Genomic DNA, 254,102 nt, shown 5'->3' with positions numbered 1-254,102 from the left:
TGATATATCAAATGTTAAGTCAGTTTGGATCACTGATGAAAAATGCTACGTTACTTTACCTACCATGATACATATTAAAATGTTAGGTTAGAGTTCTGAGAGATCCTAAAAATTCCTAGATCGAATTGTGCGATTGCTATATTAGTTTATACGGATAGACATATCTTACGGTAAATAATAATAATTACTATCATCCGGACAAATAGACGATTTACAACAAAGCTTGCAAACAACTGAATTCGACGAACGTACAGAATGTGTCACGCTGTTATGGTAAATCTTAATGGCAGGCATATTGTGAGTAGGTACATTGTACTGTAAAGAAATAATTGCAAAATACAATAACAGCGTGAGCCAATCGCAAAATCAAAACCAAAAAATTATGTCGCAGGCAGTTCAAAAATAGTTGTGTTATCCAAACGTTAAAAGAAAATAAATGTTGTTCTTAGTCTTAAGACAATTTTTTTTCTAGACATGGTCTTATATGTACTGGAAGTATTAGAGTTTTGAATTGAAGTATAACAGACCAGAAATTCTAAAACAAAGATGAAAACTTTATTCTACCACACATTTTGTCCTTGCAGGCGGTGGTTTTATTGTTTTCTGTAGAGAACCTAAACTTTTACGCAGAGGACGGCGTTTAAGTGTAAAACTTCACCACCGTTAAGACGTTTTTGCGACGCTCTAAGCAGACGACCTTAGACGGTTCTTTGTTGTAAAACTCGTGTGGAAAATAATAGCCCTTTGATCGAACCGCGAACGTGTACAGGGTGATTCATTGAGTATATTCATTTTTCATATTAATTGTGAATAATTTACTGAAAATGTTGACCGGTAATTATCCAAACAGAAAAGACTGTTTAGCTGGTCCAATTTTACATCTGTACAAAGACAGGATTATTGTTGGCCTCCTTACTGGGTCGAAAAGTGATTAACAGTTTGAAAAAAATGAATTTTTCATTTAAATAAATTAAATTCGAACACTTTTCATTATGAAAACGCATTTTTACCAAATAAAGTAGACAAAGAACTACGGGTTTTTTTTTTTTTAGTCTAAAACTTCAAGAAACTTTTAATGAAGTCACTCGACGTTTACAACACTCTTGCACGCACAGACACACAAACACAAGAACTGCTCATCGCCCGAAGGCAACGCATAATGAAGAAAATGTTAACGTTTTATTGTATTTTGTATTAAAATTTGCTCATTCACGATTACGGTGGCTTCCGGTACACTTTATATAATACTTTCGACAGTCAACACTATTTAGTTCACCAGAAATCTTATGCCCGAAATCATCTCGCCTTTAAAGTTCTTTGTAAACTCTTTACAACTTTTCCACACACCAAGACGGTGGAAAAATAAATGACATTATACGTGTTTGGCGACGACCTAAGTTTGTGTCGAAATGAGATAAAAAAAAACCGTACAAGTAAGGTCGCACCTTACAAGAAACACTTCTCACACACTCACTTCCAAGCGTTTCCATGTGTTGTGCTGGTTAACAACTCCTCAATCATTCCATAACAGATAAGGATTTTCTGTAGACTAGGCTTGAAATGTCTAACAAAAAAAAAAAATGTCCAGAAGAAATTATGTCTACAAACTAGGCCGGCTAAATTAGATCGGAACGGATTTGTTTGAAAAAAAAAATATGGAAAATTTGTAGTAATTTCTACTTGAAAACTTTTTAGGTTTATTATTTTTATTTCAGTTTCATTACATTTAACTTCTTAGTAAAATAAGTAAAGTTTACATCGACTTTCATATAATGAAATGGATATTTTTAAACTTTTGTATCTAGTAATAAACTCCTAAAAATGTTGTCAATCAGTTTTCAATAAATATTTTTAGTAAAAAAAACTCTTATTGAAAACTATTTGTTTTTTAGATAAAAAAAACAAAAATCTTAACCGTTCTATTGGATAATTTGTATCGTTATTAACTTTAAGTGCAGGTAATTATCCAAAACTGAATAGCAAACAGGGAAAGTTTATAGTAGATCATTTTGGAATTTGAAGAGTTGCATAAATATCAAACAAGGAAATAATATTGTAAGTACAAAATATAATATATTTTTATAGTCCGGCTAGTTTTATTTGAAAAAAAATAAGTATTTTAATTTGTATTATCGTTTTTTTGTAAGGGATGAAATTGAAAGAAAACAAGGGGGTGGAATAAAAATCAATTAAGACATATGAACTGATAAAGGGAAGTACAATAAGGATAAGAATGGCGTTTGGTGCAAATAACGTCCAATATTTTATATCTTTCTTAGCATTCTGGAAGTTGTTGTCTTTTTTATATTTTTTTCGAATGGTGTAATATTATTTGAGAAAAAGAAAATCAAATAGTCCGTATAAAAGCCACGCAGATAAGTATTGCGTTTACAGGTATGATAATATTGCATAAATGCAATGATGCAATCCAAAATAGCTGATACGAATGCCGGCATAATAACCTTAATTATATGTTTTAATCAATAAAACAAACCAACGCACTTGTACTTATTAAATCAACCGATTGGAAAAAGTACTCAAAACAGTGCATTTGAATAATTTGTAACAGATCAAGAATATAATTTGCATAATACAACAAACCGATAACCAAAGTAATTGACCTTGAAAAGTTTAGTTATGTTCAAAACCACTTACAAGTAGTCAATTAATTTATTATATTTTTGCTGTGATTACTAAAAGACATGAAATTAATACTTAGTTTAAAATGAATATATCATAAATAATAACAGTGGCTAAAAACGATTTTCTTTTATAATTTTATACAAAAAAATAATGTAAGGTAAACTTTTATCTTCCAGATAATATTATAATTTTTGTTTTTAATTATACTTATTAATTTCCAATGAACCAAAAATTGTTAAAATAAAAAAAAGACTGTTTTAGTTCATCAAATACTAACTAAATGCCATGTGGAATGCTCAATACTCACGACCGACAGCACTAAATAAACAATAATAATTTTAATCAAAGTTTGAAGAAATTTAAATAAGATACTAAATATTAGATAATTTGACGAGTACAGCAAACATTTTTCATTCGTAAACAATTTTAATTAGAACTGTATATTTTTTATCATTAAAAAAAATTCACAAGTAAAAAACGTTTTATTTGTTAATAAAAAAATCCATCTAATATATTTGTTTTAAATACATTTAGATAAATAAGTTTATTTTACGTTTAGATGAAACTTAGATTCATCAAATCAGGATCTACCCTAGTTACTTTTCCTTTGGGGAAAAAGGTGTTTAAGATTTAATTGATAATAAACAAATGTCGTTCTGGTCAACCGCACAGTTGTTGTTCGTTTTTGTGATATTACATTATTATTTTTTTTTTTTTATTTCAAACGACACTAACCTAACCGTCGAGACGGATGTCTACATTGGCATTTACAGTGAAATTAATCAAGTGTAAAAGTGGAGAGAGAGAGAGGCTAGTGTAGTTGGTATTGTAGTGGCCCGTTAGAACACCACAAACGAGGTCGAGTTATTGTTGTAAAAAAAAAAAAAAAAAACACTAAGCTTAAGCCGTCTAAAGGGTAATCGGCGAAACGGTACAAAAAAAACAACCCCGGGGAAAAAATCCAGGTAAATAAATCCCCTTTGGAATAATAATTCATGGCAAAAAAATAAAATCCCTTAATAGAACTTTTATGTTTATTATTTTTTTTCAACCTTCATTTTATTTAAACATTTGAGTTAAAAATAAAAACAATTTTTTACAGTTGTTATTAATTATCGATGGATTATTTAGTGATTTATTAATTCACCCCGTTCAAATAAATATTTATAATTGTTGACCATTGTTAACCATATACAGCAGGAAATATCGAGGAACAATAACTTTTTTTTTTGCTTACATTATAATATATTTAACGAAATACAGGAAATGCACAAATTTTTAGTTGGGAAAAAAATCCTAAACATAATTAATTAGCCACTCTCTTGGATTATGACCCCATTTTTTGAGAGACATACATTTCAGATACACCCTGTACAGTGTACAATGATAGGAACACTTAAAATCTAAATTTGACATGCATGATATTGTTATTGGACTTTTTTTTTAATTAACATTGTACTTATCTTTATTTGGCCGACCTCGTGTAGTTTGGATTGTTGGGCGAAGATGAAGAAGTCTTATCTTTGTTTCGCAATATACCTACCTATTATTAATCTACTTTTATTTAACAATACTATGTAAGTAAATATTTTTTTCCATTTCAATCAGAAGTCAATTAAGGCTTTTCCAAACTTATAGCATAATTCAGAGTTGAAATTACCCAAGTTACTTTGTTTGTACACAAAAATCATGTTTTTAACGTTTTGCATGATTTTTGGACTGGAAGCAAAATATGTTTAAAACGCAGTATTTTGAGTAACGCATTGATTTGTAAAAAAATTTTTTAGAAATTACCATGGAACAATATTTGTATTTTGAAATAGAAAAAATTCAAACTACGCCCTTTAATAATTAAAGACTTTTAGTTGTAATAATGCTTTATAATTTTACAATACCTTTTTATGTATACGCCGCAGTTGTAAAAGCATAACACCCGTATCTTCTCAGCTTTGCATTGGAGCTAAAAAAAAAAATACATCATTTGTTAAATCAATATTTTTCTTAGCTTCCGAACGTGACCGGGTCAGAATTTACATTTTACTCATAACCCAGTGAAATATTGTTTATACAGTATAATAATATTATGCGTTTCACCGGATGATGGAAAGCTCGATTAGTCTGTTAAAAAAAAACTGATCCCTTTCAGAACAACAACTAAAACAAATCGATTGGCTAAAAAATATGTAATTTTTTTTTAGTTTGAGAGTGAAATTTTATATGGAACTCATCGTTCAAGAATCCTGACTATAGTAGAATGTACATTTTATATATTTATTATCTGGTTGATCAATTTCAGTAGGTTATTCTTTACACTGTTTTTTAATTTTACATACAAAATATAATACAACAGTATTAGAGATTTTTTTCTCAATTTCTACCAAATAAAAAATAAATTAAGAAATATAGAAAATATAAATAACAACAATATCAAGACAAAGTGAAGTAGTCTGGATAAAAATAATGCACCTCCCTTTTCACACACACAAATCCCGCCACAATCCAATTACGATTGGTTCGGCCATATTTTTTTTAATGTTTATTTTAGATACCGTAAAAAAAGTTTTTTTCCGTTTAAAAAAAAAACTGGGTCAAACTTTGACCGTACAAAAGCTTCGACCGTAACAATAGGCGTACTTATGTCGAAGAAACGAAAAATAATTTACCGGAAACCGACTGAATATAATATTTTGTGTACATGGAAACCGAATTCACATCATACATAATATTATAATAACTGAGCTCGGCTTAAGACCGTTTAAATTTTTCAATGGACTCTCTTATATATATATATATATGCCTCATTTAAACATAACGACCGTTCGCGGTGGTTTATTATTTATAAAATTACAATAAAAAAGCATTAACACAAAGCATAATAATAATAAAAACTTATTTGAGTGGTGATATTCAACTTTAATGGTTTATCTCGTTTAATTATCATTTATAATCGGCCCTTGCCTTTTTCGCCAAATGATGTATTTGAATCTCCCGTCTCCATCTTAAATCGTTTACAATAAAATACACAAGATAACTTGCCAACTTAATAGCATGTGTGCTACTCACCCTATGGAATGTCACTCGGAAGTTACGGTTATACAAATGTAACGATTCCTTGTGGCTTACTTGATTACTGGAATAGTACTTGTTCTAATATGTTTCGAGGGTTCCCAAAGGAAGCAAGGTGCTTGAAGCCACACCTTAAATTCTTGGTAATCTTTAATTAACCTAGTGAGCGAAATTTTAATCGAATTAAACAGACAGCATACGTGTGCAAACACTCTAAACAATTAGCAATTATTCATTTCCTTCAACTCGGTTAAAATTAGGAGGCGTTGCTAAGTTTTAAAGAGAACGCTACGATACACCCCAAAGTGTTTGAAACAAATAGTACATCAATTAATAGTAAATTAGTAATAATAAATTAGGACCTCGTTAATCGAGTATTCTTCAGTTCATAAGAACAAGCCAGATCCACTGTGGATCCAACGCGTTATTGGTTACATACTATGTACAGTGGCATCGCTGTAATAAGATCCTGGGATTTGAACTTACCAAGACTTCAGGTAAACCTGTGACAGAATCAATCACAATTGATCGGGAGGCTAATATAGTGGAATCGAAAATTGTATCTAACAACAACAAACTGCATATTGACTCGTGGTTTTTGGAAAAATATAATTGAAAGGCTTATAGCGCCATGCAATATTAAATTTTCGACAGGATTTAGGTAAATATTTGTACTCGGTCCCTTCGTGATAACAAGTTTTAGATCCATCCCCGCCATAGCTGAAATCGTTGATCCACCACTAAGAAAATGATAATAAAAAACCAAAAGAAAATAAAAACGGTGACGTTGACGCAGGTGACGTTGATTGGACGGATTAACTTAACAGAAAACTGGCTAAGGGATTTCAGCAATCCCTTTGGCTTTATTTTTTAATTTAATACTTAATGGGAACCCATCACGGTCATCGCATTTAAAATTAAATAAGGGGGTTTTGGAGATTTAATCGATTCGATGAATATTTTATTACCGACATAATCCGTGGAAATGTTTTTTCGTTACAGCTATGCTCTAGATTAGCATTCTTTCTCCCTTTTTGTGATTTTTGCATTCCCGCTAAATTAATTTCAACTTGAATCCAGAAATAATGTGCCAGACAAATAAGTGGTTTAATCTCAGTGAATATTTGTGACGGAGGGTGTCGAAAGAGAGGTCAGTCCCTAAGTAACTTGTTATCACCCCAATTGTTTTATAACTTAAAGTACTGGTACACTCGAACAAAATTGTTTTTCAAAGACAACAACTTGTTCGATGCGTTTTTTCTTGCGAGACATTCAACAAGTACGTCCCTATCGTTTAGTTAATGTTACAAAACAAAAAATCTTAAAGTCTTCGGCATAGTCCCACATCTTTGCACCTCTACATGCTATTCAAATCAAAATATACTTAAACTACTGCTCTCAAAATTTAACAGATTCTCTGCTTCTTATTGTTAGTTACTGAAGTTGGACTCGAAGTGGTCAGTTTTAGACTCAAAATACTTCCCCACCCCTCCGTCGTACTTTCATCTCTCAACAATAGAAACCAAGTTGTAAATGTGTCTATTACTAATGAAACCAAGTATAGATTTCTTCCACCTGACACAACATTTGTTTTCGCATATCTTCAATATTGTTTTTGCACACACATTTTTGAGACGGTTTTCTTTTTCACTAATGATCAAAGTACCTTTGTCTTGACCTCCTGTCGTGGGTTTTTGTCGACATCTATAAAATCCTTGCTTACATTTTACCTTTTCTTCCAATATTCTCAGTTAATTTCCTCGCACCAAATACTGACGGACCTTATTTCTGCAACATTTTCACTGTGCCACATATTTACTTGACGAGTAGAGAGCAGGTGCTACCTACGTTTGAAACTTTTACATTACTAAGCTCAAACTTTTCATTAAAAGCCGAACGAATCAATACATCCGTGAACCGCGATTGTTTTATTTAATTCCAATGAACCGATATACGTTTCAACGGATAAACTCCATTGAACTGCAGTTGGGCTTCCTTCGGTCGGTCTCTGTTGACTAAACCGACGACGTTTTGAAAAACGGTACCCACTCTGCAACAAAAAAAAGATCAAGTACCTAGGGAATAAGCTGTTGTGCACGCTTATCTCGTATGTCGTCTCCTACGTGCTATTCATTTGAAATACCAACGTTATCCCGGTGTTGTTTACAACCGTGCCCCAGAAAACACAAGTGAATGATCGCATATACGTTCAGACCGACTTAGCGTACACTGAGCCGTTTCAAAAGGGATAGACGCAGCCGTTTAGCCGAAAACGTATTGTTTTGGCACGATTCTTGTACAAACACAAACCACACACACCCCGACAATGCATTCACATGATTCGATTCTTTAACTTGACGTGCGGCGGGTCACCCTGTATACCCTGTAGAAATTTGGGATTTCAAACCAGTGTAAATCGATGTACTATTATTTCTACATAAATCTGTAATCTTCTACAAATGGGGGTACACAACTAAGTTGGTATCTGCATGCAAAGCGCTCTACACACCGCCGGAATTTCGGTTCATCCGGTAAGAGGGTTGTTAATGTCAAGACCCACCCCTCCACCCTTACAAACTACCCCAAAGGGCGGGTAAAACCCCCGCGAATACGCGTTAGACCGACTATGTTGACGTGCTTCCGAAAACTTCACCGGTGGACAGATTTAGTTTTAATTAGGCGAGACACCTTAGGGGAGGCGTTCTTACTCGCTACTTTTAAACGACTTAACCGGGAAAATCACGGGAACTGAGTTTGCCGGGGCGTCGATAGTATTAGTAGGGTTGTTGCAAATGATAAAACTCACCCCTTTACATCTTGAAAAAAATACATCTTTTGGCAATTATATTATATTTACATCAGTTTATATTTTTTTCACGGTAATCAAAGTCTTTAACAAGATCATTTTGACCGTACCGGTCCATTGAATGGGTCTTTTACCGATTGTACATTTTTTTATTGTATAATTAAATTAAAATACACCAAATAAATGTGTTTTAGATGGCATAAATATTTACTGGGTTACAGCCAAATCTAATAAATCTGAAATTTTTCGCAAATCGTTCTTAATTAAAAAGTGCCAATTAAGTCTGTATACGTTACCGGCCCAGTTTCAAAGTTCTCTTCCCTCCTAAAACTGGCATCTGACTGGAAAAAATACAAAAATTATTGTTGTTTTTAAACAATGTTTTACATAGGTTTTTTTTTTTTATAATTTTAGTATATCCAAAAATCAGGTGGTCCTAGAAATTCTCAAGACACTGTATATTAAACAGGGTCTTGAGAATATATATTATACAGTGTAAAATATGTGCGTATCATATTCTATTTTCCGTTTGTCGTCATCGCAGTGTGTTGTTCTCATCAACATAATTATTATTTCACAACACGAGGACGACGGCGTAAAACAAACAAAATCCTCGAGCATAATATCAAGATGGCGGCGCTCGCACAACAATTTATTGAATATTATAATTTGGGCGTAAGTTCATAACGCGAGAAAATGTTTTCTCTTCCCTCGCTAAGATATTATTATAATTATTATTATATTATACATACATGAACGCAAAAGTGTACTTGTACAAGTTTATACTTACAACACAGTATAAATACCTACATGACGTATATTATAACACCGTTAATAAGCGAATAACGTTTGGTATGTGCCACGTGTAACATGGGCATGATCCTTGTTATTTGCACGTCAAACACAAACTCTGTTAACTTACACATGTAATATGCAAACAATTTATGTATAACTCAAGTCGAACTTTATCAAACAACTTTTGACGTTCAACTACCCAAAACGAAATATCCGACGCTAACGTACTTGGGCGCAGACAGGCTTTGTTTTTAAGAGGGTCGCTGCTAATGGGTTAGTTAGAAAGAAAAAAAGCTATGAATAAATGCGAGATCAGTACACATTTTATTGAATACAAAATGTTTGTATCTCTATTACAGTAGACGTTAAAAAATCAATTATTTGAAAATATCTGGTTAGCATACCTTAGCAGTTATTAGTTAGCCCAAATTTAATAAATTTTTCAATTATCAACCCCATCCTTCGTGTGGGAAATCCCTATGAACTTAAACTTTAAAACTGGTTATCATCCAGTCAAAATGTTCAGTAAATTATTATGTGTTTAAAAAGTTAATCAAATAAAAGTTAAATGCTCAGTAATTTTATTTTATTTTAAAACGATATAAATAAAAATATTTCCGAAAAAAACAACCTACTAAATTGCATTAATTTTCAGAGAAAATAGTGTCTTTTTCTTATTGATTCACTTTATGTATATATGTGCATACAAGGCACTATTCATTTCCTCATTCTCATTCACCGCTTAATTATGGCCAGCCCATGTCGACCGTCGTTTCCCATGTAAACATTTGCGGTCTGTTAGATAATACCCGTTGGATACATTGGTCATTTTTGTTTTTTTTTTTATTACCAAACTTAAACAAACGGTAAAGAGTTGATCCCGTATACCTGGTCTCGGGCGCGAGTCCCGAGGGAACGCTGTATTAGTTCATGGAGAGCTGGTGGAATGGGGTTGAAAATATAATATATATGACTTAGCACAAAGTGTATGTAAAAACCATAAATTGTGTGTGTACTTAAGCGGTGCCTATTTAAACTTCCACCCATTCGGTTTATCGCCCGACCGTTGGACCGAGTCAAATCATATGGTTAGTGGTCTATTTTTTTGGGGGGAGGGGAGAAGAGCCCCAAAAAAAAAGTCTAAAACAAAAAATGCAATGAAAAAAAACCGGTGACGTTTATTATGTTTTCTTCAATAATCTCTGCTATCGAAATTTGACAAAAAAATATATATAAACCTAATACAGATGGAAAGGGTCTTATTGATAACGCTTGGCTTTGAATAAAATGTCACTTGTAGATACCCTGTTAGCTCTCATTGTTTAATTTATTTAATAATAATTTGTTGTTTAAATATATATATTTTTTTTTTATCAATACTCACATAATATTTTTTTATTTGTTTGATAATACTTATCCTATACTTATATGGACCTATGGTTTATTTACTTGTTTTTTTCAATGTGGTTTTGGTAACAACAAAAAAAAAATCTAAAAACTATGTATTGATATGTTATGACTAAGTATAAACGTTTAATTTATTTCAATACTTGAATTTTTATTTAAATGCAATTAACTAATTATTTTTCCAATTTTTATTCGAATAAAAAAATATTTGAGCTGATAACGTTGAAAACTTATTGAAATACACTTTTTAATTGATATAAATACATTCGTTTAAATAAAAATATATTTGAAATGGTTTTATTTGGATTTTTATTCGAATAACAATATTCAATTGTATTAGATTGGGTTTATAATTAAATAAATGTGTGGTTTAATTAATTATTTAAATACAAAATAATTTAAATAGTATCCAGGTTTGTTCAGTTCATCAGTGCTCGTTAAGGGAGAAACAGTTTTGTATAAAAGGGGTTGAGGGGTTGGTCAGGATCTAGCCCACAGCTAATAAATTATTTGTGCATCGCATGTGACCCTATTTTAATTATAGAGGCCAGAGGGTTACAAGCATGTTAACTAACGTCTAACAGAGGTAAAAATGTACTTCGAAGAATTACTATTGCAATCACATACCGCTAAGTATATTAAAATATATATGGGAAGTTAAAATATATGATTAAAGTAATTATCTAATGCATATTATATATTATATGCTGTATTTACCAGCAGCGTTTAACGAAAATCGCTTGAGTTTTATAGGTTGAAATTTAAATGAAAAAACTTGTAAAATATATTCATACCTACTACTAGTGTTTAAGTAAACATCGAATAATTGAACTTTTAAAAACGTCTTTATTTGGTTGATTTTTTCAACTGAGTAAAAGAAAAGGAAATAAACAAAAGACTGACCAAATGTCTGCACTAAAAAAAAAACAGGAAATAAAAGAAAAAAGTTTCCATCTCTTCTGAGGGAAAGGGAAAACTATACTTCTGTTAATTTAAGTGCATCGATAGTGCTTGATATGAACAATACTCAAAATTCCTTTGAACTACTTATTTAATGGTTTTTAGAAAGTTTTATAGTGCATTAACTGTGTGAGTATTTTAAAAGTGGGAAAATATGTAAAAATTTTCTCTTTTTTTTCTTCTTCGTTTTCTGTTTTCCTATCACGTTTAGGTACAAAAAAAAATAATTCACACACTAAAATGAAATTTTTAGGTACTTGGTAGATACAATAAAGCCCAATACAAACAGATAAGATAAGGTAGCATATTAAAATAATTATTTATGTTCCCGGTAGGTAGCATAGTAAATGACGGCTATTTAAAATAATTTAAGTATGGGTGCCTAAGTGTGTGTTCATACATATGGAACATATGTAAATGCTAAAAATGACAAACAAAAATATTTATTGACAAGACAATTATTGATTGGATATTTTTTTTTTTTCAAATGTATGATTATTCAAAGGTTTTTTTTTTGCCTGTATTAGATGAATTAGCACGAAGAAAGTTGAAAGGGCGAGACCTTTGGCCAGTAAGTGAATTCTTTCCTATTACTATTGTCAGTGAAATAATTTTTATTATATTATATTTTAGCTAGTAGTTCTTACACAATTTTTATTGTATTAGAATGGGGTAAAAAATTGTTTTGTACCAAACACAAGATTTGTTTATTAGAGAGATGAAAGGGGCAGCACCATGCGGTAAACATGAAATTATGATTTATCTTAATGAAAATTATAAAATTATATTTTTGAAAAAAAAATTGTTACATGAAAACTGCTTTAAAATAAGCATTATGTTTTAATCTAGAAAAAACACACAAGCAACACTTGTGGTTATAATAATATAAATTAGGGTACTAAAATAATGAAACTCTTAAATAAACCCTTTACCACAAAAATAATACTGAGTATTTTAATTATTTTTTTTTTAAATTGTTATTTTTAGTAGGGTTTTCCCCGGGGGAATTTCAATGTCAATTTTTAATTGTATGGTAATTTTTGTCAAAAACCCTAGGCGAATGTCATGTGCCAGCAAAAGGTGTGTGAAAAATGTCTGTTCAGTACTTGAGTTAATTAAGAATTGCTCAATTTGTATTATTATTCATTGCATCGAGCTCGTGCATAAACCCGTCAAGTTTTGGACACTAACCACAGCCCGCGGTAACCGGTTCTGCGGTTAACCGGAACCGTGGTAACCGGTGCAGCGCGGTCCATTATAATATTTGACCGCCATTTAGTGGAAAAAAATATGTTTTGCACAATTATTTACCTATTATATTCTATACCTGTGTTGTTTGTTGAAACTTTTTCTAGTGAAAATAATAATTATGTTCCCTTCCGTCGTCGAATATTCTCATAATTGCCGTTTTTTTTCTTCTTCAAAGTTTCAAGAGTTCGCGGAAATTTGACAAGACCCGTTCTCGTTGGCCGAACGCGACAAAAGTGCCTACGGTTTTATTTGGTAAATAATAATAATAATAATATAGTAATAATTGTACAGGCATACTCGGTCGTAGAAGGTCGGTCAAGTCGGCTTAATTTGATTTTCATGACAGTTTTCCGTGTAAAAACGCTCGTTGCGGTCGACCTCGCCGGATTACAGCTACAGTCTACATCAATAATGATTTAACATTGGTAATGTTAATAGTAATATTTTACCAGGCCCCGGACACTGATAAAAATTAACACGGGGAAGATATTACTTATCACTCAAAAACCGCGGCGGCCACGGGCTTACATGGTGTCACAGTGTGACCTTTTTCGAAAAACTAAAAGTAGAATAAAATTTTTTATCCGAGAGTCAAACGATTATTGATTTAATGACTGGAAATAATTATTGCTCTAAAAGGTTTTTATTTTTTATAACTTTAATATTTGTTTACATAGAGCGGCACGATAGAGGTTAAACCACATAATAATTAGCAATTAATATACTTAAAAGTTATGACTAGTTTAAACAAATATAATATATATATATATTATAAAATACAAACCGTAATATCAATATTTTGAACTGATAGTACTAAATAGATAAGAAAATGTAAGGCAAGGTCGTTACAAAATCACAGTGACTTTTTTGTTTACCCAATAATAATCATAATTACTGTTAAACATCCATTTAACGTTTGTACCTGGACATGGTGTAAACTAAACCTTGCAAGGTCATCTTAAGGCCTATCACATTGTACGGGTTGTACTGTTGTTAACGCAACTACTGTGATATTAAATTTAAAATGCTTGTTAAGTTTATCATGATAATAATTACCTAATATTAATAATTTGTTTAATAGCTGTGTTTGAATTCCGAGCCACAAATAAACAAATTTAAATCAAAAACTATATGAGTTGTTTCAGTATTTTAACACTAAATTCGTTATAAATATAACGGATGGAACAAAACACTAAACGTATATAATATTTTAATATGATTACTGTATTTGATAATAATCATTTCGGGTTTATCGTGGACGAGCGATTTCCTAGAAGAAGAAAAAAATATATATATATATTATATAATGGAATTTACATGTACACAATTATTTATACATCAGATATTAGTGCGAAAATCCGAGTAACAATAACCGGCTTTGGGTTTTGTCTCACAACGGTTATACTTAAGCTCTTTTGGTACATTGAAAATAATACAAAATATTGTTACGAGAATTATTATTGTCTGGAAACTGGATCACTTGGCATAAAGGTCAAAATCAGAGCAAGTTGAATTAATTCAAAAAATATAATAAACACTTATCTTATTATTTTCAAATATCTACGGTTTTATTAACGGTGTATGGTTTTAATTTTCCCACTCCAAAACAATGATAATAATAATAACAATACAGCATGTGTACATAAAATATTACTGTTTTTCACAACCATGAAAAAAATCTAAACATTTTTTTATGTGTCTCACAAAGGGTTGTAAACAATAGCATACAGATAAAAAACACACTGTAAACCAAAGTAATATAATATAATATAAGATTGAGTAGCTATATATATATATATATACTTTTTTGTTCAAGTAAAATCATAAGTAACTATCCAGCAAAATATTTTTTAGCCTTTCGGCATTTAGAGTTTTTGCGCCCTATAATATAGCACAAAGAAAACAGAATTAAGTTTATATATATATATTATTTTTATTAAAGGATTTTCCACCCCGTGGACTTGGATTTTGTGACACCATTTTTAAAAAAAAGTGGTTAAAATTTCATATATGAAAACCTAAACTATAATTTTGATTATTTACATGATGGAAATGTAAGAAGATTTGTATAAAACAAAAACAAAGCATTTATAAAATGAGTAACCGTTGATAATGCAAAATAGCTGATATTTTGTTAATCACTGTCACTATTTTAAAAGGTACTGTTTTCATAATAATCGAACAAAGATTTTATCAGAAATGTACGATAAAAAATTGAAACTAAATTCTATTAGAAATTAAAAACAGCAAACGCTAAAAAAAATACATAATTATACCAATCAAACCGCTCGACAATTTTTTTTTATGCCACTGTTTTTTTATTTACAAATGGACGTTGAATAATATTCTTATAACATCTAGATGGATTATTGAACTCAGAATTATTTGTCACAAATGTATTCGTCGAACACAATAGAAATTGATTTATTCCAATGTCTTATTCATTTTTATGCGACTCGTCATCGTTTTAAAATCACATTTTTTTGTACACCAAATATAATACCACTTATTCCTTTTATATGACAGTAGGCAGTAAGATCACAAAAAAAAAATCGAATTTCATTGCCAGGCTTTCTGTAAAATCCTATTAAAAAATATGACGTGTATACTTAAGACGACTTATTGATGGATGTTTTTTTTTTGGGTGTCTGCAAACACAATAACTTCTTCTTTTCCTCCGGACCGATTTACTCGAGTACCACTTGTGTGTATATCCAAAATCGTGTGCTTAGGTCAAAAGTGGAAAAAGCCATTTCGTTCACTCCCAAAGCCATAACAAAAAAAACTTGAATCGATTTTCGATGAAAGAGGTTTAGTCGAAAAACTTAAGTAAACGACAGTAAGAGTTTTAATGAAACACATTTGACGCTTGTCATAAGACATCCGACTCTTTTCATAGATAAAATGACTAAATCATAAAAGGGATTGTGTGCAATAGACTGATCACGCTTGCTTTGAATAGATGTCATATAGAATTAGGTCTTTTTGAATGCATGTTATTATAATATAAAGGTGGCGCATTTAATAGGTACCATAAGACATGCAATCAAGTTCATCTGGGATTTTTACAATCAATTTAAATCTGTTATGATCATAACGCGTTAAACCAAGCTCAAGTTCGGTTAAATTCAATTTATAAATACCGTTTCGATAAACTTGCTTGGTAATCTCATAAAAACCCCCCTTGGCAAACTAAGTGCATTTTTATGTGTCTTTCTCACAACTTCATGGCCTGTCCTAATGACAGTAACTAATTTAACTCTGGAATGGTTTGTAGTAGGCATATTTGACATGATCCGAAAAATGTGACAATTTTATATTATTATTTTTTTTATACTTTGTTTCAAATGTGTTATTTAACAAGGGTATAAACCACACTTTTACCAATCATTTCCATAAATTAAATAATATATTTATAATAAAATATGTCCAAACATTCGAGTGAACACTTTTGTGATGATTTTCCACAGGATTTCTATTCTATTTGCGCTCTTTTGATTTCTTAACAAGATAGCTAACGCGATCAATTACAGTGCCTGACTGATTTTTGTTACTTTAAGTACATACATTGTGTCCTGGGGTTTTCCTGGATAAAAATTTATAATCAAATTGTGATCATGTTTTTTTTGGCAATTTTTTTACTACAAACATTTTTTTTTCTTAGATTTCTATACATTAATTATGTAAATACGTCAAGTCGTTCCTAACGAGAAGACCTTTTTTATATATATATATATTAAATTGTTTAATCCGTGCATTCATCCGTATACAATATAGTTCCATATGTCTTTGAGTGTCAAGCAAGCGCAAAAAAAAAATTAATAAAAAAAATCGTCAAAGCGTTATTCATGTGTGTGTTTTTTAACGACAATTCAACGGTTTCATTAAGTATTTTTTCTCGGAAGGAAAGTTCAACGGCAATATGTATATTTTTTTATTTTGGCTTGCTCTGTTGTTCATTATTCAATCAGATACAATATTACTTATAGGTACTGTTGCCCGTTTCCCGTGTAGGGAATATACGGTTTGCCGCCACTGCGTCAATAAAATGTTGTTCATTTCTCACTACTGATTTGCATCGATATATCCGCTCGTGACGATATCGGTAAATAATAATAAGAAAGAAAAAAACCGTTTGTACGAGACAAAGAATACTACAGGGTGTCACGAAAAGAACGGCGGGGTTTCAAACGGCTGTAGGCTAATTCCTAATTATGTCTCTTCGCGTTCCCAAGCCCTGCCCAGAGCGCTGTAGGTCCAATGCATAGACCTATAAAGAAATGGACTGATAGTAGAGAGAGAGGTCCGAATATCGACATCGTTAAAAAGAGACAGAGAGAGTTGTTAGGTTCATCATGGAAGACAGAGAGAGTTGTTAGATTCATCATGGAAGAAATAATATTATCATGGAGAAATAGTAATATGATAATACGCGGTAACGAAATTTTTATATTAAAATGTTTTAATTAATCTTATTAGTTATTAAAATATTGAATTTTAATTATCATTTAATTATTATACGTTAAGCGAAAGTCAGCCGAAAAATCGAAGTAGGTCTCACTTAACGAAAACCAATCATTTCAAAAATCAGTAAAATGTATTATTCCTTTTTTTATATTTTTTTATTATGATTATTACCTATTATTATTATTATTTATATTTTTTGTATAATTATTAAACTTTGCGATTTTTTTTTATATTTTTATAAATGTATTGGTCGTAACTTGAAAAAGAAACAAATAAGTAGTGATTTAACAATACCTAGTAAATGTGTTTAAACTTAGATGCAGATCTGTGGTACAATAAATTGTCTATTGAGTAAATTTGAATGAAATTGTAATGGTTTTTAAGTATTCATTAACGTTATACTATACATATCTATTTAAAACAATACATCAAACGAAAGTATCGGATACCCGACAAAATAATGAAATACATATCCTTAAATGCTTTACAACTTCGCATAACACAATAATAAATAATAATTAAATATGATTTAATTATTATATATTTCCATTTGGTGTATTGTCATATTCCATGGACAACCTAACAACTCTATTTATCTCTTTCTAACGTTGTTCATAACGCGGCAGTATAGGCGGGGTGTGTGGGAGGCTCAGTCCATATCTCCCACAGCCGTTTGAAACCCCGCCGTTCTTTTTGGGACACCCTCTATTAAAACATTGGTTTCGTTTGGCCTTACCAGGTGTTGGCTGGACTATCTGAGTTATTTTAATCGCATTCGTTGTAGTTTCGGTCTGATAATAATATATTCAGATTTAAACGGCGCCCGAAATCATATTAACATTATTCGTCGTTGGCCGGGCGAAAAAGGTTGAATATATTTTCAAAGTTTTGCCCGCTGTTCGACACGGGCGAGTGTATCTTTTAAGTGTAATAATATTATAATTATGGAAATTTTGTCGATGCAGGTTTTACTATGTACACGTCGGTGGGAAACTTTTTGGAATATTTGAGCTTATCGAATACACGGTTTTCCGTTCTACAGGCTGTGTATAATATATAATATTATTATTATGTAGATGTAAATAAATTGATGATGTAATCGGTAAAGAATGTAAAAAAATATGTATCCGTTAACTAGAGCCCCTTGAGCTGTGCATATTAGGTTTCAAAATGAAAATAACAAAACGGTTTTTTTTCCCAAATAAAACCGTTAGATTTTATTATGGAAATTCAGTACAATGTAGTTTCGGTGAATTTATGAAAATCCTTCTCTTCCTCAGTTTGAAATTTATTTCAACAGATGCTAATATTAATCGAGCAATTCTTGTGTCTGGTAGACATGACTTATTATTAGCTATGATAAATTAAGATTTATATGGTTTTCTCATTGCACTACATTGTGTACAAGCAAAACTTATTAGCTGTCATATTTAACATTATAATTACTTGGTTCATTCACAAACTCCACTCGAATAACCAACACCATTATTACAAAATTCTCATTCTCACCTAGATCATTAAACATCTTACTAGTATAGCTCTCTTAAATTGAAGTTCACATGCAATCTTAACATAATTATAAAAATTGTCGATGGTCTTATGTACGAATCCTGTTCTTCTGTCTAATAATAAGTGTTCTGCACGACGAGTTGGAGTTTATTGAGATTTGTCTTGTATGAAGTTTATGAATTGATAATATATGAATAAAAACCGTTTAATGGCGGAGAATATGCTATTTTTATTACACACTTCTAGGCTTTATGTACCTCAGGGAACGATACCATAGTCGTTTACATCATAATATCCACTAAAATGGGTAGTCTACGGTAGTAAAGAGTTGTCTGTTACTCGCATAGCTCTTAAACCGATTAAATGTTGTGCACTGAAAGCTTGCTGTTTTTGAATTAAGACCGAAGGCTTCGAAGACTCTAAATGTGTAGTATTATTTCGTTAGCAAAATGGATCAATGACAAGACTCGTGGCTTTTTGGCAACGCCATATTTTCTTTTCAACAGATTAGGTGGTCGAAAAGGATGAGTGTCTGATTTCAGATTTGTGTAATAAATTACAAGCCATTCGACAACACACAACTGGATCGAACATCAAGTTTGATATATGAAAAATACTTTGTTTTACTTAGCTTTAGAAAGAATATTATAACGGATCGACATGATATTTTTTTCTGTTTTAATAATTTCAAGTACTGTAAAATGGGTACAGCTTTATCAAACTTGGATTGCTCGAAAATCAAATACACACAGTAACTTAATAGAATACTTTTACCACCCCCTTTCAAAATATTGTTTTTCATTATACGCTTTGCGAAATACCGAGGTTTATTTTTCACTTCTACATAAAGTTTTACCAGGCATTTTTATTTTCAATAACAATTTTTTGTATCGCTGTGATGTATTGCAATAATTATCGAAAACTTTACATTGGCAAAAAATAAAGTTTAAAATGAATTTTTTATCGTCAACGACCTCGTTCGGGTTAATGGATATATATTGTATGACATATAAAACGTCCAAGGGTTGAGGGTTAATTTCTAAATGGAAAAAATATGATTTCGATCACCCTATAAGTGCATACGTTTTTTTAAGTGCATTTGTTTGTCAGAGGTAATTTTCAATATGATATCCAATATAAAAAAATATCCATTATTTGCTTGTGACAGCTAATAACGACGGCTTGAGTCATTTTACCAAAAAAAACTAATTTCTACGTTTTTTTTTTTAGGCCTGATATTAAATTTCAGACCAAGTTGTACGAGTAATAAGATACTCTATATAAAACACCTACCAATCTGGACGCGATAGCTAGCACTGCACCACAGCACCGATTATCAAATAGATTACCTTCCTTATTTTTATATATTCACAAAAAAAAAGGTCTTAAACGTAACTCAATACTTATGTATGCATAGCGTCATTGAGAATTAATAACAACAGTTTTTTATTTAGACAAACAATTTGTTATATTTACAGTCTGTAAACATACACAAAATAATAAGCCAATTTGATAAGTAATCACTATATGTTGACTTGACATGGATAACTTGATAGAAGTAGGAGTTCAGTGACTCCACTTCAATAGCAAATGTATTTATTTAGGACGTTTATACGGTTCCAAGAAGGTCGCTTGGCCGTCTTCTGAGAGAGATTATGTAAATTGGTAGTATATATATATATATATATATATTAGGATTTTCTATGATTCTCTTCCTTGCTATGGAAGGATTTGTACTGTTGAGTTGCTATTTCTGTTATTGGTATTAGTTTATCGATTGGAATGATTGGAGAATGTTAGCTGTTAGTCCCAGAGTATAAAATTATGTCAATACTGACCGTATTAGGGTTTTGTAGATGAGCATTTTAGTCTCTACAGATAAGGATGATCTAAGTAAATGTCTCAACTGGTGAAGCCTTATGATGTTCAGTTTCAGATTTAAGTTTTGTTTTAATATGGCTGGCCCAATTGAGCATTTAATCTAGGCAAATAGCTCTAGGTTGTTTTGTGGTGTCTAAGTTAACATGTGCTATTTGAAATTCCATAAAATATTCAAGCCCAGTTTTTGTCAAAATCGTTAGGTATAAATTGTATATTATTTAGGAACAACTATCGATGACCACATTCTTTTAACATATTACTTAAATAAGTTTTTTTTTTTCTAAACTTTACAGTTGGTGTGACGTTGAAGAATCACAATCGTGTAAGCATCCGATGAATGGTAAGTTATTATAAGTATCCATAAATGTGTTTTAGCTGCAATGCATAGGAATATTTTTTCCTGTGTAACTCGGAGAGAAAAAAACAATTTAAAATCATTGCATAACATACCCAACGCAAGAGGTTACAAGTATATTGTGCACTTATCTACTATAGACCTTTTTTTCCGGTTATAATTTCGTGTAATGTGTTTATTAAACGAAGGCGGCCAAGACGTTTAGATAATATTGTCGATGGGCGGTTTAGAACAAAAATGTATTTAAAATATTTAAAACTTGTTTTTCTAGAATCTGTGCATTGTAAATAAATTAACGTGCACCTTCGAGGTGGACGTATAAATCATGTTTTTCGATTATTATTTTAATTTCTCTCGCCCATCGCCTTCCAGTAATATTATATTAAGTGACAGCTTGTACACTGTTAGGACCGGACAGTCTCGGTTAGTGCGCTCAAATGTGGAATGCGATACATCTATGTATAAGCAATACTAATATTATTTTTGGTAAAATCGAAATTGTTAAAGTTTTTCCCGTCCAAGCGAACCGAACACCTGCCTAGTTTTCCAAGGCATAAGCCCAGCGGCGCGGCGCAAAGGGCAGGCCGGTGGTGTCGAGGCGGGGTTGTGGGAATTATTGAAAACAACCCTATTTGTAATATTTCGACAACAATGATGGCATTATAATTAAATGGTTTTCGGTTTCCGATCATATCCAATCAGTTGTGCATTACCGTCCATACCCCTAGACCGGTCGACGCGGCTCTGTGCATAGTAATATTTTAATTAACTATAACCTAATTGATCGGTTTGTGCCGACCGGCCGGTCTATTGATATTCAAATCGAAGACAATTCAAAGCTAATTTTGTTTACCTAAAAAAAATAGCTTTTTCAATTTGGTCGAAAAGTCTTGTATTTTTTTTCCACAGCTAAATGATCTCAACGTGGACTTGATGAAATCTATACACTTTATTTGAAACAATTTATGCATCTCAAACTACTATTTAGAATAATTGGAGTATTTTTATAAAGACAAAACAATTCACATTTAACGGTAAAGCTCAGTGTTGTACATTTTTTATTTTGGTAAATCATACTTTTACATTGATTATTATTGCCACACAAAGTTTGAACAATTCTATTTTTAAGTCTCTCTACAAAGTCCTCTTGTTTTTCCTTCGCAGCTACAAATAGAATCTAACTTTATTTACAAAATGTTGTCTGTTGTCAAGTATATTGGGTCGCCATTGAAACCTATAGTTACAAGTTTGCCTGTACATATTTTTCGTCCCAACCTAACATATCCCACCTCTCTTGTGGCCCAAGACCAGTCATTTGGGTTTCCCTAAGCACCTCACAATGTTCAAAATTACTGATGACATTTTAAACTTAAACTTGGAATCAGGAGTGATAAAGAGTAAAGGGATTTAGGGTAAAGGAATGGCGATGACTTATTGTATACTGTATAGGCCCACAAGACATAATATTCATGTTTCTTTCATTCATGTCTTTCCTTCGAGGCAACGATGGTAGTTTCTCCACGTGCCAACTTCGAACCTTCGTTTGTTATTCAGTTTGGTGATTGTGTATTTCTTTTTTTTTTTATGTGTGTGTCGTTTTTGGGGACTTTAACAATACTATTGAACTTGTGAAGTTCGTTTGGAGAATAAAAACAATGCAAAAGTAATATTTTCCAAAGCACTCAGTCCGTGTTGATTTGCCAGAAGTTATTGTATTATCAAAACCCGCCGTTATATCTGTGGTAATAATATATGTGTGTTGTCATGGGCTGCTTTTTATTCGGAGTTGAATTTATTGTTGTAGTCAATAAAATATATTATTTTCATAACGATGTGCCCGGAATAATAATTATTGTATGTGCTTTTGTTTTTTTCGAAATGGAAACGACAAATATCGTTAACCAGTCTGTGTTTGCACATATAATAAATAGCTATACAGGGTGATCCAACAGGGTACTCATTTTCCCTGAAAATATTAACACAGTCAAAAAATCAAATCTTTATAAATTCAAACCAAATGAACGAATAAATGAAAACTCAAACGCTAACATATATTTTTTTTATTTTTTGTCTACAAATGTATGTTATTAAAAACATATTATGTCGCCATTTAAAAAAAAACCAAAAATCCCCCTTTTTGGCTTATAAGGGATTGGTGATAAAAAATGTTCAAAATATTAATTTCCAGCTAATGCGACCTGAAACGATCCCCCTCCCCCCACCCAAAGTCTACATTGTCGAAAAGTTGTTTATAATTTCACTGTTTTTACTTAATGCCAAAAAGGGCGCGTGTGTCACGTTGAACGGCTTTCGGCGAATGACTTCACGGAAGTTTTCATTTGGCAAACGTACCTACTACCTGTCAGCACGCGACAAATTGCACACGGCAAGGTAATCTTTTCAGCTCCAATTAGAAGAGTAGCAAGAAAGCAAGCTTAATTTCATTAGGAACGCAGTACGAGCAGAATATTTCCCCGCAGCCGTTTGTATAGCTGTTGTTGCTCTACCTATTCCAAAATTTATCACTGTCGCCACGAGCCATGGAAATAATCTTTCATACAGTATTTATCCGGTTTGGAAGATCCTAACTAGATCTTGTGTGTGTGTGGTATTCACTACTTGAAACGACCAATCATAATATTCACTTCTCTTTCCGGGATAATCAACGGCCGCCCACGATTTGATACTCATTTGAGTGGATTTCTAAAAATAATGTAGGTTCTTTTGTTTTGAATATATAGTAATAACGAAGGCTATATGAATAATTCCAGTTTAAAATAAGACAGATTAGTAAGAGAGAAAAAACGTTAGGATCTATACGAAATCATTTTTAAGAATAAAATTTAACGATGGAAATAAAGTTTTCTAAACTATTTTCAATTAAAAACAAAATAAAATGTAAGCCTTTGTTCGTGGAAAGCGAGAAAACGTTATGGTCTTTTATTTCATTTTTTAAGTGCGTTTTGTGCACTAAAAGGATAATAAAAAACGTTTTTTTCATAACAAAACACTAACTGTATCGAACGCGGCCGAAGCGACATTTACACTCTCTTTTATTTAAAAAAAAAAAATAAACTTAAAAACACCTTCTCAGTTTCTCAACAAAGGTAATAGTAACAAATCTGTATTGATAATTCGATTAGTAACAAAAAAAAAAAAAAATACTTTGTTTCCGTTGCTATACATGAATGGCAATCAACAACATCGTAATGAAACTAATTTGCAAATCTTTTTGAATCTGCGGTGTAAGTATAAAAATCATTGTAAAAGTAAAATGTGTTAAAAATTGTAATTAGCTTTACTTTCTGTTAGGTTAGATTCGGTTAGATTTGGTTAGGTTTGGTTAGGTTCGGTTAGGTTAGCTGCCATTGTCTTCAATAGGATTATATAACATTAAATAATATCATAATATTAATCATATCAACAACATAACGAAATTACTTTTCAGACGTTTGATTCGTTTTCAAGTGTAATAATTTACCTTTTTTTTTTTTGCTTTATTAAAAAAAAAAATTTTGACTAGAGATATCTAAGACAAATCTGATGCGTTATAGACCCACTTAGGTTAGGTTCCACTTTAGATCTAACTTAAGTCTAATTTTCAGACGTTAAGTGCGAAAACTTTGCTCGGAAAAAATAAATAAAGAAATGTGTCTTACATACATGGGGCAATAATAACCTAGTCGTTGAAGCCTGTTGAATAAAACTCAAAAAAATTAAAATAAAAAAGTTTCCATCCCTCCGAGAAGAAAGGGTTGAACATGAACTAAAGAATATTCCACAAAATTTGTACTTGATTCGACCAATTTTTAAAATAAGTTATAAAGAGCAGGTTAGGTTAGGTTGAAAAATGTGTAGTTTTTTTTTTAGTATATTTATCAATTTTTTAGGTGATAAATTTTTAAAACGTTTGCCCAATAAAGTAGTTTGTTTCTAAGTGGTTTTATTCAGGTCAAAAGAGATGCTCCTACACGAAGAAGTCGGTTCAGTGGCTTAGAAGGTTTTGTGGGTTCAGACACAAACAAAAGAAACACACATTGTACAACAAATGACTTATCGATAAAATGCCACTCGAAAGACCTTTGAGAATAGTATTTCTAAAAAAAGCGCATGTAGATTTTCTTATCTACAGTTATTGTTTATGTAATTAAAAAACAAACAAAAATGGGAAAATCGGGCTTTTATTATAGTTTTATATTTTTTTTTATTCCTAGCCCACAAAGTATTGATTTTTTTTTTGTAATCAAGTTTTGGCATTCCTTAGTTTTATGAATGTACAATTATTTTTTTATTGTCTTCCGAATTAATTGAATTTTTTTTTTATTAAGAAAACCAATAACCATTTTTTCACTCGACCAGTCATGGCAATACCTACTTATTACTTACTTACAATACTTACAATATTCTGTGCGATTTTTATAATAACGTTCCGGCTATGTAATTTATTTTAAAAATTACAATTTTTTTTTTAAATAAATAAGTCACCAACACGTGGCATCAAGATATTGTTCATGTGTCGCTGCACAAAGTACCAGCCACCGCTGCACGTTTATTGTTATTGCACAAAATGTGCCTCGCTGCTACTAACCAGAGCATGTTTTATCGTTTTCCGAGGCGGGGACATATTATTATTATTATTATATTAACCGGAAACAGAACCATAAAAAATATCACAATCACAAAAAAAAAAAATGTTTCTACCGAGTTTAAAACAGCGAAAGTAGTTTTATTTTTATATTATTTTTTCACTCGTCTTAGATGCATACATGTCTTCACTTGGTCTAAAAACAGAGGAACATTTTTTCTCTCTCAAAATCATGCAAACTAGTTGTTTTTACTAATAAAGTAAGTATAAAATGAAAAACACATACATACTTTGGACTCTTACCCACAAAATACCTTTACTTGTTTGCTATTAAAATGCGCATAAATTAATAGTTTTTTTTTTACCAAACGATTATCTCTGTTCAGTTCAATTCAAAATCCATCAGATCTTAAGTGATTCATAATACCGGTTAAATATTTAAACCTTAAGCTTTATGGGGTGGCTTAAGTTAAACTTTGTTCAGGGATTTTTAACCATCCAATATTGTGGACCAATATAATAATAATTGTTGTGATCCTTAACGGTTAAATTATCATTGCTAAATTAAACAAAAACATCCTGTTGCATACCATTAAAAAAAATTGTTCCAGGTTCTCACAAGAGTTGTAAAGAACATTTAAGGGTAGAAGAAAGATATTTACTATTGATGACAGTTTTTAATAATTATGCAATAAACTCTATTAATATTTTTTTTACAATTCTATTTACTATTTTTTTTATGACGTTTTTTGTAGGTTGTATAATTTTTATTAGTAAAATAAGCCAAGTACTTTAGTTCGTAAATAAATAAACCTACTTGGGATATCCCAAAAACGTTATTTTTTTTTCTTATTTCTCGTTTTCAAACTTACTTATATTAATACTAGAAAACAATTTTAAGGAGTTAAAAACTTATCTAACTATCTTTGTCGACTACTTCTTTAGGTCACATATTATATTTCTTTCGGTATACTTATATCCACGGGTGCAACTAAGGGTGGCTAGGAAGAAGTAGCTGAAACTATATCTAATAAGTAAGTATAAGTAGATGTGATGTATATTTATATATATATATATATATATACCTAATAAGAGTGCGGGGGCAAAGCTAGAAATTTCACCCTAATTGTGTTTTTGTGGTAATTAAAGAATCTGTTGAACGCAACACTACAACAACCATAATATCTATGCTGTATATTATTCAGGCTATATTATTATTATTATTATGATGCAACATTAACCGTTCTTGCTGATAATGATGCTTCGGCCCTATAGGTATAACATGAGCGAATGGGGGGGCGTTCTCGTGTAGATCTCAAGACGCTAGATCCCTGCCCTCTCCACCCCCCCCCCATCCCTCCCCTGAGTAGACGAGACGTGTTTTCCCATCGGAAACTCGGAATTCGGCGCAAGTAAGTTACATATATTATATTAACACCGTGTGTGTGTGTGTGTATTATACCGTACCCCTCTCCTCTGTGTGTAAAAAAGCCCCTCTCCTCTCTGCGTACGGTCGACGTTAAATTATATTAGAAGCCTGTTTCTTCCGAACTTGACCGTTTAAATACCGTTTTACATATCGTACACCCGTTTAGTAGTCGTTCGCCGCACATCCGTCCGGGTCTCGAGTCTTCGGTCGTCGGCAAGTAAAATAAAAAAAAAAAAAAATAGAAAAAATTATCAAAATTATTATCATCCAGAGTGCAAGACTACACAGAAACATTAGGTGCAGCATTTTTAATCAACGCACCCACGGGGACATTTGACCGGTAAGTGTTGGGCTTTGTTAACCCTACATATATATATATATATGAACATGACTCCATCATAATATTATTATTAGGTTTATTTTCTAGGCCGTCCCCTACACTTACCGCCCTTGCAAACAATTTATACATAATTGGGTTTTGTGTCTGTGATCAAACGCGGTAATAATCTAATTACAATATATTATCATAATACTGATTTACAGTAGACCAAGTCTGAAGTGGATGAAATCGATGCGCGCCCCCTCCCCCCAATCGGGATGATGTTATTGTTATTTTGATACATTTTGTCGGAAATAGTTTTGAATCGCTTTGAGAGTGGAAACTATCAAATAAAAAAATAAAAATAAAAAGTATCCTCAATACAAAAAATGCGGTTCCCGATGTATAAAGTTCTTTTGTATATTGGCAATTATAAAACAATATCTAAATTATATAATACAAATTAAAAAAACCAACGAGTAGGATTGTAGGATTATTTTCTTGTGTATACTAAAAAATATGCTGTTTTTTTTAATTTTGTTCGTAATCTACTGTTCAAACTCAAAACGACGTTAAAACAATTAAATTCAATTGAGCCACACTAAATATTTTCAGTCGACAATATACTAGTCAACTAAAAAACTTGGTCGCCTCTTTTCCAATCTAGCTCCAATTTAAAAATAAAAACGAAACACACATGAGTTGGTTGACATTTTTTATTAATTTGAAGTTTAGTAAAATCGTTATAGTAAAAAAAAAATGTTAATTCTTTGTGAAAAATGCTTGCACGACATCGGTATTTTTTTTTCCATAAAGAATCCTAAAAATGCTAAATTTATGGTGTACAATCTTACTTAATAATTATGTCAACACTTGTGATTTTACTCAGAAAAATAAAACTTTAACAACATTTAATTGGACTGAAAACTAAGACGATATTGGTCACTCGACGAGTGCTTAACTACCATGATTTATGACTGATTTATTTTAGGAACTACAGTTTACATATTTACACTGTAAACATTCATTTATTTGTCACTGTCTTAATGATTTTTTTAATTCTGGTTTTACTAGTCTCATAGTACATGTTTTTTTATTTAACACAATGTACCTATTTCTAATTTTATTTGTAATTTTTTACTCTAACGTTTTCAAATTAAAATCTAATTTGTCGAGCAAATTACTTTTTCTGTTACTTTAAAAACAACCAATTCCAAAATCACTAAAAATATACAGCCACTCTGTAGATTTGTCATTTATTATTTGCAGACTTAAATTTTTGAACTAATTTTTTTGTTCTATAAAGATTACTAAACTTTATACTTACAGTCACTGAACCAACAAATACTGACAAGTCTTTTGATCTCGAGTCCTCGCTAGTATTTTTCTGGAAAACAGTTAAGTTTAAAAAAAAATATATATAATACATTAATAATTACAAAATAGTAAGTATAACAAAATATATATTCCCGAGTAGAAAAGCACATCGGCGAGCACTTTTTTTGTTTTTGGCGAAGAACTTAAATGTAATTGATTTTGATATATTTTAATGAAAAGATTTTCCTCGTTTGAACTTACTGTATTTTTTTGACAGCTAAATTGTTTGTGTGTTGTGTGGTTTTGCTGTACTTGAAAACCTTTAAATAGTTTTTCATAGAACTCAAATACAACCAAGTAAACGATTTTTCGTTTAAGTTGTTACCTTCAAATGTGTTCAAAGGACAGTTCATTCGAATCGTTAGTAATCGAAAATCAGATCTCTTTTGGCCATAGAAATTATTAAAATAAGTATATTTTCATTTTCATAAGAAGACGCTTATGTTATAACTACATCGGTGCTTTCTGTGTTTTTCATTTATGTTTTAAATTAAGAATAAATTGCAGTCATTGCCCTGTTTATCACCCTCTATATGAATTATTACACTGCAACTGAAAGAAATAAAATCCATTTGAAATGAACGTTTGGATGCGAATCTTTGATGGTAGAAATACAAAATATAGCAGTAAAAGCATTGTGCCCAATAAAAATAATGTTCTTAAAAATGTATTTACAGTATTAGGACTGATACAATATTAATGTTGGTTGTCTTGAAGTAAATAAAAAAAGAAGTGAAATGAAGAAAAACCGAAGAAAACCCCTTCCTTAAGGATGTGCTTTTTTTTAACGTTTATTGTTAATACTATGTCTAATATTTTATTGCATACAAATTTGGAACCAATTGGACTATTTTAATCTATTGATATTTTAGCTTTGACGAGGAACTGAAAAGGCATTGTACTTACAATGATGCGTTTTTATTTATTATTTTTTATTTTAATTCCAAACCGCTGAACCGATTTCTTCTTGTAGCAACTTTATGGACCAGAAATCGTACCATTGAGGTAATTTATTGGGCCAAAAATAATACAAATTTAACTCTTTCCCGTTCAAAATCTAGAAAATCACCCAAAAAAATGTACACACCTTTCAACTTATTAAACGACAGATCGCATCAAGGCGTTTATTTAAAAGCGATTTTATCACTTTCAGCTACAAGAATATCCCACTACACCTGTGATCTCCCAACCCCACTGTACTGGCTTTTTTTTCCTCAATTTTATTTACTATTTTTGTCAATGTACAAATTTTATTTTTATTGTTTTTTGTAGGTTTTGTTATTAAATACGACAAGTACTACAGTTTATAAATAAATTAATCTACTTGGGACAGTGCAAAAACCTAATGTGTTTCTTACTTACTTTTGTCAACACTTGAAAACGCATTTAGGGAGGTAAACACTTATCCAACTACTAGCTAGGTCCGTCCGTATCCTTGTATTCACAGGTGCCATAAATGAGTGAATATATTTTTATCACAGATTATTATTGTTAGCCACTTGACAATATTATGTGCAATAATGTTTATAAATCACTTTGAGGTAACTGGAAAACTTGAATTTTGGGTTTTTTAACCGACACGTTAATTTCTGAAATTCCATTTTATTATAATATTAATCCGAGTTTTTTTTTTTTTTTATACAACCATAAATTATACTTACACGCGACACTAAACGCGGTAATTATTACCGTATTATTGAACCTATAATCTCGGGTAAGTATTAACGGGCTTCCCGGAAGCCCTCTGCGGGTGCCATGACAACTGATAAATCATATTTTATACATGTTGTGTGTGTTATTTTTTTACAAAATACCAAGAAAACATCACATGGTTTGAATAATTTATAACGTTGCGTTCGTTAAATATATATATTTTTTTAAATGCACTTCGAGTGGCATTGCATTATATATATAAAAAAAGTAATTTGTATTTGCTCATTTCCTTTTTGGACTTGTGTTGTTTGCGAATAAAATATATTGATTTGGAAAGTCGAGGGTAGAAAAAATTGACAAGATTGAAAAGCATCAATATCTATATTATATATACTGTGTTGGATCTGATGTGGTTCACAGCGAAAGGAATCTCAAACTACTCCAGTGTCTCGTTTTTCGACCATAAATAATTTTTCCCTTTCCTGTTTTGTATATATTTTGTTTCATAGATTTTCAAATTCTGTATCGAATAAACTGGTGAAAAAAATAAAATATCGCTTTTTTTTTGTAAAAAACAATTTTCCTTTTGGTACCGACCGATCACTCTGGGAAATACAAAAAAGAAACTTTTTAAGTTTTCATAAGTTCAATAATGTTTTATTTGTTCGCGTTCCTAACGATGGCCATGTGTACTATACAATTTTTTATTATATATTTTTATTGGGAAAAGTTAAACAACATAATATAAAAAGTAAAATGCGGTTTTCTCCGTTTGTAGCTGTTGAATTCTTTTTTTTTTTTAAAACGTTAATGATTGCTATTGTGAAATAATAATATGCTCAATATGGACATTCTTTAGACCGATGGATGATAAAGGCCGGTATTAGGTGTGTTTAGGTGTGTCTGACTTTGTTACTTATCAGACTTAAAACAGTCAAGTATGATGGTACCGAATTCTTTAGGGTAAACACCTTAAGGGTTGGGTTCATTCGTGGAAAGGGTTGGCAATATAAATATTGGGACAAAATATTATCTTCTATACATTTTTCAGTCACCGAATTGTCTTTTTGACAACATAGTGTTTTTAAAACATTAACATGTTGTTTTTTGCTGCAAAGATAAGCCAAATCCAAGTGCAGACAGCGAAAATAAAAATGTAAAAGAGCGACAAAACAAACTTACAGCAGTACTAATATTTGAATAGGATATTTTGAGCGGCTTCTTATTGTCTTAATAGATAAATAATTGAAAATTATGTTTTTTTTAAATGTGTGTTACGAAAATTGTTATTAAACATTTACAATTATTTAAAAATGCTACTAAAGAACGTTATAAAAAGAATTGTATTTTTTTATTATTGTTAATTTGACATTTAATAGGTATAACATCATAATATAATGTCTTTACTGCTGTAAATCTAATTTGCAATTATTATAAATAATAATAATAAAACCTACTAACGGCGACTTTATTCAAAATGTTTGTTTTTATTTTTTTATTTTTTTAACTAAAATGGACAAGAATAGTTAATAGTGTTATTATGATTTGTGCTTATTTTTCGGATGGGAAATTATGTTCTTTTAAGTTTCGTTTAAAACTAATATTAAGTAAATAAAGAATATTGTAATTTTTAATTATTTTTAGCTTAAATAGTCAGTTCAGTTTTGAATAAAAAAACATTAAAAATAATTATTCAAAACTAGTTGTCGACCAGTGAATATTTTTAGTACATATTTTTTAATGTAAAAAGCTAATTAAGTACCTATGTACGTTGCCGTTAGAGTTTTTGACAGAGCCGACAAGGCTCTGGAAAATACTAAAAAAAAATAAAAAAATTTAGAATAGGTATTGTCTAATAATGTACTAAAACATATTTAAATAAATACAAACTTAGTTATTTTGTCCGCTTGACGGAAAAACATTTAATCGCGGATTCTTAACTCTTATCTCTTATTTCTTATCACTGACTAAAAGTAGATAACAATGACATAATAATATTATTATCCATTTTAAAATGTTTCCAAAAAGAGAAACACTCTACAAAGTAGGTATTGTAATTATTTTAGAATGAACTAGTGTAGGGCCGTCAAAAGAATCGCCCGGTTTTATGTGTTATCGACGTTGTAACACATATATAGTTTTAGATAATATATGATATAGAATTTTCTCATTATGGGGACCGTCCGAAAACCCGGATTTAACTGTGACAATTTATTGAAAAAGTATCGATTTTCCCTCATTTTGGGACACTGTAAACGACGGCTGGTTATTGATTGTGCTATTCTACTGTCACACACACAATGGGCTGTCCGACATAACCCGGACCTTTCCGCCGTTGATTTATAACCCCATCAGTATATATATTTTTTTTAAAACCCCCCTTTGGGGGCAAAAAACATTATCCGGATCCGCGCCAGACCGGTGTTAAGCGTTATTTTAGTGTAGCTGTTATAAAAGCTATTTCCGTTTTATGTTTCCGCCCGCCCCAAAGAATATGTACGAACATAGCTGTTGCACTATTGTGTGTGTATATATTTATATATTTTATTATATATATTAGGCAATATAAAACCGTCGTCGCCAGTGGCCATTGCATCCGTCTGGGCAGCTTTGCCGAATTTCGTTACCACGGTTACCGCGGTTATGTGGTATTTATTTTGTAAAATATATATATATATTTATAATATAACTATTATAATATTATTATCATGTTCTACGATAAACCCGTAGAATATTGTTTATTATTTGTACACTAGCTGCTGTTGCATGCGTTTTGATATATATATATTGTGAGATTTGTGTGTGTAAAAAATAATATATAAATATCTATGATTCTGTGCTACCACAAAGATGGCGAAAAATGGTAACTTCAATTATTTCCGTTGGCGTCATGTACACTTATTTGCAATCTAGTTTATTAATTACCATATATGTGGTCAAGGCGGATAAAATAGAACTAATGTGGTTTAAGTCCAATCTCTTATCACTTGTCTCTTATCAAACCGCGGGGTGGACCGCGACCTTGTAACCAGGTCTGGTAACGCTCGGTCCAATATGGCGGCCACAATACATAACTAAATCAAAATATGTTAGACTTAAAAGTTTAACATTATTAACAGTATTATATTCTGATTTGCTTAACTAAGCTTGAAACTGTAAACAATTAATTAACGTTAATTTATGCATTTTTAAACGATATGAAATATTCATGAGATATATTTCGGCTTGGCTCAACGTTTTCCATCCCCGTTAAAAAGAAATTCCAAAACTGATACAATATTTATATTGTAAAAAAAACCGTTTTAATTTAGTTTTTTTTTAACTTTACAGTTGGTGTGATATTTTCCACAGTTCGCATTCAATAAAAGGTAAGTTTTTTAATGAATATATACATATCTGCTTTACTATTTGGTTTTATTTGGAACGATATAAAATGCTGTTCTTGAAACGACAAGTTTATGTATCGTTCCAAAAGGCATAACTTTACTTGAAAATAGTTTTCATAGACTTGTTTTGTTACAAGTTTAAACTCTCAGTTAAACTATCAAATTATTATTATATAGACTATTAATCGTTTTTAACGGACAGTTATTTTAGTCATAACGAACAATATAAATAATTTTGGATCGGTAAAGTTTTCAACCCCACACAAATGGGCTATAAATAGTATAGTTTACACTGTATAAATCAATAAATGTGCTTATAAAAGTGTTGTTTAATTTTTTTTGGGGGTTTCCCGATAAAAAAAAACATGGCCTCAGATATTTAAATTTAAATTTTGAATTGACAATAATCTGCTAAACGTTAAGGACGATTGGGAAATGTGTTATGTAATAATGATGCACATCATGTGCAAATTTAAAGTAATTTAAAGTTTAACGTTAAAGGTAAATCATTTTATTTTGAACGACGTACGACAATATCGTGCTGAACAATGAAATTAAACACAAATTTTCTGTTAAAAAAAATTGCATTGTGCAAAACATGTAAATGCGTTTATGCATTATTCCACTTGACCCCAACTGTCATTTGATATATTCATTTGCTAGTCGATGCGAGGCTTGCACTGCGAGCTATTCATTAAAGTGCACAACAGTGTAGTCAAAACCACAGAGATAGGTGTTAAAAAATCGGTTGTTAATTAATTGAAAATCTCAATTCCAGACACATTCGACGACACAACACAAACAAGAAAAGCTATACTGAAATTTTTTTTTTTTTAATTATAAACGCTGTACTTTTATTTAACGAAAAATAATTGGATTCCTCTATACATCTTATTACGTCGATGAAAACTCAAAATTGACCAGACGTTATTAGAAGACCATAAACTCGAAAAAATAACTACTCATTTTCTCCGCTCCACCGAAAAACATTGTCATTGATATGTTATCTCTTATCACTTACCTCTTATCATTTGTCTCTTATCACTTATCTATTATCATTTATCTATAATCCCGAAACACATGTCACTTATGTCCTCCTCGAATTTCTTATTACTTGTCTGTTATCTCTAATATTTTATCTCTAACTGAAAGTAAAAGTGTAACGAAAGTTGTATCCAACCCAATAACATATTATATCCATGTTAAAAGTAATGGTTCGGTAGTACTGTGTCTAAGGAGTATTCTTCACAAATTTAGAACTTATAAAAATTGTTGGCCCTTCAAAATGCCTTTCTTGGTACGATTTCTGACCTAAGACTAGCTGCATGAAGAAATCGTTCGGGTGGTTTAACAAATAATGTGGGTCGACACAAGTAAAAAAAAACATATGGAATGCATCGAAGCTAAAAAAATATTTTTAAAATTGATTTTTAGCTTCGATGCGATTTTAAATTAATTATTACCACAATGTTTGATATAAATATACAATACAACTCGAATATACAAAAAATATGAATTATTTTGTTTGCATTAAAACCTCAATGGATGCGATCAATATAAATGTGATATACCTAAGTGTTATATTTGATTTATTCAAGTGTAGAAGTCGAGTTGTGCATAAGTAAATATTAGTCTAAATGTCTATTTCACCCCATCGCTAAATTTTTTTTGTTTTAGTTTAAATTGATAAAAAAAAATGTACTTAATACCGTTAAGTAGGTATAATGTAATAAAATGGTCCATGAGAAGTTTGTACGTCTGAGAAAGTTTATACGCGGTTCGTGTAATATATTATTTAAAAAGTAATTTATCAAAAGGTTGCCAAAAGTTTGACTTTTTGGGCTTGGTGCTTTTCGTTAAAAAAAAACAAAAAAAGTAAACGTTAAAATAGGTATTATGATGATAAACAAGCCGTCAATTGAGAATTATATATATATTCCAACATTTTACACCATTTGGTTTGCACCTGTTGACTTGAACGACAACCTGTTGTTCCCAACTTGGGTGTTTGATAAATGCTGGTGGTAAGTGTTAAGTCCAAACAAATTTGCATGCATGCAGTGAGGGAGGATGCCACCATTATATTTAATAAATGATATAAAATATGTTTAATATACCAAAGGGAAACGGCTTGCCGAGCATGATTGTGTGTGTGTTGCGCATTTCTCATTCGGGCAAATCCAATTGGAGCTAATAAATCCGTTTGCCGAGTCAAAAGCTTTTGCAATCAAAAACAGTGTTAAGCGGGCATTGCTGTACACGCCGAATAATAATAATAATAATATACACAAGAAATATCTTTTGAAACGGTTCCCCTCGTCTCCCGAATACAATTTCCATAAAAGGTTTTAAGAGCATAAACTTGTAGTTAAAACAAAACAAAAACATACCATCTCCCCTTTTGCGTCGAAGCTGAAAACTTTACTCGTTCCCCAAGGTGTTATAAATAATCATTTTCGTGGGTTTTTTGTATCTCAATAATAATCTTAATAATTTCAAAAAAATATAGATGCATATAACATGTTAAAATCCTCGGATAAGCAATAGAATTTTAACATGATTTTGTGCTGAGGGTGAAATATGATAAGAATAGTCGGTATTGATAAGATAATGAAGTTTATTGATAAGAAAATCGGCACATTAAAAACATTTTGGATTTAATTTTAAAACAAAAAGGTTTTTCATTTTATTTAAACGAATTTAAATAATAAAAAATAACCATTTATTTGTATACATTCTTGATTAATAATTTAAACAGTTTTTAACTAGCATAAAAATCTAAATCAAATTTTTATTTAAAAAAAAAAAAAACGAATTAATTTTTATTTACCTAATTGAAAAATCCAATTTCAAAAAAAGCAAACGTGTACACAGTTGTGTAAGCATTACAAACAATAATTAATGAAAAAATTAAAACGAAAAAACGGGTTAGGTTAAAATAAAAACAAAAATTTATTTAAGCTATAGCATTATTTGAAATTCCAAGTTAAATAAAATATTAGATGCGCCAAATAAAAATGTGTTTTAAATAACCCGGTACAAGAAAAAAAAATGCAATTAGTTATTAAAATAAAAGATATGTTCAGGTCTTCAAAACGTCTATGGGACGGTTGTCTGTTGTTAATTATCTCTTATCAACCGATTCTCTTATCAATTATCCAGGGATGATCGATTTTCTCTTATCACCAACCCATTATTGAATAACAACATATCATTTTAACAACATAGCATTGTTCATCATCATATTCCCTTCAACTTCAAACCACTTAGCTTAAAAGTACCCAATTGAGGATGACAAGTCCTCAGAGACATTTGAAAACTCATAAAAAACAGCTGTACGACGGCCTTGGGTTTACACGAGCATTAGATATTGAAACGACTTAAACTTTGTCGCGTTCAAAGTCTGTCGGCGTTGCAAGTGTATGAAGAAAATGTTAATTAAGAAAAAGTAATTACAACCATAAGTAAGTATGCGAAAAAGAGCAATCAACGTTGAGTTTTACAGCAAATTTAAGTAGGTTTTTTTTCAATTCGTGGAAACGACTTCGGTGTGCTTATTATTGTGAAACTTTTCAAATAAAAAAAAAAATGAGGAAAACCTATTATTAAACAATGTATTTTTTTTTCTTTTACAAAATTGAGTACAACGGTGGTCTTTTTACTGAAAAATCGTTATTTCTTAAATGAAAACGGAATGAGAGTTTTTTTTAATTTACCCTTGGTTAGGTCAAGTCGAGTTAGGATGAGATAATGCAAACTGGACCAATCAAGTTGGGAACGACATTGGTGTGAACTGAAATTTTAAATGACTATTATTTGATCAAGACATGGCCTAGGTAAGCTTTATGGTCTGTTCGACTTGCGTTATTTTTACATTAATATTTTATTCAACGCCGCGTTCAATTTGAAAAACTTTTATAATTATTTTTTTAATTAAAATTTTTTTTTTTTTTATTGGTAAGCTCGATGAGAAAATGATTAAAATGGTAATACGTTTGTTTGTTTGTTTGTTGGCCGTGCATAACACAAGCCGTAAATCCAATTACCGGGCTGTTTTGAAACATACATAATATATTAGTAGTTTCACACTGTACACATAATATATGAATGTGCATTGATGATAATATACGGGTCACGGGTGTCAAATGTCCGTTCTACAGCTGATAATATATGTATGTTGTTGGTGTCAGAATGACGGGTGTCAAGTGTCCGTTTTCGGTGTCGACTGGCAAACGTAAATCTACATAAAAAGACTTAAAAGTCAATAGCTGTCGGTGAACTTGCAAAAGCGTACACGACTTTAAATCCAATTTCGAATCCAACCCACTACCCTACGTTCTCTGGTAGAACGTTGCTTTTTGCCTGCAACAAAAACTTCCCTTACACCGTTGTCTACTAATTGAGGAATTATCATTAAGATGATAAGATTGCTAAGGTGTCCCGCCCTGAAATGGTCAGGGCTTAAGAGTATTAGTCATTCCATCTCGGCATTCTTATCCTATTCTCATTCATAGATTGTTAGTTTTCTTTTCATAATCTAAATCGCATATTTCCGTGTTTCTGCATGTTGTAAGGAACCCTCGTCCTCATCTAACCATGTTAAGATAATACTATGTTAGGTTACACCGAAGGGATGACCAAAGAGGAAGGCTTAGAACCGTTGTAAAGCTAAATGTGAACCGTGGTCATTTCAAGTAAGTTCTCATTATCTGCATCTTCTTCACTTTAGACCATACAAATGGCCAGACAAATTATCATTCACACACCGTCTATCATCTCTTCACTCTCCACACAACTCTGTGTTTTTATTTCTGACATCTATTCTTGTTCACCTTTGGTCAACCTAAAACACTCAAGAATAATCTCTTCCATAATCACGATTCTTTTAACAACGATCAAACTAGCTCGAGGCTTTCTCGTCTTTCCTACTATTGAAGCAACTCACAAACTACCTCGCATTTATTGAATCTGTCATTCAGTTTAGAATCTACTACGATTCTCTCCATTTTTTAAAATCAAATCTCATTACTTTTATACTCTCATCTACTAATGCGCATCTGGCACGTCTCTAGTAAATATATTCCTTATCTAAGAGTAACAAGGATAGATATTACGCTGACCTTTTTATAGACCTCCTAAAATTTTACAAGGAATTCTCGCATTTCGCCATTTTGACGAGAAATGAAAAAGGACGTCATCTTCTTACTTGTCCTTCGTTATTTTAACATTCTTCCTTGAAAGACATTCTTGCCAAAAACATTCTGCAATACATCTCTTGGCGTTCTGTCATAGTCTTTATCCAAATCATAAATACTCGTTTGCCTATATTCACGCACAGCTGCACGAATAAACAACATTTCCCCCAGGTCCTAGCTTTTAGTGTTCCAACGTTCGCATTGTTGGAAATTGACGCTTTGATCATAAAGTATACATCATAAGCAAAGGAAATTCTATACAGCGGTTGTAAAAGAAAATAGTAGTCTGAACCCTTCCGACCCTCCCTCCGGAAGCTCGTCTCCTGTTAACTCAATTACTTTATCATAATTAACATAATAACACTATACCGGACAACCGGAGCAGCAATAATTGTATTTCTATAAAGACAAACGAATCGAACGGAAATGAAATAGAGTTTGCTTTGTTCACTTATTGTTTCCAATCGATAACAAATCCTTATTCAGCTATTATATGTACTTTAGACAAGGAACGTCAAATTAATGAAACAAACTTCGGAAGTTTATGCATTTTCAAGTTTTTACTGAATGGTCCATCAAATAGCTAGATAAACAATAAATTTCAATTGCATTTAAAAGAACCCTAGCTCAACAATTATTTGTAGTAGATCTTAGATATAGTTTTGAATAGAGTTCGAGTAAGCCGCTTTTACATTGAAGCCATCACGAGACTACATTGTCTGCAGTCGATGCTAACGATATATTAATTACCTCTGCGCCTCCGGAGAAAATGGAGAGTGGAGAATTACTAAAAATTAAGTAACGTTAAAAATATTCCGCACCTCGAGAGAATAACTAATATTATAATGGTAAAAAAAGAAAATGAACGAAAAAATCCATTCGGGTAATACTTAAATGGCGTGTAATTTATGTAACCGTTTTATATAAACTCGATTGCGCTTTTCCTTCGGGTAGACATACTAATATGAATAAATTAAAAAAAAAATCTCTCGACCCTTCCGGTACTCTTGCAGCAATTTTGACGCTGAATGCTCGACTTAAGTTATGCTAATGACCGGCGAAGACCGGATTCTTGTGTGTACACTCGATATTATACAGCCCGGCTAAGAGGGTTGAATAAACACCAATTATACGGAAAATTTGATTTTGCTTAATTTGCCCGCTAAAACATTTCTCTTTCCAAGTTCAACACAATAATAGAACTTGTGTTAAGCATATTTTCTCGTTGTTCGAAACAGGATTCACTCAGGCGAGGTCGTTAAGAAAACAAAAACCACCACCGAACTCAGTACAACTAAGTTATTCAACCAAGTGTCGGTTATTATTTGAGTTAAATGAAAACAAATATGGCGGTTTTGTTGAAAATCCAAACAAACCAAAATGCAGATAAAAATGAAATGCATTTGTCGTTGGGCCCACAATAATTGTTAACAATTAAATATTTAATGATTTATACACAAGTCTTGCACTATGTCGATGCATTTTTAATGGAGTATTAATGACCTTTACTGTAACGATAATACCTTGATTGCCTTAGCTTAGGTTGGGTTAGGTCATGGGACAGAGAGAGGAGAGATATTCTCCGGAATTCAACCAATAATTATAATCTGTGAACATGTTAATATTTGCTCATAACATATGTGGAAAATTAGTCACAATTAAATCAAATTCAGGTTAGGTTAGGTTCAGGACTGGGATGTCAACCTAAGATGTTTTTAAAACATCTTCTCCTCTCGGTATTCAACCCTTAGGTTGGTTTTGTAGTTTCCCACAATTCCTTCACTAATTTTTTATCATTAGCTAGCCTTTTCAACTCTCTGTAGCTTGACAGCCCCGCATCTGAAATCAGTGTTTTGATAAATGATATTCTTGGTCGTCCTCGGTCTCATGCACTTGTCTCAGAACATCATATTCCATCATATTCCAGAACCTCGCATGAGTTCATTATTAGCTATATTTATTGATATCATAGATATGCAATTGTGAATATTATAATATGGATTTCACCGAGTCTGTTTAATGTTCGCCGCCGCATCGCCTCTTGAACAACATTTGTGGGAATCTATTGGCGTTAACCGTCGGTCATATAATAAAATATTAATCATCTATTAGCGTATCATTCAGTCGGTAGGAATATTATATTACCGTATAATAGAAAAGTTGCGTGTCCAACGGGGTAGTTTAAGTGTTGTTCGTATTACCTATGCCCTGGTTTTAATATGCCACGTCGCCTGACCCTCTTGCCCTCCGGCACGTCTACTCTGGTAAGCCTACATGTACAACAGTAATAATAAATGAGCCCGTTTTGTCACGAAACGTTGGGCGTCTCTAGTCATTGTTATTATTTTGTCACGCTCCTCGTCTGGGAATATTATATTTTTGTTTGTCTTCTCGATCATTATGAATCAATGACGTCGTGTGTTTGTACAAGAGTCGAAGCAATCAATTTTTTGTATTCCGGGGGAGATTTAATTTAATATGTGGTCAACCGAAAAAAAAGGTTATCTGACATCTGTTGGGTGGATCTGACCAAGCGAGGGGGAAAAATGAATAAATCCCAAAAGCCATAGCCTGCGGAACGGATAACTGTGCTAATTACTATACAAATTGTATAAATTACAGCGTAGTCCATGGCAGGCAACAATTACCGGATCGCCGGATAATATAATGGTAGACAGTTGAGTTTTTGCATAATGTACACTTTGACGTGCCCGTAACGCCCATCGTATTTTGGGTCTAATTGAATGCCACGGACACACCTAAATAATGAACTAGATTGTTGAAAATGTGGCCGACCACCCTTGCTCGAACCGTCGTAGTCACCTGCACGACTTTGCGGGGTCTCTTCAACGTTTATTTGGTGAAAAACATTGTGAGAGCGTGTACTGTCAAGTAGGGCTGATGTATAAACGGAGACAATAAGAAAGATGAAAGAAAAACGAAATGACAATCCTCAGATGAAATGACTAGGTTAGACAAGTTCAATATAGGAGAGTTAGTTTGTGAGTTGCTTCAATAACAGGAAAGACGAGAAAGACTTGGGTTGGTTTGATCATTTTAAAAGGAATCCGGAAAATGGAAGAGATTATTCTTGAGTGTTTTAGGTTGATCAAAGGTGAACAAGAATAGATGTCAGAAATAAAAACACAGTTGTGTAGAGAGTGAAGAGATGATGAATTTCTTTTGCATGGTCTTAAGTGAAGAAGTAAATAATGATTGTCAGAACTTACTTAAGATGACTTCCAGATTCGGTTCACATCCAGATTTAGCTTTATAACGGTTCTAAGCGTTAAACCTTGACCCCTTTGGTGTAACCTAACCTAGACCTTATCATAGTTGGAAGAGGAGGTGGAGGGTTTATTACAGGGTTGTTTTTTTCAAGTGTTTTGTTGTCTCGAATTATGAACAAATTATTGAAGAAGATGAAAGAAAGAAACATTTCCCACTCGTTAGTACATAATTTCCTTGTGTGGCACAAACTTAGACAATGAAAGGAAAATTATCGAGGCTGATGTATGGTAGTTTTGAGCACTGAAAAAGAAAGATAGGATGAAAAATCTGAGACGGAATGACTAGGTTGCAATATATATCGTATAATATTATATTACACAGAGTCTATTCTTCATAAAGTCCATAACATTTTCATGTAATATTGAATTTTTGTGTGTGACTTTATTGGTTTTTTTTTTATGGTCGTCCAGAAGTGGTCCAAACTAATGTTTTTTGCAGTATAAGAATTCCGGTTTTGGCTTTTGGTAACAACGACTCGGCTCTCCGTTAAGTCGTTAACTACATATAAAACAAAAAATAAAAGTTGCACTGTACATTTACATTTATATTGTATGGAAGTTGACTTTTGATTGACAGCTCGGGTAATTTCGGAAAAAGGCTCGAGCGGGACAAGTATATCATGGTAAAAAAAATGAATAAAGTCGCCTTAATAATGTCACGAGTCTTATGAAACGTTATCATAAATCGATAAATACCAAATCCCTAATAGCCGTGGCACAAGACGTCGATTGTGACGTTAAATGTGACGGTTAGAAAAGTTGAGAAGCATAAATATTTGAACAGTTTGTTCGGTCGACCGACACGCAGCACAAACATTCCCCGTTCGAACAAAAGACAAGAGTATATTGCATTGTATATATATATATATATGAATATGCCAAGTAAAAAATATAGCATTTAATCAAAAGAAAGGCCTCTCTACTTCAAGAAAATTCGGCCCAAATATAAGGGAAAATCTTTGTAAAAACTTACGTTTGGAGCGTGTACCTAAATGCTATATGGTAGCGAGACATGTATGCTCAAGTGAAGCTAAATGGGTTGGCCATGTACTACAAGACACGGTGGACTACTTGGAAGACCTAAGAGTACAGCCGACAAATAGTAATGGATCGTGGATGCGGTTGAAACGAATAAATTAAAAGAAAGACGAGCACCGTGGAAGAATGGTGCAAACCAAACTTAGGATCTTGACAGAAGAAGATTTTAGGAACAAACAAGTAGTTTGCCAAAAGAGCTGATGTACGTCAAAGCTGAAAATCCAATCTGATTATGATGAAAATGGTCATCTCTGTAAGACTTGGGTATGATTGGAAAACTACTAAGACATTAAAAGACACAAACGTTGAAACCGTTCAGGCATTTAAGAGCCTTCCTTCTTTATACAGAACGTCCTGTTGAAATATTCAAAGCGATACGCCCTACTATTTTCGATAATAATAATAATGATATTAAATTGATGCCCTTATTCTAATTGACCAATCCACCGTGAAATCTTGTGCAACTAGAGAAAATGTTGTCTCTACTAGAACAGTGTACTGTTATACTTTAAGGGGATGTCTCGTTTAACTGCCAGGGGTAAATGTTGATGATGAAAATCTTGAAAATCTTGCACAAAAATGTCTTGTGAATTTGCACCACAACAAAATACAATACCTGAATGGAAAACCGATCGATAAGACACAGTCCTTTTGTGTGTGGCCAACTTATTTCCAAATGTATTATTATTATTATTTTAGTAATTCGATATTATGTCGGTCGAACGTCCTCCATTGCTTTGGCATGAATTCTACTTGCAATTCAAGTCAGATTAACCATTGAGCACGTGCCTAGATCAACAAGCCAAAGTAAGGAACAAAAAAAAAATCACTTAATGCAGATATTTTGCAGACTTAGTCTGGATTTGACTTGTAAGGATTTCATTTGTAATTTAAAAATAGCTTGTAAAGGCTATTTTGTAGGCCATTTTCGGCAAAATTTTCTACTTCTACTTTTTAAAAAGGCAATATCGTCCACGTGGTTGTTGGTCAACGAGTCGGGGTCTCTTAGAAAGTACAAACATATTACTTTTAATTAGGTTCAAGTGACGAAATTGTGAGTCTAATTTTGATTCTGTAAAAAAAAAAGAGAGGATTGATTGGCCTCTTCATTATGGACAAGTCCACAATCTAATCTAAGTTTAGCCTATCTCGAAATATTATGTATGAAAAAAATAAAGATTTTCAAGTGTCATATTTTAGCTTTAACAAGGTACCACGTGAATGAACAGCGCATGTAAATGGCCACACTGATCAAATATAACAGATATTTTTAATCATTCTTGCACACTAAACTATAGCAAATAATTGTGTCATCGATATCAATACGGTTCACGTGGGCTCATCACCAAATCAAGTGCCTGCACACCTTCTTTTTTGTGCAAACATATTGTGTATTTTGAATAACAATTTATAAGTATATATTTGAAATCAAACTGATAAAAAAAAAACAGTAAAATACACTATCGTTTTTAGTGTTGTGTACATTTTTTTTTTTAAATAAAATAATCATAATTTGTTACTTTAATTCGCTACAAAATTTTTAAAAAGATATAATATTTTAAAAGGTTAAAAAACTATTTAAAAAGTAATACACAATAACTTTACTTACAAACATACAAGTAAGATTATACGATGAAATAAATGTAATTTTTAAACGAAAAAATGGAAACATTCTAAACAATAGTATGCATTGGAAAGTATACCTTTGCTTAGAATTTGTTTTGTGCCTAGTCGTAGTCCCAAAGTACTTGCTCGAATTTAAGTAGGTAACATATTTTACTACATCTAAGACGTTTATTTGCTTCTTCGGTCTACATAAGTATGTTTTTTTAGACTAATCATACCTGAATGGTCAATAATGATATTGTCTAAACTCAGAAAGCGGCATATTTTCCTGTGATAGTCCATAAAATTGTTTAACTAATTACTGAACTAATAACCACACAAATAACCGTTTAACCTTTAAGGGGATTGCTGGCGATCTGAATTTTTGACGTTTTAGATCAAAACACCAGACAAAATGTCGACTACTTGCGATGGTCACAGTACAGTTCTGTAAAGACAAACGAGTTCTTTGGAAACTCTGTTGTGTATCACCACCCTAAGTAGTCGCGTTTTTCCCGGATTTTTGGTCTAAAATAAGGCAAACAAAAATGGCTATTACTGTGAAACGACTATTTTCTCGAGTTGAAAAGATTTTGCCAAAAAATTGCCTGTACAAAATCCGTTAGAAAAACGGCCCGAGCGGCGTCCGACAACAATAATAATAATAATAACAGTTATATAATAATAATAATAATAATAACAATAACAATAATCGTTATCGGCGGAGGCGATGGGGGGGGGCGCTCGCGAGGAGCAACGGGGCACCCACTTTTTTTTTTTTTTTTGAAAACAACCCCCACGACGGGGAAAACCCGTAGGGGCCGCCGCCGCCGAGCACCCGTCCCTCTCCACCTGTTCGGCGCCGATGCGGACGCCGCCGCCCCCCACCGAATCGGTCGCCGTCGCCGTTCGCCGCCGCCGCCGCCGGCAGAGCGGCAACGACAACAGGTGGTTTTTTTCTGTGCCGCCGGTCGAGGCGATTCAACAGTTTCGTGTGTGCGGCCTTGCCAGACTGTACTCGTTTTCTTAGGGTCGCGCCCGCGTCGGGTTTTCTTTGAAAAAAAAAAAAAATCGTTTTTTATTTTTTGTATTAGTTTTTTTTTTCAAATCGGTTCTTAGAAGAAAATCTTATTAAAAAAAAAAATCACCAAAATAGACCACGCGCCGTAAAACGAAACCGCGCGGGTATTGTGCCGTCGGAAAAACCCGAGAAAATTCGGACTTGGGAAAAAAATTTCAAAAAACACACACACACGGCAAACGATGGACGCGACGTTTTTTTCTTTAATTTTTTTGTTGTAATTTTGTGAATTTTATTATTTAACTTTTTTTTTTTATGTGAATTTTACTTCAATTTTACACGTCTAGCGCGTGTGTTATACTTGGTTTATTTTTCCTGTAAACAATTTTTCGCTAAACTATACAAATCCATTAATTTTTTTTTTCAATTTTTTTAATCCTTTTTTTTGGAATTTTTTTGTTCATACATGGTTTAAATTTTTTTTTTTGTTTGAGTCTGCTGGCGGACCGCGGGCGCGTCACCGTTGTGCAAATTAAAAAAAACAACAATAATAATATGTTGCCGTTGTCGTTGTTGTTGTTGTTGTCCATCGGTGGAACAGTGATAACGCACGGGTTCGGTCGCGCCAATCATCGGCCACAATAATACCGTTTTCCGACCTCGTCGGCTCAGCGGCTGTGACCACACCGGAAACTGGCGAAAAAAGCAAAAAATAAAATATCAAATTTATATAAAAAAAATACTCTAAAACAACAGTAAAGTAAGCGTTTTTTTCATTTTTACAATTACTATAATCCGCGCACGGTTTAAAAAAACAAACCTACCAGGAAAAATACCTACACCCAATCGAGGATGACACCGCGATAAGGCCGCCGACGTTTACCAGGTAAATTTTTGCTCGTGGCATAATTATTATTAATAATATAGGTACACTAGGTTATTGCATGTCCTCCCCCACACACTTTATTATCAACCGTTATCAATTCACAAAATAGCGGCGTTAGGGGGGTATACAAACACTTTTATGAAATAAATTCATTTGATTGGCCGACCCTTTTACGCTGCCATTCAAATTCCACCGTCGATGGAGAGGGGGTAGAGTTGCAAAAACCTGGTATGTTAAATTTAAGTCATGCTTAAAGTGTTGAAAAAAAAATTTACAAAATACCTATTATCGTTCCTACTCAGCAAGACTTGGCGGATAAGAATAGACTTGTACGGTTATTTTTTTGTATATGTTGCTACTTTGTGATGGTCATCCGAAAAAATGAATTTCAACAAAAAATCCCTCGCTATTCAAGCCGCTTAAAAATCCTATATAGGTATTTAATATTTTTGCATTATCAAACTGTGTACCTGAGCAATGATATTTTCTATGTAAAAATAAAATAGCAACACTAAAAAGATAAACTTATTTTGTATTTCGCGCATTTGTATAAACCAGCTAAATGCAACTTTTGAAAATTTATGAAAATTTTCACATACAACAATTGATCATTTCTTCAGATTTTCAAACCAACCGAGATTTTCCCAACACAGTTGTAATATTATGTAAGTTTCTACACGGTTATTTATTTTAATAAGATTATATGTCAGTACACTACACGGTGCAGTGGTGTACAATCAATATTATATTATAATATGCAATATTTCATGCTTGTACTGTAAAAAATGCATATAGGTATACCTATATGCATTTATATAAAAAACGAAAAAAAAATAAATACAAAATGAATACCAAAAAAAATAAAATTATATATTATGACATTTTACAAAGTATATGTACATAGTTTGTGTTTTTTTAGTTATAATCAGATATTTTTAATTTGTAAAGGTGCATTTTTTTGCTGATTTTGTGTGTTAGGTATTTGCAATTTTATATGTAAGTGTTTGTTCGGACAAGTTTGATAATTTATATTATTTTAAATAAATATGTACCTGCATTTAAAATATGCGGATATTGGCTCACTCGGCTGAGAACAAAGGAATTTTTAAAAAAAAATTATTAGAGACTTGCAAAGATATCAGTGTAGTCGCATGAATAAGTATTAATTATCATTGTACAATCTCCTTATGTCAATCATCATATTTAAATGATAATTTTGTTTTTATCTAGTCATGAGCTATCCGTTTACATTTATAATCTGTCTGTGGTAAAAAAGGTTCAATTAAAATCCAATATTATATCGTTTTATATCATCTACCTACTTAATGCTTATCTTATTTTTATCACCGTGTAGGAACAATAATAATAATAATGATATTTATTTCCACATTTTATTAAACAAAAAAAAAAAACACAAATGATTTTAGACAATATCCCGTTTACCTAATCTCGACGCCTTCGAGAAAGTGTAACGTTTAATGATTATCATTATTACCATTATCGACCGACACCGTTAAGTAGATTAGAACATACAACCGTTTCGAATGTTATACATTATAATATTATCGATTTTAATTTGTCTTAAATATATTATAATAAAGATAAACGACCCGAGAAGATTCCCAAACGGTTTTGTGTGTGCTGAGAACGTGCGCGTTTGTAAAAAAAGATAATTATCATTTATCCAGTTATAATTTTACACAATAATCGATAGCTCTTGTAGATAAAAATTAATATATAGTTTTTACAATTGCTTGCTTCTCACATAAGAAGAAAAAACTGTACTTACATTACGATGATTAGAGACTTTTCCAAAAATGGGGTTTTGTCGACATTTTCTACTTAATTTTCTTTAGTTCGTTATCGGTCAAAGACGTAGTAAACTCAACCGCGGTCGCGGTTAGTTTTTTTGTAAGCTATATTTAAATTACAACCCACAATTTTGACTAGTTAGAATTCCTTAACAAATAAAAAAATAATAAAACGTTTGGAATTATTCAAATTATATTCGTCTACGGTTATTATCAAAAACGAACAATTCGGTTTTCTCACGAATACTCGGAACCGTCTTGGAATTTTCACTTTACAACGTCTTTGACCGATTTTGAACAGCGTTCCCAACAACGAAAGGAATTCCTGAACACTGTAGTTTTGTTTGTTACTTCAATTTTAATTTTCTTACAAGAGTCTGTTTTTTTGTTAATTTCGAAAAGTAAGTATCCTTGTTTAGATCACTTTTACAGACTCTTGGGGGGGGGGGGGAGGAGATGATTTTGCAGGTTAATATTATATCATCGATAAAATTATTTCAAAGAGGTTTTTCTCATTTTAATATTTTTATGTTAACCATACAAACAGCTTGACTATATTTCACACTTAAAAAAAAAAAACAACAGTATATTTTAAAATCATCTCATTTCCTTCTTAAAGGAACTTTTCCTTTGTGTGTGCTCGATTAAAAGGGGTTTTTTTTTTAGGAGAAACAAAACTGTTTATAACTAGTTACTGATAAATATATAATATTATTATGTATTTAAAAAAGAAATCACCAAAGGGAAAGGCTAATTTGAGAAAATAATTTAGTGTATAAAAAAAAATCGTCTTGTTGATATAATTTAATTTTTGTACTAAAAAAACAGTTCTGACAACGATAGAATAAATTCACTAACTAATCAGGGGTGCCAAATTAATTCCGAAATAAATTTACATTTTTTTTCCTTTTTAAAGCGCATTAATCATTTACACCCTTTGTAAAATGAAAAAAAAAATATGCTAATCGTTTCTTCTTGAAGATTTTTCATTATCTTGTATTGTGTATAAATATTTATTATAATATTTTTTGGAGAAAAAAAACGTATCGATGGAAACAAAAACTATGTACTTACCTACATTTTTTCCTCTTTTTTTTTTTTAATTGATAGGGGTTATTAAAAAAAAACGAAAACCGGGAAAGGGATGAAATGCTCCCTTGGTCTTGAATTTCCGCCCTTATAAAACAGTTTTAATAAAACAACAAACCCTAATTAAAACATTAGCGAACCGCGTCAGCTGTATAATCTACTTAAAAATGCCTTTTTTTTAAACGTATGACTTTTCCACAAAAATATAGACCTATTTATTTATTCAATTTTTTTTTTTTATACCTTTTTTTAGAATTTTTCAATCTCCAAAACGGTTTTATTTTGCGGTAGAATTTAAATTGTACCTGCACACAACGAATTGTCCCTTTGCCCCCTGGCCCGTTTACACATTACACAGCTGATGGATTTGTAGGTTTTCTCTTGTCCTTTTTTTTGTGTGTGTGTAGGGTATAAAAAAAAACCCAAACTATTACATATGTCAATCGTGTGTGTTAAACTCGTAGGTAATAAAAAAAAAGAAGAAAAAAACCTTTTTACCCACATAGGTTTAAAAGCGGCTTGTATGATAAATACAAATGCTGAAACGCACTATATTGTTTGAATATAATCAAATATCCGACTTAATGTATTTTGTTTTAATTCGATCAAATACGAATATTATCCTTAAAAAATATTACAACATTAGTTGCACAATTATTTGTGGCCTGATCCAGAGAATGCCGGGTTAAAAAAATACATTTAAAACAAAAGGAAAAATACAACAATTTATTAGAGTTTGATATATTCTTTATCTGTTGAAGGAGTAGGTCATAGGTGCACATAGCACATCATTTGGATAAAACCAAAATATTCATATTCATATTCATATGCCATTATTCCAGGAAGACTTGTTAAACCTTGAACTCGGCGGGAAACGTTCAACGCGTTTCTATTTTTAGTATTTTCATGGAAATAATAAATCTCAAAGGAGTAGAGTTCATTCTTGTAATTATTATATTATGTGTGTATTTAACCGATCCGACAGAATAGAAGATTGTACCTGACAAATGACCCCGTTGGCTTTATCAAAGTGTGGTGTTTATTTTTGAAATTTAAGTACAAGTAGATCCTTGTAGACTGTATAACATTTAATATTTTCAATAAATTGAGTAGATCTCTTATCATGGTAAATAATTGTAGGCTATTGTTGTTGTTGGTACCAAAAACTGTGATGATTATAATATTGATTTTGGGCTGGGAAATTTGTAATAAATTCCTTTTCGAAAGTTTAAGACTTCTGATAAGCATAGTATAAAATATGTATTATAGCTTGCACACAGAGACATATTGTACTCCTTCGTTTAAGTCGCTCGACATTTGACCGAACCGCTTAAGATAGGATTAGAATATCATTTAACGTTTGTTTGGCTTTTGGTGTGTAACTCAACCGACTGCTGCTGTGCCTTGTTTGTAATTTACACACTCACATAAACCTGCTTTCATTGATAACTTGACCTTGACCCAAGCTTAAAATCAATTTTTTTCAAATTAACTGGTTTTTTTTAGAGGAAAATTGTATAATCAAAACAAAAACGTTTATATTTAATTAGGTAATTGGAATATTTACAATATGTGAATTTGGTCTTGTGAAAAAAAACACATTTTATATAATTATAAATATGGACCATTTCCATTTCCAGAACACAAGTTTTCAAATTCAGAGTTCAGAGTTTATTTTTTTACAAATTTTCAAATAGAATTATGTATTATTAGAAATAAAACAAAATCAAAATTTAGTATGCTGTGCATAGCAGTAGGTGTAATAAGTTTTTTTTATTTATTAAACACAACACTTAGGTTGGGGGGGGGTTAGCTTAGGTTAACCGGTCTCTGTATTTTTCTCTAGTTTAGCTGATGTAAGTCCAGAAAATGGTGTTCACTTTTTATTTCATATTTTGTGTGTATAAAAGTAAATTGGGGTCACTTTCCAAATTGTACGCGACAAATTTTAATGTAATTTTTTACCATCTCAATTCGTTTGAAGAATAAAAATGAAATCGCATTGTTTTAAGACTAATTGTTATCCAATGAGAATGTGCACACATTTTGCACTCCAGCAAAAAGGTTGCCCCTCCCCTTGAGAAAACCATCTTCCCTCTTGGAATTGTCAATTTAAAATTATTTTTTTATTTTTATTAAGAAGGATATTAAATCCATTCACAATATTTCATAGTATGTCTAATATTTAACAGTGTAATTTACTTGTGATCTAATTAAAATATGATAGCAATAATTACAACAACAATGATATGCTTAAACAATACCCAACATATCACACTAGTTATATAATAATAATAATATTTTAAAATAATACCATATACGGATATCAACAATTTACAATAAATTACTGTCACAATATTAAGGAAAGAAATCTGTAATAGTGTTCACTAAGTATCAACTTGTTATTTAAGATGGTCACATTGGGAATGTAACATATCATTTTTCTTGTGTTGTTTATGACTTATGAGAGATATAAAATAATTGTAATCATTATTTCTAGTATTTTCTGCTTTTTAATTTTTACACTGATCTCGCTTAATAAATTAGAGTCATATACTTAATTATTTAATAGAGTTTATGGTAAAATGTTTTTAGAGCTTTATCGACTTCTGAAACTTAAACGGTAACTTATATTATATTTTTAAATTAATAAAAGTTTGCTGAATATTTTGACTGGTCCATAAGCAGTTTGAATAAATAGTTTTAAAACTTAAATAACATTAAAAGAGCATTTATCCAAAATTGGTTGTCAAATTTTTCAGCAAGTTATTTTTAATTTAAAAAGCTAATTAAATATTGCAACGTTGCCATTTAAATGAAAAGAAACACTACACAATTGCAATTATTTTTACAGTGAACAAGCATCATTTTAGGGCAACCGGGTGATTCAGAGCAGTGTCATACCTGTTTATATATATATTTATATTCTAATATTATATATTTTTATAAGGACAATTTTGTACGAAAATAACACGGCCCGTGTAAGGAATATAATATTAAAATATTATATTCCTCGTGGCACATTTTATATAAAAAAAAAAAAATAAATAATAAAATCGACTGCGGTCTAGTCTAGACGTTGAAGAGACGATGAGTGAGCGGGGAATGGTAAGAAGGGCATGGGAGAGGGAGAAATATTCACACACACAGTAATCTCGAATAAGAATATTATCTATTTATCTTGGTAGCTGAACTGAGTCACACACACACACACCACACACAGAGTTAAGTATAATACAAAATTATTATATATGTATTTACATATATAAATAGATTATATTATTATACACAACAACGTGTGTGTGTACTGTGTGGTTAGTGTGTGTTATTATTATTATTATTATATATACACGGTCAGGAGCAGCGAGTGGTTCGCAAAGACGCGGTTTTTTTTTCTTTTCTTGTTAAGACGCGGTGGCGGGCCGCGGGGGGACGATGGCGCGACGGTGTCGGTGACGGCGGGACGGGCGGCGGTCCGCGGGACGATCGGTGGTCTGGCGGCGGCACTTCTGAGAAACGCGGTACGCCGCGCGCTGACGGACGACGCGGCCGACCGTCGGTGTGCTGGCCCGCCGCCGCCGTCGTAAAAATCACGGCGGCCGCCCGTGGCGCCGCACATGGCCGGATAGCCGCGCGCGCGATCCGGCAACGTCGCAATGAAAAAAAAAAAATACACATAATATAATATAATATGTATACGTATATAATATATATACAATATATTGTTGTATCGACGGTCAGTGGATCGGCGGCGGTCGGTGTCCGCGAGCCGCCGCCGAGGAAGACAACGGCCGGCCGCCGATACGATGCGATATTTAGGGTGGTGTCCAGAGTGCTCGGATATATAAAAGTAGGGGGGGCGTTTTTTTACCCCTGAAAAAAATACCCCTCATAAAAATCCACGGGTGGTGCAAACTACTACTTAGCCTAACCTAACCGACTATGTTTAAAATTTAAGGGTAGTTTAACAATACTGAAATAATTATAAGTTTAAACTTGAATTCAAGTATAGTTGGTGCAAACGGCTGTTGGCACTAATTTTAAATTCAATTGTTACACATTTTTTTGTTCCAATTTGGAACATTTTTTTTTTGATATAATATGTATGGTTAGAAAGGAAAATTTTTTATTTAAAATTGTGTACATGTATTATATTATATATTGACTCAATTAGGGAGGTCCCTATTGAGTGTCTGCAAAAACTAGCAACCTCCACCCATAGTGTATTTTCTCATAAAACCCTTTCATTAAATATACACAAGGCGATTCATTAAGAATACAACGTTAATTTTCTCTTGAATAAATGCAATTTTGTAGTTTTTTTCTTTTTGGGGAGACATTGGACAATATTGAAAAAAAGGCAATTATTTTAAGAGAAAACGAGTGTCTTAGCCTTAAAGAATCGCCCTGCAGAATTAAAAAAAAAATATTTGCTAAATTTTCATTTTGATTTCTAAAAAGAGTGCACGCTTTGAATTAAAAGTATTAGTTATGTATTCATGAGATATCCAATTAAAATACATGTGATTATTGTTAAGATTGCCTGCTTTAACTTGGTATTGGTTAAAAGTTATTTCATATCTGTACTGACCAAACGCATTACAATTAATTGATTTTCTGTTTTCACAAACTTGTAAGAACCACGTCGATTTAACACTTAAGTCTACACACAAAAATAAATCAAAATGCATTACAAAATGGTTTTTGGCGGTTTTGACTACAGTTTTATTAGGGCCATACACTAGGATAAATAGGACTAAACATTATAACCTACTCCAATTGTCCGTCAAGGTGGTGGTTAAGCACAGAAAAATCGACACCCCGTTCATCCTTACACCGATTAAGGCGGCGGCGGCACGTGATTCGAGTTTAAATCTTCCCGGTGAGAGAGAGGGTGTTTTTTTTTGTTTTTGAATGGTCCGCATTGATGTGATGAGGGGTTGTTTTGTAGTAAGTAGTATGTGCACTGGCAACAGGTCGGCCCATGCCCGCGGATGGCGACCAGATGATGACCCGAGAGAGCAACAGGTTTCGCTTTTGTGAATATTATAGAATTTTACTCATATAACAGAGAACACAGCCCTTCTGGACACAGACATCACAACCACCACCGTGTGTGTGTCTTAAGGTTAGGTCTAACAGTGTCCAGTGTCAGCACCCTTGGCACATATGGACTCGACCTAAAACCCTAGGCGGGCACACATGGATGGATTCCTCCACCTTTAGTCACAAACGCTTTACTATTAAAACAACAGTGTGCTATTCGATGCCTGTAACCATATTGTATACATGTGGTATTCGTCCCGGACACGTGTGCTACCCGAATAATAATGATAAAAACATGGCGGTGGACTTATATCATGTCACTCTGTTGTTGTCATGTTCCAAGACGGTAGGTAACCGTGTCCAGACTTTAAACTAACATAAAAAAAACCTTGACCCCCAAGCTGTTCACTTGTTGTACCGAAAATATAATACTTTTTTCCACACTCGGTTTGACATAATATTTTGGAAAAACCCAATCGCTAATTCAAAATCCTTGGACGAGGCACAAGCAAAAATAGATGTAAGCAGAAGGGTCGGTTTCAGTGTAAACAAAAAATAGTGTAATGTATAGGTTTAACATTATAGTGGAGTAGCCTTAAGAAAATGTGTGATAAGTAACTTCCCCAGAGGGCTAGTAGTACAAATGTTAAAAAATTTATGTTTATTAAAAAAAAAAACCAATTTTTTTTTAAACAGCGAGTATGACTAATAAATAATAATTGCTTCGTGTAAACTTCTGTTTGCGTTGCATCAGTCAATATTATCGCCGTTAGATAACTGATAAAATAATAATACTATGATTGTCTCGCCCATTCTACTATTTTCATAATCAAGTTTTCATACTTCATAATAGTTATAACTATTTTTAAGTATTGAATTGGCCCAATAATAATATCAAACAGTTTCCAAATATATAATTACTATACGATGAACGGTTTTTTTTTTGTAAATTCTTGGGACTTATTACATTATAGTTTTGCGGTTAGGTACGCCCATAATATGATGTACACACCTTTTTACCGGAAACCGTGTAGATAATATTTTTTAACACAATACAATACTCTGTAGAAAATCGTTGACAAATTTACAACAACTGGGAACTTGTCGGTTTCGGTTGTTGGGACTTACTCACATTATCGTCCGATCCGGGCACGTGCTTGAACCTCGAAACTATACTTAAACGCCACTTGTGTAATAATATTTATATATTTTATGCTCGTTAGGTAACAACAGTGTGTGTGTTTGCGGTCGTCTTGTCAGCCGGCGAACCTTCTTCCCACCTATCCCCCGGGAAAGGCAGGGATTATAATATATTAATATGGCACACGAGCTGGCTCAAAAGTACTTATTTTTTGTATACCACCTTTGATGCAAAATAGTGTATACAGTGATATATAATAACAATATGTAAAGTGTTTATACTACCCGTCCTCCTCCCCTTGCCGCGTCTTACAAGCGTTTAAGAGTGTTGTTCAACCGCCTCCTTTTCGTTTGCCATTGTAACAAATCGCACAATACAATATTATTACATTTTGTTTGTGTGTATGATGTTTGTTAACCAGTATGAGGTTGGCACGTGCCGAGAGAGGGCTTTTACATTATTACCGCGTTGATGTAATGAAAATATAATAATAATTAAAATTGTTTATAAATAAAAGCAGCCCGCTCGACGTGGTGGGCGATACACGTGGATGACGATGCACATTTTTTGTTATACGGTTCAACATGATATTACATTGTGGTTGTTTGGTTAACAACTAATAAACATTTTGTGCGTGGGTCATGTGTGCTATTAATAATAGTTGAGTGTAATAAAGACTTTGACCAGCTCTGTACATAATATTATTATGCGTTGTCTATCGTTGGCTAAGGTTGTATGTGTTGTTGTTATAAATATATTAGTAGTTATACCTAATAAAATAATATTAAACCATAAGTTTAAAAACCTTTTACTAAGTGTGTTTAACCTAACCTCGCTGCTTATGAAACCTAACCTAACCTAAACCGACACACTGCCCTTTTTTAATTATACATTTACCAACTGTAGGGAAATGGTTAACCTAACCTTACCTGACCTAACCACCGTGGTGGTTTATTATCATTGTTTAATCTATAAAAACGTTATCAAACATATTTTGCATATTTATTATTGTACCCAAAGTTGTCGGATACATTTTTTTTTTTTACATTTTAATATCGATCATTTGTTTTTCTTACGTTTATATTACAGTTAGGTAAACTTTTGTCTGACGAGCAACAAAGTTTTTGTCCCCAAAAAGCGAATGGGTTTAATTTAGCGAAAAATTACCATAGCACTTTAATTAACAAACGCAGATGTTTGGTTTTTTTAAATTTAAATTGGCACTTTTAGACCCCAGGAGTACAGTTATTGCCAAAAGGAAAAAAAATAATTAAGTTTGATGTAGTTTTATTAGACCTAAAAATATTAATATATATTGTGTTTCTTTTGGCAACAGCCCAGTCGTGTGTGGTGGTGGTTGATTTTGTTATTATTGCTCGATAAATTCAGCAAGGCTGGGCAAGTGGGCATTGACTAGTCAACACTAATTAGGTTAAAACGTTTTTTTTTTTATATTTTTATATTTACCAATTTTCGACGACACTTAACATTAAACGTCGCGATAATAATGTATTTTCCATGTTGACTAGTCAGTATTTTTTTTTTTGTTGGAAAACTCGCCCAGACTTGTGTTAAAAATAAATAACTTAACTTACATTATAGGATTAAGTCGAAAAACTCCCAATTAGTTGTGTGGTGTGTGCGTTTGTATAACTTAAAATTTTTATATGCTTAATGAATATGAATAACCGTTTTCCTCTTGTGTGTGTGTGTGTGGTAATATGAGTGATAAGTTATTATAAAATTTGTGTTATCTTCGTTTTTTTTTTTTTTTTACCAGGAAACGTCCGTTCGCCGAAATCATATATATTAAATTTTTTTTTCTGCTTTTTCTTACAAATAACTAATGGCCGGTTATCAGTGTTTCGCACAGTTATTGTTCGACGTCGTCAGTGTTGTACCGAGTATTGATATTTCATATATATATATATATAATTTTTCTCCCTCTAAATACAATATAATTTATTACACGGGCAAACGTTATTGCCGACGGCTATTGCCCTGGGAATAACCGCTGCCGGTCTCTCTCGGCAGTCGAGGTGATAAGGAAACTGTGGAAAACCCATAAGTAACAACTTATTGTCGGTGGTGAGCTTAAGGGGGGGGGGGCGAAAAAATAAGAATAACAGTAGTAAATCAATTTTCTATTTACATTCAAATCCGTATTGATTTTGGTATTAATTTTCATTTTTTTTATCGATAATTGTATTTGTTTTTAATTTTAATATTCATTTTATGTTAAGAGGGCGTCGCACCGGTGATTTTCAGTGGTATAAACATGTTTAAGCAGACTGAAAATAACTTGCTTAATTTTGGTTTTAGAGTTAAAGCAAGCACCCATTATAAAATTAAAAGAAAACAATATTCCGGAGGGCAAGACGGGGTGCGTTTTTTTAAAAAAATTAATTTTTTGGAAAGTTACAGTCATTTAAAAATGTTAAAATAGACGTTATTTCTAAACTATGTATTGAGCGTTATACTTAGAATAATGAAAAAAACGCACCGTCTTGCCCTCCCAAATATTGTTCTCTTTTAATTTTATAATAGGTGCTTTTACTCTAAATCCAAAATTAAGCGAGTTATTATCAGTCTGCTTAAACAAGTTGAGATGAAAAAACATTTTTTAAATCGCTTTCAAGGATGCTGTGATTGTCCAAAAAATAAATCAATTACCAAAATAGAGTCCTAGTTATTGATCTAATAATTAAACATCACAGTTTAACCTTTAAATTAAGATTTTGTAAAAAATTGCCTATACTTTACTCCTTATAAATGGGCGGTGCGACGCCCTCTTAATATATTAGCATTTTGTATTGGCTTTGATATTTAACGTTCATATTTGTATTTATATTAATATATTGGTATCGGTTTTCATATAATATCTGTACAGATATTTGTAATAACCACACCGTACACCACACAGTATGTGTACACAGTTGGCATAATTAAACGGTATATTATGAAATGTGTAACCACACACACCCACATGGGTAATACAATATTTTAATTCCGCTGTTTGTTTTGTACACTACCATGTTTGATTAGCTCTCGTCCACGGTCTCCTTTCGATAAGACCAATTTCAGCACTACTCTGTATAATAATTACAAACATCCAACTCCACTCGAGTGTAGTTTAGTAGTAAGTAGGCCTTTGTTTTACACCAGAAAATTATTATAACCGTGTATAAAATTACCGCAGTCTCTTTGAATTTGGTCGTTAATAGCGTATAACTCCTTTGCACACTTGACCTTAGTAGTTTGAGCGCGTTAACTGTAGTATAAACTTTTAAGGTTTATTAATATTCACTATTTAATAGTTACCCGAAGTTAACGACGATGCTTACGGGTCAACGTGCTCCTTAGTTTGGTTTTGTTTTTCAACACAATAAGAAATAATCGTAAAATATGATAATTAGTTTAGTGTTTGTACATTAAAAAAAAAAAAAAAACTATAAGGGTTTGAATGTAAAAACAAATAACCGTAGGCATTGGTAGTACCCCATACAAACGTTTTACCCACAAATTATTGACATTTTTGTATTTTAGTCATTTTGCCGTTACAATGTGTGATACATTACCAAAATAATAAAAAAAAAAATAATATTTTTAGTCTTCTAATCAATTTGTATTGTACGTTTTTCTAAAAATCGATATCAGGTCTAAATGGTTGAGATTAAATTAATTTGACAAATGGTTTTGTTTCAATTGCACTGCTGTTCGTCGTTATTTTTCCAATACAAGACTGCTATTTTGATGTCCAAGTTAGTGTAGTTAGGTTGTGTTGAATAAAAAATGAATTCATCGCATGTACCGTTTGATTTTTACAGCGTTGTTATTGTTATCCTGTGCTTGTGTTTGTGCTGTGTTTTGTTGTTGGAATCAAATTGCAATATTGTTAACATTTGTGACCCCCCCCCCTTACATTGTGGTGCTAGAAAGAGAAAACCCTCGCACATAGTATAAAAACCACCCCGGGAATATATGTATTTCAATGTTTGCCCCGTTGAGTGTTATTTGAAAGATTCGGAATTCCAAACGAAGAAATCCTCTAAACCATAGACCGAAACAAATATTGCAAAACCAATTAGGTTTTGCAATATTTGCATGGTGTTTGTTTTTGTTGTGGACGTTTCCAGCACATTGTTGTATTCGTCGTAATGCGCACTTGTTGCGTGTTGGCAGTTTAGATTATGACTTTTGCTTAGCAGCTGTAGTGACTCTGAAAAGATTTACTATTTGATTTGTCTAAATAAAAGCCTAAAGCTTAGAAAAATTAACCTGAAAATGGTCGAACTATATCAGTTTTTCAACTTCAATATTGCCTTTGTAAAACTCCTTGAATATCGCTCGATTTCATACCACTTGACTATAATTTTTTTCTTCAATCAATTAACAATTTAATGTAATTGTTTCTGCCATGAATTGCCAACTGAACTAGTCACATTTTTGTTGTTCGATTATTAATTATCATCATAAGCTATCTAATACGTTATCCCCCAGTATAAGGAGTTGTATTTTGTTTCCAGAGTAACTGCGAACACTGAATTAATAGGTCTTCTGTTTTTGTTCTGAGTTTCAATAAATTCTTTCCGCCGTCCGTTTATTTATTACGCAACATACATTTGTAACAAAAAGAAATGGAAACCAATGTTTAAAGTGTAAAAAAAAAAAAAATAATAAAAACCGTTACCGAAGACTTGCAAAAAGTTTTAACGAGGTGAAAAAGAATGATTTGTTTTGTTTTTAAACTTTTTTTGGTTGTTTATGAAACCTTCTGCTTTCTGTGTTGTGTTTGTCATTTTGATGGATTCTCCGGCCACGTTGTCATTGATGGAACTTTATCCCCGAAATTTATCCGACAGAGCAAACCCTTGCTTGCCCCTCCTCCCCAAAAAAGTACCCTCGAAGGTCGGAACCAGGGGGTGGTTACTCTAATCGGTCGGATTTGATGTATCTATGTGGGAAACTTTGTCACCGACACGCTGGGGCCATAACCTATCGGGGGATGTCGACTACAACACTAGAGAGGGGAGTACAATTGCATGGCCACAATGTCGCCGGCAGACAGTATTGTTATTATCTGATATTATTTCCCCGGACAACTCTTGTTCTAAGTACGTAGTAATAATAACTTCTATGAATACAATAGCCGTGTGCCTTTTGAAAACCGATTTTTTACCCCCTCGACCGCGCCTGACCATAGAGCAATAATATACTTAGCAACGAAGTAATCAAGAAGTTGCGTACTGACAGTATGACCACTTTAAATAAAAATAAATACCTTTTTTTTTTTAATACGTTGTTGAACACTGTGTACAGAATTGTGCTTATCAATAGAACCATTCGAATGTCATGTGATAACGTTGTAATAGCTGATAAGTCATATGTTTTGTATCACACGGCTGTAGTAGTGAAACAAATTATACAAATATGTACCAGAGAAATGTAATTCCGTCGTTGTGGTCACACTGCAGTTCGCCTTTTCGCCAACTTCATAATATTATAGTAGAGCATTTTCATATGTCTTATATATTTTTAGGTCTTGTATTAATATTGCTTTCGTTTCCCCATTTTCTCCCTACCTATCTACCTTTTTTTTTTTTTAAATTACAAGTTCATAAGAACACATAGGGGGGGTCGCCTTACAGTATTACTTTCCCTGTGTTCCCGGCACCGTTTATTGATGACAAGACTATCTACCTAAGGGGTGGAGTTGAATGAGGGGGGGGGGTTCGCCCTTCGAAAAAATTCGGTCGACAAGTCCTTGCCGTAACCGTTGGATTGTAAACGACAAGAAGTTTTTTTTATTTTTTTATTAATAGCATCAAAGTGTATTTCAATTCCGGATCAAAGGTCGAATAAAAATGTCCTTTCCAGACGTTCTTTGCAACAAAAAAAAAACGTTCCAACAAAGTCGGTCAACTCGTGGCACTTTTTTAAAAAGGGTAGTTTTTTTGTTCGCCTCCCATCTACACCCCCTTATTGCTGCCTGTCCTCCGGTCCCATAAAAACGTCCCCTGGTAATCTGGCAGCATTTTCGTAGACGTTCGACCTATTTTGGTTTTTTGGAATATCCCATTTAAAAAAGTAAATAAATAACCCAGAGAAAATGGCGCTGGTTTTAAATATATATATATATATTTATTTTTGTCCTTCTTCCCCATAGTAATGTTGTCATGAGCAAAGACTTAAATCGGCACATAAACAGCGGGGACCCTGATATCTTTGCCACCCCATTAGTTTTTATGAATCGCCTATTGCTGGTACATTTTTCACACGGCCGGCGAAAGGTGTTAATTCGGTTAATTGAAGAAAAAAAAATTACTTATTTATTTACCGTTTGTACTTGAGGCATAGCGTGAAATAATCGGTTGAATTCGATTTACAACAGTACAAATATACAATAATCGGCGAGTGGAGATTTTAGTGATATGTTAGCGTAGTTGAGTCTACTTTAGTTTACAACTTGAAGATATATTAATTGAGATACAGGTTAGGTTAGGATAGAAGGTTTGTCTGGGCATTAAATAGGGAAAGATTAAAAGGCTTAACAGTGGCAGCGCAGGTCCTTAATGGACCGTTAAGCTGTTGAACAAGAAGAAGAAGAGAGAAAGAATCTTGTCTTTACATGAACTACACAATTCAAATATGAAATTCTAAAAAAAAACAGATTTCTTTAAATCTATCTATATAAAAACTTTTATAGGCTATTTTTTGTGATCTATTTAATTAGAAATTTATAAATAAAAATTAAGTCACTCGTATACTCGTGACTGATTAACACGCCTATATAAAATACACAATTTGTTAATTATGTATTGATTAATGAAATTGTATGCAAAATATTTAAGACACCAGTTATAAGTTATTCACTGAAAAAATAAAAGTCAACATTTCGTTGGAAGTATTTTAAAGCGAAAACTTCACATGGTATTTTTCATACATATAAAAATCTTTTTAAAAAAAATCTTTTAAGCACCAAATTTGTGTAGGCTGCCAAACCAAACCTTACCCTGACCTATATCCTTGTTGGTTACCCACTCAAACTTATATCCTTTTCGGTTACCAAACCTAAGCTATATCTTTAATGGTTACCTAACCTAACCTTTCCAAGTAGGTACATTTTGTCTTTTTTTTTACATATTCTCCCAAAAAAAGGGACGAACCGGACGTGAACCTATGTAGGTAAAGTTTAGATTTGTTTTGTTTTTTTGTAATTCGTGTAGATATTGTTTTTGAAAGGCTTCTTGCTGGTAATCCTCGTCGTAGGTACAATTGCGTTTAGCCGGCGTATATATTACATAACGGTAATAACAAAACAACGTTTCATTATTTTCCATTACTTACATTAAGTGAATTTACTAATTATTATGTAAAATAAAAAAAGAACTGAGAAAAAAACGATATAAAACAATAACCTTCGGCCATCAATTTTTGGTGTTTAAACATTAAAAAAAAAATAGCACTTAAGTTGGCATTTTTTTTTCAAAAAAAAAAAACAATAATATTTATACAGTTTTACACTATACTGTTATCGAAAAATCCCTTTTGCCACCCCCTCCATCCCGTAAAAAAACCACCCTTTAATTCGTCTCGTCACTCTTAATTATCCGCTTGTCCTCCGTCGTTATGAGTCGTTATTGATCTTTCCTGTTAGGGTTTTATCGCCAAAATATATGTATGAGCCTGTAAAAGCCCGGGGGGGGGGGGTCGATCACCGACTGTAATCCTCTTCTCTGTCGTTTCTTAAGTTCGTCCCACACACACACACACACCCACATGTCGCTCTCGTCAAGGTTCGTTATTGATAAAAAAAAAACCTTTAATTAACACAAGAAGAAGCAGGAAAGTAAAATAAATGTAAAAGAAACTACCGACGTTAGGGGTTTTCGTCGAATTGCAAAAACTTTTCCTTTATCCCCCGTCCCCTTGCGGCCACACCCCCGACCCTTATATTAGTTACCCGATGATTAATTATATAGAACTAGCAGACTGAGTGACACGTGCGGTGTCACGTTGTCTTCTAAGATATTTTTTTTTATTGCCATCCCAAACACCGGCTATTTTTAGTCCTAAGTAATACACACTACACGTCTTGCACCGGGCACCGGCAAGTCGGGTGGAAAAATAATAGCTACAAGTCCTGCTGTTAAACACACAACACACGTTAATGACGACTTATATCATAGTATCACGTGGTCGTCTTGCTCGACGACCTAAAGGTACGGTTTACCTATAACCAAACTCTAACCTAACCTATCCAGAATTGGCAGAATTGGCCAAGTAAACAGATCCGCTACGGATGTTAATTAGAGCCAAACGACGAAGGGGTGGTCACCGTCCTTAATTGTTTTAAAATGTAAATCTGTAGGGTATTTTCTACCTACCTGGCAATTGGCTCTACAAATTAAACAGCAGAATAGAGAATAGCCATAAAAAAATCAACCTAACCAAAATTATTTTACAAAAACTTGAATTTTCTATGGACTTGGTTAAATACCCAAATCAGGGGGGGGGTGGTTTGGTTAGCCCTCCACCTATATCTGTGAAGTAATTAGCGCCAAGGAAAATGAGGGGTTGTACGTTGATTTTTGTTGCAAATTGTTTTATATTCAAGTATGTTTTTTCCACTTACTATCTCTAATAAATTTGTGACTACTGGACGTGACGTGCGTTTCCAGAGACTCTTCCCCGGGAGATGGTGGTAATCGAACCGATAATAATTATATAGGCTGATTGATATAACCGATAAAACAAACATAATAGAATATTATTAATTGGATATTATGATAATATCTCGCTGGCGGTTTGACGGCCGTGTGTGTACTTACTCGGTTTATTGTTTATTCATTGTGCACACAACGCCAGAACAATATAACAGTGTTGTGTTATTGAATATTATTACTGTTATTGTAATTCCGCGGTCGAAGCGCCATTTAGTGGTAAACCAGTCGAGTGACAACCGCAAAACGACCACCGCATATTATAACCGGTGTATGTGTTTGTTGTAATTAGGTATTTAAAAAAAAAACTGTATACAACACCCACTTCCTATCCTCGGGGATATCACTCCGGTTTTAAATCAGTATATTCATATAAGTAAAAACCTACTCCGTTTAGACTTAGGTGAAAAACACTACTAAAATGTTCAAACAAAAGTATGTACACTTTGCACCAAACATTTTGACCGCCTTGTCTGTGGCACTTAATACTTCACTAGGTCATGTGTAATTATTGAATAAAGCATTAGCTAGCTGTGTACCATAAAAAGTTCATTAATCATTTATTTACATTTTCTAATGCCCGGGGGTAGTTTAAAATGAGGGGTCGGGTATTTGCCAAATAAATATTTTAAAGCCCCCCGAGCTTTGTGCGCGTTTAGATGTGAACAACTTACCTTCTAAATTATTTCTGCGTGGAAGTCTAATCTGTTTCACTTTTGTTTTCATCGCGAAATTACTTTGGCGTGTTAAGCATTTCAAGTTTTTATACAAATCACATTGAGGAATACAACTTACTTTGAATAAGAAAATTATTCAATGAATTTGTGTGGTGGCCCTAAAACTTTTAATTGGATTTTGGAGAAAAAAAATATATATTGGTATTACTTTGAGAATTTGTATTATGTATTGTATTTTTTGTAATTGTAATTCATAATACATTTTAAGTTAAAAAGGTCATTAGGTATCTTGGTTTTTTTTTAATGTTTACAAACATTTATATAATATGTAAGAAGCTATGTAAGAGATAACACATTTAATTAATGATTATGAATTTTAAATATAACTGATGTTTTATAGCTAACGCGAATGGGAGAGGACAAGAGGAGGGAACGCGATAGTGACATGAATGATAAGAGAATCAGCTGATAAGAGATAACTGAACGATGACGGCAAATCAATGTTTATGATCAAACGTCTTCTTTCCTTCGAGAGAAAGATTGAGTTCTAACTAATCCAAGATTTATTTTAATTTGTTATTATTTTTTTTAAGTATTCTATTTCGCAATGCGTTGCATTTTCCACTTGAGCGAATCATAAGCGAATGGCGAATGCGTTTAATTTTTAAATAATGGGACGTTCTAAGCAGGCGATATATCATTAAGTTTTTAATGGTGTTCATAATTAATAGTTTACCAATTAACTGGATGCGGCCGTTTCGATCGAACCTAACCAATTAAAAGTCTATTCCGTCCGGTCGGTTTCTTTTTCGTTTAAGTTTTAACGAACCGTCGTATGATTTATTAATTATTATATAATACGTTTACCGAAAAGACAACCGTGATTATTATATTTTTTTCATCATTAAAAATCTAACGGACGGGCAATTACTACAACAACAATAAGAATAAAAAGTATACATTTAATTAGCCGTAAAAACACAGTATCAATATTACTTGTATAATATACGGTTTGTTATTTATTATTATTCATTGCAATGTAATTCCTCGTATGAGTTAATGCAATGCAATGCGCACAAAATACATATTTTATTTTTATTCAACAACGTCGATTTCCTATCGGTCTTGATGTGAAAAATAACAATATAAAAAAAAAAATATTATTTATATTTATTAAGAAACCGCTAGTTTTCCTTTGGCCTTGCAAAAACGAGAAACTGCGCATATTGTTTTCCTTTATTTTGATTGACCTTTATGCAAATTTAGGAATTTTTTTTCTGCACAATCAATCATTATTATTATTATTGTTATTTAATAGGTAATTTAAAAAAAAATTAAGGTTTAAACTTTATTATTTATTAATTCTAAATAATTCAAACAAAGTTCTGCTCGTGTACGAATAATTTTGAAAAATAATATCTGCTGTTTTTTTCAAATTCAGCAAATGAAAATAAAATTGGAAAAAATGCGATAATACGATAATATATTTTTGATGTTAATTGTGAAAATGTATGGACATTTCTTGGACTTTGGTGTCATTTTCCTATAAAATTGGGAAAACGAAATATGCTTTAGGAAAATCAATTTTATTGATAAATAAACCAATGTTACGTTATTAAAGATATTATATTTCTGTTTGTTTTTTTATTTTATTATTCTGCGAAATAAAAACCGCATTATCTACTCGGATTTTTCTTATTTACTTTGTATAACTTACTTAATATTTATTTACAAAAAAAAAAAATCAAATATCTTGCGTAAGACGACAAAAAGAAAAAATAGTAATTTCTGTAAAACATGTCAAAAAAAGGCACTAAAAATTAATGGAAAAAAAAATGGAACTTGCAATCAAATTATTAAAACTTTGGTTGTTTAAATACACTTAAATTCGTAAACGGTATAGAAAAATAATTTGGAACTAACCCCATAGGCACTAGGGGGTTGGCTTACATGGTAGTAGGACCCCCCAATTTTGAAATTAACACCCTCTATTGTTTTTTGTGTTTATGTATTAAAACCTTGGCTTATTCAAAAGGTTTAATATAAAAAAACCAAAAACTTTTGCTTAGCTGATTACAGTATTTGTTATTTAGTAGAATTTAATAAATTTCAGATAGCTTGTACGCTTTACATTAGTTCTCCATCGTGTGACCGTTCGCTTTGTGCTTAAAGTAAAACAAACACTTAGCTTAGGGTTTCAATAGGACAGGACAGACTTACAGATTTGTCAATTAAGTAAAATAAGTTTTTCTTTTATTGAAATTGAATAAATTTCTTTTATTGTCTTTTATTGCCTATGACTAAACTAGAAAAAACCTGAGCAACAATTGTGTTCATATAATATAATAAAAAATATAATAAGTACAATTAAATTAAAGTAAAAAACCCTTTACCGCAAAACGAATAATACAGTCTACTACTTGGTAATAGTATTTTTTTTTTTTTTTTATTATTTACTATTGTAACAAATAAATGCCACGTGGACTGAGCTAATCTGTCACGGTCGGCATCGCCTTCAAATTATTATCTTATGTAGTCCTCTTGAATGGAAATAAAAGTGAAAGAAAAAAAAATAATAATGATAATTCTATATTATTGCGTTTCATGAATAACGAATATTAAATTGTCGTCTTCGGCAACACGTGGTTGCTCCCTTCAGAGAATTGATAACCCACAATTATCTGTTTAATATATTACAATATAATAACAGTAATAATAATATGATTATACTACTACACTACTACTACCAATAATAATATTATCATCTTTGTCTTGTCGTTGTAGACAAACAAAACATGGCGTAGGTCTAACCCTATTATCGTTGGCAATATTAAATTATGATTTGCATATTATTATTAATGTTATTTTTAGTATTATAACTGTTGCTCTGTTATATTATGTAATCCGTTGAGAGAGACAGGTCGTCGCCTGTGGCCGTTTAACTCTTTTATTAATTAAAAAAAATTGTTAGTACATAATAATCCTATATAATAACTATACTATCGCCTATTAAACGGTAGTAAAATTTAATCGCGGCCGTCAAACGATTTTTTCCTATAGCAATTTGAGTTTTGTTTACCACTTGCAATTTGTAAAAAAAAAAAACAAAAACAATTATTTTCGACCTCGAAAATACACAATAGTGATAATTGTTTTTTTTTTCATTTATCTTGTCAATAGGTCAATCGCACGCGTTTTAAGCCGACGGTTTTCTGGCAGATAATCGATAAATATAATGCATAATATAATATACTATTATATTGGTTTTTTTTTCTGTTATTAAACTGTGGTAATGTCACACTAAACTGGATAAACGCTTTGGGCATTTCAAAGTCTCATTTAAATCTTCATCGACTCTTTTGGAACTGGACTGTGCTTGTTAGGTTAGGCTGGATGGTGCTAGGATAAGAGACTTTTTACAATGTTTTAAAATTACATGTCCTCATGGCCTCCCACCCTTGAGTTTAAATAAATTTAGTCCTACATTTTTATGATTTTAAAATAAATAATTATTATCGGTTATTAAAAATGACACTTGTAAAATACGAAATATTTTTTTTGAAAATCTTTTAATTATTGTTTTACCACAAAAGAATGCCTACTGTGTGCATCTGCTGTTGTCTATTTTAATTATCGGTATAATAAAATATGAATTACTTTTAGTTTTTTTTTTTACTATTTAGTTATGTAATACAATAGTAGGTGTAACGATTAACGGTGTGCCAAATAATTTGTTAAACTTTGGCCTCCTCTAAAAAAAATGTTGGCATCGGCTTGGCTCACAAGGTGCAAAAGTTCTGGCGCCGCCTTGTGTCCATATCCCTCTTGGACTATACAAAATAGTATTGTATTTTAATTGCCAAATGTTAAGTACATAATCTAAAATCAATTAACAGCGTTAATAATAAATATCGCTTGGTTAGTTTGGGGGTTCTAATATTCTGTTTGTTGGGAGTTTGGTTTTTTAGACACATTAATTTTACAATAGACATTCTTCTAAGCCCTAAAGCTTAAAACAATATACATTTCAATGTTAATTCTAACAAAAATTGTAATTGGTTGTATATTGTTACTTTTTTTCGGTTAAAATGTGTAATCTTGTCTGGCAAAAAACAAAATAAAGGTTATCCCAGAACAAATATTTCTAGAATGGTTTGTTGAGATTTGGAGAATTTCATTCGAACAGCTTAGAGTTTAATGTAAATAATTATTTAGCGATTAAAATGATTACATAGGCTCGTTAATATACAAGTACACTCGACAATTAGATAATAATTCAACCGGAGAGTTGTTATCGTTCAAAAAAAAAATTGAATTAACACAAGTAAAAAATTGTGGATACATTTTATCTTGTATTTTCTAATGATGACATATCAGACACTCTCGGTAATGGATTATTGCAACGTTTTCATATATTGTTCGGCGATGGTTCGTTCGCCATGCAGTTTGTTTGAGCTGTTGTGTTCAGTGGAGAGATCTCTATAAGTGTGTTTTGTCGCTGAAAGGTTTAGGCATCGACTTGCGGTTGTGCTTTTCCCGGGGCGTGTGTACTGGTGTGGAAAAACTTGTGGCAAATTCAATCACGAGAACAACAAGAGTGTATCACATCCATCCACAGTGTTTACGCCCACCGGTTTTGCTCGTTTATTATTTTATATGATTGTAAATTAAAAACTTACTTACTTACTTACTCGGCCGCCGCCGTGTCTTATTAATATCGTTGTGTTTATTATATAAATATATATATGTATAGATACTTTCTTTGGGCGGACGACACGGTGCTTTGGTCGTGTAGGTGTTGTCGGTCCGAATGAAAACTTTTCCTCGGAAAAGAAGATGGGAAAAAAAAATCAAATTAAAACCGTTCGAGTAGAACAGCCGCCTGAGGTGTATAATACGGTTTTCGACAAGAAAACCCGAGCTAAACGGTTTAATTTCGAATTAAACGTACATTTCCAACCGGTAAATACACTTTACACACACACACACACACACACACATATATATATATATACATATATATATATTGTGTGTGTGGATCTAGTTTTGCCAAGTTTCTAAACGGTGCACGTCCCCAATCGAAAGGCTCTCTAAAAAGGTAGAAGGTATATAATATTCTTAAGGTTTACATTATAGTTGAACCCCGCCCCTCTCCGCTCCTACTCCTTTTGGCCATTTTATTCGGCAGTAATTTTTATTTGCTCGTAAACCCGGCGTCGGGTTTATCGCAATCCAATTCCGATCGGTCTGGTATACAGCAAGAAGTATATAAGTAAGTGTATATATGTAAGTAGAGGTGTACAAACGTTTTATTCCGCAAGGAAACAATAACCGTTTGTGCGCGACCGCCGACGACGACAATGTCTACGAGAAATCCACGCTCGTTTTTTATTTACTTACCGTTGATTTTTTTTTTTTTTGCCCAACGTCGACCTTATCTAATCTAACGTAACCGTACCTTACATACACAATCGGTTTCTTTTGCGCCGTTATTTGAATTGGTTGCAAATTTGTGTGTACCTACTTTTCACCGTCAATCGGATCGGATTTAACAAACCCAACTTGACCTGACCAAAGCTTCAATCGGATTAACCTAACCTGACCAAAGCTTCAATTATATTTACCTAAACTAACCAAAGCTTAAATTTTAACCATGATTGCTGGTCGAGTGCTTGGACTTGATCAGTGTTTACTTTAGGCGGATATGCATTTTGAATTATTGTACAACATATTTTGTTAGGCGGTGGTAAGGAGGTCGCTCGTGTCTTTGCAATATTGTGTTACTTTGTCATCATCGACTGTGCATAATTCTTCGGTGGGCTAATTTCAGTAGTTTTTGACTGAAAAATATCTCATCTAAAACCGAGTTTTGTCATCGAAAAATTGTATTTTAACTACTCGACAAAACCTCTTGGGTTTTCCATTCCTGGAAGAGAGCAGACTTTCATCACGGTAACGACGTTGTTCCTTCTTAATGATGCGATACCAGACGGTTTTTTTTTCATCTTCTTCTGCTGCTGCTCGACGAGTGTATATCTGTATAATATGTAATAACACACCCTATTATGGCGGTTCGTCAAAATATTGTTGTATTATCCTTAATAGCTCTTAATATTGTGTTGCTGCTGCTTCGTCTGTTGCTTATGTAGTGGTGCCGACATCGAATTACAAAGTATAATATATACATATACATATAAACAGCCCCAAAATAATCGACATGACGCGCACCTGTGTCATTCGATAATGTTTTGTGTATTTTTTAATATCAAAGCACCTCCTTCAAACACCGTATTGATGTCTGTACAGGAAAATGTTAAGGAAATAGAAACAAAAAACCATAAAAAAAACCCTTCTTGGTTTTTGGCCAAAACTCTTTTCCAAATCCCTTTACAAATTGTGTGTGTGTGTAATTAATAAAGGCACAACCCTCGTTGGCCCCCTCCCCGTCGAAAATAACTTAAGGTAATTATCCACTTGACTAGAGTTGTTAAACCGTCGGTTACCTAATTATGCGGCGACCTAATTTCTATAATATTGTGCTCAGAAGTTGGCCAAAATCCATACATATATTATAGTGTGTGTGTGTATAATATAATATGCATAATATGGCGAGATCGATGAGACCCGACGACGGTACACATGGAAGTTTGGTCGTTAATAGGCATTTGATATTGTCGATGCTAATTGACGTGTAACGAGTAAAGTTTGTCCATGAGTTTGGTAGTCATAGTTTTGTGTGTACACAGCGGTGTGTATATGTCTTGGCACTGCCACTGGAAGTGCATGATGTGAACTTTGGACTTGTTTTGTGTCGAGGAGGATGTAGATTTTTATTCTGGAAATCTCATTATTCAACAAACAATTATGGATATTATATGTGCTTGCTATATTTTAGAAAAGTTGAATGAATACCACAATTTCGGTTATGAACGCATACCTAGTAGTTAATTTTGATGTTTTTTATTCAATGAACAATATTAAACATTATAATACGTATATAGTTGGCGACTACAGCGGAAACGCTCGCTGCGGTTAAATTATAAAAAAGAAATTGGACGATTTTTCTTTTCTATAATACAATTTCGGCATGTAGTTTCCCTTTGGAAAAATTTGGAAAATTCTTCACAAATTTAAAAGAACTCCGTCACGCCACAAATTCGTATAGAAAAAAAAATCTGTAGGTATTCTTCTTTGAAAACGCCATTGTTTGAATGACAGTAAAAGAAAAAATACCAACCGCTTTGCTAGTCTAAAATCGTGCATTTATCTTATAGCGATTTCTAAAAAAAAAAAAACCGTATAAATTGTAGTATTGCGTTCTAATATTTTTATTTGTTTTTTTAGTTAAAATTTGAAAAAAATCGTTTGAAAATTGAAAGGGGAAAAAATGAAACAGAATCAAAACATGGAATGATGATGTCCTTATCGGCAAGTCGCTATTGGTGAGTGTTAAAATTATTATCATTTCATTCTTAGTTTTTACTAGTTTTAAGTATAGTTAAAAATAAATATGTGCGACAATTTTTTTGTTTTACCTCTTGTTGCTTTTTAATAGCAATGATTATCAGCAGGAGTTATTTAAAACACTGAACCCAGTAGGGTTTAATTTGTAATTTAACTTTTCTTTTGCATAGTGTTTTTAAACAATGCAATATCTCCCAAATTTTTATGGTTTTAACGCCCTCTCAAATTACATTATTGTCAATTAAAAAAGTTAATGAAATGTGTATGCGTTACAGTTTAAGTTTAAAAAATAGATATAAAAATAATTAGTTTGGGTGGGATGTAAGAACATAATAATTAGTGAAAAATCGAGATCAAAAAATAAAATGAAAAATAAATAATTAATTAATTCCTTTGAGATATTGATAAAAAAAAACAGCCTGTATAGGTTTTTTTTAGCAAAGAATTATGTAAAAATGTAATATTGTGTATTGTAAAAAAACAACATCAACACACTATCAATACAACAAATGTATAGAGCTTGTATTGATAACGATTTTATCGCAGAATAACCGGAAGGGAAACTTTATAAAAACAAAATTACAATGGCCGCCGACAGCCATAATATAGTGTTTGCAGCCGGGGAAAAACATGTTAACTATTGTAGGTTATCAGTGTCGGACACTTTATCAGTCGCTCTAGGTGTTTCCCTTCTGGTTATATTGTATATTATTTCTCATATTGATAACATAATATGTATATTTTATCGGACCGAACGGCGTTTATAATTAACGTTTTGCACGACTCACTTACTTGGGTCGCATTTAGTCAGGTGAGGTTATTATTTTTAAAAAAAATGTATATTATGATGCCAACTCGACGAGGAGATATTGTTGTTGGTCGAGTGTACGGTTAAAAAGAATATGGTTTTATTTTTATTTTTATAAGATTATAAAAAACAACGTTGTGTTATTAATGACTAATCGGTTTGTTAACAACACACCACACTCGAGCAAAGGTCGAGCAAAATCAGCGTTTCCATCTTTTTATTTCTTTATATTATTATTTTTTTTATGTTAATCGTGTACGGTGTAGAGAAACGCGTACGCGGAAAGCAATAATTCCAATGTAATGTTTAAAAACACACACAAACGCATACCGTTAACGAGGTAACAGCCATGAGTACATATTATGTATTAGTACCTGCTATTATTATTAGCGGTATAATGTAAAATAGCTTTTTTTTTTTCAGTAGTTTTTTACTGTACAAATTATCCGACCGAAACGATATGATAATAATAATAGTAATAAAAAATATAATAAACCGCGTACCGTTCGCCATAATAATATTATATTAATTTATAATAATCACTACTGCGCGCCTGGGACTTGCAATGATCCAAATAATAATAATAATATATCATTTATGAACAAATAATAATTCAAGGCCGCAAGCTTATTTTTCAAAACAATTGTCGAAAGCTTTAAAGTTAATAATATGATAACAATACCATATTATGTATAGCCATAAAGGCTAAGTATATTATTATGGCAGTCTTTTTGGGTATAATCTTTAAAGCGGATATTATTTTTTTTTTCATCGACGAGGGATTGTTGTCCGCTTAAAAACGAATTGAATAAACGTTTTTCATGTTTAAAACGAAAATGTTTTCTTAGATTTGGGTAAATATTGGTCAAATTAGGTCAGACCAGTGTAGGTAAAAACGACTCTATAACTGTAGTTGTAGTGAAAAATTTAAAGTCACATATTTTAATTAATTTTTGCTAAAAAATTATTAAACAAATTAAATGTTTTTGCGGTGTGAGAATTGAAAAGGGCGGTTTGACGGTTCATCAAATATATTATAATATGAAAATATATCATTTATAACAAAGTCAATTTGTTAAAAATCAACAAACGTCTTAAACGAATATCAAAATATCCATCATGTCGGTATTGTGTACATTTCAAATAGACATCCGCTGGAATAAAAAATGAATTATTATTTTACGATATTAAATTAATAGTATAATTAAATAAATAAAACAACCGATAACGTGTACAAATATAATATCATCATCAATCACTCTCGGTGGTCTGGAAAATTGATGCGAAATCGACGGATTTATTTGTGTATTGTATATATATATATATATATTTACAATATGATATGAATATTGAAAAGGGAGAAGGGGTGTGGTTCACAGTGTATATTATTATCATCATAATTATTGTACAAAGTCACTTGCACAAAAAACAAAAGGAAACGAATATCGATTTCCCTTGCAACAACAAGTGGGCGAGAGGTGAGGTGGGGACGGAATTTCCGACAATTGTTAATGAATTTGTTTGTAAGTGCTATATATATATATATATATATATATATATATTTATATATATACTGCAGTACTCTAGCGCTGTTATATTTTTTCTACTACAATAATATTAAATAGTAACGGTAATAACAATTTTTGTATTTTAAATTATAATTCCTCCTGTAAATGAAAAAAATACCAAACCCACCGAGAAGAACAGAGTTTAGCCAGACGAGCTGGGAAAAAAAGTGAAAAGAAAATTCAACAACAACAATTTCTTCGAACCGACAACAGTGTCGTTGATCTTTTCCCGCCACCGTCTCCGCCTCCACCGCGTTACGTTAATAGGATTCTAGCTATTATTATTATTTCTATACACACACACACAATGTTACACTTACATGCTCTGCACACGAGTAGCAGCGCATACGGCTGCGAATTGGCTAAAATATGATTAGTTTTATTTTTATTTCTTTGTGAAAAAATGCCACTACACAACAAACCACATAAGTCTAAGAGAAGGGTGTACAAAGTGTTGTTCTCTTGATCCCTTTAGGCTTATGTTGGGTGATGGTAAACGGTTAGGTCTAAGTCGATATCGTTTTACAGGTGTTACCAACAGTCCAGAGTAATTACACTCAGTTTGCAATAGATTTGAAGGTACATTTTTTCAGTCAGTACACAAAAACCGTTGAAAATACCATAAAACTGTGTCAGACGACGACGGTGGTTAGGTTAGGTTAGGTAAGGTCTCTGAGGTCAATGGCTTTCTGTGTCTAATATAAAATTAACAGTGTACAGACAACACACAGATGTACCAATTGTGTATTATTCTAGTACAGAATACAACTAAAATTTTACAAGAAGAACATGTTAAATAGAATATTATTCGGTTCTGAGAAAGTTATCGTGGCAATAATTTTTTTCTTTAACAATTTTTTTTTCTCTGACCATTAGAATCGTTTGTGTTGATAGATTGGCGTCTGGATATCATATAAACGTTTTCGTTCACTTTCGGTTTTCGACACAATAATAATAACATTAAATCACATTTTCTTCGAGTGACCGACTGCTGTTCTCTTACCACTCAAACGTCGTGTCTCGGTTTGGTTTATTATGAACCAGACGCTGTGCGGGGGAGGAGGAGAGAGTTGTTGTTATACAGGGTGATACAGTGACGATAAGACAGTCGGGTTTTCTTAAACGGTGTTTGTTACTATGGTAGGCATTCGGTCAGAGGTTCCCAAATGATGGCAAGTTACCACTTTGGCTAGGTTTTAACCATATAGCTTGAATGGACTAGGTTATTATCTATGGTAAAAATAAAATAGCCTAAGGGTAAGAGTGGGTCAGCCAGTCGAGTAAATTTATTTTGTAATGGTATTATGTATAATATATTTATCAAAAAAATAACAACGATGCACCCTTACGCTGCTATCTTGTGAATTGAAAATATAATCTCCAACAAAAACCTATCAAAATAGTGATGTCTACATTGTGGCCAAGTCTGCTTTTAGTTAATAACCTCACTCCTTCTTTCATGAACAGCAACACTGCTCTTTTATTTGTATCGCTTAACACTTGGCCAGTTTCTAAATGAAACATGACCTTTCTGAATGGGGCATAAAACACACATACCGTTTGAACATGATACTTTACTATACTAAAATGAGTCGAGTCTTATCCTTAATAAATCACCCTGTATATTATATTAACCGGCGTAATGACCCCCTTGATTCGTTATCACGTCGACGGTGACGGTGTTGAAATGAAACATTTAATGTGTTATTTAAAAAACCGTCTTTGGACTCGCCAAAACGCGAATATTGTGCTAAAAAACGTTTCCATGAGTGAAAACCGTCGGACCGGACAAACACCGAACAGCAGCAGCAGCAGCAGAAACGGCAACGTGGCACATAAGACACTTATAAGAAAAAAATACAGTAGCCATGTAGTAGTAGTGCATGTGTTTGGCGTTATGTACAATATACTACTTACTACACCGGCAGCAGTGGCGACCGCGGAATGTCGTAACCATATTATTCTGTTGGTTCCTCGACGTGTGCATTCATTCAATACAATATAATGTATAGGTATAATATGTTTCAGTTATTATCACAACAATGTATATATTCTATATCAGAGTCCGCGGCTCCTCAGGTACCTAACCGACGAGATACCGTGTACCTATGCAGAGTACCAAGTCGTCCCATCGGTCAGGGAATTCGGCGGGCGGGCACGTTTTAAAAATCCAAAAAAAAAAAATTACCAAAAATCGACACCTCCCCGCGAAGGTCGAAATCCGTTTACCTGGATACTTCTTGCTTGTTTTAAAATAGATAAAGTTCTCGTCAGCCAAGTGCTATATTGTTGGTAAAAAAAAAAAAGATAAAGACCAAGGGGGTAAGACGTTTGCTGTAGCCAAAAACGCATACACTTAAAATACAGATATTTTCGTGCTTTCTATCTAGTCAATCTCTTACGGTTTGTATATGTTTATGCGGGCGTTAACCATGACAATATTTTACTTTGTCGGTTAGTTGTGGAGGATTTGAAAATGAATTTCCCATTGTAGTATTTTGTAACGAGGGGATAACTTACTATACTACTACTACGGCGAGAGTTCAACGCGGTCGAATGAATAAAACGCTTCCAAGTATTTGTGTTTTAACACAAGAGGGGAATGCACCCTTGGCTTCCAAGCCCCCGGAACCGCCCAAAGGTTAAGACGATTATTATTATATTATTAAACGGCACCACCCGGCGAAAGATAAACGGGCATTTTTTGGGGGGAAATCTTAGCTTTTTTGTTTTAAATATAATAATTTTCCATCGTTTATGTGTGTCGCACCTCGACCGTGGCACGCGCTTCGTCGGTCGACGGTAATTTAATATTTAAATTATGTTTGCTCCCCTTTGAACAGACAACCCCAGCGCGGTCCCGTCGCATAGAGTTTGTCGCCCGGTCGATTAATTACATCGTGGGCGGTGAACGATGAAATAATAAATAATAATAATATTATATGCTAATAGGTAGCTTGTAACAGCAGTGCTTCCAGTCAGGTTCTGCCCTGGCCCGGTTAAGTGTTCTCATCCCTTAAAAAAAATATTAAAAAGGCAATTATGGTGTATGTTATTGTTTAGCATAATATTGTCAATTCATTGTGTCCAAGTTCCTACACTGGCAGGTTCACTCTTCATTCTGCCAATCTGAATCTGGATTGTGAGGGTAAGAAGAAGGAATAGGAGGGGGGGCGGTGTGGAGATAATGTTGTATGGGCAAGAGGATAGGATAGTGATAAGAGTGGACCAGGCGGGAATGGTAGGTATAAAGAGGGGATACGCTTAGAAGGTATTGTGTGGGCAAACTATTTTTATAAAAATAATGATGATTGATTAACCAAGGGTTGGGGTTGGAGAATTAGAAACGGTACGACTGCTGTTAAAAATTAATTTTTGGGGCACAAGTTTTGAAAATCAAATCAACAAAAAAATATATATTATAAAAAGCTTATTCGAAATAATAAATACAGAAAATATGATAAAAGTTAACGTTGACAAAACGTCGATAATAATATTATTATATTGAAAACGTTATTCAAATAATAATAACAATAACAATAATAATAACAAACGGCATAAGTCGCGATCGAGCGGAAATGGCAACCAAACCTTTTTTCAGATGAATTTCACCGGAAGTGGTCCGTCCTTACGGATAAGCCGGAAACGGGCGTTTTCCTTTTGGAGAAAAAAAACTTCTGGAAACGAGTTCTTTTCTTTTTTAGTTATGCAAATATATTTTTATTTAATACCTCTTATAGTAGTCGGGGTGAGTCTGTAATGGGTAGTTGAAGATTTTTGAATGTATTTTTTTTTTTTTTTTTTAATTTAAATTTATTTGTTCTTGATAATTACTCGCTTACCTTTGCTCTGTATAATTATAAACCGTTTGTTATCACACAAGAGGCGTCGTTGTTGGGGCGTTAATAGCGTTTAGCCCTTGTGTCAGCAGAGTCGCTGTAGACTTTATTGTTTTTCGAATTCTCTCCCTCCCCCTTGTAGGCATTATGTAGTTCATGTTGTTTTCCCCGTGCCATTTGTGTTTGCGCTTCTTGGAACATATTTTGCAGTATTGTTTTTTCAGTCTGTAATATTTTCTCTTTTGATTTGGCGGTATTGCGGTTAAGAAAACCGCATTTTTTTTTCATATTTCGTTTTACCGTGTCGCTGTTTGAACTTGTCGATAAAGGGGTGCTAAACGTTCTTTTGATAATGTTCTGGTGTATTACCCGCCTGCGGCAAAAAACACCCTTAGGTATACCACCACCACCACCTACTGCGCGAGGTGTGATTTTTATTAGCTTTTGGTCTTATAAAGTCTTGTCAACATAGGTTAGATATGTTATAGAGGTGCATAGGAGGCATTTATTTATTTATTCGCAAGCCCAAGTTTAACCGAATTGTTTCCAAGGTAGGAGGATGAGCTTTCGTTAAGCCCGTTTGTCGTCTGACACAATTGCCACAACGAGGCTTTGGTAAAAGATTTGCACAAAATAAAAACAAAATTATTTTTAAAACCGCATTTTCGCGGAACACCGTTGATGTTCCAACAAAGTTGAAGAAAAAAGAATACAACTATATTTACTATTCAGCAATCTGTCTCGTGATGGTGTTATATATGTTAAGGGTATTTTTTTTTTTTTTTTTTTAGTGGAGAATTTATACTGTGCTGAAATAGTGTAAGACAAAAGCAGCTTAAATACTGTAAAGTGACAAACTATCAACATTAATTTCGAGGGATTTTAACGGGTTTAAGGAGTTTCTTAAAGGCAATAATAAATATATTAAATTATATTAAATCTGGTCTTAATCAAATTCGACCATGTCATTTAACAATTTTCAGTTTAATCTGTAAAAGCTTTGGGGATTATTATTTTTAAAATGCACCATTTTTTCTATGGTTAAAAAATGTCATTTCGATGCTACAAAATGCTTTCGCTGTAAAAAAAAAAATCCACACTGGCTGGTCCGATTTCAATTCTGTCAAAAGAAAATAATGACGTTTTTTGGAAACCGATTATCATTGGAAAAATACAGTTATTTGTAATTGTAATCAAATTTATTTTTTATTGCATCGAAAAGGCCAAAAAACGTTGTCAGGCTTTTTCTGTTCTAAAAAAACTGACCGCTTTCAATCGAAACGACAAATTGATGATCAGCTCTCATATTTTCCGAGCCAGTCGTTATCTCAATGGGTTTAATTAATAATGTCATATTTTTTTTCACAGTGTTTTTTATGTAACGTGATCATCTCGATTACATCTCAATTACCTACTCATTTCCATTTAAGTTTCAAGAGTTGATAAAAAAATAATCAGTTTGGGGGAGGGGGTTAGAAACATAAAAAATGTGTGATCACATTGTTTAAAAAACACTATGCTCACTACAGCTAACGATAAAAAGTTCACTCTGTATAGGTATATTAATAATTTGATTGGTTGAAAATTTTATTCAAATTCGAGCACTTACACCAAAACCTGGCGGTGCCCACACGTTGTCCGTTAACAGGTGACCGCGGAGAGGGGCGCAAAATAGGGGGGGATAGCACCGGTCGAGGGGTGGTTTGTCGCGCGCGTAAGAGTTAATGGTGTAGCTCGGCGGCGCGTGCAAGTGTACCACCCCTGTACCACCCCTCCTCCCCGCGCGCACCGCTATCGTGGTCGGTTTATTCGGTCCGAAGGGCTGGCGGGCGGGTGGCGGGTAAGGGATGAGGGTTGTTTATGCGCTACCGAGAACCGCGACAAAATACATTAACTTTCGGGTAGGTCACGTGCCCCCTGGGCCGTACGCCGTCTAGTAGTGGACATATACCGTCTATAAAACACACACAACAGTATAATATAGTACATATAGGGTGATCCATAAACTTGTCTTTGGCAAAATAGATTAAGATAACGATTTCAAAGTAGGCGTGTTCGTTAGCAGGTGACTTACTCTAAGGTTCAACCTACTTGGTTTTTGTTGAATTTCAAGTGTAAAAATAATTAATTAGCTATTTACTAAATGCATATGAATAACATGGCACAACTTCAGATACGATTGAACATACCGTTCAATCGTTTAAGCGAGCCATACCGGCTCGCTTAAAAAGTTAAAAATTATCGAATTTTTATCATTTTTTTTTTTTGGCAGGCATTAGAAAAGTTTTTTGTAGTAAATTTTTAATAAACGACTCATTTTTTAAATATTAAATGTGATTTTGTAGTATTATCAAGGAAAACGACACTATTAATAAATGTTTTAACCGTCTAAAATAAATAACTTTTTTCATAGACAATAACACGAATTGATTCTTAACATTTAGCAGAGGTCAGGTTAGGTTCACCTGCAAAAAACGAACGCCTCGGTGTTCATGTTTTCCGAGTGTCTTGCGTATAGATCACCCTGTATACAGTATACATATAATAAAGACTAACAAGCGTACGTACACATATCGTCATACACACGCCACCCCCGCCCCACCACCCCTAACGGTTCATCCCTCAACCCCTAGCACCGCACCCCGACAAATAGTGGCCTCGAGCGCGACTGTTTTTATAGCCACACTGTCTGTCGGTCAGTCCGTGTATAGCAGCAGCAGCAGCAGGGAGAGGTTTCCCAAAAACCGTAGTATAGAAACATTTTGTTGTAAAAACATTTTCTACTTAACTCTTCCACCCCACTCCCCCTTCTCGTCCCAGTAGCTTATTCAAATTTCAGTTCCCTATGGGGCCACTTAGGTAAGAGGACGTATCTCATCTGAAAGTAAAAACCTATCAAAGGGATTTTAGAGATAAAACGCATATGGTGAAAACAAAATATAGAGGACAACAACCCGGTATGCGGTTTTCCAAAATATCAAATAAAATATTCATCTATTACTACATTTTCAGCTGGCATGGTTTAATTAATAAATCAAACTATTGGTTGACATTTTTCCTGACTTGTAAAAATCCAATTTAATACATCATCATCGTTTAAGAAATAAATATCTATAAGTTTTGAATCTCGATCAGTTATCCATTTTATATAGCCAATGTGGTGTTAATAATCTTCTTTTCAAATATAAATAAATATTTTACAGGTAGTACTTGGAGTTAAGCTAGGGATCAGAAATCGTAGGGGTTTCTCATTTCAATAAGGCTATTATCGGTGCAAAGGGTTAAGTCGTAGGAAAAACAACATTATGCAAATCACACCCCTTCGTTTACTAATAGTTCTCAGGATTCAAACGGGTTCGATATTATTATCTATTAAACGAATTAACCAATTGGAAAAATGTCAATTTTTTTTCGTGTGTGGTGTATTGCTTACTAATCTAATAATTATCATTGTAAGCCGTTAGTGTTCAACAGCGTGGAAGTATTCGTACATCAGCTCTCCGGTAGTCACCGGCGGTATGTTGTTAGCTATTTTACTATGAAACTAATTATTATTATTATTTCATTCCGAGGGTATATATACACAAAGAGTGTAATATCATCAGGTATTGACGGTTAGGTACGACCACACTAAGCCCCCCCCCCCCCGTCACCGGTGTTCCGGTATGCAAGTATTTGTACAGAGTGTGCGGTGTGCTTAATAAACCGGAATTGTGTAAATAATTTATTGCCATATCGACCGTGTGTAATTTTGTGTAAACTAATTTTAAACCATCACCACCATCCCCGGACCAACCCACCCTTGTGCCGGACTCGTCCGACCGTTTTTTGCGCCCTTCGAAACTTTGGTTTTCGAATAATTTAAACCGATTTAGCCCCTCCCCCCCCCATTGGGCACGGTTGAGGTTTTTTTTTTTTAAATCTGCTTTTCCAATTTTTTTTAACACATTTTTTTTTTGCCTTTTGCCATGCATTTAAGCAATAAAATACAATTTACACATGTATGCGTTCAAGTAAAACATAGTTATTTTCAATTAAGGACCCTGGCCAAAAACAATACTTACATTTTAAACCTTACACGTGTAACCTTAATAACGAGTCGTGGTTCTTTTTAACCATATTTTTTAAACGTCTAAAATAACATTTTAAAATCTAATTGAATGCCGTCGTCTCGTTTTGTATGCAATTTCACAAAAGTCACTCTTTTGATTTGCTCCACAATGTCGCACACCCTTTTGACTACTGCACAAAGAGAGCAGCACACCGTTTGTACTATAAGCAACGCGTGGATCTCTTTCAATGCAAACCTTATTTTTTCTCACCTTTTTCCTTTTTTTTTTTTTTGTCTATTGAACCCTTTTACGGTACAAATGGAACGCAATGTAATTAAACCAACCAACACTTTCGGACGACATCGGTGGTGGAAGTATTCTGTATAAAAATGCAATATAAAAAAATAAAAAAATAAATTTCAGTCGGTTCAAAGTAATAAGAGGGAGCTTTTTTTTAGTATCGTCATTAGATACTTTATTACTCGATCTGAACGCACAATAATCAAGGGCTTCAAAGGACGGTTCGAAGCGGCTTTTTCATTCCGAGTGTTGTGAGTTCATTTTTTATCTGTGTCCCCGGTAGCGGCAGATTACCGTTGAAAGTCGGAACCACCGGTGTCTGTCGTTCTTGCAAAAAAAAAAAAGTATATTTTAAAGGTATTTGATCCCGTATTCCTCTACTGTTTGAGAGAGGTTGAAATTTTCTGCTGAAAGAGAAGGCTTTTTGATAGTTTTGTCGGCGACAGTAAAATTACTTTAGTTGTCACCGTGACAAAAGTATGCGTGCAATTTTTCTTCTTTTTTGTCTTCTTGTCACTTGTCTGTAAGTAATAACGTTACAGAAACTGCTATTGCCGGCATTGCTTTCTCCTTGGCCGGTGCAGTCGTCCGATCATCCCCGCGTAGCTATGACCTACTTAATGCAATCAACCCCTTTGCGCTTCGTCCGGGACCGTCGCCGCCGCCGCCACCACCGCCACTTGTTGCCTAACATGATGAGGGATGTTCCCCAATTCCCTTTTTTTTTACTTTCCATTGACTCCTATCCCAATGCCAATATCGTTGCCACCAGGGATCAGACACGTTAACAGTGGCCAAGTTGGCTGCCGGCCTTTGTGGATTTCTCCGGAGTCGCCTCGTACTATTGTTTCCGAGATAACCAAATTATGGGTTTTCTTGTTTACAAAACCCACGAGTTTGCGGTTTCGAATTAGGACACACGTGTGCGGTATGACGTTTAGTACGGGAGCAGGGTTCGTCGCGCTCGGCTAATTTAATGTAAGAATAGTGTACAAACAAACAGACGGAGAGAGAGAGAGAAAGTGAGCTGTAACAAACTTAACGTCGCTGACTGCGGCGGCGACCTCTATCGATGTACCGGCAATCGATATTATTATGTATATTCGTAATAGCCGAGTCCGCTTTGTTGTGTTATTAAAAATATAACCGCCTCGAATGTTGTTGGTCTAGTGAGCATTTTTTTTTTAAGACCACCGGGCACGGGAGGCGAGCTTAATGCGTTTTTCCCGGGCCAAAAGCCGAGCCCGGCCACCCTCGTCGATCGCCACCGTCTCCTCCTTGCTGCCACCCATCTGCCACCGGCTGTCGCGCCGGTCGGTAATAATTATTATTAACTTTGTTTGCTGTTGTTTTTATTTTTTTTTTTGACGACGATAGTACATCGAGAAAAAGTTTAATCATAACGACGACATAATAATAAAATAATATTAATAACTCTGTTATTTTGCCCGCGTTCATCTGCTGCTCTCTCCCTCGTCGGCGGCCAAAAGTATCCATCTACAAAAAAAAAAAAAGAACGTTATTACCGTGCAATAGAAAAAAATATATTAAAACACTACTCGCATGGGTGTCCGGTCGTATATGGTCTTTTGAGGGGAGGAGAAACGTTAGAGATTAGACAGAATTCAAAAAGACCTTACATTCCACCACACACCTTACATTGTATGCCCTGTTGGGCATACAATGTAAGGTGTGTGGTGGTTGCGGCGAACGACCTGAATGGCCAAAAAATTAAATCCAATTAAATCCGGTCGGGTATTTCCCGCGAGAGCCCCTCGGGGTTTTTCCAATTCTGACTTCGCACGCGGGAATTCGTTAGGCGACACTCGACTTGGAGTATGTTCTAAGCCGACCTCGGTTATTAGATGTCTGTGTTTGACGACCAGCCAGTGGTGGTGGCCTAGGTCGAGCAGATACTTAAAACCGAGATATATGTTGTATATGGGGGGGGGGGGAGGGGGTTGCGGTTAAACGGTGTGGAAACACAAGACACATGTGTATTTTACCGATAAAAGGACCAAGTCTCGTTGTGTATCTCTCACGGGAAAAGTTTTTTGCACTTGAAAATCCCCAAAAAAAGTGTTTCTTTTCTTTTTAATATCTAATTTCTACTTGTATCTGATGTGAGAGTACCTCAACATTTTGTTTTCCTATCCGTCCGAAACACTACCCCTTCAAGAAAATCTTACTTCGGTCTTGTGGGACCGACCACAATCCCGAGGGGTGGTTGGGCGGCCGGTCAGGACATGGAGGCGTTTAATCATTGTCGTGGGGGGATGATTTACGTGTGGCTTTTGTCTCTTGGCATTTTACATTTATAAACGGGTCCCCGCTAGTACTAATGATATTGTTGTTGCATACTGGTGTGTGTGTGCCATGCGGCTGTCATCTCTGTCATTTCCTTCCCTACAACCCCTTTGCCCAGGTCAATCCGAGCGAATGGCGCCAAGAGCGGCTGTTGGCCTAAATACTTAACGACGACGAGGGGGTTTTCGTGGCGTAGAATATATTCCATAATGGTAATGAGATACCTAAGGATGTCAGGTCTTAATAACACTCCCAGACCTGTGGAATCTGGACTATGATTCTGATTTGTTTGGATTTTCTTAGGTCGTTGCGTTGGTGCGACTCACCTAAGAAAGTGGAAACCCCTATTTTTGTCTTGTGAATACTTGTAAATTTGTAGTATTTTCTTCTACATTTTGTGTGAAAGGAGAGTGTTTTTTTTTCAAAGTTAATTGAAAAAAATGTATGTCTATAGTAACAACGTGTTGGTGTTTTTTTTAAATATTTTTTTAACGGCTTGAATTTAATTACATTACTTGAAATAACATAGTTTTTTTTTTATTCATTTTTCCACTCTTGTTTTTTATGTTAAATTTTCCACTCACGTTGTCAAATCGACAGAAAACTTTTCTCTCTAATTTGCTCTGCTATTGAAGCGACTCCCAAACTTCAACCAATTCGGCATTTTTATTTAAGCTACTTGAATTTTTCTTTCAACCGTCTTTTATTCAAACCCTGGCCGTTAGCTTGCATTCATCCCCAAGCTGGCTTCAAATGACTTAGGTAAATTTTACCTTTCACTCGTTTTAGGGAAGTGTAATTTTTGTCTTTCTTTTCTAAACTTTATTCTAACAATTGGCGTTGACATTCGTCATTCAAAACAACTTTTTCCTATTGTATTGTATTGCATGGAATAAAAATAATAAACAATCGGTAACTTTTGAACACAGCCGGTTATTGATTGCTTTATGTAAATTTTATTTGGAAACACAATTTAAAAACGCGCCTGTAATAAAAAGAAAAACCGCTGCTTTAAGTTCAACAACCCCCAAACAACCGTTTTCTCCGAACAGTTATCTTTTTTTTTTTTTTGTTAGAAACGTCATTTCTTTTTTCCTCGCCCTCGTTTTATCTTCAATGTATCATTATAAATTGCTTAGAATTTTTTTTTGCTCTAGTCAGTTAAGCTGATCACCGTAGAACGATCCGTCTTATTTCTATATATGTACAAATGTAATAAGACACAGAATATAGATTGAAAATGTCGTATACTATTTTTTTAAGTAGAAATATGAAACATTAAATGAAAAAACAACGTTGGGTGTTTGTGATCCGCTTCTCACGAGTGGCCTGGTTGGATTAGGTTGGTTTTTTTCTCTTTGTGTGTACACATAAACTCAATTAAAGCCATATTCTTGGCGGTAAATTCCAAATATTTGCTGGTCTTTAAACCTCTTGGTGCGCCACTAAGATGCTATGTAAATGTAATACAATCTTATTTTCTATGCGGTTTTTTTAATTTTTTATTTATACTGTTTTTATAATTTTCAATTTTAATTTTTATAGCTTTTTTAAAATAGCTTACAAAAACCGGTGGGTTTAGTCAGGTTAGGTTTGGTTGGGTTGGGTTTGGTTTGGTTAGGTTTGGTTAGGTTTGGTTGGGTTTGGTTTGGTTGGGTTGGTTTGGTTGGGTTAGGTTGGGTTAGGTTTGGTTGGTTTAGGTTAGGTTAGGTTAGGTTAGGTTGGGTTGAGTGTGTTTGGTTGGTTTAGGTTAGGTTACCTCTATGAGGTTTTTCCTACTCTGATGTACTTATTGGATGCAAAAGGCTGGGAGAGGGGGAAATATTTAAAATGTTTTTTTTTCTTCAAAATTTACCTCTATTCTCGCCCTTTTTCGAAATCACTCCACTTGCCTACTTTTGAACAGGGCACGTATAGACACGGTGACCGGTTGCTTCGGCGGAGGAGGAGGTGGGTGGGGGGGTGTTAAGTAAGAAATGGGGGACGTAACGTCGTATAGCAGCGGTGGTTTGATCATTGTACCGAGAAAACGTCATATCGAGTTAGTGTATACTTTTTTTTTTTTTTTTCGGATATGCCCTTCTAAACCGTTGTGAAATTACTAATGCGACGTTACCTACAACAAGCGCTGATGGGGCATGTACAATGTGTTTTTTTTTTTTGCTTCTCCGGTTTTGTAATGATTCCAAACCGGACTGGCCGAGGGGTGTATATAATAGTATAATGTCGGGTATTATATTATATTATTATCATTATTATTGTTGTACACATAGAGCAGCATATAATATAATATAAGAACTCCGGAGTTGTTCGGAAACCTTAGGAGGGCCCCGAGGTGCGAGGGTGCCTGTGTACCTGTGTGTGTTTGTAGGTTAGGTAGGTTAGTCAGGCCTGTACTCGGTAGTAATCGAATATATAAATAAAATATGTCGCGTTTCTATATGTATGTACAAACGCAGGAGAGATTTCTTTTCCTTTTTTTTTGCTTTGCTTTGCTCTTTTATCCTCTCTCGGAACGCACGTCCGGCCCCCAAACAGGTATTTGTTTAACGAGGACATTGTGCTGTGAAAAGGTCTCTCTATACTGTGCTAAGGGACAATGTAACAGCGGTATCGGATGTCGACAGAGACCTGTATAGTAGTGGTCCGAGATCCAGCGCGCATTGTAGTGTGTATAGGTATAGCTCGGATTGGTTTTAATTTTTTTTTTATACCAAACTAGCCCACAAATCTTGGTCAGGACTTGAGGGGTTAGGACTTCTTTTTTATTTAATTCACAATAATAATTAGGTGTCGATAAATAATAAACATCTTGCTGTTATTATTATTATTATTTTTTTTATTTCTCAATATGAATTTTTACAAGATATTTTTTTTTGCCAGTTGTACTTTGAACGGTGTTATTAAAATATTAAAAGGTTCTTGGTCTGTTCTTAACGTCAACGGTATGACATCCCGTCGACGGCCTAAGCCAAAGTCGTTGGCGTTAATTCCTTATGATAAAATAATATGTTGACAATTATTAATTTGGCCCTGGCTGTCGTTTGTGGAACGTCGCAGTTTATAAAATTACATACATTCAAAGCGATATCAAAGTTTATCTTAATATCGATAAAGATATAATGTCGTTGTATATTATTTCAAGTTGATCATTTTCGTTTTTTTTTTTTTTTTGATAATGGATTACTTATGGTAACAGAATTGTATATTTTTTTTACTTTACGATATAAAAAAGCTAAAAACAATTATCAATCACTAATCACAATGACATCAAATACTACACAAATTAACATAATTAGCCGTTATTATATTGCATTAGAGGCTATTGGATAAACCATTTAAGATAAATTAATCATGCTGCTTATTAATCAAACGTTAATGTAATGCTGTACATAGTGTAGTATGTAAACGCATTAGTATGGCAATAAACAGCGGTTTTTAAGAATTTAATTAACTGTTGCCAATCGTATCACAGTGATTTAAGCCGAGGTTAAAATGTTAGGTCACATTTGTTTTATAATAATAATTGTATAAAATATAAACACTGTAAATAAAACATAAAAAGAGTTAGGTTGGGCTTTTAGTTAATATATTATTCTTAAGAGGAAAAACGTGTTCTAGAGCATTCTGTAAACATCTCTGAACATATTTAACATAATATAAACATAATGTTGTTAACATTTCACAGAAAGATTTTCGAAAAGTTTTTTCAATCTCATGATTATGGTTTACACTGGGTTAAATAAAAAATACAAGGGAAGAAAGATATTTTTCTCAAACTCCCCACAATGTCTTAAACACATTTTGTTTTTCCATTTGAAACACCTAAGTATATATATATATATATAATATATAATATTCTATCTCAATTTTCGGGAATGTCTTACAGAGAAAGCTAGATGCTATTTTTTTTCTTGTAGAGATCATCATTAATCAAAATGGCAGTGGTAGTCCGACAAAGAAACCTTTACTACCAGTGAAGGATCCTCGAAATTAAGTTTTGCCAAAAAAAAAATATATATACACCATTTCGAATGTCTGTGTTTGTGTTGTGAAGAAATAATATTAATAGTATAGTATAGTTATTGAATAGTATGAATTGGTTAAGGGTTATGTTGGGTACTCGCTTTATTATAAGATTGTGGTGGGGTTGACAAGAAAGTCTATTGAAATGTTGGAAACAATAGTTAACGTTAATTCTATTGTATGAAGCTCTAACCTAAACGGTTGACAAATCGACAAAAGTAATCGAATCGATCATTCCCAAACGTCAAACATATTTTATATGATCACAAATCTCTTATCAGGCGAATATCTTATCAATAACATGTATGTTATTATGCGAATCTCTCGGCATTCGTCCACGGAGTCTGTTAAATCGGATAGGACACGTCTTAATGATGTAGACAAAGATTTATCCTAAAATGTACATATTATATATGTATCTATACACAACTAACGTATAAAAATATTACATTGTACAGATGGCCGGCACGTTTTTTTTTTAATGATAACCGATGTCTGTTATCAACCGTTTCTGTTATCAGTTATCTAGGAATAATCTATTTATCTACTATCACTGCCATTTCCTTCCCTTCAATTTGTACGTATAATTAATATTGTTTTAAAAAACCCGCACTCCACTTAAGTGTGTATTATACTAATATATGTCACAACCACGACCGCAAATGATATTCGGTCGTTTGTTGGGAGAAAAAAAGACCTCCGGTGTGACCTTTTGTGTGTGTGTGTGTTCAGTGTTGTTCTACCGTGTCTCTCTAAGTACACCGAGCTGTTGATTATTGGCCAAGGTAGGCAGGGGGGAAGCCGACGACAAACCCCAAAACTTTTGCCCCCCCCCCAGCAAAGTTACACGCCTCGAGGTACATGTACATATTGTGAGTGTGTGTGTGTATAATTGTGTATATATATATATATATATATATATATATTTGTGTTTACATATGGTCGACGTTTCGTGTAAGGAGATTTTGCACAGCTAATCTTTTTATCAGTAAAAGCTTTTGCGCGTCACGTCGTCGCCTCGTGATTCGATTAATCCTTTGCCCGCATGCGATAAAAACGTTGTCGGTCCGATGGAGATTATTGCACAGGTACCTCTACACATACCTTTACTGTTATTGGTTTTTTTTTTTTCATTTTATTCAGTATTTTTGTATTATTTGTACTTGTTATTGTGCTATTGTTGCTCTAGGCATAACCTCAGTGTGGTACTGCTCTGCTAGATTATAAATAAACAGGTATGATTGATAAGTATACCGCGCAGGAAAATCTCCCCAGACTTGGGGGAAACATTTGTTATTCTACAGTGTCAGTTTCTGATTACACAAACTGTAACATCTTCCACGACTAAAATAAGCAAATGAGCGCCTTTCACAACGGTGAAATTTGATAATTTTTAACCTTTTTAAATGTGTCTTTTCTTAGACTAAAAACAAAAGTCACTAATATTTTGGTTTTTTCTCATGCGCTCTCCTTATATCCCCTTGTTTTTCAATAAGAAAATATATTGCTTATAGTAACTATAATGACCATGACGACCAGTAATCAACCGTAACCTAACCTGTGAACTATAACTTATGAACTGTATGAGCTTAACCTCGTAACCGTTACCAGGCTTATAGTAACGACATAACCTTGCCTAAAGTAAACCTAACCTTATCTTACCTTAACTAAACCTAACCATTACCGCGGCTATAGTGTTCACCTAACATCAACAGCTGTTTCGCCAAAGCGTTTGTCGTTTTGTAACGTTTCTAATGTGGGAATATTCTTAAGTCTTAAAATAGAGTTTAAACAATTGCCGTTGGATGGTTTTATAAAATATTTCTTTTTTTTTTATATGTTTAGCTTTTATCTTTACTACTCCTTGTTTTTTTTTTCACGTTTAAAAAAACCTGACGATTCGGTTAGGTTCACACTGGCTTTCCTGTTGTGTACACAAACTATGGATAAATAATTGATTGTTGTGTTCTACTCGAACGGGCCGAGTGCTGCGTGTTGCCTCGTTTGTAGTTTTTAAAACAAATTTTACTTAAAAATAACTTTTTTTTTCTGGACCCGGTGACCCGGCGCAAAACGACGTCTCCAAAGCATAATCCGATCAAATCCGACGGGCAAAAGCCTTGGGTTCTGTTCTCGAGTAATAAAATAAAAACATCTTATTGCTGCTTGCTATTTCTCGATAAACCCCCCAAAAAAGTAACCAAGCAAGTCGAGTCACGTGCAGACACATATATTTATCTATATGTGTACTACTATATAATGTATACTTTGACTGCTCTGTAAAAACGTCGTTATGTTTTGTCAAATTACTGTTTGAGCGGAATGGACAATATATACCTCCCCTCCGCCAACCACTTCCCCTCGAAATCCTGATTCCTTTTGTGTGTAGACGTGCGACAAATAGTGTTACTGTAGACCCGTTTTTATCACACTCCAATTGGATACAGTGTGTAAAAAGAATAAAAATATATGGGCGATATGCTCGGATACACCTTGTACAGCAGCAGCAGCAACAGCAGCGCACCGTCGTCATAAATATAGTATACATATTATCCGGATGTCTCTTAAAAAAAAAAAAAAAAACTAAATAAATAAATAATGGCAAATAAAATGTCATTCGCGTATCGTTTGCTGTCAATTTGTAAAAAAAAATATATATATCTCTCTATCCCTTTGTGTGCAAGAGTACCCTGCGACCTCCGTTCCCCTTTGTCGAGACTCTACTTAATAGATTGGCAAAAAAAAAATCAGTTATTCGGCTTAAGCGAGTGCAGAAAACCCGATATTTATATGTACATATTTGTAAAAAAAAAAAAAATAACAGTTATAGAATAAATATCAATCGTTTGAACCTTGTCTGATTTTGACTGAGAATAAATTTAAAAAAAATAAAAGGAAATAAGCTGAAAATTGCTGGAATATTATTTTTACAATGAAAAATATCCTAAAAAAAAAAATTAATAAAATATATTAATTTTGAAAATTGTTTAATCATAATAAAACGCGCGGTAAACAGCAATAATAATAAGTGTCACTTTCATTTTATGTATCACACTTTGTCTCTTCGTTCATGACTTTATTGCGTTTAGTATTAAAAACTTCTTTATTATTATTTTCTAGATATATATATATATATATATATATATATATATATATATATATATATATATAATATTGTACACCCATAAAACGGTGCGCCTTAATTGAAATAAATGAAAACTCTCTAATATTCCAATCTCCAGTTGTGGTTAATTTAAAAACTGCTTGAAATACACCTTTTTATTTCAATTAAAATAAAAACAATTTTCAAATATTAATGAAGTTATATTGAAAACGCAATTTTTTTTAATATTTACCAAAACCATTTAAACGTGCGGCAAAAATAGTAAAATTAAAATAATTTGTTAATGTTAACATTAAATTGTTAATGAAAAAAAGTAATTCATAAAATAAACTAAAGGTATATTTTTTGGACATTTTTTTTATACATTTTTTCATTTATTTTTATTAATGAAAACCCTAAAAAGAAAAATTAAAACACTATTTCTAATAACAATGAAATTACCTAGTTCTTAAGAAATTTAATATTGCCACCTGTTGATATTTACATGTATTATGTTATGTTTGGTTGTTTCTGGTTAAATTTTCATTCATCTACATTTTCGGTGAGATGTTTGAAAATGTTCAACCAGTAAGCTTGTAGTTTTTTATTATTCGTTGCATTATATGTTTTATCTAACAAAATTTAGTTAAATGCACTCTCTTTATAAAATTCCAAACCACAACCGACCAACGAAACGATAAATATTATATATATATATATATATATATATAATAATAATAATGTATGTATATTTATATATATTCATTGGAAATGCCTTTAGTGGGTTTATCGAACTTCAACAATTGACTTCCGGTTCGATTTCCCACTGAAACCGCTATCATCGGCAGCCGCCGGTTTATCTACAAAATAATATAGTATAAATAATGTTCTATTTCTAATATCACTATTAAATTATTACTTAAAAATATTTTTAAAAAATGAATGACAACCGTTGACAACGATTTTTGTATTTTTCACTGCAAGTTAAAACAACTTTTTTTTTTAAAGGGCACTTGGACCGTTTTTGTTTTCAACCCCTTCTCAATTAATCTTGTTGAACAACCGCCGCCTTAGGTGTTCACATGTTGACTCGTTTATTATGTGAAAGTTATAATGAACGTTAAACATTTGCCATTAAAAAGTTTGTACAATTAAAAAACACAATCAATTATTTAACGTGCGACGACACGAGGGTGTGCTATTTCCCTCGACCCTTCTTCTACTTAATATTCACTTGTTTGATTGTTTTCCGCTTGTATTTTAAAGTAGAATTAAATTAAAAAGTTTTTATTAAAATCTTTTTTTTTTTTTTTGTTCTCTGTGTTGTACGTTGTGCTAGTTTTTTTTTCACTACAACAATAATAATTATAGTCATAGTTGTTTAGTCTAATCCAACTGAAAAATAATTAAACGTTATTAAGATAAATCTGATAGTTATATCAACGTTGTTTTTTCTTTTTTTTGTTCTTATCATTATTATCGTTTGGCTGTCGACAAACGAGACCGTGTATTAAACACTTAACTCGAAAAAAATAAATAGTATTACCTAGATAATATTTTTTTTTATCCCGAATAAACTAAAAATAATTGTACCGTTCAAAACGGTAGTTTTAGTGTTTTTTTGTTGTCTTATTTATAACGGTCTGACGTTTTCCTTTGTGCGCGTTTGAAAAGCATTAAAGTTTCTGTTTGCTTTTGTTTTTAAAAATATTTTTTACCAACAAAAAGAAGGTAATCGAACGAAATTGGTTTTAATAAAAAAAACAATATGAAATTCCTGTCCCCCTTTTTTTTTAAGTTATTGACGTCCTGTAAAAATAATATTTATTAAGTATATATGCTTGGTAAAATATTTAACGATATTCAAAAAAAGGTAATTTTAGGTTATGAACAGAGTCAAGGTTGCAACCGTGTAACCGGTAAGCGGTAACCAAGCAAAATTTAGTTTGAAATTTCTGTAAATTTATTTTTAAAAAAAACTTGTTTTGTTATTATGCTTTTATTGCACAAACAAGCACAAACAGCAGTCTGCCACTAGTAAACTGATTTTTCGGGCAATCTTCCAATGGTGATTTATCTTTGGGTATTCTCTAGGGTTTTTCAAATAATCTTGGTTAATCTTTTTTGGAAATCTCCGCTGATCTACTGTACACATTTTCTAATAGTGATTTGTCCTTTGCAATAACCTCAACTCTTTTTCCAACCAAGCTGAATTTATTGTAATCCTTTTTTTATTGGGGGGGGGGGCTGTTTTATTATAAGATAGGATTATCGTCCGTCTCGACACACTCACCAGCGTCTTGATCTCTACTTATGTTAACTTAGGGAAAAGTTAATAACACAATGTGTCTCGTGTACAAATTTTTATTTGGAAATTAACATTGACATGTTTATTTATTACAAGAAGTCACAAACAAAGAAGTCATCAATTTTATTGTTTTGCAGAAGAATTCGTTTTAGGCCAGTTAAATAAGTTGGTGTTTCTACAAGCAAAAAGTTTGAATGTTAAATTTTTTATTTTATGGAAAACACCCTTTTTTTTTGGCCTTTATTTAATTATCAGTTTATGGAACAAAATAATAATAATAAAACGCATGTAAATACAATATTCGAACGATGGGTTTGTTTAGGTCAATGGCATTTTATTATTATTATATCATTATATTTATTTTTTTTTTGCGATTTTACACACAGCTGTTGCATAATTATTTAAGAAAAAAAAACCTCATTAAATGGTAATGTCGTTGTTGTTATTATATTGTGTGTCATGCGAATACTATGGACGATATTATTATGTATTTTTATCAAGGCTAATTTCGCAGAAAGACCTACTCCTTAAGACAGCAGTTATTACTAATTGTATGTAAACGCATGTGTATATTATTCTTTTGTCTTTTCTTTTTTTGCCACGTTTAACAAATTAATATACAGCGTGATCATGTGTGCATCAGTGTCAGTGATGTTTTACCCACAACTTCAATCACCCTGTGTAGTATATCTCAGAAGACATTAGATTTTTAAGAAATTTATCTCTTTCAAACGTTTATAGTTAATAAAATATTGTAGTTTGAAAATATAACTCCATCCCTCGTGTGTTGGAAACTTTATGAACAGCTAAGTTGAAAAATAGTTTGCTGAACATTTTAATCGATTGATAATATTAGTTTTGGATATTATTCAATTATAAAGTTTAAAATTTTGGTCGGCTGAAGTGTAGCGTTATTTTCATCTGCACCTCCAATCCTAAACTTTAAACAATAATGAAAAAAAAAAGTAATTATCGATCCAGTCATAATGTTCAGCAAATAATAATTGTTAACTTAAAAAGTGTAGACAGTTTACCATTTAAAGTTCATTAGGGTTTAACACAAAAGAGATATAGTTAAAAGTTATGTAGTTGAAAAATATATCAAATTCGGGCAAACTGAAAGTATGAAAAAAAGTTTTAAAAAAACTGAATAAATATCCAAGTTGTTCTTGTTTTTATTTCATTAAATTACAATGCGAGTAACACCACTCCAATCGTGCAAATATAAAATGCTTTTTTTTTGGAATTTATACTATTGTTATATTACTTTAGCGCCATCTGGTGTACAAATGTTGTAAACGTCAAGTTAAACTTGTTAAGTACAGAACACCACCACTCGCTTTTGTTTGCCACTTGAGAAAAATACTAAGTTAATGGTATTATTATTACACTATTAGAGAGCTGAGAGGTACTTGTATAATATTGTATTTTATGTCCATATCATCCCAAGTGTATCCGTCGGTAGGATAATACATTTTGATTTGAAACTTAGAGTGCTAATTGCTATGTACATAATCATATTTTCTATTTAAAAATATCGAGTAGACCGGCAAACAGTTGTGAACAATATATAATTTTACCCGTCTGGAAAAGAGTGTTAGATGATTTTTTATTTCAGCGCCAACATGTGTTATGTCGTTGTTGTTGTTGTAGTTTTTTTTTTTACATCGTTTTCTACATCGTTAAAATTGTTCTTTGGTCTTGTATTTTTGTAAACGAGTAGGAAGTGTTTTTCTAAAAGCGTTTGTTGCGCGGTTTGGCCGCGAGCCAATGTGCATTGCTCGCTGATGAACACCACAGACTTGCCATTGTCCCATTCAATGTTTTAAATTCCATTTTATAACAATTTATATAATTATGTAAAAAGTTCCAAGGATATTTATTATCAAATTAATAATTGTCTGTAAAAATAACGTTTTTGAATTGTATGGAATAATACAATTTTGTCATAATTTTATCGCCGTTTGTCGAATTTTAAGTAAAATAGATTTGAATAATTTCAGTCTTTTTATTGTATAATTTTTTAAAACAACAAAATTATCAATTCTAACTAAGACAAATCATCGTCTCGTTTAGAATTTTTGTTTTTGTCCAGAAATGTCTTAATATATAATTTGACATTTCGAATAATTTAACATTAAATATTGTGGCCAACTGAATTATTTATGTTTTTTTTTGTTTCAGTTGTATTTATCATAAGACCATGCCTGCGAAAACCATGTGATATGGCTGGTGGCGGACAATACCAATCGAGTGGCCTGCACAATTGGCGGCTACCCAGGCCACCATGGACATGGGCCTTGCACGTACTACTGTTAACGTGTTCCCTGTCCTTCCAGTCTGTCAGCTCGACAGTGAGTTGCGGTCCTGGAATAAGATCAATTGGAGGTGAGATTGAAAAAAAAAATTCCTGTTCTTCTTCTCTCCTTCGCTTTATCCGATGTCTCACCAAAGTCCCGTCTTTTTACCCTCGTTGCTTATTGGTTTTTGTTTGCTCTCCAGGAACCATTCCCAAAGGCGACATCGTCCTGGAGTACAAGAGCCAGACGCCGTTGAACATAACGTGCGTGCTGGACGTGGACCACCCGATGATCGTTGGTCTGTTGAAGAACCACGAAGATGAGGTGGACTACAGGAACAAACTCAGCCGCAACCTGGTGTTCTACAGGAACGCCGACCGGGTTGCCAAGGAGTATGTGTCCGCGGTGGACTCGACATCGGCCCGCCTGTTCATCCCTGAACCGCCCGCCGGTCTGGACACGTATCGGTGCGCGTTGCTGCTGAACGATTCCCGGCGGGAAGATCCGGGAACGACGACCGGCAACGACGACACCGGCGGCTTCCAGGCGTACACGGGCGGGGCCAACGACTCGTCCGTGTTCTCCACCGTGTCCCCCACTAGCCTGGAGACGAGCGGACCCCCTTCGCACGTCCCGGATTCCGAGGTCGGCGTGTGCCTCAACAAGGTGGCTGTCGGATGTGAGTATTCCCAAAAAAAAAACATAAGCGACCAATAATGCTTTAGCCAGAGAGGGGAGGGGTTAAGAGTGTGGACATGAGGTCGGCAAATGAGCTAGCTGTGATGTGAGGGGCGATTGACAAGAGACAGTTGTCCATGACAAAAGAGGAGGAGGGGTAAAAGATATTAATATAGGAAAACATTACCCAGTCGCATAAAATATGTGTTGGTGGTCATTTTTCTTGCCTACCCTCTCCCCCCGTCTTGCCTCTCTCATCCTTCCCCGCCCAACTGAGACGTTATTTGTGAGAGAAAAGTTTTGTTCCGTTCGGCTTGTGGTGATTTCCTTTTGAGAACGAGCTTTTTGTGAAAACATCAGCCAATGACACTGTTGTTGTTTTCGGTAACTCGATTATTGGCATCGGCAGAACGAGACGTGCATTTTTAATGTAATCAACGTTTGTGTACGGTTTTCTTTTTTTTAGACAAACCGTTGCCAATCAAAAACTTCACTTGCATCTCTTTGGGCTGGATCAACTTGTCGTGCCACTGGAACAAACCGGACAATCCTGTGAAAACCACTTACAAACTCACCTTCAAACTGCCCGGACGGGCTGGCGGCAGGTAGGTTTTGTGTTGATGGCTATGATTCTTTGTCTTGTCTTCTGGGGGTGTAGTGTCCTAACCAAACATTAGTCAATCAAATTCAGAATTCCGTTGAGATTAAATCTTGGTTTTTATTTTTTTATCGATTGTTACTTTACTTTTATCAAATGTTTTTTTAATACAAATTATGGACTATCTAATATATGTGTAAAAATAATTGATTTTATTAGTTATTGTAAATTACTATACTGTGATAAATAGGTATTCGATTAGCCAATAAGTGATAACATATATATATATATATATATATAGGTAAAGTGTGAATGTGTGATATTTTTAAGCATGCTCACCCCACCATGCGTTGAATTTGAATTTTTTCTTGTACAAGTTGAAGCACTAAAAACACTAAATTTTTATGATGTATTTTTTTTTTGTCTGGGTGATTTTTTTGGTTTTTTTAAAAGACAACCACTACTTACAACCTAATATTATAAGAAAAAATATTCTCTTTCAAAATGTTAAATTTATATAAAACACGAGTTATTCTTAAAAATGTTGTATTATTTGTGATTTAAATTTTTCATGAAATTACAAATTTGAACATTAATCGGGGATAAAAGTGGGATGAGTATGTTACACAATCATTGTTTCTATATTACATATACTATATATGCATTAGACATACATAAAATTATATATGGAACGCTTTAAGCTATATGGAGAGACATTAGTCCCCCCCTGTAATTTTTTTCCCACTTTAAGCCCCCTGGTGTTTGAGCTGTGCTGTGATGATAATTTTTTCAATTTTGTCCCATCTAGAAACCCAATGGTTTGCCCTACCGATTCGGACGCCAACGAAAACACCTGCTTCTGGGACTTGACCACAGCACCGATATACAGGGCGCCTTATGAATACTACAGCTTTACCATATCCGGCGAAAACGTATTGGGCACGTTCAACGACAGTTTCCGGTTCCACCATTATGCTCACGGTAACAAATATTATAATAATAACAATAATACTCTTTCGTCAACACCACTGTATATTTAATATCATATCCAAATCGTTGTTGTTGTGGATTTAGCGCGTTGTGTTGCTATTTTTATTTATCATATTTTCTCCTTTGCAGTGATACCGTTAAGTCCTACCAACATAACGGTCATCGAGAAAACCCAATCCAGCGCCATGTTAAGGTGGTACGTCGGTTCGATGGCCCATTTTCCAAGAGACTTGATCCACAAGATTGAATACAAGTCCCAATGGGACTCCAGCTCGGAATATTGGCATGTGAGTACACGGTTTTTTTTATGCACCCCTTTCTTCTTATGTGCCCAAAAGTTTAACCTTTGCCTGCCCCACCAATTGTGGTTAATTTTTTTTTTATTAATTAACCATTAAAAAAAAAAAAATGTTTTGGCGTTTTCTGACTGTCCAAATAATTGATTTGGCCTCTTTTCTTTGAAGTACATTTCTAATGGTTTATATTTATATATAAGCTAAGTAAAATATTTTCCAGCTGAATTTCCAGTAAAGACATATTGACTTTATTGGCATTGTCTGTTTTGAAATGTCAATTAAAACTTTCCGGCAAACAAATATTTACAAAATAATTGAACTCGGGCTTAAGTTCTTCGAAAAATGCCCAACATAGACTTTATTTCAATAAGAAGTCCAAACAATAGATACAGTTTCGTTATGTTATTCTTTGACTTGTGTTCCAAATACGTTTTTAACTGAACGAATTATTTGTTATCCATTTATTAATAAATAATAATGTATTTAATTACAATTTCAATTTCGAACTCAAATTGAAACGGTTTTTTAATGATAACATCAAATAAATACTTTTTTTTTTACCCACTTAAAAATATATAATAAGGATGGAGAGTAATAGGAAATTAAATAATTGTTCATTGACATTAGACTTTTTTAAACATTTTTTAACGTTATACAATACATTAAAATGTGGTTGTCTCATTAAGTATTTTTTTTATTTCAAACAAAAACATTTGGTCTTATTTTTAAAATATTGTACAACAGTAGTATGCAAATATTAAGTATTTACGTGGCTTTTGTTTTTGGTTCGAGTATCTAATTTCATATTATAATATCGTTAAATTCAATTATTTAATAACTTTTTCTTTTCCAAACATTTTCCTATTCGAAAATTTTTTGAATAATTTTTTTTTTGTATTAAAATTTCGGTAGTTTTGAAAAATAAATAAGATAAATAATAAGATAACTTATTATTTTAACATATTAGAGTACCAACCGCTTAACGATAAAGACTTTTTTCCCCTTTCTTTTGTGTGGTTATAGTTCTTTTTGCTCTTCTGTTTGCTTCACTATGACATTCAAGCTATACAATACCTACATGGTATAATAATTTTTTAGGATGCAGCCACGTTGTAAACAAATTTCATGGAAAGTAAACACGCTACGTTTCTTTTCCATGATATTTAAAAAAATGTTAGGTTAGGTTCATAACATGATGATAATAACACAGTAATATATATATATATATTTGATAAATCATGGAAAAACACACAAACTGTTTACAATATGGCGGCCTCCCCCCACTATAGTGGACGTTATCATGAACAACCGAGACTATAAGCAACGCGGGTTTATACTTTTTTCAGTATTTGTGCAGTAACTATATAATATATGTATGTACTATAAGTTTTTCTCGTTAGAATAAGTATTTTTAATTCGATTTGTAGTCAATAGTGTATAATATTCAGTATGCAGTTAATAGAAATTGCTAGCGAGGCGACCTGCTTCTTTTGTATAGGTAAAATGTGGATTTACACCAAAAACATTACCGACCACATAGTTGGTTTTACACGTCTCCCCCTCTTTGGAGAGGCTCGGTCAATCTCGGTTTTTTTTTTGTACTGATTTTGTGGTGTTTACTCTTTTGTTTGCAGTCTGTAAACGTGAGCGACATATGCAACACGACTTTGGCCGACGGACAGCTGTCGAATTGCCGCGACACCGGTTTCTACTATTACAACGTGACCGATTTGGAATATCCGTTTACGCTGTACGATTTTCGCATTTACACCCGTTCGTCGGTGGCCAGAGGCGAAGATAAATGGTCGGCTCCCGGATGCATTACCCTCAAGACCAAACCCACGAGTGAGTGCATTTTGTGTTGGCCACGAGCTGCTAAATATAGAATAAAATTTAAAAAAAAATTGTATTTTGTATCGTCGCTTAAGATGCGCGCAACACACACCACAGCATATCTCATATTTCTCAAATTTACAGGAAAGCCAATAAAAACAATAACATTATTTTAACCGTGTTATCAATATTTGATTATGGCGTTTTATCAGTGTGGATTGCCCGCGAAAGTAGAAATAAAAAAATACAGTGTCGCCAACTTAATTTGGCAAAAAAAAAATGAGATAACACTCGAGAGGTGTTTTTTTTGCATCTGAGCTTAAGCGACGGATAGTTATATCCAATTGTATTATTATAAAATATACATTACCGCCCCTTTGTTGTTGTCTAGTACCGAAAAGACCTCCTCGCGTGGACGTGGGCAGTTTCGAATGCGTTCCTTCGTCGTCCAACAAAAATTCCCGGGACGTGTTGATCTATTGGCAACACCTCGACGACAAAGAGAAATGTGGCGATTCGTTTGAATACCGCGCCTACTACGTTACCATGACCGCCGATAACCAGACAGTGTAAGTATATAGTTTAAAACATTCTTAAAAAGACACCCCCCCCCCCCCTTAAAAAATTCAAACTTTCCCTTTCGGATGTTGGTAACAGACAACTGAAAAAGGATTAGTGATTAGAAAGAAACAACCGATAACCGGATGTTAATAACAGATAACGGATTAGTGATAAGATACAACTAAAAATGGCTCCTGATAAGAAATCAGTGACGAATGGAATGGGAGGGTAGGAGATTGTAGGTAGAGGCAGGGGAAGAGAGAAGTTTAAAATGTAACATAATATCATTTAATTTGCGTTAATATAAACTATAATATTATAGTTAATTTATTAATTTTATTGTATTCCAAAAGAAAAAAATTCAAAATAAACTAAATTTGTGGGCTTAATAATCATTTTAATATTATGTTTTGTTTTTTTTTCATCATTCCAGTTACCATCAGAGCAACGAAACGTACAAGACCTACGCAAAGTTCTCCGGTCTCAGCAACAACGTGGCTTATTCGTTTGTAGTGTCATCGGCCAACAAAGAAGGAGTTTCGGCCGAGAACTCGACCATTTACGTGTCCAGCGAAACAGAAAGTGAGAAATCTTCCAGAAAAAAAAACAAATGCAATTTATTAAACATAATCACCCCCTCCCCCTGTCTACAGCCACCAATCCTTTCCCACTGTGTGAAAAAAACACATTCAAATTGCCCAATAGTTGTTCAAACAATTTTTGTTTAAACTATGTATTCTAGTTAAGTGTTTAGCGTTTGTTAATGTAAAATTTAAATTCATTCTGAACATTTTGATGTCTCCAAAAAGGAAGCTTACAAATTTGCAAAATGTTTTAAGAGATTTTTAACAAAATACAATTATAGATTTTAAAGCTCTTTTGAATAAATGTCCCAGAATCAGAAGGTGGTATAGATTGATAGATTATTTACAGATTTAATAGACATTTAAGTTGTGCCTATTCTGTTTTTTAGAATGCTTTTACTTTTTTTTTTTTTTTAACAGTAGTCTTTAGTAGTCTTTAGATAGAAGAGACAACTGAAAAATTCTAATTTTTTTTTTAATAAATGCTCAGACATGCTTGACTAATAATAAATAATTCAATAAATATTTTGAGAAACACTTTTGACCACTTTTAATAAGATTTCTGGCCCCTTATTTTACGTACCCTTGATTTAAAAAAAAAATTGTATTCGACCGCCATCGTTACCGTTGTTTCTGTGTTTTTCGCCAGAGATCGACGAGCCGCTGTCGTTCACTAAAATGGCTTTTAACGTTACTCCGCAAGTGTTTGAGCTGTCTTGGAAACACAACACCGGCCAAAAGTCCGAACGCCTGCTGACCGACTACACGATATTCTGGTGTGAGAACGACAAGGACCGACCGTACCAGTGCAACGTAAGTAGTGGACAAAGATAGTCATTATAGAATTGATAATAAAAGTAATATTTATAATCCACAGGGCTACATGAACTGGGTGCACATTCCTCGTTTGGAGTCCAGCTACAACGTGACGGTCAACAACAATCAAAATTACCAGTTTGCCATTAGCGCCAACAGCCAGAGTCCGGCCCGCAGGAGTTTCGCCAGTCTTTACCACAACGGCCAGAGCAGCAGCAGCGGGATGGTGTGGGCATCGTGTACCGTCTTGCACAACAACAGTATGTTAAAATAAATCAAATAATCATACGCCTCACAACATGAGTCCACGGTACGGCAAATTATAACGTGTTTTGTTTTGTTTTGTCCGTACAACAGTCGTTGGGAAAATGAAGAGCGTTTGGGTGAACATGATCGGATCGACGTTCATGGAACTCCGATGGAAACTCGACTGTTCCGACAGGATTGGAGCCGTCTTGGGATTCCGCATATTCTACTGCCCTATCGTGTCCATCAATAATTCCGCTTGCAAAGGTACCGTTATAATTGTAGTAATTATTATCGCACGGTAATTTTAATATACATTTTTATCGTTACCAGAACCTCAGCTTAACAAGACCGTCAACGGCGAGACGGCACAAGGCGGTCGGGGCAACATAACCATGTTGAAACCTTACACCACTTACATGGTGATGATAGCGTTGATCACCAAACACGGCGAAGGTCTGCACAGCGATCCGCTGCTCAACACCACGCTGGAAGGAGGTACGTCGTCGTCTCTTGTGCCGATACAATGTTCAATTCTAACCGCTTGGGATTATTAATTGTTTTTTAACGCATTCGCAGCGCCCGACGTGGAGGATTTGCAAATCAACGTGACCAACGTGACGAACAAGTCGATAAACTTGCAGTGGTCCGCCCCGAAGAACATGAACGGCGTGCTCAGATACTACCAGGTGAACTATTACTACGAGAACGTCGAAGCGTTTGCGCTGCCGGATTCGATGGAGCTGCCGTACGAAATGCAACAAATGTACCCGCAGCGTCCCGTTACGGTCACCGACAGAAAGGTAAACTTGTGCTTAATTGAAACACTTGTATTGTAATGTAATAATTAATAACGTGTGCGATTTCCATCTTGTGTCCAGTGTCGACTCGAAAACTTGGACAGTTACAGATACTACAAGATATCCATCATGGCCTGCACCACCGTGTGTTCGGAACATTCCAAACCCATACAAGTGCAAACGGACATCGGAGGTGAGTGGGCGTTTGCGTAACGGGGGGAAAAAAAATGAATAAATCTAAAAAATAGAAAAACATGTTTAAAGTTTGTTTGTTGTTATTTTTTTTTAGTGCCCGGCAAAGTGGACCAACCGACACCGCAGTTCATAAACGACACCAGGGTGAACGTTAAATGGCCGAAGCCGATCAAACCGGCCGGTCCGGTGGACTTCTACCAGTTATACGTCATTCATCAAAGCGGATTGAACCTACAGAAGAACGGCGGCGTGTCCAAGTCTCTTGCTCAGACCCAAGAGAGCTCCAACGATTTATATCACAATTGCTACTGTGAGAAGACGATCAATGATTAATCCTAGTTTTACCGTTTACAGTAATAATAATAACGTGGTTTCTGTTTTGTCGACAGCAAACGAATGCGAAATGACTATACCGAACTGCAAAAACGACGAGAACAACGGCCAACATACTTTCTCGTTTATGGTGCGAGCCGTCAATCGCAATCCGCACGATCCCCATCATCCGTTCTACGGCCAATGGTCGTCACCTGGATCCATAGGCTGCGTTATGAAGAGTAAATAACTAAACAAAAAAATTGCATTTTATTAGCAAAACCTTTTTATTTAGTATCTTTATGTGTTTGTCATGAATTGTGTTTTTCTCAGGTCTTCCACTGGCGCTGCGTTTGGTCATATGGTCTTGTCTACTCATAGTCTTGTCGACGGTATGCGTTTACTGGGGCAACAGGTAAAAATTAATTTTTTATTATTATTTACAAGATAATTTTACAGCTAACGAATTGTGCTTATCTTGTACATTTGTGTTTATCCAGGATCTGGAGCAAGTACAAAATCATGCACAACGTACAAGTAGTTTTGCCGCCGACGTTAAACACAAACTTCAAATTTGTAAGCGTCAACAACAGTCCTTAGATTCTTTTTTTCCACACCAACATCTAATGTTTAACTCTACAAAACCGTTGCAGGATCATTACCACACCGACGACCCGATCACCGATCCGTTCTACGTGGAAGACGATCACATAATATACGACGATACGTTGGCTTCGTCCACCGTAATCTACAATCCCACATTGAACACGTCGTCCGTGTCGTGCCACATCAACAGCACCGGAGGAAGTACCAACAGTTGTAACGGCGACCAAAACGCACAACGGTGGAGTCCGGCCACGGCCACTACGGTGGCGGTCATGGACGACGACGACTCTTCGTCCAGCAAACATCAGGTGATTAAACGATAACAGTGAAATTGAAAAACCAATTTTTATTGTTATGATTGTTCATGTTTAAATATTTTCTCTACAGCTCATTTTGCCGAGTACGCCGCCGGAACTGCGCGACAGTTGTTTCGACGACGACAGCCGCAGCAACGACATTACGATCATATCGGCTGCCGGACGGTTACCGTTGCACGTGGCGCCGGTCGTAGCTGCTCAAGACTTGGGCGACGACACGGTCAAGACGATGGCTGCCAACGCCGACATTCCGATGTGTCATCACGGCGATATTAAAGTAATTAATTGTGATGTCGGTAATGTACCAGCACGTTGTAATAACTTTACGATAAACAGTATTGCTTTGCCTGATGACATTCAAACAGGACTGGCCGACGACAACGACGACCGACGACAGGTACGATACTGATTTTACACTAATTTCTGATTCTAAATTCTGTACATACGCTGTGTGAGCGATATTAAACACCGTTTTATCTTCTGTCGTTAAAGGACCACAACCAAGAACAAAACAACAACAACAACCATGACGACCAGTTGATAAACAACACGGCAACGTCGGACGACAAATACATTGGCGACGGCCAACAACAAACCGTAGTCTCCGGTGGCGCAAACTGTCAGGCCGTACCGACTCCCGCCACGACAGCGGCGGCCTACGTCATGTTGGACATGGTAACGGCCGCGGCCGCGACGGCAGCCGCAAAGTCCGGAGCGACAAGATTTTAAAACGCTCCGGCTGTCGTCCTATCGACAATATCATATTGAATTGTTTTTTTTTTTTAATTAAGTATAATAATATTATGCTAAACTTAAGTCATTATATAATATGTTGTGTACGTGTATTACAACGATACTCTTGTACGATCAAATTCACATGTATACCCCAAGGGTAGTATTTCATATAATAATTGTATTTATATTACATTTTTAACGTTAAGATTGTTTCGACGAGCCCACACAAAATCTTTCTTGAGGATTTTTATTATTACTTTATTCCACGACGTTCGACCACATAATACAACGTCGACAACATTTTTCTGACAAATTCTAATTTTGAAAATCAAAAAATTACATGTCTACCTCTTTCTTGGTTTTTTTTTCTTAAATCCTCGATATCAAAATGTTTTTCATATTTATGTATGTAAATATTATATTCGAGTGAGAAACGCTTATGGAAATTTGTGTGCGCGTTAAATGTGTTTAGTAATAGCAAGTAAACCAAAAAAGAAAAAGAAATTAAAAAACTAGTTTATATCGTAGTAATATATTATAATATTTTATTTGTTGTTGTAAGAGATAAGTGTAGTGTGCTCAATGTATAAATAATACAATAATAACAATATGCTCAGTCAGTCGTACGATGTAAGTAGTTAAATAGTTGTCAGACGGAAAAGAATAATTTGTCGTTTAAAAGAATTTAACGGATTTCTGGGGTTATTAGTTTCTATTTGGTTTCCGAATAGTAAAAAATTTTGACGTGAGAATTTATTTAACGGGTCCGACCGTTTGTAATGACGATAAAGTGAGAGAAACGTGTATAATAATATATACAGTGTAATATGTATATATTATTGCCCGGTCTACGGTTACGTAATATTATAACAAAAAAACAAAAAAAAGATATGGCCAAAATGAAAAAGTCTTGTTTGTTTTTTTTTTAATTTGTTAAGTAAAAAATATTATAACGAAATTCAATAATAATAACAAAACATTATATATAATAATAAGGTAGTCAAATTATTTACACGTTAGTTTGTGTTTAAAGAAATTCGGTTTTGTCAGCTTTACGACCATGTTTGCACATTACTCTTTGCCATTTTTCTTATTATTATTTTTATATATATATTTTTTTTTTGTATTCTTCAAAATTTGACAATTATACTATATATGCGTTTGCGTGTGTGTGTGTTTTTTTTATATAATATAATATTGCGTTAATATAATAATATATTTAATATATTAGACGATATCGTCGTCGTCTCGGTAAGACAGACCAAACGTAGGATGATGTTTAGCTTTGTATTATATTTTATTATTATTTTTTTTTTTTTCTATGAAAATAGCTTAATGTTTCGTTTCATTTTAATTTTGATTATTATTTATTTTTATTTTATCGATAACAAAAAAAATGTATCGAAGTATGTGTACTCGACTTTATTATATGTATAGTTTTTTTTTTTCTGCCGTTTTTGTTTATACCATATATATTATTATTATTATTATTATTACGATATTATTATAATGTTGTGTTTTACGATGTATCTTTATTTACATTGTCGTCGTGTGCCATAAAGATTGATGATGACTAAAAAACGTTCACAGTTTGTTTTTATTTATTTATTTTAAACCCCCCCCCCCCCAGTTTGACCACCCCTGACCTAGTACCCTACACGAATTTAGAGATTGTACTTGGTACATTAAATGACATTGTATTATACATTTTGCGTACTTGACAAAAAAATCTATCGCAGTCTTAACGATGACAATGACGTTTACAACGGAGTTCAGTCCGTTTGTTGGTATTTAAAAAACAAAAATATTAATCTATTGAAATTATAATACATTGTAATAGTATCGATTGCCATAAACTATTGTTTTTGGACCGACGGCCAATAGCCTTTGTACCGTGTTGCCGTTAAACGTCGAGGATCGACTGTACCGGTGTGCGACGTAAGTTTCAGGAGTTTTGGATATTGAACATATTTATTTTTTAGTTTTAATTTGTTGGTTTTGTTTTTTAGAGCGTTTTGGACATCAGCGTGTACGTAGTCGAAGACCGGAGAAACTAAGTGGCTACTTGGACCGTTTATCGATGATCACTATTATCGTGGGAGTACGTTGAAGGTACATTTTGACAACAATTTTAGATTTGGAGAACGAATTCACTTGCAGTTGTGGTAACACATTAAAATTAATGTCCTTGTACTGTTAAAATTAAAAAAATAAATATTATTAATGCACAATAATATTAATAGCTACATTCGAGTTGACTATTATTGAAACTTTGACAATTAAGACAGTTGAGCAGCTGAGACTAATTTTTTTATTCACATAATATTAGCAAAGGCAACAAAAACAAAATATCAACCGAGGCAATTGTTTAAACAAATGGGTCAAATGTATAAATCGAAACAGTTTTAGGTTATTTCAATGAAAATTCCAAATTATTAAATAAATATAAAAAGTAAAGGTCTACTTTAGGTCTTTTGGCCTATCTTTAATCTACCTACATTTGTACAAAGGTAACAAAATAAATGCACAAACGCATATTATTTTAACACTAATTCAGCTTACTCAAGAGTAAAGAACTTAGATTTTTTCCCTAGCGTGAAGGAAGTGGCGCCTTTTAGCGGCCAAATTACAGCGTCCACTGTCGCGCTTCCGGAAGCCCGTAGATGGCGCCAAACGTGCACTTCCTGTGGCCGGAAGCGACGTCCCGTTTTGAGCACCCCCTCCCCTGTGTGTGGCACGATAGTAAAACAGTTTTTTAATTTGTTTCTCAGTTGAAATATGAAAAATTAATTATTAAAAAACAACATTAACAGTAATGGTGTTGGACTAGCTGTTATTGTTTTCTCGTGAAAAAATAATAATATTATCTTACACCCGCCCATCTGTACTGTACCATGACCCAATTCGGTCGGCACTTCTCGCCTGGCGGCACTGCGCATCCGGGATTTAATTTAATACATTTCTATTGTTGCCACCAGTATTGACATATCCTTCCTGGAATCGTTCAGCAGGCCCCTGGATGAGCCACACCCATCCAGGCAGCAGCAGCAGCAGCAGCAGTACCGTTGGCAGTGTGTAGTTGGCGCTTGCAGAAAGTTCTTGGACTTTTTTCTAAGTTTTGTCTTGCCAATTGTGTATTTTTGTGAAAATGAAAACCGCAACCTTCAAACGTTACGTTGTCCTGGCCGTGATGATGGCATCGTTGGTCGTCGGCAAAGAAACTGCGGACTCTGTCAAACCGGGTACGTATTAATTAACGATCGGTACCTAAACCGTAAGATTTGTCTCATTTGTTATTTATAAATTGATTTTAATTTTATTTATCTTGTCGTTTAAGAGTCCCCGAAATTGACACGGCCGGATCTGTTCTACCAGAACAACACGATAATAATGGTGACCTGGCCGAAGCCTGCGACGCCCTTGGACTACCAGTTGGACGTGATCGTACAATACGGAGTAACCGTGCACGACCTCATGGCTAATACGGCTTTGTTCTTTTCTCTGATCAACCACGGCACCCAGACGTTCTCCTTCAACCTCGACAGTAACGTTTCGATGGAATTTTTAAAAAATCCGCCCGACGATTCCGGTCGGTAATAATCTAATCTATTGTTGTTGTCCTATAAAGGAAACTACCACTACGTTCGCGTGGCCGATTGCTACAACAAATACAATAACGTCGAACAGACATCGTTCATGGTCAGAGCCGTCATCAACCGCGACGATCCGAACAAACCGCTTTACGGCCCGTGGTCGCCGTCCAGCGAAGTGACTTGCGCCATACTAGGTAACCCGTCGTCTGTGTTCAGCTCGTTAGCGTTGACCGATATATTTTATAAATTCACCCTTCTCTTTGTTTTTAGATCACATGTTGGTGTTCATAATGCGTACTACGGCTTGGTTGTTTGTACTGGTTTGCGTCACATACTTCATGCTTTTCGGGATCAGGTAACACACTTTTGCAATCTTCAAATTTGATTATTCCACAACGGTTTATCACTCTGAATAGGGTATTTCATTGCATTTCATATAGGGTGTACAATCTTTTTAGACTTTGGCACAAGTACAGAGCGATGAGCGACGTGCAAATAGTTTTGCCCAGAGCCGACACCGGTGGCAAGAAACCTAAAACGGGACCAGGCAGACTGGTACATATTTATATATTATTATCCAATTGTCTAATAAACTAAAGTATTTGTTGTTTGACTTTATTTTTTATTTTTTGTTATCTATAGGAATACGGACCAGCTGGCCTCGAGGCAAACGGTTATGATTACCGCTGTGTTGTTCACAACGTCTACATAAATTAATCTCATTTATATTTTATACTTAATCCCCTAACGCACTTTCGACTAAACGAAATGATAAAAACAATGTGCCATAATTTCCAATTAGCTTTTCTCTCTTCATACCGACAAAATGTCGCGGTAATGTAATTTTTACTAAGATTTTACGTGTTGTGAGTAATTTTTTTTATTTCTGATCTCATTATTTTATGTACCCTCCCCTTTTTTACCTGCTTATCGTTGCCCGACTTGTTGTACTTTGACCGTGCTAGTCCCGTATTATTGTATAATAATATATGTAATATCCCCAAATAACGCTCATATCTTTTGTGTTGAATTTTCTTATTATATTGTTTGTGTTCTACAATGTATCGCGTAATATTTATGTCTAGTCGTAATATAAACAACGTTTGATTTCCCAAAAAAAAAATAAAAGGATGTTTTTGTTTTTTTCACTTACAATTCCTTTTCTAGTTTATAAAAAATGTATAAATGATGAAAATCATCCAATTGGTGTGGTTTAAACAAAAAAAAAAGATTTCTGTGGTGAAAGATGTAGTAAAAACATTTGAAAATTATCTATTTTCAAATTTGAGTGGTCGTTGTTAGGTCTTATATATTTGGAAATATATTAAAACTTCAGTGGACTAATTCGGAAAGCATCGCTTGAAAAATTAGAACATTATCGTTATAAATACATGACCTTATCTTTCTTTACAAATTCTGTGTATTTAAGTTGGCTGTTATTTGTGACAAATCCGTTCAGATCTTATGGAATCTAAAAAATACCTGATAGGTATTCTGGTTTTTTTAAATGCAAACATATTGTACGATATCGATAACGGATTGTCATTATTTCAATGTAACGGCTACGGCTTACGTTTATTCTAGCTACATTTTATTTTTATTTTTTACTCTGTACTTTGACTTTAACTAACTTTACTCTAGTTATTTTTGTTCATTGTAAGTACATAAACATTTTTTTAACAATGTCAACTATCAATTTAGAGTTAACACAGACATTATAGTAAATGAGTGTGACAAAATTTCTACTATTAGGTTTCTCCTAGTTTTATTTAACAAATGAAAATGTATTTTATTGGTAAACAAGTAAACATACTCACCGGCAAATGAAATCATGTCCATATACTATAAATTGGTTAACATTGTTTGAACATAAGTGCAAGTAACTTCAAATTAATGTTTACATAAAATACTAATTAAAGAAATTTAATTCAATAGATTAATTATAGTTTATTGATGGAACTTGTGTGCCTGTGGAAATACAATTGTTTTGCTATCTATTAAACACCATAGTTAACCTTACTCAATATACTAGTTGCTTGTATCTAATTTTCATTTGGTTTTGGGGTCTGTGGGAAAATGATGGAAGGATATGTGTTTGTATGAATTGCAATTTGCAATAACAATTGTATTAATTTTGTTGATAATTATTTGATATAAAATAATATCTTATTAGCGTGTCTAAAAATCTGTAAAATTAATATTTATACCTATATATAGTTAAAAATTGTTTTGTTAGTCTGGGGTCTTTAAACCGAAGAAATGTAAAGTAAATGTATAAAATAATTATCAAGATTTTTCAAAAAATATGACAAAGGTACACATGACGTTATTTACCCAATACAGTCCTCGGTAGAAGTATCTTAAAATATGTACCTAATTGCCTTTTACTGCACACTTTTTCTTACCCATTGTTTTTTACTACTACAAATTATTATTATTAAGTATTATATTATAAAATAGAAATAAAGACTGTACAAGTGACTTTCACTTCAACTGTTTAGTTTATTCTCAATGTGTGTGTGAATGCATATTAGAGCAAGTACAATTTTACAGGATTTGTGACTATAAAAGACAGTATATTATACTAAAAAACTAGTTGCAGATAGTATTTTGAAAGACACTAAATGATTTTAATATGCAAACATCAATCATTTCTTTATATTGTAATAGTTAAATGTTGACATTTTTTGCAAAATGAGTTTATACACCAAAAAAAAAAGGAACAAAAACTCTTATCATTTGTGCTTTATAGTTTAAGTCTAAGTGTAAATAATATTAAATATTAAATGAATAATAAAGAAGTGTTTGTTGAGTCACCATTTTTCTCGTTATAGTGGAATTTGTGATAGGTCGACTGAATTCTTTTTGAATTTACACTTTAATAGTGTAACAAGAGTTATGTCATTTGTTATACTGACTTAAATCTTCAACTTAATAAGATTAAAGTAATTTTTTTTTTTTTTTTAACTTATAACAGCTACTTTGTTATTCATTTTTTGTTCAAGTTTTAATTTATACAGAAAAGTACAAAAAAAGTTGTTTTATTTGCCTATTAAAAAAAATATTTATCTTATCCTAATATTCTTTTAAACCTTATTTTCCATTTCCTGAAAAATTCATAGTCGTTGACTTAACCTCATTTTTATTCGCACTCGCGACATATAATTAGTACATTTACCTAAACATGTTCTAAATAGTTTTGCCATATTATCACAGCAGGTTCTTGTCTTGTGGCTCTTTTATAGACCCAAACGATAGTGAATAAGACTTTAAATTACTTACTTTATTTTTTGGGTGGGCTGATTTCGAATTTGATATCAGTTTTAAATTCTATCCATTACTTGTGGCCAGCAAAATAAGCGGTTGTCCGCTTATTGCTTATAACATAAAACAAAAAAATTGTCAGACATTTGGAGAAGTCAATCAACGGAGAAGAGTCATTTTTATCTGTATAATATTCAAAATTCAAAAAACCGAATGGCCGTCGTTTTGCCGCATCTCGGTTTATGTACTCCTGGTAGCAAACCGATCCGGATAACGGTTTTTTCGGCATACTGTCGATTCGGACAAATCCACCGGGATCGGTTGTCGATGAAAAAGGGAAGAAGCTACTGCACCGTACGACACTCGAGGTACCAGGAGCACATGGGGATACATAACTCATATCTCAATATCGCCCTCGAGCCGTTGCTCAATGTACAGAATACCCTATAAAGGAAAATATGTCTAGTATCTCTTAAGTGCACAATAACATTCATAAAACACCAAGTTACGATTGGTAAATTAGTCGGTAATGTAATAGAAAACAAAAAAATTGATTAATACTAAATTTTACTCCAGTAAATTGTGTCCGGTCGCATAGCCAAAAACTGTGTACTGTTTTTAAATTTATTGTTTAGTTATTTAGATTCGCTCTAATTGATAATTTTTTTATTACTTCTTCGGTTTTTCAAAGGCCCATTACCGTAACACATTATAGGACATACCTGCTCCCATTTATCCCTATCCCTGTGCTATTGTTTCTCCATCCTGAATTCCAATTTCCACTGGATTTTTTTCGACTTTGTCTATATCCACCTTTTTTATTTTTTTTTGGTCTTCTATATCGCAGTACTGTTTCCATGTGTGGCTCTTTGTATAGTTCCGCAATTATTCTATACATTGCTTCTTATCTCATATCGAGACAAAACGGCTACGGTAATTACCGTACGGCCGCGGTAATTACCGTACACGTGGCAACACTAGCCCCCGTCGCCGCAAGTCGAGGCTGTAGGATGCGCACTGCGCAGTGGTGTCGACTTTCGTCAGGCCAAGCTGATCAATACTTCAATCTTAAGGTGAACAGCATAGTACAAGTACAGTGTAAGAAGTAAGTGTGTAACCTACTGAGTAGCGTGTACCTATACCTGCTGTTAATATGAAGAAGAAGAGGAGGCCTATGAGGTACTTTAATTTTCCATATAAAGATTTGCAAGTAAGTACATATTTTTCTACTTTAGATATACCTATCTGTAATATTAATTTAACACGGACTATAGTCGCTTATAAATGCAATTAAATTAGATTAGGTATAAGTTATACTAATGTGTTTATCTTATAAATAAAAAAACTCCCATAATTGTTTATGATGCATTTAATTATGTACAGTCTGGCTTTATACGATACACCACACTTAAGACTAATTTCTTCCGTCAAATATTAAATTAGATGTTTATTAATTCGTTAAAATTATAAAGTTTAACTGTGTGTTGAATAAACTAAAAAACTATTAATTTATAGATACAAAAACTAATTATTATGTATAGGTGTATAAAAGGTGTAACTTTATCGAAATGTCGACCAATTTTACTAAACTCGTGTAACAGAACGTTTTCATTGCATTAGATTTTATTTTTTATCAGATTTCGAGCTATAAAGCTAATAAAATGTAGATGGACGACAATGTTTGTTAATTGAATCTATAGTAAACGGATAAATCGAGTAATTCAATATAATACAACGGTTATTTATTATTAATAATTTTTGCATTTACCTTGTATATTTATTTAAGATGATAATTTATTTTTATGATGTTTTCCAACCTCCGCTAGGAGAGCAGTTCCAAGGAGAGCAGTTCCACCTTTTCATTAGTCAAGATTATTACAAATGATAAGCCAGATGAGCCAAATGAGCCAAATGATCCAAATGAGCCAAACGAGCAAAACGAGCCAAACGAGCCAAACGAGCCAAATGATCCAAACGATCCAAATTATCCAAACGAGCCAAACGAGCCAAACGAGCCAAATGAGCAAAATGAGCAAAATGATCCAAATGATTCAAACGAGCCAAATGAGCCAAATGATTCAAATGATTCAAACGAGCCAAATGTGCCAAAGAGACCCCGTATGTTGTTTGGTCACACGGTCGTGGCTTAAATATACCAGGTTAATCATTACAAATGGCGGCGCACGGGGAAGTAGTAAAAAAAAAAAATACAAACATTGATATCCCCTTACGCGGCCATTTTGCCAATTGATAGTAACTGTTATTATTAATAACCCGGTGGTATATTTATGCCTAAACTGTATTTATATGTATGTATGTGTTGTTAACTGTGTGATTATTGTTATATATTTTTCACAGAGCAAATCAGGGAGGAAAGGAGAAACAGGTTTAATGCGAAATTACGTCGTCTGGTCAAACCGAAAGCCCCGTTGATGGTGTTCAACGAATTGTGCAAAGGTACAACCATCAACGTGTACAAGTGTGACCAAGGACAGTGTGTGTTTAACACTGCCTGCTTCGAGGTAAATGTACCTAAAAAATATTTCAAATTTTTTACACCCGTTATGATAGTAATATAATGGTACATTGAATTGGATTTGTCTTAGGTGGACGGTCAAGTTTTCAAGGGACGGCACGCGAACAAGTCAATGGCTAAACAAAAGGCGTGCGAGAATTATTTTCGCTATTTATTGGAGAAACAATTGAATACAAAACTTTGTAAGCGTGTGTTCTATCAATGTCGAGAAGCAAAAATTGGCTTATTGAATTTTTATTAACGTAACTGTTCGGGATTTATAAACACGGTCATTTGAATACTTACAAGCTTTGAAAGTTGAAAAAAATATATAGGTATATATACCTACAACTTGTCTGTCAGACAGTTGAATAATGTAATAATCTTACTTGTATTACTAAAAAAACAATTTACTCAAATGCACTTTGAATCAGTATTATGTGTGTATAGATATGTATTGCTTTTTAAAAATTCTTCTCTCACTATTCGGAGTTAACGATTGCACAATTAATAATCATTTTTAATATGTATATAATAACAACAATATTATTATTGTTGTGTGCACATTTCTCACAGAAACGTCTTCCAAACGACTGGTTAGGTAAGAAATAATAAAAAATATTGTTTATTTGCACGTTTCCATAAGCAAACTATTCGAACAATTTATTTTTTTTTTTTGTTTTGATTTTTTGAACTTTGTTTTAGTATCCAAATGACCGTGTCTTGATACCAATCAATTTGGATGGTTTTTTAAATTTAAATTTTAACTTTCTACATACAATTAGTTGAGGTGTCTTTCTCTATTTATGCTATCCAAGCCAAATATTAAATATACAATTTTAAAAAACTTATCGCGCTCAATTATTTGTATGGGTTGTTTTTAAATAAAAAATTTATATATATAAATAATTTTCCATTGGAATTTGGAACGGTATTTCTATAGTACCTACCGTTTGGTAAAATTCTCAACATTTTAACCACTTTGCCTTGTTATAACAATACGATGCCAATAAAATATTTTATTTTACCAAACTATATAGCTAACGGCGATGGTGCTGGGCTAAATTTGGACGCTGTTTGGTCAAATATGCCTGAAAGTGGTCCCACAGAACATTTCCCATGGGCTCATTTCGCTTCGTTGGGATTGCACAAATTAATTATCAACTGGAAACAACGAGCCGACCAAGACGAATCATCACACCAAGCCAAATCAGCACACCAAGACAATTATAGTCAAAGCTTGTTCAAAATTTATGTACGTTAAAAGTCAAACGTAGAGTGGTAGATAGTCTTAAGAGAGGAGGACGTTAAGATGACCGAACGATTTTGGAGACAATGGCATAATATCCTTTTTTGGATAAACCTTGTATTTAGTTAAACATTTAAAATCACATTTTTAAAAATACGGTTATAACTGTTTTTTCAAGTTAATATTTTTCAAATCGATTACGACATTATTGCAGTAGTAGTTTATCAGTCACTTCTGTGTAAAGTTACATATTATTACAAATAAATGTACAGGGTTTAATCTACTCTCTCTTTGCGCGTTTGGTAATAAAATCAGTTAACATTAAACTTATAGATATTTTATATGAATGTCAATGCATTGAAATAAGGAACGACAAATGGTACCATACGCAATACTTATTTTTTTAAAGGACTATGACATTGTCTCCGAAATGATTTGGGTTTTTTGCTTTTAGACTTCTATAACAATTAATATTCTGCCTTTGGAATGCCACATTAATAATAAAAATTGACAATAATTCAAAATATGCGGTTTTGTTGAAAATTCTAGCCTATGCAAGGCCAAGTGACTACGATCAAACAACTGCCAAACGACGCTGCCCAGTACAACCCTGTCGACTTGCTTTATAAAAAGATTCCTGATATAATGTTCTACATAAGACAGGCAGAAGTCACACAATTCAACAAAGTTCCTCGTTTCGACTGTGTCTCTATGATAAACGGCAAGACCTTTAGCTCAACAGGTATCTGTACTTATTGTTTTTGTCGATAATAATTCAAACAATTGAAATCTGGACACACACGAGACAAGACAACACCTGACAACGTTTAACAACTCCTATTGTATTGTGTTGAACATTTTTTTTAAATAGTACTTACACTGAATTTGTTCAATTCAAAAGTTATAACAAACAGCACATTAGCTGTTGATGTTTGCAAACAAAGTTTAAGAATATTTTAATAAAAACAGTCTTATCAGTTTGTAATTTGTCTCAAGTCTCATTGTAATTTGTAAAATAACCGTTCTGAGCCCAATTTTTGGGTGTATAATGTAATAATAATACATACAGTGTGATCCATCCGACATAAGATCATTTTTTCCCTACACTTGTGGGTACATGATTTTTCAACACTTAGAAACTTTGCATCTTCATCTCTTATATTATGTTCATTTCATAAATATGTAGACAAAAACTTCTGATGTTTTGTATTATTTTTATCAGCTTTAAAAACCCATTATGAAACATAACCTATTGTAATATCTCAACAAATAAAACATGTCCACCCACATAAACAAGAATAAACTTCAAAAACTGAAACAAAAAATTAGTTTTTATTATGTTTATCGATTCGATTGCATTTATAAAATATATAATATTTTAATATTTTATTGGACGACGTTGAAATTGTCGCTATCGTTTTGTTTAACGTTACACAAACAACGGTCAACATTGGTAAACTTTTTTTATTGACACAATATTATTGTAAAAATACTTATGTACACTTTATTTTTCATTACAGGATTTCCATCGAAGAAAAAGGCCAAGAGAGATTGCGCCCTTCAAATCATCAAGGAACTTTGGAAATGTGATTTGGGGATCATCAAAACCGAATTTTAACTATATTTTATTCCAAACGGCAATTGCATTTAATAACTTAAGAAAAACAAATGATATAAATTATCTTCTTTTTTTTGTGTGTGTCCCAATGCATTTACTTTTTGTGTGTCCCATAACTTACTGTGTATTATTATTCTTTTTTTTTAAATACTTCCATTATATATAATAAATGTAATAAGTTGAACAGGTTCGATACGACGTGGAAATAACTTTTAAATTATAAACAAATTATTTACAAAAATAAAACTATAATTGTATTTGTGTGTGTAAAAAAGTATTAAAATAAAGTATTGGAAAAAAAATCGTCTTATTATTATTATATGAGTATATTTATTTAGACATTTGAAGTTTTAAATGCAATTCTCAAAAATCAATGAAATAATTGAAAAATTTGTAGAAAACATATCTGAACTGAAATTAAACTTTAATTTTTACAATTTTTCTAGTTAAAAAATACAACAACTGTTAACATTTTTGACACAGACTTAGTCGGTCATTATTGGAATGATTTTTTTTCTAAAGCGAAGCGATGAATAAATATCATATTATAATATTATTTTGGCAAAGTCAAAAAAAAAGGTTGTTCAAGATAAATTTATTTATCATTGATAATTGATAAAAAAAAATTGACAAATTATTATTTATGACAAAGTTTCTCGAGGGGAACGAAAGCGTCAAATTTTTTTTTGTTTACCGAAACGATTTTAACAAGTTTTTTTTGTTATATAGTATAACACATAATTCTCTACGAGGGCTAGAAGACCAATTTTTTATTTTTTCAAAATACTTTTATGAGCATTTATTTTTTAAAAGTTTTTTTCTAACATATTTAAATGATTTTCTAATTGTTAAAACAAAAATCTTTTTCGGTATACACAATTTTGCAATTATTATTGTCGAGTCACCAACGAAATGCGGTATAGTAGTTGTTTGTCATTCGACACGTTAACGTTTGATAATTGGTGCCGTTGAACTGCTTTTGCAACGACGACATCCATTGTTGTTGTTTCAACTGCCAGCTCGGTTCGTCGTCTTCGTCGTCCGAGTCGTCGTGACGATAGTAGAAGTCTTTGGTCGTCGGCACATGAGTGTATTGTTGTACATCATCTTTGTCGTCATCTTCATCGTTGTCATGGTCACGATCAATTTTTTCTACGGTGCCCGTAACCAATGTGCTCGGTGTGGTCTGTACGTCGTTTCCTCGTTGCTGTTGGTCGTCGGTCTCGTACAGAGATGATAACTTTGTCGGAGGACTGCTCGACAAAGGTTCTGGATGATCGCTTTTGAACTCGGGTTGATGGTCTTGATGTTGCTGTTGGGAATATTCATGACTATCGGTCATGTATTCGACGTCACCTTAGCGTAAACACATTTTAAATTATTTAATTGTCCATCGTACAATTTTAAAGGCCACAGAAATACCTGTGTGGACGCTTTCGGTTTTGTCTTCTTCAAAAGCGTACGCTGGTGGCACGTATTCCTTGCTGAGCTTTTCGTGTAGCCGAGTGTTGGTCGGTGTGTAACAACAGTGCAGCAGTCCGGGATCGATGGGGTGGGCTTCTGATTGGAAAATATAACAACACAAAATTATTTAAAATACAATTAAACTTAGCAAATTACACCGTCGGTACCTGTGTTAAATATGAACCCGCCAGCATCGATCATACACTCACGGCCTGTGGCGGTCATCCATACTTTTCCGTGACTGCCATCGTTGTGTAAGAAATTGTCGGGGTCGAATAGCAAGTACAGGTACTTGGTGGTTTCTGCAAGGAAAAACGATTCCATTCTGTTTTGGAGTGTGTGCTGTTTGCAACTTTTTATCTAGAAGCGTTTGGAATAAAAATTTCAAGCGTTGTACACTTAGATGGTAGTATGTAACAGTAATTACCGTAGCGTAGCCGCAACGCGTACGACTGGTGTGCTGAATCGATTGCAATAGGTCGCTGCCAATGTCCAGCAAATACGGATCGCCCTGAGTGGCTTTGTATAAATACATGGCCGATTCGACGAGCTCAGGACGCAGTGGAAACGAGTCTCGAACAGCGTCTTGATTGAGTACGTTGTACACTTCGGGCGTGAAACCGTATACTTTCAGCACATCGTGGTAATTTGTCATGGCCTTCATTGCAGTGTCTATGTCGCCTAGAAAAACGATTGATTTAATTGAAACGTACAGCAGACCACTTTGGACGCGACGTTACCGATGAGACTCAACAACCCCGGCCAATACGACTCAAGCGACTGGTAAACCGGCATCGTCACTTGACCCTTGTTCATGCTAACCCAAAAGTACCAGCCGCCTTTGGTCAGCGCATACTCATCGATCGGTTTGCGCAGTTCGTCGAACATGCTCCTCAGATGGGGCATGTTGAACAGCAGCGAACCCTTGACTAAATATTCAAAATAGGAATCTATACCGCCTCCGATGCCCGAATCGTGCGCAATCCACTGTCCGGTGGCCACGTCCAAATGATTGCCCATCAATCCTATTTTGGATTTATGATGGAACAACGAATGGAGCGCCTTCAGAGCGACCTAAGACACGTTTGTGTTTAGTGCGCTTTGCGTGCATTGTGCATTTTACTGTACGTACCTCTTCGAATACGGGATCGCCTGTGAGGCGTGTTAGTGTGCCAAACTCCAGAATAAACGTCCCAACACCAGCCGTACAAGTCACCGTTGTTTCGCCCTCTGGTACGCCAAATCGTAAATTCACAGTACCGTATGGCATCCCGGTCGGCGTATTAAACGCTGGCAACAACCTTCTGGCTACGTCCTCTGCCATACGCAATAAAGGGCCATTACACGGCCATCCCATTTCTAAGTCCGACGAGGCTCTGTCAACGAGAAGGCACCGAAATAACATTTGTAGTAATCACCAGTTTCAAAGAAAATTATAATAGTTATTAAAAATTTAAGAGAATGACTCCGTTTTTTTTTTTTTTAAATTAATATTGATTGTAGCTGTTAAAGAATCCTAAGTTTTCACTGCGCTTACCTGTGCGATAGCATATGAGCACTAAGTAGTCCTCCAACGACTCTGATGTTTGTTTCGAAAACGGAAACATTAATGTCGGCGTCAAACGATATATTTAACCTTAGACGATCGACCGCCTTGTTGAATTCTTCGTGCAGGCCCATTACGATCAAAGTGTCCAAGGAATCGATCAAAGACAAAGAATAGCTAGAAAAACGAGTAAAGTTACATTTTATTATCGACAAAAATTGACGAGCACTATACCTTCCCCAAGTGTCCACTCCGTCGCATGTCAACGGCCGCAATTCGTCATAAGGGTAAGCGTTGTGCATGTAACCATAATAAGCGTGCTCAAACATTTCTTTGACTTCAGACCTTCAAAAAAAAAAACCAGTCAATTATTACAAATTTATAGTTGTATCTCTCAAAACAAAAATACGGCTTACCTCAACTGTTTCAAACGCCGTTTGTTGTAATGGCGTACGCTCGACACGAGTGCCACGAGCAACAACACAGACAAATAGTACAACAGATTCATGTTTTTCCAAATACTCTCGTGGTCCTGAGAAATTTTATACTTCAAAAAAGACACGTCGATCAACCCATTTCTGACCGCTCGTTCTATCACTTGACAATCGAGTGAATTCGCTTGATTTTGATTTAAAAAAATAAAAACACAATATCCTAGTTATAATTGTGTGAAATACCGAGACTATTATATATATATTTTTTAAAAAACCGTACGAAGGTATAATAAAATACTTAATTGTTTTTATTTAATTGAAAATTAATAAAATATAATAAATAAAATAAAATTGGTTTTCGGCTTTGATCCGACGGAACGTGATATCGCTTATCTAAATAAACCGATAACGAATGGCTAAAAAACAAAGGTATGTCGGCAATTGGCGTTATCAGTTCACACAAAATGGCTGTCGCAGTTGGCCGGTAACGAAATATACGCGGTCACCCGCGGCCATTTTGCCGTCGTCACCAGCCGCCGACTTACCTATGCTCTGTTATTTTTAATTTGTCACGAACCCAAACCGAATGTGGCAACTGGCATAACATTCTGTTGTAGCTCTTTTTTTATAAACCGTCAATTTTTCATTTTTAATAAAAATTTACTATTTAAAACATTTAAATCTTTTTCGTCGCAAACGTAATCTATATAATAGATTAATTTTAAGTGGTTTTTTCAACATTTAATTACTCAAACTTTAAGTAGCGGCCAACAGCTGCTGCAACCGGCTACGTGGGTAAAATCGGTATGAATAAAAATATAATATTTTGATAACTCGTAGTATTATCTCAATTCGTATGCTATTTCGTAGTAATAAACAAAAATCAACGTTTCCAATAAATTTATCTATCTTTCGCGTTTAGAAGAGCTTTTGCAAACTCGGCAAATACTCAGACTAAACAGGCAAAACAGACTTGGGAGGTGGAAGAAAAAAAAGATTAAAACAAGAATGACGTGTATGCTGTGATTGTTTGCAGTTTTGATTCAAAGTCCACTTACATACACGATGATCGGTTGGCTAGTAGCCGCCGCTTCAGTGGGGATAGTCGTAGCCGCCGTAGTAAGCGTAACGACAATACTTGTCTGGCCTATCGATCGTTGCCGATTTCCAACCGGACCTTTATTGTTTTTTTTTAATTTACAGATAATGTCATTTTGCCTGGCGTGCTGGCTCTTGTTTGTGGACAGCACTCCGTACGCGGACAGACGTAGAAAAGACGAAGAACAATTTTTCGTCGACCAAAACGGCAAAAGCGTTCGGTTTCCCAGTCTGTCGGAAGACCACAGCGTCGATCTATCCGTAGTAGTGCCGGCGTACAACGAACAAGACAGACGTAAGTCGTGCAATTATTAATATTCAATTCGAGAGAATAAAATTAGTTAAGATTGTCGAGCCGATCACATAAGTTTACTATTTTTTTGTTCCCACAGTAAGACCTATGTTGGACTCGTGTCTCCATTACTTGACCACCGTGTACAAGTCTACATTCGAAGTGATCATCGTTAGTGACGGCAGCACCGATAAAACGTGTAGCGTGGCTATGGAGTATGTCGAAAAGTATGGCGCTGATCGTGTCCGACTGCTGCAGTTGACCACTAATCGCGGTAAAGGTGGTGCGGTTTGCCTGGTAATTTTACAAACTTTCTTAGTTGTTACGTACCATTATATTATTATAAAAATAATTTGGATGTATTGTCTCATTTCCAAAGGGAATGCAAAGTGCTCGAGGACGCTTGTTATTATTTGCCGACGCCGATGGTGCTACCAAATTCGAAGACATCGTCAAATTAGAAGCGGCGATGGATAATCTCATAAAAAGTAAACAATTTATATCCCTTTGAAATGACCGACCAAAAAATTTGTAACTCGATTTTTATGTCACAATTTGAAGGTACATCTAAAACATAATAATAGTTTAAAAAAAATGTCAAATAATATTTATTATAACGAATTTCAAAAATCAATTTAAAATTAATATATGCGAAATTTCAATTAGTTATTGAAATGATTTTCCTTAAATTAAAAATTTAATTTTTAATTAAAAAAAAAATGTTTAATAAAATCTATTAAATATTTATAAATTACACTTAATCATTTTTGTTAAATGTGACGTGAATGTAAAGGGTTTTACTATTCTTAAAAAAATATTGTCTTTGAAAGTGTATAAAAAAGTTAAGAAATTAAAGAAAGACAAAAACCTGTTGCTCCGAGTATCAAAAAAAAAAAATTACTTTTAACAATTAAACTTTAAAAAAAAATGCTTTGTAACAATATTATCTTTGTCAATTTAATAATTATTTATTTTGTGACTTTTAGTTTCTACATTCACCGTGCAATTTATTTTAAACTCAAATAAATATATTAAAGAATTTACTCTGAACAACTTAGGAAAAGAGTCCTATTTAATTTTGTAGTCTCTTAATAGTCTTTTTTTTTTTTTATACACACATTTGTTAATATGTACACAATTTTAAATTAATTATGATTGCTCGTAATAAAAGAAATAATCTTATTTATGATTTTAATGTCACTTGCATTAAGACTATTAACCTTTTTTTTTTTTACCCAATATGAAAACACAATATTCTGTACTTTTAAAATCGAAAAAATAGTTTTTTTAAATAATATTTTAAGCAAAATCATACATTAAAACAAACACGTTGATTTTGTTTTTTATTGCTACAAAATGTTATTTTATTTTCCACATAAATAGCTTTAAAGTCCTTAACCGTTGAAATACGTATACAATAGTATAATGTCAATTTAATTTCTTTAGTTTTAAGTACACGATTGTTTCAAAAAGGGATTATTTACCAAGTTCCCTAATTTTCAAATTAATAGTAAATGTAGATTATGTCAGGGATTATGCACGTTAATTTATTATCGCAAAGTCAACCATTATTTTAATTCTTTATAATTACCGATGGTTTTTTTAAATTTTTTTTATTGATTTCAAACTGGTCTAATACAAAACACTAATGATGTTAAATGTGATATTAATTTTATCAACCGTCTTTGTTGTTGTCCCGTTAAGTGTAATAAATTTGTCAATTTTTATTAAGAGCATTTACATTAATTGCATTATAGAATCCGGTTCAGACAACAGCGACAACGTATGTGCCGTAGTTTGCGGATCTCGTGCACATTTAGAACAAGACGCTGTTGCTACGAGAAGCATATTTCGCACTGTATTAATGCACGGGTTTCACACTCTGGTCTGGACATTCGGAGTTCGTACGATAAGAGACACGCAGTGCGGTTTCAAAATGTTCACCCGACCGGCCGCCCGCGTTTTGTTCAGCAATTTACACGTAGACCGTTGGTAAGATAACATTGTGTTTGTATTTAAATTTTATGTATACTCGAAAATGTTTTTTATTTTTTGTATTTAAAAATTATTTCTTAAAAAAATTCAAGTAAGTATACGGCACATTTTAACCGTAATTTAATATAAATAAAACAGAAAAGTTTAATATAAATTACATTTTTTTTTATAGAAACAATAAAATTAACTTAATTTTTAATACATCATATTATTTACTAAGTATTAAACAAATATTTTATCCTAAATAAAATAACCGTTGATCAGCAATTGGATTGATTTATACTTGACAATTGGACAATTGGCAAATATAACGGTTAAAAAAAATATATAAACCCTAAGTATTCAATAACAAATACTAATACCTTTAAAGTATATTTGAAGAGTGAATTTGTCAATCGTTCTAAGTGCCAAGTATAAAAATTGAACTTTATAATTTGATTTGTATTTTATTCATTACCGGAAACAATTTTGTACATTTTTCAAGTAAGGAATAGTTATTTATAACAAAAAGCAATCATATTTAAAACTCAAAAATATGTTAAAGTGTTTTCAGTAATGAATAAAATACAAATCAAATTATAAAGTTCAATTTTTATACTTAGGCACTTAGAACGTTTGACAAATTTACTCTTCATTTTCAAATACTTTAATTTCTTCGAATATTTAAAAATTATTTGATTGTACATTTATTCGTAGACATTCCAGTATTGTTTTATGTCTAATAATTGGTGTTTTTTTTTTTTTTAGGGCTTTCGACGTAGAGATGTTGTTCATCGCAGAAAAATTAAACATGAGCTTAGCCGAAGTGTCTGTCAATTGGACAGAAATAGAAGGTACTTTCAACAAACATTATATTTATTTACGCAGGAATTGTTTTCTTCCCCTCAATAAATTTGTTTAAATATATTAACAACTTATCGGAATAGTTATACTATAACAATATCGATAGTTATTGAAATATGTATTATTTAACTAGCCCTTCTGTACAAGTCATTTGACATGATATTATAGAAAAAAAAGTCTAAAGGGTTCTTTTTTCTGTTTTGTTATTGTAGGCTCAAAAATTGTTCCTGTATGGAGTTGGCTACAAATGGGATTCGACGTATTGACGATTTGGATAAAATACCGCACACAATTTTGGCAAATACGTACCGAAAAGATGGACTGACATCGCCGTTAATGTTACACAATAGCTCTGCCTAAATTATTCTATTTTTATGCACTTTATACAGTGTTTGATGTATAGTGAAATCGCGTTTAACGATTTAACACAGAATTACGACGTCGAATCGTATGAAAGTGTATAATGTGATAAATGTAATTACTATTTTTGTGATATCGATTACCCAAACATATTATAAAATATGATTTAATTACACGTATATTCCACAAATATTTATACTCGGTACTTATAATATATGTTAATTATTTTCTAAAAGATTAAATATAATAATATATTTTGTAAAGTTGAGCGTCGCCTTAGAATTAAATCACCGGGTTAATTTAAAGACAACATTTTTATTTTTCAAGTACATACTGTTAGAAATTATTTCTATAAGCACTTTTAAGTTTCATTTTATATTTGTGTACAAACTATACTTAGTTTTTAAACTGTAACACCTAATGTTCGCTTCCTAAATTGTTGGAATTATTATTATTTTTATTTTTTGCATGTTAGAGACTTAGCTAGTACTATTATTATTTTCCTATTTACAATTTATTAACAATAGTTAATAAATGTATTAACAATACTATTGTTAATACAAATTTCATGTTTATTTTAAATGTAACGGTAAAACTGCATCAATTTGAAACATTATTTTATTAAGAAACCTAATTGTAATAACTTATAACATAAGGGAATCGGTTAGACTTAATAACGTTTGTACGATTGTGAATGAACGAAACTAATTTATTTGTACAACTTACGTAGATACGGTTCATGAATAATCCTTACAAAAATAAATATTTAAATGATTGTTCATTATAAAAAAAAATCACATTTACATTAAAAACTTCTCAATTACTTGAAAAAGTTTGTTTTGTCAATTTCTTTGTGAGAGTGAATTAACCCGTTCAACTGGTATCCGAAAAATATTAAAAATAAATAAGTAATTATTCCAAACTGATCATCGGTCAATATTATTAGCAAGTTATTCTTAATTTAAAAAAATATATATACCATACCATTTAAGTTTCAAACGTCGATAGAGTTCACAAAAAAGTAAATATTTTGTATAATTTTGTAATATTTAAAATTATCACAAATCAAATGTTTTAAAAAAGAAAAACTACAAAATAGCATTTATTTTTCGAGAAAATGAGTGTCTTATCCATAACGAATCACCCGGTATTGTTAATAGTAAAATTAATTAGGAAGTACTTAGAATTGAGCTGAAATATTAGTGTTTTTTTTTTTAAAGGCTACTATCGATTGAACTATGAAATTGTAAGCCGTAGGAAAAACCAAAAAAAAAACAGTAATATAATATTATACAACTAAGATTGCCTATTAAGTTTTTACTACTAAAGTTATAACCTATGTTAAGTCCTCTCTTGCAAATCCTAAGACAATACCATGAAATCTCCATAAGCAACATTATATATTGTGTATGTGTGTAGAATTTTGCCTAAAAAAATACTTTCAGGCGCATGTTGTGAAAATGTTTCATGCCATCATAAATCAGACTTTTTTTTTTTATTAATTATTATTGTTCATATCTTATTGTTTATGAATTCCGTAGAATTGGTCTTGGTTTTCACCAGCCGATTAACAACCATAACGCGGCATAAGGGCAACGGAAACCACTATTTATTAAGGGGCAATGGTTAGGCAATACAATCGACAACAATTGATCAATATTGGCTAATAATTTTAAGGTAAACTAATATTAAGTTTTTCTAGCTATAAGACGTCCAAGTTATTTTTCTTCGAATTACGGCGAAAGTTTGATAAAAAAAAAATGACTTTTGTAGAAGCCATTTTATGGCGTATCTGATGGACGGATTTCAATTTTTTAATAATAATTTTTAAAAAATAGAGCTACTCGGAGGAAACGCTTAAGTGTGAATTGATATAAAAGGTCATTCGCCCCAGACTTGTAAAGTGGACGGCGTTATCCGACATTTTCTGGCGCAAACGACAACAGTCTGTACAACAAGTACTGCCACCCTCGGATCAATAATCTTTGTACAGCCACCCTATTGCTTGCTCTCAGCGCTGGCCGACCCAGACTGCACAGTTGCCTTTGTAGTGTGTAGAAGAGAGCGCGTTTCTGTACCAACACCAGCCCGTTCGTTCCTGTCGACACACCCTAGGTGAGTACGGATTTTTTTTAACCTAAGAAAACCCTACCAAAGAATAATGTTTAGGTCGGGTTTTGTTGCGCTTTATTTCTACAAAAATTTGGTTTCATAGAGACGTTTTAAACAACATAAAAAGAGCTCGCTTCAGATGAACTGAACGTAGAAAAAATAATTTTAGACTGCAAATTAAAAAAAAATGGCTTAAAACTAAACCTTACATTTTTTATTATTACTCTATGTAGTTTTAGCACATAGGTATTTTTTGTTTTATTGATTGTTCTATAGTTTTTAGCTTCGATGCGGAGCTGAGAAGGTATTGTTTTTACAATGATGTGTTTTTTTTTTTTTTTGTGTCTGGACCCTCGATATCTCGTAAATCGCTGAACCGATTTCTTCGTGTAGCAACTCTATAGATCAGAAATCATACCTGCAAGGTACTTTATCCGGCTAAAAATTAAAAAAAGTCACCCCTTTCCCATCAAAATCGAGAAAAACTCCTAAAAACTTTACAAACTTTTCAACTTTAAATTACGATGCTCTATAACTTTTTTAAAAATAGTCAAAAATGTTCCAAGTTTATGTGAATTGTTTTTCAAACATAGTACTATCGATAAACATTAACAAACCAAAAAAATATCATAAACCCTTTCCCTTAGAAGGGATAGAATTTTTTTCTTTATTTCACTTTTTCAAGCAAAGTTTTAGAGATTTAGATATGAAAATTAGACCAAAGGTAGATCTAAAATGGAACTATAACATATACAATTTTCTTAAAAATCTGTAGTCAATTTTTTTTTTTTATTAAGGAAAACCCCCAAAAATAGGGTAAATTTACACTTTGACCGTAGTCAGTTTCTTGGTTGCTATGTGTGTGTGTGAATCAACAGTCAACAGGTAATGAAAATATTTTCATTATATTGTTTATTACGATATATGGGTAACTATGACAGTACATTTTTATAGACAGACGATCAACCCTTATCGTATCCACCCTGCACAAGACTAAATATTAAATTTTAAGTACATTATTACTGGTCCCACGATATCTTCTAAACCATTTTAACTATGAATGTGTTGAAACTTTCGCAGATTGAAATATCACATAACTATAACTAGTTTGAACATACTATCCACAGATTCGCATCGAAGCGTTTATTTAAAAGTGATTTTATCACTTTCAGTTATAATAAAATCTGTAGACTTGTGACCTCTACGACCCCACTCTACTGGCTTTTTAATTGTCTGGTTGTTTAGTAATTCTTTAAAAAAAAAAATACCTAACTTTAAAGTTTTTAACGAGTTAATACCCATTTTAATTGGTTGAATTACCCCAATCTAACATTTTCATACAACTATTTGGCTTTTAAGAGAAAATGTTTTAATATAAACAAACAAGTGTAATTTATATGAGATGCTACACAGCAAACACCTCGTTTTATGAAAAAGAAACACAAATAATAAATTGAAGCTGAGTTTTATATCGAAAGACGTTGCTGTACGATTTTAATTTATACCAAAAATAGAAAAAGTTCATAACTTTAATTCAGATAAAGGAATGTTTACAGTAATATTTAAAAAAAAAAACAGAATAATATATATAAATAATAAAAATGAATCCCTTAAAATAAACGAAGCAATTACCAACGTGTAATTTATAATTTTTCAAGTTGCAATTTATTTGTGGAGGTTTCAACTCCTTAATTACCTAAATTATTTATTTACTTAAAATTAATAATAAATTAGGAAACACTAATAATGTTCTAACTTACTTCCTAACCTAACTCAAATGTAGGCAAAGGTTATTGGCGTCAAGTCAGTGACCTAACTTAAGAAAGTTCAGACCTTTTAAAATCCCTGAAAACTTCCTTGGAATTGTAGTAAAAACTATAAACCTTACTTGAGAACGAGTTTAGAAGAATTTAAACTTTCCTAGCCCCCCTCTCTAGTTGCGTCAATGGCAAAGATTTAGTTTGAATTGTTTGATCTTTAAAGAAAAAAATCAAAAACAACATTCAGTCAGTTGACAAGTGAACTAACGACAAGATTCAAACGAACTACAGTCTGATTTCTAATGTTTGGTAGCTTTGATTGTACATACTTATATTTTTGGCATTTTAATAAAAACATTTATATCGGATAATATTATGTTTGACTAGCAGCGTTGCAGACACAAAATGAAATCGAACAACACGGTTCGCAAAAATTCCAATAAATTCATAGGAAGTTGTGGTAGTGTTAAGATGGAACCGGTGGATTGCGAAACAATCGACCTAATCGAATCGTAAGTAAAGTATTTGCGCCCAAACTAAATATAATCAAATAGAAGTAGACATTGAATTGTATACATACATTTTTTCAGTGATTCGGACGACGAGAATCCCGAAGAATCGAGCGAACCTTGTCAGAAAAAATTGAAAACCGATGTGAAAATAGAAGATTTGACGGAGCATCTCAACTTTTTCGGAACAAACACTTTGGTATCTACACCTGACTTCCCCAAAATCGAAAACGACATTTTTGAAGCCATGTTTGTAAATGATACGACAGCAGCTATGGAGTACTATGATGATCAAATCCCTAAGCAGCAGGATCTTGACGACAATGCTGTGGGCAGGATTCGGGTTCGCGATTTGCAGACAATGATGACCGACGAGACGTTGACGAGGTATCAGGCTGGGTCGGACCAACTGTTGACCGAACCACATTTGTCGCTGAATCGTGTGAAGGAATTGTACTCCAAGTACTTCACGAAAAGATCCCAGGAAAACATCGTGATCATCGCTAACGTACTGAACATGATCTGCTTGTCGAAAAATGTCCTCGAATCCCGATCGGCCAATTTGTATGAGGCCATATTCGCAGAACAGACAAAAGTAAAATTGCTAAATGACGCCTCCAAGATACACGACAAGCACAGACAAATACTAGAGGGTGAGCTCAGGAGTCATATCTTCGAAGTGCTGTCGGTGGTTGGAGCCAAAGACTTTGTGTACACCTTCAGGATGTTCATGTTGTCGATCCTGATTGTAATGCGGGCGCTCGATAAACCGAAATTCGAAGATAAAGCCATGCTCTTCCAGGACCTAGTGCTGTTGTTATTGAACGCCCTGTTAAATTGCAGTCAACAAATGTACCAACAAATATTTGCCATGTTGTTGTCGAAGTCATTGAGACAAGACGTTTCCGAACTAGCGACCACCATCCAAGAAGGCCACAATCGATGTAGTGTCTCGGACCATTTGAGACTGTTCTTCGTATCCACTGTGGAAACTAGATGTTTTCAAAACTCCATTAAAACAGTCATGAGTGACATGGGCACTAATCTACTGAGGGAATATTTCAAACTTGGATTGAGCAATTTTCGCATAAGCTCTACACTGGTCGAGCCTGTTCAAGAGAAAGCACCGCCCGACACACAACCTTCCGACAGTGTACTTCATTACACTGACACAATGGACGAAAGTAACGAAACTTACAAGTAAGATTTTTTATTATTAGTATTAGGAGTCCTATTAGAACAATGGAGGGAAAAAATAACAGTCAAATGGCTTAATCGTCGTTGAAAATAAAAGAGACTCTAAAAATTAGTAAAAATATTAAAACTGTTGTAGGCAGGAGGGAAAACGAATGTGTGTAATGAAACAAATTGATTCCTAGTGAGATTAAGAGTTCACCAAGTGTATGCGTAATAATTCTTTTATTTGTTTTCTTTAGTAATGGAAAGTCACTTTTTCACTGTTTCAGATTAGTGCCAATGCCAAATGAAAGTAGTAGTCAACCGTGTGCTCTTGTGAACTACTGTCCTGCGACATCATCACAAACAACTCTAACGAACGCGTATAACTACAATCCTGAGCCCACGACATTGGTCACTCCGGTTATCGTTCCAGCATCGGAAACGTGTCATGCGAATAATTCGACCATTCAAGTTGCCACAGCCAAAACCATGATCCAACCAATTGGAGTCAAACCCAATAAAATTCAAGTGCGCAGAAAACGAGAGTCGAATTCAAACAAACAGACGCAAACAACAACTCCTACACGTAGCGTAAATAATAGAAAACCACCGGTGTTAAACATGAATAGTGGTTTCAACCAACAAGTAACCAGCGCCAATTGTGGTATCAACCAATCGGTAACCATCGCCAATGAGAGTTTTAACAGTTCTGAGCACGCGACATCAGTCACTCCAGTTTTGATTCCAGAATTGGGAACGTGTTTTGTGAATAATTCGGACATTCAAGCTGCCAAAAGCAAAACCGTGGTCCAACCAATTGGAGTAAAACCTCGTAAAATTCGCAAAAAACGAGAGACAAATTCAAACGAACAAGCGGAAATATCGAATTGTAATAAAAAACGAGCGGTAAAAAAAACCAATAGCGGTATCAACCAATCGGTAACCAGCACCGATGGGATTAACAGCAAACCCGTGACCCGACAAACTAGAGTCAAAAAGAATAAAATTCAAGTGCGTAGAAAACGAGAGACAAAGTCAAACGAAAAAACGCACACAACCAAACGTATTAAAAAAAAGCCGGTTTTGAACATCAATAGTGATTTCAACCAACAGGTGGCAAGCACCAATTGTGGTGCTAACCAATCAGTAACTATTGTCAATGAGGATTTCAACAATTCTGAGCCCACAACATTAGTCACTCCGGTTTTCGTTCCAGAATTGGGAACGTGTCAAGTGAATAATTCGGACATTCAAGTTGCCACACCCACAACTATAAATCATCAAATTGGAGTCAAACCCAGCAAAATTCAAGTGCGCAGAAAACGAGAGTCAAATTCAAACCAACAGACACAAACAACCACTAACCGTAATAGAAAACAACCGGTAATTAACATCAATAGTGGTTTCAACCAACAAATGACCACCACCAATTATGGTGCTAACCAATCGGTAACTATTGTCAATGGGAATTTTAACAATTCTGAGCCCACAACATTAGTCGATCCGGTTTTCGTTCCAGAATTGGGAACGTGTCAAGTGAATAATTCGGACATTCAAGTTGCCACACCCAAAACTGTAAATCATCAAATTGGAGTCAAACCCAGGAAAATTCAAGTGCGCAGAAAACAAGAGTCAAATTCAAACCAACAGACACAAACAACCACTAACCGTAATAGAAAACGACCGGTTTTGAACATCAATAGTGGTTTCAACCAACAAGTGACCAGCACCAGTTGTGGTGCTAACCAATCGGTAACTATTGTCAATGGGAATTTCAACAATTCTGAGCCCCCGACATTAGTCACTCCGGTTTTTGTTCCAGAATTGGGAACGTGTTATGTGAATAATTCAGACCTTCCAGTTACCACACCCACAACCGTAAATCATACTAACTTTGGTTTCAACCAACAAGTAACCAGCACCAAATGTGGTATCAATCAATCGATAACCATCGCCAATGGGAGTTTTAACAGTTCTGAGCACGCGACATTAGTCACTCCGGTTTTCATTCCAGAATTGGGAACGTGTTTTGTGAAAAATTCGGACATTCAAGCTGCCACAGCCACAACTATGATCCAACCAATTGGAATCGAACCCAATAAAATTCAAGTGCCCAGAAAACAAGAGACAAATTCAAACCAACAAACGCACACATTTAATCATATTACAAAACAACCGGTAATTAACATCAATAGTGGTTTCAACCAACAAATGACCACCACCAATTATGGTGCTAACCAATCGGTAACTATTGTCAATGGGAATTTCAACAGATCTGAGCACGCGACATTAGTCACTCCGGTTTTCATTCCAGAATTGGGAACGTGTTTAGTGAAAAATTCGGACATTCAAGCTGCCACAGCCACAACTATGATCCAACCAATTGGAGTCGAACCCAATAAAATTGAAGTGCGCAGAAAACAAGAGACAAATTCAAACCAACAAACGCACACATTTAATCATATTACAAAACAACCGGTAATTAACATCAATAGTGGTTTCAACCAACAAATGACCACCACCAATTATGGTGCTAACCAATCGGTAACTATTGTCAATGGGAATTTCAACAGATCTGAGCCCGCAACATTAGTCACTCCGGTTTTCATTCCAGAATTGGGAACGTGTTTAGTGAAAAATTCGGACATTCAAGCTGCCACAGCCACAACTATGATCCAACCAATTGGAGTCGAACCCAATAAAATTGAAGTGCGCAGAAAACAAGAGACAAATTCAAACCAACAAACGCACACATTTAATCATATTACAAAACAACCGGTAATTAACATCAATAGTGGTTTCAACCAACGAATGACCACCACTAATTATGGTGCTAACCAATCGGTAACTATTGTCAATGGGAATTTCAACAGATCTGAGCCCGCAACATTAGTCACTCCGGTTTTCGTTCCAGAATTGGAAACGTGTTTAGTGAAAAATTCGGACATTCAAGCTGCCACAGCCACAACTATGATCCAACCAATTGGAGTCGAACCCAATAAAATTGAAGTGCGCAGAAAACAAGAGACAAATTCAAACCAACAAACGCACACATTTAATCATATTACAAAACAACCGGTAATTAACATCAATAGTGGTTTCAACCAACAAATGACCACCACCAATTATGGTGCTAACCAATCGGTAACTATTGTCAATGGGAATTTCAACAGATCTGAGCCCGCAACATTAGTCACTCCGGTTTTCGTTCCAGAATTGGAAACGTGTTATGTGAATAATTTAGACCTTCCAGTTACCACACCCACAACCGTAAATCATACTAACTTTGGTTTTAACCAACAAGTAACCAGCACCAAATGTGGTATCAACCAATCGGTAACCATCGCCAATGAGAGTTTTAACAGTTCTGAGCACGCGACATCAGTCACTCCGGTTTTCATTCCCGAATTGGGAACGTGTTATGTGAATAATTCGAACATTCAAGTTGCCACACGCACAAATGTGAACCAACAAATTGAAGTAAAAAACAATGCAATTCAAGTGCGCGGAAAATCAGAGACAAATTGCCACACACAGACGGAAACATTGCATTTTAACAGTGGTTTTAACCAATCGGTAACCAGCACCATTTGTGGTTCTAACCAGTCGGTAACCAATGTGAGTTGTGACCAACCGTCAATAAAGGTCAATGCTGGTTTTAACCGATCGGTAACCATTTCTTTACCAAAACCAACGCCGCCTGTACTGTTTAAATTGGTAAGTTCACGCCATAACATGGGTTATAGGTACAACGTATTATGATAATGGTGGCAATAGAAAGAGAGGTGGAGGGAGGAATTAAAAAAAAGATGGCTACTTTAGTTAATTGACAATTCGTCATATGATTTTAAAATAAATTGTTATACAAAATAGAAACAATAAATACAAGTAAAGTACAGTAAGTAAATTGTTTGGACGTTTTTTTGGATTTTAAAGAGGAAGGGGTGAAATATTTTAATTGTTGCCCCAACAAAGTACCTTACATGTACGATTTCTGATCTATAGAGCTGCTACGCATAAAAATCGGTTCAGTTTAATAATAAAAACACCTAACAGTCAAAACAATACCATCTCAGTTACGCATCGAATGTAAAATAATAATAATAATAAAACATTAAAAATTGGGAAAATTAATAACGGGTACTTACTAGTTAATCATGGGTAAATAGCTACTTTATTTATGATAAAAAAAATCAAAGAACCATGGCATTGGCCTAATAGTTAATATTTTTATCACAAACAACAATTGCGGAATAATGGTTAATATTATTTATAGTTCTTGAATTCGTTTAAATAAAACAGTATTCCAGTAACGAGTAACTCATGGTCAACTCTGCTCGTGTATAATAGAATATAAATTATATTTTTTTTAATAATACAATTTTTAATTTAACGTTTTTTCAGTGTTTTGAAAACGGTTCGCCTGTATACCGAAACATTTGTTTGTAACCATTGTAAATCAGTCAAATACCGTCACCGGACAAGTGTCGAGTAAGTATGCTCAAGTGTTAGTAATAGGTATTTTAAAAATAACAAAACCAATCGTTTGTTCTACAGAAAAAGGATTGGTACCATGCACAGCATTATGAAAATATAAAATCAATTTTTATCCACCGAGCCATTTTGGATGGATCCATAGCCAACTATGGAAAAATCTGTAATTTTAAAATCCTAAATCCAAAATCCCACATTTTTTTGTTAACCGGATTTTGGATTTTTTAAATTTGTTATTTTATGCATTTCTTATAATAAAACCATTATGATTTATTTTTTATTTTTGCAGTAAATTAAATATAAAACGACATAAAAACTAATTGTAACTAGAAATGTATTTAAAAAAACAAAACACAAATGTTTTAACCACAATTTAACGAGATGCATATAATATATTAACTCAATTTATCTATGTATAATATATTATATAAATTTGATAACAAAAACTATAAATATAAAAATACTTGTGTTGTGTTTCAAATTTGTTAGTACCTAGCAATGTTCATTTGGTACGTTATGGCATTTAAAAAATATATACATTTTTAATTGTTATTAGCAAAATTAACTTAAGTTTATAATTGTTTAATAGCCGTTCTACCGTACCTAAATAGATTGTTGACTAATAATATTTGTAGAGGTCATCCCATTTTGTGTACCTAATCGTAGATTAAGTGTACTACATTGTAGCCTGTGTTCGGATATTAAATATAATATATTATAACATTATATTATTACTAAAATATACTATACTTAATTTACGGTACATTATTATGCTGTATACGGATCGAATACAACAACAACTATAATATTATGTTATAATAGACAAAAAAAAAAATACACCCACTTAGTACCTACTTATAATTTAAATTTGTATTCAAATCCCATATAGCAATTTGATGTATTTTTTAAATACATCTAGTGAAATGCTGTATATGCGTGGACAGTTAAATACCTATAAAAATGTGGATTAAAAAATAAAAATAAATATATGATATAATATTTGTTTGACATGTTTAATCGATCAAAAATAATCTGTTATTAAAATATTGTTTTACGTATCATAATAAAATTATATAATTATAACACTATATATTACTTACAATAATTTTAAATTTGATAATCACATTGTTTAAACGGCCCATTTTTATTATATGAAATTGAAATGAATAAAAATTATATGATAATTATATGTAACAACAATTATTTAAAATTAATCTAAATTGTCAAAGTACAAAATATGAGCGAGTAAGATGAAATCGGTACAACAAACAGACGGACATTGTTCGTCTGTCGCTGAACAGTGCAATAATCTTTAAACCGATTATAAATGGGACAAAAGTCGAATTTCCAATTTTCGTTTATCTATTTTTATTATTACTTTTAGTGTATTGAAATGTAATTATAAACTGCTATCTGTGTATTCAATGTTTTACTGTACCCAAGTTATTTGAAATCTGGAATAGTCAACGCCATCATAACGCGGTGTTCACTTAAACGGTACCTACATTTAAAACTGTATAAAAAAAGGATTAGTATTTTTTTTTAATTTTAAAATAAAATGGATTAGAAAACAGAAGGTAAGCTCTATTTTTTCATGTACATGTCTAGTTGATGTATTTTTTTTCTTCATAAATACGCTTTAAAAATGTCCAATAACAAGGTAATATAATGTTCTAATTTAAAAAAAAAAAATGCATCAACGGTTTTATAAAAAAGAAATTCTAAAATGTAAGTTTTTAATTTACTTACATATGTAATATTATGTTATAATTCATATTATTATTTGTATTGAAATTTCCGAAAACATCTATTGTAAACCAAAATTAATAATTATGCTTTCCAAATTTTTAACCTGACCAGAATGTGTGTTTTTTTTTACAAAATTGTATGATAAAAAAAAATAGTTGTTTACTAATTTTTTTTATAAATTTGTGTCGACAAAATATTAGTATTGTCATTTGTCGTCTAAAATATACATTTTGATTTTTATTGTGTTAAGAACTGAATTGAACAGTTTAAAAATACAAATTCTGAAGTCCCTCATTGCGGATGAATCCTTCAACTTAACTATTAAATACAAAAATGTGAATTATTTACCTATCTAACTTATTGTAAAAATGATTAATAAGAATATATATATATATATATATATATATAATATATATATATATATATATCTTATTAATTGTGCGATAGAAAATGTAAACATATTCAAATATACTTGTATGCAATTAATGTGCTTGTGTGTACTTTTGGAAATAATATAATACTTGTGTAAAAATATTGAAAATATGTTTATTGAAACTTCATCCTTGTTATTGATCGCAATAGTGCAATTTTATAACAACAATTCAATTTTTTAGTATGCTTTGATTTTCATATTTTTGACAAAACTTGACATTGGCGTTTTTTTAACCAAACTGTACACAATTTGATTTTTTATGAACATATTTCAACTAGTAAGGTTCTTGGCAGAAATTTATTGAAATTATTTTTTGCGTTTTTTAACTATTATTTTTGGACTCATTTTATGACTCACTAGCCACCTTATTACACATATTATTATGTGTGTGTGCAAAATTAGTCAAAATGACTTTTATGTACAAAAGTGACACTGGCATTTTTTTGTTTTTTTTTTCAATTGTCAATCGTGATATTAGTTGTAAATCAATACAAATTATTTGCGACTAAAAAAAAAAATTGGTTTTATATTTCATTAAAATTTTTGTTAGGTTACTGATTTTCAATTGTCGTTCTCCAACATGGTAATATAGTTACAAAAAAAAAGTTAAATAATAGTATATAGTATATTAGTATGTTTTGTCCCCTTACAAATTATACCAACACAATTTTCAATGTTTTACCTATTTAAATTTTCCAAAAGAGTAGCAAGCTTAGACTTATCCGCCCTAAAAAACAAACATCACAAAAGTTTTAAACGTATTATAAAGAAATGGACTGCGTCTCCTTAGAAGGGATAGAAATGTTTTCTTTATTTCACTTTTTCAAGTAAAGTTTTAAAGATTTAAGTGTGAAAATTAGACCGAAGGTAGGCCTAGAACAGAACTACAAAATATACAATTTTCTCGAAAACTTCTCAAACTTTTTTTTATTAAGGAAAACCCAAAAAATAGGGAAAATTACACTTTGTGAGCGTAGTTAATTTCTAGGTTACTAGGTGTGAGTGAATCAACAGTCAACAGGTTATGAAAATATTTTCATTATTATGTTCATATGGAGTGTTTTGTATAGTATGGTATGCCCTCTATGGGGCAGAAACATGGAAGATATTCAAAGTAGAAAGAAAAACGATCTAAGCATTTGAAACATAGTGCTGGAAAAGAACACTGGAAATTCCTTGGACAGAAGGAGTAAAAAAGAAGAAGTTTACATAAGAATGAACGAACGGAAAACAATCAGAGAAAGGAAGGGAAACAGAATGGGACATATGAAACAATGAATGGATAACGACAATAGTTGAAGGAAAGATTGAGGTAAAAGCTGGAAGAGATAGACCAAGAACTCAATTTTTCAAACAGATCATAGAAGACATAGGAAAAACCACCTACAATGAACCATAAGTAGCCGTGATTGATAGGGACGAGTGGAGGTCCATCAAAGTCATTAAATCAATCTAAGGATTGAAAAAAAAAAATTGGCAATTTATTTTTTTGTAGTACAGACGAACAACCCTAATCGCATCGACCCTAGTACTAAACATTTATTTTAGAACACATAATTGTCATTATATTCAATGCTTTTATCGATATTTGTATTTTTATCTGTGAACACAGAACACTGGACTGCCTTTACTTGCTTACTTACCACTACTTGCTAGTACTACTTACTTTTGTATAATACTTTCTTGCTGTTATCAGTATGATTGTCGACCGGGTCGGGTAGTGTGTAGAAAATTTGATAAGGACTTTTCCTCAAACGATCAACGACCATAATATTATATGAAAAATTCAATAAAATAACAACAGCAGCATCCGATTCATCGTCATTAAATCGTATTATTGTAATACAATTATTTATTATTATTATTACTGTTGTTGGCCGAACGTCAGGCAATGTCGTTAAGCGGTCCGAAATCCGATGATAATAATTATTGATATGATAACTGATAACGTGGGTGTCATCATTAAAACGCCTTGTTTAATAATTTTTCAATATTGTAATTTGTAATTTGCATTCGTGTCCCGCGAATAAACACTGTAATTAAAGTTATTATTATTATTTCAATAGACATAACAATAATTAGTTACGAGACTAATGTGCCAGCCGATGGACGACCATTAAACGAACGGTTCGACTAATAATAATAATTATTATTATCATCATCATCGTTATACTCGCGTCGTAATATAAAATTGAATTCATTAACATCATTACAAACAAATTCATTCATTGGACATTTTTCAGCTTTACGGTTTGTACTGCTCGATTGAGACGACCCGGTTGCACTCAAATCAGTCTTAGCCATCGAACAAGATTTTGGCACAGCCGAAAACGCATCGTTTCGAAATGAAATTCATCGAAGAGGTAACGTCTCATTGCCTCAATACACGCTTTTTATTTCATCTCACTCGTTTTCCTTTTTCCATGTTCAGATCAAACGGCGTTTCGGCGCAGCGGTTTACATAAGAGACGAACAAGTCGTCGACACCAAAATCTGTCAACTGGTCGAAGGCGGTGTTGAAAAATTACAAGTAAGTCGAGTTGCCTCTTGCGAAAAGTAACAATTGGTGTTAAATGTTATCTTTTTTTTTCGATCAGATAATATCGGATTTTGATCGGACAATATCAACGTCGGTACACAACAATGAGCCGACAAAGAGCAGCTTTTGTAAGTGCAAATATTTCGGAAGCCCATAAATTAACGTGCCCACATTGACCGTGTTGTTTGTTATCAATTTCATTAGGCGTATTCGAATCTTGTAGCAGCCTGACGGAAGATTACAAACAGAAGGCTCGCGAGTTGTACAATAAGTTCCTTCCTATTGAAGACGATCCTAACATGACGGTAGCCGAGAAATTACCTTACATCGAAGATTGGTGGCGACAAAGTGAGCGACTATTAAAAAATATGCGTTTTCGCTATGAAGACATCGAGCTGGCAGTCAAACAAGCAGATGTCAAACTTAGGTACTAATTAAAAATCTACTATTTTTTTTGGTTATTAGATATTAATGTATTTAAGTAAACAATTATTTTAATTTTAATATGAACATCACAATTAGAGTATTCATTAAATATGGTTACCATATTATAATGTTAATATTATTTTATAGTGTGCAAACAAATTTTCTCTCTTTTAATTAGTTAATAAAACAAGTTTATGTTCAACTATAATAATTAGACAATCAATATTTAGAGTGATTTGCAATAACACAATGCACATAATATAATATGTACGTTGAAATGACATCTGAAAACTAGCCAACGATAAAAAGCATTTGTTTTTTTCTTTTATAGAGAAGGAAGCGCTGAAGTTTTTCAAAAATTGTACAAACACAATGTGCCCGTGATTGTTTTGTCAGCCGGCATCGGCGACGTGGTAGAATTGACTTTGATCCATGAAAACCTGCTGACCGCCAACGTGTCTGTCGTATCAAATTTTCTCGATATTGCCGACGCGGACGACGGTTCCACTGTTATAAAAGGATTCAAAGGGTCCAAACTCATTCACGTTTTCAACAAAAACGAACACGCCTACTTAGAAAGCCACAGCAATGTACGCAAAGCCGCCATGACAACCACTGACGTCCACTGACGGTAGTAACTTATTTATAACGCCCGTCATGTTGCAGGACACCAAACTGAGCGGTCGACTCAACGTGATTCTCATGGGTGACTCGCTGGGAGACGCAAACATGGACGGCGGCATTGCTTACGACACTGTGTTGCGTATTGGTTTTCTCAACAGCGATGTGGTAAGCCGTAGATTGTGGATTTTGGCCGCTTACCATATATAATCGTTTTTATTTTGTGCAGGAAACCAAAGACGACCCGTATTTGTTACAATACGAGCGTGCGTTCGACATAGTCTTGGTCCAAGATCAAACCATGGGTGCGTTCGACTACTTATTGGAAGAAATCATCAACAACAGATAATGCAGCGGTTCAGCCGTGTACGTGTCGTGTGGTATTTTTTTTATTTAAAATTGTTTTTACTTTAACACCTAAGCGTAATATTGTATTTATCGATTCGGTGCTGTTTTTTTTTTTTCGTTACATAATAAACTTCAGTTATTAACTTAGTATAATAATTTTGACTAGCGTTTGTAACGAGTACATTCTTGTAAATTGTGTCGACGAAGACGACGGCGATCAATTTGTTGAGCAAAAAGTTAAATTGTTTTATTTTTATCTTTTTATTTTTCTCAAGTACAGTTTCAATAACGAAAATCCATCGCGTCAACTAGAATATTACGCTATTGAATTAACACAATATTACATACACACACGCAGACTTACGCTAAACTATTGCTAAAAAATTATTACAACAATAACAACAATATTGACAAACAAAAACAATTAAAATTACATTTAAAAAGAGAAAACCATGTACGACCAGGAAAACGGTGTACGTGCTATAACAATTAGTCGAATGTATTTTAAACTCATCGTCAATATTATAAACGACAACGTGTACGCAAATTTAATTTTTATCACGATGGCGACAAATTCTAGACGCTTACAGTCGATAAATATTGCCATTTTTCGTCATATAACTTTTGATACCTGCAAAAAAATATCGAAAACTCAATTCGATTAACATGGAAATGGTTGTACTCAATAATATTATAGAATAAAATCTAGTCAAATTATTTTAGTAGCTTTTATCAAAGTATTTTTAGTCATTTATTGTACCGATAAATCAACTGCGACTAAGTTTGTTTTAATATTAAGGATTTACAGTAAAAGAAAAAAATAAAGATTTTGTGCTATGAAATTTAATTCCAAATAGTAGCTCTTCGATTAAAATTGTATTTAAAATTAATTTGTAATTAAAGTTCCAAATATATCAGTATTGAATAAGTACACAACGGTTTAAAAATGTTTTTTAATGTGGTTTGGATTACAAAAAAGTAAAACGTTATCACATATTTTATGAAGTAAGTAAACACATTTTTAAATGAATCAAATTTTTTATACTTATTTAAAATTGAAAATGTGTTTTATTGCATTTTTTTTAAAATTATTGTTAAAGAACAAAATAATATCAAACTATTGGAATTATTATTCTATTGTCATTACCTAATATATTTATATGTATTTTACAATCAAATTGTTTATAGATGGTTGATTTAAATAATTATTATTAAACAATGGCCAGGTCTGGTTGGAAATCAAAAAAAAAAAAACTATATTGCACACACATGAAGTGGTGAAAATCTGAAGGGTTTAAGTGATTTTATTAAAATTTGATATTTAATGTAATTGTGGTACATGTTTTTTAAATTTATTTTTAAAAAATTAATTAATGACTGTAATACAAATCTGGATTAAATAAGATGTCATCAACAACGAAATCTGTATATTAAAAAAAAACTTAATGTTGTCATAATCAGGTGCCAATATTATATTTATGATTTAATATTACCGTTTATAACTATTATTGAACTGAACTGTTATTCTGTTAACTGTTTTTTTAATATAGTTTTTTTCTGGTAAAAATTAAAAGTAAATCGAGCCAATCGCGTTTAGTATTAAAGTAAAGTCAAACCTGCAGTTTCGCTGACATTGCCTATGCCCAGGATCGATATTTGATCTAGAAGTGTTGCAAGCGAGCCAGGTAGAGTGGATTTTGATTTGACCATAACGACCGGATTAGGTTTTTTGGCCGTTTGTGTATGCCACACCAAAATCTGCCAACAGAATTGTATAACATTTAATTTTTGTACACCCCAAAACGTCACGTTTAGGAGAGATCTACGATTTCAAATCCATACTCTTAAGCAAACAGTGTATTTTGATTTAACGGTACAACTTTACCGTTGTGGGAAAATATTGTAATTATAAAATATAGCTAACTAGTCAAAGCTACTTAACTATAAATAGGTTAATATTTATACTCGACAATCGCCTCTACTTATGGAAATTGTTTAAATAACAGTAATTTGGTAGTTTGTAATTCCCATTTGACTTTGACCTGGGGCGACAACATGAACACTATAGCCTGCTGATTACCTTGGTGCAATTTTCCGCTTTGGGCTCGATGTCTTCCAGCCGGACGCCCAACGCCATTAGGAAGCGATCCTCTTCGAAGCCAACTTGATAAGGCATGGTGGCATAAGGGTGTTGGAAGATCAGTTGAACGTTGACGGCGAACCCGGCCATGTCCACGGGGAACTTCCTCTTGGCCGGCCAACTGTCGAAGAACCCAACCACCTTACCCTGCGGACAATTTTGAAACGGTGGCTAGACAAAGAGTAAAATTACAAAGGCAGGGCGCAATGGCAAGTGTTGACGAGAAAAGCTTATAAAAGGTGACTGCTGAAATTCTAAGATCGAAATTGACTGTAAAAGCAAGGTCCAATGCTGACTGCTGCAAAGGATACTTGCCTGCTGCTGAATGATGCTGGTACCTAGCCAAGTCATACTTTGTCTATTATTGGTGAGCTGACGCCGTACTCTCCGACCAGGCCCACGGGAAACATGGAAATCTTCTTGGTGGTCCGGATCTCTTTGAACAGATCCAAGTGGAAGGTGTTGTCGTCGTCGCCAAAGTAAACCACCGCGTTGGGGTCGGCCCTGTCGTGGTTGTGCCGGATCCAGTCCAGCGCGGCCCTGCGGTTGGACACCCCTCGGGGCAAGGCCGCGGCTTTGCGCCTGTACACGGCCGGCATTGGACTGGCCACGTGCGTGTAAGGTATACCTGAGAGAAAACAAAATGTATTAGCCAGGGATAAAGGACAGCCGCAAGAGTTGTATGCCTCCCTACCAGAGCGCTGTAGGTCCAATACTTGACACCCTGTACTACTTACCGAAGTCGGGCAGCAACGCCGTCAGCTGTTGGCTGCAGTCGGGTCGGTCGTCGGCCACGATCCAGTGGATTCGGGGCACGAGCATCAGGGTCTGACCGAGTCTGGTGAGTTCGGCTATTTGTTCCCGGCGAGGGTAAGTGGGCGTTATGAAGTATATCAAAGCCGGCGGGGAGGTGCTCGTGCCCTCGACCGCAGCTCTGGCTGAGGCGTTTGTCGGCACCGAATCGTCGGTGTAATTGGTCTGGTCGGTGCTACGAGCGGTCAGCATTAACTGACGGTCGCGGTCGTAGCCTGGATCCTGTAAAGCAAGAAAGACTGTCAAAAAAATAACGTTTTTATTTCTCAAGGAAAGACATAATATCTGGGTAGTCCCGGAGGATCACGCTTTTCTCTCCCTTCCCTGGTGACGCAAATCACCGGACAGTGATCAGTATTTTGTATAAATGTATTAATGTATTTACCAGCGGTCCGTGCACCTCGCAAACGGTGTAATCGCCCTTGTCACGTTGGGACGGCTGCGGACGGGACGCCCCGAACGACCTGTACTTGGCGGCCCGCTGGCGGTCGTGCTCGCCGGCCGCGCTGGCCGCCGACGACGAGGACGCGGTGGCCGCGCAGCAGGCGGCCGTCAGGTAATTGTTGTAATAGAACACGGCGGTGGCGGTGCTCATGGCGGCCATGGTGAGCAGCGCGACCACCATGTTGTTGCGTTTCTTTTTCAACGGCATTGCGCGTACACTACGCGTGGCGGCCGCTCAAGCGCACGCTGCTGCCGACGGCTCGCGTGTTGTCCGCGTCATGTCACAGCAGTGGCGGCAGATTCGCGGGCGACAATACCACCGTGTTGGGCGTGTGCGGCGGCTTACCGTCGACGGTACTGCTGGACGACGGAAGCTGCATGTCAAACCGCTTTGTACAACGATACTATGTGACGACAATATTATTTTTCACCTATGCCCAATTGTCCACAGTTTTGTACCTGAAACGATAGATTAAAAAGTCAATTAAATCAATTATTAACACAATACAGGGTGATTCGCAAATTAATAGACATGTAGTTGGGAGTGTAAGGGCTAAGGGGAAAATAAAGAAGAAGAAGAAATAATTCATTCAATTTGAATGGTATTAAAATTTAATATACAGAAGGATATATTCAGAATGTTAATGAATATCTAAATATAAATAAATTTACCTTATATTTAGCTTTGATTTTATAAATGACAACATTTTAGAAGGAAAAAAGGTGAAACCGCTTTACTGTGGCCATCCCGTGTACACACACTGAGCCATTATAAAAAATTACATAAAGACTTTTTTAAATAACATTTTTAAAAAATGTTTAAATATAAGACAAATAACAAACAATTATTTTTGCTTTATCAAACTTAATCTCGGTATTTTGGATTAACTATTTAAAATATAACCTAATGTATATACCTATTATGGTTAATAGTTTAACAATGAAAATCAGTGGGGCGGTGATATATATTTGTCTCGCCGTGCCCTTGTCTCAGTCTACCTTAAAGTACTTTTATTTACAAAAACTCACTTTTCTCAAAGTCATAAATACAAATATAAGACAATCGCATTCATACCATAATATGGAAAACAATATTTAAAATAAAATGAAACTTGTTTTACATATTCAAATAGAGGTACATTATATTATTTTGTTATGCGTTCCAAACAGTAATCTAAATTGTTATTATTTTTATTTTTTTTATTTTATACACAATAACATTATAATGATATAATAATATTATACTGTGAAATCCGACCAACAGCTAGGTCGACCTAGACCTTATGATAGGTAAAAATAGATAAATAAAATATAATAAACTCATAATTCATAAATCAACTCATAGTTCATTCGAAAAAACGTTTTCTAAATAATCATCGAGACATTTTTAACTATTATTTTTATTTGCATCCAAACAGCTATTGTTTGTGTATTTTCAGGTATACCAATATACCTATACATAACGTTGTCATATCAGGTTAGACCTGCCCGCCTACTCTAAAACAGATCAACCGCAGTTGACCGTCGCAGAATAGCTTGTCTTATTTGGAAATGTCTTAGGATCCATTGTGAATTTAAAAAAATTATTTTGTGTACTTGGTTTGGTGGCTAATCGACGTTTGTCCATCTATTATAATATTTACTACATTATTGTCTGGTTGGTAAACATGTAACATGATAAGAACTCATATTTTTGATAAGGGATTTCAATGATTATTTTTTTATTATTTATGGTTTTTTAAGAACTAATTAATTTTATTAGCTTTAAAATGTTTTATATTCAGAAGATGTTAGTGGTTTTCCCATATCACAGCCGGCCAAGTATAAAAATTTATATTAAAAAAAACATTTTGTTTTTATTTTTATTAAAAATATAAAACAATATTGTTTTTTTTTTCAACTGGACGAGATTAAATCGAGAAAAGCCTTACTACGGTGATACGTATAAATTATAATATTATATAATTTTTAATTAGATTAAAGTTCGTTGGACTTGGCTACTCCGAAACCAGATTTTATTTTTAACGATTCCGGTTTGTGGCAATCAAACGAATGGGTAACACGTTTGCTATTTTTTCAACCTTAAAACGTACAATTTTTATTTATACTAACTCGGTTAGGACGACCCGCGTTTCAGTTGAATTTTATAGTTATAAATAAGTATATAGATTAGCCAAAGTTGTTGGCAGTATTTGCAAGAATCACGACTCATTAATTAATAAAAAAAAATAATGGGTAAATCCGTTTTAATAGATAAAACAGTAAACACTGAAAAATATAAACGTAGGTATAAAATGTAATATAATATTATGTAACGTCATTGTGCCATAGGTGAATAATAATTGTTTATAAGCAAGCGAGAGGCCCTCGAGGTGCTAAGACCAAGGCCTAAGTCTAAACTTAAAAGAATTGAATTACTCAAAAATGTAGGTAAGCTAAATATCAGCTTGATTGTGCATTTTTTTTTTTTAGTTTTTAATTAATCGCTCAGGCGTTGTCGTTTGGTTTTCCCAAAACGATTTGAAACATAACAAAAGTCAAGTTGAAAAAATGCTATAACACTTACTTAGTCAATGGTGGTCTATTTACAAAAAAAAAACTGATTATGGTACCTAAAATGTAATACATTGTTTTGTTCATTTTTCATGGCAATACATTGCCTTGTTTTTAGTCTTGAAATACATTTTCTAAACTCATTGTCTTCAACTTGGCCTTATTTTCAATTCAACATTTTATCAAAACAATGGTGGTTCCCGACGATAATATATTGTAATAAATTCTGAATAACACAGTAGTAAAGTTAAAACCAGGTTTGATTTAATTGAAGAAAATACGAATCAACTATTATTGTCATTGAAAAAAAAAGTAGAAATAACCGACTTAAGTCCAATTTTTGTTATTTACTTTTGATATTTATTTGTAATTGTTTTTCCATTAGGTTTAAAATGTTCTATGTAAAACACGGTTAGAAAAATAACTCAAAATATAGAGCAAAATACAGACAACAACATGTTATAGCTATTATGATTATTGTTATATCACAGGATTATCTTAATTACCCAATAATTGTTTTTTAGCTTTCAATTTTCATTTTTATTTATCAACGTAAATGCGTATTTGCTAATCCACTCTAATAATATCCGACTTTCTGATATAAATTTATCTTGAACAATTTCCATTATGTTTAAATTAGTGCTCGGTGTAAAGCCGATTGAAAAAAAAAAAATTTAATGTAGAGAATATTGAAAAAAATGCATATTACATCCATAATTGTTTGAAACAATTTAAATAGTTTTATATTAACTTCACAAAATTTATAGAAAGTGTAAATAGTTATTGTAATATGTTAGAATATGGAAAAATGCTCACTAATAATTGTCTTAGCTTTAAATTTGAATTTTTTGTTTTATTATAAAAATGCATTGTTAACATTTGAATTAAAAAAACTGAGATAATTTTTCTTGAACAATTTCCAATAGGTTTAAATATAGTGCTTGATATGATGTAATACACAGTTGAAAAAATAATTTTTAAAAAAATATAGAGAAATTTAATATTGTTTCAAACGGTTTTTATTTTAAATTTAATTTCTTCGAAACTGAAAAAAAATGAGTTGTAAATACTCGATTAAATTACTTTTTTTTTTCTTCAATGGAATCCGACCGGTTATTTTTAAAAATATATTATTATCTTTAAGGAAAACGTCGTTCGTCGACATTGTTGAATTGCTGCTGCAATGGTATTGCAAGTTAAAATAATATTACTTTAGTATTAAAAAATATGTATATAAATATAATAATAAAATCTTTACCGTTTTTTTTTTTTTTTTACAACAAGTACAACAACAACAATCACGTGGCTCAAACGTTGATGACGAACAACCGTTAAGAAAATTACAAGTACACTCGAGTATGAGAAAAGATTTTTGGAAAAGAAACCATTTTTTTTTTGTTTTTCAAATTTGAAACGACCGAACAGCTATAATGATATTATGTACTCGTCGGCCGTGTACTCAACGCGAATAAAGCGAGACCATTTTTTTATTTTTTGGTTTTTGTTGTTCGTCCAACCGTCTGCGAACGTCGTCCCGGCCGGACAGAGATCGGCGTGTGTCTGCGTGTGTGCGTCTGCGAGTGTATGTGTCTGCGTGTGTGTGTGTGTGTTTGCGCCCGTGTCCGTGTCACGGCTAATGCCCATAATATCCAGCTCTGTGCGAACGGATGGGCGGCGGATGTTCGGGCGAAAATATTATAAAAATAGACGTTCGCCTGGTCGGACGGCGAGCGCATACAGGGTGATTCGAGTCGACGTTTTACGTTTAATCGAAATGAGTTGGAAAAAAAAAACCATTTTTAGATTTATATTTTTTGTAAGGAATTATTAATTTTTTTCATTCGTAGTCACTGCATCGCTCTGTATACGCTCGTTCTAAAGGAGATATTTTTTTTTACCTATTAGAAGAAAGCCCACAGCGTAGAAGGACTAGGTAGGAGGGAGGTGGTCCAGAGTAGTCTGAAAGGTAAATTTAACTTGCATAAACTAAAACCTTTTATTTTAAATTTAAATTTCACATCCGTTTCAGATGTTTTGTCAAAAAACCCTCTCGGTTATGTGGTGGAAGGGGAGGGATTTCGATTTCGTTGAAAAAATTCAAGGGGTAGTTTTTTTGTAATTTTGAAAAAAAAACAATTAAATATCAAAATATGTAGATTCCCCATTTTCCTGTGTTGATATCATACCTTGTTGTTATACATTTTGGCCAAACGTTGAGGTTTAGTGCAAATTTTCCCGTACAACACAATGCGCATTAAATAGAAAATCTATTTAATCAAATAATAACATACCTATACGGGGATTGCATGCGGTCTGGTTTTAAGGAGTTTGGTATAGGCGATATTTAAGAAAATAGAGGTTATGACCTTTAACTGGATGTTAACAAACCACCGGTCATTTAGACGAATTTATAAGAATACAATTTTTTTTTTACTTGATACCCTTTAGAGGTGCTACTAATGAGTGGTTTCCTCTCTCATGTTTTTTCTTGTGTATTTTACTATTCTATACTCAAATTCACTTATTGTACTGTGTATTGTACAGATTGTAAATAAACAGAATTTTTTTAAATAACCGCTCGCGATCATCTTTTGGTAAAACTATTTGGCTGAATTTTCTTTTTAGGCCACCGTGCTACGTGGCTGTTTGACAGCTATTTTAATATACGGTCATCGTAGGTAAACGACCGTGCTGGTCCCGGTCGGTACTTAAATACATCAAAAAGCCCACCAAGGCCGGCAAATAATTATCATCATTATTATTCATGCGCAAAGGTGTAAGTACAACCGCCCACAGTGACAACCACACGGTGTAAATTTTTTTTTTTTGTAAACCCATTACGAATTTTGGCGTTTGAGCCAAAAAAAAAAAAAAAAAATGAAACGTATTAAAATAATGTTTAACTGTAATCGCCTATACGGTACAACACATACAGGGTGACCCATCTGATGTAAGACACTCATTTTGAAAATTTCCCATTAAATAATAATATCGACCACGATTAGATCGATAAGGTCTGCTAATTGTCTATGATTATCTCAAAACATTTCACCGTGTCTTGGTAAACATGAATTTTATGGGCTACTGGAATTATTAGGAAAACCGAAGACATGATAATCATAAGGCGAAATATAATATCTTTCCAACACAAATGTTGTCTACATATTAATGGAATTAAAAACACATGTTCCCATATAAAAAATCGATATTCTTACTTGTAGATTTTTTAAACGGTGCATATGAAACTACACACCTGAAAGAATTCCGTGCACGCGACTGAATAGGTAGTTTCTTTTTTTGACATGCCCGTTTGTAATAATATATAAAGTCATAAAGACTAAAAAACAGTAGCGGCGCGGCGTTAATGAATGGGTGTCTAATTTTTTTTGATGCTCTTTGACACGCATGAGAATATTCTTTTATTAATTTCTACATTACTGTTTCTATTGACATGAAAAAAAAAATACTAGTAAACAAATTAATTAGGTACAATATACAATGTACCGTAGCGTGTCTTAGTAATGATATACTTGTTACTGTTGTCTGTATACTTAATACAATATTCAATATCAATAAACAACACCTGCAAATCTAGCACGGCGCCTATGCCAAAAGATCTTCTGTGCATGCAAAAGTTCTTTTTTTACATGCGCAAAAATGAAGTTAGTTTTCAGGCGTGATATTTAGAAATTAAATATGTTTACTAGTAGCCCAATAGCGTATACTGCTTGTAGTCATAACTAATCTTGAAATCTAAGGCGTGTGCTACAGCATAGTCTCTGTAATAGGTAGGTACTATTGTTTGGTATATATGGTATCGGAACCCATAATTGGCTAGTTTGCATGGAGTAAAATGTGTTAGAGGAGGGCAATGAGTTTTGGGTGTAATGTATGTTCCCAAACTTGATCTCTGTACCAATTTGCACTTTTTTCAAACGGGTTATTATCAAATTTGTGTTCTACAACATTCAACCGGTTTATGTTCAAAAAACAACTCAAGTATATGATCTCTAAACTCTTGCGTCGCTACAAAGTAAAATAAAAACTGCTCGTTAAATTTAAAGAAAAAACCACGCAGACATAAAAAACATAATAATTGGTCGATACACAGGCCGGTTGCTCTAATTCGTATCTATGTTGAAAATATATTTTAAAAGTAAGCGACAGAGAAATGTCTAAAAAAACAACAAGGCCTGTAATGTGTTATGCGAAGACACCCAAAGACAGCTGCATCGTTCAATTTAGATATAATATTATAGTGTAACGTATTTTAAAGAAATTCATATTATTATGTATTGACCGACTATTTTATTTTAAAGTCGATGGGGGGAGGGGGGTTTAATTTAATTAAAACGGTTTACCTCGTTAAGACGCTTCGTTGAGTGGATCACATTTTTTTTTCATACTTGGCCGACTGCTAGAATTGCCAAGATTTATGAACCGGACGGTCGGTATAAGTATAATAATAATAATAATTGGGCTCGGACGACTGACGGTTTTTTTTTAGTATTTTTTTAATTTTTTTTTTTTAAGAAACGATTTCACACGGTTTTTTTAGTCGACCGACGCACGTCTCTCTCACTCGCACTCTCTGTACAACATTATTAGGTATATTATTATCATGTTGTGTACACACATATCATCATTACTCGGTTGGCGATCATACCTAAACCGCAGGCTGCCCGCAGGTTAATTAAAAAAAAACAAACAACCCGAAATAAAACACTATAGCCACGGGCGTAGGTATACTGTGTACGATGGTAAGGCGTAGTAACATAATACAAGAGATTGACGTGCACAATAATAGCGACGGAGGAGACAATAGAACAGAAATAATATAGCCAAGACACACTGCTCGACGTCTTCGAGTAAGAGAGGTAGTAAAACTAACGACGTACGATGATTCGGGATTGTTTTTCGTTAAATTTAAATAGCCAATAATATCCAAGTCTCTGACAACGCAATACAACAAGTAACAACTATACCTATAGTAGTAGGTACATAATATAATACCTCTCTACTTGAATTGCATGACTCCGGAGTATTTCGGATAATCGGCATAGCCACGGGTCGTCGACGACCTAATAGTCACTGTTTGCACAACGCTTTAATGGCGGTATAATTACCTGGTAAAAAAAAAATTGTGCAATAACAACTACAATCGTCCCACAGGTCTGTACGGCTATCAGCTATCTACCTAGGTATGTAAAATGTACCGCCGGATGGGTACAGTATATTTTATTGTATAATATCTTAATCCGGTTTTTGGGTGCTGCGCACAAACCTGTCTGTAGATTTGCGGACATCTCAAAAGCAGATCTCAAGTATCAAGGTTTTCCAAACCAAAGTCCTCGGCTTTAGCGGCCGATCAAATCCGCAGGATCCGACACTATCATCTTGAAAAATCATCGAACCGAGTTAAGTATAAGTATGAGGGTACTCACGGCTTGGTCGGATTCCTCGTGTATTTGCACTCGGGTTGCGTGCCAGAGAAGCACTTAAGACCGGAAACGCTGGTGGGGTATTCGCGTGGCAGCTGGATTATTCGATGGGTGTTCTTTTTGTTTTAATTGTTTACACCGGCACTGGCGACTGAACAATACGGAAAGACCCGATCAACCACCACCAGCCAGCCAGCAGCAACCGGCGGTGGCCGTCATCGTCGTGACGGCGAAGGCGATGACTAACCTGACCGCCGTGCCTGCCTGCCTGCCTGTTTGGCCGGACCATCTCTCTATCTCTCTCTCTGCCAGTCGTGTGATCCCCCTCTTGTCCTCGTCCTGGCTGGTCGGCGCACTCGTGGGCGCGAAGAGCGTGAGACTCGTTTCGGTTAAACGTGAACAAAATATACTTCGTACGTTTATCACGGCGATCGAACATGGGAGATAATGAAATTAACGACGACACCAAGGTCGTACTACCGTTGGTTCGAAGTCTATCCCGGGTAATCGGTTCCACGACACCGACAAATTACCACAAAATAGAAACCCACCAGACACAGTCCAAACCAACATGATCACTGGTATTAGTGCTGTACACTTTGCTAGTTTAGACTGTACTGGTTAAGTTGTACTTGGGGGTTTCCTGGTTTTGGAGTTGCAGTAATTGCCCTTTTCCACCAGTGTACCAATCGCATACGGTTTCGGATTCCTACTCGAGTAAATCGGTCCAGAAGAAAAAGAGTTGTACCGATTAGAGACACAAAATGCATGCCTTTGGCCTCTTGTGCCTACCTACCATCCTTATGTAACCTAACATCATCCATCTAACCTAAACCTAATCTAATTTTTGAATTTCGTGTCTGATAATTGAATGCGCAGTTTGTCGCATTGTCAGTTGACGAGCTCTTCCTGACACCGACAAAGCACACACCTATTGGCTAAAAGGGTTAATACTGCATAAAGCGACATTACTAACCACTTCCCAGGGAAGGATGTCAAAGTTCCTCGGATAAGCGCCTGAAATCCGGATGGAGAAATTGAAGACAACAACCAAAATGGGTAAACAGCGTTAGGGATTCTGGCTACGAAAGATACAATTAGACCGGGCAATCAAGATGGAACCGGGAGAGAAGCATACAGAGTCACGTGAAAGACTCGAGAGCTAACACAATCAGTTAAGTTATTCAACGACAAACGTTGCCTACATAAATTACACATTCAGACTCTAATAAAGTCCTGATCACACATAACCCAAGCCAATGTAAAACAAAACCCTTTCTCCCTTAAAAGGGACCCTTTGCGTTTGAATGGGAGAGTACATATACATATTATGTACTGTTATGTTAATGCGTTTGCATCACGTTGTATGCTAATAATTTAATTAATCTGTATTAATCATTTCAAAAGTATCAGGGCAAACGTGTTGTCGGTGTTTACTCTACTAGGAATATGCATGTAGAAGGTCTTTATAATGAGAGTAACACTCACGCCCTCGTAGCTTATCATAAAGGGACACATCTGAATCAAGCCTGAACTTCATTACTCATGTATTAATACACTCCTCTGAAGTCTGACGAATCCTTTGTCTTCCGCTGTAATAAATAGATAAGATTTCTTCAAATGATTAGGTGATTTTATAAATGTCTCGACGAAATACTTTTGCACTTACTTGGGTAGGGCTTTGTCTTTGCGACTCATAGATTTTAGATATCTATTGTATTGTTATTAGTTAGACATCCAACATATATGGTCACAATGTTAATAGCGAAGGGTATAATGATATTATGTCAACGATTGTTTAATATATTATGCTATCTGCGTTACAGGAAATACGTGTTAGGTAGTCGAGGAGTCAATAATAATAATATGATGATGGATTGTTGTGTGCAGTTATTTTGCAATAGATTAAACGCATTGACCTTACTCCCATTACAGACTATTAGCTGGATGTCTGACAGTATATTTAGTTAAGCGATTATCACACAGTTCCCACTCTACCCCTGCATACAATTTTTTTCAGTATACAAATATATTTTGAAGAAAAAAAATTGCCTCAATTTACTTGGACCATCAAAAACACAGAAATACTATTGAATAAAGTCTAAATGCCCAAACATATTTGGAACGAAAATAGTTTTAATTATTAATAACCAAATACAAATATACTAATAGTATACTAATCGGTTATTAACTGTTACTAATAGTTTACTAATAATATACTAATAATATTAATTTAAAAGTAAATTAACTATATAAATTATGCCTACATTTTGTTTGCTACTAAATAATTTTTCTTCCGGTATATTTGATCTTGAACCGTGGTAAATAAATATATTTTGTAATTGGTAAGAATATACCTACATTAATTATAGGAATTATATTTTTATAGTCATTCGCTAATGTTGAAAACTACTTATTGTTTTTTTTTATTATTTACCAGTAGCCGTTCTCAGCAGTTTGGCTTGAAATTTAACAAGTATAATTTAGCCTAATGAATGTCTATAGTAATTTTAGCAGTATTAAACTATATGTTTAATTTTCAAGCTAAACTGACTGGAACGACCAGTCGTGTTTTAATATATTATGTAACGGTCTAAATTTTTATTAGAAGTCGAAGGTTATCTTTGAGCGAATATAACACCGACAACAATTATTAGATGCTGTCTTCGATATAAAAAAATATGTTCATGTACAATTTTTATTTTTAGTTACTTGCATTTTTCAACCGCTAAACTTGTGATAAAAATATTTTTCTGGCATTCAAACTTATTGCTGACCTCGCCTAGCCAAAGTTGCTTTATTCTACACCACTGTTGTACTATCCAAAGTCTCTAGAAGTCCAACAGCTAAAATTTTGAAGGCAGTAATAAAAAAAAATAGTTAGTAAAATAATTAAATACACATTTTATAGAAAAAATGTCCTTAGAGTAAAACTTTGATCACCCTGTATGTAAAATTTTTAACTAACCGTTCCTGTTTTAATTTTATTCGAAGTAAATTACATAAATTATTAAATATCAATTATTTATTTATAAAACAAATTACAATTCAATCGGTTCAAAGTCGTTGTTACTTATTTTTAAAAATGTTCAAAACAGTTCCAAATTGGTATGGAATATTTAAAGCCTGAAAGTTAAATTTAAGATAGAAACATTTAGTGGGGTTACAATATTATTTATGTTAATAAAATATAATATTAGAAATAATTTTGCTGGTAGTATGTATAAGTAAAAAATCGTTAATTATTTTATGCAAGTTATTATTTAAGAGGATTACATGTGATCTGTTTTTAAGGAGTTTTATATAGGCAATATTTTAGACTTAAAAGAGGTTTTAATAAATTTCGACCGTAACAATTAGTTTACCTGTCAATTTGTGTACGCTTGAAGGTATTTTTTTAAATTTAAACAATTTTTTCTATGAGTAAAAGCCATTTTGGTTTATTTTAGACAAGATGACAACTATATGTCTACTACATAGGATGTCCAATTTTAATTCTGTAAAGAGATCTAGAGTTCTTCGGCTAATATACTATATAAGAAACCGATTTTCATTTGAAAATTTCAGTTTCTTGTAATTAAATAAATTGCACATTTTCAATGTAAAAACCAAATTTGCTTACATAAAAAAACGCTAACAATCAAAAATCTGTTTCCTACATAGCGTAGTAAAGATGCCAAAGAACTCGTGTACCTTTGTAGAAATGAAACCGGACCATCGTAAGTAGTCGAAATTTCGTTTGGACTTTTGGTCTAAAACTAAATCTTGCTCGATCGCTTCCAATCCCCTTTTTAGTGTAAACGTTTTATGAACAGCGTATGGCGTACAAATCCTTAACACTACAGCAGCAGTACCCATTGATAAAATATATCCAACTAGAACAATAATTTACCATAAATACACGAACCTAGCTGTATAGCCAAAGGCGATGGTTTTGATTTCAATTTACAGATACGGAATTTCTTAAAAAAAATGGCGGGCTTTTTTTTTTGGTCGTTGGTAAAATGCCTTTGGTAAACACTGAGCTGGCGGCAAAGGCTGTTCCAATAATCCGCAGTGTTGCCAACCGTGGTGATCGATAAGCGCCCCAGTGTTTGTTTGTGTGTGTGTATACAACACGAACGACGTAAACAATGTACTTTATGTACTTTATTTCCCACACCATATTGTACCGAGCTCGCTCGGCCGGCTGTTATCATTATTATAGCATTTTAATTTTATTTAATCAACAACAGTAGTTTATTATGTTTTCCGTTCTACGTACGTGCTTTGTTATTCACGATGCCCGTCAACATAAGGTACGTACAATGTATACTTTATAATATAAAGATATTGTTGAATAACATGTAACTTTCTCTGATCAACACCTAACATATTGTACAATAGCAAACGATATTATATACATATTAATAGGTATAAACCGTCGAATACCCGTTTGCCATTGGACAGATACGCGCGTATAAACCTTTAAATGTACAAAAATGTTTTTTGGCCGATATTAGATTTTGTCCGACTCGAAAATGTACTGTTAATGTATTGGTTTTCCCGTGAAATTCAAGTATAAGTAACCTATAGTTTCAGTATTGTTAAACCACCCTCGAATTTTGACGATAGTGTCTGCTTTTTTTATTACATAACCGATGTTCATTATTGTTTATTTATTGCAAACTAACTTTGACAAATATACTATTAAGCAAGTAATGTGTAACGTGGATAATATTCATAATACAATCAATAGCGCTCTTTAAATATTAATTGTCTATTTTTTATTTTATTTTATAAATAGCGGTTACTTGAGGAAATTCAAGTTTGTTTTAATAGTTTTTTTTTTATGGGTTTTTTCAGCCAAATTACACGGCAGGCTTTTCCGAGCCAGTCAGTCGACGCTGATTAAACTCCAACTGCGACATTCTCTTAAACGGTACCTTCTTGAATTTACATTACAACTTTTTTTTGTCAACCGTTTGTCAACAAAATGTTTGCGAATAATCGACGACGGTTTTTGTTTTCAGAGGATTAACACATCACAGCTAACCGTGTCGGCTAATCGTCGTTGTTAGTGTGCAAAATTATTCTTACAGTACCAACTTGTTACAATTGTTTTGAACTGGGCTGTGCCTGTACCGGACAAAAGATAAAAACACAATTTTTGCCATTAATGCAACGCCGCCTGTCCGACGACAAGTCAACCAACAGACGTGTCGGTTAAATCCAGATACAGCTGTCTATGCAAAAATATGTCCACCGTTATTGGCAGCTGTCAGCAGACGTTCTATGATGGCAATCTAGGAAAGTATATATTTCACGGAATTGATTCGATTGACCGAAAATCTATCCATCGACACGGTGGTGGTGTTGGACTGTGAATATTTTGAGCTCCTTTTCAGTACCTATCCTTTGGTTTGCCGTCGTCAAAGGATCACATAATACATTTTATTATAGTCCACGCCGTATGGAAAAGGTTGTCGACATGGGCAGAGACGATTCGGCCGAGTTCTTCCATAAAGCAATTGGCCAAAGTAGTAAAAAACCCGCCAAAATCGAGTTCAAAGTGCCTCATGTCCGTGACCGGTTTCGAAAGTCCGGCAAGAAAGTCACCAAGAAATATGTTGACGACATGTCCGACTTGAGAACAACAAGTGAGCCGGTCGCATAGCGCAAAGCAAACTTTTCCCAATTTATTTGCTTTTCAGAGTGAAGAAATATATTTGTTCGTTCACGAATGGCTATTTTTATTAAGGGGCAAAAGATAGGCAATATCTGAAAAACTCCCATCTGATTTATTAGAAAAAAAAACTATAAAAATATAAACGGTTATAATTTTTAAAACAAAACGGGCTTTTTAGCTACTACAGAGATGTTAAACTTTATACCAACCCAATTTTCGAAATCGGTTTTGTACACACTTTAGAAAGTGACATCTCGTTTTAATATTTATTCTTTTGAAATTTGGAGCTTTCCTTAATTCATTTTTTCAACGCAATTGTTTTTTTTTTGCATTTCTAAACTATTGTTCTATGCAAAACTTATTTTTTTCCACAAAATATGAATTTTAGCCTTGGTAAAAATATAAAAATGAGTATAATACTTAAAACAGTGCAATAAAATTATGATCTATGTTATTAAAGTCATAGTAAATTTTTTTAAATTAAAGTAAAGTAAAATAACAAGTATCGACTACATAATTATTAATACATAATAGGAGTATTGACTCGGGTACTAGACAATCAGAATAAGTTTAATTCATATAAAAGGTAATAGGTTAGGTTAGGTTATCAAAGTATATTAATTTTATTTATAGTATTTTTTACGATATGTTTCAACTAATGGTTTAGTGACTTTAATCTTAATCGTTTAAAATATCATTACCAAAATCTTTATCTTTAACAGATGGAATATTAAAATACCTACTTTAACAATGCTTTTCCATCAACTTTTACTAAACCTATGTTTTCTAAATTTGCAGTTTTAAGGACAGGTACAGTTCTAGTACTCTCCGTTAATTGAAAAATTCAGAATTGTTTTATTACACATAAGAGATACACGAAAGACGCTAATCAGTTATTCATAAGCGCCGTTCGTACGGTATTGGAGGGACATTTTCTTTACTATCAGAGAATTATGATTATGATTGTAACATCTTGTCACAATATTAATCATGATAGAATTGGCAAAATAAAAACATAAGACACTAGCTAAATACTATGTGACATTTTTTAAACTAATATTTTTTTTGACAAAACTAAAAAAAAATGTATAACACGTTTTGTAAAAAAAAAATAATACTGTCTATACAACAACATGTTACCTACTCAAAATTAATAAAATTCGAAAAAGTACATTTTGCTTTATGACCCCTTTAGAATAACCGAAGTGATGAGAACCAAACGAGTATTTTTGTCAATAAAACTTTTTTCCATCTGTGTTTGGTTTACGATTTTTTTAATATCGTATTTCCGGCAATATTGTTAGCAGTGAAACAGTTTATTTTACATTTTCAATTGAAAAATGATTTTCTATGCCAAGATAATATTATGTTTTATTGATCGATTTTCATATTCTTTACTTGATTTTTTAAGATTTCGTACTTAATACCTTTTTTTTGCTCTATTTGCTTATAACGTGAACATGTCCTATGGCTAAGGTTATGTCCAAAAATGAGCGTGACGCTTTTAAAGGGGAATGGAAAGTGGTGGGAACGGGATACTGATAAGTGAGAAATGTATAACTCCTGGATAACTGGATAAGAAAATAAACTGAGAAAATCAGCTGATCATAAGACAAGACTCATGGTCTTATGGCTGTACTGCTTGTGAAGTATACTGTATAGGTTAGATTTGGATTAGATAGGTAAGGAGAGAGTGGGTAGGGGAGAAAAATCACTATTAACATGAATACATATTTGGAGTGACTGGTATATTGAAATTATTTCCTGCATAGATTTGGGTACCATATAAGCCATAGTCATGGTCTAATTTGTTTTTTCTTCAAGGGGAGCACAAAAAAATAGTAATAACACTCAAAATATGACAGCGATAAATAATATTATTGTGCAACAATATTGTCGTATTCCGAGCATTTGACGGGATGGCTCTGATTATCTTTCCGAGTTGCTTTGTAATATTCACCTTTGTACCATTCTAATCGCGTTGATTCTCATCAATTCAACGAAGAAATTAGTCGTTAATGTAGTGTCCTCGTCGGTTACATAATTTTATAATATTATTATGTTCTAGCACCGGAACCTGTCAGCAAAATTCTGATCAAAAAACGGAAACGGCAAAACCCAGACGAATCGGTTTCCTATTTTTACATCAGTTCGCCCGTTTCCCGTCGAAAGTCTGCTTCCTTTGACACGGCACAACCTAATGTAGCCTTAACAAAGGCAAACCCGACAAGAGTTTCAGGTCAGCGACAGGATAACCGGTCGAGACAGTTGGACGAGGAGATTGCAAAGCGATTCAAAGCCTTGGCCGATTTCATCACACGTGAGAATTATTATTTTCAGAAAAAACGTAACGTTAAGATTAACAAGACCAAGGGAGGTTAACGTGTAAGAGGTAGGTATAGATACACCGTGCAGCGGATTGAAAACAGTGTGACCTAGTGGACAACTCCATAAGTTCTCTTAAACTATAAAATCTCTGATGTAAAATGGAAATTTCTTCTAAAAACCCGCTACAGTTGTAAAACGAATGGTTTTATCCATCTTTTTTCGTATAAAAAAAATAATCTTAATTAGTACAAAAAAATGATAAAATAATCAATTTTTACATTTTGCAATGCTTTTTCATGGTGAGAAGAACTTGCGGTATTGTTCACTGAAGCACCGAGTGTCCTTTGCACGGTATCTATAATACCTATTATATTTGTTACTGGCGTTATTGTCTTTAAACCTTCTTCAATATATTTATATTACTCTTCCTTGTCTTTCCACTTCCTCGAGAGTACGCCGCATTATTGTTTTCCTTGTCTCGGTAGATTAATTTTTTCTGAAGAACTGACTTGATTTCCAGGGAACAAAGTTATCAGTCTTTGAAGTTCAATGTCCTCTGTAAATCGATTCCTAAAAGTCTGCCGGCAAATTATTACATTCGACAGTATTCAGACCTAATCTCGATTTTCCTTTTGCACTAGTTGCATCCCCAGACACATGTTTCTCATACATAGATTTCGCTTTGTCAAGGTTTATCGAAAAGTTTGACTACATTTTACTTCTTAAGGTAACGTGGCGTTCTCTCAGTAAAGTACTCGTGTACATATTATATTGTTTACTTTGACAGTACAAATTTCCAATTCAATTTGGATGACTTTAAAACGATTTTATTCCCCCCCCCCCCCAAAAAAAAAAATATATATATAAGCAAGAGAAGACCCTTATAAACCCAAAAGACTGGTTTTTAAAATTGTAGACACTCTCCGCCCCCGACCCCCTTTAACCCAGTATGTCTTTTAAGCTATTTGCGCTAAATTATTTTTAAAAAATTTAACATATTTTGAAATTATATATATATTTATGGAAATAATGGTTTTAACGATTACCCCCCCCCCCCCCCCCAAAAAAAAACAATCCAAATTCATATCCGCCAAACAAATTTAGATTTAACGCAATTTTTTGTATTTAATTAAATATACTATATTCTGTGATTCAATGTATTTATTAAACTTTAAACATATTATTATTATTATTATTACTATTATTGATATTTTTTTATGGTTAGATTGTTAAAGATTTTGTTTTAAGTTAGTAATACAATATTATATTATATTTATACCTACCGAAAATATATTGTCGGGTAGATTCTAGTCATGTTAAAACTAAATAGCTTATACGTATATACCACTTTATTCTAAATCGTGTGTTTTAACGATAATAAATTATTTTATTAACTCCATTTTGTGTCTAAAATTTATTAGCTAGTTGAATGTGTTTTTTTTTTGCATTAACAGGTATGCTTAACAATAATAATTATGAAAAATAATTAACGGTATTTCCAAAATTATATGAAGCATAGGTATTTGGTGCAACATTCGACCGGATTAAAACCAGAAAAAAAAATAGTTTATTAGTTTTTTCAATTATGATAATCACAGTTCAGAGAGTAAGAATAAAATATAATAATATAATAGTGGTCGTTTGAGCTAAATTGAATTAAGACCAATCAACAATATTAAAAAGGGGGGAAATAGTGAGAGTGGAGATCAATAATCAGTCTGGGAGTGATTTCATGTCTTTTCAGCCAAAAATTTTATTATTTTTTTTTACAAATTGTTTTATGTGTTTTGTTAAGAAACCACAAATGTGCTCAACGTGTAGATATTTAAAAAAATAAATATTATTATTATTTCAGTGACATTTTCTATAATTTTCTAGTAACTCTGCACGTTTGATAAGTAATAATAACTAGTAAAGTTACTATAATATCTAATTCTTAATTCGGATAACATTGCAATTAATTAGGTTATCTTTTTTATACATTACAACTTTGGTATTAAGGGGCGACATTTGTAAGCTAACAAATTGTATATGATTCCAATACCTTAGCTGTGATTTGTTAAGGAACCACTAGTTTTTTCTAAAGCAGAGAGTTGGACACAATTCGATGAAAAAAAATTGCTTATTCGAATAACCACTTGCTTGATTAAATCGCCTATAATAACATTGTTTGTACAAAAACATATTCGAATCATATTTTCTTTTTACAAAATGATTTTGTTTTTATTTCAATTAATGCTAAAGCATTAAACTAATAAGGGGTTGGTTTGAATATGGACGGGGGCGGAATTAACTTTACAAGTATTTGTGTTTACAATTTATTTTAAGGCTATACAACTCCCCTCTACCTATAGAAATTCATTATGCTAATTGCTATGCCTATGCGCAACCAACCTTTTGAAAACATGATGAATATTTGTAAACTGTTAGAATGCACACATAATAAGCATAATAGATGTAGTATTTACAAAGGTCAGATCGACAGAGTGAAGAGGGGTCTACCGGCGGAGAGGAACTTCGACAGAGTTAATTAATGATATACTATTTATATACATTTTGTTTTGCTATTAAACTAGCAGGTCACGACACCGTTGTCAATTGCCTTTTCAATATTTGTTGGTCGTTGCCAGGAATAGAATGTAATCGATGAGAGTTTACTGTTCAGAGATGTGAGAATTAGGATGATGACTTGTTCGGTTTCTAAAGCATCTGTAGTGTAGTTGGACAGCTGTTTCAGTCATGGATTGGAATCCATCTGGTCGGTGTTGAAGAGTGGTCTTGACAGTAATTTTTGTAGAGTTTAACGTTGGTTGGTTGGCAGTTTTACATATATTATATACACGTTTAGTTGTTAGTAACTGGCGAAGAAGGTGAAATATATTGTTTGCTGTTTAATTAAATTTCGCTCAACTCCAACGGCTATACACTAACCCTCGGAGTGCTGAGGGTAAAATACAAATAATAATTAACAAAAGCGTATATTATTATAATATAATATTATGTGTTCAATATAGTAGACGTGTGATGGTGGTACCTATTTGGAGCAAAAGCGATGGGCTGCTGCTGTATACCTATAGCAGCCGGCGGTCCCCTCTATTTTAATTGAGTTGCACCACAAAGAAGGGCTTGCCGAGCCGTTCGTATCGATCCCAATTATTATTTTGTCAACACAGTGTTGACAGTGATTGTCATAACGTTCACAATTCCCGACAGCAGTATAGTCGGGGACAGCAAATGCATTAACTGTAAATGCTATGTGGGATTTTCGGATTAAATAATTCATAATAGGCCGCCTATGCTGTGTGGGGGTACCTTAACCGAAACAAAAAGTAATATATTAGGTACCATACAAAACCGACAATGACCAAAAGAAACAGTCGAAAGTGCCCAGGGTATACAGAGTGATCGTTTTATCGCGAACCATTCAATATCTCATAGGGTTTAAATAAGAAATTACACATTTTCTTTTTTTATACAATGTGATTGGTGTTTTAGTCTTAGTGTTTTTTATATCAACTCTTGAAACTTTTAAACGGTAACGTTTATCGGTTTATATTAAGAATATTTTACTAACAAATCTGACTTCAAAAATAGTTATCCAAAACTGGTTATCGACCGGTCGACATTTTTAGTAAATTATTCTCGACTTAAAAAGAAGGTATGCGTTACCGTTTAAGTATCAAAAGTTGCTATCGAACAAACTAAGTTGGGAGGTGGGTTAAAAAAACAAATTTATTATTTAAGCCCAATGAGATATTGAGTGGTTCACGACAAAATGATCACTCCGTATACAATTTATTCGACCATTTCGAATCCGGCACCCTCGGTAGTTCTACGTTGTTGTTTTTTTTTTTGACAAACGCCCAACCCGCATTGGTCCAAAATCTATATATATTATTAACAGAAGGGTAGTTCGTAATGGGGGTGGTTTATTTGTTTATCGACAAACGCGGGCAACGTAATGGCTGTGCTGACTGCTGTGTGCAAATTTAACAGTATCCCCAAACTGTAACGGTGTGGTCAGACAAGAAAACACATACTATGCACATAAAAATTATACCAAACAAAAAAAAAAAGCCTGCACAGCAAGGTCAGAGATTAGAAAAGTGATAAAATCATTTTGTTGAACACTTCCTGTCTTTTGATGACAATTCGTCGTCGTTGTTTGCCAAAGAAAAATTAATACGGTCTAGGTTTTTCCCCTTTATTTTTGAAAATTATATATGACCTTGTATAGACTCGGATCTACTACTCCACTCTTTAGATCTATCTACAGTCTAATTACCAGACCTTAAGCGCTAAAACTGTACATTTTTAAAAGTCTCCACCCCTTCTAGGGGCGGGTAGAAGGGTTTATGATATTTGTGTGGATTGTCAACGGTTGTTCAATGAACACTCCATACAATAACTGTAATAATTGAAGTAAGAAAAAGGGGATTTAGCTATGACTTAAAAACCGATTAAAGAAGGGATAATGAGGATTGTGTGTATAATATTTGAAAATTAAGGATTTCGACAAAATTGTCAACGCGCTCAAAATAATAGCGAAAACGTGCCCTTGATAACAAAAGTATGGAATAAAAATATTATATTGTACTATAAGGCATAGGTTTGTTTTTTTATTGTGTTTGTACAACAGCCTATTTAAATATTGTAAGTTAAAATATTGACATAGTACAATGTACGGTAAGTACTCGAGTAAATTATTTTGGCTATAATTAATCTCGTGTACAAATATATTAAATGTTTTTTTTTTTTTTTAATTGTACCTACTCGTCAAGTCGAGCACTTTATATTATCGATAATCGATTTTTTTAATTCATCATAGTATTGAAACAGGATGCGTTCACAATGTGAGTATGAAACTGTTGAAAAACCATGGGTTAAAATATATAGGTCTTGTGGGGATAGATAAAACTACTTGGGGGGATTAACTAAAATGTCTTTTATACCTTAAGAGCATACACTTAAGATGTGGGATCAAGTATATAATATTATTGTTGTTCATCTGATCATTACAGTAGTTAACTATTGATTTTAAAAGCGATATTAGTAATAATATTGTCGTTCAGATGAATTGTGTGCGATAAATGATTGTGCTAGATTATATTGTTTTTTGCTTATACGGAAAATAGTTTATACTTGTGTAGTATATTTTTTATACGACACACAACAACATACGACTGTGAGTTCAAGTTTGAGAAAAATAAATAAATATATAGATTGTCGTCGACACTGTTCGTATTATATTTACACAAACGATAATTTTACATCTGCCGAGCTGGTTATACCTATTCACTTTTTACTTTTCAGACGGGCTTTTGTCCGCGTTAAAAAAACAAAAAAAACCAAGCAAATAATGACAGTGTACATACACCGTGTACTTGACTCAATAATAGCGTTGTGTTTACTATTTATTTATGTTAGCACTTAGAGCCGCCACGTGCACGCTGCCTTTACCTGTAAAAATTTTTGGAAAAATAAAATAATATTTAACAATATTGTCTACTATAATAATGTGTAGGTACAACATTGTGCAATCGACCAAACGGAAAATTCATTACAGAGAAAATGTCATTTTAAAATTCCAATCATCAAAACCAATATAATTTTGCCTGCTATGCATACCCCTCTACCTATTATAATGGCATTAAGCCGCGGCAAAGAGAAACCCCATTCGGGTACATACAATAATCAAATGCCACAGTTAAATCAACATACTCGATTATGGTAAACCCATTAAGATATTTTACAAAACGATGCTTAGAATACACAATATAATAATTTGTCTGGAAAAAATAACCACAACAAATAGACTTCTGTACTTCGGTAGTTTACTATGCAAATTACTTTTTCCAATTTTTTGTGTCAGGAAATATATATTTATGGGTACATTGTAAAAGTGGTGGTAACTAAATGTACATATTTTTGTTAAATCGAATCACATTTAGTCAAATGAAAAACAACTCCAATAAATGCAAAAATAATGTACCTAAATCCTGTGTATAAACATACATTTTCATGAACGATATGTTAAATAAATAATAATTCATAGATTACTTTAGCTATTGTTGTGTTTAGTTTGTAAAATAATTAAAATTATTATTTATTAGTAAGTGTTACAGTTGGTCGACCCTTGTGTATGTGTGTATATTTTCATGTGATTAATAGGTGTTAGTTATTAATCATAATATGTATAGTATATATGAATATATAAAAAGGTCTATCGGGGTTTGGTCAGTATCACGGTTGGCCTGTCGGCCTAAGAGTCAAATATAAATGTCTACGTACACATTTTTTTCTATTAATTAATAATATATACAATAACACAAGATTTAGATATTTGAAACATGATCAATACGGTTTACGCAAATTTTATCTGTTATATCAAAATGTTTTAATTAACATGTGATTAATAAGACACTGGAACCTAGGTCATGATCATCTCCATTTCTTTTTTATTTATAAAAGCCCTCTTTCAAAAAAAGGTTTTATCTCGTGTTGCTTCTTTTTATATATTTGAATTACACATCCTTAACACTGGATAGGTCATGTAACTCCGGATGGAACACCAGTACTTGTTCTGTGAGGTGGCCAACACTAGTGTTCTCACTGTTGGTCGGTTTACTTTTACATATTTAGGCTATTTTAAAAATTGCCACCGGCCATTAATAACTTGTCTTTACGGTCGATGCTGGTGAACTCGACGAAGCATTTAACAAGTACCCTGAAACAATTGAATAGCGCAAAATTAGTTTAAATTAATAACAATAATAATAATATAATAAAAAACCTGCACTGAGGCGGTAAAGGAGATCACAGATGTTTAGGAATTATTAGTTAAAAATCAGTTTGATGAGAGAGAGTTTTTTTTTATAAAATTGTATATTTTACCAGACTCGGATCTACTATCATTCCACACTCTAGATCTACCTTCAGTCTAATTTCTGGACCTTAAGCCCTAACTTTACCTAAAAATAAGTAATAATGAAAAAATGTTCAATCCCTTTTTGGGGAAAGGGTTAAAAAATAATATTTTTTTGGCTTGTCAACATTTATTGATAATACTTTATCTAAAGAATAGTCCATGTAAGTTTGGCACTGGTTTGACTACTTTTAAAAAAGTTATAGAGGGCCATAATATTTAGTTGAAAAATATATACGTTTTATGAATGCGTTTCTCAATTTTGGGTAGAAGCGTTACTGTCAGTTAGTAATTTTTTTTCTAACAAAATTACGTCTTTTATTAGATATTGGGTAGACTGATGAATTGACAATAATTAATAATGCGTCAGAAAATGTCGACAAATAATTTTCCTTATTTATTTTTTATCAGAAAAATCAAGAAAACATCGACAGAGTTTTCGCATCAACATTGATGAAATTAAGTAAGAAAAAAATAGCTGTTTATATATTACTAATAGCAAGATTTGATTAGATGTTATAAGCGTTTCATTTATAGAACATCAACTATGATTATTTAGTAATAACTACCACTTTGCTCATAACACTATTACAGCTTTTTAAAGCCCCGACCTTTTTCGAAAACTTGAATTGTAACAAAAATTGAATCACATATTTCAGAAACCCCCACAAGGACATAGGGATTTCTATAAGTACACGTTGGGTTTTGTGAAATTCGATTGTTAAGACAACGTTATGTGTGCATTTTACCTGTGTATTTTACGCAAATCATAAATCATAAACCGTTTTCAATGGGTTAAATCGTGACAAATTCTAATTTCTCGTGGTTTTAAAGTGAATAATTGTAAAAAAAAAAAAAATATCACCTTTTTGTGACCTCCCTGTTATCAATAATTGTTATTATCAGTTTATTTTATCGCGTACGATAATGAGGAGAGAAAAAAATTTACTACCACCGTTGGCCACACTGTCGCGGTCACCGGCCTGCCGGCACTGCGTCACCAACGCCGAACTAAACGCGTTTTGTCCGCATGTGTGTGTGTGTGTGTGTGCGTACATGTATGCTTGTGTGCGGCGTGCGCACGCGTGATGTTGGGTTAGCGTGTGCGTGTGCGTGTGTTTTACCTCTACGGGCCGCAGCGGGACCGTCTACCTCTACTCCGCGCACAGTTTTCATTATCAATTTCGAAGTGGCCGCCGAGGTTGTTGCGCGTTTCTCGTCGCGTTCAGCGTTATTATTATTATTTTTTTCGTTGTTATTGTTCCGAAAAATACTATTTTTGTTATTATTCATTATTATTGTTTATAACAGTGTTATGCGCCGTTGCCGTAAAACCGTCGTCGAACACCGTTTTTAATTGAACTGTGTAACGCGATATAGCTCATCAACGCGTTCCCGCCGGCCGCCGCAAAGTCGATTTGTGTCGTTTTTGTCCGGTAATAATAATATCACTGCGTTCGCCACTGTGTGTGGTGTGTGCGTGTGAATAGCGTTCCAGCGACCAGAAAACCGTGCGCGCTCCTCCAGCCGTCGCCGACTACCGTAGCCGTGTGTTGTTGCGCGTCACCCACAAGCCTTGATATCCAATCGCGTCGGATCGCCGCCCAGCGTGAGTAAAAAAAAAAAATTAATTAAATATTAATCGAAAAAACGATAATAATAATAACGTTACAATGTAACAGTGTTGTGGTTTGTTTTTTTTTTATATCCATCTAATTATCGCCGTCTCGGTTCGGCCTTTGCCGTGTTAATTATCGCATTGCGTTACCGGCTGGGGCAGCGGCGGCGGGGTACTGCCTCAGCCGCCGCTGCCGCCGTCGCAACGCGCGCAATAGACGCGTGCGGGAAATACGGCTAACCTACACTCGAGTACAAAATGTAATAACGTTTTTGTTTTTATAAAAATTCACTTGCGTCCACATCGACTATTGCTCATTGTACATTGTACGTTGTTGCAGTGACAATAACATAGCGACGGGACCGATCGCTGTTGTCCAACGGTAACGGTGTTGTACGAATGTCGTCGTCTTACGATTGTTATATATTTACAGACATTACCTACATTTTTTTTTAAATTTCTTTTAAATTATTGTTTTACGATACTTTTTCTAGTTTAAAAATGTAATCCCTGAAAAAATTACAAAATTTTCCAAATATCTAGATTTATTATGACTTGTTCTTTTTCTGTTGCGCTTGTAAATGAACAGCGAGGTCCCATGCGCGACCTTTAAGTACGATAATCGTGTGCCTAGTGGTTAGATATTGGCTCGTGTAAATATCAATGATAGTATCTCGACCGAGTCAGAAATAATAATATTATTGTTTTAAAATCAATAAAAAGTTAAATAATAAATATATTTGATGTGGCTTGGATTTATCTGGTTGTAGCCCAAGCTCTTCAATTCAATTTAACACTTAAGTACAATAACGGAAAATATTAGTAAGATTTGATATTATACGGAAAACTAAAACATAATATAACTACCTACTTTAAAAACGAAAAAATAAAAACAATTGTACATCTTTAAAAGATAAGTGTAACCCTCATCAAATTTTCCACATACTATCCTTGCCGAAAATGTTGGCTAACCTAACTTATATAGAAATTATTTGTTTTATTGAAATAAACAATTTACCTATTGCAATTAAAATTATGCTAAAATTTTATATTATCGGTTTTATACAATCAAAGCACGTTTAAATGATTAAAAGCTATTTGAAGAAAAATGTTGTTCAAAGTCTTTTTTGCTTATTTATTTGAAAAAAATGGTTACTGTAGAAAAATGTTGTATACCTAAATATTAATAAATTTTGCTAAATCAAATATTTATAGCTGTTTGACTGTTTTTACCATTGTTACTTTGAACAGGTAAAGCGATAGGCATCATAAACGATCCTGATCGAGCAGGTATAGAACTTGCGTCGGACCTTTGCAATAATTTCAGATAATTATTCTAAATTAATGACCATATTAAAAATCGCTAAAACACATTGTCTAATGGTACAAACATTAATTAATGAATCAATAAATAATCCTAGAATAATAACCTATGATTATGAGCATTATAAGTCATCAAATTATATTTATATTATTTATTGTAATTATCCCTGTAATTATATTACGGTATAAAAATATGTCTTGACAATAATTATTATCGAGATAATATAGGTACTTTAAAGATGACATTAGTGTTGAATTGTTTTTAAAACACCATTTTCGTACTAAACGTATTAATTTTATTAGGAATCATTTTGTAGTGGTCCGATCAAAGGCTACTACCTATTTATTTAAAATGAAAAACTTTTAAAGACGATATCGCGATTAGATGATGTACCTATCCGTATTATAACTTGTTACCTTATGTAATCGAGTCTATATATATTCCCATTAATTCACAATAGTAGCTAACAAACTAGTAAAGTGGTACCTCTTTAATATATTTTATATTTAAATAAAAACACAATTACAAGCATTCAACGGCCCCCTCAATTGTGAAAATAATCTCTTTTGACATGTCAAATGTTATTCGTCAAGAGAGTACAGGTTGTAGATTGTGTTCTATTAAAGATAATAAAACCGTTTATTATTATGTGGCGCGACGGTTGACATTTTAAATTGTGAGCGACACTTTCAACAGATCATATTTTGTAAACTAATATATTGTTTATCATGCTTTTTTACTTGTTGGCACCGTTCGGCTCTAATTGGATTTTAAAAATTTGCAGATTGAAAATGGACCAAGAGAGTGGAAGCGGAAGGAGGCGAAGTTCTAGGCTGGCGGCTCGAGGTGTAGTGGCACCTCCAAAGCCCGAAGTTGTAAAGACGCCGAAAAATGAAGACAAACCGAAACGCTCAAAGCGTAAACAAAGCGATGAAAGACCATCTTCGGCGGCTAAAAAATTGAAAACAGAAGACGATGAGCCCTTATCTTCGACTCCGGAAAAGGAAGAATGTAAAACCGAAGAGAACAAAGTGGATACAAATAAAGACCAAGTAGACACTACTGCGCCTGCTAAAGTCGCAGACGTCGTTTCGGTGCCGCCGTCTTCGGAGAATAAAGAAGAATGCGTGAATGCTGACGCCGAAAAGACTGACGTAGTAAAACCTCAAGATCCCAAAGAACAAGACAAAACACTTCAAGACGAAGAAAAAACAATGGATGTTGATGTACCTACGCCGCCGCCAGAAGAGAAGAAAGACGCTGAAGAATTAAAACCAGTGGTGGAAGTCGAACCTGTCGAGCCGCAGATTGTTAAAAAAATTGAAGAAGAACCCGTGACCGACGCCAAAGTCATAGGAAACGGCCTGTCGGCTGAAAAAGAAGCCAAGAAAGATGTTCAGCCAGAAAAATTTGAAAAGGAAATCAAAGCGGTCGTCAAGGAGAGCATAACTTCGAATGGCACCGTCGATGCCGAGCTGAAACCATCAAACGGTACAGGACCGAAAATCAATTCGGACGCAGTTGAAACAAACGAGGCCATAAGTGGGAACAAACCCCACGTAACCGACTGTGAATACAGCCAAAAATCAATCGCTACGGTGAATAATGCCAGTAACGAAACCGCCACCAAAGAGGTGGCGAGTACAGAATCGGAAAAAATTGTAGATAACGCTGTGGACAACAATACGATCGTGTCCGCCGACAGTGTCGCGCCGAATAAAGACCATTCATCGACAATTCAATCCTAATTTTTTTTTTCCTTTAATTTGTAAGTATGTATCTTGTTATTTTTAACTGTATAAATAATTACTCATTTCTTTTATAAGTTTTTTTATCTTAACGTTTGTACAAATTTTATGTTTTCCAGGTTTTACATTGAAGAACAGCGTCTAGACTCAATTGACTTTCTACTGATTATACATTTTTACCTGATGTCGGTAGTCAAATATACGTCTTCTTATTTTCATTTTCTTTCCTTTACATTATATTATATAAATATAAATTTTATTTACCAAGATTTAATTTAAGTACACCAAAAATAAATTAAGTATCGTAATACGAATATAATAAATTTATATATATATATAAATATATATTTTTTTTCTGTTTTCCTTTTTTTTTTTTTGTGCGTGTACTATTGAAGAAAATATGTATTACATTTTGTTCGTTTAAAATTTTGTACAAAATCTGAGTTGAGAGAACATTTTTTTTTTCTTTCTTTTTTTATATAGTAGCGTTTTTAACGAGAAAAAAAACTATTTAAGGGATTATAATATAAATTATCGGTACATTATTTAAGTGTTAATAATTTCGGTTTTGTACGTGTACTGTTTTTTCATCATCGTTTGTAATTTCTACAAAAAAAAAAAACCTAATTTTTTTTTTTATACAATGTGTTTTTCAAATTTAAATTACTTTATATTATATTCAAAAAAAAAAAAAAAAAAACCCTTTTTTTGCGATGGTTCATTGATAATACTAAGAGTGACGTTTATTTAGTGGTTTACGTGTGTTCGAATTGTGAAGTTCGCAGATTTAATATAATTAATAATTACATAAACGTACCGTAGGCTTAGTTCTTGTAATCCTGTAAAGCGATCGTTTTGTATTTATCATACTGACGTGTGTGTATGTATATATAGATAAATATATATATATAAAACAAACTTTATCCTATTTTTTAAAGTTAACGAGATTTAAGGAACATTTTTTTTTTTTCGATGTAGAACATAATATCTTACTTTAGACCATATTAGTATTTTGCAATTTTCGAACGGTTTAAAAATAATATCATGTAGAAAACTATATAATTATCATTATATAAAGTACATTTTTTTTTTTTTTTTTTTACAAAACAATTCATTTGTAACCATTGGATTTTTTTTGTTTGAGAAATAATTTATATATATATAAAAAAAAACACATTTTGTTGTGATTTTGAAAATAATCTTTCTTGTTCTTTTTTATTTTTTGTTTGGTTTCGAACATAATAACGGTAATAATAACCCTAAGGTTTGTCCGTGTCGTTTGTTGGAATGGACACATTTTCAAGTAAAACCGATCGACATGTTTGTTTTTGAAATTTTAGTCTGTTAGTACTTAAATGAAAAAAACGAACCTATTGGTCAAGTCGAGTCGTAGTATTTTATCATCTTGAGTTGGACGTTGTCCGAATAAAACGAAAAAAATTATTTTAATATTTTAATAATTTATTATTATTCGATCAAACTATTTATTTAGGAATTAAATGTTTTCATTTGTTATCTTTTTTACTATATTTTGTTCAAATGTTAAATTGTTTAAGTTGACTTTTTTAAAACGTTTCTATCTTAATTTAAAAAAAAAAAAAAACATTGAATCTATAATAACAGGAAGTCTACTTTTGGTCTTTACTAATAAACTATTAAAGTGTAATTTTCTTTTAAAATTTAAAAGCTGATTTTACATACATTTATAAATATTTTAAATTGTGCAAGATTAAAAAAAAAAAGAGATTATAATTATGAATAAAAAAAAGGTTTTTGTATCGATAAATAATAAAAATGAAATATAATAATGTTTTTTTCTGTGTCTGATAATTAATATTGAAAAAAAAATGATTTATTAAAATTTTACACGACAATATATCGACCAGAGTTTGTTTTCTGCAATAAAATAAAAACTACGCTGAAGTCACACTCGTTAAATATCGTATATTTAATTTTCAGCTACTCGACTAAAATACATACAATATAAATAGTACAATACACAAAACAAGGTTATATTAAAAAAAGCTTCTATCTCAAATGACAATCAAGTTACTTAACTTTCACTGTGTTACTAATTTTATAAATCGACTTGTAAGTAATTAAATTAATCGTATTGGATTTATATTATAACGTTAAAACTAGACTAGCTAATCAAAATAAATAAATACATACAGCTGTGTGCGTATTGTGCCGAAATATATATTTAACTACTACTTAAGTGTTAAAGACTAAATCTCGATGAATAGTAAGGAAATTATTATAATTATAAGGTATTTTTTTTTTCTTTATACACAATTTAAACTAACTATTACTCATTATGTGTTAACTTACAAACATTAAGAACAAACGACAATACATTAAAATGTTCAACTGTGCAATAAATAATTATAATATGTTCGCAAAATGTTAAACGTGCGTTACGCTAAATAATTTAAGTCTACTCTGAACAATTGCTACGATTAACAAAAATGTGTGTACACCTTAAATCTAGTCGGTCTCGACCCGAGTTCAGTACGCACACGTAAAAAGAGATCGGTATCGTAATATAATATTGTTCACAAATATTGCTACGTCGTTGTATCGTACATTAGATGGGGGGGGGGGAATAATACAAATTCAAAAGAAAAAAATTAATTATTACGGTAATGAAAAACAAAACTAGTGATAGACTTGCGTTTGTTCGAAAGAATTGAATTTTTTTTTACAAATTAAGAATCGACAAACTTATTTGGTCTTAATTTGGCAAAAAAATTTAACACGTTACACAGTGGCGGATTAATTTTGGCAACAAAGAAAACAGTTAATAACAAACAAAACTATCGCTTTAAAATTTATCGAACTTAAGTAAAACATGTAATCGTTAAGGAGATTAATTTCTGGACTTTGCACATATGTAGTTTTGGTGAAGAATTTCAAGACATAATAACAATGTAGATTAAATAAATTAATAATAATAACAATAGAAAGAAAACCCATACATCTTATCCAAATACAACGTTACAATATCATAAGAGATCTTCTTAACGGAAAACATAGTCGAGTGCGCTCTTCACAAGATAATAATAATTGTTATCAAAGGAATTTCGCTAAATATGAATAATTTAATTTTATCGTTTGAATGTTCAAAAGTACATTTTTATCATATTTTAATATGCGATTTTAATTTTCTTACAAATACTTTAATAAATATTTTTTTATACTATTAGAGTTCACAGTACAATATTATTTTTCTTCTTGCTTTCGATTTTAGCAGCGATTGACAATGTATACTTTGATTCTAGAATATTTTTGGATTTTTAGTTAAAAAACCGACTTTGATTTTTAAACTGAACGTAAAACGGTGAATTAAAATGTAAAAAATATCAACTTCAACGCGGTTAACTGTTTTTTTTTTGTCGAAGACGATGTAGCAATTCTTATTTAAACGCGAGGTATAACGTGTCAAACGACTAAACGGTCAACAATAAGCAGAAAAATACGTAAACAAATATTATTGGTTTGGTTTTTAACAAATAATAATAATAATTGTAATTTGTACTCGAAGCGTTTTCTGTTTATGTACATTTTTTTTTTCTGACAAAGAATGTTAAAAGAAAGAAATAACGAAAAGTAACGTTTACAATATTTATAAATAAAATAAAAATACTATTATAAATAAAATAAAAAAATCACTAAATACTGATTTAGCCACTTTTATCTTAAATGAAAATAAAAGTTGCTATATTCGAAGAAAACAAATTAAATAATTAACATGGTTAATTAAAAAAAAAAAAACAATGAGATGGGGACAAGAAAAGCTTATTGTTGAGATGATGTTTGACTAGATCTCGAGGTAAGGTGTTCGAGTAGTTTTTGAGTGGTTTCGCCCAACGTGTCTTTGGCGTTGACCGACTTTATCGTAGCGATCTGAGCCAAAATTTTCTTGATCAGCTCGTCGTTCATCAGCCTGAAACAGTTGTTGATGAGACGGCGTATGATGACCAACAGCGGCACTTGACGGCCGTTGTCCAACTGCTTGGTGATCATGATCAGTTTGGTAAGCGCTTGAAACACCAAATCGGAATCGCCGCATTGATATATACAAGACATCTCGGTGTTCTGAAAAAAATTGTTTCGTTAGACCGATACTAATACCAATGTATGACCGATGTAGTGGCTTTTGAGGCCACGACGATACCACTTACGTTGACAAGATCGAGGAAGTTTACGACCGAGTTCTCCAAACAGTCCCACGTACACTTTTGCACTTCCGGATCGTTGTTCTCGGCCGTCTTCAGGAAGACGACAATTCTCATGAACGCACTGATGACGGAATCCAACAGGAAACTGGTCGCCTCCGGACGTTTGGATTCGTCGGCCGTACTGAAATAGTTGTCGATGAAGTACTTCATTTCGCTCAGCGTACATCTGGGCAAATACTACGGCAAACGATAAATCAATTAATCTATTGTGTCGGACAATTAAATTGTTAATAAACGACAAACCGTAGCTATGCTGAAAATGAATTCCTCTTTCATTTGCTGTGTGGACGACCCGTTCAAGTTTGAGAAGGATATGTGATTTTTCGAATGAATAGTCATGATGAACTGTTCGTCCAATCCGTCGACCGTGATGGGCTCGAATTTGAATATGTTCAAAAAATGGCTCCGTGTGATTAACGGGAACTGCGCTAACTTCTTTTGTAATGCTCGTACTTCATCGATGTGGGCTATAAATTAAAAAAATAGAATAAATCGTTAAAATAACATCACAGAAATAAATATTTTTCATTCCTGTTGTTAACGCCAATGTTTCCGGCAGTCATTATTAAAAATACACATTACCGACTGAGAGGAAGTGTTCGATCACAAGATAGACGGTCAGGGAAATTTTCTCGCACAAGTCTACTCTGCTGGGAGAGTAAGTTTCCAAGTTCCAACGAGCATGGTCCAGTATCTTAGCGAGTCGGAATATTAACGCTCCCCATACGTCTACGTTGGGCAACGACGATCCGGTGCAAGATCTAATGAAGAACTGAAAAATATCAGAGCAACGTATTATACATTTCAGTTTATTTGTTTTATTACATACTGTTTGTAGATATAAAAAAGTACATTTCCTTACCCTAATCAAATTGATCAACTGTATCAAATGCCCATAGTTTGTGGTCGGAATCAGCAGTGGCAGTAAAACGTCAATGAGAAAGTCTTGCGGTTTGATTAGACTCAATTCCTTACTGCTGACGACGGAAATCTGGAACACGATTAAATAAATATATTGAAGTGGTTAGGTCGTACTGATGGTCGAAAAACTAACCCATCTGTTGAATAATTCTGTTTCGGTTTCGTTCAATGTGTTTTTAACATCCAACCATTCACGGTATTCCTGACACACTGTGGCGATGTCCATGTGTTTGTGCATGCTGACCAACACTTGGTACAAGACGGTTTTTTCGTCGGTCAACGATTTCATCGGAAAATCGCCCGAAGTGATAATGTATTGCGACATTAAAATGTGAAACATTTTCTTTGGCTGTTGTAAAACTATCCATGTTAATTTTGTCATAAAATCCTGAAAATTAAAAAGAAGAAAATTAATTGACCGTGTGTAAAAATATATGATAACGTTTATTAGATGTAGACATTTTGCTCACATCTTGATTTATCTCTTTGTTGCCGTCGTTGTTCAACACAAAATGCAATAATTCGTCGAAGTTTGTTGACAAATATAGTTCACAAGTCGAATGATTGACGAAGAAATGCTTCAGCAGTTTCAATTTGTCTTCGTTGGACAAACACTCAATACCTTTCAATATGACGTTGGCCATTCCTTCGGACATCGGACCTCCACCTTTGACGTGAGCAACGGAACGGTCGATGATGTGTTTAAAGCAACAGTAATCAATGCGATTCATATTTTCAATCAACGTTTTGATGGCTTCCGAGTGGGTGAACACGTCGTTGTTCTCGATCAATTTCTTTACCCACCCATTGAGATGTTTCTCGGTGGTTTTGACGCGTTCGATGACTCCGTTTATGTCATTGGTGTCGACCTCGTCGTAATCGATTTTTTCCACTGCCACATTGCGCAAGACCGGCATGAAGTTCAACAGCTCCTTATGTGTAATGCTTTTTTTGTTGATGAGTTCGCACAAATCGTAACACAGTTCGCCGATTATCGTCTGCAAGTTGGAGTCTTCTTCGGTGACTACGATTTCGTACCAATCCAGCCATGTGTTTATGTTGAAATCGCACAAATTCATCAACTTGTGTATGATGACGTCGAGAAATTTTTGTAACATTGGATTGGTCGGATCAGGGTTGATGCACACGTCGCGTAACAGTTGCAGTTTGTACAACGGATATTGTGTGTATGTGTCCAAAGAGTTGTTGAATTTGATTAGGCTAACCAAAATTTTAAATATGCTCCTCACTCGGTGTCCCATGTATCGAGTAATTTCTTTCTGCTGTGTCTCGGGATTTAATTTCTCAATAGCTTTGGGCAACGTGTCTTTGTTGTAGACCATCAAGAGTTTGTTAATATGTTCGGTGACCGCGGCAAATTGATCACTCTGAACGGGCATACGCTTCAGGTTCCTTACGAGCGCCTTAATTATAACCTCCGACGACGACAGATGACTTATGGGATCTAAATCTTTCAAATCATCAATAGCAATGTCGATCAGATCACGGCAAAACATATACGGGGTGCACATTATTGACTCCATCATGTACGGCATCAAAGACATATACTTGGCCACTTTAACAAACACTTCGGTGGCGATAGGCGTGCCGTGTTTGAAGCGCGCAACACATGGGTGCAACACGGAATTATTATCTCGTATCCACAAGCAGTTTTTCAAATCTGAATTGATGTACATGACGAAAAAACTCAGCCTAAGACCGTGCTTCGATAATCGTCCGCCTTTTATGTGTACGCGGTCCAAAATCAACAGATGAAGATTTAAATGGTTCAGTTCATGGTTACTTCTTCCTGCATAAACAAACAAAAACCAAGTTAATTTATTTTAAAGAGCAGTATTTTTATTCTAGTAATTGATCTTTAAAGAAATAGTAACCAAAATATTAATTAAGAATAACATAAATAATTGTTCAAGGTCGAAATCATTATCGGAAGGCCATTTGGACAAAGAAAGAGAGATAAGTCACAATTATTGTCTCCTGTAAAACGTACAATATTAAAAATCTTGACTACTCGGCTAAAGACTTTTACAACATTTATCAACTTTTAATTCCTGATAATAAATGTAATGTATTTTACAAATTACTATATGAAAACATGGGCATAGAGCAAAAATGTATATAATATTATGAAGTATGAATAATCATAACACATTTTTTTGAATGAAGAAGCTTATTAAATGTAAATTGTTTAATACAGATTACACGTTTAACAAATTCTGTGTCACTTTATCTTATATCAAAATATACATTGTATTTTAACTATTAAACGGTTGACCTATTTGCAAGTGTTTTAAGTATTATTTAATTCATTTTTAATCAGTCTATTGATTCATTCAATAACTAGGCACAAGAACTTTGGCGATAAATATTATTTCAATTACAAATAACACATTAGTTGTTTCTTATTGCGAAAAGCTTAAAGGCTTAATTACAATGCTTAATCTATTGAAACTGAAGCGGACTGGCCGGCCGTAGTTGGGTAGAGATACAAAAAAGACTTTGACCTAGCGACAACGATTTAAGGACGGTCATACGTTCTATCTAATCGGCTTTAGCTACTTTCTGTATTTAACGCAAGGCTTTAGGACGACTGTGGCTTGTTGTATGGAGCCCGAAAGATAACGTACGGCCGGAGCCCGTTGTACGGCCACCGTTCTCGTGGACATCTGCGTTACGCTACTCGCTGTGTGTGTTATTATTGTTTTTTTTTTTGGCACCTATAAGTGTCTAAAATAACAGAAAATCGCACTTACCGTCCAAGAATATGTTAATGTCGTCCAACAGGCCGAAAACAAAGTCCAGGTTGCTGTTGAGCTCGGTCATCTCGACGTCGGGGTCGGTTCGTGTGCGACGGGACACAAAAAGCGGGACGAAAATCCGCGATGCGTACGCCAACACCTGCGCGGGACTGGACGGCGGGACTGCGGCGCAGCCTCAGGAATCGGCGAACGGTTTACGACTGTGGTCCGGCCGCTGAGCGGTAACTGCGTTGTAAATTGCGTACAGGTAAAGCGCAAACAAAGCGGTCGGCGGTGTACGCGGCCCAAAGCAGACTATTATAGCAGCCGCAGACGCATTCGAAACGCGCACGCACAACTATGTTAGATTACCAGCGGCAGCAGCAACATTACCATAGTAGCTGGTATATATATATACATATATATAATTTCATAATATTATTACACACTGTTTTGGTTCGACGGTGCCGTTGACTGATAACGCTGATAACGGCTCGGGTTAATAATCGTTATCAATGATAACGCGGTCGTGATCCGTGAATATGACAAAGAGCCATAGAACAGCTCGCATTATCGCATTATTCTACTTGATCGACAAGCTATTGGGGGTTTTTTTTTTTAACAGGCTTTGCGAGACAGGTCGACAAGCTGACTAAACGTATTTGGTTGACGACAAGCGACCACTTGTAAACTTGCTAGGCAACTGTTGCGCCGTTCATTAGGGTCAGGGCCGCAGTGTTTCATAGGTAGGTAGGTAGGTACGATGATGACATTGTTACTATATTAAAATAATAGAAAAAAGCCAGTACAGTGGGGACGTAGAGGTCACGGGTCTACAGGAATAATTGTTATAGTAACCGAAAGTGACAAAATCACTTTTAACTAACGCTTCGATGCGGATCTGTGGACGGTAAGTGCAAACCAGTTAAACAGTCAAAACCGAGCACAGTATATTATACCAGCTCAGTAAGAAAGTATTATACTTAAGTGAGTAGTAGGTAAGTTGGTACCTGGACAATTATGTGCTTTAAAATGCATTTTTAGCATTAGGGTGGGTACGATTAGGGTTGATCGCGTGTCTACGAAAATGTATTGCCATACTTACCCATACATGGTAATTAACAATAATAATATAATGAAAATATTTTCATTGCCTGACACCTGTTGACTGTTCACTCGCACTAGCAACCTGGAAATTGACTACGGTCAAAGTGTAATTTTTCTTCTTCCTTTTTTTTTTGGGTAAAAAAATTTTAATACAGATTTTGAGAAAATTGTTTATGTTATGGTTTTCATTTTAAATCTTCGGTCTAATATTCAGGCCTAAATCACTAAAAGTTTGCTTGAAAAAAGGAAATAAGGAAAAAGTTTTAGGGGAATGGGATTATGATACTTTTTTGGTTTGTCAACATTTATTGGTAGTAGGTGCTATGTCAAAAGAATATTCCATACAAATTTGAAACTAGTTCGACCATTTTTAAAAAAAGTTCTAGAGCATATTAAATTACGGTAATGTTAAATTGAAAAATATGTTAACTTTATTATATTGATATTATTCATAAATTCCTTACCAAATAGTTTAATGTAGGTAGTTATTTTGTTCAATACTTGACCGAGTTATGAAGTAACGTCAACTCAACCGGTTGTTTCAGAGCCGAATTTCAGGGGAGGTTTTGTTGGGGGTAGAAACCCTTGTAATAATCCCAATACTATTGTTTGTTATTATTAGTCTTGTTATTATTACCATGTAGATGTTGTAATAGGTACTTTTGATTATTGTTAATTGTTTGTGGTCTCGCGTGTTGGCCAATAGCCCAATCACGCGTTATTATTATTTAGTATTAGTAAGATTAACCATTGTTTAGTTTAATAAAAAAGGGCATTAGTTATTAAGCTAGAGACCGTGGTATTTAATCAGTATACTCAGTGATCTAATTGATACTCTTTGTCACAATTATAAGTATTGTCTTGAGTTATTATTGTGTTTAAAAGTATCAATTAAACATTAATATAAACTTGTTTTATCTCTGTCTGAAATACCTTTCATAACTTCTGAGTCTTATAAGTGTGCTGCTTAAATCTCTTGGTGCAATATCCTATAACACCCTCCCCAAAGTTTTTTTTTGTCAATGACTACACTAGTATTTTTTTTTTTTTTAATAATAGTTAATCTAAAGGTATAATAGAAAATTTGAAAACCACCCCCGAAAGTTTGGCTGAGTTACGGCCTTGAGTTGTTTTGTATAAATAATAAAAATGCTTTGAAAAGTTTTATAAATTATTTAGATGGTGTAAAAAAAAATGTAAAATATATAAATATAATATATTGTATACAAAATTATTTTTCATGCTTTTCAAATAAATTTAAAACAAATTAATCAGCAGCAATAATGCAATTACTCGAAATACAAAATTAAAAAAAAAAACACTTAATTTTTTTACTGTTATACCAACCTATATTAAAAAAAAATGTTCAAATAATCTTTAATATTCTTAATAAACTTTTAAAACAATATTTATATTAGTTTTGTATTTATTAAGTTTTATAACTTACCATTGTTATTGTTATTGTAATTTGTATTATAGTTATTATTGCTACATAGATAATTCAAAGCAAGTCTGTATTCTAGGGAGAAGTTTATTGGGTTCTCTACAATTATTTGTTAACAATAAAACCAAAACATTAAAAATTTAAAAAGTATTAATTGTGTTCTCGTAGTATTTATAAAAAAAATAAACAACTTGTATAGGTTGTAATATTATTAAAATGTTGTTAGTTTCGATTTATGAACTGTTTATATTGACATAGGTGTTTTTACTATGTTTTTAACATATTTTTATGTCTAAACATATAAAAAAATATTGGTATACAACAGCTGGTTTGTAAAAATTATTTTAAAGCGTACGAGAAAGCAATTACATAGGTATCATTTGGTTAAGTTTCTGAGATCGTGTTTGAACATTTAATTTAAATTAATGTATTTTAAAATTGTTTTTTAACAAGAGTGTACTTAGCATGTAGTTGGGTCGTCTGAACCAGGTAATTTTTCATTCAACCAGCAAATAATAATACTTTGAAAACAATGAATAATTTGAAATACATTTTTATTTGACTTAACAAAAAATACTTCATTGATTGATAAATTGCTATTTACCGTGTTATTATTGTTTCCATTTTTAACATGAAGTAGATCATTATTGGAAATGTATTTAATTAATTTTGTATTCGTTTGTTAAATTCGTTAAAACGAAAATAACTATTCAAAAAATTACATTTTTATCATTTGAGGTTTTATTTAAATACCGTTGTATTTTTAATAACACTGTTTGAAAAAAGTGTTTTACCTTTTTTTTTTAGAAAAAGAACCTTCAAATATTTATTACATTTTTTGTTTGTTTTATTTTGCTAAATCCTAATTTGGTTCAGATTTTCTCTAGCTTTTTTTAGTTGTTTAGATAATTGAGATAATTATACGGACAACATAAGAGATAATTATTGATTTATCATCCAGTCAAGTCTGATTAACACTACAATAAATAAAATCTCAGCTCAGCATCGAAGCTAAAAGAACATTTTGTTGACGTCGAAATTTCTGAAGGTAAGTGTGCTTTATTTTTGTTGAAAATATTTTCCCCGAGTCCAAAACAAACCTTGGACTTTTTATCTAAAGCGTCTAGTTATTTTTTTTAAATTTGTAAACAAAACACAGTTTGGCCGAAATTTGTTTGCGCCAAATATAGTTTTTCATTCCACTATCGTTGCCCAGTTCAAAGCGGGCCACAGAAATAATTCAGTATTTTTAGTATTTATTTTTATACATCATGCATAGCTAAACGGGCATTGAAGGCGAAACGCTACATACCGTGAGATGGTTTCTTGACGAATCTTTATTTTTTATACACAAAAGAAAAGTAGAACATTTTTGTTTACTTTTTTTTGATAAAATGTTTACAACTTATGAGGCTATTAAAAAAAAAGAAAAAGAAATTGCCTGACCAGAGAAATTCTGTGACCAGATTCGGTTAATCGCTAACCAACTTTTTGGTTATCGTTGATGACTTTTTTTCTGGTTTTGAAAAGCTTTAGAAGCGATATTTATAATACTTTTAATCACACATTATTTTTTTTCACTACCTAGGAAATGTAATCAATTTTTTTTTAATTTTGACGTTTTAACGCTTTCAAAACAATTGAAAAATGATCAAAAACTGTTCAAGACTACTTGCATTTTTGAAATATCACGATTAGAAAGGAAGAAAATAAGTTTCTTCGAATTCTGTTGGTAGGTATTTGAATACATATGTATATTTTTTCTGAAAATATTAACATTTATATAAACTGTACAGTAATTGTTTATTATTGCAAAAATGGCGTTGAAAAGCTATGAAAAATTTGTAACAGAGGTGGGATTTATGGAGTCGATATTAAAATAAAAATAATTGTCAGCCCTGTAACGCATTGGACGCGTTAAGTGAATGTAATCAAGAATATTTTGTCTACAAAATTTAGTTATTTCTTAAGTTATATCTTGTGAACCAGAGAGGTCATTATCATCGCTGATAAGCTAATTAAAACACATATCTTAAGAATAAAAATGCCTAAAAACCCATTAAATCGGGTTTAGCTCTCCATAGTCTCCTCCATATACATAGATAAGTGTCGGTTACAATAATTACATGACTGCTTGCTTTTGAGTCATATAGGTATTTAATATAATATTAGAATGTGTATTTTTCTGTTACTAAGTGAATTTCGCTAGCTATAACTTTTTTAAAAATAGCTAAATTATTATTTGCAAACTTGTATCGAATACTTTTTACATGTAGTAAATATCCATAAAAGTTGACAAACGCAAAAATATCACAAATCCTTGCACCCTAGAAGGTGTGCAACATTTTTCTTTATTTCTCTTTTTCGAGTATATCGTTTTAGGACTCACAATGAAAACAAACAACAAGAAAAGTCTTTTTAATCAAAGTCTTGAGACCCCGGCTAAAGGTCTGAAAATCATACTGAGTGTAGTCAAACTTATTTTTTTTATTAAGGAAAACCACCTTACCTATTTAAACAATGCGAGGGATCTATGCATCATGCTAAAATCAAATAGACGTGCACGGAATTTCATTGCTTATGTGTATGAATTCGCCAACAGTGCACGTTGTAGTAGAAATGCAACATTTCTGTTACAGTATTTTAATTTTGTAAGAAAAATACACTCTCAATATTTAAGCGTTACCCTATAGTTAAAGAAATTGCTATCTATATTACTATTTTATTTATTTTTTCTCGAATCCCAGATTTCAATTTATAATTTCAAAAATTGTATAGTATAAAATCAGAAAAAAAAACTGGGAATTGAAGGGATATTTTAACGTGTCCTGGTTTTCGGGGAACCCAATATTTGCGTTTTACTTATGATGCATAGAATAAACGCTCAGCCCATTTGGCTGTCAACAGCAGTGTTCCATACACACTTCACACACTGTGTACACATTGTAATTATTTATAATAATAATTCTCCGAGAGAGGGACCCTTCTACGGGTCAGCGAACGCACGTGTCGCGTCTCCCGTGACACGGCGATCAATACTGGACGGCGGGATCGGGGGGATAGGAACGCCGGGCAAATCCATCGGGCGGCCCCGGACCGGCCGGGGGGACGGGACCTTTGGGGTCGACGGCGCGTGGCGGTCGTTTCCGGGTCGCGACCCCGGGGGGCCTCTGTTAGATTTGCCCGGGCCTTTGCGTCATCCGTGACCCGTGGCCCGTGGGATTACAGTGGCAACGATCCCGGGTGCCAAAGGCGGTCTTTTACGCCGTCAGCCGTGTAAATATTTTCCGTTTGATTGAACCCCCCGCCCCCCCCCTGGACCTCCGTCCCCCGGGAAAAACCCTTTTGCCGGTGTAGATTTTAGATGAGTTTTCGCAGTCTCCAATTATTCCACACGCCTTGTGTTTTGTGTGTCGACTTGGAAATAATCAATACCTACCCGCCCAGAGAGTTGCCGAAATTCGCGCAAAGGCTATGCTCGAGTGGTTACAGCAAAGGAGCGAGTACTTACCTATTGTGAGCCGGTACAGTGGGGACGGGGAGGTCGCGGGTCTACGGGGGAATTAATACCGAAAGAGATAAAATCCCCTATGGACAAACGCTTCGATGCGAATCTTCGGACGGTAGGTTCAAACCGGCTGTACCTACAGTCCTAACCGAGCACATTAAGAAAGTATTAGTAGTAGATAGTGAGTACCTAAGTGTGGGTTCACAGATAAAAATACAAATATCCATAAATGCACTGTACCCAATGACTATTATGTGCTTAGGATTTAATTTTTACTATTAGGGTGGATACGATTAGAGTCGATAGGCTGTCTATAAAATTTCCGAATACCAAATATAGAGTTGATTGATTAAATAAAAATACATCATTGTAAAAACAAGTAAAATCTTCTGGGTTACGAAGCTAAAACATGTTATATCATCGATAAGAAAAAGTTAATTCCAAAAACAAATATATATATATATATATTACTTTTAAGAGAAAGCGATATTGTCTTATCCTTAACGAATTGCCCCGATTAATTTGATATCAGATGAAAATGGTCTGAGATAATTCTCAGAGAGCCCTAATTTAATGAGCTATGATTTAAAAACTTACTAATGATTATTAATTATCAGATCTTTATTGAATACCTCTTCCGGCGAGCAGAAAAATACTGACCAAAAAGTTTTTGTAAAATAATTTTTAAATGTTATTTAAACAACCTTCCGATAGCGGTATGGAAACTTTATATTTGTCCTGCTAACTAGAAAAGATACTTCATTATAGTATTTATTATTTTTATATCTAAATAAAAATCGGATAAGTAATATATATATAATCAACGTTAAAGAACTTAGAGTAGGCACTTTTTTCCACCAATTTAAATAGTTGAATGAATAAATTAATCATATATATATATATATATATATCAGAGCTAGGTAAATATATTATTAATTACCTACTTAGTGCTTATTAGCTAACTGCATGTAAATACGTATGAATGGTCACAATTTTATGACACAAGAAAAACTTTTAAAAAATGCAACAAATCCTTTTTTATTAAATTTCAAACCGTTCCTGGTAGATATGAATTTTTAATATTTGACAAGTACAATCATTTGCGTTTATTGAACCTAACGAAGTGATAACTAACTCGAAATGTTAGTTTTAATTTGATTTGATGAGTACTTCTTGTTTAAAAAGGGTTTCAACTCAGTTGATAATCTATTTTTTTAATTTTAAGATTTAGAATAATATTGTTTGGAAAATGTTCGTAGACCGTCTAATTACGGGCAAACATTTTTATCTATTACTTTTATTATATTTTTTAGCTTAATAAATAGGCAATAATCAATTGTTAAGTAGAATTTTTTCTACAACACAATATAAAAACAGAAAATAAAAACACTTTTTCTAACTTAAATTGATAAAAAAATTGTTTTTATATATTTAAAATCAATTGGTAAAGTACATTAAATCGCAGAAAATGTATTTAAATCTTAAATTATTATAAAAAAAATCTACATATTTTAATAAAAACATTTTGAACGCGTTGTTTTCAACGGTTATAAAAAAAAATGAATACATATGTATATCTTTCATGTAAGATTTGTCATCTAAAGGCTTACTAGATGAAAAATTCGCTCCAACTTGGGCCCGAACACAAAAATCATAAATCAGTGAAAAGTCAATGATCACAGTGATCGGCTTAAACATATTTTTAGAATGTATACATTTTTGTGTTAAATAACCATGTTTATTCTCTTAAATTAACACAAACAACTTTTTTTTTATATACAGGGTCCGACAAAAAAACCTCCCCTAGGGGGGGGGGGTATCGATCGATAGCGGTATACTTGTCATTTCCTCTGACCTAACCTAAACCAGTTTTCTTTGAATCACGATGAAGGAGAAATCTGGTTCCAACAAGACGGTGCCACAGGTCACACTTAGTGGCGCTCCCTAGCAATCTTAAGAGAGTTGTTTCCTGGACGTCTTTTCGCTTTGCAAGGAGACATCACCTGACCGGACTATTTGAGCTATGGACTTTCCCGAAATTTAAAAGTGAACGCCGCAAAGTGTAAGTTGTGGCTCCATCTTGTTGGTACCAGACTTCTGCCTCATCTTAGGTCAGAGGAAATGGCATGTATACAGCTATCGATCGATACTCCCTCCACCGTTGTACTACCACCACAACTCACACAGTTGCCATTTATAAATAGGGGAGGTTTTTTTGCCGGACCCTGTATAATGTAATTGTGGGCTTGGGGTTAATATAGAAATTATGATGTTTCAACAATGTTCAATTTAATTAACTATTGTGATAATTTTAGGATATAGGATTAATAAATCTATAGGATTTGTAAATTATTAAAACATTTAATTCTATCATATAAATTATCTGCCAAAAAAAGGATTGCAAAAAAAACAAACATACAAATATTTTTGTAACTGAGCACAAATAGAAGATAGTTTTATTTTTTTTAATTCACATTAATTTAGGTACAATGTTTTTATATAAAATAAATTATACACAAGTAAGCAAAACAACTTTAAAGTAAAATGTTTCAATTTTTTGTGACCAATGTAATTTTTTTTTTTAATATGTACTAAAATAATAGCATTTCTGTAATTTAACTATCAAAATATCACAGTTAATTATTGACCGTTGCTTTACTTTTTAACTACATTTTCTAAAAACTTTAATCTAGCCTTTATTAAAATTAAAAAGCTCTTAGTTTGTTTATAAAATAAACATGTCTACTTTTGAACATTAGTTTAATCGATAAAAGTGATATTACTAGAAATTTAAAGTAGTAAGTAAATAAATATATTAACCATGTGTACAACAAAAAAAGTCTGTTATTATAATTTCACATAATGGATGTACGTCTATTCAATAAACGATACTTTAAGAATATTAGTGCGGTAGGTATTCTGTAATAATATATTTATTGTATTACAGACATATAAAGTAACAATACAAGCAATAGACAGTAACAAATTATTAGATAACAAAAAAAAAACTATTTAATAATAATAAATTTTAAAACTATTTGGGGTAAATATTCAAAATTTACTAAACGTTAATTAAAATTAAATCAATAATAGTCATTCTAATCAGTTTAGCTTGAAATTATAAGATTTCACATATTATATTTTGTAGTTAAAAAAAATTAAAATACAGCACAAGTGTTCAATACATAATGTTAAAAAAACTTGGCAATAGACGTAATATTCATTATTCAGCTTTCAAAAAAAAAGTTAATTTAACATTTTTGTGTTTCTTTGGCTTAACATAAAAGTTATAACAGAAAATATATTCTTTATATAGTGTTGTCAGAAGGTTCAATATACATTTTTTTTTAACGCCGTAAATAATATTTTGGTTTAATTTGGAGTATTAAATTTGATATCTTTTTATTATTATTGCATCACAAACGTCAACTTAGCATTGAATATTAATACATAAATAATCATAAATCATTGTACATATATTACATAAGGATATTTTTTTTAAATTTATATATTTACGGAATTAATTCCATTTACAATATATAATACTACAGCAATATAGACAAAAAAGAACAGTATAAGAAAAATTTACAAACTAACAAAAACATTTTTACAACAACACACTAAATGCTGACCTAATGTCACTTATACTACAAGAAAATAAATCTAATTTTACTGAATTTGCAGTAGACATTAAAATATTTACAACTAAAGATAAATTATAATTAGTACGTATATTTTTTAAAGTAAACAAATCATTGTTTCTCGTAGAGTTATAGACTTAACTTTAAAATTTAGTTTTTCTAATATTTGATGGCAATCAATTTGATTGTTTGATAATTTAAAAAGAAAAACGAAATTTTAAATGTGTATGTACAGTAAAACCTGCCAAAACGTCAATGAACAAACCCGACAAAAGTATAGGGAAGGTAAATCGTGTAGGGTTCCGTTAACTCCTAGCGCATGTATAGTTCAACAAATAATAAGAAAATTTACTACATACATAATTTTTTTCATTACATTTGAATTCATAGAATTTAAAAACATATTATGTCCAAAAATAAAAATATATATATATACATAAATATAAAGAATGGTCCATTTAACCTTATGTTAAGTTGTATGGTATATGTATACAAATTTATAAAAAATGTTGATCACATAAACGATGGTATATTTAAACAACATAATATTTATAAAAACATTGTAAATGATCAAATTAAATTTAAATTAATTTAGTTTGTAGTATTTAAAAAAAAAAACAATGATAAATGTATTAAATTAATCCAACACGTATTCACACATTAGATTTTTTTTATCAAATTCAATTCTCACTTTATACTTAAAATATTTATAACAATTAAAAATGGTTAGTTATCAAGTATAAGATTAGATCTCAAGTATGAGCGCTAAGCGAGTAGAATTTAGTAAATTGATTTGCAATTTGGTTTCATTTATAGTTACTTTTGGGCAAAACTATTTTTTGTAACAATTAATATTATAATATTTTTAAATTTTACTATCAATTTACATCGGATTACTCTAATATTAATAATTCATTTTTTAGAGCAACTTTGTTAACACAAAAAATTATCCATTGAGTTTATGTAATTTTTTAACAATAACACGTTAGTTTAAAGTTAGAACATCTAGAAAGTAATCCTTAAAGTTTAAAGTTATCAACAAATTAATTATTAACATAGTAATGCTTATATTATTTATATTTACACAATATTTTATGCATTTGTAAAAAAATAGTAAAAAACTATACAACTTTACTCTAATACCTTGTATTAGGTATCTTAACCCTACTCAGATCTGAGTAGTTACGATTACAAAATATAATATTTATATAACGAATTGCATACACATACGATAAAGGATGAAGCCGGATTAAATATTTCTTCTAATGAGATGGTACTTTTTTTAAGATAACCATCATAAGTTAATATAAAAGCTAGTTATTTGTTTTTTTTTTTTTATAAATCTTAAGGTAAATTAATTTTTATCAAAACCATTTGGCTATTCTTTAGACTTAAGGGCACCAAAACGTGTGTCTTCGACGATAAATAATAGAAATTGTAAAAAAAATGTATTTATTTAATTTATAGTAACCTATTACTTTGCACAATAAGAACTTGACAAAATATACAATCAATTATTTTGTTCATATTCTCATCATTCAATGAGAAAATAAAATATGAGTACTTTTCTACGATCATTTTCTATAGCGTCATAACATATCCAGTTTTTATTAATGCGACAAACTTTAGAAATACGGCATTCAATTCAGATTCATCCTGTTACTTCGTTTAGATTAAAGTCACTTATCCTGAGTGTATTTTTTTTTCTAAATAAGTTTTATAACTATCATTTGTTCTTTCGTCTTGGACATTGTTTATATACAGTACCGTAGAATGTGATGAAATACAGAATAACGGCTATTTATTTATACTCATTCTGTATTCCAGCCCATTTTATGGTACCCATATTGTTGGTGATCGCTGAAGTTGTGTGACCATTTTTTTCCATCGATGGGTACTGCGTAATTTTGCTAAAGCAAGTCCTTGAAATTTTGTTTTTTTGAAAGAGTCGCTCCAAATCCGTTTTTACGATTGAAACACAAGGCACTGGACGTTGAATTTAAGTATTCACAGCTATAAGAAACAATAAAAAAAAAATTACTACTAGTAGAATTATTTTTGTTAAACAAGCAGGTAAAAATGATATCAATATAAACGCCATGTTGACATTGTGGTTTCTTTCTACGATGGCTAATATCTAAACAGCAAGTATCTTTTTGATATTTTAAAATTTCACCATCAAAATTCGAAGATTTGATGCAAACACATTTCATTTAGTTGCTACTATCATGCTACACATCGTCCCAAAGATACAATTAAAACTAATAGATCTTTAGGATGGTTTTTAATTAAACTTGATTTAAAATAAAGGTATACAAAATTACCAAAAAGTAGTTCAAGTCAATGTCATGTTCAATCCTTTTTGTTTTTTTTCTATGCAGTAAATTTCAGTCTAAGCATAATATTCTACTATTTTCAGTTACCTGTGCAAAAAAACAATAACATAATCAAAACATGTTTTTAGTTTTATAATTTATACAAAAGAAGTTAATAATAATTTTATATATGTATACACACACATATGTACATCGTACAGCAATCGTATCCAGTACCATCGGATTAAATTTAGTATTATATACATTAAATAGAAGTTAATAAATATTTACCGTATCCATCTCTTACTTTGAAAATATTAAATTATTCCTATTTTGGATTTTTTTTATCATTTCAAATTCGATCGTACTTGATGCGACAGGCTATCTTATGGAAAATATGTCACATCACCAAATTGCAAAAAAAAATGTGATAAGCCTGAAAAAAAAAAAAAATGTTCAATTTAGATATTTTGTTATCTACAAAACTTTTGAACGAAGTATCGTAGACTTTTTTTTTAAATGTACTCTTAACATTTTTGTGGTTTTTGCTTAAGTTATTCTATAGTTAGAATACAATGTATCGCTTAGATAAAAATCGATTGTCCGATGTTTTAACATTTTTTGGTACTTTCAATTAGTAAAATTAACACTGCGCATACACTATAATTTTATGCGACGTCAAGAGATCAATTAAAATATTATATTAGATATTTATTAACTACAATCTGAATAATATTTAACAAAACTATTCACAATTATAATTAAAAATAATACTAACTTAACAATAAAGAAAAACAATTATTTATGTTGGCGTTACTTGTTAAAGGTAGAATAATGAAACAGAGAGGGAATTAGCATTTCAAAGAGACGTCATTCAGGATAATCAATTGTCCCGCTAAGACAATTGGAGAGAATAGATATGTTGACCAGGCGTCTAAATTAAATATGAACCCACCAACTGTTTTTAAATTAGTCAATATTTCAATATAGCTTTTAAGAAATGTCAAAAATGTTTTTTTTTTACTTTAAAGTATTTATTCAAATAATTATTAAAATTTTAGGACTTCTTATTATTCTAAATTAAGTTTTTATTATGTTAAGTTGCAATGTGCAACGTTAGGCGTTATAGACAAAATTTTAATAAATAAAATGGCTACGTTTAACTATACACTACTACAACAAAATATCAAGTTACTAAACATCCTGATGGGAAAACAAAACTAATATTTTTTATTGTTCAAAAATAATTGATGTTTCTTATATTGGTGTGCAATGTATATTGTTGCTATATTCATATCAAAGTAATAATAACATTTATTAATCTTACTTAACATTTGATGGAATACAACTACATGATGACCGACAAGAACTTAACAGCTGTACCTAGAAAAAAAAAATTGGACATTGACTAAACATTGATAAATAGTTTTTAAAATTTCCTTTAAAGTGTATTGTTATAGTTCAGATAATGCTCATTGAATCTGTTAAAAAAGCCAGAAAAGTTGAAAACTTATTTTAATGCGGTGATGATTTAAAGTATAGTTAAAATGTTATTTACCTCTCCTGAGCCGTTACTCTGTAAATACAGGCCATTTTTAAAAATCCAAAGATTCCTTAAACGTCTCACGTTCTTCAGTCAATGTGACATAATTTAATGCCTGCCGGAGTCTGGCGTCATGTCCAAAATGAATAAACCAACTGTCATTGGCCTAAGTCACAATGTTTAAGCTGCCCGCTTTAAGACACAAAAGAAAAATCACTGTAATCAAATTTATTTAATTTAATATGGAAAACAAGTAAAATATAATATATATATATATTTATACACACATTAGGAACATCCTTTTTTTTTTTTTTAATCGACACTCCATAAAACGGCTTTAAATAAATTAAATGGTGAACAAAGGTATTCTGCATTTTTTGGATTATTTATCTTTCTCTCTTTGTCTCTCTATTTTAACAAGAAGTTTTTTCTTAAGTTTGGACGCCGCTGGAATAAAATATTATTTGAGCGGATTGACGACCGAATTTCAACAATATTTCAAAACATTTTTCGTTTAAAAATCTATAGTCATATAATGTGAAAATCAACTTATTTACATTTTTCTATAGTTTATTTTCACATTAAACGGTTTATAAATAGGATGAAGCAAGGTCTGTGAATTGATGTATGCTTTAAGTTCTGATAAGGTAATCAAGGAACAAAAACCAGAAAAACAGCTAATAAATAGCTTGCTTTTTTTTGCCGTACCTTAAGTTTTCCATAAAATGCAGTCGACTCGGAAGCAGATCCATGTTAACGTAGTCTAATAGGCTTCGGTCTGTACCTAGAAAAAAAAATATGAGTTTTAATACCGATTACGCTGGATCAACGTGCAACGGTCAGTGGTGTAACCAAAAGACGTTTGACAGATTGTAACAAGTTTTCAAAATATGTATTATGTTTTTATATTATAAAAACACTGCACAATTTTAGGAATATTAGTTTTAACATTTTAATCACAGCCGCAAAACAAATCCTGGTCGTATCGCTGGCAGAAGTTGAAATGGGTGAAAATACTGAAAGAGTCGATATCTATGATAATACACTCACTCACTTGTTTAATGAAACAAACGATTAACCAGCGACAGCACAGATTGATTGATCGGCCACTTACCCTTTTTGATTTAGCCAGACGTAGTCCGTTCATGGGATAACGGTCAACACAACTAATATTACGGTTTACAATTGATTAGTTTTTTTTTTTTTTTACACAAAATGGAATGAAGTCGACCGATTTTTGTTTTATTAAAACTTAGAAGTAGGTACATTATTTTTTTTCAAGTTAAAAATTTAAATATTATGTAATATGAAACCAGTTACCAGCTTCAGAGATGCGAACGATAACGTCGATTGTGTTTGTCAAAGATGGCGCTTGCTTCAATTTTGATAAAGATAACAGGGCATCCATTTTCTATTGTTTGGTGCCAGCTGCTATTGTTCCAAAAAATTGTGTGACTTGATCTAAAAAGCATTTTGTCCCAAAAACATTAATAATATAAAAAAAAGATCACCTTAAAAACTACAAGAAATATTTGTACCAACAAAATAAGTTCTAAACAACTATGTTTTCCTCTGCCTATTTTATCCTCACTATTGTATTTTAGTTCCAACAGACATTTGTGCCAGTAAACATTTGATCCACTTTTCGAACAAACTACGTTACATTAAATATTTTGATAATATAAAATAAAGTAATGGGCCGTGCTTAGGACATAATATAATGAGGAGTTTATTGATATTATCCGTGAGTCAAATATTAAGTAATTGAAAAGAAAATGACTCATATATTTTACATAATGTATTATAGAACATACCTAATAATATACTTTAGTACAAATTTAAATTTAATTGTGATTTAAATTAATTAACATTTCATTACCTACTATGTCCTTTATTATTAACCATGATAAGTTTAGAATAATTAATGAATTAAACAAACTATAGGAAAAGACATAGAATAAAATCGGTTGTAGAGCACATACCTAAAAATAATAATAATATTTAATTTTTGTAGTAATTAAATTTTATTTTTCAAAATAATATTTGAATTAGTTATTTTTTAAGATAATATTTCTTTTGCGTTAAACTTTAAACGATGGCATAACTATGACGGCGGCCACACTGTTTGTCAATGGAGACATCTAATGACAATTAACAAATTTGTTAAAAATTAAAATACATTTGACAAATTTGAAATACATTAAAAATGTTTGTGTTAAAAAAGCTATTTGTCAATTTGTATAATACATTTGTATATTGAATTTGTATAATTTACCTATTTGTTTTTTAAATGAGCTAAATAAAAAAAAATATATATGTTGGCAAACGGTTTTTTTTTTTGAATTTCGGAGGGATTTACCGATGACTTGACAACGTTGCGTCGCGTCGGTTCAGTTTGTCTGGTCTATGGCGACGTTTGCTAAGTTATAATATAATATTAACAATTTTCATTCTGCATTAATTTCATTTGTATTTTCGCCACGAACGGTGTATATTTTAAGTTATTAACGAATTTTTTTGGTTTTTTTTCTACAGCATAATGATGTTGGTGTAAGTATTGTTAAGTCCAAATCTTATATTAGGTGTTATAATAACGATAGCGATTAAAAATTCCATTGGTGGGTGTAGCGTTTTTTTTCATACTTACGATTTCACTTCATCCAGGCTTTCCTTCATAAAACTATATCTTAAAATAAACTTTTTACAATTTAAATGTTTCACATTACTTCGCGAAAAATTTTTTTACAAAATATTTTTGATAAACCGCTCGACATTTTTATTTCTCCAGAACATTTTATTTATTCGCTGTTATTATTTATTTTTATTTTTTTCATATGGCATATTATTAATTAGTGAAAATATTTATGATCTCGTAATTACTAACAAAACTAAAAAAGATAAATAACTGAAATAAACATTTATAAAAATGTAAACAAAAAACATAAACTATAAAATAGATATTATATAAATAAATAGAATTAGAAAAAAGTGCCTGCAATACACATATCTAGGTCTAAAGGTGAATTTCCAGGCTACTTAGCCTACCCTGTGCCTCACTGTCTCCTCTGTGGAACCTTACTATTCCTCCTTCATATTTTATTATTATAAAGTCTCAACTTGTAATAATTGTTGTTTGCCTATATTAACTGTTGTCAGAAAAACCGAAATGAAATTTGTAAATGTTTCTCTATGAACATAATAGGTACTTATTAACATATTGTAGTGTTTTTTTAAAAAATTTTTATTTCGATGCGAAGTTGACAAGATAATTTAGGTATTTACAATAATGTATTTTCATTTGTCTATTAAATGGTCTGGGCCTGAAATAACCGTTGAACCGACTTATTCATGTAGCAAATCTATAGATCAAAGATCGCAGCTTAAAGATATTTTAATGTGGGCCAAAAATGTAAAAAGTTTACCACTTTTCTTTCAAAATGAAGAAAAACACCCAAAAAATGTACATGTTTTTAATTTTAATTTATAACAAGATTTTCTTTTTTTTTCTTTTAATAGCCGAATCGTATCGTAATTTATATGGACTATTCATTAGTTAAAGTACTACCGATATGCTTAGGAACAACAAAAACATATAAAAAAGTCCTTTTCTCCAGAAGAGATTATTTAGGCCCTATTGTGATGGCTTTTTTTTATTGTATAAAAATGATTATTAAAAGTCAATAGCTTCATACATTTGTATAATAACTTATACAATATAATATTAATATCAGCGATGAAGGAAATCATTTTTTTTTTGCTAGCTGCTATTTCCCACGTGGCTAAGTAGTAGCAATTTTTGTATTTTTTAATAAACTGTCAGTTTCTTTAACGTTCAATTTGCGGATAGCAATATTTAATTTTACATTAAGTTGTTTTTATTGTTTACAGATTTAAAAAAGGAAAACGTTTTCAATTTTAAGGCTGGTGGTAGCTGATATACAGATTCTGACATGCAACTTTTCAAGTGTAGGTAAGTGTTTTGCTAAAGGTTAATTTATAGGTAAATTACCTAATTTTAAGAACACATCATAGCAAATTCATTATCGTTGTTTTAGATCATATAAAATGAATACCTATTTACCTACCTATGCATTTCACAATAGTATACCGCATAGTATTTGGGTAGTTCACATCTTTAGGCGTTTATTAAGTTTTATAATAGAATACAGTTATGTATGGTATTATTATTTGGCCCCTGATTTGTTATCAAAAATTTCAAACTTTTTTATTTTATGTGCAAACAAAAGACAAACAGCTGTAACAAGGTACATGAAAACTTGAGTGTTTTTATTAATTAGTTGCTCAGTACAGTTTTGTCGCTTTTATGCTCTTTCATCATAACCTAAATAAAACTATATAATATCTAGATTTCTTTTCATTATATAATTGCTGTGTGAAAAAATAGGAATATATTATTATTTTGAATTTATATAGCTGGTAAAATATCGTATATCTTATACTTATTTTATTTGTGTTTTTAGACCATCACTCGACAAATATCATAAGCAAAGTAAGTACTATTGTTACATGATTTTTTGAACGATTTACTATCTATTATAATACGTATTATCAAGGGTACCCACGGGGAGGGGCAGAAGGATAACTAAAAATGCAAAAACGATTACAAAATTACAACCGCCCCCTCCCCCCCCAAAGAATTTTCACTTGCGGGCGCCCTTATTTATTATACTTAAAATATCGTTATAATAATAATAATATTTACTCATACAACAAAAGGACTTGCAAGTAGCTGGTAGTTGTATATTATTTAAAAATATATTAATATTTAATTATATATCATTAGGTTTTAATGAAATCGTATGATATATTGAATGGATCACTTTAATAACTTTAAAATGCCTCAATAAGTGCTTGCGGCCACAGAGATATAATACTAAAAAAATCAATGTTATTTTTTTAATAAAATTCTTTACTTAATTTACAAAAAATTGTGCCCTTGCATATTATACTTAACAAATCGTTTTGATATGTGTAAATAATTATTATTATAAAGGCTTGTGGAAGTAGCTGGTAGTTGTATATTATTTTACAATATATTAATGTATCATAACTAGTGGATTACTTTAATAACTTTAAAATATATAAAATCAAAATGTATTCAAACCTTCTGCTAAGTAGCTAGGTGGCAGGTGTATAATCATAAGAGTTAAAATTAAAATAAATAGATTATTATTTGGATGGTTAAGTTTACCTACTAATATGAATTTAATTGATATAATGTATTGAAATATTTGAGATTTTTATAAATTGAACCTAGTAATGAAACAAAATATTTTTGCAGTAATAAAATAATATATAATTAGAATGATGCATATAAATATAATAGCTAAATTCACAATATTAGTATTTTTTTAGATTACTTACAGTTGGTATTGGTATGGTTACTAAACATACCAACCAGTCTAACAAAGATAACAATTAAAATATGCAGAATAAAAATCAAATTCTGGTAAAAATTTAAACACGATAATCAACGAAAATATAATAGTAGCCGCGGTCTGTATGCGATGATTGTCTACATTAAAAAATGATATCACAATACGCGCTGAATAAAGAAAAAAAAATTAAAACAGGAAATGTGAAAGGTCGAAAAAAAGCGAGCTGTACTCAATGAAAGTTAATCAACAAAAAATGATTATAAAAAAAGGAACCAAAGTAATTTATAGCACAACATTTTCTAGACAAAATGAATAAATATTTTATCACGAATGATGTATTAGGTACAAGTTGGTTGCTTGAACTATTATCATACGTTTTATTAGATAAAGGTCTTGCCTCTAAGGACTAAGCTTGCTTTAGGCAACGGAGAAATGATATTGAAAAAAAGTCAATGCTGAATAAAGAAAAATATTAAAAAAATATTAAAAACAGGAAATGTAAAAGGTCGATAAAAAGCGAGCTGTACTCAATGAAAGTTAATCAACAAAAAATGATTAAATCACGGTACGCGCTTGAAACTAAATCTAAACATAAGTGTATTGTCTATGCAGAAGTAGTGAAAAAGAAAAGATGTAATTTACTTAAGTTAGACTTACTTAAGATGATATGATAATCGTTGCAAAGAAAAAAAAAGTAATAATAAGAAACTTTTTGTAACTTTTGTTTTTAAAGTTGTTTCCAATTTTTGAGCAGCAAACTATGACACAAGAGATTAGAGATAATAATAATAATAAAATCATATTTATTATTTTACACAGTTAAACATATCCGTTGGGTGGATTTTCAAACACTATTCTAACGATATTGTCATAATATGACGATTTCCCGACTCTTCTAAATCCACTGATCGTACCTCCGTCTCCTCCGTTTCCAGTGGCATTCTCCAGACCAGGGGCCTGATTGATAATTTCGGATAAAGTTGCTTGATTTGCCGACCTTTGTGGGTGAGTCACCCCCAACTGCCGTTCCTTGGGGTCCGACCCCTCCCGTTAGGAGGCCTTGGGAGCTTTTCTTCTTTATTCATACTAAATGTTTTTCTATATTCAACTGCATTTTATCCCTACTGCAAGGGTTTTTTGACATATAAATAATTGGTCGACAGGTGAAATTTTTCGAAAGCAGATATGATAGTCGTTAACAAAGTAAATCGAGGTGTAAGTTAATGTTGGCTGATATGTGATAAGTTGATGCGCAGAGGCGCGGTTACTGCACCTTGAGGAACGCCTGCATTTATTTGTTCTGGATGAGAAAAAGCAGAACCTACATTAATTAGTATTAATATAGGTAATTACCTACATTAGTAAATCTAATGATAATACAAACGTAAGAAATTGTATTCTTCTATAATAAATAGGGACATTTAAAAACACACAAAAATAATATGATTAAAATGAATTTTGATGAAAATAAATAATATATATATATATATATATTAATCTGTAACATAAAAAGAATATTATGATTTAAATAATAAAAATTAATAATAATATTAATAATGTATGTAAAATGTATGATTTTAGTGCATTAAGGAGATATTAAAATTGTCTCAAATAATACATTATAAAAGTTGTTATACATAATAAAACGTGAAATATTATATAGTGTGAAGCCAAAACAGTGCTATCACAAAAGTGATTTTACAAAATTTATTTTTTTTAGTAATCTAAATTTATGTTTTTGTTGAAACACGAATTTGACTTAACACGCGTTGAAAAAAAGTATTTAGGCTTCGTTGCGAAGCTGAAAAGGTGTTGATTCAATTAATGATGTGTGTTTTTTTTTGTGTCTGTATACACGATAACTTTTTTCTTGTAAACCGAATCACTTGTGTAGTAGAATTTTATAGATCCGGAACCGTATAGGTACTTTGATGAGTCAAAAGTCAACTTCTTCACCCTCGAAGCCGGAAAAAACCCCTCCCCCGATAGTGGATAAGACTTACTTATTAATGGAATTAAACTCTAAAAGTTTTAAATTGAAACTCGTAGTATTTACTTGATTATTATTTCTTAGCAAAAGGCACGACACGTCGCATCAAATTAGTCTTAACTTTATGAGTTTTTTTAGTCATATTTTTTTTATAAAATACATATTGATAAGTTTTTTTGGTAAAAAAATTACAATGAGGTTATTAATAACAGAATAAATAAAGTTTCTATGAGTACAAATGGTATTGAATTATTCCCAGTACCGTTAGGCACATTTCAACGGTTTTGGTAGTTAGGATTATGGGATTAGTCATTTTTACAAAAGGTACCTACAGCGCCATATTTTGAAGAGTGATCAAGATAAATTTTAATTTGTTTTATTGGTTCATGCAACTTCGTTTGTAGAATCCAAATAACTAAAAATACCCACTTTTTGAGTTGTTACAGTTTTGATTTAGGTTTGCCAAATATGAAGGATGAAGTGTGTAAACAGTTCCCTCCCAGGTTAGCGATTATTTTTGTGTTATATAAACGACAATATAAGTAACAATATCAGAGTTAGAAAACGTTTACTTGATTGTTAGCTTTTTATATTCTCGTGTACTTTCCTACTTTATTTTTTGTGTATGTAAGTAGTTTATATTATGTAAACTACATAATTTTTTTTTTGGTCTTCAATCTCTCGATTGGCCGCTGCTCTCCAATCTTCTCTGTCAAATGGTTCAATGAAACTAAATTTATCATTTAGGCATATTATAAAAAAACGCGAATGACTTGGCTGTTATATAATCAAAATTTGTTTAAAATATGTTACTAATCTTGACAGTGGATGAGTATTATTTAACTTCTGAGGTCCAAAAAGATCCCCGAAAGATTGAACCCCTTCTGAGAGAAATGGTCAATGATATTATTAAGGTATTAGAACTGCTTCATATTTATGGACAGTATCTCTGACACAGAGTTTTATATAAAATTAAAAATAAAATCAGCTATTTACAATATAATCAAACAAAATTATAAATATTATTACGGTGCAACCAAATATATATATTTGCAACCAAAAATTACCGTATAAAGAGCGGGCAGAATCATTTAAATAATGAAATAAAAAATATGTCATCTGTCATCACGATACGCGCTCATAAGAAAAATACAATGTAAAAAAAAATAATATATGAACCACTAAAAAAAAGTGATCTGTGCACAGTAAGTTTAAACAGAAGAACAAGTTAGCCAATGGAGTACATATATAATATATGCTTTTGTAAATATTATACACATATATATATATATATATATATATATATATATAACATTTTATAATAATTTTGTTTTAAATGAGCTTAATGAACAAAAATATAAATATTGGCAAACAGTTTTTTTAAATTTTGGAGGGTTTTACCGATGACTTGACAACGTCGCGTCGCGTCGGTTCAGTTTGTCTGATCTATGGCGACGGTTACTACGTTATGATATTAAATCAACAATTTTCATTCTGCATTCATTTCATTTGTATTTTCGCCACAAACGGTGTACATTTTAAGTATTTAATAAATTTTTGTTTTGGTTGTTTTCTACAGCATAATGATGTCGACGTAAGTACTATTAGTCCAAATTTTATATAAGGTTAAAAATAACGCTAGCGGTTGAAATATTCCATTGGTCGGTGAAGCGTTTTTTTTAACTTACAATTTCACTTCATCCAGGTTTTCCCCTACTAAAACTATAAAATAAACTAAATATTTTACAATTTAACTGTTTCACGTTACTTCGCGAAAATGGTTTTTCGAAATATTTTATTTATGCGCTGTTAATATTAAGTCTCAACTTGTAATAATTGTTGTTAGCGTATATTAACTGTTGACAGAAAACCAAAATTAAATTTTTAAATGTTTCTCTAAGAACATAACGTTATTACAATAATGTATTTTCATTTGTCTATTAAATGGTCAGGGTCTAAGATATCTTATAAACCGCCGAACCGACTTATTTACGTAGCAATAAAGATACTTAAATGCGGGCCAAAAATTTAAAAAGTTCACCCCTTTCCCTTCACAATGAAGAAAAACACCCAAAAAATGTACATGTTTTTAATATTAATTTATAGCTAGATTTTCTTTTTTTTTCTTTTAATAGCCGAATCGGATCGTAATTTATATGGACTATTCATTAGTTAAAGTACTACCGATATGCTTAGGAACACCAAAACCATATAAAAAAATCCTATTCTCCAGAAGAGATGATTTAGGTCCTAATCTTATACATTTTTATATAATATAAAAATAATAATAATAGCTTATACAAGAATAATATATATTAATATTAGCGACGAGGGGAACCATTTTTTTTTTTTGCTGGCTGCTATTTCCCACGTTGCTAAGTAGTAGAAATTTTTTAATATTTTATTATAAAGTCAGTTTTTTTAACGTTCAATTTGCGGATAGCAGTATTTAATATTACATTAAGTTGTTTTTATTCTTTACAGATTTAAAAAAAAAAAAAAAGGAAATTTGAAGGCTTGATGGTAGCTGATACACATGTAAGTATAGGTAAGTGTTTTGCTAAAGGTTAATTTGTAGGTATAATACCTAATTTTAAGAACACATCATAGGGGAGGGGCGGACGGATAACTAAAATCTCAAAAACAATTACAAAATTACAACCGCCCCCTCCCCCCCAAAGATATTCCACTTGCGAGCGATATTTTAGATATGCCGAGACAAGTGTGGTTACATTTTACAAAAATTAAACTAATATGTCATTTTTATTTTACTAAACCTTATACTACTTACAGTTGGTATTGGTATGGTTACTAAACACACCAACCAGACTAACAAAGATTAAAATTAAAATATGCAGAATAAAAATCACATTCTGGTTAAAATTTGAACACGAATAATCAACGAAAATATAATAATAGCCGCGGTCTGTATGCGATGATTGTCTACACTAAAAAATGACATCACAATACGCGCTGAATAATGAAAAAAAAAGCGAGCTGTACTCGATGAAAGTAAATCAAAAAAATATGATTACATCACGGTACGCGCTTGAAAAAAATTAATTATGAAAGCTATATACCAGTGCTAATATTTACCGTTAACAGTTTTCGCAATTTAAAAGTTAAAACAATAATTACTTACTACTAAATAAAACAATATAAATAATAATAACTCCAAATAAAGAATAATTAACATAAAAAGAAAAAAAAAATTACGCTTATCGTCCATAATCCGCATAGAAAATAGCGAAGCTGAACTATCAAAATGTCTGAAGCATTCGACCCCAGATTAAGTCGTCGTTCTAAGAAACCTATCAATGTGTAGTTTTAACAGTAAGAAGAATAAAATGGATTCACAAGGACTTTGATTACTTAAGCGTTTAGGCCTAACTAATCAAAGTCTACAGAGATGATAATTGTAACACTTTGTGTTATTATAAAGGTTCAGCAACTTAAAAGTTCTAAAAACGAGACGGTGTACAAATCCGATAATAGGATTAATCTACTTTAGAATTAATCTACGAGTATTATAATTTACCCTTCTGGTTTATGATGTGAGTACCTAAGAAACTATTTATTATATAAAGGTTAATGGCTCTTAACAGCTTTATTAAATAAATTCGATAAATTGTAACTTTTAATAAAAGTTAATATTGGCAACTTTTTTAGAATTACTACTAGTATAAGGTGCAGGTCGAAAGGCATATTGCTAACCTTATGTTTTTTATTTAGTATGAGCCTAACCACTTACTTAGCTCATATGGCATACATTTGTGTTTAATCCAACCAGCCCAACCCGTCCCTATGACTTTCTCGTTTTTCCTTATAAACTAGTCTAAAATTTGTCTCAAAAATGTGTACAATTTACGTACTACATGTACATATTGGTATTGAAATAATATTTTTCATCGGTATGTGTAGTGAGGGCTGGTGAAATACAGAGAATAGCTAACACGGAGAAACTCCTATAAACGAGAGTCGGAAATATTTCCGTGAAAAATTCATATTCAGATAATATCGGACACCATTACTTAAGTAAACTGACAAAAATTTAAAAACTGTGTATTTGTCGATTTGTTGGCTGCATTTCTTTTACACTATCACGTTGATACGTAGGTAGATTCAAGATGTAATAGCTATCTAAAGTAACAGTTTGTTCAATATTTTCTCATTAACAATGGGATTCCAATCAAATGGCAGTAATTTTTTATTCTCTTAAGTCTATTTTATTCCCGACTCTTCTAAATCCACTGCTCGTACCTCCGTCTTCTCCGTTTCCAGTGGCATTATCCGGACCAGGGGCCTGATTGAAAATTTTGGATACAGTGAATTCATTTGCCGCCCTTTGTGGGGGGAGTCACACCCGACTGCCGTTCCTTGAGGTCCGACCCCTCCCGTTCGGGGGCCATTGCCTGTGTGCATAAGCGCCGGCGCCTAGTAAAACCGCACCACCAATTAAACACACACATTTCTACATCGTTCTTCGTCACTGTCGTCTTCCCGTTTGAATAATACAAGTTCCAGTGTCTTGATAACAATACTGGCGTGTAAAAATTACTATATGTATTAACATTTAAAATCAACATTCACCTTAACTACATATTATATTAAATACCTAATTGACCGCCATGTCTTTCCATTCGTCGGATCGGACTGGCGAAAGAAAAACAATTATATTTTACCTGACAAGTTTTTTAATAATTTTTTAATTATTTTCATAATTTTCGTGGATTGATATATCAATTGAGTAAGTTTCGGATATATCCACGTCGAATGTTTTATGCCGACGTTTCGGACTCTTTGCAGAGTCCACCTTCAGGGCAACAGTGGTCTCGACTATTCAATTGCCGTGATTTCTACCAATTTTCCTTTCAGCCGTTTTTCTGTCCTCGCCATTGTTGAGTCGAAATCGCTCTAATTCCATTTCAACTGCAATATCTATATTTTGCTGTTTTTCTATGATTTTGTTTCGTAATCTTTAAATTTACAAGTTTTATAACATTAAAAAGATGCACAAAGAAAGTTTATCGATCGGCTGAATGTTAATTTCTTGAAACATTTCATCTCGATCAAAATTTAAACTAATGAAAAAATGAAATAATGAAATAATAAAATTTCCTGCGAGTAAAAAAGAAGCTTCAAAATTTACATCTTATAAAAAAAGGAACCAAAGTAATTTATAGCACAACATTTTCTAGACAAAATAAACAAATATTTTACCCCGAATGATGTATTAGGTACAAGTAGGTTGCTTGAACTCATTATCATACGTTTTATTAGATAAAGGTCTTGCCTCTTTTTTAAGCCACAAAGAAATGATATTGAAAAAATAAATAAATGTTGTTTTCTCCATAAAATTCTTTAATTTACAAAAAAATTGTCTCCAGTTATCAGATGTTTTTTTTATGAAGGTTTTATTGATTCTTTACGCGAACGATTTGGCTTTTTTATAATCAAAATGTGTTTAAAAAATGTTACTAATCTTGACAGTGGATAAGTAATATTTAACTTCTGAGATCCAAAAAAAAAAACCCTGAAAGATTCCGAGAAGTCAAATTCACAAAATTAGTATTTTTTTTTAGATTACATACTTAGATGGTAATAGTTAGATGGTTACTCATCATATCAATCGGACTAGAATATAAAGAATAAATATGACACGAAAAATAAATTGTAAAATAAAAATGGTTCATTTGTTAATATATGAACACGAATAGTTAACGTCAATTTCTTATTATTATTTTGTTTTTAAAGTTGTTTCCAATTTTTGAGCAGCAAACTATTGAGCACAAGAGATTAGATATAATAATAATAATAAAATAATATTTATTATTTTACACAGCTAAACGTATCCGTTGGTGTTGTAGTAGGTGGCTAATCAACCTAAATTTATACAAAGAATACATTATTATAAAATTAATTTATAGGGTTTACCTACCACGCTCTGTACATTTAATTTGCTAATTAAGCATATTGTTTTATTTTCTATTTAGCACAAGAGTAGATATCAAACATGATACAGGTATACTTTCTTTTTGGATGCACTTGAAAGGCTTTCCTTTTATTTTATGATTAAAAATGTTAACAAACTGTTTGAAATGTATTGTATTTTTTCATATTATTTGGTTGGCCCTTTGAGCGCAATTTATTTGAAATAACTTAAAATTGAAACATAATACGTTACATATAACACATAGACAATTTTTCATAAATTTCTGTTGTGTATAACATATGATTATTACGATTAATATACTTTTTAAACGGATCAGTCTATGTTTTTATTTGCCTTTGGCGTTTACCACTACGCATATTACCTATGGAGCTTATATATTTTACATAATACTATTATATCTACATTTTACAACTTATACCTTTTGGAATAAACTTAAGACATAAAATACTACAATAACAATTGCAATTGTAATTTTGTTACTATTCACATAAATATATACATATACTGTCTTACATTACATATCATTACAATATACAATAAATAATTTTATACATAATTATTTTTTATTCCTATTTTGATTATACATACAACACTTAGCTCGCACGCCAGTCCATCATATACACACAGATACACAATCAATTATTTGGCAATTTAACATAACAAATAAAATAATTGTACATTAATACGATATTTATCAAATTATAACAGCTATTACGATGTGGTGTGCGAACGACCGTGCGAGAAATGATAGTAATAAAAAATATGACAAGAACTAATATAAATATAATATATTATTATCGCTATTAGCTGCTAAGGTACCTACTCGAACTAGGACCGTTAGGAATTCGAAACGTCGATTTGTACATAACATACAAGTCGATGTCACTAACATATTATTAATATTACTATCATAATAAACAGTTAAAAATATTATTAGGAGAGATAATTAGGTATCACAATTGCAGCGGATGAGGAAGCGGGAACGAGTCTTTTTCACGGTCAAACGTCGTTATTAATTGAGCGTTATCGTTTTTACTTTTCCCTTTTTATAATTATTAATTTATAATAATAAAAAAACCGACGGAGTTCGTCTATATTTTATAGGAAACGTTTCGCCACGCCGCGCCGTTTAAGTTGTTGTTTCTCGTTCCAATGACGTGAGAACTTAACGAAAATTAAATTTACAACTATGCCGTACAACCATACACGGTGTATTGTCTTAATTGGTGTAATACTGGACATGTAGCACCAGCCAAATGCAGACGTTTCGAACTCAACCCGTACTACTTATAGGCGTCGTCGACGTTCAAGCCAGGCAGGCCCCGAATGAGAAGAAATAAGTACAAAAAACGGTTGGTTTTGTCAAAACATGGACAACAGGTCGTTTAGTACAGAATATTAGACATTTCGTTGGCCACGATTGGCGTACTGGTGATGCTTGGAATAGTAAAACTGCAATTTAGGAAGAGATACAAGTCGCGGTTTTTGAACATCTTCGTTTCTGGTTGTGGTTGGCAGATTTGGGAGCTCCTTTCGAAAGCAACGTTGGGACAGGTCGTGGCAAAAGGTATCCAAATCTCGATGGACATCTTCGTTTGCAGAGAATATTAAGGATTCAATGGACTCGGAAGAAAGACGGATGGCTCTCGGTCGCGGTCTCTTGCAAAGGCCGTCAGACTGCCGGGAAAAAGCCCAGCGACGCCAACGTCTTGGACACCCTGGACACCAGGTCTTTCTTGTACCGCCATATGGTGGTGTCCATGACGCTGTTCTGCCGGAACTCGGTGCACGTCTTCTTCAGCGTCTTGACGCAGTCGGCCCGGTAATGCTGCAGCTGGGCGTCGGCCGTGTCTATGGCGAATGAAGTGCACCCTTGGCTGAGGCACGCCAACGGGAAGTGGTTGTGCAGGGTCAGGGCCCGCTCGGGGTTGTGGAAGCACTTGACGTACTGGTTGGGCTTGGTGTAGTTCTTGCTGCGGTACACGTGCTGCATCATGTGCATGTACCTGGGTATGGTCTTGAACCAGCCGTGCGTGTGGATGAGATCGTCGAGGAAGTACACGTTGCGCACGTTGTACGAGGCGCGGCTCTCGTTGCGCACGGACAACGCCTTGGGCAGCACCGTGTCCATCAGCTGCTTCCACGAAGTTCCCTTCAGCGGCATGATCACCTCGTCGATGTCCAGCAGCGCTATGTACTTGTACGTGTACAGGTTCCGGTACAGGCAGTCGTTGTACGGTATCAGCTCGTTCTGTCGCTTGTGGTTCACCTTTTTGGTCAGGTACAGGTGCTGGAACCCGGGCACGTTGGGCTGGCCGCCCGGCAACGTCAACGGGGTCACGTGCACCTTGCCGGCCGCCTCGTAGTGGCTGAGCACCTTGCTGATGTTCGGGTGCACCTGCAGCTGGTAGAAGAATATCTTGTCGGCGCCCAGCAGGTGCAGCAGCTCTATCCATTCGACCAGCCGGACGGACAAGTCCTCGTACAGAAAGTCCAAGCCCTTGACGCAAACGGCAAAGTCCTTCTTGACGGCCGGCCGGTCGTACACGACCCGCAGGTTGTTGGTGGCCTTGTCGCACACGTTCTCGGCCAGCGACACGGACGCCGGCACCAGGTGGTGATGCGACTTGGGTATCTGGCAGGCGATCAGGTACGGCTGGTAGATGCCCTGCTTGTAGTTGCCCCACTTCTTGTACCATATGTACTTGTACTCCATGATCTTGACGATCACCGGCTGCTTGAGCCCGTCGAACCACAGCTGGCAGTGGGTCTTCACAGTGGGCTCGATCCGGTTGATCATGCCCAGGATCCGGACGGCCGGCCCGATCTTGCTCAGCTTGCGCACGTCGTAGTACGCGCTGTACAGGTGAAACGACCCGTTGGACGTCTGCAACGTTTGCCAGTACACGTTGTTGAACTCCAGCTCGTAGATGCTGGGGAATTTGGCGCAGCTCTCGTTCTTGTAGTACATGTTCTTGTTCTTGTTCTGGTTCCAATACGTCACCGGCAGGTTGGGCAGGCGCTTTTGCACCTGGTCCATGATCAGCTGCTCCGACTGCACCGACACCTTGTCCACCCACGGTTCCAGCGTCAGCAGGCTCTCGTACGGCGGCGTCGTGGTCCGGGCCGCGCCGTGGAAGTCGATCATGTTCTGGAACATGAGCATTCTGGCGTTGGCGTTGCTCGACCTGATCGACATGGACTTGTCGGATCTCCAGAACGTTATCAGCAGTTGCGATAGGCACAGCAGTATGGCCGCCCAGAATATCAGGCGGTACAGCATTTGCCTCAGCACTCCGATGCCGATGAAAGCTGCCATATCTGAAATCCACCGATTATCATAGATCAATAAACATAATTACTACATCACAGATTTGAAAATAATTGTAAGACACTATCTATCGACAAACTTGGACGAGTCGAGAGGAACATAATATGGAAAAATACAAGATTCAATCAACGTGAATGGAATATAAGAACTAACGATGAAATTTCAATTATAAGTTAATAGGAAGGTGTTCTTGTAGATGTTCTTAAGCCCCAGGAGTGCGATGTTAAAAGGAAAAAATAGCTAAAGGAGCAAAAACTATTGCTGACTCATACTCATTGCTGATTAACGTCAGCACTATGGGTCAGCTTATCGCTGATGTCCTTGCTTGTATTCATAGTAATGGATGCGGTTTTTTGCATTTGTATCTAATACTCACCGGTTACATCTAGTATTTTAAATACAGCGAGGCATATAGTTTTAATATTGTTAAGCTATATTTAATTTTCAAGCTCGTCTGGTGAGAACGGCTTTGAGACATTTTTTTTATCTAAAAATAACCCATTGTTGACACTAATTCCTTTCCCAGAAGATAACTTGATAACGCTTTATCGTTAAATCTAAATGTATTTACGTTTGTTGTGTTAGCATCATGACGCTATCTTCAAGCAATCCGTTTCTCAGAATATCTACACGACCCCGTTTAGGTTAGCCGGAGGGTTGGTTAATGATGGTGTATCAATGTCATTGTGCGAGTATTAAGACAATAGTATAAAAGTTAATACCGACGTGTGTCGATTAACATACCTATTGTTGATTATTCGCTACCGTTCGTGCAAACGTCCTACTCGACGACCGGCGAATCCGTCTGAATAGCCAGGTTTATCATTTGCACCGGTCATGGCTCCAGACTGGTGTATTGTATCCGCCAAATAAACGTTCTGAAAATAAAAATTCTTATTAATAATTGCAATCAAAATTTAGTTTGCTGCAAATCTGTAAACGGTAGAAATACATATTTAGTTTAGTATCGATAAAATGCATTGTAAAGACAAAAATGTATTAGTGTAGCTTGCTTCACTCTAGATCAGTTTAATCTTCAAAACTACAAGGCACTTAAACTGCGATTTTTAAGCGAAATAAAGAAATAGATTCTATTCGAGTTGGAACAAAGAGTTTTCAGATTTTTTCGGTTTTAGCGAGCCTTAAATGGAAAAATATGTACAATTTTTGAGTAGTTTTCTCGGTTTTGATGGAATTTTTTACACTTTCCTCCACAATACTTTTCAGGTAGGATTTATGATCTACAGACTTGCTACATGCGGAAATCGACGGTGGTGTGAGGATCGCGTGTGCAGACTAAACGAACCAAACAAAACCACATCATCGAGTTATGGTGTGAATTCTATATATAGTATAAATTATAATGGCTGTGCAACTCGAATTGCAATCCGGTAAAAAACGCGACGGTGTCTACCACCAAGTGTTAACAGCTGCAATGACTAAAACAGCTATTATTATTATTATAATTATTAGTATGCCAACCTAATAATAAAACATCACGATTATTACCGTGGACCGCCAGACGAGAGTCGAAGGTCTCGCAGGCGATCCGCAAGTCATGTCGGTGTCGCCTACCATTGAGCTGATACAATACACGTTTCTGATAATTATTCTAATCGTACCTATCTGATAGCTGAAATGAATAACGGAATACCAAATGAACATGCTTAGCTGGTAACAAACGAGCAGTGCACACGATTGTGACGTACTCGGTTTGAACTGTGCTTGTGTCGGAATTTCAATAAGAAACTTACTTAAAGGAACATCCTTTTGAACGAGGCAATGGTTGGGGTTGGCACTGGCTGGTGGCAATCCTGTAACAATAATTGAAAACATCTGTTAATAATAAGCTGTGTTCGAATAAGAATAAAAATAAATCAGTAATGCATGTAAATGTATAAGAGTACATTGACTAGACTAAATTGTACAACAAAACTACTTAAGATATTAAACACAAAATACGGATAAAAAGCAATGAGACGTATAATATATGATAAAACCCCTTTTAGGCCGTGTATCAGAATAATGTAAAATATAGGGAAAATGTTGTTTGGATGTGTCTTTTGAATAGCACCAAGTATCATCATCACAATATAAACGCATGCATACCATTAGGTAATGCCGTGAAACGCGATCAGGGTAATGTTATTTTGTAATGCTTCTTGATTCTATTGTTTTCGTCTATTGAAACCTGAATTCGGTCGTTTGAAATTGGAAATTATAGACATTTCTTCTAATTAGACTGTACGGCAAACACCGGTTTCTTTGACATCCAAAGTGTGGCAATAATAATAATTACTAGTTCCAGCAGAAATATGCGAGTAAAAGTGTTTGAGAAACGCTTTTGGACAGTTTGAAAATATTTCTTAAAATCATATTTTTATCATATGGTTTATATACATTTTTTTTAATTTTTGTTGTAATAATCAAAAAATTGTATTATTAAACCGATGATGATAATGTCCTTCCCACAGCGAACAATGATTTTTTATCTATTTCATTGAAGTAAATCAAACTTAGTATTACTTAGACCTTGAACATAAAATATGAATGCAACTATGTTTTTTATATGTTATTAATTATCAACAACAATATTGTGCTGTTTGAGTTTTCATTGAAATAAAAATAAAATTATTTATAATGCTCAGGTCTGAATGTATTTAAACAAAAATCCGATTTAAACTAATGTTCAAAACTGTTTCGTGCAGTTTTTAAGTAAATTAATATTTCTTTTTTGTTAAACTCTTATTGTTTAATTCTATGGAAAATATCACATTTTTTTTTTAATAAGGAACCAGTTTTTAATGCATTCTATCCTTGAGTATACATGTGTAAAAAATGTATTCAAGTGATTCAGTTTTACAGTTTGGGAATTTACAATGATTCATAATGACCTACTCAATGTAATGCCAATAATTTTTTTATTTATTTTAATTCCTATTTCTCTGGTTACAACACTACTCGAGTGGTAAATAAATTAAGCAGTTATGTGTATAAAGTAGGTAAATATCATTATGTATATATTGAAGCGTCATAGAATAAATAAAATTGGTCCTAATTAAAAAACTTAACGATATTTCGTTAGTAAATAAAAAGATTCTAAAAGCTCGCACTTGTACTTGTAAAACAGTTACTATGATTGTGTTGTCTCATATATGTAAAAATGTATTTTATACATAACAATTTATTTTAAATAACAACTTATGTGTATTTTGAAACCATTGTTTCTGATCAAATTACATTTTTTTTACCAAAAATAAACAAGATCGAATGCGTTTTGAAGGTGAACAGTGTCAGCTTTCAAAAAGGTTTTCTTACATTTAGAAAATATTTAAAATTAAGACGGTTTTAATGAAAAATGTATTTTTCACGTGTAAATTCAATAGGAAAAATATGGCTGAATATTGTATGAACCACTTTGAGTTATTCGAGAAGGTTTTTTCGAGTCAGTCAAATATACATATATATATATTAGTATTTTTTTGTGTAATTTTTTCTTTGAATATTATACCATGTTGTTGGATCGAATTTGTATGGTTGTCACGTACAGACCGTTTTCGTTTGTATTTAAACGTTTTATAAATTAAACATCAAAGGCCGTTTGAACGTTTACAGTTTGTTAAAAAAAAAAAACCACTATCATAAGTTCACAAATTTAAACAGGTCACAAAAAAAAAAAAATTAAAAAGTAACCAAAATTAATTTAATGGGATAAAATAAATATTATTCCAAAAAAAAAAGTGTACAGCTACACAACTGATGAAACAAATATTTATGATTTTTTTTTTGTTGTTTAGTGCAGCTGTTTAATTATTATTCAAGCCCTTGCCATATAGTATTGACCACCATTGACTTTTTATAATTATACTCCTTTAACTTACTGGATAAAGGTGATGTAGACATAATTTCATACTTGTACAAGTTGACATAACGATTGTAAACACTACAATATATCAAATATTTAAACAATGTGTATCTACATTAATGTTACTGTTGCCCCAATGGCCTAAGATGCTTTCATTTCCGGATTGTGTACAACTAGTTCCGCTTTGTGCGATTTTAATACAATATTATATTTATATAATTTTTTTTTAATAGCCTAAATAAGATTTGTATCAACGCAACAATAATAATGATAATGTTTACACGCGTTACATACAACCGGCGATGACCTCCTTGATATTGTACATTATTATTCACAAAATGTAAATATTCTTATGGTATTAATTTAATTTTCTTCTTTTGTATAAATATTTTTTTTCATCACTAATTTATAGAACGCACTCGAACAAAAATACACAAATTCAATGTGAAACATTACCAACCGTGTTTATTCGACCGTACCTGCATAAGAAACGTACCTGGCAGAAGCTATAATATACTATTTTTTATTATTATTATTATTAGTAGTGGCCTACACTAGGTCTTAAGAAATTCGCAATAATAATTACATTGAAAATATATGTATATATATATATAAATAAAAATAGTAAGCCGGAAAAAATTATGTAGAAAATTATGTACACATATTTTAATGTACGGTTTTTTCCCCCTCTTTTTCGATTCCTTGACACGATTTACAAATAATCCTATCCCATGATAACTACTGTACAAACAGTATACATACATACATCACGGTTACAAAATATACACAATGATTTCGAAAAGAATAATTCAATAATAAAATAGCCGAAAATAAAATATGATTAAAACAACATCAGAGCGGTACGGTTTGTATTCTTCCAATGTGCTTCGTAAAAATAATACAAAAAAAAATTAATATTAATTTGTTGCAAGTTGTAATTAAAAAAAAATATATTAAAAAACCCAAAAACAACAACAATAGAAATTTCGATCATATTTTATAGTTTTCCTCGCTTATGTTTATTATTTAAAAAAAAAAACCCAGTTCTTTATTAATTTGCACGGTCTAAACAATATATATATATATATATTTTTTTTTTTAATTTAATTGTTCGTTAAACGAATTTTCGTTCATTACGAAGACCGACCGGCGCAATGAATAAAGACAATATAATAATAATTATATATGTTGGGTATTATTATTTTTTTTTTCCCCGTTTTAATGATAGTTGTGTGATCTTTTTTTTTTTTTTAATTTATATATTCCAAAAGGATGTACTTTTACTCGGCCTTGGCGGCTGCCACCGTGTAGAGGCTATTAACAGCTATTATTATCGTTCCGATCCGTCGGGCCAGTGATAGGTACACTACCTATAAATTATATAAATATAAATTGTCTAATTATTTTCTACGTTTAATTGTTTATTAATCCCTTTCCCGTGTTCTACATCAATTAGTAACAATAAGCATGTCTTAATAGACACACACCACCAAATACAAAATTCCTGTCTGTTTGTCATGCACTTAAGTACCTACCAATGTTATCCATTTGTCCACGGCATTAATTATAGGCGATACTTGACAGTGAGTGCTGGAGAGAAAGTATTTGAAAATAAAAAATCAGCAAAACCGTTAAGAGAAGATTTAAAGATATGAAATCTTTGTAATTTTTTTCGACATACAATAGGGATTGAATTTAGTTTTGATCACACGTGTCGTTTGGTGGTTAGTTTTTTTGTATATTCAACACCTGGTTAGGGCCAACTTGGGTAATAGTTGTAAACGAAAGTGGCGAAACTAAAAAGTGTATGATATTTTTAGTGGTAAAGTATTTGAACATTTTAACTCAATACTGTTAGGGCACACAAGAAGAACGATATAATTTTTTTTATATGCATGTTTTGTTTTTATACATTTTATTGTTGGTTTTTTTCTATAAAAAAATGTTTTGTTTTTAAATAGCATTTATATTTGCCCTATTCGTATGGAAATCCTTCACCTTAGCCTTATTGTCGGTATGATATTTCATTTTTACAATTGAGTCAATTGATAACCGTAAAAAAAACCGGTAAAACCGTGTGTAAAACGAGTTTAGGTTAGGTTGGTATTACTGAAATTATTGACAAAAAATTGAGAAAAAAAACATGATTTTAGAAAAAATAATGTACTACTGCAATTGAACAATTGGAAATTGTTAATTTTATTACATTTTTAAGTTGATGTATTTTTTTTTTTTGACGAGTACTTTTGAAAATTATTTTAGAAAATGTCATATTTTTTTTTTACAAAAACCAAAAAAAAACTTCTAGATAGACCGGTTTTCAGTACACGTATTTAAAATTCATAAAAAAAAAATTATCAAAACGTACAGAACTCTATAAAAAATTGCATAGAGAAAAAAATACAAACTTATTAGTTATTTAAGCCACTTAAAAATGTTATAAATATTTAAAAAAAAATTACAATATAAAGCTGTTAACCCAAGTAAAAATGTTTTCAAGTACATTTTAGAAAAAAAAAACGCTTAATTTTGATTATAAATTGATTTTGGTAGATATTGTGTTTTACTTTTACATTTTAATCAAAAATAATTTACTCAAGTACACAGCATTGTGTCGCAATGATATTTAATACTTATAAGGGTTTTTGAGTGAATTAAATAGGGTTTTTTTTTTTAATGAAAATCTGGATTATTGAATTCACATCACTAGTAAGTATTCATTTTAATATGTTTTATTTTTGCTTGTATTTTTTTTATGTGTACTTAAGACGCCAAATATTAAGTTCATACTGGAAAATACTCAGAAAGAGTTTTTTTTCAGCGCTGATACTTAGATTTGTTAAATTGAGCATCGAAACAAGTTAACATATTATACATGTTGTGCTGTTCCTATTATCGCATCACGTACAAAAAGATTATAAACAGAATAAACTATAAAATCTCAAACTGTAAGGTAAAAAAACTATAAAATCTTAACTATTGTATGTATGTAATGAGCCGTAAAATATTGATTTTTTTTTATTATTTTTTGGTTTTTTTTTTTTTTTTACAGAGACTTCTACGTCGAGTCCGTGCTTTTTACTTAATTATTGATGTAGTTCAACGACTAGTTGAGACGCCTTCTAAACAGTTAATGGCATCTAAAACGTGCATTTTAAGTGCACCAAAGTCATGAGCGTGCAACAATACCTAGAAAAACAATATATACTATAATTTCCAATTTTCAATCAAACCAAAATAGATTTTACTATTGGTACGCCAAACGGTTAAAACAAGAAATATACCTGTGTATAGTATTTATAGTGTATTTTTTTTTCTTACTTATATTGGACTTCTATCGAAAAGAATAGGCACTACACTTTGACATTTGATTCTGGCGGTTATTTTAGTCGACAAGCGAGCAGTGATTGTTTAAGCTTTTTTAATTGTTTATTTAGACAGTCAAACAATGTTACAACATTACGTTTACCAATATTTAGTTTAAACAACAAACCTAATATGGATAATCCGTGAATGGTAGCTAATACGTTCACCGTAAACATTAAACTGGGATTGACAGAGTTGGGCATCTAATTAAATGCAAAACGTGCCATGTAATAAGACACTTACAAATTGGTTGTCGATTCTACTGTCCTTGTTTAATATTGTTGGTCCTTAATATTTATCCTTGAACCTCAGCCTAATGATTATTTCTAGTGCCCTTCCCCGAAATTGATATCTTATCAACCGTCCCTTATCAGCTGATCCTCTTATCAACTATCTATTATCAGTATTTAAAAAAAAAAATAACAGCCATAGCAATGGCTATTCAAAGTGCAATCCAAAATGGATGACATCATCAAAAGACAGCAATTGTAAGTCATTGTGTAAGTCGATGAGATAAAAATAAATGTTTTTTCTGTAACGGGATTACATTTTTTTTAGGGAATTGCGCATTTTGTATATTTTCGTTTACCGTTTCTCGGTTTTAGGATATGCATTTTGGTTTTGCCCAACTCTACCTACTCGTGTGCAGCTGACTTTGTGAGGTTGTTTAGTCGAGCTGTGATGATGCAGGTATTATAAAAATAGGTATATACAGTTTATATAGGTATTATAAGTGGCTTGCTAGGTCATTGCAATCTCATCAGTAAGATCCGCCGACCGTAACCTTCGCGACAATGAAACGAGTGTACTTAAATATTTATTATTTTTTCGAATAATTGCATTGGCGGTTTGGAACGTTCACGGTCAATCGAGAGGTGTGTAGAGTATATTTTTTATAGTAATAATAATATTATTATCTAATATTGTGCTATGTATAGCCATTTATTTTTTATTACAGTGACGAGTGGACGTCTTTAATATTATACTATAAACGGTATATATGTGTATAAAATATAACACAACAAAACAATGTGATATTATAATGTCACATTGTGTTCAATTTAGTAGGTACACAAAATATATAGTAAGAGTAACATGATTTTACATTGTCGTATATAACTCCTTTTAATAAAATACAAGTGTAAATCTAGAAACGGTTTTCTTTCAGACGTTACTCAATTTGATACACACTTTAATGTATTTATTATATGTGTCTATATGTATTATGGATTGTGTAGGATTTTTTTTTTAGTTAAATCCAAATCTGTCCATGGGTATAGTTTCTTTTTTTGAACTGCTCCGTTTGTCTGACGAAACGACAATTAGTTGTTATGCTTGGAATGCGGGCAACGTAAATATATTTCAGTCTCATTTCAATATTATCATTTGGTGTTTTGCATTGAAGGACATCAAAGGGAATCCGCGTAGAAGGCGGAATGAATATTTCGGTTATTTTACTTCATCCTATAGACAACCATAATACTATACGAATGTACATAATAGATGTGTGCGAATGTACATTAGGGTTTGTGTCAATACCGAGGGGGAAATGAAAGAAATGCGAAAAATGAAAGCAAATATTCCGCTGATTGTGGGATTATTCAGACATGGAAAGAAAGTTCAAACGGCAGGCGTGTGTGCGTTAAGCGGTCATAGGGATTAAGGATGGTTGGGGTGAGTGATAGACCCCTACAAATACTATAGTTTGTGTCGAAGGAGAAAAACTTGTGCAGTACCTTAATGTGGGCACGATCAGCTCGAATAAAAGTAAACGGACCGATTGGATTTTTGTCGAAATCAAGTTGTAAAGTCATAAAACCTAGTAAAATAAACCTAATTATTTTCTCCGTTCTACGGAAAAACGTTGAATGTACATGTTATCTCATATCTCTTATCACTTATCTCGTGTCTTATCACTTATCTCTTATCTCTCATATCCACAGATATATGTAACACACTAGATTGCCAACTAGTGACAAGAATGGAAGTCGACGTCCGCCATTTTTGTAGGGTTATATATATATCTGCGCTTATATCTAAGCTATTATCTCTTATCACTAATCTAAAATGGCGACATGAAACTTCTTGTATCCAGCCCAATAACATATCCTCTGTGTTAAAAAACAACACCTATCGAATAGAGGAAAATTTTCATGAAAAATGTGTACATTTCAATGGCAAAAAACATTTTCTTTTTTTGTCGAGTTATGATTTCAAAGGTTTATTAATGCGGCTTCGTTTTACCAAGTCGAGTTTCTTTTGGTAAATTATCAAGATTTATATGGGCGTTGATACACGATACACCACCACGCCAGTCGGATGCGTGTAAATGAGATGTAAACACTGTGTGTCGTTGACTGTGGCCCTTTTTGGATAAACGCTACAATATGGAAATGGTAACCGACCAAGGCAATGTACGGCTTATGACAGGAAGAGAAGTAAAACGACGTTGGCGTTCGACCAAATCCGCATAAGCAGACACACAACAAGACGTTGTCCGTGATATACATACACACGATATTATTATTTATCTTATCCGAGCGTACCACGTTTATAATAATATATAAACCGCTATAAATAATACTAATATGATATTGTTAAAGTACCTACTAGGAACGGAAAGCACATGGGACGCACATATCACATTGAAGCTAATTTTGTAACCATTTTGGACGACTTCATCGGCTCCTACGTTAATAGATTATAACAATAATATCAGCATGTCACTATCTCAGTTCACTTCCATCGTTTTTTTAATAGTCAAATTTGTATGGAATATTTTTTAGACACAGTTATCACGTTGACAAAATTAAAAAAATTTCAATAACCATTTCCCCGGAAGAGGTTCCTTTCTTTCGCTTATTTTAGCTATGGTTTTAGAGCTTAAGGTCTAAGACTGAAGATATAGATCTAGAATAGGAAACAAACATGTACGGATCACTTAAAAATCAGTAATCAAACTATTATATTATTATTATTATTATTAAGGAAAACCCCCCAAAAAAAGGGGGAAAATTTTACTTGAGCGTAGTAAATGTAGTCAACATATATGCGAAAAATATGGACACTTTCTAAGGTATAACAGGTGACCTACCAGATTTCCTTTGGTTCAGTACCTGATTGCAAGGTGTTGTTCAGTTTTAGGTATAGAAATAAATAAATGATATTTCTAAGTATCGACGAGAGTCGTTTTATAGTATGTATTGACCGTTTTCTTTTATTGGCCTGTAACCGATAAGTAAACCGGTATCATATCTTGCTGTGGTCTATGCAACAATTGAATGCATGTGAATGCATTTGAGTTATATTGTTTCTAGACCTACCGGAAACCACCTGAAGAAGCCTCCGCCGTCCAATAAACTGGCACAAAACTCAAACAATGTATTATTGTACAGCTTCTTTTCGACAAGGAACCGACAAGAGGGTCTGGCCAAACACCAGAATCAATGGTCCGGGTTTACTTATAATAATATCATTTTCGACCAATTGATGATGAATAGACATGATTGTGTCGTCGGACAACAATTATTGCGTTGGCAATGTACTACAATATAATAGATACATATTATTCTATAATGGTCTTTTACGCGGTGAAGTTTGTCGAGGAGACGTGGCGACGTTACGCATGGTCATTTATTTATTTATTTTTTAACCAAAAAAAAAAAAAACACCAATGTACCGCGTTGGCTGTTTACAAAAGAATTATTACTATTATATAAAATTCGCAAGTATATCCGCGATAATCCTAGGAATTTGTTGGGAAATCACATTGCATACTTTAAAGGAAAGCCGTTTGATCTAAAATCGCTCGTGTGTGTGTGTTGTGTTCAAATAGATCTCTATTAATCGTTTACAAGAGTTTCGTTTTCACTTCGTCTTACACGTGGAAGACGATTCTTGTTTTCTTCAATATCTCGTTCAACTTGCTTTTGGAATTTCATCTTCTATCTAGGATAAGATGTGATAACTATAGGTATTGTTTGCACAGTGAAAAATATAATAATAAAAACGTTTTAAGATTGTGCAAGTTTAAGTCGTTTAAGAAATATGACTATGGGCGACGGATTTTTATTCTAAAACCCATCTTCTTTGTGGATAATATTTTTAGAAACGTCACCCTTTTCCAAATGGCCGTCAAAGCGGTTCAAAGTCAATTATTATGACCAGATGCAGACCGAGAGTGTCTGAGGCCAGGTTTATCTGGCAAGGAATTATATTACATTTTAAACGGTAATCCTTTTAAGAAAAATATTTTGTTATTTCCCGCAAGCCCGTTGGTAAATGGTATTCTTTTTGTATATTTTCTAAATTGTAAATAAACAAACAGAGTTGCTACAGGTAAAATAGTATTATTGTTAGCCGAACGGTTTCTACTACACAACAAACCATATGTGTATGATTAAAATAATTAATATATTATCTGTTTAAGGTCTTATATTCTTTGGTCGCCAATAACGTTTTCGATTGTTTTAACCGATTTGTACAAAAAATCTAAGTAGGTCATAATATTTATCGTTGTAAATTTGCCAAGTCAGTCGAATATGTTATTTAATGGTGAAAAAAAAAATCCATATATGGATAAATCGAAATTGTTGCAAAAATAAAAAACCGTTTATGCGGTTTTGTTAAATATCGGATTTTCTGAGTACGAAAAAAAAATATACTTCTTTTCTAATAACAAATCTTTGGTATTTTTTTTGTTTTGTTAAGTTATACGATTTTATTGTCTTTTTCTCATTATTATTATTATTGTTTCTTCTTTTATTACCAATTAAGCAAAAACATACTCGAACAAATGTATCTAAAACGAGTTCGGGCAATAAGACTTGAGTTTATTGCGCCGAGTACTTCTCGGAAAACTTCTCTCCGCTTTTGTTTTTATTGGTTTGTGTTGTTTGGTAAAATCGGTATTTGAAGAGTGCCCGTTTCGAGGGAAATGGGAACACTCTATTTGTCTTTGGAATTCATTCTGAAATTTTGTATTTGTTTAAGGAACAGTAATATACATATTATGTACAACTACAACGCAAATACAACAAAATCGTGTGTATTTGAAAAAGAAACAATTTTTAAAATGTATATTATTATAAAAAAAAACTATTATCGATATTTCTCTGTGCGTTATTTAGTTGATGGAGTTTATTTTAATTTTTTTTAACACTTCTCTGAAAAATATTAAAGAAAGTGACTTGGCACTTTTTATGTAGTCGTTGTATAATATTCGAGGAGTTACCAAACGATACTTTTGCAATAGGTAACATATAATTATATGCCATTGTCGTTAACTATGTATGAATATAAGAATAGCTTTTTCTCTCGTTCGACGAAGACAATTACTAGAAAACAATTTTTTTAGGTTAAGCGGATGTCTTTAACCTCAGCTGGAAATTTAATACACTTTTGTAGCCCAATCAAATGGCTTTATTCGGTGTAAACGATAACGCCCAGTAGAATTGGCAAAACTCAAAATCAAACAAACTTGTTAAACCCAACAACTTAAATATGTTCAGTCTAATTTTCAAACATTAGGCTACAAAAATTACACCCAAAAAAAGTGAAATAAAGAAAAAAAAATGTCCCAAGATCACTAGTTAATAAATAGGTACCAACTATTTAAGTTCTCTTTTTTTTTTTAAGCAAACAAGATGGCTACGTCAAAGTGTAGCGTTTGTCGATAGTCAAATCTACGTTTAAAATGTTTGCAAAATAAATTTAATAAAATACAATTTGGAAATTATGAAATATTTTGGCGGACGTGGCCCAAAAATCAAAATACCAGTTTCCGCCAATGGACGTTTCCGCCAAAATGGAAAAAAGATTCAATTTCCGTTTCCGCCAATTTAAAAAGGTCAACGATAAAACATTTTTGGGCAACGTGCTGATGCTGATGTCCACTTTATATATCTTTATTATTTGGCAAAATATCTACAATTTAAACAATAGTATGCACAATAAAACAAATAGTTATCTACAAGGAAAGAACAGTGAATGACATGAATAGGGAATTAATTATTAATTCTCAAACTTGCTACACGTTACAAAAGGAGAGATGTTGATGATTCAACTCAACAAATGAAAAACAAATAATTTGAATGAAATGTAGAGTCTAAAATTTATAGACGAGATACTTTTGAAACCATTTTGCTTGTAAATGATAAATCTGCGTTTATATCATCATATAATGTAAATCAGATAAGTTGGCGGTACCGGTAATCGAACCTTTTTATATTTTTGCATATTTAAATCTGAAAAGATTAAATGTTTGTTTCATACATATCTTGCATATTTCTGATTTCCATCAATTACAATCAACAACAATGAGGACATTTGAAAAGGTTTCCATGCACACAATCAGTATTAAATTTAATTAAAAAATCACAAATAATTCTTTTTCAACACTTTGGTAATAAGTATAAACTATTCGCTATATTTTGGAATTTTTAAGGTCAATTTATGAGCTCTTATGGACGAAACGGTAGATCCGAAAATGTTTTCTGGGCGATTTTCTCTAAGGGGAAGGGGGTGAACTTTTAAAATGTTTGGCCCACTTCATGTACGACTTGTGCAGATCTACACCTTCCGTACACGAATAGGAATCGGTCCGGCGGTTTAACATAGACGTCTTGAGTCCAGACAGACAGAAAAAAAAATACACCATTGTAAAAACAATCGACACACTGCGCAGTGACCTTGCAGTGTGAAAAAACGTGTACAGTTAGAGGAGCTTAACGATGGTAAAAAAGTAAAATAAAAAATACCTATTCCAATGACAAATGTCTGTGTACCGTCGTCGTGACTGGACGAAAACCGCACTGGAGTTACCTACCGTGGATAACGGTCAAACTGGGGACCGACAAATATATACTATTATGCATGCCTAATACATGTGCATACCTAATACATGTATCATTTTTGTATTTTTTAACTTCAATTCGGATCACTTACCTCAGCGCGAAACGATCGTTCCCGCCGGCTACCTGTAATTAAACGGATACTAGGTACCTACGCTAAATGGAGATAAAAAAAAATATATTATAAAAATAAACAAACAACAAAACGAGAGCGACTGCAGTACCCACATCGGACGTGCTTAGGAACATAATAAAACATCTGTATAATATACGTCGTTAGTGGTGTAGGTATTGCAGCAAATTAGGTATTTAGGTGGACAGACATGTTTGTTCTCTAAGGAGAACACAAAAAAAAAAATACATCATAATTTTTCCATTACATTATTACTACAAGACCAAACAGGTATAGATAAAAATAGTAGTGAAAAATAAAATCGTTAACTAAAAATTGATAATATTCCAATAACATTGCCAATCATAATAAAATGCAACGTTTTAAAACATATTCTAGTTAAGGGATCCGCGTTCATACTACAGTGAAATGAATTAGACCCTAAGTTGGTGTTTGTTAATTGTAATTTCTTAGAAGATTAATAGTACCTACGTTGTACCCGCTCTAATAATCAAACCAACCTGCAAAGGATTCCAAACCATGCTCCCATATTGCAAAATAGGTGCTAGTGTAGTGAATTTTTGTGTATTTTAATTAAGCCCAGGACTCTTAATGCTTTAGATCTAACGTGATTTATGTGCAAAGAAAATGAACTTACCGCTGTAAGGATAATGTTTTTTTAAAACGTCTCACGTACTTGCTCGTCTCTACAGCAGCCGTCGGATTCAGAAGGTTTAAACGGATTAATAATGGCATATTAATAATGTACAATAATATGTACCCACCTGTCGCGCAGGCCTGACGAGAAAGCCATTTGTGTACCTACTCGCTGTCGCATTAATAATAATACCTAATAAATACGTGCGCGTCGTCCATTGCGGTTAAGAACAATCCAATCTTCTGCACAACAAAAGTAATTGTGACTACTTGTGTACTACTTGGCGTTATTCGATTTGAAACGGTTAGGTTAGGTCAGGTCGGGTCGGGTTACCCGTGTAACAGCTTCCCGTTACACGGGTTGTTGCCATACACCATACGGCATCTACCTACTCACCGGTGACAAAACAATACTACGATAATGATGACGATCGGTTAGAATGTACAATGAAATAATGAGCCGATAGAGAAGCCACAGTGAAAATGATAATGGCCACAATCATCAGGTGTATACACACAAAACACTAGCTCTACGATTATTAAACTACTCATAGATATTACCATCTATGAGAAGGTAGACCGCACAAAGCAAAGGTGCTCAAAAGTGAAAAAAAAAACAGTCTCCTTTTACTCAAAGTCTCAACAAAAAAGAAACACAGACTATTTCATAGCTATTTTTCTAACTATACTAACAGTAGTTGTTTACTCTAATATTGAATAAATTAAAATTCTTGATTTTATTGTTAAAAAAAAAATGTGTAGACTTAGCACTTATATATTTTTGAATGCTTGCCTTGAACAGCTGTTAATATAAGCGATTTCTCGGGTGTGTTTCAAAACAATACTACTTAGTGAGTATATTAAAATGTATTATTCGTCAATCGTGTAAAAAAAAACAATTATATTTGTTTAGTTTTTTAGTAATAACTATTTACTTTGTGCGTGGCGATTCTCACGGGTTTAGCATGCGAACTAAGCGGAGGCTTATACTTAAAACTATACCTAAGCTAAACTACAACATTGAACAATAACTCATGAGAACTGCCATTAGTCGTTATACCAGTTGTAGTAAATTGTTCAAGGTTTAATTTCCTCGTTTCATGCTCGGCTATGAAACAGATACAGCCAGTCAATTACTAAACAAATATTTATACTCGATATAAAAAAAAAAAATGTTATGTTATTATTGAAATAATTACCGTTCTCGACAGTTTGGCTTACCAACTGTAGATTAGCCTATAATTTGAATATATATTAACTGAGCTTAAATTATGCTCAAGTAATGAGAACAGTCGTACAATTTTTATTATCAAGTACTTTGAAATTCACTGTAGAAATTACAAAAAAATGTTAAATTATGATTAAAAAGATAATTGTACTATTGTGTGTGTGTGTGTGTTTTATATGCACAATAATTGACTGCAAGTGTAAAGCTTATGTGCGCTTAAAGTTCCATTACAATGTGAAGGATGTTTCTATTGACCATATTGTAACGTTATGGAAAAACCTCACCGACCGACTGTTCCTCTCGGTCGAAGCCAACCATTTATCTATATAATTTATAATATACAGTTATTGTTTTCCTCGTCTGCCCGTGTAAACCGTACACAAGAGAGGAGGTCTTGTTACAATGACAACGATACCGTTTATTATAATTTTTTTTTTTTCCATTCAAACCCATCCGGTATCGTTATTACGATATTAAAATATGTATAAGAACGCCCCTCCACACGCCTGTAATTTTAAATGTAAAACTAGCTGTTTTTTTTAAATCGTCCTACTTTTTTTTTCGATAAGGAGTCTAGAACGACGTGATGTGTTTTAATTTTTTTTTTTTTGCCATTTGTCTGGACCAACGATATCGAATATAAACCGTTGAATCAAATTTCATCATGCAGTAAATTTATAGATCAGAATTGGTACCCACTTCAAAGGTGTAATCTATTTAGGCCAAAAAATATTTAAAAAATCCGACCCCTTCCCTTTTCGAAATTGAAAGAAAAACAACAAAAAAATGTACATATTTTTCATCCAACTTACTAGTCAAATTAGTTGCCAATGTGTGTGGAATTTTCTTAAGGAATAGTGGTCTAGAGGAATTTACTATTTTCTTGGTACGATACTGTCTATTGAAACCAATGGCAACTAACCTAACCCAACCTAACCTAAAGTTGACCACTATGATATTCTGATAAAAATTTAACAACCTATAAAAGCTTTCCGTCACTGTACCGATACAAATATACAAGTGTTTAATTTTCAAATTAGGATTTTATTGTCTATACCAAATTGCTAAATAAATAATAACAACAGATAAAATTAAAAAAAAAAAATGGCCATTTAGTGTTTTTCAATCATTGTTTGCGTTTTATTTCTCTTTTCCTTTCACAAATCTTAAAATTACTTGTCAACGGTTTCTATTAGGTGTAGCATTTTTATTTTTGCGTTGAACAATGATTTGGAAAAGATTGATGTTTCCTTTTTACTTGTTAGGTGGGTTGTTACATCTTTAAGTCGAATATTGTGCGGTAAGCCTTTTTGAGCCAAGTACAAGTCGTCTGAGCTATTAGAAAATATTAAGGGAGACATTTCCCTCGGCTATTTTATTTCAAAAGTGACAAATCCTCTTAAATGTAAGATTTTAACAAACCCGTTACACCTTGCTGAAGACCCTGGACATTTCTAATATTATTTTACCACCCTTCGTAGTTGGTTTTCTTAAGTTTTCAAACACCGCCATTCATTCGTGTTAAGACTTATACAAGTATTGAAAAATATAGTTGGGTATTAGAAAAACGATTTTTGTTATGTATAGTGAAGTCATATAGAAGGTCTTAAAGTAGTGGAAAACAATTTAAATCTATATTAGATATTTTGGAGATATCGTGGGTCCAGACACAACAGAATTATAATAAAAAAACACACCAATGTAAAAACAATGTACCTTCATACAATCATTATTGGAGAACGTTCAAAGATTTATGGATTTATATTGCGCGTACAAATTCGGATGTCAATGATCGATACGATCGTTCTGATCAATGATGTATATTGCTATTGTTAACGTTTTTCGAATCATATACATATTATATATTTATCTTGCGCTATTAATCAAATTCGAACTCGCTGTTGGCTCTTTCGCCCGTACAACAATATGTGTTTATTGTGTGCACTTTGGGTAGTAAAACATTTTGGTTTTCTCTCTCTCTCTCTCTATTTTTTAATGGTGCGTAACGAATAAAAAAATATTTATGAGCTTTCGTTTTGCGAAACACAAGAGTGGTTTTGTTCGTTGGCAAAGCCGGTGGACGGTTAAAGTTTCACAATACAAACACATGTTGTGTGTGTTGTTCCCATTCGGCGCCCAAACGGTTTTGAAATATATATTTTCTATTTAATACAGTCGAACCAGTGGGCTGCGTTCAAAGTCATGTCCAATATTGTTGCAAACACTTGCAAACACACCATGTGGCGTGCGACAAGTTTAGATTAATGTATTTAAATCAAGACCGATGGCGACAACTGGTTGTTTAACTGTCCGGTGCAGAATAACCGGACAAAAAGTGCCCATGAAAATAATTAAGTCATACAAATTTCGTTTGACGATTGTTACAACAGCAGTGGGATTGAAACGTTGTATACTTTCATAATAATTACAGAATAGAGATACAATGTAAAAGCTCTTTCTCGAATAACCTACACAAGTAATATGTTGAGGTTAAAATTGCAACAAAAGTCAGTACGAATGACAAATATTTAGTATGCAACATATTTGCAAGTGCAGTTGTATTGATTTTATCAATTCACATTACTTTAGTAAAAAACTATTCAAACACTTGACGGATTTTGCCAACAACATCCTACCCAAGTTCTTCCGAATAGCTCTAAGTACAATCTTTAGCATTGCCAGACCAAAACGCATCATCTTTTATGATTGTGTCAAGTAAAATGAAGTTTGGTGGGCATTTCCAGTGTCGAATAGCAGCAGCATTAATGCATATATAAATTAGATTATTGTAATATTTCCATCTATTGAACAATGTTTTATGTGCTGCCCATTGCATATATGGATCACGGTTGAAAATCCGTATTTAAATCGCATTGAATGGTGTAGGAGCAATTTTTTATTATTCCAATTAAATCCTAACAATGCAAATGTCAAGTAACGCGCATTGTTGTTGTTTTGGCACGGACGTACCGCGGGAGCAACGAAGAAAAATACAATAATAATAATAATAATAATTGTATATAATGTTATGCCGAGATAATGAGATAATAATAAGAATAAACCTATATTATAAACGCGCACAATGCACATCATCAGCTCCTCGGGGTGAACGATTGTGTTCCAAAGAAAACCGGGCTGCCATTAAAAAACGGTTTACGACTGTCGTGTGGGCGCCAAATATATCAATGTCGGTATTTTGTGACTCGAATGTTAATTAAAAAACACATAATATACAATATAATATTATTATTATTATTGTAATCGTCGTTGTACAGCCTTAGGTTATGGCCGGCACGACGATTCACGTGGCTGACTTAAAAAAAAAAAATAATAATAATAATACATAGTTTTATTGTTCTGTAAATACACTACAAAGCCAGTAGTAATAAGTAGATATAGACCTATTTTAAAAATTATAATTTTGCATCAACTGTAGTAACGCACAACACTCTTAAGCTAAACGTTTCAAGGGTAGAAACTTGTAGGATTTGTTTTTCAAATAATTTGCAACAAAAAATTGAATTACATTTTTTTTAAACCGATTGCCCCCTTTAAGTATCGCCTTTTGAGTGGCGATAATTTCCAAAAAAAGAAAAAACGTTCAATAAACAGACGGTTTCAAAACGAATAATCAAAAGCATTACATCAATACAAAAAGATCTTGTAGCGTTTTTACTAAATGGGAAAACATTTTTATTTTTTAACGTTTTACAAAAATTCGAAATAGTTTTAAAGCGGTCTCGACGATTGGTAACCGGATAAACGAAAATTCACTTCTACTTAAAAACAAAAACCGCATTAAAACAAAAAAAAAACCTAATTACATTTTTCGTTCATCGCGCTCAAAAACAAGTTAATTAAAAACTTTAAGCGTTAAGTTCGAGTTGGATAGAAAGACAAAGTCAACCCTATCTTATTAAACAGCAAACAGTTTAATATTTTGCTCTCCTGAACAATTTTGTGACTTACAACAAGTGTGTAACATATGTATGAAAAAAAATGTATGTATATATATATGAACATTTTAGCCATTCAAACTAACCTAGACCAAACTTGTTCGACTTGTTGTAAGTTTTGGGGCCGCTAGGTCGTTTAGGTCGGTCCTAAAAATGGGTCGTTTAGATGAAAAAAAATGTGTGTAAGTTATAGATAATAAAGTATACTTTTGCTGTGCAAGAAGGCCGCACACGAGCGAAACGTGTAAAAATATATTGCACGGTGAAGGTGGTTTTTGTATAAGCCGGACAAACTGTTTGTAAAAGCCTGACCAAAGTGTACACTTAAGTATACTTAACCGAATCGCTGCAAGCCGATAAGTACGGGAGAGTAGTAGCCCACGTCATAATATTAGTATTAAAAAAGTTTAATTAGTATTAAGAAATTTCGACGCTTTTTCTTACTGTTTCTACGAATTGACAACAACGCAATATTCTAACATAATGTCTTTTTTTTTTTTTGTAACCGTTCCCGGAAGACATTAAACGTACATATTACTTTAAAAGATAAATATATAAAAAATTGGTAATTCTTATTTACCTGCATTTAAGAGAGCCACTTTTCACGTGCCTGTAATACACATCAGAACTTGATGTGGATTTTGACGTGGGCTACTTCCAATAGATAATAATCTTTTAATTCTAGTAGTAAAATTTAGAAAATCTGTGAATTGGCATGCCATAATAACTCGGGTTTCAATAAGTTTACCGTCCGTGTAAAAATCTAGAATTTATTTTGCCCTAGAAAATATTTATTTAATGTAAAATGAATATAAAAAAAACTGTTTTATCTGAAAAATTATATTACAAATAAATAAAGGTCATATTAAAATGTTAAAACTGTTAAACCGGTTTTTTTTTATATTGTCACTTAATTTTCAGTAATTTCTTTTCAAATTTTCGTCTAAGGTTTAAGGAAACAAACTGAAAAAAAAAACATAAACCTTTTTAAACGGGTATCTAAAATTTCAGAAAAATCCAAAATTTCGGATTTCTCGTAAAATTAAGAAACATACATAGTAACATTTCAGGTAATATATTTTTCGTTGTGAATTTGTATGGCGTTTTTTTTTTTTTTTTAATTTAACACACCCAGCATACCCTGTTATTGCTATACTCTAAATACAGTCACAATCACTAATTTTGTACAGACCGTCTTTAACGCTTAATCCACTGCGGGGAAGAAGGGGATGGGGGGTTTGAAGGGCATCCCTTTGGACAGGTTTTTGTACAATTATTTTTTCCCGTGTTGTTGTACCATATTTGTTTGGTAACTCTTATCCGGTTTTTCTTTACACGTTTAATTAAAAAAGTATTCGCCATAAACTTCGGATAAGCAAAAGCGATTAAGAGTGACCGATTGATTGAAACGTCCAAAGCCAATAAGGTCTGACGTCAGTTGAACTATTGATTTTTTATTAGTTTAATTAATTGGTCGGAAATTCTCGGAGGTCGTCACTTTTTTGTTTTTTTCACAAATTAACACAATAACAGCTATTAATCATCGATTTGACAAAAAAAAAAAAAAAATTATAATAATAATATAATTGCGATTGTAAGCGTCCGTCAGCGGTTTCGGTCGAAGGGGTCGATTTTTTTCTTTAGCTTCGAGATGTTTAATCTTAATAATTCCACTCGTCCGTTTTCTTTTCTTAATAAATCATGCCGTTAAAAATAGAATAATAATCAACCGAGTCATCTGTGAAACAAACCCGTTAGCCGATACCATTCACCACGCTGTCCCCCCCAATTGTATGGAATACTTTTTAGTTATAGTAATTGTCTCAGTATCTGTTTGAAAAACATAAAAAAAAACCCTTTTTTCCAGAAAAGATGCACTCTCTTTTTCTGGCTTTTTTAAGTGTAGTCTTACGGCAAAAGGTCTGGCCTAGGTTAGACTGAAGGTAGTATTGATTGGGGCAAAACCTGAAGCCCAACTTTATTTTTCTTAAGAACCCCCCCCCCCAAAAAAAAACAGGAGAAATATATACTCGAGTGAATGACTCAACAGGTATCTGATAGAAATTGTAATTTATTTTCACTATAACACTTCCATTTAACTTGGTCTAGTTAGATTAATAGAATAGGACTGAAAGTATAACCCCACACATGCTTTGCATTTATAATAACATAAAATTATATTTACTCCGAATCTATGTATATTGTATACTTATAAAGATTGTTAATCGTTTAAATAATAAAGCCCTTGGCAACTAACCTAACCTAATAGAAAAAAAAAATTCAAATACAATATTGTATACACATTTTTGCCCTGTACGATTTTATCAAAAAGGCTCTTCACTCGACGGTATCTTTACACGTCATGTCATACACTGCTAATTATATATTATCTTTCTTATTGTAATCATACCTTATGCTTGGTGTACCGATTTTTAACTGTACAGATTGTATATTTTTCTAATAAAAAAAAAATGTGTTGTCGATTTGGAAACAACAGCTATACAATACAAACTACTATAATATTATATTTTAACCCGCCTGGAATTCGAGGGATGCCAAAATCACGTGCACCACATCTGGAGATCGGAATGTTATTAGTTTGTCGACCGAAAATTCTCCAAAAATACCCGAAATCGAAATCTATTCCATCTGGGCTTGGCCCTTACACACGTTCGAGGAGTGTATCATAAAACAGTGTTAAAAAAAAAACCCTTTAGATATAATTTCTAAGCCTACAGGATTTAGAGAGAGAGAGACAGAGACAAAGGGAAGAAAAGAAAGGCAAAGAGAGAGAGAGGGGGGATGCGCCGGGTGATTGACAGAAGACCAGCAGCTTATTTCAAACGTTTTAGCTCCGCTTTGAACTTCAAATAGAACTCATTAGTCGGGGTTGGTTTTTTTTTAAATACTCGAAATATCTCAATTTACCAAAAACAAAAAACGTTGCTTGAACAATGTAAGAAATTTAACAGTAACGAGTGTAGTGCAAGTAAGAGACTGCGGTAATTGCTCGACCAATTAAGATGGTGTTTGCTTTACAACCGAATTAAGCGCTTCGCTTCCTTTATGGCGGTTTCAAGTAGCACTGCTGCAGGGGCGGCCTCAAGGTGGGAATTTTCCAGATCATAATATTATATGTGTACATGGTCTGGTGTGGTCTGACCAAACCTGTTATCGAAAAAATGTCGAAAGGAATTTTTTATAGTGTAAAAAAACATACAACTAGAGAAAAAGGAAACACCAGCATTTTCATAGCGAATCAATGTGATTACTTATAAATCATGCCGTCCCCCCACTTTTTTTCCAGTTTGTATTTTTCATCCGTTCACCCCATGTGGTCGGATCGGTCTGCTTTCAAACGTCTTTAAGCAGAACAGGTACCTGCTCTTGCCCTTTATGTAGGGTGGTACCAAGATACACATTGTACATTGTCCGCTACTGTTGAAATGATATTTTTCATTTGCCGGTTTTGTACAGTCCCCCCTAACAGGTCTAAATAATTACCCCCAATGAAATATTTGAACAACAGCTGATGTTCCTAAAAGGCGACCAATAGTTTTTTCTTTGTTTGTTTTGTAAATCCATACTCGGTATTAAATTGACAATCTTGGTACATAACGCATCACTGCTTTTCTTATGTCGTTATAAGTAATCATGCTGACCGTGGGAAGCCATTTTTTTAAACTACTTATGCAAAGTATTAAAATGTAATATAAGTTTGCCAAGCATAAAAGTATTGGATAACAAAAAAAAAATTATTATTATTAATCATTAAAGATTTTATATTTTGAACCGGTAGCTAGATACTTTGTGTCTTGAAAAAAGATACAAGATACTGTATACGTTGTATCTTAAGACACAAAAATACTGTATTTTGCCTATCCCTGAATGTATAGGGCGTAAAGTAACTTGAGTACTTACCAGGTGCACGGACTCCGCGCCAGGAACGGTAGCCGCCGCGGAAACTGCAAGGTCGCGGACCGGGTCTTGTCGCGACGACGGTGTTGTGGCCCACTGCGTTCGTAGAATAATATTAAATATCCGCGACGCGGATAAAATGAACAAAAAATAGAATAATAATAATTTTTTACAATGTTTATATTTTATAATATAACATCGTATAAAACGTCGCGGTTATTATTGCTCAGCGTCGCGGCATCGGCCGGTGAAGAGCACTGCACGCACGTACCTGTACTGCGCAAGAACGGTGCCGGAGTAACTGGCCCGTCTGCCCGCTGTCTGTTTACCGCTTGGCCCAATGGTCGCCGCGAGGACGGCAGCAGCGGCGGCGACGACGGCGGCGGCCACACACCGGAGAGACCGTCTCTTTCTCCTTCCCGAAAACGACCGCCGCCGCCGCAGCCGCAGCCGCCGACACTGAAAATACATTATATTATTATATATATATATATATATGTATTGTACACTTACCGCATAGATATACATATATATATATATAAAATCGGCACCGGTGCGGCAGCTGCCCTACTCCATCACCGTCTCGGCGTCCAGTCCGCGCATTGTCCTCCTGAAACTAGTTTTTTCAATTTTTTTTTCCTTCTTTTACGTCTTGTCCGCGTCCGGTGTGTGACGTATGACGTCTTCTCCGCAACGTTTATGTATCTACACAACAACAATATTGTATTGTGCCACATAATATTATCGTGTGCCTACCGGCAATCAGGGGTGGACCTAGAAATAAAAAAAAAAGGGGGGGGGGAAATAAGTACATATTATTATGAAAAATACATAATAATAATAAAAAAATACAAATTTTAATATATTATTTAATACAAATCCAAAACGAAAAAAAAGCCAGTACAGTGTGGTCAGATAATATATAAGATATAATATTATATATGTGTGATATATTATAAGTTTACATTTTCCATTACTTTAAAATATAAATAAACTCCCTAAAAATATAGATATTTTTCAACTTTTAACATGGTACGCTACAAGTTATTTTATTTTTTTAAATTAAGTTAAATAAAAAAAAAGTGAGAAAAAATGCGGTTCTATATGGAAAAAGTATAGAGTAAATTAAAAAAAAATACAAAAATCTATTACCATATGTTTATATTCATAAGGGATATAATATGAAAAACACAAAAATAGTATATATAAATATAATACATTATGAAGGACAATAAATAATTCAAAATAAACATAATTAATTTAATTTATAAAACCCACATGTTATTTCTAATGTTTTTGTAATCGGTTTTCAATCTTTTCATTATTTTTTTTTACAAAATTACAATTGATAATAAACTAAAAATATGTTAAATTGTTTTACAATATTCTTGCTAAAAAAAAAAAACAATTAACCTCATTAATTTAAATTTAAATACCTGGAAAACGCAGAGCTTAAGCATCTTCGGTTTTTTTTATTGAAATTGGGCCTATGTACTGTAACGATAGTGAAAAAAATAAAAAATAAATTTTCCAATAGTGTATGATATAAAAAAAATAACACCAGTACCAGTACAGTAAAGTTTGAATACAGATTATTGAGAAAATTGTATAGGCTTATAATTGTATATGTTATAGGCCTTTTCTAGATCTATCTATCTTCGGTCTATTTTTCAGACCTAAATCCTTAAAACTTGGCTTGAAAAAAAGTAAATTAAAGAAATAATATCTATTTTTTTTATGGGGAAAAGTTTATGATATTTTTTTGGTTTTTGAAAAGACTGACCCGGTATAATCCGTCTTAGGTTTCGAATTTTGTTGTGTTGTGTGTTCCAAAACGAGTAACAACATCTGCGCATAATATTCTAACACGTGTAAACAGGCATTTTATACCTATGACAATATTATTTTAAGTATGAATGAATTCAATACAAGATATAAAATTGCAAATATTAAACTATGCGTTGCTTTTTAAAGTGTGCACTATAACGTTTTTAAAAGCGTATGGAAAAGCAAAACCAACGTTACACGGTATACGTTTTCTTTAAAGCACATTTCAACAGCTAACAAGTGAAATACTAAAAGTTAAAATGAATTCCAAAAAACGTTTCGTTTTATGTTGTTTAATAATTTTCTTCGCGATACAAGAAACGCCTGGAATGATTAAAAGGTTATTTAGTAGTAAAAGCGTAAAAGCAGTTCGAGTGATGCCAGTTCTTCGGCCGTTTCGGCTGCAAGTGCAAAGAGGCATCATTATACCAGAGAGGTAATCAGAATTTAAGTCTTAGTTCAAATACATTTAAATACGATTAATTATATTATTACAGTATGTGCAAAACGGTTTATCTTTTTACCCTCATAGCGTTATAGAATATATGAGGCGCTCAGAAGCCAAACTGACTAACTCGATAAAATTGTATATTTTAGAACAGGCAGTTAAAGTTATATTTTGAAACAATGTATGTAAGTTCACAATTACCAATGTACTTGGCGCACTCTAGTGGTGGAAAATTCAACTATGCAGTTATTTATCTTGGCCACTGAAAATTATACACTTTTGTAATCCAATTTGAAAATAAAACAAATACATTTTAACTGCCTACAAAAATAATTCCTTTAAATTAAGTTTGAAACGATTGCTTTTTTTATTAAGCCAAATCAACTTTAAAGTCTCTCATCACAACACTCGAAATAATAATTTATATCATCCAATAAATATTTCAATGTTCCATGGCAATAATCTTGAATGTTATAATTTATTTAAGTAAATTATTTCCCCTATTTATATGTAATAAGTATTCCATAGTTAATATTATCTAATCTATATATCTTATCTATCTATTTTTTAATCTAGTTCCTAAGTTTATTATGTATACGTTATTTACTTTAAGTTGTTCTATATTGTTATCTATATCACTATATTTGAAAATGGACATTTGTCCGTGAAAAAATAATAAATAAATGAATATAAATACTTTTATTTATGTATATTTAATTTATTTAGTGTATTAATTGTAACTAAGAATATGACTGAACATCAAAAAACATCACTATAAAAATATCACTAAACGCGTGGGGCTCTTTCGAATAAAACCATCTCAAAATGAAAATATATAACAAAAAATATTATGTTTATTCAGTTGTACTCGTACTTAATGTTCAATAGGTACTATCTACTAGGTATGTATTTACTTACATTTTTTAACAGCTGCACTGTACAGCCATCACGTACGTTTCCAATGGAAAATCGTTCTGTAAAAAGAATTTTATTTTACATAGTCAAACACTAAATCGTTCCAAGGCATAATAATTCATCGTAAAAAACATATGTCACATTGTTGGCTGGTTGTTTTAACACAAAAAAAAACACAGTTCCAATGCGCTTTAATTTATACACTGGAGATACACAATTTCAGAATGTAAACTATTGTTTGTTTTGAGGATACCAAATGTGTTCATGAAATCCCCAAAAATATATTATTTTAACGGTTTTCATATAAGTTAGCCCCCCCCCCCCACTAATTCGTTAAGTACAACTGTGCCTACAATAAAGTTTATGGTGTAAATTTCCCCAGTAGAATACAATTAAATTTGTTGTACATTTTTATTATCGGCAAAAAAAATGTATTTAAAAAACTGGTAAAAATAAAGAACTGATGTACTTGACACTTAAATAATAATAAATAATATATATTATATATAAATATTATTATGCCACGAAGCAGTACTACTACATTTTGTTTTATCCTTTTCAGGGCTCTGTGCAACCTCGAAATTTTTTTGAAGTCATAGACCAATTCGAAACGATGGAGGTAAAGTTTACGACGATTACGGCATCCGACAAAATATCTTTGTTGGAAAGACAGGCCAAAGGATTGCCGTTGACAGACATTAAAAGCTACGTGGAAAAAACATTGTCTCTAGAGTGCGCTTACGATTTTGCCGCACTCTATGTGTTGTACCACGTGAAGCAGATGTACGATGATAAACATTTTTGTTGCACAGACTTAAAGCATGTTTTGGCTCAGTACAGCAAACAAATACACCGTATGCTACTGATATCGTACATGTTGGAAGCGCCTATTCTGCCGGCAACGTGGTTTGTGGCAATCTTCATCGACACTCTGCATAAAGATTACAACCGATATACCGACAAAGAGTTTCACCGGATTTACAAGCTGTTTGTGGCCCCTCTCAAGAACTGTCACAAACGCGGCAAGATAGACAGAAAGATCATATTACTCAAAGACGTGGAGAAGACCAATTTCTACTACGTAAACGACAAATTGCTCTCCCGTTTAGGAGTGGCCCCCGCTTCGGATCCGTTGCACCTGTTTGGCACCGAAGAACGATTCGACGTTTACCTGTTTTTTCACATGGGAGACGACATTAACGCGAAATTCGCTCCTCCCAGTGTTTGGTTCGAAACGTACGAGACTTACATCTTGGACGATCTCTACCGCGAGGTGCAGGACACGTGGAAAAAAAATTCGTTCGTCTTGTGCAAATACACCAACGCGGTCAGGAATCTAGTGTTGATGACCACTTACTACGCCCTGCTCAAGCACTGCCGGTTCTTGATGGCCACGTGGTACATCTTGGTGGAACGAGTGTGTCTCAGTGAACCCAGCTTGCGACCTGGTATGCGGGAAGAGCGCAAAAAGCTGATGCAGGTGCCCGTGCCGGTCGTGGAGATGATTTTCTACAACTTGAACAGCCCGTCGGGTATCGGTTTCCTGCCCACCATCGAAGACAATTTGAACATCGACCAAAGTTCCAGCAAAGACAAGTTGGAGGCATTCGTCCGACAAGGTATACTGGTGTACAACTCGTACGCTATTAAAATCGGAGCCGACGAATTGAACTACGACATTTGGGAAGATTGGCCGCAGAAAGAGGGGTTCGAGATACAGACACAATTTTTCCACGACGACCCCGACTATCCGACGTTCGAAACGGCAATAATGGAAAGCGTTAACATACTTCAATCTTACTATAATGCCGTCCTGGAAACGCTATCGCCCACCGATTTCGCTGCTATTGACTGCTTGGCGTCCACGGAAATTAAAAAAACAGAGGAGGACGAAGAAGAGAATTGAATATTTTATATTTTGTATTCGGGTATTCGGTTTTCTGTAACTCGTTAAATTTTTTATTTTAAAATTAAATTATTAAAAGTTTAATTTTCTTATATACCGATATGTATTTTTTTTCTAGCGTGTCTCGCCACGCTTTTATTTAAAAAAATCTCACTTAACACATCCGTTAATCGCTTTATTTTTATTATTACATTTGCTTATAGATTACTATGAAATGAGTATTACTTTATTGATTTATTTCTTAGCTTTTTGTTTAGTTTAAGAAAGCATTGTATTCTGTAACAGTGTTCATTTATTCTCATTTACAAATAAATAAATGTTGATTTTATTTAATTGTTGAACTTTCTATATTTGACTACCGAAACATTTTCCAGTTACCAGCACCGATATTCAGTCTTTTTCGGAAGCATGTGCAGTCTGATTAAAGCTTATGTATTTAATTAGCTTTTATATTACTAAGCTGTTATTTCTTTTATTAATATGTATGTGAGTAATTCCAGCATAGCCCGAACCAAACTAAGTACAGTGAAAATCAAAACAGAAGAAGTAAACAAAGTTGGGTCAAAGCAATCATCAAATTTGAACGTATCTCTAGCACCCATAGTCCTAATATTCAGTCATTTTAAATAACATTTGTTTCGAATGAAATAAGTAATCTTTTCTTTTTGAACGTATTAAATATTATGGTTTATTATAATATTGATATTATTATTTGACATTTATTTGAAATATTTTATTTTTGTTTATAATTTAAATGAAGTTTTTGAAATTAATTTTTTCAATAGGCAATATACTCACAAAATCAATGTAGGTTGTTAAAATGTAAGGTATTTAATGTTCAATAGGCACCATATACTATCCGTCTAGTTACTTTTTACCAACAGCTGCACTGTGCGGAAAACGAGTACGTTTCCAAAAGAAAATCATACTGTAATAGTAATACATAGTTTACATAGTCAAACTCTACATCGTTTCATGTCGTAATAATTCATCGGAAAAAATATGTCACGGTGTCGGTTGGTTATTTTAGTACCAAGTAAACGCAGCACAAACGGTGCTTTAACACATACAATATTCGAGGTACATGGATACTACCATACTGCGATAATAATTATAAAACGATCATAATTCTTTTGTTTTAAAAAATCTTTGATCATGAAGTTATTTTGATTTTAACTAAATGTTTTACCGAAATGACCAGAAATACTTAAGCAATAACCTTACATCGGTCAACAAAAATTCGCTTTTTGTGTGTAACATGAAAACTTTTGACTGATTATGTTAAGAATAAGGTTTACTATAATAGAATTGGTATTTGGAATAATTTGGATACCAATTGATTTATTGTAATGACTGTGGGTTCCATCAAAATTCCGAGAGGAGAGATATTTTTGCCCATCCAGTAGGAAATCCCACACGTGTAACACAACAGATGTGAGCAACCGAAACTTTGTCTTGTTGCCCGACGTGAAAGCCAAAATAACGTTCATATAATTTGTTTTAATTATGGTGTAAGATTTGTTTTAAATGTGTAATTTCACCAAAAATATAACAAAATGCGCTAACCTGACCTACAGACTTTTGAGTTGATCTTTTATCACTTGAACAGCGCGCCGGATATCAGATTTCTCCCAAATGTCGAAGCCAATTTAAACAACGTCAAAACCAGTGCCAGCAAAACCAAGTTCACGGGTTTTGGCAAGGTACAATCCGGAATCATGTGCAGTCTGATAAATAAAGCTTATGGGTTTCTTCATTGGCTTTTATGTTAGGTACTAAGTTATTTCTTTTATTTAAAATTTATAATAAAAACCCCAGCAGCACAGCCCAAACCGAGTATAGTGTAAATCAGTACGGAATATGTTAGCAAAGTTGGGTCAAAGCAATCATTAAATTTGAATGTATTTCCAGCACTAATATCCCCTACCTGTATCCACCCCGGCTAGTGATGTTGTAACTTGAATCCCGCGGTCCACCGGGCCCAGGCAATACACAGTTCACTGTTGGTCCATAATTCCTTTGATGTTAATGTATAAGAAAAATGACTAAAAAAATACATACTCAAAAAAAAAAAAGAAATACAACACAGTGGCGACGCCCAGAGTACGACGTACGTGTTAGTCTGTACAAAAAAAAAATTTCCAATTAAGGATTTAATCGAGTAAGTAACGATAAATTGTATTTTAATTATTTGATAAATTACACAGTGCCTAAGGTCAATTCAATTTTTGCATTGCAACTAAAATTATATGGTAACTGATAATGAAAGAAAATTGGGCACACGTGAAATCACGACTGAATCATATCCGCTATTTTACAACAACGTGTATAATCTCTTAAATAATAGGATTTGAAAGCACTCGACATGTATACTTATTATATTTATTTACTCGGAAAGAATACTTACTAGCGATTACAACAGAATTTCGGTTGGTTTTAGATTTTGTTCGTTCTCGTCAAACTTGTTACTGCTTTTTCCGGTCACTGTGCTTGGGACAACAAACTAAAACTAGAAAAAGTTTTCTGGGGCACTAAAATAAAAAAAATTGAAAAACACATATCTGTAAAAACTATACCACATCGGTTCCACGGGAAAGCTAAAATACATATTATACTGAAGGACCGCCAAGCTATGAATAAAGTTAGTTATACGCAATGAGACAGCTTTAAAAGCCCTTTATAGCGGAAATAAAACGGCGGATTTGAATGATAATTAATAGCAAAAAAATAGCTGTCTCGTCGAAGCTAAAAAGTGTGTCTTTTTTTTTTTGTAATGCAGAAACCAGTTTAACAGAATCCCTTGTTGCAAACGATTAAAACAATTATTGTAATATAATTTAATACAAAGCCATAAAGGACACTATATTTGTTGACAGTTTTATTTACGGATATAAAGGTTAAAAGAAAAAATATTTTCCAGTAAGCGTAATTTACACAAGGAGGCTCCTTTACTGAATTCTTGGTCTTTTTTTTTTTTGTGTTAACAATTGTACTTTTGTCAACATTTTGTCTAGCGTAAGATTTAATTTTTACACCCTAAAACCCAACCTAGTCATAACTAATAATAATCATAACTGCATATATTATGTAAATTTTAATGTATATTCTTGAAAATAAATGTTTTTTTATTTATTTTTCCTCGATAACCTAACCGAGATTGATTGGCTAGTTTATTGGATTTGGTGGAAAACAATATGTTTGGCGTTTGATGAAGTGAGATAGCCCTTTTCGTAGCCAGAAGAAAGTTTTATAGTAATATATTCACAAGGAGGTTCCTGTTGGTGTTGAACTCGACGCTTGGAATTGTTTTCTTTGTTGGAAATAATATATTCCGATCAGGTTATCGAGGGAGAATATTCGAAAGGGAAAGCCCTGATTTCACAATACAACAGCTAAAGGCCGGAAAACCACCCGCTTTAATAAACTTGTGTTGGAGGACAGCGGCGTCTAAAAATTTGGAAATTTATTTCGGAAAAACAGATTGGAAATCGCAGTGGACCAAATCGAAATAGCTAAAGAATTTCGTTGGGTGTACCTCAAGACTTCTCAGCAGAAGATAGCTAAATACTATCTTATTTTAATAAGATAGTATTATTGTGTGTACCTACCTACTCTATTTAAACGTGTATTTGTTTAATATTATGAATATTGTTACAATAAATACCGATTTTTTTTTCTCTGTATTAACAAAATAACCATTTTTTTTTTTTACATAAAAAAATCTGTCACCCGCGTATGTTTAACACGTGACATTCTGTACAATTTTTATTGCGCAGACAATGACAAACGATATTATTACTCATGTTATTTCCATGGAATCCAATATTAATTTTTCCCCCATGTTAGGTTCTCACATTGTTTAACACATAATATTTCTTATGATATTAAATCGTGTCGATGAACCCTATATACCGTTTTCCACTCGAAATCTCATATTTTGATCGTTAACGCATTTCATACATTCCTCTAACGCCTCGATTTATTTTACAAAACAATAATAAAAATAATTTTTAAAAAAATTGTTTAAATTATTTGTATAAAACACAATTTCCGCAAAAAAAACTTTGGCGAAAAACTGTAATAAACAAACAAAACCCTAATAGTTAAGCCAACGTGAATGTGTGAGTTTCATATTTTTAAAAAAACTTATCACTCCTTCAGCCGGTTTCGGCAACTATTGGTAAGCCTCAACAACAGCTGTATTCATTTTTGGCCAACTAGCCAAACAGACACGTTACACTTATTAATTAGTAAAATTTAGCTGTATTATTTTCTAAAAAAAAAAAAGTGTACAATAAAACTTTGTTAATAAATAAATAAAAATCTAACACGATTGAACACTTTTGAACTTCTGTTAAACCACCAGACCTTCAATGTACATATTTAATGCACTGTGCTGATGGTTACATTCTAAACGTACAGTACGTCATTACCGGATAAAATGGCATAGACGGTGTGATTTCTGAACAAATAAGGATTTTAATTCAACCAATATCTAGACATACTACGTTTGATAACGTTTTGTTATAGGTACACCACTACACCGGACATTCGATATTTTAGCCTACTGACCTCTAGACATTACGTTCTCTTTAAAAACCATTGCTTACTAAGTGCCCTTAAGTGAGCAACACCGGACACTCGATTTTTAACCGTCTGATTTTATACATTTCTTTTAATCTAATCACCAGCCACTCGATTTACACGAAACCTGAAGATGAAGTACATGAAGTACATGTAGATCGTTTCTGATCCGACAGATAGCTGCCTAGACACACTGCAGTTAATCAGTTGGCTTGGAAAATATTTTCTTAGACCTAGGTATGAACCAGAAGTAGAATATATCACAGTATAGGTACTATGATAATTATAGGGACATTACTTTAACACACATATGCGTTGGCCCGACACCTTCTCGGAACCGCTGTGCACTGGTCGGCGTGTAAGATTAGGAGATTGTATTAATTTAAGTTAAATAGGAAAATACTAAAGGTCCAACGGAAATGAGTACTTAAAATAAAATGAAAAAAGATCACAACCCGAGAGAGTCCAAAGCGCGTACCTAAATAGTAACTAGCCACCTTAGATACATAAAAATGTATCCCGTTGTGTGGCGGCCTCGTACGCAAGCTGTTAAAATATAATAATATGTGTAATACATATGTGAAAACATTTTCACATTTTTGGTGTTTTTCCATAAAAAAAAAAAAAAAAAACTACTTGACTTTTTTCTGAAAGGTCAGTAATTTGTATAAAGGCAATGCAGTTGGTGTGGGATATATTTGATTTAACATAATCAAAAAATAAATCTTGCGCGTGCTTAAAAAAAAACTAATTCGCCGCCGTCATAAACTTCTAAATGGAAATAAAAATAAAAAAATAGTAGTTTAAGTGTAAGCGAACTCCACAATGTCTCGCAAAACGTCAGATTCTATTTCTCAAATACGAATTCTTTCCGCTTTGCTGTCTTCAAACGAACAATTGAGTAATGTTGAAAAATAAGAGCTCTCAGCAGCTAAAATAATTTTTTTTATGATATTGCAACAAGATTTTTTTATTTCCCGTGGTTGCGTCTATATTATGTCCAGCAGTCATAACTAAAGTAGTATCGAGCGTTAATCTAAAACTTATTGCACCCGCAACACAATTTTTTATTATATGTGTTCAATTTATTTTAGTTATTTAAAAAAAAGTGTTTTTTAACAGTTCCAGGCTCTACAACAAGACTGTACAGTATACTACTAACCGAATTACACCGTATACCTGGAAAAACAAAATTATGTAATTTTGTAGCGGTATGTAAGCGTATAGTCGGTATACTACTGTATATAATAAGTTTTATGTTTTTTTTTTTTGCCGCTAATCGTCGAGCTATTGATAAATACACTCTATTATCGCAACATGCAATGCACGCTTTCATTGTTCGCTTATTAGTTTTGAAGTTAAAGAGTTAAAGTTAAGATGACCAATATAGTTATGAAACTATGTTGGAACCAATATAAAACAACAAGGTGATCTCGTTGTAGCAGTAGTATTCAACTTTAATGTAGAAGAATAATGTGCCTGTTCCACTGTGATTCAAGAATTAACATCAGAATATTTGAAAAAAATGCGGCTATACACAAAAATTAAGTATGAAAAAAAGGATGCATAGAAAGATGAACTTAATGTCATGTTTATTGAGCCAAACGCTAAAACTGGTTATAATGTGAAACAAGTTTAATATTAAAATATTTTATATAATTTTTTTATTAACATTCAATGTGTTTCACTCAACACTTCCCGAAACGTTTACACATTTATTTTGATTGTTTTTGTAAACAATTGTTTGTATTTATTTCACAATTATCAAAACTTAGCCCCTCGGGCTAAGCCCCAACGGGGGCTTTAGGTTTTGAGCGTAGATACGAGCCGGCCACCCGTTCTCTATTTGAGATCCGTTTATTTAGTTCTACCGGTGACAAAAATCAAAAACTGCTACTGAGACTAGCAAATGGAGATGGCAATTAGTAATTATTTTTTTTTAAAACTGCTCAATGAAAAATAATTGGAGGTAATTTTACTTATTTATTTGCCACCGTTTGCTGTTAAAAAATTAGAAACAATTTTAAAAACTAAATTGCAAAATATTTCTTATTATTATTTATTATTCTCTTAGCATCGATCATATCATCGGCTGAAGTAAATTACAATTTTCCTCTTTTTTTTTTACTACTTTTGCATAGACAATAACATTTATGTTTAGATTAAGTTTTAAGCGCGTACCGTGATGTAATCATTTTTTGTCGATTCACTTTCATCGAGTACAGCTGGCTTTTTTTTCGACTTTTCACATTTCCTGTTTTTTTAATTTTTTTAATAATTTTCTTTATTTAGCGCGTATTGTGATGTCATTTTTTTAGTGTAGACAATCATCGTATACAGCCCGCTACTACTATGTGTTCGTTGATTATTCGTGTTCAAATTTTAACCAGAATGTGATTTTTATATTACAATTTATTTTTCTTGTCTCATTTGTGTTCTTTATGTTCTAGTCTGATTGATATGGTGAGTAATCATCTAACTATTATCAGTAAGTAATAATTTAAAAAAAAATACTAATATTGTATTTATATTGTGAATTTAGCTATTATATTTACATGCTTCATTCTAATTGTATATCAGGGTTATACACCAACTGATGCGACGACGCAGTTACCTATAATACCTATTCACCTATAAATATATTATATACAATTATAAGGCGTTATATTTTTTAACCAAAAACGTGTAAACATTTATTCCATTTACCATTTGTTCCGAAATATTATAGGGACAATTGTTTTAAATTCTGTTCTCAACAATATTATTAGTACATAAATAGACCTTTTATTCGATTTTTAATTATAAAGAGCGCGATCATTTTGTATTTTTTTTTTTTTTTTAAATAATGTCATCATTATACCTATTTGATATTTTCAAAAGCCCTGTGTAAGCAGTAGTATTCAACTTTAATGTAGAAGAATAATTTGCTTGTTCCACTGTGATTCAAGAATTAACATCAGAATATTTGAAAAAAATGCGGCTATACACAAAAATTAAGTATGAAAAAAACGATGCATAGAAAGATGAACTTAATGTCATGTTTATTGAGCCAAACGCTAAAACTGGTTATAACGTGAAACAAGTTTGATATTACAACATTTTATATATTTTTTTATTTACATTCAATGTGTTTCACTCAACATTTTCCGTACATATTTATATTGTTTGTTTATGTAAACAATTATTTGTATTTATTTCATAATTATTAAAAATAAGCCCCTCGGCCGATGTATACATACAATGGGAGCTTTAGGTTTTGAGCGTAGATACGAGCCGGCCACCCGTTCTCTATTTGAGATCCGTTTATTTAGTTCTACCGGTGACAAAAATCAAAAACTGTTACTGAGACTAGCAAACGGAGGAGATGGCAATTAGTATTATTATTTTTTTTTTAAACTACTCAATGAAAAATTATTGGAGGTAATTTTACTTATTTATTTGCCACCGATTTATTTAAGTTATTAAAAAAAATGTAACACAATGGAATCCTTACTGTCTTAGGAGGAATGGTACTCGGAGGAGTTATAGGAATGGGATTTATATACTTGCGTGCGGATGTGGTTTTATTTATCGAAATATATTATAATGGTATGATACGTTATATAAGTATATATTTTAGGGCTGAAAAATAGCTTTAAGGGTATTGTCAAATCGGTAATTGTACATATTGTGAGACCACCCTGCGAACTGGGAACCGGTCTTTTTGTAAATATATGTATAAATTATTGTGAATAAATATGTCGGGCTGGGAGGGAAGCAAAGCGAAAGCGTTCCCCTCCCAGTCTGGGCAATTCAGCGATAAAAAAAAGAAAGAAAAAAAAGGGCGACAAAGTAAAAGGATATAAAACAAACGAACGAGCGAAAAGACTATTTTTGAAGGGCTGCAAAAATGTCAACTAAAAAAAATGAAGTTTGTAGTAATGCATAAAGGACAGACACACATACAAACAGACGTTTATTTTTATTATATAATTTACACGAATGAAATATTGTTTCGTTTCTACAGTAATTAAATATGTTTGAATATAAATGCATATATAAATTATACTTTTGAACTACTTATGGTTTAAATTGTACTATATGTGTTGTTTCGTTATAAAATTCTAAAAACTTTATAGTATTAAATCCTTACTGTCGTCTGTCTTAGGAAGAATGGTTGGAGGGATCTAAAAAAAAATAAATACTAATATTGTGAATTTACCTGTTATATGTATACGCGTCATTCTATGATGTCTATATCACAGTATTACTATGAAAATATTTTGTTTCATTACTCTAGGTTCAATTGATACAAATCTCAAATATTTCGATACATCAGTTATATTCATATTGTTAGGTAAACTTCTTAACCGTCCAAATAATAATGTATTTATTTGAATTTTAACTCTTGTGTTTATCGAGCCCAATAAAATGCCAAAAAACAAGCGACAAAGTACATTTTTGACACAGTTTTAATACCTTTTTTAAGGTATTTTAAGGAATGATATTTTTATATCATCGACCCTTTCTCACAGAAGGGGTTGACATTTTCGGGGATTTTTTTGGACCTCTAAAGTTGAATATTACTTGTCCACTGTCAAAACACGAGTAACATGTTTGAAACACAGTTTTATTATATAACAGCCAAGTCATTATTTTTACAGTTACTTTTGGAAAACCTATAACAAACTTGTCCATCAGCACAATAAGTTTAATTACAGATTGTTCTGGTGTTCCTAAAATAATAACAATTATTATAAACAAAACGAGGGTAAGTTGGAGACTAAATTACAGTTTACAGTTGCCGACTACGAAAAAGAAACAGCAAATAACTCTTCGCGTCAAGATTTGGATCGTACAATTTGTCATTTAAAAATTATTAAAAAATTGTCTACACAATATACATATAAGTTGACGTCTTCTGAATGAATGTAAAAAATTAAATTAAAATTAAAATTAAAATGGCATGAAATAATTGTAGTTAAGGTAAATATTGATTGTATATTTGTCATTTTTTCAACATATCTGTCGTCAGTCTGATATTCAGATAGTCAAAAATCTCTACATTTCTAGCAATATGAACGCGTACATTCACCGGAGGACTCACATAAAGATTCGCAAGAGAACTTTATTTGCCAGAGGAGCAAATAAAATGTCATTGACATAAAAATGTCAAAAACCTAGTTATTGAATCCATGGATATGTTTTAGCATTACGGGTCCGTATAAACTTTTTATTTTACCTCGTCTTTTTAGTGGAAAATTAATTGTATTTAACCGTATATATATATATATGTTTTAGGTAAACTAATTTTACAATTTATAGGGGGGTAAAAACAAGAAACAGAAAAAAAGAGAAACGCTTTTTTAGTAATTAAAGTACGCTTTTATTTTTTTTTTATAATAAACTTTGTAATCATCACACCAATACCACTTACAATGCAAAGCGCAATTTTAATAAAACTAAATCTCAAATGTTTTACGAGCAAAATAAATCATGTTTGAATTGAAAAATCATAAAATAGGTTGACGTTGAATAGTTTGACATGGTCGTTTAATAGTGTGGCACAATGGTTAATATGGTTTATATGTGTAAATATTTATTATTATAAAGATTTTTTTGAGTATAATATACAAGGGCACCCGCAAGTGAAAATTCTTTGGGGGGGGGAGGGGGTGGCTGTGATATTGTAATAGTTTTTGCGATTTCCGATATCCTTCTGCCCCTCCCCCCTATGGGCGCCCTTGATAATATGTATACATAATAAATAGTAAATCGTTGTAAAAAATCTACTTACATACTTTGCTCATGATGGTGGTCGAGTGGTTGCCTAGTGAGCGTGTTTGATGGTCTAAAAACATAAATAAAAAATAAATTTAAGATACACGATATTTGAACAACTACAACTATTTTATTCAACATAAGAAGAATATATCGCACACAGCAATGCTATTGATCTATTGAGCTATTTCTCACACAGCAATTATATTGATTTGTCAGAAATCTAGATATTATAGAGTTTTACGACTACCGTTTGATAGGTGTCGTGGACATGGGTACTATTATGGACATTCTAACGAAAGCGAAATAGTATGATTTGGTTGTTTAATTTACACAAAAGTTACCAAAAATAATTAACGTGAACAACAACAAATTTCATTTGGGTTATGACGGAAGAACATATAAAAGCGACAAAACTGTACTAAGCAACTTCAAGTGTCGAGTTTTTTAATTAATAAAAAACAAAACATGTTACATGTACCTTGTGTTACAGTTTGTCTTTTGTTTGCACATTAAATGAAAAAAAAGTTTGAAATTTATGGTAACAATTCGGGGACCGAGTAGTATTACCATGCATGACTGTATTTTGTTAAAAAAACTTGATTTATATAGAACCGATATTATTTAACTTCAATAAGCGCCTAAAGATGTGAGCTACTAACAAAAAACCATGAGGTATAATATTGAGAAATGCGCATAGGTATACAATAATTGTATTTTATGATCTAACATACTGTACAGTATACGAGGTCAATTTTGGGCTTGTCCCGTAAATGTTAATAAATATAAATAATGAGCTTGCTATGATGTGTTCTTAAAATTAGGTATTATACCTACAAAAAAAAAAACCATTAACCTTTAGCATACACTTACCTACACTTGAAAAATTGCATGTCAGAAACTGTGCGTCAGCTACCACCTCGAGCTTTTGAATTGAAAAAGTTTTCCTTTTTTCAAAAAAAAAAAATCTGTAAACAATAAAAACAGCTTTATGTAATATTAAATATTGCTATCCGCAAATAGAACGTTAAAGAAACTGATCGTGTATTAAAAAAAACAATTATTACTACTGCTTAGCAACGTGAGAAATAGCAGCCAGCAAAAAAAAAAAAAATGGTTTTGCTCATCGCTGATATTAATAACTAATATTATATAAGCTATTGTACAAATGTATGAAATTATTGACTATTAAAAAAAAATTGTATACAATAAAAAAGCCACACAATAGGCCTAAATGTTCATCACTTCTAGAGAATAGAATTTTTTAATATGTTTTTTGTTGTTTTCCCCGATCATATCGATGGTACACTAACGAAAGAATAGTGTTTATAAATTACGATCTAATTCGGCTGTATAAAAACAAAAAAATACAGAATCTTTTAAGTACGATTTTTGATCTATACATTTGCTACGTGAATAAGTCTGTTCAGCGGTTTATGAGCTATCTTAGGCCCAGACACTTTAATAGACAAATAAAAATACATTATTCTGAAAACGTTATCTTGTCAACTCCGCATCGAAATAAAAAAGAAAAAAAAAACAAATACTACAATAGGTTAATAAGTAACTATTATGTTCGTAGAGAAACATTTACAAATTTCATTTCCGTTTTTCTGTCAAGAGTTAATGTGCTAATAATAATTATAGAGACTTTATAATAACAGCGTATAGATAATATTTAATAAAAATGTTTTGGAAAAACTAAAATGTCGAGCGGTATATCAATAATATATTGTAAAAAAAAAAAAATGTTCGCGAAGTAATGTGAAACAGTTCAATTGTATAAAGTCCATTTTAAGATATAGTTTTGGTGGGGGAAAACCAGGATGAAATAAAATTGTAAGTATGAAAAAAACGCTACGCAGGCCAAAAAGGAATTTTTCAATCGCTAGCTATGTTAAAAATTACCTAATATAAAACTTGGACTTATAATACTTACATCGACATCATTATGATGTAGAAACAAAAATAGGTACGTTAAAAACGTAAAATGTACAACACCGCTTGTGGCGAAAATACAAATGAAATGAATGCAGAATGAGAATTGTTAATATTATATTG

The 254,102-nt window shown here is 32.8% G+C and overlaps 10 protein-coding genes and 3 long non-coding RNA genes across 22 annotated transcripts; 7 read left to right on the top strand and 6 right to left on the bottom strand.

The window, feature by feature from the left end:
• The first annotated feature begins 27,355 nt into the window (after positions 1–27,355).
• Positions 27,356–108,627, top strand: LOC126836499 (cytokine receptor-like). 3 transcript variants are annotated; one of them, XM_050569976.1, is made up of 24 exons: positions 27,356–27,494; positions 33,834–33,871; positions 72,756–72,853; positions 97,371–97,574; positions 97,689–98,165; positions 98,631–98,769; positions 99,571–99,743; positions 99,882–100,039; positions 101,683–101,893; positions 102,273–102,450; positions 102,876–103,024; positions 103,676–103,839; positions 103,904–104,102; positions 104,200–104,355; positions 104,422–104,586; positions 104,668–104,891; positions 104,970–105,081; positions 105,178–105,393; positions 105,473–105,637; positions 105,729–105,810; positions 105,896–105,971; positions 106,049–106,309; positions 106,389–106,715; positions 106,811–108,627. In XM_050569976.1, the coding sequence occupies exons 4-24, from the start codon at positions 97,412–97,414 to the stop codon at positions 107,045–107,047; spliced, it is 4,032 nt and encodes a 1,343-aa protein (XP_050425933.1). In that variant the 5' UTR covers positions 27,356–27,494; positions 33,834–33,871; positions 72,756–72,853; positions 97,371–97,411; the 3' UTR covers positions 107,048–108,627. The 3 variants fall into 3 exon arrangements, with proteins under 3 accessions (XP_050425933.1, XP_050425934.1, XP_050425932.1); XM_050569977.1 differs by lacking the exons at positions 27,356–27,494; positions 33,834–33,871 and adding an exon at positions 46,017–46,924 and having other exon boundaries at positions 106,389–106,595; positions 106,655–106,715; positions 106,811–106,936; XM_050569975.1 differs by lacking the exons at positions 27,356–27,494; positions 33,834–33,871 and adding an exon at positions 46,017–46,924.
• Positions 108,628–109,003: 376 nt separating this feature from the next.
• LOC126836617 (uncharacterized) lies at positions 109,004–111,753 on the top strand. 3 transcript variants are annotated; one of them, XM_050570181.1, is made up of 7 exons: positions 109,004–109,165; positions 110,032–110,295; positions 110,391–110,597; positions 110,682–110,840; positions 110,917–111,001; positions 111,063–111,201; positions 111,289–111,753. In XM_050570181.1, the coding sequence occupies exons 2-7, from the start codon at positions 110,202–110,204 to the stop codon at positions 111,361–111,363; spliced, it is 759 nt and encodes a 252-aa protein (XP_050426138.1). In that variant the 5' UTR covers positions 109,004–109,165; positions 110,032–110,201; the 3' UTR covers positions 111,364–111,753. The 3 variants fall into 3 exon arrangements, with proteins under 3 accessions (XP_050426138.1, XP_050426139.1, XP_050426140.1); XM_050570182.1 differs by having other exon boundaries at positions 109,006–110,295; positions 111,087–111,201; XM_050570183.1 differs by having other exon boundaries at positions 109,007–110,295; positions 111,105–111,201.
• Positions 111,754–115,028: 3,275 nt separating this feature from the next.
• On the top strand, positions 115,029–119,476 carry LOC126837096 (uncharacterized). The gene is made up of 7 exons (XM_050570891.1): positions 115,029–115,120; positions 115,737–116,028; positions 116,269–116,432; positions 116,517–116,628; positions 117,466–117,680; positions 118,224–118,416; positions 119,195–119,476. The coding sequence occupies exons 1-7, from the start codon at positions 115,064–115,066 to the stop codon at positions 119,290–119,292; spliced, it is 1,131 nt and encodes a 376-aa protein (XP_050426848.1). The 5' UTR covers positions 115,029–115,063; the 3' UTR covers positions 119,293–119,476.
• A 221-nt stretch (positions 119,477–119,697) lies between these two features.
• On the bottom strand, positions 119,698–123,353 carry LOC126837094 (ER degradation-enhancing alpha-mannosidase-like protein 2). Its single transcript, XM_050570888.1, has 10 exons — positions 123,314–123,353; positions 122,719–122,920; positions 122,537–122,647; positions 122,294–122,479; positions 121,889–122,132; positions 121,497–121,830; positions 121,184–121,437; positions 120,924–121,116; positions 120,715–120,852; positions 119,698–120,648 (listed from the first exon to the last, which is right to left on the bottom strand). Exons 1-10 carry the CDS (start codon positions 123,336–123,338, stop codon positions 120,194–120,196), a joined length of 2,142 nt encoding a protein of 713 aa, XP_050426845.1. The 5' UTR covers positions 123,339–123,353; the 3' UTR covers positions 119,698–120,193.
• LOC126837098 (dolichyl-phosphate beta-glucosyltransferase) lies at positions 123,315–128,247 on the top strand. Of its 2 annotated transcripts, none has more exons than XM_050570892.1 (8): positions 123,315–123,540; positions 123,659–123,855; positions 123,940–124,129; positions 124,227–124,423; positions 124,506–124,614; positions 125,884–126,118; positions 126,869–126,954; positions 127,177–128,247. In XM_050570892.1, the coding sequence occupies exons 2-8, from the start codon at positions 123,802–123,804 to the stop codon at positions 127,287–127,289; spliced, it is 984 nt and encodes a 327-aa protein (XP_050426849.1). In that variant the 5' UTR covers positions 123,315–123,540; positions 123,659–123,801; the 3' UTR covers positions 127,290–128,247. The 2 variants fall into 2 exon arrangements, with proteins under 2 accessions (XP_050426849.1, XP_050426850.1); XM_050570893.1 differs by having other exon boundaries at positions 123,607–123,855.
• A 10,574-nt stretch (positions 128,248–138,821) lies between these two features.
• Positions 138,822–144,318, top strand: LOC126837099 (cytosolic 5'-nucleotidase 3). Of its 3 annotated transcripts, none has more exons than XM_050570897.1 (8): positions 138,822–138,955; positions 141,804–141,923; positions 141,992–142,090; positions 142,158–142,227; positions 142,304–142,526; positions 142,857–143,115; positions 143,192–143,314; positions 143,376–144,318. In XM_050570897.1, the coding sequence occupies exons 2-8, from the start codon at positions 141,906–141,908 to the stop codon at positions 143,493–143,495; spliced, it is 912 nt and encodes a 303-aa protein (XP_050426854.1). In that variant the 5' UTR covers positions 138,822–138,955; positions 141,804–141,905; the 3' UTR covers positions 143,496–144,318. The 3 variants fall into 3 exon arrangements, with proteins under 3 accessions (XP_050426854.1, XP_050426852.1, XP_050426851.1); XM_050570895.1 differs by lacking the exon at positions 138,822–138,955 and adding an exon at positions 141,499–141,740; XM_050570894.1 differs by lacking the exon at positions 138,822–138,955 and adding an exon at positions 141,500–141,687.
• Positions 143,574–155,127, bottom strand: LOC126837095 (galactosylgalactosylxylosylprotein 3-beta-glucuronosyltransferase S-like). 2 transcript variants are annotated; one of them, XM_050570889.1, is made up of 7 exons: positions 154,889–155,127; positions 146,833–147,350; positions 146,372–146,669; positions 145,988–146,262; positions 145,575–145,781; positions 145,111–145,252; positions 143,574–144,125 (listed from the first exon to the last, which is right to left on the bottom strand). In XM_050570889.1, the coding sequence occupies exons 2-7, from the start codon at positions 147,097–147,099 to the stop codon at positions 144,079–144,081; spliced, it is 1,236 nt and encodes a 411-aa protein (XP_050426846.1). In that variant the 5' UTR covers positions 147,100–147,350; positions 154,889–155,127; the 3' UTR covers positions 143,574–144,078. The 2 variants fall into 2 exon arrangements, with proteins under 2 accessions (XP_050426846.1, XP_050426847.1); XM_050570890.1 differs by lacking the exon at positions 154,889–155,127 and adding an exon at positions 149,504–149,778.
• A 3,932-nt stretch (positions 155,128–159,059) lies between these two features.
• LOC126836550 (uncharacterized) lies at positions 159,060–163,937 on the top strand. The gene is made up of 4 exons (XR_007685341.1): positions 159,060–159,183; positions 159,731–159,806; positions 159,898–160,524; positions 162,622–163,937. It is a non-coding gene; the product is annotated as an uncharacterized LOC126836550 (long non-coding RNA).
• A 5,226-nt stretch (positions 163,938–169,163) lies between these two features.
• On the bottom strand, positions 169,164–170,678 carry LOC126836831 (uncharacterized). The gene is made up of 2 exons (XR_007685400.1): positions 170,556–170,678; positions 169,164–169,608 (listed from the first exon to the last, which is right to left on the bottom strand). It is a non-coding gene; the product is annotated as an uncharacterized LOC126836831 (long non-coding RNA).
• Positions 170,679–170,979: 301 nt separating this feature from the next.
• LOC126836459 (protein SPT2 homolog) lies at positions 170,980–174,813 on the top strand. 2 transcript variants are annotated; one of them, XM_050569907.1, is made up of 3 exons: positions 170,980–171,415; positions 173,533–174,520; positions 174,616–174,813. In XM_050569907.1, the coding sequence occupies exon 2, from the start codon at positions 173,540–173,542 to the stop codon at positions 174,494–174,496; it is 957 nt and encodes a 318-aa protein (XP_050425864.1). In that variant the 5' UTR covers positions 170,980–171,415; positions 173,533–173,539; the 3' UTR covers positions 174,497–174,520; positions 174,616–174,813. The 2 variants fall into 2 exon arrangements, with proteins under 2 accessions (XP_050425864.1, XP_050425863.1); XM_050569906.1 differs by having other exon boundaries at positions 173,533–174,516; positions 174,616–174,812.
• Positions 174,814–176,428: 1,615 nt separating this feature from the next.
• On the bottom strand, positions 176,429–182,807 carry LOC126836822 (uncharacterized). Its single transcript, XM_050570477.1, has 8 exons — positions 182,433–182,807; positions 180,129–181,468; positions 179,792–180,046; positions 179,600–179,728; positions 179,320–179,509; positions 178,981–179,204; positions 178,681–178,914; positions 176,429–178,594 (listed from the first exon to the last, which is right to left on the bottom strand). Exons 1-8 carry the CDS (start codon positions 182,500–182,502, stop codon positions 178,295–178,297), a joined length of 2,742 nt encoding a protein of 913 aa, XP_050426434.1. The 5' UTR covers positions 182,503–182,807; the 3' UTR covers positions 176,429–178,294.
• Positions 182,808–209,762: 26,955 nt separating this feature from the next.
• Positions 209,763–236,976, bottom strand: LOC126836860 (uncharacterized). The gene is made up of 4 exons (XM_050570518.1): positions 236,605–236,976; positions 214,403–214,462; positions 213,393–213,526; positions 209,763–212,638 (listed from the first exon to the last, which is right to left on the bottom strand). The coding sequence occupies exon 4, from the start codon at positions 212,634–212,636 to the stop codon at positions 210,990–210,992; it is 1,647 nt and encodes a 548-aa protein (XP_050426475.1). The 5' UTR covers positions 212,637–212,638; positions 213,393–213,526; positions 214,403–214,462; positions 236,605–236,976; the 3' UTR covers positions 209,763–210,989.
• A 221-nt stretch (positions 236,977–237,197) lies between these two features.
• Positions 237,198–240,104, bottom strand: LOC126836773 (uncharacterized). Its single transcript, XR_007685386.1, has 3 exons — positions 239,795–240,104; positions 238,385–238,491; positions 237,198–237,306 (listed from the first exon to the last, which is right to left on the bottom strand). It is a non-coding gene; the product is annotated as an uncharacterized LOC126836773 (long non-coding RNA).
• Between the last annotated feature and the right edge of the window lie 13,998 nt (positions 240,105–254,102).

The sequence above is a fragment of the Adelges cooleyi genome, unplaced genomic scaffold (assembly GCF_023614345.1).
Source record: "Adelges cooleyi isolate 19-005CV unplaced genomic scaffold, UGA_ACOO_1.1 ACOO_flye_CR_arks_rails_tigmint_CR_PRNA_247, whole genome shotgun sequence".
Taxonomy (NCBI): Eukaryota; Metazoa; Arthropoda; class Insecta; order Hemiptera; family Adelgidae; genus Adelges; species Adelges cooleyi.
The sequence above is the reverse complement of the archived record's forward strand: the minus strand, read 5'-3'. Positions and strand labels throughout refer to the sequence as shown.

Bases quoted from the DNA above. Each gene is read 5' to 3' on its own strand.
- LOC126836617 (XM_050570181.1), top strand. From the start codon at position 110,202: ATGAAAACCGCAACCTTCAAACGTTACGTTGTCCTGGCCGTGATGATG. The intron at 110,296-110,390 runs GTACGTATTAAT...TTGTCGTTTAAG, and splicing joins TGCGGACTCTGTCAAACCGG to AGTCCCCGAAATTGACACGG. The intron at 111,202-111,288 runs GTACATATTTAT...TGTTATCTATAG, and splicing joins AAACGGGACCAGGCAGACTG to GAATACGGACCAGCTGGCCT.
- LOC126836860 (XM_050570518.1), bottom strand. From the start codon at position 212,636: ATGGCAGCTTTCATCGGCATCGGAGTGCTGAGGCAAATGCTGTACCGC.
- LOC126836459 (XM_050569907.1), top strand. From the start codon at position 173,540: ATGGACCAAGAGAGTGGAAGCGGAAGGAGGCGAAGTTCTAGGCTGGCG.
- LOC126837096 (XM_050570891.1), top strand. From the start codon at position 115,064: ATGAAGAAGAAGAGGAGGCCTATGAGGTACTTTAATTTTCCATATAAA. The intron at 115,121-115,736 runs GTAAGTACATAT...AACCTCCGCTAG, and splicing joins TTCCATATAAAGATTTGCAA to GAGAGCAGTTCCAAGGAGAG. The intron at 116,029-116,268 runs GTATGTTGTTTG...TATTTTTCACAG, and splicing joins AAATGTGCCAAAGAGACCCC to AGCAAATCAGGGAGGAAAGG.
- LOC126837099 (XM_050570897.1), top strand. The intron at 142,091-142,157 runs GTAAGTCGAGTT...TTTTTCGATCAG, and splicing joins GCGGTGTTGAAAAATTACAA to ATAATATCGGATTTTGATCG. The intron at 143,315-143,375 runs GTAAGCCGTAGA...TATTTTGTGCAG, and splicing joins GTTTTCTCAACAGCGATGTG to GAAACCAAAGACGACCCGTA.
- LOC126836822 (XM_050570477.1), bottom strand. From the start codon at position 182,502: ATGACCGAGCTCAACAGCAACCTGGACTTTGTTTTCGGCCTGTTGGAC. The intron at 180,047-180,128 runs GTGAGCAAAATG...TTTAATTTTCAG, and splicing joins ACAAAGAGATAAATCAAGAT to GATTTTATGACAAAATTAAC. The intron at 179,729-179,791 runs GTTAGTTTTTCG...ATCGTGTTCCAG, and splicing joins CAGAATTATTCAACAGATGG to ATTTCCGTCGTCAGCAGTAA.
- LOC126837098 (XM_050570892.1), top strand. From the start codon at position 123,802: ATGATCGGTTGGCTAGTAGCCGCCGCTTCAGTGGGGATAGTCGTAGCC. The intron at 123,856-123,939 runs GTAAGCGTAACG...TTTAATTTACAG, and splicing joins GGATAGTCGTAGCCGCCGTA to ATAATGTCATTTTGCCTGGC. The intron at 124,424-124,505 runs GTAATTTTACAA...TCATTTCCAAAG, and splicing joins AAGGTGGTGCGGTTTGCCTG to GGAATGCAAAGTGCTCGAGG.
- LOC126837095 (XM_050570889.1), bottom strand. From the start codon at position 147,099: ATGCCGTTGAAAAAGAAACGCAACAACATGGTGGTCGCGCTGCTCACC. The intron at 145,782-145,987 runs GTATGACTTGGC...AATTGTCCGCAG, and splicing joins GCTCACCAATAATAGACAAA to GGTAAGGTGGTTGGGTTCTT. The intron at 145,253-145,574 runs GTAATCAGCAGG...TTCTGTTGGCAG, and splicing joins AAGCGGAAAATTGCACCAAG to ATTTTGGTGTGGCATACACA.
- LOC126837094 (XM_050570888.1), bottom strand. From the start codon at position 123,338: ATGCCAGTTGCCACATTCGGTTTGG. The intron at 121,831-121,888 runs GTACGTACAGTA...AACGTGTCTTAG, and splicing joins GCGATCCCGTATTCGAAGAG to GTCGCTCTGAAGGCGCTCCA. The intron at 120,649-120,714 runs GTATTTCTGTGG...GTTTACGCTAAG, and splicing joins AACCGAAAGCGTCCACACAG to GTGACGTCGAATACATGACC.
- LOC126836499 (XM_050569976.1), top strand. From the start codon at position 97,412: ATGGCTGGTGGCGGACAATACCAATCGAGTGGCCTGCACAATTGGCGG. The intron at 102,451-102,875 runs GTAAGTATATAG...TCATCATTCCAG, and splicing joins ACCGCCGATAACCAGACAGT to TTACCATCAGAGCAACGAAA. The intron at 104,587-104,667 runs GTACGTCGTCGT...ACGCATTCGCAG, and splicing joins CAACACCACGCTGGAAGGAG to CGCCCGACGTGGAGGATTTG.